Below are 230,542 nucleotides of genomic sequence, written 5' to 3' on the forward strand. Positions count from 1 at the left end.
TGTCTAAACTGCCCTAACTGTTTGGGTTTCTGCTTTGTTTTACTAAACAAGTGCTCTCTACAGTTCTTGTACACTATATGTATGCATATACTATATTTATGCATATATGATCAATTATGTACAATGAAGGTTATTCTTAATTCAATACAGACTTTTTAGTAAGCTACTTGCCGTCTGTCTCCTACCCTTCTGCGCCTCTGGAACGCCAATTAGCTGACATCTTATGGACCCTCTTTTATTTTAATTAAAATAAAAGGTTTTCCAAGACATTGTATATGCACCAGTTTCATCTTCACACCCAACACAAGTTACTCAAGAGCACTCAAGTTAACACAAGAGTCTGGAGCCAAAGTAATGTGGCGCCAAAGTACACTGGATACACAAATGCAACACGTCTGATTGGCAGACTCTCTTGCATCGACTGACTTTTGGTTATGATTCCAATCACAAACACAACTTTCATTGAGTTTAATTAGCTGAATCAATATCTCCATGTATGACTGTTTGTCTTGCTGTCAGGTAATCGGATTAGTCTGCACGCAGAGTGACCGGGCGTTTACTTATACACTCACATCCTTTCCTCAAATGAATCTTTTATTGATCACAGAAGAGCATGTCTGACTCTTGCATTATACATCCTGCAGTTTGTGCACTTTTAGAGTGATTTAACACTGTATTTATCGTGGAATCAAGTGCCATATTTCAATTAAATTCCTTTTAGTTCAGTAGAAAAACAATGGAATTATGGTTAGTATTTTCTGAATTCGGTAGTCTGCTAAAATGTTGATTGCATATCAAACAATAAGCTAAAATAAATCAATAACCTGCCACAATGTGAAATATCAAACATCAGTCTTCTTTCTGTAATAAAATTCTGGAGATCACACGTCTGGCTCTTATAAAGTCTTAATCAGCCAGTTCAATCCTCTTGAGTGGATCTCTTAAATTATTTTCATTCGGTCTTTATTTTTTCTTAGCTTCAAAGAGATTTCAAAAGGATTTCTATGAGAGGGGCACCATTTGCTCTCCTCGGTCGGAACAGGAGTGGGCTGTCAGCCCTCATACCTCTGTAAAGATTTTGATGGAGAAAGAAAAAAATTAGAAGACCAGCCATATTCATGTTAATAAAATTAATCTCACTTTCTGCACCAAAACATTTGAAGAAAGGAAACTCCATATGGCTGATTGGCTGATCATGCCACTGCATGCTTATTAGATCCAGCACTCAAAGGGCCCTATTTTAAAGATCTAAACGCGCAGGTGCACTCAGGGCATGTCCAAATTCACTTTTGTTATTTTAACGACGGAAAAATGGTTGGCGCACCCAGGCGCATGGTCTAAATGGGTTGTCCCTATTCTCTTAATGAGTAATGGGTGTTTTTTGGGCGCTGGACGGGAAAATGCGAACAGCGCTGGACTGAAACTAGCAAACACACTTGCGCTGTGCCTTGAATCGCATTGCACCGAGTGTATGATAGGGCCCAAAATATTGGTGAGCGAACAATTTCCACCATTATAGTGGATGCAATTATTTTTAAAGGGTGAAAAAATTAACGAATATTGGAAAGTATAAATTTTAGCACATATTTATAAATATTCGTGGAAACACTTTACAATAAGGTGCCGTTATTTAACATTAATTAACAATGAAAACACATTTGTTAAAATATTTATTGTTGTTTGTTAACATTAGCTAATAAAATACAACTGTTAATTGTTAGTTCAAGTTAGTTCTAAGATTAATAAATGCATTTTTCATTGTTAATTCATGTTCACAAATTACCTAATGGTAACAAATGTAACTTTATGGTAAAGTGTTACTATATCCTTCACTTCAGTGAGTGTAACAAATGAGTTGCAAAATGCAAATATTCAATTTAGTCTCTCAGTATGAGTTTATTAAGCTGCATGCATAATAATTAGAATTAATTAGCAAAATTACCGCAGGACATCAGCTACCCAAATGCAATCGTTTAAAAAACCTGGATGTAAATTCATCAGCAGAGTATGTATGGACCTTTTAATCATAAGATCTTTTGAAAGTAAATTGGGAAAAAAGTACTACATATTCCACTTAGGCTCATTTAATCCAACTGAAACCTGATTTGTCTAAAGAGACTGAGTTTTAAGAGAACTAAAAGAAATGTTCTGTATTGCCAATCTTTGCTCTTGCCAAGGCTTTGAACAAATCTTGGGAGGGTATTCTGAAGGATTGGTGAGCTACAAAAGAGTTAAACAATGAGCGGATCTATGAGGCATGCCAAGAAAACATCTCACCTGTGCTGGATCAATACAGCTGAACTGAGCAGCTATTGAAGAGAAGAAAGCTTTTAGCGGAGCATTATCTTTTGTCATAAAATATTACAATTTCCTTTCTGAATCAACATCCATCAAGCTGCCAAACTTTTGCAAAACATGAAACATAATGTACACAATGCCTAACCCTTACTAGTTTAAATTAATGTCAGTGTGTTTCTCCAGATTTCCACTCTGGATAATTGCTTGAAATGGTGTTTGAAACACAACTAAATCACTACAGACAAATTGAACATTGTTTTCTTTTGAAATGAATAACCAGAAGACAAAACGAAGCTGATAAGTGTGTGTGTGTGTGTGTGAGAGAGAGCTGTTGGCATGTTGTCAACTCAGCTAATTATTACTGTGCTTCTCCTCCTGTGCTCACAATTTTGACTGCCAAAACTTGCCTGTGCTAAAAACTGTACCTTAACAAACCAATGAAAGCTGAGAGGGCCAGAAGTGGGTTGATTTGAAATGCCTAGTGCACCTGCTGAGATCTGAGCATGGGGACTGAATGGATTTTCAGTTGGCCTTGCACTGCATGCATTATAAAAACAAAGAATTATGTTTTTTATTTTTTTGCATAAAATGAAATTTTCCTCAACTTTGTCACTGGACATCAGTCTTTGTCCTTCATGTTGCTAAGATCACCAATTCTGACTTCGAGGAACAGTTCATCCAAAACTGAAAATGTGCTGAAATTTTAATCTGGCCATCCAATATAGATGAGTTTGTTTCTTCGTCAGAACAGATTTGGAGGAATTTTGCATTTTATCACTTGCTCACCAATGGATCCTCTGCAGTTAATGGGTGCCGTCAGAATGTCTAAACAGCTGATAGAAACATCACAATAATCCACAAGTTTACAACAATTAATTAATTAATCATTAACCAATTAACCATTACCATTAATTACTGTCTTGTGAAGTAAAAAGCTGTGTGTTTGTATGAAACAAATCCACCATTGAGATGTTTGGTTCCTGCTATCCATGATATTGCTTTCTCAATTGAAAAAGTCGTCTTGTCTGAATTAGGAGAGAACTATGCACAGATCAAGCAACATTGCCAAGTGAAAACAATATGGAAGTGGATTTTGATGTGTGAGAACAACAGAAGATGGACTTCTCTTCACTAGAGGAAGCGTTATCATGGATTATGGACTATTTCCACAAGAAGCGACTGTTTAAAGTTAAAATAACTTGAGGGATTTGTAAAAACATGCAGCTTTTCACTTTACATGGCATTAATTGATGGACTTGATTACTTGTGGATTGTTGTGATGTTTTTATCAACTGTTTGGACTCTCATTCTGACGGCACCCATTCACTGCAGAGAATCCATTGGTGAGCAAGTAAAGTAATGCTAAAATTCTCCAAAGAAACGAACTCCTCTACGTAGCCTGAGGGTACATTTTTAGCAAATTTTTATTAGAGGGTGATTTATTCCTTTCAGGTCATTTTAACTCTGCCTATGCTGGAGTTTAAATGCAGCTTTACGTGACAAGTCACCAAACCTGCCAAGATCTACAGCTGTCTTTGGCTATTTTTTCTCTGACTTCTGTCTGTACAATTATCTCTCCTTGCCTGCAAATTATTCCTTTTGTTCTCAGTGTGCGCAAGTGTTGTTTTGCTGAATATAAAACATGAATCTGTAATGCTGTGCAGAGGATTAGAGCTGCTGCCATGTTTGGAGGAGTACTGCCTTATTTTCAGGTTGACTCCATCTCCACGCACAAACAGCTGCTTACTGTGGGATTAAGAGCTATTGTTCAATGACTCTCAACATGGGCACTGATGTCTCACAGTATTAATTATGCCAGACAGAGTTTCAGATGTTCAAGACTTTGCCTTCAAATATGTTCACTCACCGTGGGACCTCTGAATGCACAAGAAAATCTGTTTAATGTTATTTTTTGCTTTTTTTTTTGCCATTTCATACACTAAAAAAATTGGTGTAGAGAAAATAATTATTTAGAAATTACTAGTAGGTTTCACAGTTACAAAGAGCACATTTAAGTAAATGTGTGTGTGTGTGTGTGTTTGTATATATATAACAGTTTAGGTGGGCACAAAAATGGCAAAAATTAGAAAAAGCTAGTTTACTTTGACCCATTGTTCAGCATTATCTATGCACTATTTATTATATTAATTATAGATATTTTATTAATTCGTTTTGAATGTAGTTTTCATTTTAATTTTTGATTGACGTTTTGCCACATGTACTTTTGTTATTTTTATTTTTAAAGCTTATTAATTCAATTTTAGTTTAAATGATTTTAATAATTCAATTTAAACTTATTTTATTTCAAGTAGACTCCAAGGCAACTCTTCTTATTTTCATTTACTTTTAAGTTTTAAATCTAATATTTCTAAGATTATACATATATATATTTTTTTTTATTTCAATTAAAGAAAATTATTTTTAATAGTTTTAGTTAACAGTAACAGTACTGATTTGACCTGCATTTGTCTATCAACTTTTCACCTCTTTTTCACCTGTCTTACAAACTCAAGTTTGTGGTGTTGTGTCTGACAGCTCATTAAAAATGCCAGAAAGCAACAAAAGACCACAGGGCAGTTTCACAGACTGTGTGTCCATCATCGAAGTCAGAAGATGGTCATAAAAAAAAAGACACACTACTGTTCACCTCCCACACTGTCAGCTCTCTGTTCTCTTGTCTTTTTATCTGGCCTTTGTTTTGGATTCACCCCACTATTTCTGTCATGCTCTCTCATGTCTCTGCTTTCCCCATTGGGCTTAGAGTGCTCTGAGAGCTGGAGCTTCATAAAGCATGCAAAGAGATGTTGCGGAGGGAAAAAAAATCAAATACTGCTGAGTTCAGCTGAAGTACACCAATAACTCAAAAGGAATGTGACACTCTACACCCCAGAAATGAAAAGTCATTACACAGTATCAGGAGAGATGTTGTGTCAGGAGAGTTACTGTGTATTCAATCTGTCTAGACTCACAAAGTCATGTTCTGGTTGCTATTATTTACTCATGTTGTTCCCAACTTGCAGTAATTTTTCAGTGGAAAATCTTTTACAAAACACATTTATGTAGAGGCATATTTTTACTAAACAAATACTTGAATGTGATTGGTGATAAAGAATTCTCTCTCTCTCTACATATATATAGTGATATATATATAGTGAACAGATTGTGGATGTATGTATGTATGGATGATCGATAAAGGCTGTTGGATAGATAGATAGATAGATAGATAGATAGATAGATAGATAGATAGATAGATAGATAGATAGATAGATAGATAGATAGATAGATAGATAGATAGATAGATAGATAGATGGATGGATGGATGGATGGATGGATGGATGGATGGATAAAGATTCTCAATTCTCTATTTTAATGGTGCTACACGAAAGAAACAACATGGGTTATGATTGCTGTGAGGGTGAGTGTAAATGATTTTACAAAAAAAAATGTTCTTTGTAGTAAAATATGGAGAGAAAGAGAGAGAGAGAGAGAGAGAGAGAGAGAGAGAGAGAGAGCCGGCAAGGGGAAAAAGGCACTTACTTTGATATCCCTTCTCTCGTTTCACAAGTCTCCACTCCGTCAGTCATAATGAGCATTTATGAATAAATAAATATGAAAAAGAACCTTAACGAGGTAAACGACTGCCACACATACATAATACAGCACCTTTTTACCATCTTCAGTTTGAGAGAATATCCTTCCACATCAGGGCAGTAATGCAAGACATGCAGGAACCATTTCTGTAGCCAGCAATTACAAAAAGTTCATAAACCTGAGAGTTCATTTTAGGATGAAGATTGAAATCATGAAAAATAGAAAGAATCTAAAGACTGAACAGCTAGAAAATTTTGGGATTTAGGATGAGAAGATGGAATCATACAAATGTCCAGATGCTGAAGTATTCAAGAACGTATTCTGAGCTCCTGTGGCATACATTTAGTTGGAACTCCTTCTAGGTAATCAGTAACACAAAAGAGCTTCCTAAAAGCTGTATTACAGGTGATTATGGATAGATTCTTACAGTTAGAATATTGTAATTCCTTATAAAATTACCAGCTAACTGGTAAATAACTGCTTTATTTACTTACTAAAGTCAATTTTCACTCATATTTGGTAGCTAGTGGCTACAACAGGGATTTGTTCAAAAGCTTCTCATTGGAATCAGTGTACAAGCGACTCAATGCAGCTGAGGTTTTATGGCACCCATGCATGAAACCTACACAAACGTTATCACTTTGAAACAGAGGCAGACAGGTCTTTACATGCAGCACACATTCATACCAAAGATGAAAAACATTAGACTTCAAAAAGCCTCCAACCTCCCTCACACACAAACCATCCTAATAACCTCAGGCAGCTATCATCCATTCAGAACAATCAGTGTAAAAATAATCTGCACATATTACCAAACTAATATCAAATGATATTTGAATGTATTTATATAGAATGTTAGATTAAAAGTGTGTTAACTGTTTTAGTGTCCTACTGTAATGTCTAATTGGTATTTTGACTGGTTTCCTACATACTTAAAATGATTAATTTACTTGTGCGAGCAAAACTGCATTAGATAAGACTTGTTTTCTAAGAATATATCTTATATTTATTAAAAGAACACTAAGCATTTAACTATAAATATAACAATTTTGTATGGATTATGCCTAAAATAAGATTGAACAATTCATTAACTGGGGAAGAAAATGTAATGGTCTGACAGCCAGATGAACATTTAAGTATTCATGCAAAGAATTGCATTTACAGTCAAACAGATTGGATTTTAATGCAACTGTCTGTCAGGATGTCAGTTAACAATGGCAGGTGTGGTATTTGGGTGAGATGTGAATCGAACAAATGCCAGTGTTGTCTGAATCTAACGATATAATCGCAGTTTATCTCAGCAATGCAGTTCCTGACTCCAAGCTTAGTTACTTCAAGCAGTCAATTAAGAAAATGAAACCATCAAAGCCGTAAGCAATAATTTATTATCCTTTTTCCTCATGTAGCACACCTAGAACACATAGACCTGGCTAAAAGTTGTTTAACACATCAAAAAGAGACTTAAAACATGACAGCAAGACTACTCAAGGTGTCTCTTCACAACCTGTGGTAGAAAAATGAGCCTCTATGCAAGGCACAATGAGTGCTTGACTGAGATACAGATTGGGTCATTTGGCATTATAAAGATGGAATAAGATAACTTATTAGACTCAAATATATAAATAATGTTCATACAGAACAATACAAAATCGTACGTATTGTATACAATACCATTAAAATGGTAACGTCTTGCGGTATGGCAAACGATTCTCGTAAACCCATTAAACTGCAACGAAGACCCATGAAGATCTTGATAAGAACAGTTACAGATATATACATTTCAGATTTAAAAGATGTAATGGCAACAAAAGCCCGTATTCAAGTACTGTATTTTATATCGCATGGAAACTTGCCATTTATAAAATACAAATGCAAATTCATGGAAAGAAACACTACATTAAACCACAATGTAGTGCGCAAAATCCTATTAAAACTGTCTTTTATACATTCTAGTACGAAAACACGGCGAGGTCTGTAACGGTAGTGTCAACGTGTCAATATATCAAAAGAGTTTTTGAACATTCACATTTCTTGAAGTCTTGAGTTTAGCTGAAATGAGTTTTTTTTACCAAGTATTACTCAGTTTCACAAAACATGAAAAATATCTGCATCTTCACCTTTATACAATGGCCACTTGGAATGAGGCAAGTACATAAATCGGCACAGCCTTGGGTCATATTCTTCACTATACTGTGGTGACAGAAAGGAAGGCGTTGTGAACTTTGGTACCCTCAGGGGCTCGTGCTCCATGGCTCATGAGCTCTTGAATGGTCATCCAGTTGTCAAGGATCTTCTTGTTTCGCTTCTTCAGCATCTTCTTGTGACTGAGCTCCAGGATGCTGACCTCTCCACTTGCCGTCCCCATGGTCTCTCTGAGGCACTCAAGCCGGCTCCTCTGCATGAACTCTCTCCTGCGCCGCTGTTCTCTGGCCCGTGCTAGCTGCTGCTTACGTTCTTCTTTACTCCAGTATCGACCCATTTTCAACTCGCTGACTGCGTCGTCATCTGTAGTCATCCCACCGCTGCGTTCCTCTCGGATCCGTAAGGCTCGTTCGCGCAGGATGCGATCTCTTGCGGGCCTACGTGCCACATACCTGGTTCCGTCTGCTCGCACTTTGACCTTCCATTCAAGCCTGCCAGGTGGCGTGGGTCCAGCCCGTCCACGAAGGCTGAGGAGGCTAAGCTGGCTCTGGGAGTACTCAAGAGAGGAAGAGGAATGCTGTTGTAGGAGCTGTAGGTAACTCTGGTAGTGTCTTGTGCTGGTAGGCTGGGTTGTGGTGTTGCTGTGGTAGGGCGAATGGTAGTGATGAGCGGCTGCAACCCTATTCCGGTTTCTTTCTTTCTCACAGCGCTCATCATCAGCTGGAAGCGCTGGATCTGACTCCGAAGGGTTGCTGGGGCTTTGCTCCAAGCTGCTGGAGAAGGCCTGACTGGGTCCTTGTGAACCAGGACTGGTGATGGGGGTCTGTAAGGGTGGTGTGGAGCTGGTGTACGTATGGGCACGACTGCAAGTAGGGCTACTTTGGCTGGGTAATGACAAGATGGGACTACTGTAGGGAGTCTGCAATTGTTGGGTACTCTGAAGGTTCCTCTGGTTGGTCATATGGACCCGAGGCTGTAGAGAGTGATCTGGTGAACATTCGGTTCCCAGTGGAGTTGAACGGGAACTTTCAGCCGTATTGTAGGCACTAGAGCTGTCTTTATCTCTGAGCTTCTCACTTTGTAGTCTCTCAGGATACTCAGTAATATCCGCAAGCTTGCCACGACGCAGTCGATTTTCTTTATCCATTCGAGGAGAGTCGTGCTTGCTCCTGCGCAGCTGGTGGGCTTGCATGATGCTCTGGCACTCACGTTCAATGCTACGCAGCTCTTCGTTGAGCATGTGCAGCTCCCGTGCCACTCCGCTTCCACCCTGCTCCGTCAGGCTGCACTCGATAGTACTGCTTCGCCTGTAGACCAACCCGCATTCTCCACCATTACGGATCTGGCACTTGAGCTCCAAGAGTTGCTGAAAATGGTCACACTCCACCCCATTCTCGCTCAACCTCCCCTCCTGAGCCTTCTCCTGCCTGTTTAAGCCAACGGTGTCCATAGGAACCAAATGAGAGCCCGCTTCCCACCTATCCCGAAATTGTTTTTGAGTCCATGTTTGGGGATGAAAGAGCGATTCACATTCAGAGCTTTCCTCAAAGCTGCATTTTACACCACTGTCCTTCTCCAGAATGGTTGAGGAACATGTAGCTGTATCAGTACTTCCTGAGGCATCCTCATATCTTTTAGACTGCAAAACAAGAACAGACACAACCCCTTAATGCCTTTCTTAAGACTTGGTCCTGTGGAACTTTAAGCAAATATGGTCACACTCACCCGCTTTACACAACCTGCTGTTTGAAGAATTCCCTCCTCTTTCTGTTCTTCTAAAATCTCCATCTTCAGCTCCTCTAGGAAATCTTGATGGTCCTCATCGAGCCAGCTTCCATCCATCTAAGAGAGAAGATCCCAGCAGGGTTCACAACTTTTGGACTAACCAAAGGGTCAAGATTTGGCTTCTCATGACTTTAAGGTGCCAATAGTAGATGACATAACTGCAAAAAGGATCTTTTTACTTTGAGGACATTTCTAATTCATATGACTGTTGCAAAAAAAAAAAATTATATATATATATAGAATTTATATATATATATATATATATATATATATATATATATATATATATATATATACATTTTGTATATATATATATATATATATATATATATATATATATACATTTTGTATATATATATATATATATATATATATATATATATATATATATATATATATATATATATATATAATTTATTTATTTAATTTATAATTTTTTTTGCAACGGTCATATGAATTAGAAATATCTCATTATATCTCATGATATCTCATAATTTTCATGTGGCTCTAGAAAAGTGACTTGGCATTTATGGCTCAGGTGATTGGCTCACAAAAACATTTATATTAAAATGGCACACAAAGAGAACTATGGCACTAATGTGGGTTAAGACTGGCTACCGGTCTCACCTGTCCTTCAGGTCTGGTGACAAGCAACACTATGGATCTGGAATTTTCATTTGAGAGAAGAGCGACAGCCTCTTCCCTGTTCTGCACATCATGACCATTTATCTGGAGGAAACATGGACACAGAGAGACAATTACATACACACAAAAATAATGAGAGAGTACTGGAAGCACACTTCATCAGTGACAGAAGTGGAGCAAAATTGCATTTCCTCACCCATCCCAAAACTAGGCCCCCCTTCTGAGATAACAACCTCTAGTCAATTATGCATTTACTGGAGGAGAGACTTTGCATCGATTACTAAGACTGCCGACTGGGCTGCAGGAGCCACAGCATTTATAAAAAGCTGTTGTGGCGGTACACGCCCAGGCACACAATTAAGCAGCCTTTGACAGGTGCCGTTCATCTTTTCTTCTATAGAGTAATGGCACTGTCAAAAGAAGATAATAGGGGTGGAGAGAGTGAGACAGACGTGCACTGAACCACTGTATTCATCTCCTTCACTGTTACATCCAGATGCCTTGAGTCCTTTGAATTTCGCTCTCTCTTTATCTCCTTTTGCTCATAAATTCTCCAAACCTTTAACCCTACTGTCACTGCTGAATGTCACACCAACTCGTTCTACATTCTGCAAAAGCAGAACCATTTAAAAATGATATTTAAGTGCAATTTATCATGGTTTTCCAGTTGACTCAATAGCAGCTAACTACTTTTGTTCAAGATTTGGATAGATACACCACTATATACACATTCGGATTTCATTATATTATTACATTTTCAATACATTTTGTTTTATATATAAATTAAATGTATCCCACCTGTAAAATTCTGTCTCCCTCTCTGATGCGTCCATCCCTCGCAGCTATGCTGTTGAGCTCGACCTATCGACAGCACAATAAACATGCCATCAATATGTAAATATGTAAATTGAACACACCAACAACAATTCCCTGACTTATCACAAAAAGAATTCAGTATTGTAATGGATTCATTTGCATATCTGTTCTAATATGAGATAAATCTATTCGTTTCAGACTATTTACAAAAGAAGGCAACATAATTCCCCCATATAATATAAAATGGCTGGAAGTGAATACAGCACAGAATATATAAAGGATGTGGGAATGTTTTCCTTGCTCCAACCCCCCGCCCCCCTAAAAGTAACACATATTTATATATTCAGAACGTTAATTAAAAGAACCATATTCCTTGTAAAAATGTATATAAGAATATATACTGGTTAACTTTTCTTCCTCTGAAATGAAGATCTCACACATCAAAGACATGCTGATAGTGGAGGGAGAAAAAAACCTTGCAGTACATTATACGCATTTAAATGCAATTTTAATGACTAATATTTACGTAACATACATAACTTTTCTGTAGGTTGTTTATGATACATTTTCTGGAGATGATACAAAAAGGAGAAGCGATTCAGCTTGTTTGACATCAGGTGCTCCACATTTACATATCTCTGAGAGAGAAATGGTGTAAGAACAGGCAACATCTGTACAATAAAGTAGAATTCTCTCTGTTGAAATGCAGTCCCTGTTTTCAGCCTTTGTTTTCTTTTTGTATGTCAAGTAGGTGAAAGATAAAAAAGTGCCATTTTACACTCCACAGGAGACAGGATGGGAGCAATTCCTTGCTAATTAAAATCAGCAATTAAAACACTGACAAAGAACTGTCTGTATGCTGAATTATTTTCCAAACTTGACTTGCTCTCTTCATGCTTGGCTCAGTCCTGGTAGACTTTCATTTGCCATTTGAACTTAGGAAAAGAGGAACATTTTTTCATATTAAACACTTTTAATTTCAGTGAAGGTCTACAGTGATGTAGAATGATGAAAATGGATCAAACTGAGCTTTTATCTTTTGATTACTTTTCAGAAAATTTAAATTGCTGTTAAAAATGGTTTGCTCCGAATAATTTGATTGCCTGCGTCAGATTTGATGCTCAGTGCCACATCCTACAGGTGACTTCAAATACTGCTAATTAATTTAAAACAGATCGCCAAATTACCATTCTCTGTTCTAAACACATTATTCAGTTCATTTTCAGTAGATCTTTGTCTGTAAATTGAACTGCTGCATTAAAAACTAGTCTGAAACTATTACGAAATCTCACCTTTTTTATGGTTCAACACGTGGTTTGTTAAAGGAGATGATTAACCTTGAGAAACTTGGACAACATGAACTATTTTATTGTCCATCCATCACCAGTTTTACAGCAGTTTTACCAAATTTTAAAACCCTGATTTTTTTTTCAGCAATAAACTTCTAAAGAAATTGAATAAAAGAAATAAATAATATAAATAATATAAAACACTCAATGTCAAAATGATGGTCCCAATTTTAAAATTGCAAAACAATTACAACTACCCACCTGACCAACAAAAATGCCTATATCGTCCTCATCATCAGTCCGGTAACAGAGAGTAAGACCCAGCTTTTCCTGGCTGTTCATTCGACAGAGTTCAACCTCCTGTAACACATAAACATCTAAACTTATCAACCGGTTGCATTGTTTCAGAGTAGTCAAGTCATCTTTAATGTTTGGCTTTAAATAAGAATGAGAAGGATGACCAGCAATGGTTCCTTCGCCTACAATGAACATCAAACGTGTCCTATAATGATGCACACCCCTGAAATATGATATAATAAAGCAGGCAGAGGGGATTATATGTCAAGAATGGGAGTGACAGGACTGCACGAGAGACATTCATCTATCAAAGCAGATGCAGTTAGCCACAGCTCGACATCCCAGTAAGACCGGCCTCAGGCAGAACGGCTCATTTATCGGTCGACCGTCCTGACCGAGCACTTGCATCATACATCAGCTACCCCACCCTCCACATTAACAAGATTTAACCACCTCGACTATATGAGGTTTATCCATTTCTTACACCGCACTGTCAAGTATCCTTATTTGGTAAATCATTTCTAAAAATAAGATACCAACATGTCCACGGTGCCACATCCTAAAAATAGGCTAACTCTCATAATTCAGCTGAATCTGGGTTTCTGTCAGTCCGCAAAAATGGATGCAATTCATCACCAGCAGTTTTAATGTGGCTCCATATAGATCTGCTCAAGAAGCTTGGCAATAAGTCATATTTTCTGCAAGTCTATTGTACAGACCACATGCTCATCAAAAAGGATCAACCAAGCCATCAAGCAAAGTAATCCACACAATCTCCCTTAAACTAGTGCAGGCGGTGATGAAACTGGCGAATCACAGTGATAATTTCATAGATCGTAGTATTAATCCAGTATATGTGCCATGTTCAGAGAGCTAAAGTGGTTCTGTCAGACTTTCCTCTTGGTCTGATATGAAAGATGTCCTTGTGATGGACAGATTGAAGTTATCTCGCATGGAAGAGGCTCATCCGGGCATGAAGCAAAGCAGACTAATGCAGGATCCATGGAGGACAGTTATCTCTGCTTATACATTTTGCATATACTGTAGCTACTTATGCACTATGCAACTTTGCATAACAGATCCAAGAATGAAAATACGGTACTAATTTGCTAATAGAAAAACGATTTCTGCATTAAAAAAAAAATCTAATTCTTTTGATGAAACATCTGTTGACAAGCTATACTTCAATTATTGCAAATAAAAATAATGCTTCATTAACATATGCATTTGTTTTTCTAAAATGAGCTCAAGATCCAGTAGGAAAGAACATTAATGCCACTAAAATAAAACTAATCACATCTCAGCGGAGTCTAATCTGCCCCCTGTTTATTAGTCAAAGTCTTACTGGCATAGTTTAAAGGTTCTCCATCTGTAACATGCTACTTTGAATCATTCATAGCGAAGGAAAATGCCTTTTTGAAACTCTTAGTTTTGAATTTTTTACAATCAAATGAACCCAGTAAATCCTCTGACTATACAACTCTTTCTGTTGAAATCTCATTCAGATATTTTTATTGAAATAATACATAAATAACAACCGTATAATGGTATGTAAATAATAATAATAATACAACATAGATAAGGAAGCATTAATGTGTTTAATGTATTTCTACTTTTTTTTTCTTTGACAGTGATATATATTGTAATTATTTATTCAATCACTCCATTATGCCCCACACATTTTAGATGCATGTAAGGTGTAAACAGCTGGGCTGATCATTAGTTACTGGTTCACCCCAGGTGTATATACATTACTATTCAAATGGTTTCAGAAAGCATTTTACTTACCTCACACTCAAATTCAACTGCCCTGTCCACCTCTGCCTGTGTGCTGGCCACATATTCGGGACAATCAAAATATTCATGCTCCATGGTCTGAATGGAATGACAACTAGAGAAAGAGAGAACGAGAGAAGCCAACATTATACACTAGGTTAGTTTTATGCCTGATATGCCCGAACTATAGACCAAGCCTGAAGCCATGCGTTACACTCCACAGAAGATAACAGAATTTGTTTGTAGTCTGGGGCACGTGTAATTACAAACAGTAATCATTAATCTGTTAACACATCAAGCTGGGGTTCAATTGCAAATGCACTGTTCCAAGATCCTAAGCAATCTGAGGAAAGCACACACACACACACACACACACGCACACACACGCACACACACACACACACACACACACCAATGAGCTTAATCTTTGATTTTGCTTAGTTGTAGCCAGACAATCAGATTAGCATAAATAAATCCAAACAAAACGCATGCCTTATTGGACAGACCGAAGCACTCGGAAAGCTGTAAAAGGGTATAAAACACCAAGAGAAAGCTCTGTGCCAGCATGTTTGATATTTTAGTACTCCATTAGGTTTTAATTACCCTGTATACAACTCATTACAGGAAATGTGTAAGGGAAGCCACTGCAATAATTACATAGGCCCTGACGTGAATTTTATGATGGCAGTGGGGGATATTTCATGAGGAGGAAGGGGGTAAAGGCTTCTGCCTGGTGATGAAGCAATTCTTGACAATAACGTGTGTGTGTGTGTGTGTTTGTGTGTCTGTGTGTGTGTATATATATATATTTCAGAAACACACACACATAAAAAAATTTAATTATAATAAATAATACAATTATAATAATATATATTTATATATAAATGTATTTATATAATATACTTCCCATATATTTGCAATTACATTTATATTTGTGGAATTATAATTTATATTTTATTTAATTAAAATTCCCTAATTAAAAATGTATTTATAATATATATAAATAATATAAATAAATATTTATAATATTTATAAAATATTAACTACTATTACTACTACTACTAAATATATATATATTGTGATAAAAAAAATATATTGTATGATATAATGAAAAAAAAACACAGTACAATAAATAGTATGAGGATTAAGTCTAAATCTAATTAACAGTCTTGGCTTCACATTACCTGTCCGACAGCAGGAAGGGGCAGATGTCTGGCACTGGTGGGGTGGTGGGTCTCATCTTAGCCAGAGCCATGATGTGCTCAAATGTGATGTCTGTCTGAGTGCACACATCCACCACACACACTTCCTGTAGGCTGTTTGGGTTCTGGGACGAGGGCCCCAACACCTGCACCACAATGGGATCCTTGCGCATGGCCTCCACTGCTCCCTCATGTCCAGACTTGGAAAATTCACGCCCATTCACCTAATAAGAGGTGGAACTATAAATATCAATAGAATTCAAACCACACAGACACACACACAAACTTTTGGGTTGTGAAATAAGCGTAAAACATTACATGGTTTATTTATTTATTTACATTTTTTTATTATATATTATATTTTATTATAAATATATTATATATATATATATATTTTTTTTTTTTCTTTTCTTTGTGCAATCATAATGACATCTGACATGTTGCACCTGACACCTGTCAAAGCCTCCCCATCAGAATTCATTCACCCGCATCAGCAGGTTCACTGCCAGACCAATTAAATGAGCTTGTTATAAACCCAGAGTACTCAGCCCTTTAACCATTTATTTTAGACAGAATCATACCCGAGGGAACACACAAACCCCTTTACCTTTATGCTGTAAGGTTTGTGAAATAACTGACAGGTCAATACCCTACATGCCACTGCTGAAAATATTTTTGTGATTAGTGTAAGCTTATTTTACTGGTCCACACAGAAACCCAGGAAAAATCAATGAAAATAGAATGCAATGCAATAAAAGTCAAATGTAGACAAAAGTGTATTTATAATGCACATTCATTCATGCATATTGTGTCGTATATTGTAGATGTCATCATACAGGTGAATTTATTAGCTAATGCTAAAGAAAAAAAAATTCAAGACTGGAGCTACTTTACACATGATTTATTCTAGACTGAGAAATTTTCCTTCAGCTATGTGGTTCCTGTGAGGCAGAACTGAAAACCAGCTTAATTATGCAGGACTTTCTTTAAGATTCCGTACCCTCATTTCACATTTCTTGTGAAATTCAACAACAAAGCATGGCCGTTTCATTTATTTTCTACATGCCAAGTACAATTGCTGTTGAACGACCTCAACATTTGACACAACATGACAGGGACCTTTGCTCTCAGACATTCATCAAATCATACAGGCATCTTGCAACTTTCCTTACAAATAGACTGAAGAGCAAGGGATCATTGAGCTTGATGCATTTACCAGATGGGTAAATTAATCCATTGGTAACTAGGAAACAAGTCAAAATATGCACACAGAGATGGAAACTCTCTACCTGCTGAGTCTCGTCTTCAGAGCTGGCTGGGGTCATCTGTGCAGCAAACTCAACAGATGCAATCCTCAACACCAACAATAATAATTGTGTCTTGTTGAAGCACATATTTTTAGACACGAAATAAAGGAAACTAAAACCTTACACCCACAAAAAATATGGCAGTATGAGGGTTAAGACAAGATGGAACCAATGGGAATAAAGCTATTGCTTTACTCTGAGGATACACTAATAGGTGTCAAGCATATAGCTATACATTTCTAGAGAGACATACTGGATATATGTCAGCCATTGTATATTTATGTCCATATACTTATTTCCTTTATTTTTGCAATTAGATTACCTTTTACTAGCATGCATCTAATGATCACTCAGAGTAAATTTGTTATCTTAAAGTTAATTTTTAAAAACTTTAAATTTGTTAATTGTTTTAATTTTTAATTGCTGAATCACTGGACTGCAAAATAAGCACGCCATGGTTGGTTTTCAAGTTTGGCTACTTGTTTTATGCCCATAACATATGTTGCTTCCTAAGAAAGTGGTTTAAAATCATCTATAGTCAATGACTAGCCACTGGTGGAGAAACAGCCCATTGATTCCCATAGATTTATATCTTGTCTAAAAGATCAGCAGGTGAAGAAACTCTGGAGTTCACATTGGTTAACTTTGATCCAGAGCGATATGAAATGAAAGGTCATTAATGTCGATGAAACGTGGCCGCCAAAGCTACACCAACCCACCTCCACATTCCACCTCAATACATGACTCTGAAAAGGTCAGGTGCCATCTGGGTTTGATAACAAGGTCTGAAACTGGATTGTACCGCAGTCACCTCAGACCCATCATATTGATTTCAGACTCACTATACCAGCTCTGCCTCAAGAGGACCATGTAGTACATCTGAATGTTGAAGCAGAATCACAGCTAACATCAGTGGTGGAGAATACAATGTGTGTGTTTTTATGTGTGTGTGTGTGTGTGTGTGTGTGCGTGTTGTCGGAGCTGTCATATTTGTGTCAGTTCTTGTCAGGTGACATATCTACAGGCTTGTTTATTTTCTCCAAGCTGAATGATTTGGCACAGGTGAGATAAGCACAAAGAAGTGATAAGACTGCATGTGTGTTTGCTTAAACACATGTGGCATGAGAGATAAGAATTGGATGAGAACCTCTAGGCCGGTCGACTAAACAACGGAAAATGCAACAGCTACAGGAAGACGTACACACAAACAGCATTAAAGTCAATCCAAAAAGTACAGATAGTTGTTGAGAAAACTGACAAAAGAGCTAAACACTGGTGAAAGACACTTGACTATAGTCTTTTATATGGCACATTTGTAAGGGAGTCACACTTTGAGTTTCTCAACACTGTGAATCCAAAAGGAATGAGAGCATAACAGTGAAATCCCACCTGGGAAGTGTCAAGCAATCAGAAAGGATTCTTCAGGGTATTATGTGTGAGCAAAAACACAATATCTGACACACGATCCCATTCACAAAACCGAAATCATCTTATCTTCATATTGAGCACATGGTCGAAAGGCTCAGTCACCCATCGATTCATTGTAGGAGCTCAATGACAATGGCACATGGAAGTTTCATAAAAAAAAGAAAGACTTCCTAATCATTACAACTTTTAATTTCTGTTGAAAATCTGAATTTCGCATATTGCTTTAGAGCTCAGACTCTCTACGAAGCTGCAGGAGTCTTTAAAACACCCGTCGACAACCATCATCTCGCTGTGCAAGAGGAACCACACAGACTCTGTCACACAGTCTGTTATTATTTTAATTCATTTTCTTCATTAGATTTACTTGGAGACTGATAACTAACTCGCCGTGCCCTTAACTATTCAGATATTCAAAAAGAGGCTATTAACTATTTGCATATATGCTATTTTCCATGTAGTCTCTGCACTGATTAATCAACGTGACAAGAAATTAATGAGAGGCAATTAGTCCCCTAACAAAATGCATGACTGAGTGAGAGATGGACAGAAAAAAAAGTGCAAGGACTTTCTGTATAAGTGAAATTTGGTGCAAATTACAGTACTGTCAATGTGTGGCAGCTAAAATGTTTTGTCTGATTATAAGTATAAGCCAAGCATAACAGACTGCAAACAAACAATTAAATTGAGCAGTTTAGTAATGATAATAACTTGGGCTAATTATTTTAAATAATACGGCATTCCCACACTATCCACCACTATGAACTAGGTGTGAAAATTATCAGTTTGACAAACCTTTTTTGCAAGTAAAACTAGCAATATTTTTTTATCAATTAAATATTTAAAAAGGAATAATATATATATGTTATCATTAAAACATTATTTAATATTATTTAAATCACAAATACAGTATTTAGAAAAATGCTTAGGTAACTGTTTATCTATCCAATGGCATTCAGTGTTATTTTATTATTATTTATATACTATTTTTAAATATTATATATATGTTTTCATATTTTGCTTTTTGTTTTCATTTAAATCTTAGTTTAAGTTTTAATAATTTTGTTATGTGCTTTTAAAATTTTCTTTTAGATCCCTCAATTTTAATTTCAGTTATAAACTTAATTATTTTAGTTAGTTGTCAAAGCTAAATTTCTAATATTCATTTAAGCTTCAGCTTTATTTCAATTACCAAAATTTTTTTTTAAAACAGTATTTTTTTTTTTTTTTTGCAACTCCATTTGGTGTTGCTATTTAAACCAAATGCTATTACAAATTTCACCTTAAGTATTCTAAAGCTAATTATACTTTAGAAATAAGATGTAACACCTAAGGCATCAGCATCTGCAAATACATGCCTTCCCTCACCTTGCCCCCCAAACATATTACATATACAATATATTCTCACATAAGTAACTTTGATTACACAGTATAACCATAGAGATTCAACCATCTCTACTGCCATTGCTTATGTGTGTGCTTTTGCATTAAATTCAAATTCCTCTTTAGGGACAAAGAATTACTACTCAAAGAGGTTTTCGGTGGCAGTATGCCACTGACTTATTCTGTGGGAATCAGGCAGTGGGAGTTTGACTACACAACACAACGCTGACAGAGTTCACCCTGCAGGCGAATGTCTACCTTTCACAACATAATTAAATTCTCCATTAGCACCAACCTTGGTTTGATCCTCCGAGCAGTATAAATGCCTCTCATTCTTCTCTATTTTTTCAGCTACAAAAATAAATAATGCATTTGAAATAGCAGGCACATATATCATAGGGAGCTGTGTATGTCTAACTAATGAGTCCTTCAGCAGGACCCAGCCATGGATGACATGGGTTATGACAAACTGCGTCAACAAAACATTTATTTAGTCTCAGTGCCTCACTACAATAACCCAACGCAAGCACTCTCAATATGTACGATCATACGGCATGCTGTCATAGAGTACATCATGTGTACTGAATGTAGATGTAGGGAATTGTTTTTCCATTACAGGAGTGTGAATAAATGAAATATTCTCTGAATGAGAACAGATTTTTGACAGGGTTGTGTCTCTTTGTCTTCATTGCCTGCCCTATTTGGAGAACTTAAACCTGACATGCTAAAACACGTAGGGGCTTGTTGCTCTTCCTGGTCACTGTTGGATTTCATCAGAGTTACCGTAGCACTAGAAATTGCTACGGACATGACTTCAAATTGATTTTCCAAACACTTCCACCATATGGAATTGGTGGGAAAAACAGACAGCTCTGCCTCCAAATTGCTGCTTCCAGAATGTAATATCTAATATGACAGATAAAAATGTCTTTGTAATCTTTAAAACTAAAGTTGCAGCTCTCATAAACCTCTCACACAAGTGCTTGTCAATGCAGGCGTCTGCTGTTGCAATCTCTGCTATTTTGTTGTTGTTGTTCTGTCTTTATGGTTTTGTTTTCTAATTGTGAAACAACAGTCCGGACCAGTGCTGCCACCTTGTGGAACAACCGATTAGAGCAAAACAAATTCAGTGCATCCAAAAGATTCACAGCGACAAAAAGGTGTAATGCACACAGGGCCATAGCAGGGGTTCACAGGGCCCCAGTGCTGGTTGAACTACTTGACGCTGTTTGAAATTGTTTAATTTGTATGTTCGTTCTATTTATTTATTTGTGCTATTTACACAATGTTTACGTTTTTTTCAAGTTTGTAGGTGTCAAGGTACAGAAATGGAATAATTAAATGTAAAATAGCATTGCATAGTCTTCACTGTAAAAATGAAATTTCGTTTATATATCGTATTGTAAATATCGATTTGTCGGAACAAGAGCAAAAAGAGACAAATTCGGTGTTGGAGCATTTTTAGACGTGTCTCTGCGTGCGCCCTGAACACCAGAATACAGCGGGTGCTGAACTGGTCTCTTTCACAGCCTTTTCTGCTTGTTTAAACTGTGATTTGTATTTGTTCGTACAGGTGCAGGAGGAACTTCGAACTTCAGTCTGTGAGACGCAGCTCTCTGCGTGTGCACAGAACTCAGCGTGCGAGTAACCATCTACTCAGTTGAGCTTTTCCGTGTCTTTCAGTGTACTTTGGGCTTAAGTTAACATTCAAATGTAGTTCCTACTCTACAGTATGCGATTTTGAATGAACCGAATGTTTCTGTTAAGCTAGTCAGGGTGTAAAATTTTTTTAAATCAAGCAACTGCTAGCATACCACTCTTACTAGTACGCTACTATTACACACTTCAGCTTTGAATCTACAGACCTTCAAAACCATTGATCCTTATTGAAGCAAAAAACTAGACCAAGGCCTGAGTTTTGCTATTGGTTTTGCTGTGCAGTTGAGTTCACTTCAAGGTTCACCAATAAATGTCATGGCAAAAATGCTGTTGAACAAGCCGACAGTAATCATAACCATCACCACAATAGAAGAAGGCTATGCAATACAACAATAAAAGGAGGGAAGACCTAAGGTTCAGGGTTTTTTTTGTACATGCTGACTCTCACCTGACCAAATGCTAAAAACTACTGATTGTTCCTGAAGGGCAATGGACGTGGTGTCTCGGCCTTGGCCTCTAGTTATGGGTACTGCACTTTGCGAAAGAGAGAGAGAGAGAGCACGAGAGACAGATTTGAAGGTGATTTGTCGTTTCAGTGGGTTTGCTTAATTATTTCAGCTGATTTCTGGTAGGAGTGTCCCACCGTGCCTCACTAATGACTTTAATGAAGGACTCTGCTCTAGAGAGACGCAAGCTCTATTCCAAAGCCTAGTGAGTTGCCTTTTAAGGCAGCATATATGAACCGTTTCGGAATGCTCTACATAAAGGTAGCAACTCCATGTGCTACACAAATGAGTGAGGGTGAGTAATTAATGACAGAATTTTTGGGTGAACTAACCCTTTTTAACATTTAAAAGGTTAAAATTCAAAAGTGTGACATTCCTCTAGACACGGATTTAACTTCACAGTACAATGCATTCTTTTGGATTCAGTTTAAGAGGAAACTGTAAGAAAGGTAAGCGGAAGATGATGACTGAATGGTACAAAGAAGAACAGATGGATCTAGTGTTCTAGACACACAGTCTAATGTAGTGGCTTATCTTCCACTGTGAACTTCATTCATGTTTCTCTCTTTCAGACTGACTCTAATAGATGTAGTGCGTCCGGTGCCAGGGGCTTATTATCTGGTACTTCCTCCTACACACATTAGACGAAGATTAACCTTACATCTGCCATCATTACAGGCAGGAACACCACAAACAATAGCCTTATAAATATACAAAACAAATACAAACACACACTATGTACCGAGCAATATTTCTAAATTAAATCAAGGGCGGGGGAAAGTAACTGCTAACCCAATGTATCAGGGTTCAAGAGGAGGTCAGAGTCTGTACCAGTGACTTTCATGCATTCTGACAATGCATGAAGTTACTTTTTGAGTTCTGAACCTAAGCGAGGTCTAGTTGTTAGCATCGTCAAAATATACATAGACATGACAGAAAGACCCCCGTTGCTGTATTTTTCCACTATAAAAGCACAAAAAGTGGTGGTGCACACTAGTGTGCCAATCCAAACACATTTCTAGACAAAAACATAGGCATCAAAGACCACATTATTGGCTGTGAATCTTTTGTCCTGCATCCGATGTTTGCGGTCCAAAGCCTGATGAATGCATCTGGCATTTGAGCGTAGGCTGGCACGGGTCTGCCATGCTCTATGTGTAGATAATTCACCACTACAGGTGTGGCACATGGCGGCTGCCACCATAGGTCCAAAACTGACATCTGCTCCCCATCAAACCTAAGGCCCAATATTAAGATCAGTCAACAAACACGGCATTCATTATAGCCAAACCTGCACCTTCTGAGTAAAACCATGTACATTGTGTGAGAAGTTCAATATGTGAACGACGGATACAAATCAAATTATAACAACCCTTTAATGAGCTACCAGCCGTGAGATTTTTTTATCTCCCAAAACGTGTGTGTAATTCCTGCTCTTCCTGTTACATGCCAATTAGCATTATTCCTCATGTGTTGAGTCAGATTCCACTAGACGAATAGAAAAAATAGCACACGCCTACACACCTGAACACTCTTCAAGAGCACATCAGACGTGTGTGAATGGACATCCAAACACACGCTTGCTTAAAGATCTTCTCCGACTCACGCAACCCCATAATACACGCCACGCTGGGTTGTTTTGCTGTGCAATTTAACTCCATTCAGCCTGTCAGCAGTCAGTCAGCGCCTGCTTTTACAGTTGCTCAACGGATGACTTCAAGTATGAATTGGGCATAATTGGCTAATCAGAAATAGACATGGAAGAATTTGAATGAACAGATAAAAAGACAGAACAGTATTTTTCACACTATAGAGCAAGAATATGGGACACACTTGTGACTCCATTAATTCACTATTAATCATTGTTGATTAATATAATATAATAATATAATAAATATAGAGATGAAAATTAAATTTTTTTGAGGTATTACATTTATAATTAAATAAATACACAAACATAAACAAATTCAAACATTTTTTAACAATAATTAATTAAATAAATGCTATATAGTTGCATTCTCACCAGTAAGCATTTCTTAATGTAGAGTTAATAAAAATACATAGCATAGCATAACATAACATAACATAACATAACATAACATAACATATATGTTTTGAGATTCACTTTTTACTTCAGTCAATATTTCTAGAGCAGCTTTATTTGTTTATTACAATAATAAACAAGCAAACAAAAAGACTAATCATTTTTTTAAATAAAAACATTTATGGGCTTCACATTTAAATAATAATAATAATTATTATAATTTTTTTTTTTTTTGAAGTAGACATTTGAAACTAACCAACAAAACCCCTTGCTTGAGTAAACATATGCATACTTGAACTGCTGAATACTACTACTTAATATAATCCTTAATATATGCGACAATTTACCTATATGACAACTAGCCTGGTCACTTCCATGATATCTTCCTTATTAGGCCAACGTGAAAGCAAACAAAAGGACACAAAACTGCTAATTTCCTGGAAAGGATCTGCTCTAAGACTTGAACCCTACTGATGTTTCAGAAAGCAGATCTGATTACGGCATGGAGACTCCATGGTGTGCCCCACAGATGGGCCGCTTGATATTTAATACGCAAACGGACGGCACAGCAGACCTCAGAGAGTTGCTAATGACTTTTCAAGCATGCTAGAAAACCAACTCAAGTTTGATAGTGTCACAGTATCGAATAAACACACAGAACCCTTCCAAGGCACGCAAGTTTGGACTCAATGACTGAAAAGGCCTGAGCGACAAGCAATGACAAGGGGGATCAAGGACATATGAGATCTACAGACTTCAATAAGACATGCACAAAAGTACAGACCAGCTACCAGTTCAACACATTACAACCAAACACAGATATGAATGATTCAACCGTCACTAATTAATAAAAGCTCACTAATTCTGATGTACACTAACTTTGGATAAAAGTAGTAAAATTGATCATAATATCAAAATTAATCATTAAAATGAAACCACAACTGTTACACACAGTATAAAAATGTGTGTAGAAATTAAACAATGTTTAAATAAAATTGGAAGATTAAATGCAATGGTTATGGTTATTTCACTACTCATTTAGATATTAAACAGGCTTTAAAACAATAAATAGGAAACTGTAATAACATTTGATGGATTTTCATATTTAAGAGTCTGGAACGAGTACAACAAAACAAAAAGGTATTAGGTTTTAATGTAAAAAATGTCGAAATCTCAACTCTTCAGAAATGCACGTTTTTTTTTTTTTTTTTGTTAAAGGACCCTGACTACAAGTTCAACACATTTACAAGGAACGTTTGAGTGATGTCAGCTTATCATTGCTGTTGAATTAAGGATGTCACAGTGTGCTGGTGTCAGACTCCGAGGAAGTGACCCGGGCCGGTTTGTGTCTCACACTGACAGACCGTCACTCACACAGGGGGCCGAGGCCAGCCAAGAGGAACAGACAGGAGCAGTGACCTCCCTGTATGTGTGTGTGTGTGTGTGAGATGTGTGTGATGCATCCAATCTTGTCTGCTATTGCCAGATATAAGACAGCATGTATGCAAAGACACAAGGTCTCTCTCCATAATTCTGTTCCATATTACAGTCCATTCAAGTGTACTACTAACAGTTTGAAGTTATATTGAAATTAGACTCTGATCAGCACTACAATTTAATATCCCATAATTCCTCAGCCTTCTGCTCTCTGTTTTCTCTGAGAAAATGTCTCACCTTTGCAAGAACAAAAGAACAGACAGAAAGTGGGGTGGGGGAGGGGTATCGTATCACCCACATTTTGCGTGCCGTACAGACACAAGAAGCCACTGAGATCCATTCCAGTGCCTTAACCTTGCACACACACAGATGCTTTATTATTTGATATGCATAATAATCTTACCAAGTAACTGCTCTACTGGGCTGAACAGCAATGCTCGCAGATTGTTTTAATACTGCAGACACATAACCCATAAATTATCTGGATTTGTCTGAAGAGCTCTCGAACTGTAATTCTCTGCAATACACTGGCAGCTGCATAACGCACACGTTATTTCCTGCCTGGGTTCTTGGCCAGATGGGATATTAGGAATTGCCATCTAGACGTATGTACCTGCTAATTGTGTGTTAATTACAAATGGATCAATCCACAATCCTCCAATGCACTGCTATATAGACCCAATCAATGCAGAACAAATAAAGAAAAAAAGATATTTAAAGTCATTGCAAATTGCCATTTGAAACCTCTTTTATTAGCTTGATGTGCTATAGTTTGAAAAATGATATTCTGTGTGCAATTTGAAAAGCAATTTAGGTTTTATCCATAGGAAATCATTTGGATAATGTTATCTACCGTGTCTAAATAAACTAACAATTAAGCACCATAAACTAAAGCTACATGTAAATGTAACCATCACAGCTTTATACATGCACAGTGTGAAAATGTTTTGTATTTTGTGAATTTTGATTTCATGTTTCCTTCTTTTGCACAATATATGAGGCATTAACTGGGTTCAGCAATTTCAGTGATTTTATCCAAGAGCCATGACAAAAAACACCTCATGATTCAGATTTTTTTTAATGCAAGATCCATCACACTAGTTCTTCTCATTAAGTCAAGTGAACAGCGGTATGTAGATTTAATGCCCTGTGTTTCATTCGTGTAGCACCCATGCGTGACAGAGGCGTAATCAGTCCCTTTTGACTTGCCAATTGGGCAGACTCACAGACGATTGCATGATGAAGGAAAGACAAAACTCCATAACTTCTTATAATTACCAATCAGCTCTGAGGCCCAGCACTAATTACACACCAGTGTGTCTAGGGCAGACAAGCAGGTCATCTCCTTTGTGGTTCCAGACAAATAACTTTTTCTGTTCTGCTGAAATCAGATGATTTTCTTAAGAATGAAATTGAGAGGCCAGGACTAGTTTAAGAATATAAAACGACAAGTTTGTGAGTAAGGAACAAGAGTTCATTTATGTATATTCATAATTTTTGATTTGTTTGGAGTTCATAAATTTAAAAGGAGTTCACAAATTATTCTGCCTGTTCTGAAAGGGCAATTAAAAAAAAAAATAAAAATAGACGCAAATAATAAAATGCTGCTAACTGCAACTTGGCCTACTTAGAAAGAAATTGAAGTGTTTAAAAGGGGAGTTGTGAGTTAAAACCTATATGCAATAAATATTCTCCAGAGTGTCTGGTTAATGCAAAGTACATTTTTGCATTGCACGGATAGTGTGGCCGCATAGGTGGTGTATGGTATATGGAAAAAAATGAGATGGGCTCATAGCGAAGATTTTCAATCAGAGGGTCTGACTGGTCGAGTGGATTTGTTATAGGGATGTAAAGGTCAAGCCTGCACTTTTTAAAATGAAATAACACAAAAAAGAAAAGGTCACCTCATAATTTCACTGAAGTCATACAGGAAGCAGATCAGACAGAAGTGTAAAATCCCATGAAACTCAATCCACCTGAGTGGTAGAGACAGTGCCAGCAATGATAATGACCCTGTTGGCACTTTTTATTACAGTTGATGCTATCTTATAAAAATTGTTAAGAAAAAGATTGGCTGAGTGCAACCTTGCACAAATGTATTCAAATTGTGTCCGAAAAGCTGATATTTTAATGCTGATAAAAAAATAATGAAAAATAGACAGTATTGATATTCCTATTGTTATTATACAAGTGAATTTAGGCATCACAACATAGTAATGTACAGTATGAAAAATAAATACTTATTTTGTGCTATGCTCAAGATTTAATGGTTTTATTAAATTATTTATTAAATAATTCTGTTATTGAATAATTAGATGTTACATTGTGGCAAAGGTAATGTAAAACAAACGTAAAAATTGAGGAACTGCACAAATCAATAAACCAATATCAACTAACACTAAAAAAATAAACTAATGAATATTAAATTCATTAATAAGTGAGTGAGTGAATGAATGAATGGTCTCAAAATATGGTGTCCCTAACAAAAGTGTCTTATTTCTTGTAATTATTACATCATTAACAAAAAATAACTAATAAAAAAAAAATATCATTAACAAAAGAGTAATGAACTATCATAGATCTGTTCGTGCTTTTGAAATTTGATATTACCTTCTACATATTTACATGAAATCTAAAAACTTGTTTGCAGTAAATGTGAAACCATACACACAACAGCAGGTAACCCGATACATCTGGTAAGGAAGATCAGTAGCGGCATAAATGACATGAGACATAGGTTTAGATGAGGTCATCTGCTCTCATTCCAGATCAGGAGAAAAAGATAAACTCAGCATCTGTCATTTCACTAAAAGAGAAAATCATCAGGATCACTGAGAGAGTAGAGCCTATTTTAAGCAATAATTATGCAATCATTCCATGCATGCTACAGTCAAAAAGAATGATATGGGCTTTAAATGAGAATTCCATCATATACACACACACAAGCATGCTTTGCCTGGGCTGGAGTTGGCAGGGTGCTGATATGATCAGCCCAGGGTCTGTGCTATCTGACAGACTTATCATCCAACGCGCTCACAAGATCAATCAAAACTACATGTTTCTCTGTCTTTTCCTTCTTTCGTTCCACACCCAACACATTTCATCAGCAAGAAGCATCGTTCAGAAAAAGGCTCCGGGACAGGAAGATGGATGAGAGTGTTCTGAGAGAGAGACAGAGGACGTCGCCCAACAGTGACGATGCCAATAAGAGAGACCTTGGTTCAGGCAGGAGTGTGAAGAATCCTTACACACATACACACTTAAAACTCAATCTTACACACTCACAAAAGACAGCTCCTGTTGGCAGGTCTCTCTAAAGGTTGCCCTCCATCTGTGATACACTGACTGTCCAATTCACTCATCCAGATCCATATGGTTGTTAGTGATCTCGGGACAGACACTTTCTCTGACCCTCGATGGCCACCGTATGGGGCGCAGAGGTAAATGGATGCCAGCTTGAAACAAGGTGAATTACACAGCAAATGTAATTGACGTAAATGTAAAGGTAATTCCTGCTAAGTTCTTGTTTTGTTTTTTTATGTTACTGTACCTATGAAATTTGTGGAGCTACAGATACTAAAAATGAGCGGCTGTGTGATATTAAATGTGTGGGAGGTGATATCTCTCCTTTGCCTCCCATGCTGATCCACAGAATGGAAATTACACTGAGCATCTGTCCCCAAGGGATCCTGACCATGGCCGTAAACTGCACTGCTCCCATGAGCCTCAGTGTTTCATCTCAACTGAGTGAAATAGCCTCCATCACCTAACACAGATTGGCTGATCAGCAATTACCAGTGTTTTAGAGATTAATAGGGAAATAAGTACATTTAAATGGTTTGATGTTAACAGTTGCCTCACTCTGTGCACCTTACAGATTTAGCCTAGCAGTAGATCACATTTTAAAATATACTTCTGCCAAGGATTTACATATTTTTTCCACCCTGCACTATAAATGTTTACACAGTTTGTTCAAAAATTACCATTTTATACAGACATCCAATGGTTAATGTAAATTCACAATAACTGTGAATTAATAAGCATCCACCATTCCCCTTTTCATTGGTGTTTGCCATCTTGTTTTCCACGGCACTGCATAAAATAATGCTTGGTTTCTCAAAAGCTTTGATATTATTGAGTGTTTATATCCCCTCAAATCAAGTTATCTGTAATCAGACTTGAAATGACATCACATATTACATCACAATGGATAAACAGCAGCTAATCACAGAGATTTTGTCAGTTTGATCTGCCAGCCAAATTAAGGTGAAACGGTTCAGACCTTAAAATCCAAAACTTGATCTTGCTGATGGAGCATAAACACACAGACCTCCGAGACTGAGAGTAAGAGAGAGGGAAAGAGTGCGGGAGTACGGTTCTTTGTAACGTGGCTAACAAAGAAAGAAGAATACATTTCCATGGTGAGCCCATTGAGGGGTAAACACTCACACTTAACTCATACATCTCACAGACCACCAGGGCTAACAGGGCTGTGCTGCCAAGAATAGTGTCAAAATTGTCAGGGGGCGTGAAATTGCAGTGTAGGCGTGTGTTTGTGTTTATTCATGTCTGCTTCTTGTTGTGACTTCAAGAGTAACACGGTGCAACATTTCTTTGATTTCTTCTTGCGAACATGAAAGCTTGAAAATTTAAATTGTCGAATAAGTCACACGCTTCCTTGACACACTTTTGCGCCAGCTTGGGAATTCACTCCAGAGAGAGTAGATCCAGATTTCCCTCTCCTTTCAACCTTCCCTAGTACTTTCATCCTTTCTGGAGACATTTGCATTAGTTCTTTCTCTCCCCGTTCTGTCGTTCATCCATCGAGAGTTGAACTTCACTGATAAAACTTCAAAGGGAGCGACATGTGACATATAAGAAGTCATCTCATGTCAAGCAAAAAGCAAACCATAACCCGCCAGACACATACACACAATCTCTAGGGTGTCACAGCGGCAACACAAAAATGCTGCCAGCCACTCTTCACTCTATTGTTTCACAAAAGAGCAAGTGCTTGTACAAAACTCCTAATCACAGGCAATACAGCACTGTTATCAGCAAGAAGCTATCTGAACAAGTCACTCTTAACACAAGCCTGCTGTTTTGAACCAGTAGGGATCAATCTTCTACCACTTCTATCTGACAGGGATAATCTCCCAGACTGGCTTCCACACAGACTAAAGGCACAGTTTACCATCTAATTAGGGCACTAAAGCCATTTTGTACAACAGCTTAATGAGGCGGCGATCAGAGCAACATGAAAATATTATTTTGCACGCTTGGTGCTCAAGAGGGAGCAGGGACTCTGAACTCCCATGCAGCATAGGAACATGGGCATTCCTACAGCTCGGACAGAAGTGGAGACAGGAGTTCAGCCAGTCCGAGACTAGCATCAACCCTAAACGTTAATGGTTATTAAAAAGCTAAATTGATCTTTAAATATTGTATTGAACAACTCTGCTTCTAAGAATCTGTTACAGGGCTCCAGTGGGTGCCAACTATATAGGCAAGGGTTTGGAAACATGGTGGTACTAATCATGATCAATGATTCTTTAGTCATTTGTTCAGGTCTTTGCACATTATCCAGACTTGGTTCTTTCTTGCAACTCTACATAACAATAAGTTTCACCAGAGTGTGAAATCCTAAATTCTCATCATCCTACCTTAAAGCGTCTTGTACAACAGCTGTACCTAAATGAACAAGAACATTTGTGTTCTTCAAATCCTTCTTCCAATCCCTGACAAATGCTTCCAGGTAAGTCCCCAATGCAGTTTGGGAATTCAACACAACAAAGAGTTCCCCTAAAGAACTCTTCACACAAGACCGTGCAGATCCAAACACAGAACAACTACTAGTACCAAACTGGATGTCTTAGAAGACACTTTTAAAGCACAAGGTTTTGAGTTCAAATCCAGGTTTGTGGTCCTTTCCATTCCTGCAACTCTTTCTCCCTCCCATATCACTTCCTATCCACTTTCTGACATTCCAGTCCAAAAAAAGCCAAAAATGAATCTTAAAAAAAGGGTTTCCCTATCTACTACTTGGAGGAGTAGTGCCCTGTCCCTTGAAACAAATGCTTCTTGCATTATTCTTATTTGTAGGTTGCATTGGATAAACAAGTCTAAATAAATGAATCCGTTCATCTAACAGAGTTGCCTAGAAAAGATAGAGAACATATCTCTATAGAAGGTAGAAACTTCCATGGAAGTCCCATTTGATCTCACAATTTAACTTCAGAAGGATTTCAGGAGTAGGTTAAACAAGTCGACTCACCTGTGCGATCTCATACAGCAGCTTGTAGTGCTCCTCTCTTTTCTGCAGCGTGCACAGGTTACAGCCCATCTCACCGTCTCGGGTCCCCCAACAGATCTCTGGAAGTAGTGCACACAAACAGGCACACCGGGGATTTCCCTCAAATCTTGAGTAACGTCTCTCATCAGTAGGTACCTCTCTCCCAGTCTTTGTGTAAAAATCACACACTGACCAGCTTGCCTGCAGAATTCCTTGTGAATGACTGTCTGTGTGTGTGCATCATACCCCCTCGATCTCTCTGTGTCCCTCTCTCATCCACACTACCTAGCAGTCATCCACGCTGTACGAAACCCCTCTTCATAGAGACACACCCCCTTTTCTCACTCGCACGTCTCTCCCTCTCTCTATCCCTCTCTCGGTTCCTCCCTCTCTTTCTATCTAAAGCTCAGTGCACATGACTACACCTACCCTGGCTCATGAATAATAATGACTATCTGTTGGTTATTCATAAAAGATGATGCGTAGAAGGTGCTATGACTGTGTTAACTGGGTATTTATCTCAAGGCATTAAATAAGGTGCTAACGACCACCAGCTGAACAACTAAAAATACATCTCACATTTAGATAACACAAATGTATTTATTATTTGATTGATTTATGCTGTTCATTCCACAGTCTTTAGTGATTCTATATTTCATGAATAGAAATTGGCCTTGTGAAAGGAGAATAAATGGCCTGTTTTAAATCTCTTCAGTGAAGTATGAATAAATGTTGAAAGAGATTTCAACCATTTTGTGAACACTATCCATTCCAGACATGATGCAATAAACTAAGTATTTTATGTAATTCAGAGATTTTGTTCCTAACCAACCGCAAGTAGCTTAAATTAGCTCAAATTGGATCCGAAAAGCATGTATCCCAAAGAAAAGTTTGTCATAAGCATTAAAAAGGAAGCGAGATATATTGCAACAATATCAGTTATCATTAACCAATATTGCCAAATAATCTGGACTGGGGAAGAAATGTAATAATCAAATATAGAAAAGGTCATAATGGTTGACAACTATTCTAAATACTGTAGGGGGACGTACACAACTCATACTTTATGGTTGTTATGGCCTGCTGTATTTACCCACACATGTCAGTGGTTGATAAATTAGATTTCTGTTGGTGGCTTATTGAAAGACAATGGTCCAGTAAATATGCAAAAGAAACAGGAAGAGAGACCAACCACTATTGATTGTCCTCAAATTGGATTCCAGACTCACAGTGAGAATAAAAGAGAGAGACGTGTGGTGATAACAGTATACCGTAGAGGCAGTTGTCCACTGGCTACGAGACGGCTCTCTTGGGAAGCAATAATCCGATTTTTTGGAGCTTTAATTTCACTCAGCAGGTTTGGAAAGGATCTGAGCCAAATTTCCCCCAACAGGAACTTCCCTCTCCCAAACACAGCTCTCTACAGTCTTCCACAACATGTGCCTGGAGATAATGAATGCTGGAAGGCACATTCTAACTCCATTTCTCGCTTAAACAGCATATAATTAGAGACGGTTCTGCAAGACATGAAGAAACCAAGGTTTAAAAAAATAAAAAATAAAAATCAATAATAAAATATTTACATTATTAATTATTATTAAAAACTAATACTAATAATAGTAATAACAGCAACAATAAATATTTTTACAATTTATTTTAGAATTTATTTATATAAACAGTTCAAGCTTTGAACCAAACCAATCCATTAATCAATGCTTAAAAAAACATTAAGTATCAAAGGGACTCTTTTCCATTTAATCCCATTTAATGCCATTTCATGCTATTCTATTCTCTTCTATTCTACTTCAAATTTCGAATCCATATTCACTAAGGAGGGAAAGGTCATCTGCAGGGATCAGAAGGCGATGTAGCAGATAACATCAGCTGCTGACATCACGGGTCACTGAAGGTGACCCCTAAAAGTGAAAACATCAGGAATAAAAGTGGCTAGAGATGCTACAAAAGGTGACCTCAAGTATCAATTGGGCATCCTTGAGTCCTGAAACTGTTTAATAGCAATACCTTTCAATTGTTTAAAATTAGCATTGATACATCCACCCTCGATTTATCTGCGCTAAAAACAGCAGGGGAGCACAATCTTTCATTTACAGTTCAGGAACCATAAGAATTGCATCTCTGCTCTTTTGCTAGCAAGGGTGGGGGAATATGTGAAATGCCCTTCAGTGTCATTGACACAGTTTAGATGAGCCATCAGTTTCAAGATACAAAATCCAGACAACACCATCTGGGCCTCTGATTCCTGATGCATGATACAACTTGTTCTTAAGAGTCCCATATGTTAAAATGATAAATAAGTGAAGTTAATTAAGGTTTAAAGCTATTAATCATGTCACATATATCTCCTGGATGGTCTTTACCTATTGTTAGAGAAACTTATGAAGACAATAATTCATTGCGTAACTGATATATATTATTTAAGGGTTATTTGAGACCCTCACATGTTGACGTATGTGAACAACTTTAGATGACTGTTCACACCGTACACGTACACCAAAACACACACTAAAATGATGGGAAGGTGGTGTTAGAATGGAGATATCAGAATGACTGAGGGCTAATGTGCCTTGTATCTCAATGCCCAAAAAACATCAATTATTTAAACCTATGAATCATTAATCAGAGCAAAAACACCAGTATTGCTGTTGTTGGAGCCTAGGTTGAGGCGTAGAGACGTGAAAACACTCCTAATGGAGACACTTCAGAGACGGGCGATGTTCAAAATGCATGAAGACTTCAGACAGAGTTTTGGATGAATGAAAACAGAACTCAAGACAATCATGCAATATAAACTTATGAAATATTAATACAATGGGCTGCTGAAGTCTTAAACACATTGAACATTTTCATTTTTTCAGTGATTTCAGTTATAGCTTCCACTCGCTGAACAACACAAAGTCCTAAATTAATGTATGTGATTAGCTCCTCCATTGCTATAGCGAACTCTGAGGTCAAGTCAATTTTCTACCTCACAATAAACAATCAGACCATGAATAGGGTCAATGCCCTAAAAATTGTCATTAATTCAGTTTATACAAAAAGGCATAGATAAGTATTGTGGTGCATTGGGGTTTTGGACAGAGGGTTGAGAATTTAAAATTGCAAGGTCAACCGGAGTCTTGCAACCCAGCAACACTTGCACCAACTGACCTACACTGAAACGTCAAGCTAGCCAACTCTGACTTCAGATGTGTCCTATGGCCCCCCATAGGTGCAAACCAACCCCAGGCCCTGTTATATGTCATGATACAAGCCGGACAGACCGAATGAAACTCATCTGCATCACACAGCTGACCTCCACAGACCGTCCAATCCACACACACATTCAGACATAACCTACATAACAGACAGACCGCCCCAGTACTGGCCCTAGGGCACGATAACCCACCACCACAAACACACTCATGCTGTTGGAGCCCTATTCCACCTCTGATGTTTTAACTCAACCACTTCTCATAAAACACATTATGGGGCTTCCCTGGTGCCCCTCCGGCTTCCACTCTCAGGTGGTCGAATTGGAAACAACACTGGAGGGCCCCTTTACAGCCAAAAAGCATTTGCACCAAACGTGAGATGCCTTCCATTAAGAACAGAAATAAACTGCTCACCATGGCCGAGATAACTACGGTTTCATTTCAGTAGCATGGCTACGGTAAACTAATGCCCTTCTGTCTACTTCTATCTTTTTCTCTCTAGCCATCTCTTTAAACTAATCTTCTGTCTACCTCTCCTGATTAGTTGATCGTCCGGTTGGTGTCAGGTTGCTCGTGGCCAGCTGTCTGCTGTTGCTTCACGTTTGCCCTGCATTTACTGTCTTAAATGAGCCACTTCACACTTCCATAGAGAGACCCTGTGCCTGAATGACTCTCTCGAAAAACATGTTCAGGTCATAAAGTATTTCACCCTAAAAGAACAAATAAAATAATATAATAAATACAATATATTATAATAAACATAATACAATACATAATATAACATAATAACAAAATGTAACAATTATTTTATTATTATTAAAATTACTTTCAATTATAGTTTAGAAGAATTATTTACAATAAAACAATATTACATATTTAGTATTATATTATTTAATAGATATTTATTCGATTTTATATATTTTAATGTTAAATGATTAAATTATTATTGTTGTTATTATATAATTACTTTAATACCATTTATTATTATTGTCATTATTATTATTATTATTACAAATGAAAAAAAATTCATAACGAAAATTAGGCCCTTTTTTCACTTTTTTGTGCTTTTTTAAAGATTTTTTTGCACAGTGTAATTATTAAATGACATCTACATATATGTTCTCAGTTAAGTCTTATTACTGTAACTCATTTGAATATTTTATCTGTCAAGTTTTGTAAATTCACATTATTTCATAATTTGGGATTAAATTCTGCAAAAAACTGGGGCAGGATTTTTAATAATCCCTTTTGTATTTGTATGTTTGTACTTACCTATTGTTGTTATTAATAACAAGTTATTTATTTTTCTCTATGTTAGAAAATTTATATAAAATTACTAATAATACTAAAAAATTATATTAGGTATATGGTATGTCAATAGTAATTCTAAGTTATATAAATATAATATATATTGAACAGAAAATCACACAAGTCTATGGTATTTCTTCATATAGCAAACATATGTCTGCACCAGCTGTTCCTCCATAATGCTGGAGCTTAAGTTGATTACTGTTGTGCAAGATAGATCAAATGATGGACTGAAGCTACCTCTCAAGTAAACAAACATGACAGTGTTTCTGTTTATTTCCTTATCATCCTTTCTCTTTTTCTTGGGCCTGTGTGTTCAGCACAGCGTATCAGATCTTTATCAGAGGTGTGGTTAAAATCCAACACAGTCTGCATTTAAGCAACCTAATCGAAGTTTACCCAACAGAAAGAGCTGGAGGCTCGGGGTCAGATTGGTCACACTCCAGCAGGCCCCTCTCTGGGTTTAAAGGACAAATTCAGAGATTCACATGCACTTCTGTCTGGTTAGGTGCTTCCAGCTGGTTGTGATTTCCTCTTCTTCCTCGGTGGGCAGGCGGTGCTTCACGTCTGTTCCTGCGATAAGACGCCACTTCCATTGTCTCTTCCTTCTTCCCTGGACACTGTTTTATCCACAACTCAGCCGTATAAGCTCAAACACATAAGCTTCCCCAAAAAGCTCAACTTTATCACACTGAGGATTTACATACAAAAGAGGCCTTTATGTTGACTTCAAGCAGAAGGTGACAATATGCACAATCAACAGGGGCTTGAAGTGGCGTGTGGCATCTCTCCTGAGACAAAGTAAAACAGCAGGAGGTACATTAAGCTGGATGTGGTGGATTTAAGGGCTGCAGAAGCTGTATTGCTCACTAAATTCATATGAAAGTCTCTCTCTGGGATAGGCCAGATAGCAGGGGTCCAATCAATACCCTACATAACAGTCCTGATAGGGATGGGAAAAATGGGTTTAGATGCTGTGGATCTGGCTAAAGCAGATCTATATGTCCAATCCAAACACAGAGACACAGCTCCATGCTACCAGGCGGTCCATTGCTGCAGTAAATAGGCCAATAAAACTTTTACTAGCCTTGTTCCCCAGGGCGATGTAGCATCTAAAAGATACAATGACCTATCTGACACATTTGTGATCCAATTTTACCGCCATCATGGACCACAGTTATGGCTGAGCAGCATGTAACATGGTTGTGGTGAGCACTCCTCCATATAATATGGTCAATACAAAGCTGATTTTGAGCCTTCATGCAACCATTTGGTTGTAAACTTTTTACCTCATTTATCTAATAAAATATGTCCCATTGGTACTAAAGCTTCCTATTGAAGACATTATTCATAATTGATAATCTGCTGTGGAAAAAGCTCAATGATCAAAAATATTCTACTAGATAATCTACATGCAAAAAACAAAAACAAAAACAAAAAAAAAGTGCACAGTTGAATGAATCAGCACAAGCAAATGTTTCATATGCTGCAATGTTTTCAATTCAATTGCAAAACTGCATCCCAATAACTCAAAAAATTCCTAATCATAATTCTGAATTTAAACAGGTATTGTAAAAGTACATATAAAATATATTAAACAAACATAAAATTGTAGAACTTGTAGAGATTTATTACAGACTCATTTTATAATTATATATATATATATATATAGAGAGAGAGAGAGAGAGAGAGAGAGAGAGAGAGAAAGAGAGACTGACAGATGTATAAATACTAAAAACAAAATCTATGAAACTGAAAGCGAATTATATTGCTATGTCTCTGAATGATGTTTATATATTGCAAAAAAATTTCCATGATTAAAATTAACAAAAAATATATATATTAAGGAACTGGTCATATGGCTGTGACATTGAATGAAGCTTAACCTGAGGTCAGGAAGAGGTTTGAGCTCATGGCCCTCTTCAATATGCTAATAGTATAGTGTGGTACTGTACACTATCAGCTTACAGGCCCATATCCACAGCCTCGCTGAATGCGCGCACACACACACACACACACACACTTGACCTCAGGGAGAGAACAAAGTATCATTCAATAAAAACAGACAGTTCTGCAGAGAAAGACCCCATTGAAATGTTTTTACGCCGCAAACAATGGCAGCTAAAGGAAAGAGCCGAGCAGCAAAAGCGAATGTTTCCCTGGGGAATTATTTCTCATTTACAGATAACCACATAAATGCACCAGACTCAAAATCTCCAAAGAGTTACAAAAATAAATAAAAAATCACAGTAAAAATGCAGGATACGAAAAAAAAGTGCTCAATATTTTAAAGCTGTGGAAATATGCTAATGCTTTCTGGAAATCGCCTAACATAAAAAATTACAGCCTCCTTCTTCGGATATTAAAAATTACAACTCAATATATTTTAAGAATCTACCATTTCTTCTCATCACTTTACAACAGAGTTTCACTGCACCGGGTAAAGTGCGACTCGTCACATTATATTGGAAAAGCAACAAACGCACTATAAAACTAAACAACTTTATTACCAGTCTGAGAGCTTTCAACCCGAACGAATGTGAAGTTTTACTAAGAACCTTGTAAAATAAACAGCAGCAGCAATCTTTAAAGAACGCCTCATAAGCTGCCGGCTAACTAACCCCATCTCCAAGGCTGAACATCGATTTTCGAGTAGGGCCGAGCGAAGACGCATGCATGGAAATCCACTTGATGGAGTGCTGGCTGTTATGATTTTTCTTTCTCTCTCTCTCTTCAAAATTGTTCCCACCATCCTTGTTGTGGTTGTCATAGCAACCCTGCTGTATGACAGAGTTGGTGACAGAGAGGTGGAGAGGTGAGATTTATCTCAGAAATGGGCTGCGGAGCCACAACGGTGCTCCTCGCGTTCCTTTCACAAAGCATGAATGCATTTATTTAAAGCAGGCCTGACAGATGACATATGCCTATACAGTATGTGGCCACGTCTTCACACATCATGGACGGACAGAACGCTTGATGAACAGAGCAGCTTTTATCCTTCTGAAAGTGCATATAGAGGTTGACTGATCCAGGGATAGAATAATAAAGGCTGTAAGTGACAGTTGTTTTATCTCTGAGGTGCCGATTGCCCCTCGCTTTATTGTCATTGAGACAGATTTCATTGTCTACGTGCCATCAGCAACAGTCCACTTAATAAGAAGTGTGCTGTGCATCTGCACTTGTTATTGCGCGTCTAATACATCACAGACACAGAGGAATAGTTCAACTACAAAAGAAAATATTATCATATTGATCTAATAATGAATGAACCTAAATAACATTTAAAAAAAAAATTGTACTGTACTGTATGTGCGTGTGTGTGTGTGTGTGTGTGTATATATATATATATATATATATATATATATATATATATATATATATATATATCGTTATTATAAGTTGTTATGTTTATGTTTTACTTAAAATAAAAGCTCTACTTTACAAACAACACTTTAGAATTTAAAATTAATAAAAATACATTTCTTTTTCATAATAATATAACATTTAAGTTGTATTTATTATATTAGCCAAACAATCTGAATGACTACCATACGTTCGCAAAGATAATTTTATAACATAACATGAATAAAGAAAGTAATTAAATAAATACATAAACAATTTAATATGTTATATTATAATAAAATGTATTAACACATTGTTAGCAATTTGAATGAGAAACCTCCTTTCTCAAACATTATTTTATGAAGTAGGTAGGTAGATAACTAAATAAGTAAAAAGAAATAAAGAAATAACAGATACATAAGTATATTATATATATTTTTTATTTATCATTATTAATTATTATTAGCTTAATTTGACTGAGATCTGTACATCTGTATCTGTATCTGTAACAAATAAAGAAGTACATTTTATGTAACTAGAAAGTTATTTTAGAAAGGTATTTTATTTGACACACAAACTTCACAAACATCACAATTTTAGAATAGAATAAAATGGAATAGCTAACACTGATATAAATTCACGGGACTAAAGCAAATCCCACAAGCGGAAGCATGTAATTCTTGCTTCATCTGTCCACTGCGCCCCAGATTTCCTGTGCACTTCACTGAGACTTATAATTGGGTAACAAAAGAAACCTCTTGTTAAAAACCTCAGGGAAAGTTATCAAAAAGGGGTGGATATTGTAAGTCAGTCAGTGCTTTCAGAATCCCTTTAGAAGAACCAAAAACCATCGGAGGGGCTTTACAGGGTATTACACTTCAGAGAGAATCACAATATCTATATCATCAAGTGGTCTGACGAGCTCTTCATACTCATTTTATTCTTATGTAGCAATCCTTTTGACTATCAGAATGAAGTCTGGTTCACTTTGTAGTCAAGAATTGCCTAATTAGACAGGAAGGAGGACTGTGATGCTCTTTGCAGTACTTGCATGCAGACATGACCTCTAACATGACCTTGATTTTAATAACACATAAAAAGTGTAGGAATAGCTTGCTTAATAGCTTAAATAACACTTTAATTTCTTCCACTATTGGCTGCCTCTGAATTACTTATGACCCATGGAGTTCATGTTTAACCATGCACAAACCAACTATTCATTCACTGTATTCAAGGCTCGTAGTGTACAGACCATCAGAAGAGTTACAGATGGCAAGCAATCACCCAGGTGGACAATGAGGCATGCAACCTCACAAAAGCTGTCACTGTAAGAGCAGGTCAACTTCATGTTATCACATAGCTCATTGCAGACACATATCGCCGTGCTGTACATCAACACATTTGTTATCTATAGAACTGGGCTCACTCATGCACAGCGTTCTGCAAACCATCCAGCAACTGAGAGAGTAAATGCAGTGAACGGCTTTGTGGAATTTTGACATATACATATACTTCTTTAAATGCTGCCATTTAGTTTTCACCAACATATTTCCAGAAAGACTAATAAATGTCAGTACCAACGCAGTACCATAAGGTTCATTTTACCCAGTCCAGTGCCTTATGAAAGCATTATAACCCTTCCTGTTCTTTGTGTCTACTTAAAACCTGATTTATAACGGAGCTGGAGACCTCAGACCATAAGTCCCAGGGTCAGAAGCGGTCAGTGAGACACCCATCATCAAGGAAGTGACGACCTCACTGATCTGAGAATGACACGTGTAATGGGACAAAGAATTGTCGGATCAGGTGCATCGGCCTGAACTGTACGTGGGATTTTTTTCACCTGCAGCCCATCCTCTCAATTTGGTCCCAGGGCAGCTATTTGCTCACTGGCCTGTTACGCCCAATAGCAGCTGCAGTAATTGGCTATTTCAGGGCCGTGAAGGTTGAGCTAGCAAGGGGAGAAAGGCAAGCAAGCCAGCTGTCAGTAACAAACACAGCCCTCATTTATCAATTACCAGCACCAACACGTGAGTGACATAATCGTGGTCTGGATGTTTGTCAGTGGAAATGTCACCAAGAAAATCTTGAGCATATACTTGAAATTAATTTGATATATTATAGAAATACAGTCTATACACTGTAATTGAAATAAATTATATTCCTTCATTTCTGGCCTGGTTTTGCCTGTGCTTTTCATCTGCTTGAGCCGTTTGTCCCAGCTGTTGTGCATGATAAAACATCCTTGATTTCCAAAAGGCACTAGGCTTTTAAATTTCATTTTCAGCCTTGGTGATAATGCTTCTTTTTGTGTGCATCTCTCTCTCTCTCTGTGTATAGGACACTAACACATTTCATTCCCGGTCAGATGATGAAAATGCAAAATTTACCATCTCAAATAGTCCCCTAATTAAAATATTAGACTTAGAATTGGGATCTCCAGTGATGCCAAACAGATATATAGCTGCTTAATATGCAAGATGGATGATTACGGCAGATAAAAACAAATAAAAACAGACAGGGCAGGATCAGGGTGTAAGCATGTTTGAAATTGTTACTTTTTCAACTGGACACATTTGTTAAAAACATAGCGGCATCCATTACAGAAGCCTGGGTAAATTATGGAGGTCCGAATTGCGGTGGCAAAATACATTTCAATTACTGTCTCCATTATCTAAAATTGGATTTCTCTGAAACCCACAAACCCACCCAGACACATGTATCCAACCACCTAAGTGCACACAAAAACCACAAACGAAAAAAAAAAAAACCTAAATGACTGAAAGGTCACCCAGAAGCTCAAAATCATAACTTTGATGTGGTCAACAAAGTTGGTTGAAATCAAATGATTTGCATAAAGCATTAGCATCTTACAAATCTTTGAAGATCAGCAAGTGTCTTCGGACCATTGTTTGTGTTGTGTTTGATTGTGAAGACTGCTGGTTTTTCTGCAATTTAGGGTTATTTCCCAACAAGTTTTGTCCACTGATTATCTGATGGAAAAGAACTGGATCTTGGATAAATCAATTTGAAAAATACAGACTAGCACCAAAACTGCAAATGTACATACTAGTGAGTCCACAATTAATGTAACAGGTTTAATTTTTTTACAAAAAGCCCTTTAGAATAAAGGAAAAACTCATTAGAGGAATAATTCAGTATTGATTCTGTCATCATTCCAAACCTGTATGATGTATATAGACTGAAAATTCACCCTAAATCTACTTGGTATGTTGTGATTTGTGAACAAATCATTTTTCTGAATCACTTCTTTTCAAATAACTAAATCAGGCACTTTTATATCCTTATAAGGAAAAAAAACAATCTGTTCCGACAGTTCAAATGCTGTACATATAGATGGATCTATGGATGCATGGATAGACAGACACACAAGGGGTGGAAGAATAGATAGATAGATAGATAGATAGATAGATAGATAGATAGATAGATAGATAGATAGATAGATAGATAGATAGATAGATAGATAGATAGATAGATAGATAGATAGATAGATAGATAGATAGATAGATAGAATTCCAAACCACATATTGATGTATATATGATTTATACTGTTAAGACTAAAAATAAAATACAAATAAATTGAATACACACACACACGCAAAAACATCTGAACAAAGAGTCTAGAATCTTTCTTTTCAGAGAAAAACATCTTGCTGTGGATCCTCAAAGGTGGGCAGTCATGATTTCAGCTACACTAATGGCTCTTGAGTATTTTTGCTCTTGCGGTAATTGCAGGTGTGTGCTCATATTTACACAAGAAGGCTCAGTCATGAACCAGTGGACGTAATTGTCCTGGTAACCAAAAGTCCATCTCTTCTCTGGTTCAAAATGGATCTGGTGTCTTATTATCAGGAGGAATGGAAAAGACAGTTATTTAGACCAAACACAGATGCTTTTCCCTTTCACTATAATTATTTTGTATTGATAAGGGAACACACAGTAAACTCATGTGCACAGTGTGACCCTTACAAAAAAACATGTTTTTTATTACATATACATCAAGACAACAAAAAGCCATGGTTACTACACTGTTACTATAATAAAACGTCTCTAGCTTCCGCATGTAACCACAAACGCTACGGGGAACACGTTTAGCGTGAGCGACTCTGAATATCATGTGTAATCTGTTTTATGGAAGAGTGTGACGTCACGGGCGGGGTGACGTAAGCGTCCAGGAAGCTATAAAAGCACATGCCACCCAGCCGGCATCAGCTTCGAGTACCAGCAAGCCAGGGGTATGGCATCGAGATGCAGCATCTCGTTGACTTGAGGAACCATGGTTACATGCATAACCTAGAGACGTTCCTCTTCGGGAACTTGAGCTGGAAAATGCTATGGGGAACGATGTGGCCATGCTGCCAGACTAACAAATCCCTGCCTAGTGTGTATCCGAAGAGCACAGCTTAGGATGAGAGAACTGAAGTGCCTGGAGTGACCGGCATATCTAGGCCATAGAATCTTACAAAGGTTGAGGGCCTGGACCACCCCACAGCATTGCAGATGTCCAGCATATACACACCTGCTAGGAAGGCCTTGGAAACTCGCCATACCCCGAGTAGAGTGAGCCTTGGCTCCCGATAGCGGGGGAAGACCAGAGGACTCATAGGTGGCATTGATAGTCTCAACTATCCAACGACTAATAGTCTGCTTAGATGCAGGAAAGCACCTTTTGGGGGGACCGTAGCATACTAGTAATTTGTCCAATTGCAGGAATACAGGTTGTGGTTTGACAGAGGGAACCTTATGAACATATCCCGCTCGTGGGTATATGAACACTTTGGCCATGCCGGGCACAAAGTCAAGATAAGTAGGGGCCACTGAGAGGGCCTGAAGATCTCTGACTCTCCTCAGAGAGGTGATAGCCAACAGAAAGGTAGCTTTGAGGGTCAGATGTCTGTCTGATATATCTTGTATTGGCTCGAATGGACCTTTACAAAGGGCCTCTAACACCAAAACCAAGTCCCACGGGGGAATACGGGACCGTACTGGTGGTCTCAGCCTCAGCACACTGCAGAGGAAACATGTTACTGGGGGTGTCTTCCCAAAGACTGACCACCGAGAGGGACATGGTAGGTCGCAATGGCCGCCACGTAAACCTTCAGCGCGGGGTGGGTCAACCCTGCAGAGAGCCTGGCTTGTAGAAACTCCAGAACTGTACCAACTGGGCAGTTAGCTGGGTCAAGCTGACGGTCTATGCACCATGAGGTGAAGAGTTTCCACCTCAGGGCGTACAGTTTCCTCGTTGAGGGACCTCTGGATTGGAGGAGGTCTCAACAACCTCGGTTGAGAGAGCGGATGCTACTGGCTGTGCCCCCTTAGGGGCCACACCCATAGCTTCACCATCTCCGGGCAAGGGTGAATTATCGTGGCCTGCGTCTGTGAGAGTAGGTCTGTCATGATCGGTATCTCCCACGGAGAGCTGTCGAGGAGCGAGACCAGATCTGCATACCATACTCGGCCTGGCCAGAACGGGGCTACTAGCAACAGACGGACCCCGTGCTGGTGTATTCTCACCAGAACTCACGGGAGCAGAGAAATAGGATTAAATGCGTACAGACGAAGCCTCGGCCAGGTCTGTACCATAGTGTCCAGTCCAAGAGGAGCTGGATGAACTAGAGAGAACCAAAGGGAACATAGAGATGTCTCTTGAGTTGCAAAGAGGTCCACTTGAGCTTTGCCAAAAATTCTACATATCTGCTTCACCACCTCGGGTTGAAGCTTCCATTCCCCGGGCCTCGGCCCCTGCCTAGACAGTATGTCTGCTCCCATATTTAATTACTTAGGAATATACACTGTTCTGAGTGAGACGAGTTTGACCAAAGTTTCTTCCACATGTCTAAGGCACGTAGCATCGCCGCGTGACCTTGATCAGTCAAAGTGGATTTCCCCTCAGGGAAAAACCCTTGGTCTTGAGCCACCACTGTAGGGGTCTCATGTATAGCAGGCCAAGAGGTATCACATTGAACGTAGCTGCCATCAGACCCGACAATCTCTGAAATTGTTTGACAGTGAGTGACTGGCCTTCTTTGACTCTCTTGACTGACATGATCATCAACTCTATACAAGCAGGGGACAAATGTGGCCTGCATCGTGGTCGAATCCCACACTACGCCTAGATAGGTGGTTCTCTGGACTAGAGAAAGTACACTCTTCTTGGCGTTCAGTCTCAAACCCAGCTCCCCCATGTATACGAGAACGACATCTCGATGTCGAGCCGCCATCTGCTCTGACTGAGCTAAAATCAACCAATCATCGATATAATTCAGAATGTGGATGCCCTGCAAATGCAGAGGAACCAGAGCCGCAAGCCGCAAGGGTAAGACTGCAAGGCCGAAGGGAAGTACTCAGTATTGGTAAGCTTCGCCCCCGAAAGCGAACCTCAGAAACTTCCTGTGTTGTGGAAGGATGGAGATGTGGAAGTAACACACAATTTGAAATGCGATCTGGATTCACCTTTCAGATGTCTCGTCTTAGCTTTTGCTCTTTGCCTATTGCTTACTCTTTGAGGAGATAATAGTGACAAACAACAATAAATAAGACTGACAAGACAGAATAACATGCACACACAGAGTGCTTGCTGAAAGAAGTGAAGCTGATGCCGGCTGCGCAGCAAGTGCCTTTATATTTTCCTGGTCGCTTACGTCACCCGGCAGTGACGTCACACTCTTCCATAAGACAGTTTACACATGATATTCAGAGTCACTCACGCTAAACGCTTTCCCTGTTGCATTTTCCGATGCAGCTCAAGTTCCCGAAGAGGAACCAAAGTTCATTTTTGTTAGAGGATCCCAAGAGTCCAGCAACAATTGATCTTAGACAGAAAGCCATTGCTTTTCTATACAACACCTCCAAGATGGTATGTCTGACAGCTAGTCTTCATTAAAAAGCTCTCTGGATTGCCTCCTGAGAACACACAAGAAACTTTAATGGTGCATCTCCTAAATGAAACTGTACAGCTTTAACCACACAAACATTAACTATTAGAATTAAAGGCAGCCAGATCAGAAATCAATTCAACATGCTTGAAACAACACAGAGACTGAACCAAGTCCTACGGTAACATAACATGGGAAGAAAACTGCTGCCAATGTAATTGGATAATTAGCATAGTTAGCTTTAATAACAATAACTACACATTGTTAAATACCAGTTCATATATTTCTATTATTCAGTAAAAGTATGTTTTTGAGACATTTCCATGACATTTTATTACATCTATTCACGTCGGTAGATTTGAATCACGTGTGTGCACTTTGGATGGGTTAATCGCAGAGCATGAATTTTGAGGATGGGTCACCATACTTGGCTGCATGTCACATCACTTTCTTCTTTCTTTTAATATACCACTTCATTAAAAGAGTGATAAAACAATATCCTATCCTAAACTCTAACTTTGAACCTGGCTTTATTTAATCTACAGACTTCTGTATTGCATATTTAATTAGAAAAGTCCTTAATTTACAGCCATGAAACAAAATAAAATACACTGAAACTATGGAAGGTAATATGACCTTTTCATTCCTCCAGAGATATTTACTCTAATGGAGTGTTATGTTGCCTAAACCAGAGATATCTGATTTCATTAAACACACTGAGGCACTCAGCAATATCATTTTCATACAAAGCAAACACAGTTTCACTAAGAAAGTGAAGTGTTTACACTGATTAAAGGCTGATTAATGGGAGCAATTCTAACGAGACTGAGTTACTGAGGAAGAACTCGTGAGCCATCTTAAAAGGGCCATTTTAACCTTGTCATGGTTAGGGGTGTTTGGGATACCGAGAGTGGGATGAACCAGATGTTTTTTGTCATTTCCAGCTTCACCACTAAACCCCAACAGGGTGTTCCTGGGTCACTCCTGGGTCAAAGGTCATTGGATAATCTACACACAAAAAAAATCTGCATATAATCAAGGATATGTGACTGTTGTATGACAGGATAGATGGAATGGGACGTGTGCATCTGTTATCTGATAGAAATAGGTTTTAAAACAAGTCAAGAACATGCTATAAAACATGTATTTTCATGCAATAAAGCATTTTATTAACAGGCCTCCACTACATCTAAAGCTCAACCTTATGAATAAAACCAATTACATTATACACACACTCTATATATCCCCATATATCTCCAAAGACTCACAGATCGGCATTATATTAAAGTGCGAGCAGCGTAATGCATCATTGTCTGACATAATTAGCCTGACATGGACCTTGTGACCTCCACACAACATTCCCAAATACCAAGAGGTCACCAGGACCTGGTATGTCCTATAGATGCATGCTAATAAAAAGTGTTAAGACAAGGTAAAGCTGCACTATTTAAATCCAGTAGAAAAAAAAATACTTTTAATACTTAAATTAGTGTCTTTAAGGGTTGTGTAAAGCCAACTGTCCCTTCTCACCACTTCCTGCCAAAGTCATATCAGCAGACGTCATTCGCATAGCATAATGCATAATGAGCATAATAAACCAATATGCTAAAACATAAACCCAGAGCAGTGGGGCGGCTTGAAGAATGTGTTTAAAGCTTATCTGAGTGTGGCTCATAGATGGGACATAGTTCACATAGACCAACAGCATAATCCATCAAATCCTAAATACTTTGGGGAATCTGACACATGCAGGCATTTCAGACATCTATACTCTGAATAAACCTATGCTGTTAGTATTATTAATCTACTATTATAGCATTTATTAACATTATTAATGAGTTTTCATCTTTCATTTTAATCAACGTTTTTAGAAAATTTTATCATTTGTATTAGTTTAAAATGTAGTTGGTTATAAAATATATGCAATCCACTGTCTAAAATAATGCAGCAAGCTTTATATTGTCATCAAAATATTTATGGCAGAGATGTAACAAATATTATTTCTGAAGTTTAGAACGGTGATAATTGTCCAGCTAATGTGATATGTTTTACCATGATTTATATATCAAATAAACCTGGACATCTATATGGTGTAGCATTAGGACTTTTTAGAGCCACAACCGGTGTTAATGGAAAGTGCTCATATCACATTCATGTCCAGGGTCTCCTGCTCTCATTTTCTCTGAGTGATTAAGCTCAATTAACTCATCTTATTAAGGTTAATGATCTACTCCACCATTTTCCACTCCAAGTTCTTGGATGAAGGATAGACTAAAGATGACGTTTGTTATCTTCTACCAAAGAGGGAACAAATCTTTTTTCTCTCAAATGACTTATCTCAAATTAGAGAATGTGCTTTAATTACTGGATTTGGTTGTCTCAATTGCTATTTTATTGCATAAACGCTGGTGGAATATCTTATCTTTTTTAGCTGTGGCTGGTCGTTGTAGATTTATAGGAACAGAAATATTTGCATACTCAGTATTGTAGTCACACTACTTGTACTATTTTTACAGGATGTATCCAGGGCACAGTATATGCACAGAATGAAGGATGAGCTGCTACAATTGCCATAAGGTGCACCAACACTACAGAATTAGAATAGTGCATCCCAAAATGCAATGTGCTTGACCTTACATTTCCAGTGTGAGGAATAAACCCGAAACGATTATATCTGCTTGACCCACTGTTTAAACACAATGACAAATATTAAGCCATTTTTATACACAAGACTATATTGTGTGAAATGCACCAAGATAAGCTGCAAAAAATTGCAACTGTTAAAAAATGTATTAGTGTTTTATGTCCTCCGTATTATATACAGTTTCTTAAAATATACTAAGGCTGATAAATGAATGAAGAATTAACTAATAAATAATATTATAGCAGTAGTAGAGTACAGTAAAAACTATTAATAATAATTATTAGGATTTGATTTAGTAATAATAATAATAATATATTTTATATATATTTAGTAGAAATGCAGTAAACTAGTATTCCTTTCCAAACATAGGATTGCCCTTAGCAAAACCCACCTATCCCAGCATGCACTTATGCATTCATCTCTATTCCTCTGATGATTCCGGGCCCGGAAAAATCACCTATGCAACCATGAATACTTAAGATGAATATCTAATTCTTTTTGCAGCCTGTGGATAAAAATAAATGTTACAGCTTGCAAAACATGAGTTATTGGGGAGCCGTTTAGATTACTCTGCTTTCAAGGACATCGTTATTCTTCCCACAAGCAGAGCAGGTGTTCCTAAAATGCATCCTGCCTCAGATCCAGAGAGATTTAGGAGTTTTCTTCTTCTTTGTAGAGAAACAGGTGAGAATATCTGATTAATTATAGTCAAGTCCACCGGGGAAATTACATTTTAACACTCATTACCAGTGCATAATGGTGTAGAGGGCAAGTTCTTACTATGTGCTAACCTCTGAGCATATGGGGTTGCTCATAACGCACAGATAGTGAAGAACCTCTGTAATGACAGATATGAGCCGGAAAATGCTCACAGCGTTTTATAAGCTAACCCTGAACAACATTCATCCCCCTCTATCTTATCCCTGAGGTCCCATCAGTCTTTCCACAGGGGTCGATTTCTTGCTATTTTTGCGTTCGGTTTGAACCGAGAATATCCTTCATAAAGCCTCGCATTATCTCTGGAGACCCCTCTGGAGCTTTCAGTGAAAAATACACACTTTGTTGCCAGACAAAAGAGCAGACGAGAGAGTGTTTCAGAGAGCATTTCTCTCTCTGCTGGGGAGACGGCAGAATGGTGAGGAGATTGTTACCTCCAGCGCAGTCATGCTCACTAAAAAAGAAAGAGAGGGAAAGAGATAGGGGAGAAAGGAAGTGTGTGAGAGAATGAGATTTCCGGGGGCACAACATACCCCCTGAATGTAAAACACTAGCTCATTTCTGCTGATACTACAAAGTATCAGGGGATTGTTCCCCTACAAGGCTTGAAACTACAAGAGAAAGTCAACACAAAAGGCTGGATCTGAAGTACATGTATAGAAGCATCTATTCGTGTTTCAGCTGGGTTTTAGTAAACACAAAAGTTAGTGAGGATATTCATCTCATGGTAAATAGACACTGAGGTGCAAAGGTAACCATAGCAACCGAAGACTCACGCACTTTTGTAAGGATCATTATCGGATAGAGCATCGACAAAACATAAATAAACTGTCATTGCATTTCACTTCATTATTTCACCCAAAGGGAGTGTTGTTTACAAAAGTTGTGTCCCTAATGACACACAATGCACTAATACTATGCACTGTATGCTCTACCATCTAGTTTATGAATGGTTATTTTGTCATTCAGCATTTAATATGATAGGAATGAGAACAAAAATAGTAGTACAAATAAGTTTAAAAAACAGTAAACATAAGTTTACCTAACTATGATAACTTAAGGGTACATATTAGGTGAAAAATTCAATTTAAATTAAAAATTCAATGTTATATAGGCCTTTTCTCTCACATATTTTAATATATTTAAAATAGATGAAATATTTTCAACAATCTCTGTCGCAATGCATTCTGGGATCACCTAATCTGCGAAGGACGCATGCACCTAAATTTACATGGCATGATTGCGTTATATTCCTTCCTTTTCAAACAACCTCTGTGACAGAAGTGCCTGTGATGTTTAAAATGCTAATTTACCTTCGATCTGAAAAGTCTGGTTAATTAGGAACAAAGTCCTAATTGCAAAAACTGCAAATCGCAAGGCTCTAATCGTCTAATCTACCACATAACCTAATTTAAGCAACTCCAGACGGAGCAACCAACTGGTGTAAAAGCTCTAAACCATTAGTAACAGAATGGACAAACAATTCTGTTTTAATTGAATTTATGTGCTTCAGAGTCACATCACATTCTCCTAATTGAGCCCCAGTCAGTCTTTGTCTTCAGAGCGTGCTGTCTTCTTTTAAGATACACAGAGCAAAGTCGAAACTAAAGATAATTGTACATCTCTATGTGCAGAATCAGTTTATTTAGAGGGGGGAATGTCTTCCCATATGCTTAATTAGGCTCTAGTGTGTGTGGATGAAATGGAAACCGATAAGATTCAAATCAAAGTCTTGATCTCCTAGACAGTAAAAGTCAGATATGTTCATAAACTATATATACTGCCTTTAGGAGTCTTATCTTCAAGCAAGGAACACGACAGACACGACACACCCAGCATCTTTATATGGGGGTGATGGGATTTACAGGATCTCACCACAGTGCCGCTTATTAGAGCAGTCCACTATATGTGGGCATATTTTAATGTCTTCTGCAGCAGATGAGGTTCAGTAAAGGCTGCTTGGTCATTAAAAATGCATCCATCTCAATTAGGTGATGAGTTCGGTGAGTTCCCACACAATATCCATTACATCCACTCAAATCAAGACAACAGATACTCACACACAGGTGTTCTGCATGTGAGACAAGGTCTTCCCATATTAACTGATACATGTGTGAAAAGCAATTCTGAGCTAAACAAAGACTAAATAATTATAATGACGTTTAAAGTTGCCATGAAGCAAAGTAGTGACTGACCTTTTCCACTGTATTGTGACGTACAGCCAAATGAAATGGACAATCAAAAAAAAATTAGGGCGAGGACTTGGTTCTATCCATTGTATGTTGACTCAATGGAGGCAGATGGCTTAATGTTTTCTGCCAGTCGTAAGAAAGATATTAGGTTTATATGGTGTAAAATGATTGGAGAAGTGCTGTTTACGTCACCAGAGAGAAGTCTACCATTTCAGACGACAGATGTCAAGTTATGACATTCTAGTGAAAATTTGAGTAAAACATGCAAAAAAGTTGCATTTAGAAATTTAGACCATTTTCATGTACATATTAAGGTTCTTTCAAAGAACAAAATGTATTCATACAAGTTAAGCTCAATTGACAGCATCTGTTATAGAAAATAATGGTAAATTCATTTTTGTCCAGATATATTATAAAAAAAATGTAATTCATACCTTCAATGAAAACACATGATAATGTGCATATTTTTCATTTCTGAATTCAAGTTTATTTTGATATTTTTGAGTCAGGTCAAGTCACCTTTAATTATATAGCGCTTTTAACAAAACAGATCATGACAAAGCAACTGAACAGCATTATGTCAATAATTGTTCATAATTAAATTCAGTGATGTCATAATCTAGCTCAGTTCAGTTTAAATAGTATCTATGCAATCAAGTCAACGGTATCGCTGTAAATAAAGTGTCCCCAACTAAGCAAGCCAGAGGCAACAGTGGCAAAGAACCTCTAGTAAGTGCCATGAATCCAGCAGTTCAATTCCGGGCGGCAGCAAAAAGTCAGATTGTGCAGAAGAATCATCTGTTTCCTGTGGTCTTGTGCCGGTGGTCGTCTGAGATGAGGTCTTTACAGGGGATCTGTATCTGGGGCTCTAGTTGTCCTGGTCTCCACTGTCTTTCAGGGCTGTAGAGGTCCTGTCTAGGTGCTGATTCACTATCTGGTCTGGATACGTACTGGATCTGGGTGACTGCAGTGACCCTCTGTCTTGGATACAGACTGGATCTGGTGGCTACGGTGACCTCAGAATAAGAGAGAAACAGACTAATATTATCGTAGATGCCATTCTTCTAATGATGTAGCAAATACATCGGTAGTTATGGGAAGTGTCCCTGGCTCCGGTTTTCCAAATTAATGCAGCCTAAAAATCCTTTAACGGATTTGAAAATTAGAAATGTGTTAGTGTGTTATGTGTAAGCAAGGTTAAAGAGATGGGTCTTTAATTTAGATGTAAACTGACAGAGTGTGTCTGCCCGAACAATGTTAGGTAGGTTATTCCAGAGTTTGGGAGCTAAATAGGAAAAGGATCTGCTGTTGATGTTAATATTCTAGGAATTATCAAATTGCCAGAGTTTTGAGGGGCATAAAGTAAAATATGTCAGAGTGATACATTATATATAATGCTACTATCCAGACCCTACAAATTAATTAAATATGAACTTTTATTATATCATTCATATAACTGAATCATGAATAACCATTGTTTTGAGGACATTTACCTCAGAGGACATGCTGCTCGATGAGGATTCGTTGCGACTCTGAGTCTTGAGGAGACACATGCCGCGAAACTCTCCCACGGAGTGAAGAAGAGGTGGAGTTACAAGACTTCTCAGACAGTTGAAGTGTCCAATGAAGTTACGAGATTTGCTCTCAAGCTATTTTAAAGACTTTAGATTGGTTAACAACTTAAAAAATTAACAGACTCACGTGGGGGACTAACCAATAGCATTCTGTGAAATATAAAATTTACAAACAAAATTTGGACATAGGAGGTTTCTGCCCGACAATGACTAATATATATATATATATATATATATATATATATATATATATATATATATATATATATATATATATACACACACTCACCTAAAGGATTATTAGGAACACCATACTAATACTGTGTTTGACCCCCTTTCTGCCTTAATTCTATGTGGCATTGATTCAACAAGGTGCTGAAAGCATTCTTTAGAAATGTCGGCCCATATTGATATGACAGCATTTTGCAGTTGCTGGAGATTTGTGGGATGCACATCCAGGGCACGAAGCTCCCGTTCCACCACATCCCAAAGATGCTCTATTGGGTTGAGATCTGGTGACTGTGGGGGCCATTTTAGTACAGTGAACTCATTGTCATGTTCAAGAAACAAATTTGAAATGATTAAAGCTTTGTGACATGGTGCATTATCCTGCTGGGATGGGTACATGGTGGTCATAAAGGGAAGGACATGGTCAGAAACAATGCTCAGGTATGCTGTGGCATTTAAACGATGCCCAATTGGCACTAAGGGGCCTAAAGTGTGCCAAGAAAACATCCCCCACACCATTACACCATCGGCCTGCACAGTGGTAACAAAGCATGATGGATCCATGTTCTCATTCTGTTTACGCCAAAATAATGATGAAGATGAAGTGTGCAATTTTCACAATTATAAATGTCAACACTAGTGTGATGAAATCACTTACTATCCTTGTCTGTGACTGTGTGGGTTTAATATGACAGTCTAAACCAGTAAGTTGAAATATTTTGTATAAATAATTTAAAATCATCCAGAGCCCTTTTTATTTTATTTTTGGAGGGAAGAGTGTATGGTAACTGACATAATTGTTGCTTAACTTGTTATAAACCCCAGAACATCCCAGACCACAAACTACTACACGGGGGGTGTCAGGCATAACTGTAACACACACCTCTGCACTTGTGGTGCACCTGGATTCGTGACATCTCCACTGTCAGTCTGTCTCCCTCGAAGCTGCTCGCAGACTGTCAGTATTATTATCTGGCTTCCTGTCACTGTAGACAAGTGATGACACTTCCTGAGCGTTGAGTTTACAGTACACCCCCTCTGACCTGTCAGTCCCGGTAAAATACCTGATAAAGTAAAATACTGCTGTAGAGAAGACTGCGACCATTAGTTGACGGTAAATGTTCACACCAAAACACAGTTTTGATATTTGTGACAAAATTCTAGCTTAGTAACTCAAACAGGGTTTGAGAAAGAAGTTTTTTTATTTAATTACATCCAAAACTATATGCAAGTATAAATGAAGGGAAGCTATAAATTCACTAAAATATTTTTTTATATAGCCTTAATAAAAGAAGATAATAAATGCACTTTTGTGTATGGCTAAGCCACACTGCTCATGCAATACATATCTGAGCCTGTTTGAATCAAAATCTGACCACTGAATACAAAACAGACACCTTTAATGGTTCTGGTCTATTCCCTGTCTTCACAGTCTTACCAGTCTGTACCCCACCTCGAAGCAAATGCAACGGTTGCGTTTTTGAGAACATCTTTCTGTTCCCGGCACGACATGAGCAGGCCTGCTCTGTGCTACACCAGCCTCAGAGATGCATCTGTACTCTCACACACACACACACACACACACACACACACACACACAGAGAGATTCAGAGGTGTGAGTGTGAAAACCCAGAGTGTTGGTGAAAGGTTACTAGATAAGAGAACAGTGACTGTCTCAACAATGACATACTGCACTCTTTCATTGTGTCTCTCTGTTGCTCAATTTCATCCTTTGTACGGAAAAAGGTGTTGATATTAGGGCCAGTACATGCTAAAATATATGGCTTTTATTAGTCTTATATGAGTCAGAGTCTGCTAAGGGTAACGGTAATGGTACAACAGTTCTAAAAAGTGATTTTTATATACAAATAAATAAGTAAAAAGTAATAAATCCTAAATAATATTAACTATAATAATATTTTTTTTATATTACTTTTTGCAGATAAATTGGTCAAACTCCTTGGACATTTTTGGTTTCCATTTTTTGAGTCGAGAAGATTTTTCCCGGCTCACAAATACCTTTCTTTAGGCCAAAATGGGTTTCCACAGTGATGTGTTTGTGGAAAAAGGGTATAAAGAGCAACAGGAATTTCCGCTATGTGTGACCAAGCAAGTCAAAAATAAAATAAAATAAAATAAAAGCATTTTGGTGTGCATTAACACACTATTAACTCAATCACAACTTCAACCGGTTATCTGTACTTGGCTGTTGATGCTTTGGGCTGAATATTATCTATTCTGGGTAATCCTAAATTAAGCTGTGAGATGATGGTGTTGATTGCCAGCAGTCTTGCCAAGCTTCTTAAAGGGGTGAAAAATTGTGATAAAGTGGGAATATCCAGTGGAGGTAAAGGGTCTCGCAGCAGGCGGGTGGGGCTGGCAAACGCTGGCAAAGTGCTGACAAGCCAGAGGAAAGATCTGAAGAGCAATTGCAGACCGAGCACAATAAAAACCTCAATATCATCTCTAAAGGAGGTATGCTTATATTGTCGGCCGTAAAATGCAATCGCTCACCTATGCTGAGCTTATAGTCACGAGTTAAGTGCATTTACACAACACGTTTGGTTCTCCGGATGCTTCATTTTCAGATCGCCCGGTTCATGCATTAGGGGTGAGAAATGCTGTTAGACAATCCTAAATAAGATGTCACGAACAAAAAAAAGCAGCATGGGATATGTTGAATTCGAGGCACAGAGGACCACATAGCTCTTCTTGACTGTGCAAACAAGCCAATAAAATCGTCCACACGACCAGCAATTACGCACATATATGACACCCCCCCGCCAAACAAATGAAACTACAGGGGGTTTGACAGACACCGTAACACTTTGGTATGTATTATGAATGACAATCTGCATCAAACCGGCCCAGGAGGGTTGTTTATGTCATATATGTCCTTACCCGAGACCCCTTTGAACCCTGAGATTCAGCGGTCCACTTCTCGAAAATGCTTTCCCCTGCACCACAGGCCCAACCACACACATACAGTGATTTATGAGCATCTGTCAGAGCTAATACGGCCTGTTTTACATGCTCCCTACCAAGCAAAAACAAAGCCAGACTCATCCGCCAGCATTCCCATCTTCTTTTTCTGCCACAATGGTCCTCCTAAATAACAGACAATGCACTTTCCTCTGAAACATTGAATGTATGGAGCACAGCTGCATGACTAATCTGCATAAAATGCATTTGTAGGCAGATACAGGGCTGTCTGGAAGAGAAAAGGCAGACATATTGCATGCTTTACGTTGCAATTCTTCAGTCTTCCTGGTTAGTCATGTCTCTATAACTACTCTTTATTGGTCAGGCATCTGAAGTGTCATTTAAAAAAATGCAGATGAGGTGTTTAATGGTCAATTGCAGAGCTGGGATCCACAGAAGCAATTCTTCAGAATCCAAAAATGGAAGATAGAAAGAAATGTGTATTGTTTTGTCTATTACTGCTGTATAACTGTACAATGAACTATTACAAATTGTTTGTGTTTTTCTATTTTAAAGGAATAGTGCACCCCAAAATGAAAGTTTGCAAAATGAAGGCATTTTAACTTTGAACCATCACTTCTAGCCTAAACAAATTCCTTCCACTTCTGTCCCCTCACATCAAAATGTGTGCACATTTCTCTTCCGATTTAAAAAGATGACTTAATTTTAGATAGAGGACTTAGAGGTTTAAAGTTGAATTTGTTGATTACAAACACACAGCTTTTTATGTTATTGTGATTTTTAAGTTAGCTGTTTGAACTCTCATTCTGATGGCACCCATTCACTGCAGAGGATGCATTGGTGAGCAAGTTGTACTGTAATGCTAAATTTCTCCAAATCTTTTCAGATGAAGAAACAATCACTTTAATATCTTGGATGGTCTCATGGTGAGTACATTTCCAGCAATTTTTCATTTTTGGGTGAACTATTTCCTCTACTCCTATTATAAAAGCATCTGTTAAATGCATACATGTATATTCTGAGATGTGGAGAGAAAAAAATGGAGTTCATATTAAGATCAATGACTCTGGAATCATGGCAAACCAGTTAGAGAAATGTTAGAGATCTAATATGAAACTCACTTGTTATAGATCACGGGGGTCTTTTGATAAAAGGATAAAAAATATGAAAAAATCAATCAAAAGTATATCTGTTTATTCTCAATGCTGACTAACAACTAAGATACAGTATAAAGATATCTCATTTGTAATTTTTCTCTCTGAAAACAAACAATTCATAATAAACACCCACTAAACTACGCCAGCTATCTGGTATTGAATTAACACTATATTAGAACATTATATATGCCACTATATTCAAAACATGCCTCCACAAACACTGTAAAAAAACATCCATCCATCCATCCATCCAAACCCAACAAACAAAAAAACAGTATTCATCACACCTTACAGGAGTTGTGTAAATATCTGGTCTATATGTCACTACCAGTGCTGCTTCATTAAGAGCCCTAATGATAATGTTAATTAGGGGTTTCTCAGCCACAATCACCAGTCAAATATATGCATCAGACAATAAGGAACAAGGGAAGATACGTATTATGTACCATGAAGTGTTTACAGTCCACATACAGGCGACACAGACATTAATGCAACTCTGTCATGCAGATAGACACTATTCTATAATTAATTTGCAAAGAATATTACAGTCAATTTCAGGCAAAATATGACCCAATTTTAAGTGAATCTGAATAATTATTTCTATGTACTATAAAACGTATAAGCATACTATATAATTCCAAATATGATTTTATCTTAAAAGGTGTTAATGTAAGTGCATATAGAAAAAAGTGATTACCCACAGTACGTGAAATAGTAACTGAATAGGATTCACTGGTCTAGAAATTGTTCTTCAGTTAACGTTATGCTGACATCTACTGGATGGCAGCAATTTGGATGTTGTTTCAACAATTAGCAGATGTAAACCGTTTTCAAAAAGAATGTGATGGCAAAAAAATTAATAAATAAAAAAACTCACTAATTTATCTTCCAACGTTGAGATTTTATGGACTTGAAAGGTGTGATTGTTTGTCTAGTTTAACTTCATTTATCTGAAAAGAAGAGGCAAGTAACGCACGTGCACAACGCTCTGTTTATGGCGTCATCCAAAAGCCAGTTTAACCACTGGTGCCCTCTAGAGGACGTTAATTATTTTTTTTTTATTTTAAAAGATTATAAAATAATAATTCATAATTAAAGTCTGATAACTTTAAGAGATTAGTGTTTTTGTACCAAATAAATTACACGCATTCATTCCACAAAAGTGAATTCTTAAGACCTTCTTTGCTAACAAGTTACTATACGGACTACAACTACCACAAGGATGTGAGTTTATGTACCTGACGAGACAGACATCGGGTTGTAGTCCATTTACAGCAACTTGCAAATTCTTAGTTGGGGGTATATATATAAACTTAGCTTATCAATTTTAACAAATAACATTTGATGTGTTTAAAACTAGATTTTAATACAAGTTAAATTTTATGTTACAAAATAATCTGTAAAAGAGACAGTACCATTTTCCAAGTTGCTTATCTTTTTTTTTTTTTTGGTACATCAACATAATTCAAACATTCTTTGATTTTAGGTAGAAACTTTAATGGCAGGATTTCCAATATACTGGTAACTGGTAGTTTAAATCTTTCTGCTATGAAAAACTTACAGTAGTATTAGAAGACAAGAGAAGCACTTTGTTTAGTGATGTTTTCAATGTTTATTGATACACAAATGAAAATATAAATGTAAACTACTAGGAATATAAAATACATGTAAAAAAAATCAAACACGGTCACAAAAATAGATTTGTAAACACTGTCAAATGGAAATTAAATATGTGGACAAGCAAGTTTAGTATAAATAAACACTGAAGATGAAATATGTAAGCAATAATCTAGAGCAGCTGTTGCCGTAAAAAAAAAAGACATTTTTTTGTGATAAATAAATAACTAAATATGTCTTATTTCTGAATAAGTGACTGGGAAGTCATAAAAAAAATTCACCATACCCTTCCACAACATTTACTTTACAATACCGTTTCATTCATTGATTGTGGGTAGTTTGTAAGGCAAACCAAGAGGGTAAATTCAAAGAAATTCTTTGTATTCCCCAAAAAACTTCATCTGCACCACGAAAACCACCTCTTTAGGGAAATGCACTCAAACTACATTAAGAATGTTTCTTAAAAGTGAATTTCACCAAAGTGTTGCAGCTGTTTTTGCCTACAGGCCTGAATTCATCCAGCCCAGTGCCAGCAGCAAGACAGAGGCAACGCTGAGAGATTCAGCACCCAGAGCAGCTTTCCCTGAACATAATACAAAACAATGGTAAGAAAGATCAACATGAATAACGGTTACATTTGTAGAACTGCATCTATGACCACGTGAAATTATTTCAATTCTTGCATTTTATATATACCTTAAACTATGCAGAACTTCAGATATCATTTTGTCAGTACCATCAACATGATTAGGGTTGGAAAATGATGAATGAGGTGGATAAAAATGAAATCCTTACTGATAAGTAAAAGACAGTATTCACCTTGCACTCTGATTTGTGATATGGGTCCATCACCTCCCTCACAGCGAGCTCGGACCTCTATGATGTAATCGCCTGTCTCTGGCATGGGAAAGTTAATGTAGTGTTTGCCTGTGGTGTAAAGCTTCCCATAACGCTCTCCTTCCTTCCTGAACAAAATCTGAAAGAAAAATACAAAGGGTTATACATGCAATATTTCCAAGGCATCAATACACACTCAAAAAAGTAAATCAATAAATTAAATTAATAGAGGATGAATTAAAATAAAGAATTTTAAAATAAGTATAAATGGTATAAATGATAAATAAACATTAGGATTTTTTTAAATAAAATAAAATAAAATAGTAATTAAATAATTTCAAATAAAATAGCATAAATAATCAAATTAAATACAGTAAAAAAAAAAACATTAATGAAAATAAAGGCATTAAAAATGTTCCAGAAATAAAATAAAACACAATTTAAATAAGGATATAAAAAAAACATAAATAAAATAAGCATTAAGATTAACAAGAAATTAAACAGAATACCAAGTTAAATACTCACCTTGTATCCCTCCACATATGACTCATTCCAGTAGTTATAGATGTGATCCCAATATAGATAGAGCCATTTGCGACTAAAGCTGACATATTTGTAGACTCTCAAATGGGGACTTGGGGCTGGAAAGATAATACACATATATTAACAGCAGAGGTGGGTAGTAACGAGTTACATTTACTTCGTTACATTTACTTGAGTAATTTTTCGGGGTAACTAATACTTTTCGGAGTATATTTAAAGATGGGTACTTTATACTCTTACTTGAGTAAATTTTTTGGGAAAATCTGTACTTTTACTTCGTTACTGTGGCCGACGCCCCTCTCGTTACTTTATCTTAAAGCAATAAATGTTATAAATGCTTCAGTTTATTCCAAACACGCCGTCTACTTTTCTCTTGGCAATGAGCGATGCCCATTCGCGAATGATTCATTCTTTTGAGTCAATTCTGTTCAAAGGCTTGATCAAACCAATTGGCAAACGAGTGAATTGGTTCATGAATCAGTTTGAATGAGTCGTTCAGTTCCCTGCTTCACGAGCTGAGCGTCTGAAGCGGTTCACTCAGAGTTGTAATGTTTAAGAATATCAGCAGCGCTGAAAACGGGGCTATGGAACTGCACTGAATTGAAAGCAAATCTACAAAGGCTATTATTTGCTTGCGATGGAGATCCTTATTAGATGAACACCACGTGTGCTGTCTACTGTTTAACAGGTAGGCCTAATAACTTGGGCTACATTCGATTACAGTACACGATACCACTGTGACATTAGTTTGTTGTACGTGTGTGGCTTATAACAGAGGGGAGTCAAGTTGAATGCAGCTTCCAAAAGACAAACAAATAGCCGATTAAGATTTTATTAATTTTAATCAAATCACACCGGTGCGAGTACGTTCAACAAGTCATATCAGCTGCTAAATTCAGATCTGTGATAGCTTGCTGGCGCTGAGCCAGAGACAGAGTCATCGCTAAAATGCCGGTGCTTCCTTCACTCGCTCACTGAATGGAGTCCTCTTTCTGGCGAATTCTCTCGTCAGAAACAACAAAGTGCAGATGTGTGTACGAATCTATAATTAAGATATTGATTTCATAGTGTTAACAGTTTCAGTGATTTTAATGGGAATTTCTGAGAGTGATTGAAATCTAGACATTCAGTGAAAATGATCTTTAATCATGTAGATGTTATTTGCTCTCTTTCTGAACAATGAAAGATTAGTAGCAATATTTATATCACATTAACTTTCAATGTTAAATTCACATTAAATATAAAGTCAGTCATATTAAAAATATGTTATGGCATGACACCTATATTTGTTACTTAAGTAAACAGACAGGGTTTTATAATAAATTACATAAATTGGAGTAAAGGCTGATGAAATATATACATTTATACACACACACATACATTACATACATTTTATCTATTTATCTAAATAAAAATAGGCTCCGTATATATGACCCAAAGTAACTAGTAACTAACTACTTGAGTAGATTTTTTATCCGATACTCTTTTACTCTTACTCAAGTAACTATTCAAGACTAGCACTTTTACTTTTACTTGAGTAAATATTTCTAGAATTACTTTTACTTTTACTTGAGTAAAGTTTTTGGGTACTCTACCCACCTCTGATTAACAGTGCATTTAAGATACTTCAAGCCTCTCATTTCAAATGGGAGGTCTGTATATACCTATAATCTGGGCATGTTATCTAGAGAAGTGCAAATCTCATACGTGGTCTCCTGGTGAACATTTCACAGTGCTCGCTGGGTGGGCCGAGCCCAGCTCCGTTGAATGCTCGTACCTCTATGAGGTAGTGGGAGTCAGGCCTCATGTTCTCCAGGCGTGTTTGGTTAGTTGTTCTATGCACAAGGACTCGAGAGGCGGCAGCCTCATTATCATCGTACTTCCTCCAGTAACGAATCTGGACACCAAATGAAGGGACATGAGGATCAAAATTCATTATTATTCCTTCCTATTCCACTCAGGACTCACCTGGTATCCATCGACCCAGTTTGGCGGTGCCTGGTAGACCGGTAACCACCAGACCAAAGCTTCTGTAGCAGTGACCTGGCGGGCATAGACGTCTAATGGAGCTTCAGTCGGTGCTAGTAGAGATATTAAAGATTATTGTAAAAAAAAATGTTTTTTCTCAATTAAGAGCAAATAAAAATAAATCTATAATTAAATTTATTAATTAATGATGAATTAAAATACTCATTAGTTAAAGGTTCCATTAGATTAAATTAATTTCAATTAAATTAAAATTGTTATTGTAGGTGCTCACTTTGACCTGTATCTCAGTGTCTGGGGCCATGCTCTCTTTGTAGACGTAGCGTCTAGTCTCGGGATCCTCCACAGTCGCCCATTTCCATTCAAAATCCTCATGCTGCTTAAACGCTTAGACGTAGCCAAATTTTTTACCAAAGAACTGAGGCTTTACAGGCTGCAATGAAATTAAGTAAATGAAAGACATCAGAAATTTGACACTGACCTCTTCTCAACAAACATAGCATAAATACAGTAGCATATGAACAACACGTACAGTCCAGGTCACGATTGTATTGTATTTTTTTTTTACATTTTTTTTGCATAGTATATAGTAGGGAAGTATTTGATTTTGGATGCAGCATTTTTTAAGAAAATTATTGTTTTATTCAGAAAGGATGCATTAAATTAATCAAAAGTGACATGGAAAGATATTTATAATGTTACAAAAGATCAAATAAATACTGTTCTTTTGAACTTTCAAGCCATCAAAGAATCTTTAAAAAATGGATCACGGTTTCCACAAAAATGTAGAGCAAATTAACCGTTTTCAACATTAATAATACTAAGAAGAAATGTTTTTGAGCACCAAATCAGGATGTTGGAATAATTTCGGATGGATCATGGGAGATTAAAAACAACTGAGTAACGGCTGCTAAAAATTCTATTTTACCATCAAGAATAAATTTAGAATTAAAATATATTAATACAATTTTTAAATGGTAATAATATTTCACAATATTAGTGTTTTTAAGTTTATTTTATATCAAATAAATACACTCTAGGAGAGCATGTCAGAGATTTCTTTAAAAAAAAAAAATCTTACCAATCACAAATTATGATATGATATAATATAATAGAATATTTTTATAATTAATTATTATAAGCCATTTTTATAAAAATTCTAAACCACTCGTAGCTCCCTTCATCCTCGTACTGAACGTTAATCAGGTGCAGTAAAGCTCCATTCATGCTGACCTCATAGTTGGGCGGGAGATCAGCGTCTAACTTCCTCCAGCGGATGTGTGGGAGCGGACTGAAAGGTAAACATTGAGCTTATACTGTATGGTTGAAAACAACACCAAATCTAATACTATTAAGTAAATGACTATGAATCACTAACAAAATAGTACAGTTGTGTTTCTATGTTTAATGGACATGTACAATGATTATACCCTCATATTCTCTGAAATACTTCAGGGTAGCCTGTAAAGATTATGGTAAATGAATAGTGTATCCATTCAGTACCATTGTGTTTTGTTTATCAAAGGACCATGGCATCAGTACCATGGACAGCACCTGCATTTGTTGACTCACTTTCCAAGGGCAAAGCACTCCAGAGTGATGTTCTGATGCACCAAAGCATAAGTCTTGGGAAATTTCACACGGATTTCAGCAGGATACCGCTTCACCTCCTCTGAGCAAAGGGCAGAGAAGAAAAGGTAGGTCATTAATTGACCTTTAAAAACAACAGTGGTCTCAGAAAGGCAATTAATGCGCAAAAATCTTGCTATTATGGGTAATTTTACAGTGCTCACTCTCTATTTGTGGAATCAGAGAAATCGGCATGCTGAAAACACTCTTGCCGATGGTGGGGCTTGACACGAAAACAAGAATAATTCCCAACATCAGACGCCTCGACCTTAGCGATGTACAGATTGCCAGTGGTCTGTGACACGAAACGCCTCTGGTCTGGTATGATGAAGTTGGGGAAGTCGTTGTAGATCCAGCGGAACATCACCTCACCTGAGAGAAAAACCGACAATTGACAGAAATCTGATTTCGGTTGCTGGAAGGAAAGTGGAAATGTGCATTCCTTTTGATTAAAGCACTTTATTTTACTATGTACCTCTATGATTGTTGGTTATCATGCACTCTGAGAAAAAAAAGGTATAAAAGCTGTCACTGGGACAGTACCCTTTAAAAAAAAAAAAACACCTTTGCACCTTATGTAACCCTTATATGTACCTTAAAGGCACAGCACATAATTGTATCTAAATTACAACACATTCATACCTAAATAGCACATATTAGTACCTTTTTAAAAAGTGACAGCTTTTTGTATCTTTTTTTCTGAGAGTGTTGTATTTTTTAAAATAACTTAATAACACTTTACAATAAGTTTAATTATTTAACACTGGTTAATGCTGGTTAACATTGTACTGTATAACAATGGAAAACATGTTATTTACAACATCAGTATTTATTCATCTTTATTTACATTAGTTAATAAAATAAAACTCTTTATTGTTAGTACATGTTAGCTCAGGTTCATTGAATTATATTAACAGATACAACTTTTGATTTTCATAATGATTGTTATTTCATGCTAATTAATATAGTTAATTAATGTTAACAAATGGAACCTTATTTTAAATAAATTCAAAGAATTCTCTCAAATATTATTTGTTATTAAATATTGTGCTAATATCATTATTATTATACCTTGCTAGGTTATTATAAGTGGCACTGAAACTGATTTTTATGAAAAGGTTACTCTAGAAACTGAAAATTGTATTTAGATTTACTCACTTTGTTGAATATTATGTCACAAAGTTGTATTATTTAAATTTATTTAAATTAATTTATATTATTACATTTTAATGTACATTTTACTTTACTGTTAAATGTACAATTGTCTCCAAAACCTTAATCTTATGTAAATCTTTATTTCGCTTTTTTTTTTCAGTGCTGAGACCAGCATATCAAATAGAATCACAAAAGTTTTTTTTTCTTTCTGCTTTTTATCATGGTGCCACAAAAAGGTTGTATGAATATACTATGGCACTGCTAATCAGAGATTTTAAAACAAAACACTTAAGTATTAGTATCACTTTGTTAAACTGTGTTTTACTTGGGGATGTGATCATGTCTGGTTTGTGAGGTGATCATGTCTTACTTGGATAGCGAGAGGGAGGAGAACACAGCAGTACCGCTCCCTGTCCCTCCTTTACATGCACCGGCTCTCTCTCGTCTGTAGAGAACTGGTTTATGTCTACAGTCCGAAAAAGAAGGAGAGAAAAAAGAAACAACTGAGGACAGAATATGATAAAACAGATATCTGAAAACAATCTAGTCTTTACAAATATAAGACTGTATCTGTATCTGTCTTTTTATTGTGTGTTTTAGGAAAATACATCATACAGACATAATTTTTACAGGTTCACAATGAACATTAATTTGGTATTAACTAAAATAATTCACACAAACATACACACATAATCTAAATAAATAGTTCACCCACAAATGAAAATGACCACACATTTAAAATAAAACACACACACACACACACACATACAGATTCAGTTCCTCACCAGCCAATAAGAAGAAGTAAGAAAGAACACACAGAAGTATGGCTGGGGTCACCATCTTGATCTAACAGTTAAAAACCAAACCTGAGAAAGAGAAAAATAGAAAGAGTGTGGGGGGGGGGGGGGGGGGTTGAAATGTTTTTTTTGTTGTTGTTGTTTTGTTTTTTAGCTGCAGTGTTATAGCTGCTGAAAGCTGCATTGTCTCACTCTGATGTGCAGACTGTAGCAGATTGTGTCCGAATTGAAAACAGCAACAATTTATCACATCCTACCAATGTTAAAAGTGAATCAGCATTCTACACCTTCATGATCATGTTTACACCCACAAATGGGTGCAACCACCACTTCAAATGTAACGCATAAAGGAACAGTAAATCTTATCATAAACACATGCATGCATACTCACACAATGGCATATTTTAAAGATTATAAATACAATCTTTGCTAACACATTCAGCATCACATCTTTGCAGCCACTGCACTTTCATACAGGGTGAGCAAGGAGAGATGGTGAACATCTGCAGCCTAATCCATTCATCATACATCTCAAGAACATGTTTGGCCATCCATCTATCTAAACAAATGTATTTGCAGCAAGTTATGCATGTGGTACTTGAATGCATGGTATTTTCACCAATCTCTTATAATCTCATTGCATCCTCATTGCATCCTCTGATCTGCTTTATCTCTTGCCCTGCACATTCATATTTAGGTCACTGCATGCCTATTGTAAACTCATACTAAGGGATGGCAGTAAAAATCTACCATCTGATCTAAATGATCTTACACACTGAAACCCATGGATTTACATTTTCTTTGAACAGAGCAATAAAAATCATATCTGAATTTCACTGTCCTTTTTCCTTATTTGTTTGAAATAGGCTATTATAATTACAGCTTGGAGTGATCATAACAAATGAAGTGTATTTTCAAGCACTAAGAAGTCTTATAACTGCGTCATTGATGATAACTCGTTAGCGCAGCCCTCCGACAAAACACTGGCATTACAATCTCTATCCTCTCTCGCCAGGAAACCGAGGACTAACTTCTGTCCCGTTTCAACTTTAGGCAAGTAAATATCATATAATTAACTCGCATCTCAGCTTGTTTCATCATAACAATTAGCAAGTTTATTGATATGTTAAAAATTCCTTATATAGCCTTTGTAGTTTGTATGAATTTCCACTCATTAATTATATTTTTTAATAATACCTGTAATATATATTTTGTTTATTTATTTTATGTATTTCTTCTTATTATTATTTTAGATATATGTAAAGGAATGACATCAGCAATATCAGCACTCATCCACCCGGTTCTTCTGCATTGCGGTATTCCCAAACTGCGCGGAACACCTTCATCCGGACTTTAGCATGCAGAATAAACTCCTGAAGGTCATAGACAGATCACATTCTCACCAGAAACCCGCGAAGCTTTACATATTACCATATCAGCAGCAAACTTACCGGAAGAATGCGTTTAACCCAGGGGCGTAGCCATCTTTTCAGAAGTGAGGGGGACAAAAATTACACACACACACACACACACACACACACAGATATATATATATATATATATATATATATATATATATATATATATATATATATATATATATATATATATATATATATATAGGCTATATATAAAACATTACGATATAACATTTCTGTAATCTATATAGCCTACTAGTCAACAGTTTTTAACAGTAAGATTTGTAATGTTTTGAAAGAAGTCTCTTCTGCTCACGAAGCCTGCCTTTATTTCGTCCACAGTACAGCAGAAGCAGTAATATTGTGAAATATTTTTACTATTTAAAATAACTGTTTTCTATTTGAATATATTTTAAAACGTAATTTATTGCTGTGATCAAAGCTGTATTTTCAGCATCATTCCTCCAGTCTTCAGTGTCACATTAATCAGAAATCATTCTTAATTTAATGATTATCAATATTTAAAACAGAGGAGTACATTTTCTTCAGCATTTTTTGATGAATAGAAGGATCCACGGATCAGCATTTATGTAATTTATTTTTAATTTTTTTTTAAATAAATGATATAAATTAATATTTGTATTAGCGAGGATTAAATTGATCAAAGACATCATTTTACAAGATATTTCTATTTCAGATAAATGCTGCTCTTCTGAACTGTCTATTCATCAAAGAAACCTGAAAAAAACTTATACTCAGCTATTTTCAACATTATCATAATACAAGTTTTTTTTTTTTTTTTTTTTTCGTTTTTTTGCAGCAAATCAGAATATCAGAATTATTTCTGAATTTTTCTCTAATTTCTAGATTTTAATTGGCTTAGAAATCTGAAGATTTCAGTTTCAGTTTAGTTTCAGTTTTCTTACCAAACTGCTGGACAATAACAAATAATAATAATTTGTTTATATACTACAAACACTTGTTATCACATAATAAGGCAGAATAGTATATACTGCAATAAATGCTATGTCAATTAGCACTGCATTGTTCATATACTTTGTCACCTGCTAGAGATTTTTTTGGACTTGAAAAGAACAAAACCGAAAACATATGTTTTCATGCAGCAATAGCTGGACGCTGTTGTCTATATTAGGAGTTTCCCGAGAGCGCCTCCGGCTTCGAGTATGAATGAAACAAACACACAGTGTTTAGCGCTCTGTGATGTTCATCTCGCCTCGGTCCGAAAAAACATCAGGACATGCGCAGACTATTTTGTCTCTTTGAGTTTAAATCTATATTTATCCACACCATTTATTGAAAACCTCTATACGAACACATTTACCCAAAAAAGTGCGGGGGACGAATTCCCGGGAAGATAAAAGTGTGAGGGACACGTCAAACCAGTCCATTTTTAAAGCATTTATGAATTATGAATTCAAAATCTAAATGGGATTTAAGGTAACAGGAGGCTTATCAACACACATCTGTTCAAATCCAGTAGATTAAATTCTTATTTTTCATTTGAGACTCTCCAGATTCCAGTCCAAGTGAATCAGTCCAATCGGATAAAGAGGCAACATGACTGTGGGTAAAGGCTTAAGGCTGTTTTACTCTTCAGGGCAGCCGAACAGGTTATAATGCATACAACTGTACATGGATTATAACATTTGCGGGAGAGTAAGGTAAGATGAGCTACTGTTTGCTTAAATTGTTCTCTAGGGAAAGAGAATCCACAAATAAATTAAAACTAATAAACCTAATAATATATTGCAGGATTATCTGCTAAATCCCAGGGCCATAGAAATATGATATTTCCTCTAATAATAAATAAGTAAACAAATAAAGAGAAACGAACTTGCCCTAACATAGAGGAAACTGTCAAGTTGCCATTGTTCATAGAAAATATGAACGTTGTTTAGTTACACTATCCATATTTTGCTGCACATTATTAACAGTAATAATAAATCAATGAACAATAAACCAACAACGAGAAGGTTTAGTATTATTTAAATGATAAAAATTAAATAAATATATAGATAAATATATATGAAGTTAGCTTTGACTTTAAAAGTCACTTGAACATGCAAAAAAAAAAAAAAGAAAAAAAGAATGCTTTCTTTAATTTAAGAGAATTAATGTTCATTGATTAAATTAATTCTTATATAAGGAACAAAGTCAAAAACAGACAGATGGTAGTGAAATCCGGAAACCAACATTTATTTTAATTCTTTTATATACAAAATATTTTTTTTCTTGCGATTATATTATAGAGTAAACCATTTCACAGCCTTTCATGCTCTATTTTCATGTAGCTTTCACATTAACCCGAATATTATTTCACACTATGTTTCATTCGTCTTTGCCCCCTCTGACAAAAACTCATCAATATGTTCTGCACCCACACCAGTGCAATCCAGCTTCCTTCTTTGGGGATGCATCCATTTCCTTATTTTTCCTACAGAAAAAAAAAGTCATAAACCTCCTGGTCAAATAGAAAAGAAAACAACAGTGCCATTAAAAGAGTAAGAGCTGATGTGTGTGTGAATTCAGGTGGAACACTGTGTGGTTTTCTGCAGTGGTACCTTACGCATAATCATCTGTTGATTTGTTTTTCAGACTCATGGGGTTCAGGAAATGGGTTGGTGGCACTTTTTAAGCAGGCTTTTTTCTTTTAATCCAAAGTGACTTTCAGCACCCAAATTGTTGGGACAGTTCCCCTAGAGGGCCTTGGGATGTACTGTCATGCTCAAGAGCTCAGTTGTGATTGGATATCTCAGGAGCTTTTCCATTCACGGGACGCCCCGGCATCCCTTTAAGTGTCTAAAATAATTTTGGCTGGAAATTTACAAAGCAATTGTCAGATCTATACATTAAAAAGCAGACAATTCCAAACTAAAAAACTTGATGCAAGTTATTACAAGCTAAATCATGAAAATCTAGGGCCTTGCCAAAAAAAAAAAAAAAAAAAAAAGGCTTGCCTGCCCTATATATACAGTGGACAGACACACATTCATAGCCATCACAAACATTCATTCCATACACACAAATATTTTCATGCATGCCTGCATAAGCCGCACACACTCCAGCCATATTTGAAGACAGCACCACTTCTGATTTGGTGAAGCCCTGATTTCACTACACCCGACAGCTCATAATACTTCATTACATGCAGTAACATGATTTAAAAAACGGTTACATGTGAGAATGTGTATATGTCTGCCTACTGGTATCGCAAATGTTGAGATCTACGGCAAATACCACAGCTGGTTGTTCCCACCGCCGTTATGAGTTCCCATAAATGTGTCAGATCAGACCAATCAACAGCAGTACACTCTTTTCAGAGAAAAGGCAGTATTTTTTTAGCTGTCAATAAGGGGATTGAGAAGCCCCTCACCCCGATTTGAGGTGACTTTTGTGACGGCTGTGTAGGTGACATCATTTCCTTGAATCTTGCGATCTTCGCTCAGCCCTGGATTTGGGTATCACTTGCAGTACTGATATAAAAGAGGACTATCCTCAAAGCTATGAGAGGGAACCGTTTTTTGAGTATAGAATAATGTTTTCTACCAAGGCACTAAGGAACTGTGCTGAGTGGCCTTCATTGCATCCCATACTGAACTACCTCACTGAAAGCAGCGTGAATTCTGGCAACCAAAGTGGGGTCACGGGTGGCTACATGGCAGTCTGGGGGGCTTTCCTTCACAATGACAGTCCTGGATGAAGTGAACCCTTAACTCTTTGAATATATCAATGACTTTTCATCAGGGATAAAACATTGAAAAGGTTTTGTCGTAAATGAAACAAACACAGGGTGCAAAAATAAACACAAGAGAACTAAGAAAAGGATAAAACCACATCTGTGTGACTGTAAAGAGTGCTTGTGTGTCCAAAACATGCTACCTCCCATCCCTGACAACCTGCTTTTTTTAAATCTGTGATTTGTTTGTGTATATTCAAAACCTCTGACGCCTAAGAACAGCTTTTACACGTATTACATACTTCACAACAATGCCCACAAAGACATTGGTGCCTGAAATGTGTATAATACCGATTTGAACACTGACGACAGAATGCAACAGGCATTTGGTGTGAAGCAAAAGTGGGTATCATATAGTCAGACAAGCTTCACGGTCTCCACAACGCTGGCTAAAGGTGCGGTCACATTAGCGATTATCATTATTCGTGCGCAGTAAAGGTCCATTGCATATTCACAATAGTGTAGCAATGCATGAATCACTGCTCACACAGAAGTCGTTTTTTTAATAGTGGTCGACGCAATGAATCTGCGAAAACCTGAACCTGTTGCGAAATCTGTGTGGGGGAATCTTTCGCCCTAATGCAAAATTCTCAATCGCACTGATTCCTACTGAAACGACTGGATTTTGCCTGTGACAATTTTCCGAACAACAGTAAATGTGACCGCACCTTAATGCTGATTCGCCATGGGTGTGACGTCAATAACTGATTCCATGCCAGTCCAAGAGACAAGATGGTGTGATACAATGCCATCTGATGGTAAATTGGGCCTTGTTAATAAAATATAAGTCAATTTATATATTCCTATATGCTCGCTGTAAGATAATACACTCATGTGACTTTCATTCCGACCAATCGCGTTGAAGCTTGGACTGGCCCTCTTCTCGCAATTGTATAATTTCTCAGTCTTTCATTTGGGGTGTTTGTTTGATTTCTTTTGCTGTGTGATGTCAGGGGGTCACAGTGCAATAGAGACTGTTCTCCATATAATGGTGCGACAAGGAGGTGGGGTGTTGGATGGGTCAAAGGTCACGAGGCGTTTCCAGGTAGTTACACAAAGGAGTTCATGGCATTGACTGGAGAAGGAGCCTCTGAACTCTCGTTGCCTTCCGCCGTGTCTTTCTCCTTCTTCCCGCTGTACTGGCCGATGAACGAGCCGTCCTCGTTGAACTGGCCGTCTCCTCCCTCGCCATAATCCACCAGGCTGTCGTCACTGTCGTCCTTCTTGACCGTCCCGTTGGATGGGGTCCGGCTGCCTTTCAAGGGCTTGTGATCCTCTGTGTCACTGATGTAAAGAGTAGAGACAAGGGGGAGGGGAAGGATATTACAACAGCAGTATTTAAACCATTTAAACTAGATAGTGGAGATCGTCCATTTCCAACATGCTGTTTAGTGCAGGTATTTTCCGAACAGTCCTTATATGCGTCTTTCCAAAATCCAAAAGGCAGTAGATGTTCAGAACTGGTCATAACGTGCACTTGGAAATTTGGTAACATACATCACAACGCACAAACCATTTCTCTCAAAACTGGAAAATCATAAAATGATAGAGGATTTCTAAACAAATGGATTAACAGGCATCTGTTTGATTTTCTTCTGTAACTAGGAGATGAATAAATGGGAGATTTTATGCATGCAAGAGTTGCAAAGCCCCTCTTACCTTTCTGAAGTCCTAAACTCCCCCCAAAATTAAAACACACAGGAGGAGCAAATAAGACACACTGACATGTTTGACAATGAGGTTATCACTTTACAATAAAGACAAATGAATACACAGTGACATCATACACAACAAATAAAGGACTTTATGAACAGGACATGTGGAATGTTAATACAAGACAAAAAAACAAACAAGGCTGATGTCAACCATGGTTCTGATTTGGCACTTTCAGAAGCTGACATTGAATTTAATCATTTTAAATATTACAGGGTACAATATATATAATTAAATTTTCCATTTAATATTCCATTTCTCAAATAATTTAATTTATGTCTTGAATTAGCTATTGTTGAGTTGAGACTAATCATCCAGTTCCAATCATATCTGCAACATTGCATCAGCAACAATAATGACAATATGACCAAACATATAAACACAAATATAAAACAATAAATTAAAAAATATTAAATAAAAAAAACGATGACAATAAATATTAATAATGACACAAAACAAAATCATTTACAGAAATAACAACGTAAATTAGGAAGCCAATTGATTTGACACTCTAAATGTGGTAAATGAATGAAAATGTAAAAAATGAATGAAAAATGTGTAAAATATTTGTACAGTCATATAATACACAGCTTTGGTTAAGAATTGTTATAATGCATAAAAAGGTTTGCTCCTGCTTTCCTCAAGCTGTTTTGTGGTGAGGCCAAAGATGTTTACATTCATCTCAGAGGAATGAAAAAATTACGGTCTGAATCCCTGAGCAAGAGGAGAAGCAAGTTTGTCTTCAATGAATGGTGAAATGACAACAACATCACTTTTAATTACCACTGGTGCAATTTAAACGTTTATTTTCCATGATCTCTGACCAAAGTGATATAAATAGCTGTAGATTAAGTCCTACATGTCGTTTTCCTCACCTGTACTCCCCAAATGTCCCATCATCATCTTTCATGGGCTGGATTTCTGGGTCTTGATGGGCATCTTCTTTTTCTTTTACTATAAGATTGGAAAATCAAAAAGTTGTATGGCATTAAAGTTCAAAGGAGTACAAAGGAGTCCACGTGTGTGCAGAATCTTAAATATTTTTCTTATTTTATGTTCCAGATATCTTATGTGGTCTGTTTGCACTGTTTAAAAGATTTCGGTTTCAGCATTAGCACCACACAGATACTTAACCACTGGTTTCAAACATCTCACATCAACTTTGTACAGTCACTTACCTGGATATTTGCCTCCTTTGTTCCTCTTTATAAAGCAAACGATGAGGAGCACCAGGATCAGTAAAGCAATAGCACACATCAGCCCGATAAACCAGCCCTGTGTGGCTATGTCAACCTGCTTGCTAGTCATAGCTGCAAAAAAGGGGACAAAATGAACGAATCCTCAATTTTTTTCATTTTAAATGTATTATGCAGATATATATATATATATATATATATATAAACACCACCAAAAACACAAAATACTGGCATCAACAGTGAAGTAGAAATGAACATGAGTTGAACATCAAGGTAACAAAAAACTCAAGTTTGAAACATGGATTTAAAGAAGTGCATTTTAAAATTCTCTGATGATGTATGAAGACCGCTGTAGGATGTCAAAGAAGAAAGTATGAAAGAAATGGACAAATGTAATTCTGGCATGCATATAAATTTCCATAAACCCATCTGGACTCATGCGTAATTTGTTAAGATTCCAAACCAAAGCTACAGGTAATGTGTGGAACTAAGGCTGGGCGGGGCTTCACGGGTGAGTGACAGGTGAGGTTGATGCTGACGGTCTGCAGACATGCTCTCCTCACCTGGAACTGTAATCAACAGCTCCTCTGTACTGTGGACCGTTGCGTCTGAGTGGTCTTTGGCTACCACCCGAACCCTATAGGACATCCCCGGCTTTAGTCCTCTAATCTGATATGTCCGAGTGCCATTTACATACTCTGTTTTCCAGGGATCTTTACCTGGAGACAAGGGCCGACGGCAAGGCATAGATTATAAAAAATAAAAAATAAAAATAAAAATTGTGCAGGAAATATTTCAAAAGTTATTTTTATTAAATAATTATTCTAAAAGTCAAAATGTATTTCAATATATATATATATTTATTTTTATATTACACAAATTCTATATAATAAAAAATAAATTGGTCTATGAACTTAATGATATTAAACTTTATGATATTAAATAAACGCACAGCAGTAGTGAAACTGTAAGGAGGACAATCTTACTGTTATCAACAACATATTCCACATAAACATTCCTATCCGGCCCCGAGTATTCCCAGCTTATCACAGCATGGTTCTCCTCCACTGAGGAGTTTACACTCCCAAACATCCGACCCGCAGGTGGCGCTGATCAAACAAGGAAAAATACAAGTGATGTGAAAATTTTGAGATTATGAAGAAGTTCATCCTGTATATTTGGATGTCTAGTGGCCCCAGTATTTAATATATAGACACATACACCACAAGTGTATTTACTTTCAATAAAAGTTACTTTCAATAAAATATCTATCATAATTAGTTTGCAAATGCATCTTAATTTGATATATCTAACCCAATGAAATTAACAGATTGTATCTTTTTAGGGTCACTAGAAGATATATATTTTAAATTAGTTAAATCGCCATTGAAAAGATTGGGCTCAACAAGATTGAAAAAAAGCCACGTTCACCGAGGCTGCATTTATTTTTCAGATTTCTTTGATGAACAGAAAGTTCAAAAGAACAGGGCTTTTTGTCTTTACTTTTGTCTTTAAATGTCTTTACTGTCGCATTTGCTGCATTCTTGCTGAATAAAATCTCTTTAAAATAAATGACTGACCCCAAACTTTTGAACTGTGGTGTATAACTCTCATCACTCACTTTTTTAGTTTAAATCGTCTGAAACTCAAATAATGATTGTGATACCTTGTGACATTTTAAAAGGTATAGCATCTGCAGATTCCTGTTCAATACAGTATCACACAAGCATAACAATGAAGGAAAGAGAGAAAAGGTGCCGGGACAGGAGTATTTGTACCCTTGTGAAACGGGGGCTGCAAAAATTGAGTGACAGGGGGGGTTGGTGGTGGTGTAGGGGGGGCTGAGTCTGGAAGAATACAGAGAATAGTGAAACACACAACATGAAACACAAAACATTAGATAGAGAGAAAACAAGGCAGCGAAAGAGAGAAATGCAGATCAAAGTTAACAGCATGCAGGGACATGCAGTTCACCGATGCAATGAGAGCTAGTTACTCTGTGTTTCTGAGAGGACGCTGGGATCGAGGCAGAGAGATCTGGGTTTGTCTTGTCATACGTCCACACTGAAAAACTTTTAATCTCCTTGGCTACTCTAGTTAAAGGGTTAGTTCAACCCAAAAATTCAACTTCTGGCATTTACTCGCCCTAGTGTCACTCCAAACCCATATGACTTGGATTTGAAAATGATTTAAATTATGAATATTTTAACACGGGTCTTACACAATATTCACATTTGTTAACCTCCAAAACTGACAATAAAGGAAGGCCATATGACTCGTGTGATTCGATTGCAATGCTGTGTTGAACAAACCAAAAATTAAGTCGTTGTTCACTGATAATCTTCCTCTGCAGTGAGTTGTCAACTGCAATTGAGTAAATGACCCCATTCAGTTCAATTCATGCACAAATTATTTAGTACAATTTGTGTACTAGAATATCATTGAAAAGAACCAATTCAACTCACTGACTCAATGATTCAGTTGTAGCAATTCTTAAATTCACTGGAGTTCACTGAGTGTAAAGATAATGAGTGAACAATTCAAAAAGTTGCATGGCATTAAAGTTAGAGCTTTTGTACAATGAAGTTCACATGGTAGTTCAAAATCCGTCAATAGTCTCAAGTATCAAATCATACAGTAGGTTTACTGTGACCAAAAGAATAATTATTCCCTGATAATTGTGCCATGCAGTGAGTTGTTAACTCTGAGACTGAATCAATGAGATGATTCAGTTCAATTCATGGATCATCTGAATGAATCAACTCAGCTTAGTCCAATTTGCAAACTTAGACATCACTAAAAAGAACCAATTTAGAAGAGCAATTCATTCGCTGTTCCAGTTCTCGAGTTTACTACAGTATGTGAAAAAAAGTGAATAATGACTATAATTCTGATCTTTATATAAAAGTAGCATATGGCTTCAACAAATTTGAAATATAGTGCACAATCAATATAATATGAATCACTGTAATGGTACTTTTTTGTCATTTTTGGAGTCGACCTGTACACTGTACTGTTTGAGCTGCATTAAGATTAAAACCAACAACAGCATTTACTTTTAGGTGAACTATTCCTTTAAACAGCAGATCTTATAGCTAAGCCCTACTGAAAGCAGTGGGATGGAATTTGCATTTGTTGGTAACGTGACTCTCCATGACATACAGTATGGAGAAGGCTGAGTCAGATTCAAAGCTTTTTGGCCTGAGGAGGTTCATGCATATGTATCTATCTCTTTCCACTGCTACAGTGACTTTCTAGTCACATAGCTGATGCTCAACCAGCATGCATTCTCATCAGCCTGATACTGGTGTTACCTTTTCCCGCCTCTACTGCGGGATGACGAATTAATGCTTCATTGAAGAGAGAGAGAGAGAGAAAGAAAGAGAGACAAAGGTAGAGGGGATATAAATAGCAGCCACCGAACAACCAAAATAGATTGTTTCTAAATGTATTAAGTCACGAAGTTTGATCCTGTTGGAGGGTACAATACAATAGAAAAAAAAATAAAATAAAATAAAACTAATACAAATATTTAAGTTCTACGCTTCAAATAAGACAAAAAATACTGATTAAGAATATGACATGGTGAATAGCGCTTTAAAAAAAAGTGACTAATATTGCCTCACAAAATGAGATTTGTAAGTATGAATAAAAGTATAACAAATTTCTAATATAAATAAACAGACAAACTGCATGTTATGTTTGCGTTAAAACTATTAATCTAGTATGCAACCCTTAAAGCATTAAAAGTATTATGTTGTTAGTCAGCTAAATGTAAATGTAAAAAGTGAAATGTGAAGTTTTGTTCTGCTTGAAATTCTGCGAAGCCACCTGCGAAGCCACCTTTGAGAATAAAATACTGCACCTGGATCCTTGCATACAATCCTGAAAACCTTTCATGGTAAAATCAGTCAGAAAGCTGGTCCTCACCTTCGTCCATGATTGTGACACCCTCTTCTGTGACAGTGGGGCCGTAGCCCTTGACAGTCTTGGCGTTCAAATAGAACTTGTAGCGTGTGCTGTGCTTGAGGTTGTCCAGAGTGACGCTGGTCTCGTTTGCTGCTAGAAGCAGCTCTTTCAGCGGCCCAAGTTCATCTGTTGTGTTGACTACAAGAAGAAGACAGAGTTCACATAGAGAGGATGAAAAGTGTAAGCAATCACCATCATTTTATAAATCAGCAACAAAATTCCATAAAACATGCCTCAGTTTAGACTTACTAGGCTGGTATTTGAACAAGTATCCTGTCAGGTGACCGTTATATTCTACAGGTGGCGCCCACTTCACAACAAGTGAGTCCAGGTTCAGATTTTCAACTTTTAAATCTGCAGGAGGCCCAGGAACTAAAAAAAAAAAATGTATATAGTTTACTCTCCTTTAAAAAATATTTCATACTTTAATAAGTGAGCACATTATAACACTATACCTCCCTCTGGTGTTTCAAATATCTGATTGGGGCTGCTGGGTCCGTCTCCTTTCCCGTTGAAGGCTCTAATGTTGAGGTTGTACTGGCTGTAGGGATGAAGGCCAAGCAGAAGACTCTCCGTCTCATTTTCTTGAAAGATGAGCTCCTGTGGTTTCTTGGGCTCAGGGTCTTGCTTGTGTAGGCTTCTCAAATTCCAGTAACTCACCTACAAGATGGCCGACATCTTAGACCGTTTGAAGCTCAAATGTCAACATCTTTAGGTAGATCTCCAATAATTGGTGAATAATATTAGAGATGTGAATGTTTTTCAGTTTTAAGTAAGTACCTTATATCCATTCAGTCGTCCCTGTACTGTTGAAAGAGGAACAGCGTCCCAGCTCACTACAGCCATCGTCCCATTCTGAACAGAAACTTTTACGTTCTCCGGGGCCATAGTTGGTACTAAGATGACATACATAAATTATTATTATTTGTAATGTAACTAAATTCTTTATTTCTTGAAATCTGTCCAGCATCTTGGATGTACATTTTCAGTGACTGTGTGTCAGCACAAACTCATCTGCCAAAACTGCAGCATTAGCCATCGACATCGTTTTTGTTCATTTAAGTGCACGGCAATCTTCGCAGGAACACACTTTTTGAAGTCCTCTAGCTAGATTAATTCCTGCAAGTCTTCCAGGGAAGTAACCTTGCTAGAAAGACACCACTTTTCAAAAAGGACCCTCTTCTATCTCACAAAAGCTTGGTTGACTGTTTTTGAATGACCGCTTAATCTAGGCTTCAGGGACAAGTTCATACACTCGCAAAACTGCAGATTTAACAATTTCATAGTGAAGAGAGCTTTCTATAGGAAGCGCTGAGCAAACTTCCTGAGCTTTTCCTGTACGGCTACATTGGAGTACCAGCGATGCGTTCAAATGCAACACAGTAGAAGTCGACTTCTGTCTCTCTAAATGGAGACACAAGTCTAACATACTTACAGACGTCAAAACTCTAGTTAGAGGGTGTATAAGTAAAATCCTCTGTGGCTGCTCTGTGTGCTAGCAGTCGTTAAGGTGTGACAAGACCAATATGGGCCTAGTACGCAGTGGTGAAACTGGCTTTCTTAGAAAACCGCTCTGCTTCCATGTCCAATTTATGTAACTGGATATCTCAACCAGCCTGTTTCTCTAATATTCAAAGCCTATTCATTTCTGCCTAACATTCCTGTTTTTTAACCAAAAGATTCATTTCCTGAAACTTTAAGATAATCCTAGGATCATGAGGCACAAGAGTCAGAGTCAGAGCTGAGATTCTCATCTTTGGCTGCAGTTTCCAATGCCGCTTCAGACTGAACCCAGGCCTTTTTCTTACCACGATTAAAGGCTTCAATTGTAGGGCAAAGAGTAAACGCAGTAAAAACAAACCTTATTATTCCTACTGCCAAACAATTTGAGAGAAAAGAGTACTTATATAATAGAATAATAATATATAATACAATATAAATACACTGCAAGTAATGAAGAATAGTATAAATAAGTTTGAGTGCTTTCTGCAGCTTACTCACAGTCCTCTCCTGAATATCCCAGCACTACCTCTGGTGTGGGACCAGGGCCGTAGTCATTGACCGCTTGCACGGTGACTTCATAAGGCGTAAAAGTGGGCGTTCCTGTCACCACATACTGCGAGACATTGGCCAGAGAGAGTGAATTCCATTGCTGATCCACATCTTTCTGTCTCCAGCTCACGTTGTACTGTAGGCCTGGACCGTTCGACTCCAGCCCAGTCAGCTCCTGGTCACCAGACATTAAAACAAGGAGCTCAGCTGAATTAGTTTTTAAACTCTTATAAATAAAGGTTTGCTATTGGCATCTATGGTTCCTTGAAGAACATTTATCATCCATGGAACCTTTCCAAAGCACAAATGGTTTTTATAGTGAGAAAAAAATCTTCTTCACCCTAAAAAAACTGATCTGATTAAGAACTGATCACTGAAAAGTTCTCAAGGGAGCCCAAAAATGGTTATTCAATTGCATTGCTATAAATCCCCCCCACCCCCTTTTTGGAACCTTTTATTTTTAGGAGTGTACTCTGCTAAACAAAATCAAAGTGTTTTACCTTCCAAGTTATTGTCAGGCTGTCAGGTGATGTTCCAATGACTTCAACGTCTGATGGATTCACGTCAGGCTCTGTGAGAATCACAATCAGACTTTGATTCATAAAAATACAAGGACGTTCAAAGATTTTTAAGCATTCTGTTTTCTTGCTAAGGTAACTCACGTGCAGGGTTGGTTCTGTACTGTCTAGATGGAGCGCTGGGTTGACTCAGACCCACTTCATTGAGTGCCAGGACCCTGAAGGAGTAATACACATACGGGGAAAGCTCCAAGTTCACTGTGGTTCTGGTTCCTGAGACTTCGGTCATATTGACCCATACTCCAGGCTTGTGGAGCGAATCTTCATACTGGATCAGGAACACTGAGGTAACCAGGTAGAAATGGATCAGAAGAGCAGACATAAATGTTTCTGTTGACCTATTATGTGGATGGCCAATTAATCTACCACAAGGTAACAAACAATGAGTCTTTAATATGTTTTAACTCACGTTGAATAGGACTATTGTTTTCATAACCAGGGGTCCATGTAAGCCGAACACTGTGCTCTCGTTGGTCTGTCAGCTCCAGGTCTGTAGGTGGATCCGGTTGCTCTGGAAAAAACGGATATTATAAGGCACAAAACTTGATCCAGCTGAATTACAACAGACATTAATAACATGCAACACAAGGCAAAAAAAAAAAAAAAAGACCACCAAATAAAAAAAAAAAAATTGTCACAGACGTGTAACATTCTGTTAAAGGCATGATTTTAAAGTGTCTGAAAGGTACAGCCAAACCGATTTCATGAGAAAATGTTACATGAGATTAAATTAGTATGATTTGAATTGTACAAAAACACAAAATTTGCAGCAAAAAATAAGCATGAAGGTCAAGAAACCAACCTCAGTGTGGTGTAAGCAGATCGTATGAAAACGTAAACCTGAGACTGTACGAATTCACTAGTAAACTCATCATAATGTCAAATTGGCATGAGAGCCTGTTAGTAAAGATGAAACCACACAGGTCTTTACTTCCAAATGAGGTCAGGAAAATTTTAGCGAGCTGCCTCATTTGCGAAAATTAAAAACCTAAATGGCCTTTAACAGTTTATGTATTGATGGGAAACATCCACAAAGCACATCCATAAGCACATATTAGGAAGGTGATGAGGGATAAACAACAAAAAAGCAAAAAATACAAGTGCATCAAATGGTTTTGGGACCTGTTTGGGAACTTAAAGAAGTGCATTTTACCCATAATTATAGGTGGTGTTGGTGTGGCCTCTGACAAGGAAAGCAGGATTGAGGAAGTCAGAAGTTAATTATATAGAAAAAGTACAATTTCAACTCTAAAATATTACCCATATGATCTGTATTGACAAAAAAACTAGGATGCCATATTGTATATTGTACAGTTTCTGAAAAAACTGAAACAGGTGAGAGTGATGTATAAACTGAGCATACCGACTACTGTGAGCATGGCGCTGGCTGAATCTTGGTCAAGGGTGGTGTTTCTGATGCAGGTGTAGTTGCCTTCATCATCCTCTCTCACGTCACGTATAGTCAGACTATCAGAGCCCACCTCAAATCTACACAAACAAACACACACCTGCTAGTCAAAAACAAGTAGCTACAGGCCGCCTTTCAAAGCAAATAAACTTGAGACATTATTTTTACTTTTCTCAAACTTCAGAAGTCATATTTTAGATCAAAAGTGCTTTTTTTGTAAATAGCTTTTTTTTTTATTATTATTCCTGTTTTAATTTTCCCAAGATTTTTCTCTTGACGAATATATACTTTACAGTTCAAAGTGTGGGGACGGTATATTTTTTACAAGGCTGCATTTATTTGAAAATACTGTAAAACATTAATGCTGTTTAAAACAATAATATTTCATTTAAAATAACAATTTTCTATTCTAAACATTTTAAAATGCAATTTGTTCCTGTGATGGCAAAGCCATTATTCCAGTCTTCAGTGATCCTTCAGAAATCATTCTAATATGCTGAATTTATTATTATTAGTAGTATTATCAACATTGAAAACTAGTTGTAATGTTACATTTTTATATATAATATTTTTTTATGGAAACCCGGTACATTTGTTTTCAGGTTTCTTTGATAAAGCATTTAAAGAAACAGCGTTTATTTGAAAAATAAATATTTTGTAGCAACGTAAAAGTCTTTACTATCACTTTCGATCAATTGAATGCTCCCTTTTTGAATAAAATTATTAATTTTACACTAACAGTAGTGTATTTCTTTTCTAAAAGGGAAAATGCCTATAAATAAATAAAAAATACCAAAATGTTCCGTCTGCGGTTTTCTTGCCATATACAGCAGGTGCAAATGACTTAATTATTTCTAAAATAAGCTAAATAAAACATGAAATATTAATCTCCCTCACTCGTATCTTGCGCAGAGCCTCAGGTGCTAACCCGTTTCAGATGGTGCTTTTATTTGAACAACAATTGCAGCACTGATTGCAGGTCATACCGAGAGTCATCGGGAAGCTCCATATTGTCTTTGAGCCATATCATGGAGGGAATGAGAGTGGGGTCATGTTTGACCTTACACTCAAACTCAGCCACGCTGTTTCTCTGGACCACTTTATACTCAGGCTGTCTGAGGATCCGTGTAGGCTCTGCCGAATGAAAACAACATACATATCGCTCTTTTCTCTTATATTTCCCATCATACTATTACTACTATTGTTCATTCATTCATCATATCACAAATACACACCGATTTAGGCTTCACAAACTCAATTTAGCTTTCACTCACCTTTCACTTCCAGGTAAACATGATTTTCTTTGTTGCCAAGACTGTTTGAGGCAATGCAGGTGTATTTGCCACTGTGTACTGGTCGAGCCACATTGATCTCTAAGGTATTGTTCTTATGAATGATGTACAAGTCTCCATCCAGCACGCTCTGACCGTTTTTAAACCTGCAGATCACAGAAGCATAATCACCATGCAACTTAAAACTCACAGTAAATACTTTAGAGGCCAACTTAAAAAAAAATTATATTAATCTCACCATGTGATTTTTGGAAGTGGTGAGCCGAACGAAGCACAGTCTAACAAAGCTCTACTGTTAGTGATGACGGAGTACACATGATTTGGAGGGGTCAGCACCCTTGGAGGTTCAGCTGAAATGTAATAGATTTAATTTGCCATACAGAACAACTGAAAAATAGAATAGAATAGAAATGAATATATAGTAACATACCCAGGACACTGACGAAGGCATTGCCCAGCAGATAACCGTACTCATTGGAGGCGTTGCACTGGTAAACAGCGCTCGAGCCGGTCTGAACATCACTGAGGATGATATTGCCATTTTCGATTTTCCGACTGGGGTCCTTATGGGAGTCTGTCAAGGAATAACATCATAATCATACTCATAATTTAACTATGATCAAGATCTATGACAAGTTATTAGCTATGCTACAAGCTACTAACAAAAAAAAATTTGCAAACTACATTATTAATTTTTTATATATCAGATGATATCATTTATAATTTCATAAGAACAATATTTCCCACTGGCACAAAAACAATGAAATGAATTAGGGAAAGCATAAAACGTACACAGCAATAATACAACAACAACAAAACTAGAATGATAAATAAAAACATTTCGTTTCTACAAGTGAAAAGCAAATTTTAAAGAAATATTCTGAAATATATTATCTTCTGGAATCAGTTTATTTACAGCTACAATGCCAACAAACTGATTAACTGCAATACATCAGAACATCCTGTGTATCAATATAAAAATATTTGTTGAGAATAATAGCTAGATACTGGAGAAGCTGCATTATTTTGGTAAAGTTGTCTTTACATACTTTCAATGGGAATTCCATTGACAGACCATGTGACCGTTGGTTTGGGGTTGCCATCCGCCCGGCAGGTGAGCATCCCAGATTCTTTCGGCGCGAGGATGAGGTTCTGAGGGGCACTGATCCAAAAGGGAGCCGCTGTGGAAATGGAAAGAAAGAGTTCAAAAATCAAACTGACAAAATTTGAATTTAGAATGTTATCTTCCTGTGCAACAGCTTAGAATATTCCATCATGTGTTTTAAGATATCGGACAAACTAGCGGCTATTTTCTGAATAACAGGAAACACAAAGGGTCTTTCAGATCAACTCGAATCTGGTTCAGGATGGCGTCCCGGGGGTTAGTGAATGATGTGACTAAACAAGATTTTTGAAAAGGTGTCCTGTGACAGACCTCTGACCACTACAGTGATGATGTGATGGTTGCTCCCCAGGCGATTCCTGGCTAAACAGCGGTAATCTCCCCCATCCGCGTCCGTCACCTCTGTTATCTTCAGAGTTTTCTGGAAACTGTGAAATGAAAAACGGCCGCTTGGCAGTTCCCCGTTCACCTTGCTCCAGGAGATATCTGGCGTTGGACTGAAAGACACAATAAGTCAAACATATCTGAGCTGTTAATGCAAATCCTTTGATGCAGTCTGACTCCAATCAGAATAAAAATGGACATGGTTACAGTTTTTTGACCCAAGAGAGAGTCATTTTTCCCCTTTCTCCTACTTACAGGCCATCAGCGATGCATTCCAGCTGCAGCGTGTCTCCTTTCAGGACCATGCTGGTACTGTGCATTCCTGGTGGCTGCATGAAAGTGGGCGCTCTCTCCCCAGAAGGACTGTCTAGAACATAGATAGGAAACGATCAGACAGACAAATCTTGTGAGATGCCAGCTATTGCCCAGGACTTATGAGAAGGAAAAAGATCCTGTTTTGGTGGTTAAACCACACATAATCAAGAAGTGTGCAAACAGCATATTACTGGTCAAATTTGACACTATAAAAGGAAAACGGCAATGTTGGAAAATGTATTTATTTTGAAGCTTAGAAAAGTCTTGTGCCCTGATGTCTTTTATCAAGTGAACCTCATACTGAATGACAAGAATTATGTCCTTCCATTGCTTCTTTTAGATGGCCTTTAAAAGATAATGGAAGGATCCAAATGAAAAATATAATAGCAATGTTTTAGTGAGATATTTTACAGTACCTTATATAGTGTTGCATACAGAATGTACAATGCAACACTAATACATGCATTCAGTCTAAAACATGGAAAGTTTAGTGACCAGTAGATGTGTAGACACTGCTGACATGTTAATTAGACAATTAAAAACAAATAAAAAGGACTGATTACCATTCATATACAGTAATCTTGGAAATTTTGTTGCCATTCACAATGCCAGTGATAGTCAACTCCTTTAGTGTTGGCTTCAGTCCTTTTGATTAATCGGACAAAATCAGTTTTCATTACAAAGATGTGATGAAATGAATGTTAATACCAAGTGCAATACAGCGCAAGACCTTCATAAAGATCAAGCTGTTTGGAGTCAGGGTTGGGTTTCTACAGAAGTGGGTTATATTTCTGGTTATAGGTGATATATTAGGTACAGAGCTATTCCTGGTTAGGCAGAAACACAAGTGATGGGAGGGATGAAGGCTGGGTTCACTTGGAGAATTTCTGCTAGCACTCACCACCCCAAAAATCTGAGCCATTCAAAAAAGGTGCCAACACAGTGTCATTCATAGCTTCAACTGGAATACAACAGAAAATAATGAACATGCAATGCTTTGACATTTACGGGTCTGGACAGTGCAGGAAAAACTGAAAAGGCATTCGAAAATAAAAGGGAAAACACAATTATTTTTACAAATTGAAAAATTATTTTATTTTTATAAATACAAAAATACATCACATTTTGGTGAATTCTGCATTAAGGAATTTTTCTACCATTGTAAAAAAAAAATTTTATTTGAAATACCACTTTTTCTCTAGTCACTGCTTTGTAATGCCTTGTTTATTGGGTCAAATATAGATATATGCAATTATTGCATATTAAATTAATTCAATTAATTTATTGGAAGGATAGTGTAAAATTAATCAATTAAACTTTTATCATAGTTTGACAGCCCTAATAATAAAAGAAAAAAATGTGATTCTGTATATATTGTGCAAGCTTAATTCAACATAATAAGGCAGAGTGTTCTTCTATTTCAAAAAAGAGCTGATTTACACAGACGGTTGTAGGGAACGAAAATTGGTGACTCTATTTGTAGCAGCAGACTAAAAAACACTTACTGTCGAGGACATTGACAGTGATCGGCTGTTTCTGCTGGATAGTCTGAGTGTGTGGGAAGCGGGCGTAGCAGATGTAGTCGTTTCTGTTGTCATCCATGAGCACGTTGGAGAAATACAGGTCTCCGTTTAAAGCCTGGGACACACGGCTGTTTTGGGGAAGTCTCTGGAAATCTGACACAAAACAGCGCATGTGTTTGAAGAAGTTCTTTGTTAACACTATTTGCTAATAAAAGAAGGACCATAAAACAACAATGAGCTAAACCTGCAAAGCAAAGCAGCAATTTTACATACTTGGGTTGCCATGTAAAGTATATGAAAACATAACCAAATGAGACATTCAGTGGCTGCTTACACTAGAATGTGCAAGCAAGACTGACGTGTGTTGTGAGTGTTACTGCCACTGATCTATGTGAATTTGTGTGATATATCTTACTGTTATCCATCCAGAAGATGATTGGAGGAGGGAGGCCAGCTGGGGGTCTGCACTGCAGTACAAGAGACATACCCCTCTGCACTGTGATTGGTTCAACTTTCTCTTTTGACCACAAGGGGGACCCTATGAAACAGAATTGAGCAGCTGAAAAAAATACTGACAGGAGGCAGCTGCAAAAATATGAGCAAAACATTCCTGTGGCAATGTATTCTGTTTAGATGTGTCTGTCTTACTTGACTGACGGATGACAATGTTATTGGACAAGGCAGAGCCGTGCTCGTTGCGGGCGATGCACTGGTAAACACCCTCATATGCCTCTGCCTTCTCTCCACTAATGTCAATGACCAGAGTGCCTGAGTTGGGCTTCATGATAACTTTGGAATCCTTTTCCACATCGAAATGAGTGCCATTACGAGTCCATGAAAAGCTAGATAGAAAGGCGTGAAAATAGAAGATCAATTATGACAACGCAGAGTGACATTACAATTGATTTTTTTTTTTTTTCATTTATAACAACATTAATCGATCATCACTTGTCAATCAGGTTAATTCCTTAACTTTTTGAAAATATACCCACCCTTACAAGTCAGACCTTTTAGGTTTTTTTCCCACATGAAATATAAAAGGAGTTATTTGGTAGAATGTTCAAGCTGCTCTTTTCCAAAAAATGTGATTTACACTGACAAACTCCAAATAAAGCATCAAAAAAGTGGTCCATATGACCTGTGTGCTATATTTCTAGTCATCTGAAGCCTCACAGTAGCGTTATGTGAGAAAGAGTCCGAAATGAATGCCGTCATATCTTAAATAAATTGCATTTCAGTCTGTTCTTCACATAATGCTATTGTATGGCTTGCATTACTGTGTGCAAGTCACTTTATTCTAATTTTATGATGCTTTAATGACCCAAAAATGACAATTTACACATATGTACTGACTCTCAGGGCATCCAAGATGTAGATGATTCTGTTTCTTCAGATTTGGAGAAATTTTGTAATACTCAAAGCTTATAAAAACATCACAATAATCCATAAATAATCCATTGCAGTCATTTGATTAAAATCTTGTGAAGTGAAAAAGTAGTGTGTTTTTAAAAAATAAATACATCAAGGCTTTTTAATTTCAAACCTTTCCTACTGGCTAAAATACAACTCAATCCATAATAATACTTCCTCTGGTGAAAAATCCATCCCTAGTTGTCCTCTCACATCAAAACCCACCAACATATTAGTTAAGAACTGTTTTAGACTGTTTTCATTTGTAAACGGTGCTTAATTTGTGCATATTTCTCTCCTGATTCATATGAGACAACTTTTCACTAGAGTAAGCAATATTAAGGATTGAGAACACATATTTTAAGGTTTCACAGGATGTTAATTGATAGACTTTCATGTGGATTACTTTTGGAATATTGTGATGATTTTATTAGCTGTTTGAACTCTCATTCTGACGGCACCCATTCACTGCAGAGTATCCATTGGTGAGGAAGTGATGTAATGCTAAAATTCTCCAAATCTGTTTCAATGAAGAAACAAAATCGCCTACATTATGGAGAGACAGAGTGTAAGTACATGTTTGTTAGCAAATTTTCAGGAAGAGTTTGGTAGGTGTTAAGCGTCAAGCATCCGTCCACAGCAGCGGCATCTGCAGTAGTGGTAACCATTGGTGATTCAAAGTGACACCCACCTGGGATGAGGCTTTCCTTTCGCCTCGCAGTGGATAATGATGTTCTCCCGAGGGTCAATGATGTAATCCTTGGGGGACTGATGAGTTATTGTGGGAGGCTGAGGCACTGAAGCACAGAAACCAGTGTGAAGACAAGCATCTCTATTTCTCACACACATCCACACACACCTTGGCACAAACCAGCACAGATGCACCACTTTGCAGAAACTGATTCTGCAAGAAATTGTCTAAAAATATAAAAGTGCCCATCTTTAGTTTATCAGTGTAACCAAACCCATAGAGACAAACAACCAAAGAGCATGCAGCATGCACAAGTTTTTGTTTTCATGGCAGATCATAGTTATAATTTACATATAGCTATATAGTTAGGGGATTTAATGTTTGATAAAGGATTAAACATCTTAATATTCATATCAAACTCATAAACACTTCAAACAGAAGAAAGCAAAAGACACAAGTTTAAGGACCTAATTCACAACAAAATTTCACAGCAAAAGTGCCCAGACTTACATCCCTCCAGAACTTTAGCTTTTTTTTTGTCCAAATGAATCAGGAAATACATGAGCAGAGAGTAAAAGAGTTCAAATTAGTGTAAGAAAAGAAGAGAGAAGAGAAGATCAAACAAAATCACGTTCCCTCAGTGAAACTTCCGGAGGTGTGTTGGGCATTCATTACCCATCATGCAACTCTCATGCCAGTTCATTCTCCTAATGCGGTTTTGATGATACTGATTGTTTGTCAATGATTCATTAGCTTTACCACCCTGAAAAAGGTGCTTCATGCATTATAGATTGTAAATATAAGCTTTTAAAATAATGAATGTTCTGGACTGTACAATAAGATAGAATTTTGGTACCACTTTATCCTAAAAAGGGGATTCATTCTCTGTGTTTAAACATGAATAAACCTGCCTTCCAGTGTTCTTAAGAGCTTTTCATTTCTTTTAAAATAGAGAAATGGAAGGAGAAAGAGAAAGGGTGACCAATGCTCTCTAAAAGTCCATATATATTCTGCTTGCACAGTAGTAATGCTGACTTACTGTAACACACTGTCAGTATGGTAAAAGTGAAACACTTCTCTAGAGAACAGAAGCTGAGAAACTACCTGAGTGCTTTTTAAGTGTGTTTGGATGAATCTTATCTGAGAATCTTGACTTAAAATGTCTAAGGAGATCAAAGACAGAATTGCAACTCATTTTAAAATAGGCAAGGTAGAAAAGCTATATTATTCTGTCGAATTATTCGAAATTAGTGGTAATTATTAAAATGTATTACATCAGATTTAATTTCATTTCACTGCACAATACTCACGATCTAGAGGCACTTCTAATGCATTGGTCATGTGACCCAGCAGCAGCAGCATCACAGCTCCTCCACAAAGCGTGCAACTCCTCTTCCTGTCCATGGCAGGGTGTGTTACATGAAAATCCTTCCCCTTCTGGTCAAAGCAACTGGGCCTTGTGATTTGCACTCAGTGTGACCATTCAAATAAACAGGGGCATCCAAGATTAGCCAGCAAGACTGAAAGAGAACAGATAGAAAAACAATGATCTTTTATGCTACTAACAAACAGAGGGCAAGATCTTTATTAGAGAATCTGTGCTGTAGATGGGCAGTTCACATGAGCTCAGATCGTCCTGACTTACACAGAGGCATGTGAGGGCGCTCAGCTGGAAGAGACAGGAACGCTGTGATGGCAGCACCCTCAAAACTGACATATGGATCTCAATACACATGGCTGAAGCACAAAATTACACAGCCTGCTGTCTGGTTCTTCAGAGGTGGGTTAAGAACCCCCAGAGAGCCTTTTGTTTTAATGTTCAGCCACATGCATGCACTGAATTCAAATGTATGAAGCACATCTTTTTTCCAGAGGAGTTAAAACATTATGTGGTTTAGAAAAAATGTGGGAAAGTTATGGCCTAATGGTTAGAGAGTGTGACCCCTAACCATGAGGTTGTGGGTTCGAGACTCATTCTGGCAATACAATGACTGAGGTGCCCTTGAGCAAGGCACTGAAACTCCAACTGCTACCTGGGCACCGCAGGTGTGTGTGTGTGTGTGTTCACTGCTGTGTGTGTGCACTTTAGATGGGTTAAATGCAGAGCACGAATTATGAGTATGGGTCACCATACTTGGCTGTATGTTACATCACTTAAATACAATACTCATAAAAAAAAATAGGGTTGGATGATGATGTAACATCACAATATTGTTTTACTTTTGCACTACTTCAACTGATTGTGACTCTTCTTATAAGCTATAGCATGTGTTTCCCGACCTTGGCATGTGACATAAATGTGACTAAACAGGAATCACAATCACTTTAAAACACATTGTGATCATGATGGATGAGTGGCTGCAATGTTTTTACAATATAAACCCAAGTAATGTAATAATAATCTGGCCGAACAAAGTTTTCAGTGAGGAAGGAGGAGTATAATGTCTCAAAGTAGTGAGCAGGCATCAGTTGTTCCTGTCGGTAGGTAGAGAGAGAGAGTGATTCTGCTGTGTAGCAGGCTGTGTCAGGGAAATGGGCTCTGCTTTGCATAATTCATGAGCTCAGAAACCTTGACGGCATCATAGAGCAAGAGAGAGAGTGAGTGGGGAGGGGTGGGGATAGCATGAGTCTGTAGAGGCAAAGATTTATCTCAAGGTGAAGGATTCAGACATTCAAGATCCAGACTGGTTCTTCTGGATATCAAATATACCAACAGTATCTAGTTTCCTAGATGCACTTCAGGCAGCGATAAATCTACAGTAGAAGGAAGCTGCTTGAGACACAGATTTGAAGCAGATTGTGGTTTAAAAAATTCAAGCTCGCATTAGACCAAAAAATACTGTCAGGTGTAATGGGTCATGACCCGGGACAAAACAAAAACAACACACACACACACACACACACATATTTAAAAATGGAACCAATGTCCCCTGACTACAGTCAAAAGTAATGACAGAAGTGAATAAAGAAATCCAAGGGCCTATTAACACATTTTCTGGCTGAAGAAAAGGCAAGACTCCCTCAGTACCCAAAGACAAGTAGATTTACCACATTTCAGTATTCCAGACAATGTGCACAGCATGTCTGATGGCTGCTATGGTGACAGTATGTGCTCAAGCGCCCTTTGGAAAGACCTGAACCGGTCGTTTGCAGTAGAGAGAGTGACAGTGACACTGTCTTAAATGGAAACTGTCAATCACATTTCCTGTTGCCATGCAATCAGCTTGAACTTTAGCTATTCTCGAACATAAGAATATGTGAAAAAATGTAGTAGACATTGGCATCTTGGCCTTTTAAAATGAGAGTATGAGATGTAACAAAGAAAAAGCCTAGATTCATGTCTGTGTTGTCATACGGTAAAGATCTGCAGTCATGTCTGAATTATGAATTTGAATGGCACAAACATAGATTTCTAATAATTACGTTCAACACATTTTCTCCTGCAATAATGCATGATTTATGACTGAATTAATTAACCAACAGATGTTTTCCCCGAATTCATGCTATTAACATTCTTATAATAATGAATAATTCAATTACATCTCTTAATTTTTAAATACATTTTCATTTCATTATAGATTTGTTATTTTTATATATTTGGCTTTAAGACACTTTTGTTGATTAGGAAAGAATGTGAGGACAGGAAGGTGGGGGAAGAGATTTGAAAATGTAGGTTTGCTCAAAAATATAATATATATTTATATATATATATATATATATATATATATATATATATATATATATATATATATATATATATATATATATATATATATATATATATATAATTTTTTTTCTACGTATAACTATTTTTAATAAAAAATTATTTATATGAATAATTATAAATGAAAATATTTATTTATTTGTATATAAATCATAAAAGTTTATCTGCTTTAAATGCTGGCTTGTAGCCCTGGACCTTTGGCATAATTAGACTTTACAATATCTCAGAGGGATGCTTTGGGTAACTCACAGAACAGAAGAACACTGTGATTTGGTTACTGCTGAGTCATTCATATCTTGAGAGAATCAACAGAGATGGAGGAAAGATGCTGGTCAGCATGCTGTAGGTAATCCAACACAGACCACTATTCACTCTCTGATTGGCTGGATGAAGGACAAAAGGCACATGACTCTGCCTAAAAGATAGATCTCAATCAAGAATGAATCAGGCCCCTTTTCTGGACCAACTTGGCTAATGGCCTCTTTATTGGATGAAGGCCAACCTTGATGGGCAAAAAAGATAAACACACTATAAGGAATATGTGTCAAATGCTCTAATACACCAGAGTCAACCCTTTTATTAAAAATGTTCCATATATTTCTAAATATATATGCAACTATTTTATATTTAGAGACTTCATTCACATAGGTTGAATTATTATCCTTAAGTCGTTATGCAGATTCACTTTCAGCAAGAGAAATGTTGCCACGGGCTTATCCAAAACCCGTCTATTTTAGTATTCATCTCAGCATAATCCCTGCATAAACTGAGAATGACATAATTTACATATGAATGGCCTTCTACTGTAATAAGTGAACAGAGACCATACCGTACAGCCAAAGAACTTCATTCATGTGGGTTTGTTTTGACCACCTCCTCTTGCCTTTTGTGGGCTTGGCTCACTTGTTGTTTGTGTTGACAAGTGCGTATTCTCTTTCACGAGGAGAGAGATCAGAAGCCAAACTATTTGAGTTTATTTCTAGATAAACTACCTTTTGATCAAACTTTGTGTCCATTACCATACAAAAGCCAAGAATGTTCACCTTTTTTTTCTGCTGAAACTTCTAGCTCCATGTCAGAATATTATGATTACATGTATCCCATTAATCAACTTTCACCAATTACATGTGTACTATGCCACAGAAGTGTGAGAACCATCAACAGAATATCCATCTCGGGTCGGGGAGGGCCTTTCTGAGTGTTTGTTCTGAATAGGGCCCGATATTACCATGATAATGAGGAACAAAATAATATTGCAGATTGTATACACTAATCCACAAAATACTGTAAAACTGAAAGTCAGAACCAGTCTGCAGATTTGAGTTGACAGATTTCATATAAAATCATATAGTGTACAATGGTCACAGGCTTTGATTTTTTAGCTTCGGACAATTATATTTTGAGATGATTTTAGAGTGCAATGTTTTAATTTGTTATACATAAGGCAAATATTTCTGCATGAGTTTGTTGTATTCGAATCGACTTTAAAGTCAGGTAGTGTGGGATCCTCAGTCATTTAGTGTATGATGCCCAGTTTTTCCTCTGTAACTATTTACAAAAATCAACAAGGGTATAAAGTGTTTTAAAAAGCCGTGTAGTGTATTCCATCCTTAAGGCAGTGGTTGTAAAACAAAACAAAACAAAACACAAAACAAAACAAAACATAAAACACAAAACATAAAACACAAAACACAAAACACAAAACACAAAACACAAAACACAAAACACAAAACACAAAACACAAAACACAAAACAAAACAAAACAAAACAAAAGAAAACAAAACAAAAGAAAACAAAACAAAACAAAACTATTTGTAGACTCTCTCTTCTGTAGTTCACAGCAATCCAAAGAATGTGCTCTCAGGAAGAGTACATGGGAAACGTATTTCCTCTGACAGTACAAGTTCTTCTCAACAGCTCCTTCACTCTGAAGAAGACCTGAGTCAAGAGAGCGAATCGGGCTGCTAATTTAACGATCACGCCGTGTCCACGGCAACACACTTAATACACACACACATGTCTATTATAGGAAACACAACGCAGCCAAACCCATCCATCTTTTTAATGTAAATTCAAGGAGAGGACACTACTGAGAGAAGCCCTCTCAACAGCTCTCCGCTGTCATTGAAGACTGAAAGGAACGAACCGCTCTTTACTTTAGCAGAGGATGCCTTCAGGCCAAATGAGAGGGGACTTGATTAAATGTCTCTTTTCACACCAAAGTCTGGAGCCCTTGAAGAGGAAATTAGATAAAACTGTGGAAAAACAGATGATACAGCAGCTTTATGCTAAACGCGTTTGCAGTTTTTAAAGGGTTAACGTTTGTTTACAAGCTTTTATCCGTTCTCTAGTCAATAAGCTGTTTTGTTTTGCATTTTGATTCATAAAGTACCTCTGGGCCAATCAAATCCCTGTTTACTCAAATGGTTTATGAAAAACATTGCTTTGTCTCATTTGCAAGAGCATAAATGAAGTTGAATCAATGAGTCAAGGAAATTGTTTCAATTCAATCTGTCTGAACGAACTGAGCTGGCTTCACAGCGTGTATTTCATTATAGATGTTAACACTTTGTATGACACAGCAAACACAAATTTGTCTTCTGAAAGTCGCTGGATACACAGACTAAGCACACAAATATTTAACTGTATTTGTCAAACTGCTCCGTCTGCAGTTTGTCTGCCATTACCCTGTTGTTTTGCTCAAAAACCAACAACTGACGTTTTCGGAAGCAAGATAATGCTAAATCACAACACTGCATTGTTTCAGAAGGTCACTGCCGGGAGTTAGCCTAGCGTTACTATCTAAATAAATGAGCTAACTTCATTTAACAAGCTGCTGGTGTGAGGTTATCTACAGCTAAAGGGTCACTCGTTCTTGCAGTGTCAGCAGAATGAGAGAGCGTTCTTTCTCTCCTGAGCTTTGGGAAGTTGCTGATTGTCAGCACGCTCCTGTCTGGCAACTCATGAACTGTATTGTTGCTTTATGCTGTTTATAGTTCAGTAAAGCTGAAAATACAATGTGACCCCAGTCACTCTGAGCAGAACTATTCACTTTCGAGATAAATAACCCACTCTAAAATCGCAATTTGGAAACTTGGGAAAATTTTTAAAGATCTCAGATTTAGAACCGGTTTTCATAATGTAAACTCATACTTGTGATACTTGTAAGAGTTAAAAAAAAAATTAATATATTTATTGACTGGTCACACATTACCACATTATATATTTATAAATGCAGTAACAAAACATCTCTCAGTCTATCAGACCTTTAGATACTTCAATGAAAATTATGTTTTATATATTTAAGGGCTCATGGGAAATAGTCTAGAGTAATCAGAGGGCCTGTTTTTAAGTTTCTCATTCAGATAAATACCAATCATTTGCACTGTTATCGAGTTCAGAAGAATAGGAACACACAAAGGCGGAAATTACTGTTTAAAATGTACAAAAGAAATACTGAATACAGAGACTGAGCTCTCAGAAACCACTACAAAGCATTAATTATTTAAAAAGTAGCCGGGAATGTCCAGAAATGACTCAATGGTTTCTCAAGTCTGCAAGTCATAATGACTTCATTTCTGCAGCTTTGTGTGACTGTAACAGGGGGACGTTATGTTTTATTCAACACTGGTTGGTTGTAAAGGGCTCTCAACTGTCCCTCAATCTCTTGATCAGACTATATAATCTGCCTCAGTGATGTCCTCTTGTGCAAAATCTATACTCTCTTCCCATCAGCAATGAGAGACAGAGGGGGCGGGCAGTGTGTTTCATAAAAGATCTTCTCTAAGAGAGGCAACAACGCTGTAAACCATGCTTATTTGTATTCTGCAGAAACACAGTGAGGGTGAGATGTATCTCAATGACAAGACATGATGATTCTAGAAAAACGGCAGAGGTCACAGCAAGTGAGAGAAGTATTTATAGTGTTCCAGCATGGTTTGAATGTTGATTATTGCTGCTATGGCTGATCTTATTTAGAAGGTTTTTTTTTTTTTTTACACTTTAACAGTGTTGCCAAAATAGTATCAATTATATTTTTGTTCATAAAATATGTAAATAAATAAAATAAATTGAAAAAAATAAAATAAATACATATCTCTGTGCATAACTATGTTATTCAATGACTTTGTTTTTTTTTTTTACAAATATTTACTGTTGTATTTTAGAATACAGAAGGAAAGAATTAATAACCGGATCTTTTCTATTATATTTTAAGTATTTTTTAAACTAATTAAAACATTTAAATAATAATTATAATAATAATTTTGTTGTTGTTGTTCATAACATACCATACTTTATTTTTAATAATATATTTATTATAAAAATATTCTTTTTACAAATATGTTAGCAAAGTAATACCCATTTTGTTTTTGTTTAGAATATATTATAATTTATTTTTAAACGTTACATTAAGTAAATAAATACAATTTTAATTGATTTATAAATAAATAAATTTACTATTCTATTTTTATGCATTGTTATGTGAAATCTCTTTTCACAATGTATTTTAGAGAATACGAGAGGAAAGGAATATAAGAAGTTCCAAAATATTACCAGTTCAGTTTTTGTTTATAATATACTGCATGCATTATTTAAATGAATGAATGAATGACATTTCTATACGTTTCTACACCATGTTCTATAAAATCTCTTTCCACAGTTTATTTTAGTGCATACAGGAGGAAAGGATGGGTTGGCACACTGCTCTCTCTGTTCCATCTGTTGGGTGCTCAGATAAACCGTGGTCATCTGTCCACAAGCTGTATGTGGGTGAACAAGAGCTTTTACAGTATGTGCTGATATCACTGCCATTACCTGGTTCAAATGTGTTATGATGTAACACTTGACATGCCATCTAATCCTTTTTTGGAGAAAGAATAGAATTTCCAGGAAATACATTTAGCTGTAGTCATAAAGCCAGACTTCAAATCTGCATCACAGACAAAGATTAAAGAGATAGTTCACAAAAAAAAAAAAAAAAAAACTGCTTTTATGGTGCTTGATGTAGTCATTCACTGGAAATCTTGTGGTCACCACACACTTTAATGGAAAAAAAAAGGCATCCACATTCTGCTTTTATGTTCTAAAAGGCTTATAAAGAAGAATCATCATGGAAATATGTCACAAAATGTGTCTCAGTCCACACAAACCACAAAAATGTTGACAGCATTATATGTCACAAAAACAACTTCCCAGCGGCATCATCATCAGGGCACGAGATCACTGTCTATTTCTATCTGCTCTAAACACAGCTGAGCTCTGAAGCACCCCGTGTGTATATCTGCTCTAACAGGGCCAGACTCTCTCAGGAAAGTCTAAGCACAGCAGGGATCATCATTAGGGAAGAATCACATTCAGTCCATTCGTTTCAAGTTAAATCTTTAAAACACATAGTATCAGCATCTGGAGCACGCAAAACATGTATTCAACACATTACATGCAACTCCGCTGCTTTTGAACCACTATCACTTGCATTTCTAGAACAAGAAATCAAGTAATAGTCTTGGCGGGAATATGAAGGATTCTAGTTAATCTCAATAAAAGTGACTAATTAAAACGTGGCTTGAATAGTTAGCATTTTACACTCGGGTAAAGATGTCTTCAACTTTGATTTCTACAGGTTAATACTTTTTCAATAGAAAAACAGAGGTATTTTTTTCCCTGAATTAAATCAGATTAGATTATATAAGGCTTTATTGATCCATTGGATTTTTTGTAGGAAGTGTCTCACTTGTTGCCTAACACTGCTGTCAGCTGGTGTGTGCCCTCAGAGGCCAAATCGAACACTTTTGGATGACAGAACAGCATATGTTTCTTCAACTGCAGATTCAGCACATTCACTAAACAGCACTTTCAAATAGTTTTCCCCCCACAATGTGTACATTTGATTGCGTTTTAGTGTACTTTACACTTTCAGCTACTACACAGCATCTGAATTTTTTCTTTCGTTATATCTGTTTTGGTTTCAAAGCCCTAAAATTAGTTAAAGGATAGTTTACACAAAAAATGTTTTTCCAAACCAAATCCGTAAGTGGAAGTGGAACGCGGAATGAGAGATTTTGAAGAACCCCGTCACCAATTTTCATGCAACAAATTAGGACTAAAGCATTTAATCTTTAAAATGCTTATAATTTAGCTTTTAATTCAATTTTACGAAATCAATTTTAATGTAGAATAAATTAAAAAGATCAAAAACCAAACTGCACTAGTAACTCAAACCATTTCTCAGTTTTCAACATGATGATCTGTCGGCACACATCAGTGTGTGCAAGCAGCCAAAATATTATCATTTCTTTTGATTTCAGTGACAGCCTTTTAGCTCATCTTGGTGAAGTGGAGAGGGATATGCAAGTCATAAATCATAAAAGCACATAACTCATTCTTTTTCATCTGTTTTTCTTTTTTATGCCTGTACTCTGTTCCTCTCTCTGTCTGAAACGAGACTGCCACTGATTCACAATGCATGCATCAAAAATTAAGTTAAAATACAACAAAAAGCATAGTGAGCCACATCTTACCTGTTTAGACTGTATGAAAGAATGGCTCCTTCAGTTCCAACCAGACCACAGCAGCTCAGAATAGTGTGGGCGCTGTAAAAAAAACCAATGGCATTGTTAAAAGAGGGATTCTTACATGACAAAAGCGTGTGACTGAAGTTTGTGCTCGTCTGAGAAACACTGATAGACATTTCAACTAAAGGACAAAAGGCTTGCCAGTTCACTGATGCACCAAAAAGTGAGTGATATCCAATAAACAAAAGACAAAAAAAAAAAAAAACATGCAAAATGTGTTATTCTAAAGCCCGCTGGGATTTCTAAACATTATTGCCTCTGTGCACACAGGCATGCCGTAGATCAGCAGATAGAGTGACAGAGGCGGTCTCGGCACCTCTACATCACACGTGCTGGTTCATGGTCGCGCATATATTAGCGTTTTCCCTCGAGACGCACGCATTCATTTCACATTAACAGAAACATGGCCGCTGACAAAGCCCCCCCCATCTTTTGATGAGAGACGGGCCACAAAGACGCTGTGATGGAGAGCCGCGTCGCTTTACTGTATTGTTTTCTCGAACTTGAAGCAAACTGAGGAAACCTCCAGCCTCTAGTAAAGCTGTCACACACAGCTGCTGTCTCACAGAGACCAGAAAGAGGGAGACTGAGAGAGAGAAAGAGAGAGAAACAGGCAATAAAACAACAACAAAAAAATTCACACCGACTACCTCCCACCTCTTAGAGCTGACCTGAGGTGTTGTCATGGAGACGGGCCGCATACCGGCACGATGGGGTGAGAGAGAGAAAGAGAGAGAGAGAGAGAGAGAGATGAAGGGGGTTCTGAGAGAATGGAATATGTGATGTTGAGAGACAGATCTTACATTATGTCAGCATCTACATTGTCAAATGCCAAAAATGCAGATCTGTCCATCCAATTCTTTTCTCATCCATTTATCTTTTTCTTTTTTCAACATTCATCCATTTATCCATCCATCCAGCCAGCCAGCCAGCCAGCCATTTCTATTTTCATCCATCTATTTCTGTTTTTTATCCATCTATCAATCCATCCATTCATTTATCCTTTTTTTCCTTGTTCCTCCATATATTTATCCATTTCTTTTTCATCCATTTATCTATCTGTTCATCAATTTATCAATTTATCACTCATCCTTTTATCCAACATCTGTCTGTTTCTTTTTCAACTAACCATCCATTCATCTGTTTATCCATCCATCCACTTCTATTTGCATCCATCCGTTTATTTATTTCATCCATTTATCCATCCCTCCATTCCTTTTCATCCATTTATCTATCTATTCATCCAGTCTATCCATTTCTTTTTCATCCATCCATTTATCCATCTATCCATTTATTTTTAATTTACCAATCCATCTATTTATCCTTCAATTCATTTCTTTTTCATCCATTCATCTATATTTATTTATTTTTTCATCCATTCATATTCATCCATTTATCTAACCATTCATCAGTTTCTTTTTTTATCCATTCATCCAACATCCATTTATCCACCCACCAATCCATTCATTTATCTATTAATTCATCCATCCATCCATTTATCTATTGATTAATCAATCTATTTCTTTTTTCATACATTCCACCATCCATTTATGCAATTCTTTTTCATCATCCATCCATCAATCATCTATAAATTCATTTTTCATACATTTATCCATCCATTGATTTCTTTTTCATTCATCCATTTCTTTTTTCACCCATATATTCATTTATCCATCTTTTCATCTATCCATCCGTTTGTCCACACAGGTGTAGATTTTTGTATACTAATCACTAACAAATTCTGTATCACCTACATCAATCAACATACATGATTACATCTATCTATCAACACATATATAATTGTATAGACTACTTAACGATATTAAACATACCACAGATATGTTTAAGATAAAACATAAAAGGTTTGTCCCATCACAAAAATACATGCTGCCATAAAACCTTTGGCTTTAGTTGTGCACCTACAGACATCCCATCAACACACACTCTGATTTCAGAATAAACAAATCAGCACACACAAAGACAAATCTGACTGGTTTTAACAGGAAAGGTGACACCAGGAGTGCACTTCACAATGGACAAAAAGCTGTTTGTTCTAAGTAACTATAGTCACATAACCTAAGTCACTCAAGTGAAAGGAAATCACCCTGGAGGTGTTACTTTGACCCATAGGGTGTGAGAAACCCTAATAAATACAAAAAAAAAACAACAACTCAAGATCAAATCACTGAGAACCAACCACCAAAGCAAATAAAGATTGGGTATAAAAAAAAACAACAACCTTATTTTTCACAGCTAGAACACCATTACCTTAATACTGCAGTGAGTCAACAGCAGTCCTTTCCTGGTCACGGTGTGTATCAATTGAGTATCTCGCAAACCATCCTCTGTGGCTCATGTAGTATGTGTGTGGCCGGTGAACACTCTGACAGGCATCTGCCTCACACACACACACACACACACACACACACACATGGCTGCTCGACTCTCCCTGCATGGCATCCACCCCCATGTGCCTGCCTCCTAACTCGGTGAGATTAACACACCCCTTTGTCACCATATAAAGGGGGTTAACGCATGTCCTGGAGCAAATCAAAAGCATCCGTAGGGACTGGGGGACTGAAAGGGGGAAAAATTGGTTCTGGATAAACAATAAAAGCCTTTATTGTTCTCTATACAGTCTTCAATAAAATTCATATTATAAAAGCAGAGCTCTATGGCAACCAAAACATTTATCCTAATGTAGCTAGATGTGATTTTACAGCCCTCTGAGCTCATAAAACAGCCTTCAATGTTGACATAATGACTCATATAATGTCATATGATGGTCATTATAAAGGTTCAGAGCATCTGTTTACACAAAGTCAACATGTATTCTCATTTGCAATGCACACTGCTTCTGTAAAGTGGCTTATTTTTAAGCACACGCATATTCAAAGAGAAAAACTGAAGGACAGGACTTAATTCTACCCATCAGGATGACAATGATTAAATTGCTATTAGACTGTTAACTAAAATGACATCAGTGGAAAATGAAAATAATTCCAGAGGAAGTTTTGATTCAGTAACATTTTGATTGAGTATTTAGAAGACTAAATCTTGCATAATATATATTGTTGTGTTATCACATGCACTAAGAAAGTAAATGGAGTAATTTTTTATTCATTTTTATATTAAATTATAATTTCATATAATTTACCTTCCTGCAGTGCTCAAATACATCCTACTCTCTGGTTAGTAAATAAAGACAACATTTCTCTGAGAAAAATTAATCAGTGCCATTAGTAATCTCTTATCATCAATAAGCCATGGTGAAAAGTATTTTATAAAATTGTGACCTTGGTAATATAATAAAAAAAATTATCAACCAGAAGAAAAAAAAAAAATTCTGCGGCCAAGTGTGTAGTTCTAATTAAACTAACTGTAGGCTGACAGTGGTTGCCATGCAACGTAGCAACTTGGTTTATTATTGTAGATATCAACTGATATGCAGTCGCAAGTGTGTGTGTTAAACTAGATATTGAAATGTTATATGTGACATATACCAGTGTGTACCTTCCTGTATTGTATATTTTTTACACCATGAACAGATATATTTCAGTATCTTAAAAGTAATACCCATATCCAATAACGAAGGGCTCATTTTTCCGTACCGTGGCTTTTCGAGTATCATATGAGTGAGGACATGTAGATACAGTCTAGAGTATATTTGACCAGAAAGAAAAGCACTGATTACTTTCCCCAGCTCTCAGCGTTAATATACTCTGTCTGAGTGTTAACATCCGTCAGACTGGGGTCCCTCACACACACACACACACACACACTCACACACAAATGGCAGAATATACAGAGCACTGGAGAGCTGCACAAAGGGGCATGGAGAGGCCTTTTCACACAGCAGATTTAGCACACACCAGCTGGGCTTTCAGCACAGAGACGAGTCGCCACTGAACTCTCTGTCATTTCCACTTCAGCTCTGAGGACACAGTTATCAATACTAGCGGACAATACATGGACATAATTCCCACCAGACCTCCAACAGCACTAGAAAAGAAACAAAAGACCTGATTTCCTTTTTACCTTTTTAAGTTCATAATCCACTTGATCTTGAGCAGGATCACATGTCTTTTATATATTATATATTATAGTAATACGTTTTATATTTATGTATTGAGTTACATTGGCATTATGAGGAAGACAGAGGAGAAAAGAGAAAGCAAAAGGAAGTGAACTAGAACTGTTGGCATGATGCCCCCTGGGGAGGCCACACATTGCAATAAGAAATGGTTATTTGATTTTTATGTTAATGATGTGGTTTGAGCAAAGGCCACATGCTAAGAGAGAGATGGGATGGTGGTAGGGTTCCACACGAGCATACAGTTCTTAAAAATCTACTGCAATCATCTACAGACAACAAAAGAAGTGGTGTAGCATTGTGTTTTAAAGGAATAATTATTTTCAGTCCCACTAGCATCACTAAACTGATCTGAAATAACAAGACATGCCATAAATAAATATGTTTAAAAAATATAATGATGTAAAAAATGCAATAAAAGCTAAAAGCAATCATTAGAAATGTATATTAAAGCAAAAAAAAAATTATATACGTGTGAATATATACGTGTGTCTATTTATCTTCCTTAACAATTTAATTTAGCTTTATATATATTTATATATCATAATGGCTATTAAAAAAAATAGCCGATTTTTATTTTGAGGCCAGATTTTTTCTGTTTTAAACACTTATTCAGGCGCACCGTGTATGAAAGCTCTCACAGCTCATTATACCCGCTGATGACTTATGTGCCTTGCATTTTATTGATCTGCCTGTTTATATAAAAGGCCACAGTTCTCCAAACAGTCAATACAACAGCATTCAGCCCTCTCTGATAAGGTCAGCATATTGGCCATATTTTCCACGCAAAGCGCTCATTAACACACTGATTCTTATTTGTTCTGTAATCAAGATTACCCTTGGGTTTATAATACACGCAGTAAACAGCGATGGCAAAAATCAGCTCTTATCTCAGAATGGCCATAACTCAGTCTCTCTTTCAACTCAGTCTTTTCTGATCATACAGCATCATCACCAGGGAGACTCACTCACTATGGCAACAAGGCCCTGCGATGGTGGGTCCACCCCGGCGACCCCGACCCACCAGACATTAAACCGGCACTCCGGAGAGAAACTAATCTTGTGTAACATACAATGAGCAAGCATGGAAAGAACAAACCAAAACAAAGAAGCAGACACAGAGGGAGAGTCAGTCAAGAGAAACCTAATGAGAAAAGTATTCTTCAAAAGAAAACACGACAAGCTGGTGGTTATAAAACAGAGAGTGGGGAACCACAGGGCCGTATTTCACTCTGAAGGGAGCTATGCATCTGATGGATGAGAGAGGAGAGGGTCAGGAAAGGCTTATGTGATGGCTATTATTAGGTCCACTACAGAGAGATTTCTCCTTAAGCCAGTAACTCAGCTGATGAGAAATCTTCCCAGATCAACTCCCTGAGGCTCGTGAATCACACCGGACACACTCGCCCTGCGGACAGCCGACTGAACAGTAGCAAAGTCAAGAAAAGATGTCAGCTGAGAGAGAAATTTGAACACATCTCTGTTCACTGAGCATCCAATGTGACATTCTTGTTTTTATTGTTTTTATTACTTGAATTTTTTTTATTAAAATCAATTAAAATAATATAAAATAAAATAACAAAATGCTTAACCACTGTCCCTTTCTGAATACATAATAAAAAATAAAATAATCTAAAATAATTTGATATAATATAATATAATATAATATAATATAATATAATTATATCCTAGCAAAAAAATAAAATAAAATAAAAGTTGTGACCCTTTTTATACAAGACCTGATCATGTTGTTTATCGGCTGATAATGCATAAGCACCTTACAATGAAAAAAGAGGATTTCCATACATCTAAATGCTGCAAAAACAATTTCATTAAACATCCAACAAGCAACATCCCAGAGATGTATAGCAGAAAATCTAACATTTTCAAAACTTGCCAACATTTTCCAAATGAAAACACGCGCACAGTTGTGCTTTCAGAAATTCAACCATATTCCCATGTGATTTCAAAATGACACGACACAAAATGGATCTTACTCGTCCCTATCCATCATGAGATGCTCCATCAAAACTTACTCTAGTGTGTAAGCACCCTAATTCTGAAAACATTACTGTATTAATGTTTCACCTCAGTGTCCCGCAGTGACATTCCCGAGAAGAGATTTCTCTATGAAGACTTTCAACAGACAATAAATAACAGGAATACCTTAACTCCATATGGTAAGAGTGTGGAGGTCCTGAATAATATCGTTATCCAAGAAACAGAACCCCATTAATGCAGTGCTACACTGCTACACGCCAGATAGTTGATTAAAAGAACAATAATCCAGAGAAAATGAGTTAAAACAGCATTCTATCATCTTAGAAGGTCACAGCATAGGCACTATTGAAATAAACAGCTCCATATCCTGGGGTTTGCCTACAAAAAATCATTTGAAATAGTCAACTTATCTGGCCTCTACCGGACAAAATGACAAAAGCAATTGTTCACAATAGCATATGAGAGCCCCATTTGGCCTTATTTGTAAGCAGTCAGGCTTGAGCGGTCAGCAATGTCATTTCCATGTGCATGTCCAGAGCGCCCATGCAAAATGAGTCTGAGTCTTGATTTCTACTATACAAAGTGGCATTACTAAACCACGAGTGACCTGCATTCAAATTTACATTTGTCATGTGGATAGTATCATAATTAAAGAGCAGTGCAATGCATTGTGCAGCAGCCCTGACATGCCTTCACATCAGTTTCATGGACACAGATGCATGAACCAGATAAACAGATGCAACTGTCCCCCAAACCGTTATGAATACTGAATTGTTGTTATGAATATTGAAATAATAAAACTTGCCATGCATCCTGAAAACAGCAAATTAATGTAAGAAACTTAATTAAAAAATTAAAAAAAAAAAAAAAAATTTAATTAAAAAAAATTTAAACAATTAATGTTTTAAAGGCATTATAAAAATAAAATGATGATATGATCCTTTAAAAAAATATATATACTGTTTTAATCTATCACAACTGTAACTTTACATCTCACAATAACTGTAGCTTTATATCTCATTTGAACTTTTAGGTCGAAACAGACTTTCATGAAAAATAAACAAATTGATGTTACGAAAATCTAAAAGTGAACGCAAATGGTATTGACAGAAATAGTTGAACACTTTTTGCATTCACTTTCAGGGACAGAAATTTCATCAAACCACGGCTTCACCACAGTCCAACCAAAGACAGGAACTTGTCTTAAGAAAGCGAGAAAGCTAAATAAACAGTCGAGAGTTGACCTTTGCTCTGATGGTCCAGAGCCCTTAAAGGTCAAATGCATAACAGATTACAGGCTTGATATGTCAAATACAAAGTGAAGTACTATTCAAACTGAGACCAAAACCAAAGGAACTTCAGGGCTTTAAAAAATAGCTGCTTGTTCTAGAGCATACTGTACCTGACTAATGAATTAAAAAGAATATGTAGCAGACTAAATTAGTAGTGTAAATTGTATTAGCTAAATTATTCAGTGTTTATGCCACTGGCATTGAATTGCCGTATTATAATCCAGAGTCACCTACATGGCCAGAGGTCTCATTCTACCTCTTTTTTAAATAATTTTATCTCCATTTAACATAATTTCATAATCTGAGCTCAGTGGAAAATATAGGCTACCCCCAACGATGAATCAGCCCCCTGGTGAACCATAAAACTGGCTCTATATATGAACAGACAAACTACTTGAACATTAACATGAAACAGCTTTCACAATCTATTGTGACTCATTTGAGTCCAAGTGAAACTAAATATTTAATAAGAAAAAAATATATAGGACGGACTGGATTTAAATCTTGTGAATGTAATCGATCATGGAAAGTGTAAAATTCAGACCAGAATTGAGTCAAAACTGAATGCAGATTTTAAATATCTGTCATGATTTCCGGTTACAACTGTTACTGTAGCTTGACGTTAAAATAATACCCAATATTAAATGACTGTATTAAATGCTGAAACATTTTTCAAAGACTTCATTAACAATGCTAAATGAAAATCAGCCATGCAAATTAGCTAAAGAGCTATTTACAGTAGCTATTGGCTGACTTTAACAAATTTTTAGAACATGGTAAGGACTCCTTTTCATGGGGTGTTATAATGTCCTGCACTTTGCTATATTGATTTGTGATGCACTGAGGTCAAATCTAATCCTGAGGTCAATCTGTCTATACTGCCTATGACGCAATCAAGCACTGTTAATAAATCAAACCCTAAAACCCAACCTCAGCATGTATAAAAATCTCTTGTATAAAAGCACAATGCATCAAGTTACCAAATAAAGATACAAAACAGCATTTTGAAGAGATGTATATAGTACATCTGCATGCTTCAAAAGATGCTCACAAACATTAGTTTAACCCTATTACCTATATTGTCATGACATAAACAAACCAAAGAATTTTGTAAGAGTCTAGATTCAAGTGAAAAAGTTAGCCATACTGTACGTAGGAGGGCCCACATGCCTGAATGTTTTCAATATTTATACCACATAAATCATATGTCAGGAGTGACACTGTTATTCAATATAACTGTACTGCATTGATCTCCCACAAAGCAGTGAGTTTGGTCAATTCAAGCCTCTCTTTCTCTCAGCAAGTCTCCAGTCTTTCACTTTTCACTCTCTTCAATCGTTCATTCTGTTCATCACAGTCAGACTGAACTCCCGCCAGACCCTATCAATCTGAATTCAGTAGAAATAACAGGGAGCTCATAAAACACAACGTCATTATTTATAGACTATAAAGTGCATTTAACTTAGGGATATCAAATAAAAAGCTGTTGCCTTTAGTTTATGGAATGTCTGAATTCACAGTCCCATCAATGAGGCTTAATTAGCCATTTATCGTGAGACTAATGTCATTAAAATTATTTAAATATTTAATGTCATTCATTATTTAAATATTTAAACATTATATAAAATTATTACATATAAAAACAGGCATTTTTATTTACTGCATTATTTTATTTTATTTTATTTTATTTTTATTTTTATTATTCAAGGTCTAAGCAAGCATGACTGATGCATACCCCTGGACGGAAATCTTACCAAAGTTTAACAGTAGTCATAGTTTACGTTATATGTTTCATCTTTAAAAGAATAGATAAAGACACACATGACTCTAGTAGCATATTTTTAGAAAAAAAGCACTAAAATAACGTTGGGCTTTCCCTAAACTGATATCATTTTAAGAACTAAAGAGGAAGAAAGAGGGGAAATAAAAGATCAGTTTAAGGTGTCTGTATCAGTTTCAGAGGTTGTGAATGTGAATGAGGACAGACAGATGAAAATCAGACTAAAAGAGATTTAAGAAAGAAAAATAATATTTTTTATGCCATAAAGATCTGCATTATTACAGACAAATCTGCATAATGGCTCACGTGAGCAGAAAATAATTAAGAATCTAATCTGATTCAAAATCCTAAAAAGCAAGAGTGTTTCTGACAATATCTGACACACAATGCCAGTAATTTAAACTGCTTGTATTTTCTTAGTCATTGTTGATGGTTTGGTTTTCTGCAATGGGGCAAAACTAGTAGATAAAAAAGAACAGTTTTAAAAAGGCTTGTTCTAACACAATTAACATCCATTTTCTAAACATTTCCAGAACTCCTAATATCAGTGCATTTACACAACTGACGGAAAATAATCTACAGTACACTTCCTTTTGATATAACTCATGTTAATGACTTTTCACAGTTTACAAGGGATTCTGATATGAAGCTCAAAATGTCATTAGAGTCTACAGAAGTCTGTCTGGATTGAGTCTCAGACACAGAGGGGAGTTAGAGGTCTTTTAAAGCAGGAAGTTGGATTATTTTAGACCTCCACTGTGATTCACAGACATGCTACAGATAGAAACCAGACGCCAAGGCTTTTTGGAAAACATTTAAAGGCAAAAAACATGCTTGTGACTCACATTAGATCAACATTGAACCCTCATCAAAGCAAACAGGAGTAGGACAAGAGAGGACGCAGGGTTCACAAAAGAGGCCAGGAGGACAAGAACAGAAACTTGTCTCGCAGGAGCGAAATTTCACAGGGCTTGTGGGTGCCATGACTTCCTAGTTATTTACACTGAGTCATAAAGTCGACACACATCTCCCTAAAGCAGCACGCAGGCCACAGATTACAGCTCTCAAATACCCATAAATCAGCACGGTTGAAGCACAATGATTCTACACCAATTTAAATATTTCACTATTCTCCATGGTTAGGTTGGTCAGATGATATGCGTTTTGCAACTAAATGCCACTCTTGAGATAACAAACACAAAGAAGCAGTGTCTGTAAAGGTTTGTACAATGTACTACAATTTCAAAATATTTCACATTAAGTCACATTTATGTTAATAGTTACAATATATATATATACACACTACCAGTCAAAAGTATGTAATGATTAAGATTTTACAATGATTTTGAAAGAAGTCTCTTATGCACATCAAGGCTGCATTCATTTTAATAAACAATACAGTAACATTTCTTATAATGGTGTTGTATTTTAAAAAAATTATAATATGTAATTGATTCCTGTGATGGAAAAGTTGAATTTTCAGCAGCCATTAATTCGGTTTTCAGCGTCACATGATCTTTTAGAAATCGTTATAATATGCTGAAATGATCTTTATCAAACAGAATAAATCCATTAACAATACTGAAGTTTATAATATGACAGCAAGGGGGATGGAAAAAACTTATATAAATAAATATAAATATATAAATACTTAATTACTTAATATTGCTGATAACAGCTTTGTTTTAGTAAAACCAACAACTCTGAAGGAGCAAAGTCAGTTACAGCCCATCAGATTCCAATAATTATGCCTTCTAGAGAACATAGAAAAAAATATATATTATTCATGTTTTGATATGCTGCCAAATCCAGTAATTTTAATAGACTGTAAAATAGATGGATGGATGGATGGATGGATGGATGGACGGACAGATAGATAGATAGATAGATAGACAGACAGATAGATAGATAGATCTATGTCCATCTTCAGTCATGTTTGACCTTAATCTCCACTAATCATTTATCGGCCATGACAAGAGTCAGCTTATTCTTTTTGAAGCATATTAAGACAGAGACAGAGACGTTTGCCCATACTGAATAAATCTGTAATCCCAATGATATAATGTCAGACTGATCTAAAATGAAATACAGGCAAAGGTTCACTACCTACACCAATGTAACACCTGTAACATTTCCCCAGACAATTCCTCTCACAGAAAATACTGTTCAATAATCTACCAGACCAACAGTAAGTTAGTGTTACACTGAGTTCATGCCCTTTAAATCAAGCTCTTAAATCTCAAAAACTATGATGCATTAAAATCAGGTCACAAGGCACATGTGGCATGTTTGCAAAGCAATTACCAGCATGCAAATGTCTAGCCTGCCTTGGCGATGACAGCTGGTGCAAATGTAAATATCCAGCATTTGAACTTACTGAGTCACAAACAAACACTCCAAAACCACAGCATAAGCTATTTACTTCATTCCCAGTGATCCTCTCTGTGCAGTATTGTCCAGTCACTTCATACCAGATGGTGGAAAGTGCATGGCTAGATAGAAGGCAAAGAAAGGTCCATGATAAAGCACAGCTGGCTTGGTGGCACGTACTGTACCAGGTGCCTGTTGTGCTTCATCAGCGTTGCTATAAATTCCCATCCAAAAAACCTCAAAAAAGCTTTTCATGGAGCATAATTTTGATATAAACAGGTTAAAAAGCAGTAACCAAACAAAAACTGCATAAATTATGGAACGTAATAACTAAATCGAACAGAAATTTAATTTCTTATTACAAACAAAACTGAACAAAATCTGTAAAAGTCCAACAAATTCAGATTTTCCAATCTACTTCCAAATTAGATGCATTGGATGGAGCGGTGACAAAGGTATTAATTGAAGAGTATATTTTTGCAATTCAAAAATGAATTGTTCCAAAACAATTTCAGAGCCAGTAAAGAATTATCAAATACAATTTTTTAAAATAAAACAGTAAAATAAATGAATTACATAAAACAAAAATAATAACAATACAAAAAACAATAATAATATAAAATATAATAATAAAATCTCAAATAAAATCTAAAACAAAATACAAATATTTACACCCTTAAATATAAAGAACCTGCTCCACAAATGGCTTTCTGTTCCTGTCTTTCAACTGTATTATACTAGCATTCACTCTCTCATTTCTGTTGTAACATCCCTGTGCAAATGCTTATTAAAAATTGCTATGAAAATCTAAATGGGAAACTTTTCTCACCACAAAGTGGCTCTGCAGCACACAAAGTAGCAGCTGTTATGCACATGTGCATTATGATATCCCATTGCCTTGGACAAGAAAGCAAATGTCCCATATTTTCTCCTTCATTAATCATCATTCAGTTGTGTCGATGTTAGACCGCCTGCAGGTCATCTATGAAGCCATCAGAGTATTTAAAATCCATTAAAAATTACAGTGAATTAGTGTAGAGCACACACCATCCATACTATAAATTGTCCTAACCTGCAGTGTGTGAATGTCCAAATGAAATAGCACTATAGTGTTGACCTGCAGTAAATGGTCACAAAATATAATGAAGTGCAATATATTTTTTGCCCAATTAGACTATGCCCTGAAGAGTTATTTAAAAATAACTCTAAATAGCATTACCGATTCTAATTAAATAACGTCTGACATACAACAGCCACAGACCACATCATGACCACTGATCTATATATATGACTGGATTGCTCCATGTGTTATAAACTGCCATTCAGCAGTGAAAACACCAGAAGTGTTTGAGAACCCATCTTACTACTCCCTACCAGCTGAGAGCTTAATTGAATGACAGCAAAAAAACATACCTAAAATCACTTATCTGCAATGTTTATGGATAAGGGCATGCCAACATAAGTGACTGATCCAACACAAAATATATTTCTTCATGTACGTAATTATGCAGGAAAAATTATACTAATATAGTTTAGGCTGCCAACTCATCGACTCATGAGCAGTGTAGCCAATCACAGACAGATCTGTTGATTCTTGAACTCCTCTGATTGGCCATTCCGTTCAAATAAATGCTGGATCTTGTTCCACACGCTCGCAAATCCTTTCACTGAAACAGGATGTATATAAGAGGTTCATTGATTATGAAGGAACTTTGTGAGATTGCGATGAACTGAGGTGACACCTTTTTAGTGATTATAAAGGAGGTGCTAGTTGTGCACTTTCTAAGATAAAAATATAATATGTTCAGAATTGTAAAAAATATGTTTTTGGTGCTAAAGGCCATATACTGTACTACGGAGCCCCGCACATGACATGCAAGAAAAAATAAAGTAATTGTGCGCACAATTTTCTAATTCGTTCCCTCAATTTACTATTGTGTTAATAGATTATAGTTAATAGACTAATAGATTATTAGAAAATATTACATTTTTCATATAAAACAGCCTATTGCTTTATTGTGGTTGAAATCATTTACAAAAGTAATGACTGGTAAATCTTGCAATTCTCTCACTGTACTTTGCTATTCTTGTTGAGGTAAAAAGCTAGTTTTGTAGCACTGCAACAGCTATTTTACATAATTTTATGATAGCAGAAAATAAAACAGCTTAAATAATATTTGACAACACAGAGGCGGACAACTGTTCTTCCATAATATAGAAATAAAAGTGCAAAATAAAAAATATGTACATTTTTAGGTCCCATTTGCAACCTTTTAATGGAAAATGCTATTAAACATATAAAACACTATTTTCATGAAACAAAGACAGAAAAGAAAGATGCAGTAATGAAAGAGCCTTGTTCCCGTTGTCTTTTGTAGGGTATCCTGTATCATCTGTGGTTGTTTTTTGTCTTCATACCATGACAGCAGGTCCATTCTCAAATGAATAAATATGCAAATCAAATATTTACATTTGAGAAATGCACCATAATGAATAAATATTGAGGGATGATGTCTTTATATGACGAGAGCACCTGCTGGTGACCGATCACGATTTCAATTAAACACAGACTTTCATGATGGCGCGTTTATCGAGATGACACACAATGAAAGCTTCGTTTTAAACGGCGTTCAGATATTTCATTGAAACGCATCCTTTGTGATCCCTGTCATATCGCCGTGAAAATCCGCATCATCACCGGTTGCCATGGGAGAAGCACGACTGGATGCTCCTCATCGACTCAAATACTGCACCTACTGCGCCTTCGCCTTCCCAAACGCGTCTCGCCATGAACACGGAGAGAATAACGCAGCTTCCAATATAAAAAAACTGTAAAACTCACCGATTCCAGTGAAGAATCCTCGACCCATCCGGTTTCACGGGATTGGTGTACGTTTGGTGTGTTGTGTAGTCGGCGCGCACCGCAGCTTCTCTTTCTCCTCGAGCGCTCGCGCTGCTCCTGCTGCTGTCAAACGCGCAGCGCCGTCACGCGCACGCTCAGTGCAGGCGCAGCTGCAGCGCGCGAGGACCTCCAGGCAGACAGGACAGAGCACACACAAACAGCACTACTGGACACTAGTTATTATACTCTTGGCGTAAAGAAGTTGTATTTGTTCAATTCTGTTTGTTTTTCAAAGAAAGGCGTATTCATATAAATGATGGAGGCTCCTCAAACTTAAAGGGATAGTTTACCCCAAAATGAAACATTTCCAAACCTGTATGAGTTTCTTTCTTCTGTTCAACACTACAGATGTTTTGAAGTTGCTGGTACCCCTTGACTTCTATAGTATTTTTTTAATACATCAATTTATAATTAGTTTTTTAGTTGTGCTTATAATAAAAAAATAATAATTAAATATTAAAAGCAACATCATTTCCATATTATTTATTGATATAATTTAATATTATATATATATATATATATATATATATATATATATATATATATATATATATATATATATATATATATAATAAAATATATATATAACTAAACACTATAACTACACTATAACTAAAATATAAAATAATATATTCTGTGTGCATAGATATTACACACAGAAAGAGGCATAAACACATACACACACACACACACACACACATACATTAGAATGGCAAATGAGCTCATCAGAATGACTGAAGGATTTTGCAAGTGTTTTCTTTGTAGACTGCAGAAATACTTCTCAAATTGGGGTTTTGACATCACAGGTTAAAGAAAAACTTTCAAATACATAAAAAAAAGACATTTCAAACAGTCCTTGGTGTATCTTTTAATCAATTAAATGTTAATCTGGTAAGAAGCAAAAAATATATATATATATATTTAAAACTTGATTACCCACCATAACTTGATTCATTTGATAAAAAAAAAATGTTAGCCTGAATGCACTGTAAGTCACTTTGGATTAAAGTCTGCTAAATGCATACATTTATTTATTTAATTTCAATTTAAAATCATTAATTATAAGCATATCATTAAAAGCCATGGAAGAAAACCAATCCAACTCAAATCAACAATGTCCACTCTATACAATTTTCTACATTACTTTGTCAAAGCCATATTTAGGCATGTGTTTGTGCAGATGGGTAGCGTTGCTTTTGTTGCCTCTATACAGGACATCTGATTCATGGTGTTGGTTTGGCAATCCAAGTGAAAATGAGCATGTTAGTCGTCACACTGTACAGCATAATGTCTGATACCCAGCCACGTCTTCTCAAAATGTTAGATGTATTTACTGTGCACAAAACCCTAATTGTTCTCAAAAGTCCTGAATGTCATGGGAAATCTGTTCTATAAGGGAAATATGAGGAGCACAAGGAACAAGAGGGAGAAAAAAAATCTAATAGAATAGCATGTAGTGTAAGGTAAGGTAAAATAAAAGACATGGAAACTAAAATCTAACCAGTTTCAAAACTTTCAAGAGTATTTTTGAAGAATAAAGTCTGCACTGATCAAGTGTTGCTCTCTCTCTCTGAGCTAATGCAGAATGGCTTTGTTTATACTTCCCACTTCCTAAATTGGTTTGTTGACCGCTTTGAAGACATACATCATCCAGAAAAAATCCATACAGTATATGTGCCAGAGCAGAGCCAACCGCTAGACTGTTTTCTTAAAGAAAGCATGTTCGTTTTACAGCAAGGGACATTTTCAGGGCAGTGGGTATAAATAATAATTGAACCAGTAAAAAAAAAAAATATATATATATATTTACTGATAATAAAGCTCACGTACACAAATTATATCCTACCATATATATATATATATATATATATATATATATATATATATATATATATATATATATAAAGCAATTTTATAACTATAAACGACTAGTTCTAGGTAGATTACTTACAAATTGTAGTCCATTATTGATTGCAAATTACATGTTGAAAACGATAGTTAGTAACTGAACCTAAATTACTGTTTTAATGTAATGAATTCTGACTAATTTTTAGATTACTTTTTATTAACTAATGTTTTTTCCCCCCTCAAACTCAGAAGTAAGGATCGCAACATTATTTACATGACATTTACACATTATTTGCAATTGTATATTGTGAATAAAGTCAAAGCTAAATGGTATGACACACAGTAGGATTTTTGGAAAGGAAGCTTTAAAAGAAAAAGAAAAAATCAATAGATTATTAATCATTTCAATGAGAGCGACTCTTTGTGCTGAAACCGAAAATATCATAAACTTTCAGTAGAGAAGTGAAGCAAGAGATTGAAGTCCAACATTTTTAAACCTGGATCTTGTGAAGGTGGAGAAATGGTTGCTAGGGAACAGGTCTAAATTACATAGGGTACTGACATATCGCTTGATATATGAATTTACAGAGTAAATGACTGTGTGGCAATTCAGCTACTCAATATTAAAAATATAAATTTTTCTGAAAAAAATAATACTGAAATCGCCTTAGTGACATATTAGTTACATTTGATGCTGAATGTGTCAGAAGGCTCTAGTCTGTTCTTCCTGCCCAAGGGGATTCTGGGAGGTGGATGATGCAGAAGTCGAGTCAGATATGGTCCTATCTGCTCCTGCTTGAAAGGAATACTCCACCGTCTCACATGTATAAATTGCATTCCCCCAGTAACATTGATCTACTATCTGACTAATTTTCTGCATACTCGACAGGCTGCTAAAAACTACTCCAAGATTCATTTCAAATAGAATAATGTGCAGAAATCCATAACTTTCAGCATAATGAAACTGATAAATAATAGGCTAAATTGTGGATTCCCAATGATAATCTAAAAGAGATTCTAAAAAAACATATATTTTGTGACATCTTCAGAGAGAAGAACTATAAACCATGAAACAAACTGAAGTTAAAGTCATTTATTTCTCTTCATAATCATCAGGGAATACAGTTTCAAGGTGATAGGAAAATTGAATTTCTGAATCGAGCTGTTAAAACTGAAATCTACAACACTGTTATACATTAATGTTTATTTTTTTACACATACATGGATTCAAAATACTTTACAATATTATACACTCGGTCTGAAAAGAACCAATAAATTATGTCAAATATTTTCCAGCTAAGTGCATGCAGAAGCAAATAAAAATGTGTACTGGAAAGCAGCGGAGGCATTCAAACATAATACACAAAATCAATGATCATTTCATTAGTATTTCCACGATAATCAATGCAAGCCATCTTCAGCCATAACGCAACTGCATTGAGTGCTTTCGAAACATTGCGTGCAAAATCTTTAAAACATTAGTGCTGCTGGATACCACTGTGGTCTGACATAAAATTACAAGGCTGATCATTTGAATTAAAAAAAAATGAGGTTGAAAATGATTTAGCAACTCATGCTAACTACAGTACTGTCAGTTCAGTCGACTAATACTAAGGGTTTTTCAATGAGAGACATTACACAACAGCAAATGTATCCTATTGTAAATTAACGGATCAAATTACATTAGTATATCCCAACAAATGAAAAGCAGCAAATGCATTGTGATAGCTAGTTAGTATTGCCGCTAACTTTTCGTGCTTTCAAGGATCTTCGTTTCAAACGACACAAGGTAAACAATAACTTTTGTTACAATAAAAATAAAGCCTTAAAATCAGACCTAATGAATCTTTTCAATCGTATGTGCTCGTCAGAATGAGGCAACAGACTTGATTTGCTATTGGCATATGGCAACATGCATTGTGTAGTTACACTGTAGCACTCAGTTTACCTTGTTATGTGTTAAAAGGTCAGAGGTTGTGCTAGTTTGGTTTAGATTGTAAGTTTAGAGTTTCGAGCGAAAAGGAAGGCCATCGTACATGTCAGCTTTAAGCTGGGCCCATTCGGCGAGTTTCTGAACGATTCCCTTTTCTTGAGTGAGAACACTAGCCACTTTCTTTAGCTTATTCTCGTTTCGCTCCAGGTACTGCTGACCCTCAGCCTGCAGGACGTCCAGCCTATCCTGTCTGCTCTCGTCCAGTGGGATTTCCTCACTCATGTAAGGGTTAAAACGAAAATAAGTGTTCGGGGGGAGGAGGGCATCCAGCATCGTGTGGACCTCTATAGTATAAGAAGAGATTCATTAATAAGGGTTTATGTAGTGAGTAATAAACAACAGAATATTAACAATGTTTCAATGTTTATAACTTTACTTGTTTCATAATGTCATCACAGTTTTCATTATTTTTTTTATGATACACTGTTCCTGTAGCTCAATTCGTAGAGCATTGCGTTAACCAATGAACACATGATAGGTAAAAATTGATAGCCTGAATTCACTCTTTGTCGCTTTGGATAAAAGCGTCTGCTAAATGCATAAATTCAAATTTAATTCTATATATATATATATATATATATATATATATTTTTTTTTTTTTTTTTTTTTTTTTTTTTTTTTTTCATTAGGGGTCATTACAGTCAGAGATAAACAGCAGATGATCGTAATATTTTTTAGAAATTAAAATAAGTTATACTTTTTTTATAATTTAATAATTTTATATATATTTTATATACATTTTGTATATTTCTAATTCTAAATTATTATTATTTATTTTTTTAATTTGTAAATTATTCACATTTTTTTTGTGTGTGCGCAAAAACAGATGATTATTCTTATGGAATAGCCTCAGCTGCTCTTGTCTAGCTAGAATGGATATCCAGAGCTGCAGGTGCTAGTGGACAGATCTGATCAAGTTCTCACCTTCAGTGTCTGTGGCGCTGCTGATGACATTGGTGAGTTTGGTCTTCAAGCTGGTATAAGTGCTCGAGTTGGTCTTGCCTATGGTTTCGTATCGGCCTGTGCCCAGAGACACCACACACTGCACAGGCGTGTTGGGCCACAAACACTTGCTCTCGTGGATGGCCAGAGCGGTAGGGTTATTGATCAAGAGACCACCGTCCTGGATAAAATCAAAAATCAATCCAATGTTAACAAGACCACAGCCAGGTAACCAAACAAGAGGGAGAGCGATTCACAAGGTGCATGTGTGCTCTCACAACTACAACTGGAAAAACTAAAATATACTATTTAAAAGAAATTTTGAGTTTCTGCCAAAAGAACTCCTTCTATTATTATTATTACTGTCCACAAGCAAGGCTTCTTTTGGAAATATGGGTTATTCTTTGAAATATTAGATAAAAGAGGTGACTCTGCATTTCTAGCTGATGTGATGATGGGAGTCATCATAATGGAGATGTGGGTAGAGGCATGTGAAATCCATTTACTTGGCATCATCCTTCTCCATTTCTATGCCTCCCTTAAGGAGTACATCAGAGTAAACAAGATGAAATCGTCCATTAGACAGCATCCCTCATTCCTCTAATGTGCCCTACATTTAGTGACACGGATACTGATGTGTCTCAGTGAACTACATGTTGCTTTCCCAGTCCAAAGATAACCAAGGATAGCTCATTACAGCAATCAAAAGCTAATTAAAAGGATATTTCACCCAGAAAAACAAACAAACTTGAAAAACACTTTTGTTACTAGAAATTAAATAAACATTACCTGAAATAATAAAACGTTTTTAAAAATATAATAAATGTTTTCAGCTAGTTGCCATTTATTTCAGCTAGTTAAACCTGTGTACTAAAAATAACGAACTAAAACGGAAATATAGATTAAATAAAAAACACACAGACAAGTGATAAAAATGACAAAAACACTACTTTGTAAGTTTGTAAGAGCAGCATGAACAACTCCTTTTGCATTCCACAGGATAAAGAAAATCTGATTTCCTTAATGGGGATGAGAAAATGAACATAAATCTTTCATTTTTGGGTGAACTATTCTTTTAATGATTGAATCAATGAATCAATCAAATGGAGAAGAGTGGTGCGAGTGGTGTGTGTGCGTGTGTGTGTGCACGCGCGCATCAATTAAAGCATTGCTTTAATAAAGAACAGTGATTAAACTGAACGGTTTTAATGCACTGGCCTTGTCTCACACACACACACACACAGTAATGTTCAGTACGGTCACACTGTATATCTGTAACAAACATTTGAGAAAAAAAAAAAAAATTATGAAAATTGCATGAAAATTAAATAGGCCCATTGGAAAAATAAAAAATGGCACGTCATGCCGAAAAGGTTGCCGACCCCTTCAGTAGAGGATTGACTTCTTGTTTGATGGTCGAGACTCCTTGAGGAGAGTATGCATAACAGACTACAGCCCTGGCATGTGGAGAAGAAACTGAAGAGCTATTCAGAGCAAAGAGAGAGAGAGAGAGAACGAGTAAAAGATGAATAGAGAGAGGTTCTGCCATTGGTGGCATTCGGAGTCTGAAGTGCTCTGTTGGCAACAGGTTTTAGAGCCAAGAGCCTCTAATAAATTTGCATTTTAATGAGGACACATTCATCCCACACATTAAAAAAACACATCAAAACATCACACAGCAGCTTTGAACGCAGAACTATTGGAAGATTAACCTATTGAATGTGCATTAAGTAGGTTTGCTCTGCCCTTAGGCTAAAAAAAAATATAATAATAACTGAATCAGCTACACAGACTATTAGATGAAAAACGAATACCATCTGAAAACGGTTCATTCTCATCTTGTTCGCCAATAAATTAGGCCTTCCCTAAGGACAATGTCACTCCAAATTTCCTATCCAGAATTCTCCAAAGAGCATTTGACCGCAAAGTGAGGATTATATTATATGAAAGCATCATGTGGATCAGTTATACATAAGAGCATCTATGAAAAAGAGAGGGAAGAATTTTTTTAATGAAAGGAAAAAGAAACCATTTTTTTTCAGTGCATTCCTGGTTGCACTTTATGATTTGAAGTAAAAGAAAAAAAAAATTAATATGTGAACAGCATTTTTTTAATATATTATTTTTTTTTTTATTATAAGATGCCAAATAACTTGATCAACTTTTCAAGAATTTAATTATTTTAATAAGTTAAGTTTTCTTCTTCATCATGATATTAAGACTTTTTTAAATTTAAGCCAATTCAAAATAATAATAATAATAATAATAATAATAATAATAATAACAATAATTATCAGATATTAATGTATTTTGAAATTAATGTATATTATTTCAGATTTGAATGTATTTTGAATAAATTAATAGATTTGAAAAATATACATTTATAAATGAAAAAAAAAAATTTCTTGTGACATTTTTTAATTATGCCGCCCCCAAAAAATGAATTATAATTCATGAATGGGCTGTATTTTTAATGTATTATTAATAAATTCATATAGAAAATCCTTATTTATGAATTAATAGAAAACAAATCAAACCATTTCCACCCTTGTGATCTATCGGGACTTTTTTATTTTTTATTTTATGCCCCCCAAAAATATAAAAATGTATTTTAATTCTGAATTTAACTGTATTTTTGTATTTTAAATAAATGAATAGATTAAAAAATCAGTATAAATTAACAGAAAAGACACATAATTTTCTTGACATATACAGTTTATTTTTAGTTTATGCCCCACAAAAATATATAAATTAATTTTTATTCATTTATATTTAATGTAATATAATGTTATAATACATTGTATTTAATGTATTATAAATAAAATAATATAGAATATTATGAAAATAGATTATTATTAGATTATTATTAAATATATCATAAAACATAATAATATTTTTTATTATATATATATATATATATATATATATATATATATATATATATATATATATATATATATATATATATAAAATAAATATAATTATTTTTTTATAATAAATAATACAGAAAAAACACACAAATGGGTAAAACTTTGGCAGAAACTGCATGCAATCCTTCTCACTGTTAATACCTACATTTCTAAATAATAACAGGCCCATCTTCTGACTGACCACAGATCTCATTGGAATAAATCTGGGCATTCATTTAGCTCGGTCACCAACAGCTTTATTGGCCTTTTTGGGACAAAAGGGACATTGTGAAAAGCTGTATGCGAACTTGGTGGGTGTCAATAGGCAGACGGACAGAATGACGCCTTCCTGATGGATTAACAGACACCGCTGAGGGCTACGATTCAACATTAACGTCTGCCACTTGGCTGATGAAATCTCAGGCTGTGAGGGTGCGTTCAGTGTGGCAGCGGTGGGACAGTGCCAGTTTGAGCTGGATGAAGACAGGCAGTGAGGCAAAAAGACCTGACAGCTACTCCAGGGTAATTCAGACACATATTCAAACCATGAACTTTTCAGAACAATACACTTTCCCTAACAAATCTGGTTTGTGTATACCTTCTGTATTACACATCTCGATGCATATTGCAAATACGCAGCCACACTTCAAGACTATTATGATTCAGAGGGAAGTGGATCAGAGAAGTGAGAGGGGTCTAAATAATCTCTCTGACAGGAATCTCTTCAAATAGCAATATGAGAGCCACAAGAACAACACTAATGACTCTGACTGTACAGCACAGGAAACAGCCTGTAGTGCATGTACTGTATGTGCAGAGTTTGCTTTTCCTCTCTCTTCTTCTGACAAGAACCTAAAAGGGTTTGTAATGATTTTCAATACTGCAAGAGATCTAAGCAAGGATGCATCACAAACTGTCCGAACGCTTGGACCTTAACATGTTAAAAAAGTCATATGATAAAGATTAGCCTTAAAAACATGTGGATAAGTTAAGAGCAAAAAGAAATGTAATGCAGATAATGCAGAGCAGACTTTGCGTGCTTTACCTGGTGGAGGTCATTTCCTAGTACAAACTCCTGGAAGTATCCTGGAGCGGCGGAGGATGCTCGAATGGCTTGCCACATTTTATGCTGGCAGCCGCCCAAGTAGTGTGAGCGAACCCCAGGCAAGAAGTTATAATTCCTGAAGACATATGCTTTCAGCGGCAGGCCTCTGTTCACAATGGTGCTCACCGCTGACACCTAGAGGAAGCACTGAGAGATTTATCTAAACAGCGAAAAGATGAGAATTGCATTTTTTACCAAATATATCTTAAACCCACCTTGGGGCATTTAGAGTCCTTGGAAGTCTCGATCATTAGTCCAGGCCCCATTCTTTCTCTGTTGAGAATAATATATATATATATTCAATGCAGTTTTATATGTGTCTGTTTACCTTTATTATTTTATTATATCATATTAATATAATTATATAATTTATTACCCTTTTCTTCTTCTTATTATTTCTATTTTAAGGTCCAAACTATTGCTGTACTTTACAATGATAACAAAATAAAATAATAATAATAAAATCTTTTTTTTTTTTTTTGGCTTGTTTACTTTACTTTTAAAATAGCTAAAAAATAAAATAAAATAAAAGAAAGAAATAAATAAAAGAAAATAAAAGAAAATAGGCTCGTCCACTTCATTGTCTTACTTGAGGATCTCTTCCCAGATCTGGCTGTCATAGTACGCATGACTCCATCCCATTTTCACTGTGCCCACAATTAGGTTCTGTTTAAAGACATCAGATCCCAACTTCCGATAGAGTTCCTCACACTCATCCAGAGGGATCTGGAACACTCCCAGCATAAAGGCCAGGATGGACCCTAAGGGGAAATAACCCCACAGATTTAAAGGAAGTTTGTTCATTACTATACTTACTTACCGGTAATAGACATTTTCCAAGCAGTTATCATAATATACCTGTACTAACTCCACATATGTAGTCAAACAGCTGGTAGATGGGCTTCCCTGTCAAACTCTCCAGCCTGTGCAAAGCCTGCAATGCAACCAAACCCCTACAAAACAATTACATCAAATTACAGGACTGCACACATTACATTTCACTGCAAATATAAGCATGTTCATTCATCTTATAACATACAACTAAAGGATCAATTCACTGAAACAATTAAGGAGTTTTCAAGAGTATAACGGGCATTAACTTTTTACATCTTAGGCTTAATAAATGTGGGAAAATTTCCACAAATCTGTACAGTACAGTCACAGTTTATTTTATGTTGTTTTTTTTTACTACATTTAATTAATTTTTTGTTGCTCACAAATTCAAAATGAAACATTCCATATGGACTTTAATTGAGAATTAAACGTAATATATCAATAGGTCTATAAATTAGTTGATAATCTAACCTGATACTTTTTACATTATTTAATACAAAATTTAATGTTGTTTATTTTAACTTTAAAATGAAGAAAGATTAAGTATATCCCATCCCACTGCTGGTAGATATAATGGTATATAATAGTGGAATATCATTTTATTCTTGTTAAAACTGTGACATGATAAATCCTTCAAATTAGCCTAGGATGATGGACAGCATCTAAAGGGATTGCAAAATTGTGTCAGTTCTATTTTTTGATGACCTACTCTGAGAGAAATTTGGGCTGACCTACTTTTATCTCAAATGTACTTCCACAATCTGTTAACTTTCAGTTAATAATCTTTCCCTAGTAGTCATCTGTCTGTCACCTGGTCCCCCCTCCGTCGATGGAGAGGACACGTATTCCTCTGCCTTTGACTGGGTCATTGTAGCCCACCAGAGCCAGAGCCTGTCTCACTGCAGCCTGCAGATTGACGTCTCTGGCCTGCCTCAAACGCAGCAGACACGGGATGACCTTCTCCTACAGCCAGCGAGAGAAAAGATGAAATGAAACACAGGAAGTCATTAATGGAGATTACGATGTACAAAAATAAAATTGGCTGGACACACACTTACAGTGACTGCCACCCCTCTGGTCTCTGGAAATTCCAGCAGGTGGAAGCTCAGTTCCTCCACCCTGCTGATGGTGATCTTCACATCAGTGACTCGCTGAAGACTCTTGACCAGTGCTCTGGTTCGGTTATCCACACTAACACGTGCTATAATCTATATACAACACACAGAACAATTCCATTTCATTCTTAAACATCATAATCAATGTGCTTCTAATAAAACACACCATTAAAGATATTCTATTGTATTTACAGGGATATTATTCTACCTTCTCCCTCTGAGACAACAGCCTCTGTGCTTTCTCTTCTGCCTCTTTTTGCTCCTTGCTTTCTGCACTCTTTGCATCCTGGGACGCAGCCCGTTCAGATCCAGAGGGCTTTTCCTTCTCTGCTGTGCCACTCTTTGAATCCGCTCTGAACTTTGGGACGAGAGGAGTGATGTAGTTTCCTACAAAAGCCTGGACGCTGGGCCTGGGGTAGGACAGGTAATGACTGATGCCTTTCCTTGGCGATATGGGGATGTTTGAAACCGCCTCATCCTGAGCTGGAGCAGAAGGGGCTTCCGGACTTGGGACGGAGCTATTCTTGTCAATAACAGGGGGCGTTTTTGGTGTGGATCTACAGGACACAGGCACCGCCATTAGGATATCATCCTTGCTACTTTTTGGAAGAGCACTAGACTGGATCTGAGATATCGAGGATGTTGTGTCTTCTCTAACCCGTTGTGATCTTTTGTCATCTTGCATGTCACTTCCAAAGTAGGCATTGACATGTTCAGCCAGGTGATCGTATGTTTCATCCATGTTGGTTGTGAAGGCTGCAGGCTGAAAACGTTGCAGCGTTTGCTTTGCAACTGCACTGGTCGTGCTTCCTGTGCTGCTAGACAGACTGCTGATAGATTTTGGGGCTTCTTTATGAAGTTCCATGTCTTTTTTCACCTCTTTCTCTCTGGGCGGCTCAGGTGTCGCCATGGTCATGACAGCTCCGGCCTCTGCCTCGGGACATTCCACTTTAACATCTATAGTTTTGCCCTGGGTGGCACTGGGTTTGAGGCGCGTGATTTTGGCGAGGAGGTCAGAGTTCACCGTTCCGCTCACAGCTTTGGTAACGGTGTCCAGTGTGCTCCTGATGCGCGACATGCGGTGAGGTTACTGGAGGGAATTCTGGGATACTCTTTGAGGAAACACACGTGCGTGGATTGGGCATCAGAGTTGCTGAGCCCTGCAGAGTTCAGTCAAAGCTTTAGCCATAAGTACTCCATGATAATACATGAGGTAGGAGGACTTTCTCATTTTAAAGGAACCTGTAATGAGAAAAATTGTTATATAATATTCAATATTAAGAAATCGTCAGTATCCAGATAATCCTAGCAACTGCATAGCACTGTGCTAAAAATAGTCAGAACCCTTGAGCAACTGCAAAAGAACACCATGGAATCACAATATTTAATATTCAGAGTGATTAAAATAAGGTATTTTCTGCGAGGAAAAAACAAACAAAAAAACAATGGGCCTTATTCATGAAGTATGAGCACAATGAGTGTTTAATTTTCATGATATTTTTCCAACATAAAAAAATCTCATTATTATAATAAATGTAAAAGTAAAAGTAAATATAAAAAATGGCCCCCTTTACAGTTAATAAATAAAAAGAAAATATAATATTTTATTATTTATTAATATTATTATTAATAAAAATCAAATATTATTAAACAATAATAAATTATTAATATTATTATTACTATGATTCTGACTCACCATCTCTGCAGTACAGTGACATGACTTCAGAAAGAAATGCACCTTTTTCGATTTTAATTGTTTCGTTTTAGAGCAGACATTTTGAGCTTTCAATAGATATATTTTTCATTTCTGAGGCATTTAGCTTAAGTAGAAAAAATTTCTAATAGCACACATTTGTCTAGGTTAAAAGTTTAAACTAACATATGTTTAACATGATGTATATCTAGAGATTTTATTGTAGGCACGTGAAGTGTTGATTTGAGAAAGGTTAAACTGATCAAACGTGGTAAATTCCCGTTTCTTTGTCAGTCTCTTGGTCGTCCCTTTAAAAAACAAAAACTTGTGTACAAACAAAAAATGCTAGATTTTTCTAAATTACCTTAATAAAGAAACAAAAGGAAATAAAACCACTATGCAATTAAAAACAACTATTTAAACCATTTTAATGGATGTACAGTAGGCTACATAAGTGGGAAAAAATGCAAAAATATTAATGGTCCTGAAAATAGGCTTAATTTTTTTTTGTATGCAAAATATATTTTATTTCTCTTGCCTTATATTCAAAGTCGTCAGAACAAACGAGAAAGTTAGTGAACGGACTGTTATTTTGAGTCAGATCATGTTAATTAATCATTTGATTCAGTTCACAAAACCGGTCTGAATGATTCATTCATGAATCAGTTAAATTGTCTCTGGTTAAACTCACCAACTCCCAGTATCTAACTTAACAACTCAAAGAAGGCGGACATTTTATATGAATAACAACTTTCTTTTCTTTTTTTTCTTTTTTGCGGATACATATGACTAGAAATCGATAAATATACTTTAGTGCTCCTTCAAAGTTTTACGTCTCCATTCATTAAACTAACGTTAAACATTAAAAAGTGACTTCTTCTTTTGTGTTCTACAGAAAAAAAAAATGCCATAAAAATGAACGCGGTGAGGAAAAAATAGAATGGAATTTTACAATCATTTGTAAAGCATCGCGTTTATTGCAAGAGCTAATGCACCCGTCACCTGTCAGTCATCACCATGGAAACCGATGTCAACATTTCAGAAACGCTGACAGTGAACTTACTGCACAAAGTGAGCATAAAATCAAAACTACAGCCAGCGTGTATTTCATCATAGAAACCTTCAAAATCCGACCAAACACACTGCCAGCGTTCACTTCCTCGCCGAAACCAACAGATCCAAACTTATTCCAGGACTGACAATGTTTAGGGAAAAGTGGCTGATGGATGTCATCGAGAGAAATACTTTGCTTATCGACACTGTTGACTTTTAACACTTCAAAATATGTCAGTTTAACTCTGTAGAGCTGTCTACAAACGATCTCTTTCAATGGATATAAAGTAAAATGATTCGACTGACGCTTAATAAGGAAACACTGTAGTATCAATGTCTCATATTTACCATATAAATAGCTGTTTTGGCACTGCAGATCGAATTATCTAAACGTTGATGACTCTTACCTAAATATTAAGTTATCTAGATATAACTTGAATATGTTAATAGAGATAACGATTTATTGTTCATTTGTTTATTATTTTTAAGAGGCAGCTCATTGGACTGGTGTTGTTTTGATCAGCTAAGACTGCATTAAATAATAGTCTAATTCTGATCTTTTAAACCGGAGTTTGAAATGTTAAGCATAAAAATTAAATGACATACCCGCCGATTCCTTATTATTCGCTGTTATTTCGTTTAGAGATATTATGAAAACAGAGAAGTATGGATCCAAAATTGACAATTTGACAGGAAACGTAGACAAACAGAACAGATGACGCGATGTGAACACAGCCAATCAGAGCGCCGGGAATCTCCTCTTCTCTTCAGCTGACTGGAGACAAACAAACAAATGGGAAAGAGCGCACTGCCAACTACTGGGAGTAAGTGAGACAACACCTCACGAAACGTAAATAAAGGTAATGTTTCCATAAAATATAATATTTAGAAATGTCTTATATACATGAAGGTCAGTGGAAAAGAGAAGTGTTGTGTTATATTATGAGGAAAGGAACATGAACTCACTGCATCTCGTATTTCCTCTTCTGGATTTTTCTCTGAAAAACAGATATTTCTGCATTCATTCACATAGTTTTGGACACTAAATAATGCATTTTCATCATTTCATTTTTTTTAAGAAAACTGTAAAATACCATCCAGTTCTTCCTAATCCTCCCATCTCTATGGTGTTGATGTTCCAGAATCCAGGAACAAATTCTTGTTTCTGTCTCCTAATTGAACTGATATGTTCCTGTTGCTTTCTGAAAGAGGTGATGATCAGATAAAAAATAGGTTAACTTAATATCAATAAAATAACAATATATTAATATAAATTAAAATGTTGGTGTTTAGCCATTTGCTGACTGTCACAGTCTATGAAGTTGAGGGGATGTTTCATGGATGTTCAACATGTGACATCAGTTACAGTGACTAACCAAGTGCAAGTCATCATGCATCATTCTCAGAGTAAAAGTGGGAGGATACAAAAAAGAAATCATCTCCTCTCGCTGCAGCTGAGCCAGCTTGTGTCTTTCTCCCTCTTCATCATCATCACTGTCATACAAGTAAAAAAGCACTGAAAGATAATCAGAGACCTTCAAAACCAAAGCACATACTGTATAACACAAGCACAATTGTTAAAGTCCACAAAACCTGAAAATATTTAGCATTTATTATCCATAAACAAACAATAGTTGACACCTCCGCCCCTGAAACCAGGCTCTGTATGCTCGAGCAGTTGCATTCGGAGGCCTCTTCCTGTTCACAGCCCTCTCTGTTCTCTCTCTGCATTTATGCAAATCAGTTACAGCTTTTATATAATTTTGTGGTGTGAAAGAACGACATATACACATTTAATAAGAAAAAAGAGAGCTGTATGGTTTGGGCCTCCTTAGTGAAGGGTTGATTAGTTTGTTATTAATTACTGTTTTTAGGCAGCATGTGGCATTTTTCAGAGCAGGCTCAATCCTGGGGTTCTTCAAAAGATTGAAAGCGGCTTTTAATATTCTCAACTTCATAATACGAGGATGCTGTGACACTTCACCCATAAAACATCTACATTTTAAAGACATTCCCGTCTTTAAAGTTTGATTTCCAGATGTCATAGGTCTTGCACATAATTCTGTCTGCAGTGAGTTTATTCCTGTACCTGCAGTTTTAGCTTGAGCCTTTGGAGTCTCCTGGAACTATAGCAGGTCAGGGATTCTATAAGCGAGCACAGATCTGTCTCACAGTTACCGTCATCCATGTATTCACTCTCCTGTAATAATCTAAAAACACATATACACAAATTAGTTTCAGTTCCTATTACTCTTGCACATAAAGATTGTAAGGTACTTTGTAACAGCCCAACCTCTTCAGATCCTTCCCGGGACTGATACGCTACTCCAGGCTGGAGGTAGGATCTGTGGACAGTGGGAGTAATGGGAATGGAGTCCGATCAACCAGCGTTATCCCCAGCTCCTCCAGCAGTCTCCTTCTGTAGGTCAGGCATGGAATGGTATCCATGAGAGGACAGAAGGAGAAATCATTAAGGATGATTTAAAGTCTACATGCAACTGTTTGAAAACTTGGATATGGAATTTGTGAATTGGAATTGATCAAAAACTCCCTGGTCACCTTTAATCTGACCAACGGGTTTGGCGGGGACTTTAATCCTGCTCTTGTTTCAGCATATTGCACGTTCTGGTTCCAAACCTGACTTTCTTTTTTCTGTGAAACACAAAATAAGATATATAATTTTATATATATATATATATATATATAAATATAAATATAAATATATATATATATATAAATATAATTATTATTTATATATAATTATTATTATTTTTCTTTTAATATTGCTACTGTTTTCCAAATTTTTGGGTAGTACCTGAATACCTGATCATATGTAATCTGGATTATGTCATCAGATTACAAAAGATAAATATTTGTAATTAGATTGTATTACCTTTAAAATACTCATAATCAGACTAGTTAGTTTTTTATTGATTACATGATTACTTAATATACTCAAAATTCCCACAGCATATGCATTTCATGATGTTGCTAACAAAGAATAAAATACATTTCTTTATTTCCCACTCACAGAAAATTTTGAAATATTTTAAAAAGGATATTTTAAGTTATTATATTATTTCACAATATTACAGTTTTTACTGTATTTTTTAATTGAAAAGTAAATGAAATAAAAATAGCTGTGGGGAGAATTAGAGATTTATTTCATTTTACAGACCCCAAATTATATATATAATATATGATGTATATTTATAATATACTGTATATATATCATTTTAAACAGTCTTTAAATAAACTGTAAAAGAAAACTAGTCTTTTAACAAACATTAAGTCATAAAACTGAATGCAAAATAATAATACTAATAATAATAACAAAGCTGTTCAGTCTTGATTACAATACAAAATAATATTGTAATTTTCTATGCTAGTCTAACACATGGTGTACATCTACAAATACCAAAAGTCATAAGAACCCACCTAGTGAATAAATAAACGTACTGCAGTTTAAAGTCTAAATAACTCTATGAATACTAAATTTAACCTAAGAACAATCTCACAGTCGCCTCCTGTATTTAATTCAAATAGGCTATTTAATGAATGTTCAGAAATTAATTTTCTTCACAAATGTGATACAGACCATCAAGCTTCACAATCAAAACAGTATAATCCAACCAATAAAAACAGGCGTTCAGTCCTTATTTAGTATAATAAACTGCACTGACCTTTTTTAACTGGGTTAGGGTTAGGGTTAGTGTTCAGTGGTAACCCAGACCGCGTAGATGGGTCACAGTGCATGTATGAAAAATTAAACACAAACCACTTCCGTTTACATTGGCCCCTGTCATCCGGAAGGGTGGTACCTGTTCAACTTCTGCAAATACGTCTTCTGTCGTCTCGTGCCTTGTGAAAAAACAACATGGATATGAGAGAGTCCTCCTGGAGAGCCGTGCTCAGTCGGTCCTCGGCCGTTTGATCTGCTGGAGCTGAAAGGACGTACAGACGCAGATCTAAACCTCACCTGATCTGTATGCGCCCGTCAGGTAGACGCTGAAACGACCCCGAGTCACCGTTTGGACACTTTCAATTGCAGGTGAGTGATTTGAAGTTCGCTAAACCCTTTGCAGAGGTTTCGAGGCATGAGATTCGGAGGGCTAGGTCGTATTTACTTGGCTTCGGAAACTCTGGGAGCGTGTTATTTACGGACAGGTGCGTTTTGGTTACTTCTGTAGTAATCCATTTTGGCTTCTTGAGTAATAGGCAATGTTTATGTTTATATTTTATGTGTAGCTATTTGCATGTTACTAAATCAAAATAAAATCAAAAATCTTGTATGTTGAAACCTTAAACCTTAGTAAAAAAAACGGCATGTATTTGATCTCATTACTAAATTCTAAAAACAACGATATAAGTAAATTAAATAAAACCAAAATTATATATAAATATTTTTTAGTATGAAATGTATTATTTAAATATCTGAAGAGAAATCGGGTCAGGATTCTTAAAAGGAACTGCCGACATTATATAATATAATTATCTCATTTGTTTTTACCTTAATTTCACAGAAATATTGAGCAAATTAAAAAAAAAGTTAGATCCCAATAATGCATCAAATCAATAAAAATAGATTAAATAGATAAATAAAATAAATGATAAAAGCTTCTCAAAACATAATTTGTATGGCCCTATGTAAAGTTTCTAATGGGGGAAACAAAAATAAAAAATAGCTTTTCTGGGGACCTTCACACATGCACAATGCCATCCCTTCGTCATTTACGATATCATATGCAGATGTTTGGAAAGTGATGAACTGAGTCTGTTACATAAAGATAACCGAGGGTTAAAGAAACTACATAAGATAACACCAAACATAATTGTTATAAAGGTACCCCCCACCTACTTCTACACCGTAAACCAAATCAAAAACACTTAAGCATTTGGTTTATATTGTTCCTCTTGTTGATTCATAATGAAATTAGCACTTCCTTCATGGGAAGGCAATATCAAGACAGCATTTAAAACCAGGGGTCTCCAAACTCAGTCCTGGAGGGCCAGTGTCCTGCAGAATTTAGCTCCAGCCCTAATGAAACACACCTGAGCTAGCTAATCAAGGTCTTACTAGGTATTCTTGAAACTTCCAGGCAGGGGTTTTGATGCAAGTTGGAGCTAAAACCTCCAGGACAGAGTTTGGGGACCCCTGTTTAAAACAAAGTTTCTTGACTAATGTTTAATCAGAAGAAGTGACCTTGAAACTTTCACAGCCTCTTTTTCGTTTCTGCATAAGTCACAGCCGTCATGAAGACAACTTAAAATGTCTTTTTAGTGCAGGTGGCTCTAATGGTGGCGTTCACGCTCGGCCTTCATTGTGCTCAGTCATGTTGTCGTTTATTTACAGAGGTAACATGACCTCAGTGCTACTGAGCTTTTCAAACTGAATACCCACATGCTTTCTATTTTCCCACGAGCACCGGCTTTGATTGCAGCGATTTTAAAGACTTGGCAGAGGCCTGAAAGCTCACATCTTGTCACATTTGTCATTGTGCTGCTTTTGAGTTTTGGATTTATTTAGTCTTTTACCCTAAAATTGTGTGGAGTGATACTTTTCAAAAAGAAAAATTTTCAGCTTAACACGTCTCTTTGGCAGATTCAGCTTATAATTATGTGCCTCTCTGATAGTTGCCAACCTCCAGACTAAACTGTCTGTCAGCAATGTAACTATTTCTCTTTTTTTTTTTTTTTTTGCCCCATTATGATATTAGCTGACCAAAAGAAGAGTGTTCACCATTACTACTTCCTCTGACCAGCACCATGAGTGGTCATCCACGGAGGATCCGTCTGAAGCCGTGGCTGCTGGCACAGGTGAATTGTGATTTACTATGCACTTTGTAATTTCAAAGAACATTTCTGAAGAAAAGCCTAAAAACAATGGAATTTTAAAGATAGAATTTACCCGCGATTGAACGTTTACTCACCCTTATGATATAAGCTGTATAAATGATCAAAAAGCAACATAAAAGTAGTTTTATGACCTTGAGTCTGCCAAATGCATTGATTCTCACATCAGTAAGACGAGCCAAACCATGACACAGCATTTTTTTTTTAAATATGTGCATATGCAAATGATATTGAGTGCTACATCAGATGGAAAGTGATGACTTGAATTTCAGTCTTTACCTCAGATGACCATCAGAATACTTGGAATAAGGTTGGATAGAATATTTTTATGATATCTTTAAGTTACTTCAAAGTTGTACATTTACCATTGCTATGAAATCCAGTGATTTCGATAGGAAACCCACCCGATTGGAAATGTTGCATGAGGGCTATAATCCATGCAGCACTTCTGGATATCAGCATTTAAAATGGAAGCAAAACTAGTAGAGGAATATCAGTTGAAATCTTGACATCCTAAGTTTGTTCTACATTAGTAAAGTAAACATTTCTCACCCTGTTAGATTAACAGTGGGAAATACCCAGGACTGCAATGGCTCAATCAAGAGCGCAGACTGTTCCGGATCCCTTGGAGACATGCCACCCGCCATATGCCTACCCTGGAGGAGGAGAACACTATATTTAAGGTGAGTAATATGGTCTTTGAATCACCCATGCTGTTTTTTTTTGTAACCTTTTTTTTTTCTTCTGTAGATATTGAAGTGGTATCTCGTCTATTTTTTACTCCGTGCTTATTCTGTTCTAAAGTTAGCACTAGGGGGAATTTGTGGGGGTTACTGAAATACCTTGTAGTTTCACTCTTCAGTATTTATTTTTTCAAATAAAAGAAAATGATTGGAAAGTCAGTGTTTTTTGCCGAAAACTGAGGCATTACATGTCTGTATTTACAAGTTCTAGTGATGTTTAAAGATCATCTTTAGTATTTTTGCAAGCAACTTTGGAGAACTAAAAACGGAGTTTCAATTCCACTTGACTGAACTGTGGTAAAATTTTAAGAGGAAGTCAAGAAAAGTATAGAACGAGGTGAAAGACTGCGAATTCAAAATGAGTTCTGTGACTGTTAGAACTCATTTGAGGCATTTTTAAGCAAGTGCACATTAACAGACTTCACACTTAGCAAATTTATGCTTTCAAATTTAGTTTTTAATTTTCAGAAAAACACATAAAAAATATAGACAACTTATCCTGCACTACATAGATGTTTTTCCAAACAAATACTAGAATAGGAATGCCTCGCCCCCTGATGATACTTGAAATCGACTGTGACATAACTAAAGCTCATTGTCTGTTTAAAAGAGAAAGGAACAAGTCATGTGTCTAGATATTTTCTAGTCCGTTTTACTCCTTTTGCTCTGCAGGCTTGGGCTCTCGAAACAGGCAAGTATCAGGAAGGAGTAGATGAGCCAGATCCAGCAAAATGGAAAGCCAATCTCCGCTGTGCCCTAAACAAAAGCCGAGAGTTCGGACTCCACTACGATGGCACTAAGGACACCCCGGTCCAGCCTTATAAGATCTATGAGGTGTGCGACCAATCAGTCAATGGAGGTAAGGGCTGGGAACACATGCTTCGGACCAGTTACATGGGATACTTTCTGAAACAACGCTGTTTGCTCTCAAGCTCTAAATGGGTTAGCTGCTCAGATCATTCAATATTTCCCACCACATCTTCTTGCTTAAGTAGGAAATATCAACACAGAAAAGAAACCATAGAAGTCAAGCCATAAAGTCTTTAAGGGATAAAAGATGGAAAAGCCAATAAATGATCCCTTCTTTTGTTGATTTTAGATGCCGGAGACGATGAGGAAGAGGAGGTAAGTTCTGGAGAACATAAACAGACCGTAGATAAATGGCTTGATTAACTGCAAGTTGAAATAAATAAATTGTAAAATCAGCATGATTTCCACCAGTGTCTTCATGTAGTATTTTTTTTTTTTTTTCAGTTGCAGCACTTTGTCAAACTCTCCATTGGTAAGATTTCTTCAAAGTGGATGCTGTATGGAAAAAATCTATATTTAATATATATAATTGTTTTTTTTTGTTTTGTTTTTTTGCATGTTGCTTAACAGACCCTTCCAGCTACCCAGCATACCCTTCTAGAGTAGATGATCCGTTTAACTCTACTATTGCTGATGGCTATAATCCCACCCACCATAACCCTCCGATGAACCTCTTAAGAGATGTTGTCCATAATAACCCCAGTGGAGGTGGTCCTATGTCCTCTCACCTCTCCCAGCCCAACACTGGACCTTCGGCTGGTGCAATCAAAGTTGAGCAGGCATCATATCCCTGTGGGGGACTTTCGAACGGTCTGGGAATGGGGACTGGAGTCATACCGCCGCCTCTTCTTCAAGATGTAGTCACTCATTCTGTAGGCCCTCAAGCCATGGTGGACAGCCCAATGCAAGAGGTGCCAGTTCAAGCAGAGAACCAGGTTCATCCCTGCATCTCAGAGTTGCTGAGCAGTCCGCACATGTTACCCTGTAAGCCTCTAATGCCTTGTTTTTTACTGAGTAATGTTGCAGTTTATGATGAAGACATACCTAAATTGCAGTACAACCTTTTCCCGCCGGTTCAATTTGAGTAATGCTGATGTTAATTGACTTTGCAAGAGGTGTGTATAGAGCTACTAAAACTAGTGCACACCTTAATTGTATTGTGAAATTATGAAAATTTCAGTTGTTAGACTGGCAATCTGTTATTAAAGAAAAAGTTAATCCAAAACTGAACGGTCCTTCATTATTCACTCTCAGGTATTTTCCATAGAAGAGAACATTGGTCTTATATTCGTAAATGCACCATAAAATGATCACAAGAGTTTTCAAAATGAAAACCATAGACTTTTGACATATTTGACATCTGCCATGATTTGTTAAATCTAGCCCAACATGGATTGATAGAAAAGATACAAAAAGATGAGTGAAATTTGAGATCTGTCAAGAACATTTTCAGTGATCAATCTAAATTTAGATTTGTTTCTATATAGCTACAGAAGTCTGGTACAGACCACTTTTATAATGCCTTGAGTAATTTTCTATCACTTCGTCACCATTTGCTTTGATTATATGGAAAATAGCAGCATCAACATTCTACTGAACATGTCTTTTTGTGTTCCACAAAAGAAAGCCAAGAAACAATTGTGAGTAAATGACGATAAAATGTTCCTTTCTGTTTTCTCTTCCCTAGTAACTGATCTAGATGTCAAGTTCCAGTACAGGGGTCGGACAACTGGTTCTTTAACTGTCAGCAACCCTCAGGGTTGTAGACTTTACTACGGTAATCTGGCACCCACACCAGAGCAAGTAGAGCTATTTGGTCCGGTAACGCTGCAGCAGGTGCTGTTCCCAGGAACCGCTGAGATCCAGAATGAGAAGCAGAGGTTCTATACTGATCATCTGCTGGATGTGATGGACCGAGGGCTGATTTTGGAGATCAGAGGACAAGATATCTACGCAATCAGGCTGTGCCAGTGTAAAGTGTTCTGGTCCGGGCCAGGTGTGCTCGAGCAGGGTCCACCCAATCCAATGGAAAGAGAAATGAAGATCAGGGTCTTCAGTCTGAACAACTTTCTCCATGGTAAGAGGAATCAGTCTTTCATTTCAATAATCACAATATCCTCATTTATTGGGACTGCTTTACAGCACTGACAAACAATTGAGCACATATGATAATGGGTCTGGATTCAACCACTGGGTTTTCTTTGAACCTCAAGTTTCAGAGTTTGGAAGAATTATTTATTTTATATGCACTGTTAATAAAGAACAGCTTTAAACTTGAGAGAAATGTCACTGATATATGAGGTGACAAAATGTTTCAAATTCATTCTGTCTGTCTGAGTGCGATGGCGTCAACACACTTTGCTCTTCATGTATAGCACTAGTACTAAAAGCTTCCCATCTTTGCTGGGAAGTGAAAAAGAGAAAAGAAAAAGTTACACAACACATTTTCACAATTTTCAATTGTATGTTTTTAGGAGACACCAAATGGGATCATTGTGATTTGATATGTAATTGATTTAGTTTACAATTATTATTTTTTTTTTCAGGTCTCATTTTGTATCAGAAAGGAGAGGCGCCCACTCCACCACCCTTTGAGATCTACTTCTGCTTCGGTGAGGACTGGCCAGACAGGAAGCCCAAGGAGAAAAAGCTCATCGTAGTCCAGGTTTGGAGATTAAATCCATGTTTATTGGTTTCATTTAGAGTGCAAAGACTCTTTAGGTGTTTATTTGTGCAAGGTGTACAAGGCTGTGCTATATTGCTAGATGGACTTATTAGCAAGTGACTCACAGCATTATATTAACAATATAGCACAGCAACAGCTAGGTAAACAGGTGTTTCATATCACGTTACTAAACTGTGTACTTTAGCAAATCCGCTTAAAGAACCAGAGCTGTTTTATAATTTAGCATTCTTCAAAACTAGGAAACCATGCTATATTACATTGTTGGCAACAATGCACAGTTATAACTAGGCAAACAGGTGTTTCATGTCAATGTTACTATGCACAATATTTTAGCCAATCAGAATCAAGAAACAGAGCTGTTTCATAATTGAATGAAAAACCATGCTATATTGCATTTTTGGCAACAATAAACAGCGGTTGTTTCATGTCAAAGATTTTACTATATTGTGTATTTTAACCAACCAGCATCCGAAACCAGATATTACCATATTTTAAATCTAGCAAACCATGTGGTGTTAGCAATGATAGGCAGCATTGTATTCGCAGCATATCACAGCTATAACTAGGAGAGCAAACGCCTTAAGTCAAAACTGTTATTACATAATGCATTTTAAGACCACTGCTATTTTTTTTTATAATTTAGCATTCTTTTGACTTAGCAAACCATGTTACATTGTTAAATTGTGTCAGCAAGAACATGCAACATTGTGTTCACAATATAGCACTAATAAAACTAAATGAACAGATGTTGTATTTGAGCCGATTAGCATCCAGAGCTAGAGTTGTTTTAGAATTTAGCTTATCAAAACTAGCATTGATTGCTTTAGCTTAATAATAAACAGCATCTGCTCATACTAAAACCTGCTGTTTTTCCTTTATCTAGGTTGTTCCAGTTGTTGCAAGAATCCTTACAGAGATGTTTTCAGGCGAGCTTTCGTGGTCCACAGACAGCATTCGGTTGCAGATCTCCAACCCTGACCTGAAAGACCAAACGGTGGAGCAGTTCAAAGAGCTCCACAGACTGTTGCAAAGTCAAAATGCGCACCACACCTGGGCTCAAAACATCCAATAACTGAAAGAGGAGCTCATTTTTCAACACCATCTTGTTCATTGCCTGCTCAGAATTGGAAGGTCCTTGGAGTACTGGAATAAATAAATGCCCTCAATGATGCCATACTGAAAACATTTATATTGGAGACCAAACTTGACATTTCGTTTCCCACATTTTTTGTCTTCATGTAAACTTGTCTTTTAAAATGTTATTTCAATAAATACCATTGCAGTATTTTAAATGGTTGCTGACATGACCAGGTTACCACAGTATGATTCATCTCCTTAACATTTAAGCAACCTTACTACAACTCTGACTCTGTAAAAACCTGAAATAAGCTTTCACTGTTAGATTTAAGACTTACATTATATGCAAGTTCTCATCCGATGGGGTCCCTGCCAGCAACACAAATCTGTTGAACTTAAACAGATATGACTACATAACGTCCATTCTGCAATCTGATGCGGGAGGGGTGACCTGAGGGTTTACATGTCCAACTGAGAGAAACCCATGATTGTAGGGCCTGTGGAAAACTACAAGACAATAGAGGAGGGTTCGATTTACTATGACTCAGAAAACGAGATGGACCCATATAACTCTACTAAAATGAAATCTGGTCAAACAGGTTCTGAGAGCTGCAAGAGAACGTAAATCACTTATCAAACACAATAGTGCATCTGAAAAGACACGAGACAAAAATGAGTTTGTTCCTCACAATGTTGGTTTTATTTGTTCACACAATCGGCCGAAGACGATCTCTGCATCTCAAAATGTGCCAATAGGGTGAGAAAAAAAAAAAAAAAGCCTCTGCCAGTCCACTGAATAATTTACAGCATAACCTGTATGGATAAAATCCCACCCAACTTTAAAAATAATCAAGGGTGAAGCCAAGTCTCCCAAGATTCTCCCTTTCCAAATGTCCCACAGGCGCAGGCTGCTGCTGTGACAATCTTTAATTTGGTAGTCGTTTTTATGGCACTGGCAGCGAAGCCATATCTTGATCTCTAAACACACGTCCATGAAAATAAATCTCCATTTGTTTTTAAAAACTTACAAGTCTCTCTTTTAATGATGCATTATGATTTGCAACCAGGCACATCCTTATTTTTCGTTGGTTTTTGATCGACCCCCAGAATCCGACCGATGCAGAAGTTCATCTATGTTTTGAAATGTGTGTGTGTGTGTGTGTTTGTTTCAGCGTCCATTCGATGGCCCCCCTCCCACAAGACAACGGTGTCCCTTCCGAAATACCCCCCCCCTTCTCTCAGTGCGGCTGACATCAGTGTGCTCAGAGGTAAAAGGGAGGGATGGGGCTGCAGTCTTGACACCCACAAGGCAAACTGCTTTTCCTGAAACCCTGCCACTCCAAAGCTCCAATTCGATTGGTCGGCTTTCCCATGGTGCCAAGTCGCACAAATCCTTCATGCAAGAGTTCCCTTTAGTTTCTCAACAGTGGTCATCATGGTCATCTCCCTTTGCCACTTCCTCCAAATGTTAGCAAAACAAAAAATCTGACCTGCAGAGGACGAGAGAGAACATTTTAAAATGCTGAATTTATTCAGAAATATTTATATCATTCCAACATGTTTGACCAATGAATTTTCTTTCTTTCTGAAAGTTCTTCAGTCATTTGTGATTTAAAAAAAAAAGGACGTTTTTTTGACGATGTGTAAGATCTTGTAAACAACTTAATCTGCTTATGACTTGATAAAATAAAGTTTTCGCAAAGCCTGTTTGCACAACAGTAAATAGTGTTGGGGGGAAAAAAGATAAAAATAAAATGTAAACGGTTTTCTTGTATTTTTCTTCTTATCAGCAGAAATTATAAATTTTATATTAATTTTAAAAGAAAAAGATACATTTAATTTTATAAACTTATTTCAAGCTTTATTAAAATATCATAAAATATTTACATGATAATTATTACATGTATATAATTCCAATTAAAATAAATAACACCAAAAAAGAAAGTTACATTTAAATTATAACAAATAAATAAAAAGCAAAAAATACAATACATTTTGAATTTTGTTCATTACATTAAGTTAACATTGAAAAATAAAATCTAACATTTTAATATATCTTATTGATAAATTAGTGCTGGGCAACGATTAATTGGGGGGGGGGGGGGGTGCGATTAATCGTACGATTGTCTGTGATTAATCGAAATTAATCACATTATGCACAAAACTAATAATGCATTCAAAAGTAGTGTATTGTGCACTTTTTCATTTAAAGGTACTGCTATATGAACAAAAGTTTAATAACATTTGTAACCCTGGACAACAAAACCAGTCTTAAGTTGCTCTGGTATATTTGTAGCAATAGCCAAAAATACACTGTAGGTGTCAAAATGATCAATTTTTCTTTTATGCCAAAAATCATTAGTATATTAAGTAAAGATAGTGTTCCATGAAGATATTTTGTACAATTCCTACTTTGTATATATATATACATATATATCAAAATTGAATTTTTGATTAGTAATATGCATTGCTAAGAATCCATTTAGACAACTTTCTTTAAAGGCGATTTTTTTTCAGTATTACATTTTTTTTGCACCCTCAGATTCCACGTAGGGGTGGTTAATCTGTCTGATTTCCCGATTCGATTCGATTACGATTATTGAAGTCCCGATTCGATTACAGTCGATTTTCGATTATTAACGATTCTCGATTAACGATTATTGATTTTCCATTTCACAACAGTAAGTAGTAAACAAACTGTGTAAATCATTACTAATAAATGGTAGAAACAAACCGAATGCATGTAGCGGTTGGGATTTTCAGTTTACTACATGCAGCAGGCACTCTGATTCCATGTATGGGGCACATATATATTATTCATATGACACACAAACACAAGTAGACAAGACCTTTTTAGTTCAAAATCTATGCCCCGTGTCACATCGCCTCTGCTTCTGCTGTGAGCAGCGCGGCCAGATCTGCCTCGCGCACGCGCCGAGTGTGCACAGCTCGGACTACTGTCTGGGTCATTGCGACTCCCCACCTTGCCTCCTAACTGTCCTATGAATACTTCGACCTCGTCTAACATACCCAGTGGCATTAGACAAAGTCTCCACTACAATACTGTCACCGCGATTGCGGAGAGGTGCGGTCAGAAGACAAATATACATGTCTAGCGCGGTAACAATCTCCCGCTTGGTCCCCGCAACACTAACACGCCTGCTAATTTCGCAATGAACACTCCGACCCCTGCAAACATTGTTCACACCTCTGACATTGGGCAAAGGATTCACCGTTTGTGCTTGGTGTACTTTCACTTTCAATATCACCGTCATCTTCTGGATACAGATATTCCCCTTCAGAATCAGTGTCCGCGAATAGAAGTCCGAACACTTCATTGCGGGTTTATTGAAGCTTTATTGATGCCATTAGATAATAATAAAAATAATAATGATAATAATAATAATCTAATGCCAATACTCGCTGACGTTGACAACATTGGTCAGATAAAATGGCTCACTCTCACACTAGCTCCGCTTTTTTTTCGCACTGATTCAATGCGCTCTCGAAGATTTTGTTAAGGAGCATTACGTTTTTTTGAGTCAGAGATTAAGTATTACATGTCTGCTATCTGGTGCAGGGGAGGTCGCGTGAAATTTGACACCCTATTTGACAAAATCGGCCGGTTTTATTCAGTGCCGCATCTTGTCGAGTAAACTCGACCATGGCGCCAAGAGGGTTAGAGCTCCTGCCATGAAAACCAAAATAAATCCACACGCTTGCTTTGAGCCCAGATGGAGCTGGGTGGTTCGGTTGGTTGCTCGCTCCTGGTTTTTCCATTTTACACACCTGTTCTGGCAGCTTGCTAACTGGAACTGGGCGCGTTCGTGACGTTCAACTCCCGGTATAATTTTTTTTACAAAATAAAATAACGCAAAAAAAAAAAAAAATCGATTAATCAATAATCGATTTTTTTCACCACCCCTAGCATTCCAGATTTTCAAATAGTTGTATTTCGGCCAAATATTGTCCATTCCCTAATAAACCATACATCAATGGAAAACTTATATATTCAGTTTTCAGAAAAAATTCCAAGGTTTCATTCAAGAAGACATTCAAGTTTTGTGGTCCAGGCTCACATTTGGTTTACAAACACTTTAAACAAATAAGGAGCTTTTTTTTTTACAGCAGTATTCCTTTTACATAGTAGCAGTTAAAATATTTATTGTAAATGTTAACTTAGAACATTAATGTAATCAAATCAAATATAAAACAAGCTGTTATTTGTCACTGCCAGGACATGAACGTTTTTATAGAAAATATAGAAAAGAGCCTCGATCATAAAATTATAACGGGCATCTTCAGAGTAGAGATCTGCACGATTGCAGGACCCATCGCAGCAGTGTGGGACAACACTTGATGTGCGGGTAGAGAAAACTACCTATTTCCAACTTATAAAGTCATGATTACAAGTTTGTTGCATTCTTTTCTGTTAAAAATAACAGTGGTTTGTGAATGTTGATGCTTAACCTAAATAATTTGATCGGGAGCATCCCATCCTGTGAGCCATGATTTGTCTGTATGTGTGTTCATAGCCATTGAGCAACGGAATTTCATAATAATAAAAAAACAAAAACTGTTAACATGCGATAAAATAATTATCGGTGTTATTGCATTTGAGTTAATGCGTTAACTTGCCCAGCCCTAATATAAATATATAGTAATACAATATAATATTTTTACATCTTAATATAAAGTTAATTTTAAAATGATTTAAGAACAAAGTATAAAACAAATATAAAAGTTTTAAAATGTATTTAAAACAAATTTTAAAAGGAATTACATTTTAAATCAACTGATCTGATCATTTAAATAATTACATTGTTAAACATCATTTATTGAGGAGAAAGTTTCCATGTTATGCACAATAACATGACAAATTGAGAGTTCAATATGCTTGTATCACCTGGTCTTGCAGCATCAGCGTGTAAAAGACAGCTATCGGTACAGCCTGGTGAACTCTCTTATCGCCCAACAAACCTGTTTACATTCCTCTGCACTGGGGTGACAGATTAAAAGATAGATGGAGAAAAAGTAAGAATAAATTAGCATCACTTTTCATCAAACTAATAAACAATAAGCTGGTCTGTTATTACTAATCACAGGTCCATTTCCAAACACGTCGAGAGCATGGGCAAGCAACACAACAGCGCTGCATCCATCAGTCTGGCATGGTTTGGACTTTCCATGCAACGCTGTGACTCATTTGTCAGAATACGCATTTGACATCTGTGCATGACACCATGCTGGGAGGCTCCTTATTCCTCAGGCCAAGACTTGCCAAAGTATGAGATACTTCACCTTCTTGGACGACTGGTTATGGGAACTTGTTAATGCATGCTGTACTGAGCTAACCAGAAGGAGAACCGAACTTGCACCAACTTGCAATACCCCAAAAGACAATTGTTGCGAGTAATCTACACTGATAAGCACTATATTACTTTTACAAAAGCTTGTTTAATTAAGGAACAGGCAGATTTCTTCAGGAGTGTAATATAATTATAATGAAGTTATCTTAATGCAGTTGATGGTCACGGCCTTCTTTGAAGGATCAGGTGACAGCCGGCACAAACTCACCTTGTGACCTGCTTATGGAAGTCGGTGAGCTGCTTGTGTGTGACGGTTACAGCGCCTCCTGCTGTTTCTTTTGGAAGACCCTTCAGCGCGGTTTCCAGCCAGCGGCAAAATGTCTAGAGACACAGAGACAGCCACAACATGTGACAATTTTGACAACACAGCCTCATTTTTGAAAGAATTGACAATTGTTCAAAATGAAATATCTACATTAAACTTATACTTAGCCTCGAACTCAAACACTGGCGAGTGAAATCTAACAATTTATTAGCCAATGGCTAACGAGAAGACATTATTTGGTCACCTAGCATGGAAACTTAGTCTCCCATGCTCCCATGCATTTGACAAGGTTGTTAGTATAAATGATTAAAAGTGTTTACATTTCAACCGAACACAGACAGCGCGATTAATATTCATTAAGCCAAAAGCTGTATAAATATGAGCTCTGGGAAATAACTAATAACTAGCCAATGGTAATTCTATTGCCAAGGTGTTTGGAGATATTTGAAATGTGTAAAGGTTCATCTGTATTTGAGAGACATTCAAAAAGTGTTGCGTGTTCAAAAAGAGTAAAAGCATACCGGCCGATCAAAGACCATTATCTCCCAGAGTACCTCTGCTACATCGGGCAGGGTGTAAGGTGGCAGACAGAAACAGCAGGTGTTGATCAGCTGAGTCACTAGCTGCTGCCCGTGTTGCTCCATCACCTGACCAATCAGACCCTTACGTGCCTCAAAGTCATCCTCGTGCTAAAAGAGAAGAAAATCAGTTATATGCACTGAAAATGTATATACAAGGTCTTTCGATTGGTTTAGCTTGATCGACGGTGCTGCTTACGTCATTAGTGACCCCGGTGTGGATAAGGTCTCTGATAAACTTCATGACACTGCAGTTGGCATCTCGATGGTCCAGAGTGGTAGAAGCGATGGCACACTGGATGATGTGGACGACAATACTGCTGTTCAGCAGCGTGACCGGACTCCGCTGGACAAACCTGAAATAATGAGAGGAAATGGCTTTTTTCTTGCATTTATTGTTGTGCGGCAAGTCGCTTATTTTGAACTTGTTTTATCATATCAAGTTGCTTGTTTTTCTAACATAGAACTGATACCTTGTGGCGAGTCTAAAAAGATCGTCCACTGTGTCGGGGTGATTGCGCAGTCCATTAGGCTGCTCTAACAGCTGGAAGGTCGGCATACAGAGAGCCTGCAAGAGGGGAAAATGCAGCTACTGATCAATAACACTTAGTTCATCATCATCAATTTTCAACTCAGCGCAGCACAAGATTCAAATTAAATAACTTTGTAAGCTGGTCAATGCCAAATTAGTTTTAAAATATGTTCTTAATGTTGGCTTCATAATGTTTTCAAAAACGGTCACACCTTGTTCAAGCTTAATATAAAAATATTATATATATATATATTTTGTTTTTGTTTTTTAAGTCTAAAGTCTATCTCCATGAGATTGCGGGATAGACTGGTGTGTTTCAGGCGTACCTGAAGCATATCCAACAGGCCTTGTCTGCATCCTTCCTCCATGCCGTACTCATCCACTAGAATGCTGCCCAGGTACAGGAAACAGGAGTGAGGGTACACCTGGTACACACTCACCATCTGAAACACAAATCCATTCATGAGATCTGCACTGTCTGTTCCATTTCAGAAACACACACTCAGATCGGTGGATGTGCTTTAAGGCAAAAAGACCAACCTGAGTAACAAGTGGCTGTAAAAGGCAAGCAGAGCCTTTGCCTACACAACGCACTGCAAATCTTAGGCAGCGGCAGCAGCGCTCCACTATCCGGTTATCATTCTGGTGGGCGTTTAACGTCTCAGACATCACCGGCCAGATCTACAACAAAGAACAGTGATGATTAGAAAGAAACACACTTACAGACAGAGTACCGTGTCATTCAACACACAGCTAAACATACCTCTTGAATGACTTTCTGGCAGGGGTGTGTCTGTCCATTCTCTACTATGGGGTTTGTGTGTCTAATAGAGAAAGATTTCAACCCTTTAAGAACTTTTTTTTTTTTAAAACAGCATGAACTGAAACAGCACACATTCAACTTCTTTAATGTGACATTTTTGTGAAATGAAGATTTAATGAGAGGAATTAAATTTTATCCAACTGGATTCAACGGAATTGTGAAATATATAATATTAATAATACATTTTAAAGAGTTTTGTTTTTTTACAATAACATGCAGAGATAAATTGTGAATTTACGAGCAAGACAATTTGGTGTAGAATTCAGATGAAATATTATTATCTTTTATCTATTCTTGGTTATTAGTTTCATAAAAATATTTAAAAACTTTTTTAAATATAAATATAAAACCAATAATCTGCAAGGACAAATGTTACACTTGATTTTAACATTTTTTTTTTTTTTACCACTATGCCAACACTATGCCAGGCTTTAACTTCTATTTTCACATCAAAATTCTGATTAAAATAATATTAACAAATTCAATAATAACAATAATAATAATAATAATAATAATAATAATAATAAGTAAAAAAAATATTTAAACAAAATAAATACATGATCAAACCAATAAATAATAAAAACTAAGAACAAAAATCAATAAAAATAAATACATAATTCAAATCAAACTAATATTTAATAAACATTTCATGTATAATTAATACTTTAAATTACTAAAACCTTAAGAAATTACTTTAAAATCCTTTTCAAGTTGAAAATATATATATATATATATATATATATATATATATATATATATATATATATATATATATATATATATATATATATATATATATATACACACACACACACACACATATACATACACACACATTTATTTATTTATTTTTTTTACAGAAATATATTCACAATATTGCAAAGGTGTTGATGTTGAGTCTCACCTGAAGATAACAGCCAGTCTGTCCAGCCACACAGTGGGGTCTGATGACTTCCCACTACTGGAGTCCGCAGTCAGCAGCTGGTCACAAAGACAACACGGAAACAGACATTACTTTATTGCGTTAACCACCAACATTCAGAAATACAGACCACACAGTAAGAAGTAACTAACCTTCCTCAGTGCCATGACCTGAACCGCACACAGATCGTTCAGACACTCTGTGATCTTCTCCAGCGGGAGGCGGGCCAACACCAACGCCGTACCTGAGATAAACCAATCACACCACTTAAACAAAACCAGCCAAACAACAAAGGCATGACTAAGATCAACAGCTATATATTTAAAAAAGCTTATTAAAGAAAAAAAAAAAAACACCTTTCAGTAAGCCAACCGCAGCATCCGTTGACAGGGCAAAGGAGTCGAGCAAGCGGGCGATGTTCAGCAGGCCCTGGAAGTGCTGTGCCATGTGATCTCGACACACCGAACAGATGTTATGAATGGCTTTAGCTGCCACAGAGGCTAACGGCTTCTCCCGCAAGCCCTTCATCAGGAAATTCAAAACAGGATCTACCAACCCAATACAGACATCATGAATACACACAGAGAAACAATACATCTTGTGAGTGAAGATCATGTATCACGTAATGAACCAGACTGTGACAGTCACCTAACATGCAAGGGTTCCGGTCGATCACTTCACTCATCTCGCCAACCAGCTCGATGCTGGTGTAGCGAACAGCAAGGTGGACCGTCTCGGGAAGCAACACTACCTGCTCCAGCACCTCCGTTAGTGTGGGATTATTCTCACTAGGAGCCAGCAGAGGGAGAGGGAGACAATTTACAGTTACAAACAAAACGCTATATGTGCAACAGAATCACCAGTGCTTTTGACAAATAACAAGGCCTTGGTAAAGCCCAAAGTGTACTTTAGCCGTCCGCGTTCACACTGTCTGAGTGCAACAGTGCACGGTTTATGTTGAGACAGAACGAGTCAAGGAAATGGAACGCAGAAAATTAAGTATACCTGAGCCTTAAAAATAGAGATTTCATGACTTATCTATTTTGTTGTGTAAAAAAGAAGAGTAAATCAATCTGAAACACTGCCCTATATAATTACAGTATTAGCTGAATTTTTCATATTTAACCAAAACGGACTGAACAACATCCAAATGAATCAGAGCTAAGTAAGATAAGTATCAAATCGAGAGCTTGCGAATCAGAATTTAAATAAATCTGTAATCCACTATCAATAACTAGAGCTATACGAAGTGTCAGAAATATATATTTTTAAAGGCATATCAGCATCATACACTAATTCCAATTCCAATTAATTACTACATAGTTTACAAAATGATAACTGCATCATTAAACATTACAAAAAAAAAAAAGGTTAAGTAGTAACCTCAAAATACAGGACAATCAGATAATGAATGTATAATCTGCAACAGCATGACTCAAAAAGTTTGCACTACCCCAGCCACAGGTGTGACTTTGATTGGTGAAAGCAAGAGTCTTTAATATGATGTGGTTTAGTCATAACTGAAAGTGATACTTACGGATCTATACTCTTAGCAATGGACGCCATGATGAACAAAACAGCCTCAGTTACTTCCCATGGGGGGTTTCCCTCCTTCAGAGTCGAATACAGCTGATGAGAGGACACAAAGTATTTATAATAAGATCAGTAAGGTTGAATATTCCCTTTCGTTTCTCAATAAATCATTCTAAATATTAAAATAATTTTGGGGGCTTTTCTTCAAATCACTTTCAGTTCATGTTTCCGTTAGTATAAATTCTACCTGTGAGAAACACTCCATGGAGCCGACTAGGAAAATGACATCCTTCACAAGATCAGACACTCTCATCCTGAACTCGCCGAAATCATCTGTGTCCTCCGGGACTCCTTCCTGTACAGGAAACACAAAATAAGAGATGAAGAGAAATCATGTAGATGTTGTTGTACAAAAGCAATAAGTACTGGAAAGAAGTGGCTTGTATTGGATATGGGAAGGGAAGGACGCTCACATGATCCGGGTCAAGCTGGCAGTGGCGGGCGAGACTGTGCAGTAGTCTCTGTATGTACGGCTTGAACACTCTGTGGACCGCCGGATCGTTTATTTTATAAAGATTTTCTCCCAGACGGTACCAGAAGTTGAACGAGATTTCAACCACCTGAAAGAGAGCAAAGGTTCCCGACAGACAGTTAAGAGGATGCTTGAAAGTCTCATAGTCACTTTCACTTATCATTATGTGTGAATGTGTCAGCTTTCACTCTCACCTCATACTGCGGATGTCCGGCACAAATAAGCAGTAACTCAAGGATGCGGAGATCTCCCATGCCCTGGCCAGGTGTCCTTACGGTCATCTCCAAAAACGTCTCACACAATTCGGTAAAGATCCGGCAATAATTTAGCACCCTGTGGTGGAAAAGCAAGAAAAAAACTGGTTGCAGTTTACAACAGTTTCAACAGAGATCACTCGCTCTGTCTCAAAACCTAAAGAGCTTCCGGATAGAGTATGAATATAAGCGGCCTTTTAAATTACCTTCTTTTGGCCAAATAATAAAGATTAGTGAGGTTTGCTTCAATAGGAATGTAAAAATCCATCACGGTGGAAACAGCAAATGAAAGGAGATCATTTGTGAAAAGGGTCTCTCATTTTGAGTACTGCACAATTTGACGTTTTATCTTTGCGGCATGCTAACATCAAACTCACAGAAATCACCCAAGAGTCCAGTCTCCTGTTCGCTTAATGCTATTTGTTTTAGCTACCCATGTATACATTTCCAAATGCCACTTTCCAATGGTCCCATGAGACTTAAGATGCTGTATTATGGCATCTGACTGGGTATCAGAACAGAGCTATTTTGTTTGAGACTTGCATGACCTGCGTACATAGATCACAAATGATGCCATACGTACTTATCGAGGTCCTCTCGGGCTACGGCCATGTGGTAGGCTGTTTCTAGAGAGAGGACTCCCTGGAAGAGCTGCATGGCCAGAGGCATGTGTACAGCCACATTCTCGATCGCGTACAGTGCTGAGCACACGCAGTCTGATGCCGCCTCATGCAGGTTTGTGGACGTCTCGTCCCTCTGCTGTAATGAAGAGAGGGGGGAAAAAGATTTTTAAAGTAAGAGAAATGGGAGTTAAGTGAACGCCTGACTGCATTGTCTGAACTTACCAGCACTTGGAAGAGAATCATCAGCAGTTGATTGTTAGCCATGAAGTTGTTGTCCAGCACTCCTAAATTAAACCAGCTCCCCAAACACCGGAACACCTTGATAAGCATCTTCTCATCATGTCCGGACTTCTCCGCACATGTCACCTGATCATGGAAATACAACAACATTCAAGCTCACAATCATAAACTATTATTTAAATGTTTATGCAGGGCCCACACCACTGAAATGATTTGCATGGATGGATTGATAGCACAGAACAAAGAATAAGTAAAAGCAACAGACAATGGCCCCATAGAGGAAGAGATGTGTTTTCATGCCTTGCAAACTTAATTTTGTGAATTCTGCTTATTTAAAATAAAGTAAACATATCTGCTTAATAAATAATTTGTTACATTTATATAGCACTTTTCTGGGTACTCAAAGCGCTTTACATGAAATGGGAGAATCTCCTCATCCACCACCAGTGTGCAGCATCCACCTGGATGATGCAACAGAAGCACACACACCAGCTTACTGGGGGAGAGGAGACAGAGTGATAAAGTCAATCAGTGTATGGGGATGGTTAGGACGCCATGATGGTCAGAGGCCAATGGGGTAATTTGGCCCGGATGACGGGGTTACACCCGTACTCTTTTTCAAAAGACATCCTGGGGTTTTAAATGACCACAGAGAGTCAGGAGCTCGAGTTTAACGTCTCATCCGAAAGAAGGTGCTTTTTTTTCCAGTATAGTGTCCCCATCACTACACTGGGGCATTAAGACCCAGACAGACCACAGGGTGAGCACCCAATGCTGGCCTCACTAAAACCTCTTCCAGCAGCAACCTAGTTTTCCCAGGAGGTCTACCATCCAGGTACTTAGCAGGCTCAAACCTGCTTAGCTTCAGTGGTTGCGCATTTGAACAGTCAATAGCAAATACTTAAACTAATAAGAAAACATACTAACAGTAGCATACTTTTCAGCTTGTAACACTCCTAAGAGAAAGGGAAACTTGAAATCGAATCATAAGACCCCTTTAACAATACCGGCATGGAAATGCTTTAAGTGTCTGGAGTATATGTGTGAAAACCATTACATTTTGGACTGACAGGCTAGGCATCTTATCTGAAGACAGGAATTGTTGTGCAAATATAACGGTGCTATACCAGAAGAGTGACCACTGTGGTAGAGTAGTAGGCCAGGTCCTCAATGATCTCAGACCGTCGATTGGCTCCGATCCTTAGAGAGCGGCTATGCACCTCCTCCGGCAGAACGGTGAGTATCTCAATCAGGAACGGCATGGAGGACACGTCATTACTGTATCTGGAAGAAGCATAACAGAGCGTTGGGTAGACTATGACATTTCAAGGTGACACCAACTATTATAATTATTTTAGAATTATTTCACAGGTAATTCATAAAGTCACGAAAAATCTTGCATCACACCACTTTTGCAAATTTTGCAACCCAGCAATCCTGACTTACTTTCATTATCTGTAATATCCATTTTGGAGTGAGTTATTTCAATATTATTTGTAAACAGGGTCAAAGATAAGGAACATCTCAATTACATGCAAATGAAAAAGTGTGGAGTGGATTCTTACTTTTCTATCAGGGTTTGAACACAGCCTTTCCACGAGGCCATCTGAAGAGCCAGATCTGCGATTGCCAATGCAAGCTGGGAAAGAGAATGACATTAAAACACCAGTGACACTTTCTTAAGCGTTCTCAATATGTAGCACTGCAGTGTGGTCAGTCCGTTAACACCTCACACTAAATGTCCAAAACACGATCATGAATGCCAGATGTTTGAGATCATCACCACTGATTTTCATTCTGATTCAGGACACAAATCACGTCACGTTTAGCAGATGCAACCCGAGTTCAAACGGACGATGGGACGTTACCTGTGTGATGATGATGGGAGACAGGTCTTTGAGGTTCTGGATGTGAGACAGGAGTGAATCTCTCAGTGCAGTGTGGGTCTCTGGGGGAAGCTCATAGAACGATGTCTGGATCTTCATCTTCATTGTCTGGGCTGCGAAGTAACACGATTCCACGTCCTGCTTCAGCTGCAGGAGCTGATCCGAGATCTCCCATGCGTACATCTGCACAGGAGAACAACTTCAATGAGGAAGTGCCAATAAGCGGTCAGATTACCTCTTAGAAAACATGACAATACAGAAAGCATAACAGTAAAATAACGCTTCCAATTCTTGCTTGGTCTGCAAAAGCGTAATGGAAAGCACTGATGACGTATCATGTCTGCGTGGAGGTAGGACAACCTATCGAAGTCCTCGGACCGAGGGATATGATTGGACGAAAATGTTATGGGGTCCTACGCCTTCCACAGACTAAAAAAAATGCATATCAATACATGTAGACACACTTAATTTAATAATTGCCATCAGGATGTGAAGAGACCTTCAACCAGAATTACAAAATATGCATTTGAACCAAATCACCAACCCTGCCTTTAAATCAATTGTATTCGCTATTTTCACATGGATAACCAGCATTATATCCGTCACCCAACTCTCTAGATAACACTAACAGCCACTGACTGAACATCAAGCTGGACCAGTCGTATTTTTAATAAATAAGGAAAAGCAAAACAGTAAACACTTTTACATCAGATGCATCACACAGATACATATTTCTAATGCAAATAAATACCAGCATCAGGAACCAGGAACATGTGTGTAGCTTTCACTACACAAAATGTCAGGATAGATCAGCTTAAGTGTCTTAAGGTGAAGCCATGTAAATAATACTATTGATGTCATAATATTGCAGAGCATTTTAGGGAAAAATGCAATTCGTTCTGAATTTACTGCATTCAGCAGTCTTTTGTCAAATTATAAGCTCATTTCAGATTTAAACAGAACAGAAATTAATTTAACTCAATACTCACAAACTGTAATATATATATATATATATATATATATATAGTTTAAATTATGCATTTAGCAGACGCTTTAATCCAAAGCGACTTACAGTGCATTCAGGCTATACATTTTTATATCTATCTGACAGTACTGGTAGATCAGTGTGTGGTTTGGAGCAGGGCAGTTGACTTAAAGGGATAGTTCCTCCCAAAATATAAAAGCTCTGTCATCATTCACTCATCCTCAAGTTGCTGGTGGTACCCACTGACTAACACAGTATTTTTCCATACCATGGAAGTCAATGGCTACCAGTTTGGTCACCTTGAAAATATCTTATTTTGTGTTCAGAAGAAAGAAATTCATAGTTTTTAAATGAGATGAGGGTGAGTAAAAGACAGAACTATCCCTTTAAGTGTCAAATGTGAAACCATGCAATTCTCACTATCAACATCACAATGTTGTGCTACTCTGTTCTGCAAAATGCAACAAATGTGTTGTTCTCAACGCTAACAATATTAACACCTTCCTTATCACTAATCTTACACTTTGCTGAAATGGAACTAAGTGAAGAACCAGTAACTCAAAGGGCAAAACAGCAGGGGCAATTTACACTGAAATTACATTTGCAGTGTTTGTGTTATAATGCCAACATTTAAAAATGTCTAATGGGGTTTTTAAAAAGCTGTATATCCAAATCAGCCAAGTCTGAATTCAACCTACCCTGCTGGTAAACCCAGCTTAGACAAGATGGGTTTTGAAACATAGTAGCTGGTTTCTAGCAAGTCTAGAATGCTAAAACATCTTAAACTATCAAATAATAGCAACTAGTTGTTTTTCCGGTTTATTCGGTGGACAAGCTGGTTTTTGGAACTTGGTCAACCAGCTAATGCCCAACAAGGAACTAGCTAACATGTTCAAAACATAGTCACCAGCTTACTAACAAGTTGGTCTAGATGATAAACCATATTTTCTGCTAAACTTGCTGCTTAAATCTACCAAAAACTCGCACTAAATCCATCTAACCACAGCGGAATGGATTCAGCAATGGATACAAATAAACCCCGACAACAGTCCAAACACATGTGACCAGCTCTACTTCCCAACACAACTGCTGTTTGTGCTTCAGAAAGCTTCACTGCGACCTTAAGGGACACTAGTTGCAATGCAGCGTACATCGTAAATGTGTATTATTGGGCGAAGGTGCTATGGCGCAGTAGGCCCGCTCGTGAACGCACCGATCTCTGCAGCTCTCCCAGCCAGACCGAGGCGCGCTCCTTGCCGGCAGGGTCCGGGTCGTGATACAGCGCCTGCACGGCCTGGTAAACCAGCGGCAGGGTGGGTTTCCCGCCTTCCATAGCGTTCTTCTGTTTCTAGAGGGTGTAGATATGGGGTAAATACCACGGCTTGCGCTTCTCTGGAGGTTGTAGACGCGCAGGTGAACTGTTTACTGGGCCCTCGCGTTCTCCGATCTGGCCGCCATCTCAAGCAGACAGAGAGCGCTGCTGTCAAACAAGTCCGTATGGAAACCGCGACACAGGAACTAAAATTAGTCCGGACTCGAGCGATTTTATTACAACAACGCGCTATTCGTGCAGTTTTTGGAACTATATCCTCTTCTGAAGAGGAATAGGTTGGAATTAACGTGTTTTAACGTTTGTGATTTGCGTATACGACGAGGAATACTCATTGCGTGGATAATTTCATTAGGGACACACCCACTGCTACACATTATTTAAGGGTAACCCATCAAAAGGTGACGGATTCGGAATCGCTTCGATTCTTTTAGGACTTTTAAGGAATAAATACTTTAAAGGCACTTATTTAATTCACTGGAATCAGCAAAGAACAGAAGAGATAAAAACTAGATAATTAAACTGAGACAATGTTTTCAAAAGGAATGTTTAAACTTTTTTAGAGTCGGAATAAATGCCGTAATAATAATAGATAAACTAGTCCCAAAATATATGTATTACCTAAAAACATTAAACCAAAAAAGTGAGATTTAATTTATTCAATAAAATGACACTGATTATCCCACAAGAAAACACATAAACTACATTTGATTTAAACAGTCAAGTGTCTGAGTTAATAAGTCAGGCATAGCATACCACAGTAGACGTTCTGATTCATTTCAAGTCAGAAATGATAAAATATATTTTACTTAGAATTAGAATTCAACTGAGTCCGTTTTTATACAATCTATTTATGGTCAGTATCTATGGTTTTGATTCAAGAAAAAAAAAAAGATTCAGAAGAGTCATTCGTTAGGGAATCGGATTACACTGGTCGTCAATGTTGATTCACCAAAAGAACTCAACAATAAAAGTAATTCATTCGTGTTTTTCAGTATTGCTGTGCTGTTGTTATTATCTGTATTATATAACTAGTAATTTACACTTTATTGATTACATTTGTTGTTCGACAAACAATGATTTAATAGCATATTTTATTACGTTATTAACCCTACATTTATTAATAGGCTGCTTTTACATTTATTTACCTCATGACCTACGTTTCTGCTGTACAAGTTGCATATAAGAATCAGTCAATGAACAAATCATAGATGTTAAACACAATCCTGTAGTGATGGGCAAAATGATGAGACTTTCCCAGTCCCACGACTGTTCTGGGAAAAGATTTAAAGCTTTCAGAGCGTCGGAAACAGCGCCATGTGGTGGTTAGTAAAAAACAATAATAAAACAGCCAAAAGTCTGTAATTGAAGCTGCGTAGGACGAAGCAGCCATCACATATTCCATTAAAATAAAATAAAAAATTAAACTTGTGGTTGCAGCTGTTGAATTTCTCTCTCTGATAAATTAATTTACCCGTTTAACTGTGGCATTAAATGCCAGTACGAATATCAGTATGATATAACAGATTATATGAATTGCATATGGGACATATTTTATTTTCCTTAAATAATTTTTATTCTTCATATTACTTGTATGACTGTGTATTTAAAAAAAAATAAGTAATTGCATAAGTCTGAATGAAAACTTAGGCTACTCGTAAGATCTGGAGGTTTGAACATTCCGACACCCACATGATTGGACAGAAACTGAGGTTTCGTTTGTCATTGTTCACGTGATATCTAAATTAACAACACAAGCCTCCGATCGAAACTTCCTCTGGCACGTCAATTTATTCTCGATACGAGTTCTAATGCTTAACTAATCTGAATAGCGTGCTACAAAATAGTACAAAATGCAGTTTTTAGAATGACTCTGATCTTAAATATAATTAATAAATAAGTAGGCTATAATTCATTTTTAAATATAATATTTTACAAACATTTATCATTACTGAATTTACTAGTTTCTGCATATAGAAATTTAATTAATATATCTATGTGAAATGGCAAGTAAGAGTAGGCATAAAAACATCACTTTAGCTGATGATGCCTGGAAGAAAAAGTGTTTCTGATATAGCTTTTTGTCTTCTAATGTGTAATATGTCTTAAATATAATGTAATATGAAAAAAAATATATAATGAGAACATATTTTGTTTTGCAGACAATTTTCACACTATTGAGTGTATTTTCCCAGTCTTCCTCTTTCATCTCTTTCTCTTTTTTTTTCTCACATACACATGCTTCTGTCACACACTGGCATAACATTCTTAAATCTAAAGATCATACAAGAAGCAAAATTCCATATAGATGGCTTTAATACACACACACACACACACACACACACACACATATATATATATATATATATATATATATATATATATATATATATATATATATATATTCTTTTTTTTTACATAAAATAATTGGAAAAATCCAATATAAACTCGCCGGTTAATAAATCTGTGTAGATTATATTAACATATTCCATATAGTGTATCTATATATATATATAAACAGAAAACATATTTCTCCTAGTGAGTTCAAATTAAAGACCTACAAAAATCTATTAAACAGAACTGCAAAATGTAGCTTTTGAATGTTTCTGTCTATGCGAATAAAGAGCACAAAATAAACAAGCTGAACTGAACTGAAAGCTAAAAGAGCCATTAGCAGTGAATAAATGCGGGTGATGTTAAAATGAACCATTATCATTAACCAAATGTTTGTAACCTATAAAACAATAGGCTACTTACCATGCCAAAACCAAAGAAAAGAATCGAGGGAAATGTTTTCAGAGGAGAAATGAAGGAACTAAAATGAGGTGTATAAAAAGAGGCTGGATGTACTGGATGTACAGTTTAACACTCCGTATCTCTCTCCAGATTATCACAATTGACCCATAATCTAAGTCTTAGCTAACAAGATAAACTGCCAGTTCGGATGTAATCCCTCAGTGACTTCAATATGGTTTGTTTAAATCTTTACGTAAATCTTGTTACCAGATCACAGCTCATCCTTGTGCTTGGGGACCTTAAGAGTTTGGTTTGCCTTTCACCTGCTTCTACTGCTGCCAAGAATTAACAACCTTGTTTGGGCCCCAAAAAACTAGGCCAATAGTTTAAGTTTAGTTTACTGTAAGTTAAATGCTACCCACTGATATCATCTTTCTAGACGTTAAAAATGCTGCATCCCTGTTATTTATGCTCAAACACAATCTAAAAAATATGATATTCTGCATTTGTTGTTGTAGTTGCCTAATCATGTGCTTAGAAATTCTAGGTGGGTGTTGAGCATAATTTGCATGGAGAGGACGGATTATCCCAACAACATGTCCGGAAGATCATCCCCATCTGCCCCCAACTTTTCAGACCACGCAAAACTCTGAGGATTTTATAAAAGGAAAATCAGGCTGCTCATTGACTCCACCATGGACACTGTGCAAGAACAAGGACACTAACGGCACAACCATGGATATGTGGGCCTTTCAATTGAGAACCTCTCCAAAGTCAGCCCCTTCGTCTGGCCCCGAAGTGGGCTTTCTACCTGCAGGCAGCTTTCATGGGCTTTGTATTTCCGTGGGTGTGACTCTGAACCCCATTGTCCTTTTTGTTAAAATAAAGTACAAGAAACTCTGACAAGCTTTCAATTGCATTCTGGTGAATATATCCCTAGCAGGCTTGATTTTTGACAGTTTCTCTATAAGCCAAGTATTCCACTCCGCTCTTAGAGGTTTTTATTTACTCGGTTATTCATTGTGTGCAGTGGAATCGGCTATGGGATCAACTGTGGATAAGATGGAGAGTCAACGAACTTTGAATGGCATAGACGTGAAACTCTCAAAAATTATATTTTTAATGGCATCTGTGGTTCCATGAGGAATGTTTGACATCCATAGAACATTTCCAAGCCACAAAGCATTCTTTATAGTGTAAAAAGGTTCTTAACACTTTTGTTCTTCACACTAAGAAAAACTTCAAGAACTGTGCACTGAAATGAACAAAGCTTTGCTGTGAAAATTATTGCACAAACTGTTGTCAACGCTGGCAATTTGGTTTATATTTCCTAATAATATTATACTTTATAGCCAATAAATTTCAATTTTACTTTATTTCTCCAATTGGGTATATATTTATAAAATGCTTCTTTTTAGCAATCATGTTCACATCTAGATGGTAAATTTTTTGAAAATTAAGCATAATAGAGAAATTTATATTCACTCTAGAAATGGCCATGATTTTTCCATGAGCTCTTGTGATTTCAATATGATTTTTTTTTTTAAATAGGATCATTGCTTTCAAATATTTAAATATATAATTCGTAATTAAATTCAGTATTATTTTAAACTTTAATTCATATATAATATGCGTGTGTGTAATATATATACTATAGTCTGTTAGTAATAGGCTATATGTAATATATAGGACTTTAACGTTCCCAGAAATCACTCTTTTAAAATCTTTAGGACTTTTAGGACTGAAAGGAGAAAATCCTTCTTTTAAGAATATGTGTGAATGCTTTATCAGAATAGATACATATTTTACGAGCTTGAATGGTTTCAACATTTACCCATAGGTTGCAGACCAGCAGGCCGAGTCAGCCTCCACCCAAAAGGCAGAGAAGCAAGTGTCCAGAATGGTTATTGTGATGGTTGGCTCTTATATAGTTTGCTATAGCCCTATTCTAGGTTATTGCTTATTCTGATGATGCAAACAAGTATTACCATCTGGTGGCCATCCCTGCTTTGTTCCCAAAGAGCTCCTGAATGTACAACCCCATAATCTACACCTTCTTGAACAAACAGGAGAGCTGGAAAACACATATGCACTGAATAACAATACTATACACGCAGACAGACACTAATATTGTGTTCCAGTTCAATGCCTGCATCATGAAAACTGAATTTGGCATGAAGACTGATGAGGGCTCAGAGGTTTCCAGGTTACCTGGACCAGTTTATTTTGTAATCTTCCCCAGTTGTTCAAATTCTGCACCTTTACTTCTTGTCAAGGTTCCGAGGGAGTCCCTTTGTCCCAAAGATACGGTCCGCTGGATGGCCAAACTGGAGGGCGATATCCTACCATCCTTTCTTTGCAAGAACTGGTAAACCTTCCAACACTATGATTAATTTTTTTTGTAATGAAAAACACTAGAGTAAAAATACAATTAAACAAATAAAATCAATAAAAATGAGACGTCCTCTCATGTGAATGGAAATTCCTGATTTGGTTTATAAAATGCTCTTTGACTACATTTTCAGTAGTAGCACAATAATAAACTAAGTAACCTAAAAGCCCATACCAATCAAAATGGCTTGTTTCGACAAAACAGCACAGCATAACTAAGCGGTTTACTCTCCTCTTCTCTAAAGAATTTACTAAAGACCAGTTTTCTGTTTTCAGTTTTCAGGTGATAAATTCTAAACTTTTAACTAAAATTAAAACTAAAAACGTAAAAAAATATATATATTTTTGTTACTTGAAATAAAAAATATTTTTTTTAGCTTATTGCCAAGGCATTAAGTACTAAAATATCTAAAGCTGAAACAAAACATATATACACATATTTAACTAATAAAAACCAATGAAAACGAATGAAAAATTCTGAAAACATTTAACAAGATTACTAGAACTTTAATTCAAATTAAAAGTGGAAAATATACAAATTTAAATGAAATCAAAATATTAATAAAAATTATAATAGTATATCAATGACACTAAACATTGATAAAGGCTGATCCAGGATGATAGATTTAAACATTATACATATTACATTTAAATTATATTTACTCTATTAACTTACAACAGGTAAGTAGAATAGTTACAGTACATAAGCAAAAATATACTTTTTATCTGGGATAAAACCAAACCAAACAAATTGTTATTGTAAAATACTGACATGAAAATAATTTCAATTTCAGTCATAATTTTATTGACAATTTGTTGTTTTCAAGATACAATCTGTAGGTGCTGAAATGGCACCACTTGAAGAAGGTCACCTGAAGCCCCTGGGTGCCAAAACATTTTATAAAGAAAAACTAAAATGCATTCAAAAGACTAATGGACCACAAAGTACATTCATATGTTTGCAACATCAAACTTCACATAATTGATAGTGTGTTTCAAATAATGAAGCTGTAAGCCACAAACAATTCAGCAACATGTACGATTGGACCCTTCAAACCAAAACCCTAACCTAAAGATCCATATCAAATAGAACATTCAGTGAAAGGCACAATGAGAGTGTGTCTATTAAAGTTCAAAATCAAGGAGTCTTTAAGAAAACAAACATCCTATTATCAATAAAAAAAAAATTCAAGGATGCGTGACTGAACAAGACATGTTTTTTTTTGTTCTAAATAAATATTGAAAGAAAAAAAGGATATTGCCTTGAGAGGTTCATGACCTATGGCTCTAAAATCAAAGCTTGCGCCAAGACATGTTTATATGTATAAAACTATATACATATTCACATTTACATGTGTGAATATATACATGCATTTTATACCTACTTGTATAATCCCTCAGAAGAAGCCAATCTGAGAGCTTTCTGTATCTACAGTATCCCAATGAGCAGGACTGTGAACAGCTGATCATAGATCAGAAGCAACAGGTATACAACTGCCTTGAATATAGCTCTGAATAAACCTCGTCACAAAACAAATATACACAATTAGTGAAATGATAGTAATGCTGTACATGGACCACGCTTCCAAATCGGATCAGACAAACACTGCTAACACACTTTACAGTAAAAAAAAAATTAAGTCATGAATATATTTTCGTGTGCAAAAAGGGAAAACAATCTATCAAGTGAACTAAATCTCAGGAATTAGTGTTGTATTGTGATGAAGCAATATCAAATAAATTATATTCTTTTACCAAAACAGGTTAAAAAGTAATTATCTATTATACTAGAAAAAAAGAATTAAAACTCATCGTGTCGAACTAAAGCCTCGCCAAAGTCAGTCGCTTGACTTCCCACAAACAAATCGTACTTGTTGAGTATTTCCTCTTTGGTGAGTTTGCCATCCTGAAAGACAGTGTGACAGACTCAGTTGAAATGATTTCAGTTACAACTTACGAAAAGCTGGCGAAATACGTTTTTAAGGTCGGCTCACCTTGTTCGTGTCGGACTCGTACACCAGATGCTTGGCTTCGGCTTCTGCGTGATCGTAGTCGGCCGGCAGGATCCAGTCCATGGTCTCCTCTTTGTCCATCTTCCCATCCTTGTTCTTGTCTCTAAACTCTGAAAACTGCTCTCGCTCTGTTGCCACCCATTCTGGCTCGTCCATTTCATCCTCGTGGTTGTACATGTCGCCTGATGTTCAAGAAAATTCTATTGATTTTAAGCTATACTGACAAAAGGACATTTTTATGCAACACGCATCGAATTTTTAAAAGATCACTCACTCACCAATATACTCCTCCAGGTCAATAAAGCCATCACCATTCTTATCAATGTCCTCCATAGTTTCCTAATGATAAAGAAAAAGATTAGTGACTGTTTACAGTAAAGACAGACAAAGGCTAGTAACTATAAACAATCCAGTTAATGTCCTTCATATATGTTCCTGATCTTATGAAGCAAAAAGCATCAATGCACATTATGAAGGAAACAAAAGTTTGTCATCTTACTTTATCGTTAATTTTCATTTGACATCACCATTCTCAATGGATTAAATCATGCCTCATCCAACATTTGATTTTAACACCATTATGCGCTGCCATTCAAATGTTATGGGTCAGTAAGATTTTTTTTTTTTTTTTTGCATAGAATTAAAGCTTTTTTTCTGAAAAGCTGCATTTATTTGATTAAAAGAGAAAGTAAAGACATTTCTATTGTTATAAAAGATAAGCGTTTTAAATAAATGCAGTGTGTTCTGATCTTCCCGTTTATTAAAGAGGTCTGAATTTTTTTTTTTTTAGCATTGATATTGATGATAAGAAATGTTACTTGAGCACCAAATCAGCACATCTGAATGATTTCTGAAGAATCATGTGACACAGAAGCCAGGAGTAATAGATTTTGGAAATTCAGCTTTACCAGGAATAAATTCATTTTAAATTTTAATAGTATTACAGAATATTGCTGTTTTGAAAGTATTTTTGATCAAATAAATGCTGACTAGGTGAGCATAAAAGACTTTAGACATGAGTTTACAAAAGTTAAACGGGATACAAAGAGGCTTCACATTAACTTGCATGCCAGTAATAACATTAACCGACATGCCAGTAATAACACACCCACCAACACAACAATGTCCTTCATATGCTCATACTCCTCAGGATGGAGGAAAGCAGTGAACTCCTCTTTGTCAGCGATGTGGTCTCCATTTCCATCAGCCATTTTGAAGCGCCGTTCATCTCTAGCCATCATCTGCTTGTAGTTGTAGCCATCATCAGACTCAGGATCATCTATAAAAACACAGAGAGAACAAATGATTATTAAAATACTTATTGGTATTCTGCTTGGACATGCTAGTGACATTGCACAATTCACCTTTACATTTTTTAAAGGGGTACACACAAAAATGATAATTCCATCATTATCTGCTTCACATTCATTCTTCTATGGAACATATTTTGAAGAAAAAGTGTTTTTGTTCATAAAATCAAAGTCACTGGCCCCATTGACTTACATTATATAGACAAAAATAAGAATACATATTCATAAATTCATACAGATGTGGGAAGACATGGGTGTGCGCAAATTTTGACAGAAATTTATATTTTGGTTGATCAATTCTTTAAGCTTGCTTATGAAAACAGATCGCAATTTTACCAAGGTAGGTGCCATAAGTGACATTCTTGTACTCGTCCCAGGAGATCATGCCATCATTATTCATGTCAAAATCCTTCCACTGTCTTTCTACGTTGTCGTAGATATACTTCTTCTGAGCCTTTTTGATCCATGCTTTCAGCTCTGCCTCTGTGATGAAGCCATCCTCGTCTGCATCGATCTTATCCACAATTTTACTGAAAGGCAGCACACACACACAAAAAAAAAAGAGCAAAAACAAAGATATAAATTAAATATATAAGTGTGTCTTCTCTTAACCATTTATTTTATATTGAAACTACTAATTCTCAATGAAAATCAATGATTTGCGGTCATCTTGTTGCTGCGAGTCACTATTAAATTCCCCATTACACTCAGCACAATCTTTACCCGAGCCTGTTCTTGCTCTCCTCTGGGGTCAGGTCATCAAACGTCTTGGCTTCCCCCTCTCCGAGGAAAGCATCATGGTCATAGTCGAAGTTTGTGCCATCGTCATGCTCCTTGCTGCTCAGTGGTGCTTCATGTTGGACACGGTCCTTCTTCTCTGTGGGTTTGCTGGTGGCGTAGACCACGCACAGAGCAAAGCACATCAACAGAGGCCTAATCTCCATCTTCACCACATAAACTCTGGTGAAAGAGAGCGCCAATATTAACATATATACATCCCGAATCCCTTTTAAACTCAAATAAATACTGATCAGAGGTATTTATAATGCAGCGATGTTTGACAATCCAATGTGCAAACAAAATTTTATATGTTAACAGGGTCTGTTTGAATCAGTGTATGTAAACACTGTATGTTTGACTAAGAAGTGTGACGTACACTACGTTCAAAAGGTAGTCTCTCATGTTCACCAACTCACCAAGGCTGCATCTATCGGATCAAAAACTCCAAAATAGCAGCCATTACTTCAGTATTCAGTGTCATGTGACCCTTCAGAAATGACTCTAATATGCTGATTTGCTGCTCAAGAAATATTTCATATTATCGTCACCATTGTTGGAAACAGCTGTGCTACTCAATATTGTTTGTGGAAAGCAGAATCCACTACTGATGCTGAATCCGAAAAAAGAACAAGAAAAAAAAATGTTATTTGAAATTGAGACCTTCTGCAACATTATAAATGTCTTTACTGTCACTTTTGGGGGGGCAAATGATTAACACCAAACGTGTTTGAACGGCAGTGTAATTGTGTGTAACAGGGGAAAAAGTACAATCCAGATTGGCAAAATATGAGGCAGAATCTCTGACAGGAATCACCGTCGACATGAACAAAAATGTGTTTCCAGAAAATGGGAAAAAATTTAAAAGGGAAATTTAAAAAAAGGTGAAAATTAAAAGGGCAAGTCCCACCAACAAAATTAGCGCGCGCACACACACAAACTTTTAAACTCAATTATAGATTAGTCACACCAGAAATAAAATCACGAGAATTTTATAAACAGCTTCATTAGGAAATACCTGGCAATATGAGGGCAATGGCAAGATGATGTTCTTGCCTTTCAAAGTAAACAACTCTTTACTAGTGGTTTACCAAAGATTTAAGAGAGATATGATCATGATAATCTTGAGCAGCACAAACCAAGCAAAAAAAAAAAAAAAAAAAAAAAAAAGATTACCTGTAGCACATTTAAAATATAATGGTCACCTTTCACTTTTAGTGCAATAAAAGTGAACGGTGACTAGGGCTGTCAGTCTTCTAACCTTTTTTTGGTTTTCCACAGATGAAAGAAATCATAGACATTTATATCAACATTGGGGAAGGCAAATGATAACAAAATTTTTGTATTTTTAAGATGTACGATTGTATTATTTTAAGAAACAACGTTAACTTAACCCTTTTTTTCGGGTTCAATACTAACTGTCCCTTAAAGTGCGTCGGCATTACAACGAACACGGCCGTCAATGCAGTGGTCACATCACATTACTAAAGACAGCGTATAAAAACATGTAAGTTATAAAACACAAACATACCTAGATTTAATAAAAGGCCGAGAGTCCCAGATATAACACCGCGTCTTTGGTTTACTAGTCTGCACACGCCTGTGCCACACCGTTTTTCGGACTGGGGTAACGCAGCAATCCAATCACAGCCCAAACATTGGAGTCCATCCACTGCCATTGGGCCACTTCAGCACAACGAACCCCGGATGTAATTATAACCGTTGTTTAAAAACGCGCGACTCACCGCACTCTCTTTTGATTGGCTACAGTGAATCGGAAAACCAATCAGCGCCGAGGTTTCAACATCGGTTGATTCATCGCTCAAAATCACTGCGCATCTATTAGATTTAACGTTACGTCTTGCCACGTCCCCAAATTTGAGAGACCGGCAAATTCTTGCGGAAAGGTGCCGCTATCCTGGTACTGAACATTATTTGAAAAAGTGATTGAATTTTAATGGTTTGATTACCTAAATTCAAGTAATGCAAGGTTTAGACTTTTGATGACATTCACGCTACTTGTAATTTAAAGTTACTAGCTAGTCAGACTATACATTTAAGTAGTATTGATGGCGAAATTATATGTATTTGTGTTTATTATGGGGTATTTAATTACTACCATCTGCTGTTTAACGTTAAACAACAATAATCAGTATCAGCTACAAGCAAACAACAACAACAACAAAAACATATGTAACTTAATTATAAACTATTCTAATAAATTACTAGACTAAGCTAAATGCAGCATTAATGACACTTTTATTGCAGAAAACATGACTGGTACTACAAACTACCATTTAAATTTATTCCCAGATGACATAGACATTTGGTTTACAGTTTAAAAATCTGCATTCATAAATGTAAAAATCAGCATAGGAAAACAAGCTTTTGTGGAATCTGAAACAAAATACCCAAATATAATGTTTGTCAGATGAGCTGAATGATACATCCGACAAAGGCAACAATATCACTTAGAATCTGAGAGAAATGGCATGACCTACATTTGTTTCTTTGGAATTTAAACAAAAAGAGCACGTTATGTAAGGAATATAGCAATGTCAGCTCATTTTGTATACATTTTAAGTTTTTTTTTTCATGTTTCCTCCAGTTTAATTTATTTAAATTGTTCTGGAAAGAAATCAAATCTGACCAATGAGAGTAGGCTATCCTAATAAATTTTACTACTACTACTACTACTACTACTACACACACACACACAGTGCAAATCGTCATAACAAATCGGCTTACAACAGTGCGCATGCGCGTAACCTGGGACGCTGCAGCCTCACCAAGGTAACGGCAAAGCCTGTAACCGAATCTAATCTTTCTCCACCAAGCGTGAGACAAAAACACTTCTTTTGTTCACGGACCTGTCTGTGCACTAGTAACCACTGGCTCAGAATGCCTGTACGTTTTAAGGTAAGTTAATTAATTTATCATCATCCACTGGAAACTGTTTATAACGTGACACAGATAGACCAGATTGAAGGTGCACGCGCTCGTGTGACGTCATTTGTTTTAACGAAAGCGAGCGCGCGCTGCAGGCTGCAGAAATGCTTTCAGTTTTGAGATTTATTTCGGTTGTTTACATTTAGGCAACTAAACATACATTAACACGAATCCATGTAATGTATTTTTTAAGCTTTGCTGACAACAAATTGAAACTATATGATTTTATTAAGAAGCGTCTTAAACGGTAAACCCTTTAAAAGTCCAAGTAAATTACTTCCTGTTATCTTGAAGAAGTTTGTGCGCGGATAAAAAGGCATCAAGATTATCAAATTGTCACTAAGAGCTAGTTATTAAACAGGGCTTTTCTAATAAATCCCAGAAATATCATTTCCCAGACCTCTCATTTGAATATGCAGATCGTCTAAAATACCAAATGCAAAGTGTGCTTTACTTATGCTATAAAGTGTCCTTGTTTTCTGTGTGTTTTAATTCTAATAGGGTATCAGCGAGTATCGAAATAAATACAAGGGTCGAACAACACGATCCAGAAGTGATTCTCCACATCGCAGGATGAGACTGGCAGGACTGCGCTCTGACCAGTCAAGTATGTACAGGATAGATAGATAGATAGATAGTAAGATAGTATCAAATGACTGATAGATATTGGCAGATGATAGTATAGTCAGAGAGATAGCTAGATGTGTTGCTAGATGTGTCCTGCTAAAATTAAAAAGATTATCATGCAATAACTATAAATAAAATTTAATTGACTGATCTTCTTGCTTTAAAGGAATTACTCAGGAACCACAATTCATATCCAAAAGGAAAGTGCCATTTTATCCACCTCAGATATCCAGTTCTTTCCAATGGGAAGGGCACCATCCATCTCTACAGCGTCAGGAGAAGAGGCCTGTCAATCCTCCAGCTGTTACACCTGTGCTCAGACTCCGAGCCTCTAGTGCAGAAAGATTAGTGACCCCTCTTGCCCCAAGAGACCCCGTGCCACCAGAGGGCACCGCTGCACCATCCCAACAACTACAGGCAGCTCAGACATCCACCCCTGCAGCAGACCAGCAACAACAGAATGGAGTGAGTCTGGTTATTAGTGAGTGTGTAAAAAAACTTTAAATAACAATAATGCAAAATGGTAACAGATTTAAGGAGGCCCATTATAGTTCTGTTCATATGTAGTCCTTTCAATAAACAGAACATCTGACTAGAGTATGTGGACGAGCATGTTTTTCCCCTACTGTGGTTTTTCCTCACTGTTTCTTTGATATATTATCACGAAATATAAGGTTTCTATACCACAATTAATTTTACGTGATGAAAAAATCTTTCTTATAAACATTTTAAAATTTGTCCAAATCATTTATTACGCCATAATTAGTGTATAACAATTAATATTGTATTATTAGTTATTAATACCATCATTACTGCAGTTACAGTTATGCAGAGTTTGTGTTTTCTATTAGATTAACCATGTGCTACGGAAAAGAGCGGGACTTAGAGTGGAGCGACAGAGGAATGGCCGTTTGAGCTCTGAGTACCAGAGACAGTTCATGTGGAAGACGCCTGTGGCCGATTCGCCCCTTCTAGCTGCACATGAGGTACTTTGTTGCATTTTTATGAGCATTATCATAATTCAAAATCATTTTTAACATGACCCATTGGTTTGCATCCAGTCCTTTATTATATTTCCTGGTCAGATTATCTGTCATATTGGGCACAGCACTTTTTGTCACTTGATGTATTCCTTATTTTTATAGAAATTAGTTCTAAAATATTGTTTAATTGAATGCCAATAAAAAAATCCTTATCCACTAGATGGTAGTATAGAGTTTTTCATGTCAGCAAATGCATGATTACTTATAATATATATATATATATATATATATATATATATATATATATATATATATATTAAATTGAATTGCTTATTTAATTTTTTCTTTATTATTAAACTAATGATAATTACAGAAAGCAACAACACTATTTTTCTCAATGGTATCTTGTTATCAGAATGCCTTCGTCAGGTTTATTTTTTGTGTTTTGGATTATTTCACACCATTTTTAGATGTTTTACAGTAACAACAGAGCCATCCCCCCCTTCAAATCAAACCCAGTAATTATGGAGAGTGAGTACAAGAGAAGTTTCAAAGGATCACCTCCTTCCAGACCACCACGCTTGAGGCGAGATGTTGAACAATACGAAGTCCCACAGCTTGATGCAGAGAACACAACCCCAGAGAAGGTACACTGAAATATCTAAATTCAGCTTTGTCATATACGTCAATGGACACAGACTTTCCAAATACCACTGCATAACTATGGAGCTGGATAAACCAGTTTCACTAACCTTTTAGTTCCTCGTAATTTTTTTTTATACATTCTTTATGCATAGTCGTCATTGCATAGTAAGGAGGTACACATTTTTGAAATTGTTTGCACCTTTGACGTGGTTTGTCATGTGCTTTTGTCTAAATGCCCATCATGCCAGAGTAAGGGGAAGAAGAAGAAGAAGAAGAAGAAGGAGCGACAACAGAGCAGGAAGTCAAGCCCCAAAGAGGAAGTCACCCATCAACAGCAACAGGAAGTGAGGTCACCCTGTGACCTGAGAGACCCTTCACCCAAAGTTATGAGGTGACTGTAGTTATTTTTTGTACAGGACTAGAAGGAAGGCCTGTTTCACACATTTTGCTTAGCAGCACATAAGCACCACATATTTATTCTGACAGGTTACATTTTAAAATCTTCAATATGTCAAATAGATATTTTTTTCACAAAATCCACAAAAGTATTGAGGGATTACAAATGTATAAAATGTTAGCTGAAAAACTCCAAAGTATTACTGCTTAGGTGAGACTTGGATTACTGCAGCGATGCACAGAGAGTCTTCAATAAAAAGGAACTGTCTTGTATGAAAGATATCCCAACGTCCCATGGTCTCCGCTTCTGAGTTTCCAACAGTATTTACCATGTCCCTTCTTTTTTCCCTGACAGGAAGGTGAAAACTGAGTACGAATCCAACTTTCGTTCTCCCCTCCAGTATTGTTACAGAGATGGAGCATGGGTGAAGATCAAAACGGCAAAGGACGAGGTGAGTTTCTGGAAAATTAATTAATTAATTAACAAAAATCTATGGGAAAAGTCCACAGAAAATAGCATTTTATTCTCATTGGCATAACAAAATGGTAAATGCAAAAAAAAAAACAAAAAAAAGAATAAAATAATGATTTTAAAGAATATCCATTAATCCAGTAAAAAAATATAAATAATATAAATGGATGAATTTAACTGTTTTGATCTTCCCATGCAATATCCTTTGATTCTGATATGGCATACAAATATATTTAAAAAAAAAAGTAATTGAATGAATATCAAATACTGAATCAAAGTAATATTTCATCCGGAAATGTAAATGAACAAATTACATACACTACATCCGTCAATTAAATAACATTCAATTAATATGCAAAAGGGGTGACTTAAAAGACAGCAAATAATAAAAGACCATAGATAATGAACGCTTAAATCAAGAACAATTGTGACACCACATTACATTGTGCGTTAAAGTGGAAGAGGTGTTAGGAAACTGAAAGGCAGCTTCTCTAATTACTGGTCTGTATTGTTAATCTTGCAGGGGTGTGAAGGTTTTCACGAGTGGTATCATGAGGTAACCATTCCTCCTGTTGCATCCATCCTCTCACTGCTGCTGCTGTCTTAAAACAGACCTTCAGTTGCTTTTGTGTGTGTCTGTCCTGTGTTGCGTCACAAAATGTACTCTATGACATCATTCAAAGTTAGACTGCATGGTACCATCTCATGTGGACCTATTCTTGAAGACGTGTCTGTGTGTGTTCAATCTGTGTGCATGTGGTGGATCAGTCGGTAAGATGTTATCTGTCAGCATACATGGAACTGAAGTTGACATGAAGATGTCTGTGGTTTTGTTGGTATTTTTTTTTTTTGCTTTCGGCTGTCTGGTAATCCTGTATTGACTTTTGGCTCACTCACTGATTATATACAAGCATAGATAAATGTTTAAGTAGAGCGTAGAATTAAAAGTAAAAAAAAAAAAACACACATAATTTTACATTTACCCACTTAGCAGAGGTTATTTTTTCATCAGTGACAAATATACTATCTTATTTGAGGAGCCAATAATTAAGAAAAATACACAGCTAGAATACAAATGAAATAAAAGATTGATAGGATTAATATTTGTAGTATTACATAACTGATTAATTAGCTCTTATTTAAGATCTTAGTTAGCGCTCATCATTTTTTCCACAATTTGTATGTGTCACAATGTAGCCTACATTTGGTTCCTTTGCTGCTTAGTAAATAATTTGACCTGATTTCTTTGATTTTACATGGTCAGCATCTGTCATGACAATACATTTAGTGCTCAGCTCTTTATTTTAATGTGTAAGTGCTTAATATTTGTTGGTTAGACTGAAAACCTTATGGTCTAGAGCCTTCAAAGCAGTTTTTGTTACATGCTGACCCTGTAAGAACAAAGTAAGTTTTGTAAGACATAAGTACTTCATTTTAGGTTATGGTGTCAAGTGTGCTTTGCTGCATCTCCAGCAAAACCCTGTATGGGACAGGAGTGTTTTACTGAGTCAGCTCTTTAGGAGCGGAGCATGGCTGCCTTCACATTTACCCTAATTCTACACAGGTTTCAAGGCGGATGTGACAATATTGCATAATGTGAATTTATGCTGATTCAATAACAAATTTATATTAACCATGTATAAGAACAATATCAGGGCTCAACAATAAATTCTACCACCACAAAAAATGTACATAAAATTATTTTTAACAAAATAATTGTGTATTTTATGTTTCTTTACAAAGGAAGTGAAAATGTTTATTTTTTTTAATTATTAATATTATATATTTTTTTATCTAACTAAAATATGATTTTTAACCCATTCCGTCAACCGGTCCATAATTTCACTTGGTCAGTGTTTTTTCCATGCTTCCAATTAATTATCAATCTTCCTGCCACATATTATTAACATATTATCTTCAATCGAGTCCTATTTTTTCCATGCTCTGATTTATTATTTACATCTCTACTGTTTTTCCTCAGGTTCAGGAGCTACGTGAGAAGGCTGAGGCCTACAGGAAAAGGGCCAGGGGAACTCATTTTTCTCGGCAGCACCTAAATCAGATCCTGTCAGAACACAACTGGATGTGGGAGCCATCCAGTGGCACCTCATTGTCATCCTCCATTGAATCTGAGGCCTGCAGAAACACTAGTAGCAGCCCTATCATCGAGGCTCTGGACCTGGCCAGGTGAGCAGAGCTTGAACATCAAAATTCGTCCAATTCAGTTCAAAGTTTACAGCAAATCCTGAACTTGGCTCTTTAGGGTTGGAAGTGTCAGGAGAAGCTCTAGCCCTGGGCCTTCTGCTTCTGTGGCAGCCAACAGAAGCTCTCCTGGAGAGATTGGTCTTCATGAAGACCCCACCCTCCCTGTGCAGAGGAAGTTGGCCTGGGATGAAGAAGAAGGACTTGGAGAGAGGGATGAGTCTGAGGTTTCACAGGAGGGAGAAAAAAATGAGGGGAATCCAAAGGATGAACATGGGGACATGAGGGAGAGAAATGAATTGTATGTGCTTTTTGTTCCTCTGAAATGTGACCTCAGCTGTTTTTGAGAAAAGAGAACCTGCCAACAGTAGAACCAACATGATGCTCTCAGTGTTGGGCAAAAGTCAGAATTGAAGAACTGGTTTCTGTTCTATTCGTTGGAATTTGAATTGGCTGCGAGTTGAATTGACATTTGAATAGGAAGCTTGTTAATTACAATTCAAAGAAACGAACATAGTCACACAAATATAAACCATTTAAATTTGTTAATTTGATTTATTATATTGATTTTTCCCTCATATATAAAAAAAACATGCATAAGGATAATTCGTACAAAAATAAAATGTATTATTAAGACATATTTAGATATTTTACATTTATTTCTATATTTATTTGAAATTCAAGAATATTATTGTAATTTGAATGATTGAAAGTCCAGCATGCTTGGAATCAGTACTACCGTGTCCAGGCACAATATAACAAAGATGACTCTTATGTGCAAAAATGTTTCTGCCCATACTATGACAGTTTTCCATTCACTCACTTCACATATCTTTTCTAGGTTGCAAGTGTTGGAAACTGAGTCATCATCAGAGGTGGACTGGTCTGGAGGTTCCATTGACAGAGGCAGATTGCCAACTCCCAAACTCAGGACCATGCAGACTGTACAAAGAACACATCACGATCGGACCACTCCAGCCACTGGTATCAAACCTATTAGACGTCACTTTCAAAATATTTTTTTTTTTTGAGTTTAAATTGGATTTACAGACAGGTTTTCTGGGTGGATGGTACATCCGTTTGTCACCTTGAACCTATACTTCTGGCATCTCACACAACAGTTTCACTATGAATGAAGGGTTTGCAGTCAGAACAACTGACTTCAAGCCTCTTGTTTATTAGAAAAAGCTTGCTATCGAATCATTAATTGTATATAATTTATAATATTTATTATATGATATGTATTATATTTTATTTTAATATTATTTATAATTTCCAATAGGAGGAGCTTTGCTGGTCTCTCCTCCGAAGATCAAGCATTCCTCCAGGAGAGTAAGGAGGAGTGAGCCACCTTTAGGAAAACCTTACTCTCCTTACAAACATATCATAGACGGCTCTCCACAGAGGCCACACAGTAAGGTACATGATTCCTAGGTCAAGTGTGCAGTATTATGTCATACAATATGTCTTCAGATTTCAAATTCTATTGTATTACAAAGGCTGAGAGTGGAAGCTTGCCATATTCCTCGCCAGCCGCTGGCCTGACCACTGTAGATCCAGTTCCCATGCGTGAAGAGGCCTGCTCTGAGGAGGAGGCGGCAGACTACTCCGCCAGTCCAAAACAACCCAAGCCATTGCAAAAACAACAGACCAGCCACCATCACAAAGCTGCTGGCCCTCCACCTGCCAACAGAATCCAGGGCACAATGAGAAACGCCGAATTTCAGCATAATGGTATGGTTCCTTATAGAATCCACTGATGTAGATCTAGTTGCAGCCATGGGAATTTTATTAGGAAAGCCCAACCAGTCACAGCTTTTTTGAATTTACTCTGAGTCTTAGTAAGCTGTAAAGGCAATTATGCACTTTAGAAGGAGATATTTTATTTTGCGCTACAAAAATATCGCTTTATTTGATTGTGCGATCAACGATCCATACAAGGGAAGAACAACCGCCACATTATAAGCACGCAATTGAAAAGTGACTGAGTCATTTACCAGCAGAAGGAGTAGAGGGAGGTTAGGTTACCGCCAGCAATAGGGGGAGAATAATCTAGGTCAGTCTCCTGTCTTCTTTTTTTTGTGTTTTTTTTTTTTTCCACTAACGTCAGTGCATTATTTTGGTATCACTATATTGATTCAGGTCCTTATTCTACTTGATCAGGTTTTCTTTTGTTGCGTCCAGAAGTCATTTATTTCAAAAGAATAATTAACTAAATATTAACTGGTCATCAAGTGATATTAAAGACATTTATAATTTTACATAAGATTCTATTTATTTACAAAAGATTCTATTTCAAATAAATGCTGCTCTTTTGAATTTCAAAGAATCCTGAAAACGAAATGTTTACACAAAAATATAAAAACATATTTATATTAAGCCGCATATTTTTCAACTGAGATAATAATAATAAATGTATCTTGAGCACCTAATAAGTATATTAGAATGATCTCAGAAATTATCTCTTGTGACTGGATTAATGGCTGTTGAAAATTCAGCTTGACCATCACAGAATTAAATTACACCGAAAAAAAAAAAAAAATATATATATATATATATATATATATATATATATATATATATATTACATTGAATTTTTGATCAAGTTAATGCAGCAAAGGAGAACATAAGATATATTTCCCTGCCAGTATTGATTATTTGAATATTATTTAGTAATACATATACTGAACTAGGCAAACGGTCTACACTATAAACATTGTAAAAAGTAAAAATACAGTTTCAATTACATAATCTGATCCTTAACAATTGCTGACTTATTTAACCAGTTAATTTAAATATTATGTGTAAGGCTGTCAAATAGATTAAACTTGATTATTCACATCCAAAATTAAAGTTTGTGTTTACATAATATATGTGTGTGTACTGTGTATACATGCATATATAAATACACACACATGCATGTATACATTTAAGAAATAAATGTCATATATATTTATATATATAAGTCAAATGAATAAGAATATATATATACACAAACACTCACACATAAATATTTCTGAAATATACGCATATATATGTATGTATTTATTTATATATAAATATACACAGTACACACACTTGCATGTAAACACCAACTATTAATTGCAATTAAATTATTTGACATCACTAATTACGCGACAAAACATGTACACTATGTAAAGTGAAGATTACGTGATTAAGTTTCACAGCCTATGGTGCTACGTTCATCTATGTATTTCACTCATACACATTATGCTTTTTGCTTCAACTGTAGGTAACCTGGGAATTTTTCGGCCAGAGCTCTTTGTGTTTCCTGAAGCTGAATCTTCAGATGGTAAAATCGCCTACTTAATATTAGCAGATATCAGCAGCCATAAGCAGTTAGTTACAGTTACTTCATGCTTTTATGTCTGTTTAGCAGTTTTAGTAGGAACAGGAATTAGATCAATGTGTCCTTTGATGTGGTGCTCATATCAAGAACAGCTAATGCTTTCCATTTCACTGGTTTCACTGATTGTTTGTACTGTTTGTGCATACAATACATGCTGCTCTTTATTTCTCATTTATGGAACAGCAGTATCTTAAAATATTTTGTCAAAAAAAAAATATATTTTTATATATGTGTGTGTATTTTAGAACAATTTTTTAAAAATATCTCTTTCAAATTAAATCCAGATGATAAGATGTCTCAGATCTCATCTAGATCAGCAGCCTCATGCTCCATGGCCTCTGAAATCTTGGGTCGCGCTCAAAGAAGGAAGGAGGAATTCTGGGGAAAAAGCTAATGTGTCAACGCTCATTAATCAGTTGTGCATAGACTGAAAAATGAAGATTAACTTCTCAAGATGTAAACATGTAAATTTCCTTCTACCATTTTTTACCATCAAGCTTTTACTGATTTGTCTTTGTGTGTGTGTGTGTGTGTGTGTGTGTGTGTGTGTGTGTGTGTGTGTATGTGTGTGTAAGTGTGTAAGTGTGTGTGGTTATTTATTTTTTTTTTTTATAGTTTGGTGTTTAAAGAGATTTGTAATTTATTTACTTAATATGACTATTGATTAATATCACTATTGTGCGTTCATGAATGATTTTGCTAAACATTAACTCACTCTGCAAAAAGTAATAAAATAAAAATTTTGTACAACAATGGATACAAAGATGTGTACTTTCTCTCTTGGATACAAAATTATATCTGATAAAAACTAGTATTTAATAGCTCTTGGCTGAGAAATTGAACACAATAAATCCACAATAGTGTTACATTCAAGCTCATCTACTACATCAGCGATAGCATAAAGTAAGAAAATGGTGCATTCATGCAATGTCAGAACATAAAAAAAAGTAAAAAAAAAAGAAAATCCTCAAATCAGCTAACAATTTTACTGCTAGCCATAACTTATATTTACATATTTCATACATGACGTAGGCTACCAAATGTGGTATAACAGTAATTCCTGCACCGCATTTTTCACACACATTAAAACACAGAGCGTGACCTGTTCACGAATAAATGACTCTTGAAATGAATCTTTCCGAAACCTTTTAAAGGGGTCATATGATGCTGCTATAAAGAACATTATTTGGTGTAATGAAATGTGTTTATGTGGTTTAAGGTTAAAAAAACACATTATTTTCCACATACTGTACATTATTGTTTCTCCTCTATGCCCCGCCTTCTGAAACGCGTCGATGTGCTCAGATTGGCCAGCTATCCAGTGCTTTGTGATTGGCCGAATACCTCAAGCGTGTGACGAAAATGTTAATTTATGTTAAGCCCCTTAACATATTGTGATGCCCCGTCCAGCCAGAGCGATAAATCATCATAAAACATGATTTCTAGTTGTATAATTTTTTGGAAGTCCAAACAAAGTAGTTTTAACTTTCTCAACGAAACAGCGTCACACACCACAGCCTTGTGTGAGTGAGATGACATTCAGCCAGGTATTGTGACCCACACTCAGAATTTGTGCTCTGCATTTAACCCATCCAAAGTGCACACACACAGAGCAGTGAACACACTCTCAGGGGGGCAGCCATTTATGCTGAGGCACCCGGGGGAGCAGCTGGGGGTTCAATGCCTTGCTCAAGGACACCTAAGTCATGGTATTGCCAGCCCAAGACTTGAACCCACAACCTTAGGGTTAGGAGTCAAACTCTCTAACCACTAGGCCATGGCTTCCCCTTCAGTGAGCAGAGGCTGGCTTGAGTGAACAGTGGCGGGTGGCTTCTACGATCGGAGCATCTGTTGGGCTTGTTGTAACCACAAGTGATGACCCTGGGCTGGACTAGGCTTCGTCCATGGTGAAAGCTGATCTGGTAATTCACAGTGCAAAGTTGATGTTTTTCCTCAGCGACCAGCATATATTGTTGTATATTATATTGCATCATAAACCATAACAAAAAAATTATATAAATGTATATATATATATATATATATATATATATATATATATATATATATATATATATATATATAAGTATTCAAAGTATCACAGAACCTTAATAGAATATTAATAGAGCTTTAAAAACAACAGATTTTTGAGGTTTGTATTTGACGTCAGCAAATTATACAACTTAATTAGACGGACCTTTTATGGCTATCTAGTTTGACGTAATGAATTATATCAAAAGCGTTAGACGGACGGTCCTTCCTTATTGTGCTTGTCAAAGGCGTCGACTTCTTCAAACATATCCTCCTGACACAGAATTTCTAACAACATATGGTTTATGATGCAATATTCTTCCCGTCGGCTGCAGCTTTCAAACTTGTATGAACATGCTGATTATGAAAAATTTCCCAGGTCTCCTAGCAGCGTAAAATGGAAAGAACCACATAATAAAGGCGTTATTTTTGTCGCGCACTAATTACTAATATTCGCCAGTACGGGAAGTTCACAGGAAGTAGCTACTCAGTCCACTTCACCAGTCCTTTGTCCTTATTGCAGTAATTATTGGCAGCTTTATTTCTGTCAGACAGAATGCGGTGCGAATTTCCGATGCAATCACAACAGTCAGCGAATATGAATGAAGCATGCACGTTTAGAGATCCGCTTGACCTGATAAACTCAGGTGCAGAGGTTGGGGGATTACGCCAAAGGTGAAGAGATGATAGTGACGTAGTGGTAACGAGGACAGCAGGAGAATATAAAAGCTCCAGTCACAACATGCACTCCAAATCTCGTCTGCGAGGAACAACAGCCTACATAAGAGGAAACATCACTCAATCCAAAGGTCTGCCTGCAAGATGAAGTTCCTAACTCTTCTAGCTTTGATGTGCTGCTGCTTCCTTCTGCGCGGCCAGGCGATGCACCTCATGCGCCCGCGCCCCACACCTCTAGACAGCTCCTCCACCTGGAACGACCTCTATATGATGACCAGACTGGTATGTTTCAATGCTTCAGCTACAGTGTTTACTCTATATTATTATTCTATATTTATTATATATATATATATATATATATATATATATATATATATATATATATATATATATATAAAAAAAATACAGGGTTTAACATGTATGTGTATTAACCCCCACAGGCACAGATGGAAGACACAGACCACGAAACACGACTGCTTCCAGTGATCTCTGAGGTTATGCTAAAAGTATGTGATTTAAATCATAACCAAAAATACAAACCTGTCACTATGGTGGTACAAAAGCTACAATGTACATCTTTGCAACTTGTTTACCACTAAATGGTACATATTGGTAACTTTACCTAACGTTAAATGTCCATATGGTACCAAGTTAGTGCCTAAATATATATATATATATATATATATATATATATATATATATATATATATATATATATTTATATATATATATATATATATATATATATATATATATATATATATATATATATAGTGATTATATTCATATTTGTTCCATCCTTTCTGAGTCACTTTTGGAGTACCCTTACGAAAGGAAAATATATTTACCAATATATTTCTTAAAATATTTTGTGATATATTGTAATATATTATTTTCCCTTTTTATTTTCTAATATTTTATGTATTTGAATACATTTAATAATATATTGATGATACATATATTATATAATATATTGCAAAATATACAAATGATTGCCGCTTTCAATATATTGCAATATATTGGAAAAAATAAATATATATAAGAATATATGCCTAATATATTGAATGATATTTTCCAATATACTGCAATATATTTTTGTTTCATAAGGGTATAGAGTACCAATTCAATACTCATTGCTACTTAACATACAAATGATTTTGCTACTATAGTCATAATTTATCCTCTAGAAGATTTTGACACTAAATAAATAGAACTGAAAGGAACCACATAGTCTATAATTCAATACAAATTTGCAGTAAGTTAACAATAACAACGGAACAGATATTTGTAGAAATGAAATATGCATTAGTGCCTAATCAAATAAATAGTCACATTTGATTTCAAATAGATTTCTTATTGAAACAAATTTGCCGCTGAAACAATTCTCACTTCAAAATTGCTAATACATTTCACAATTAATGACAAAGAAACGTCAACAAATGGAATTAAACGTAACTTTTTGAAGTAGAAAGAATGACATTGTATTTTTGACAGTGTAGGAAGTACTTCATATATGGCATTAAACTTATGTTATAAATTATGATCATCTCTATTCCAGCAGGAGGATTCTTGTTGCATCAACACCATGATCCTGAATTACTATCTAAAGCACATCCTGCACGCAAATGACCATGTTGATAAAAAATACCCCCACATTCATTTTGTGAGGTCTGACCTGCAGAGGATCGCACATATTTTGATGCCACACTGTGTAAGTGTTCGAAAACTGTTTGATCATTTTAACCAGCTGACCAGCCGTTATGTGTTTTGTACTTAAACATTCTGTTTTTACAGGGAAGCAGCAACTACGCAAACGATGTGCATGTTAAGGAATTCGAGAAGAACTATAAAACTGCCAGTGCACATGAATATGAGGTAAGTCGATATTTTCATTCAGTGTTAAATCAGTATTACATGTGTTCTTCTGCATGCCTCGAGAATGTAAAGGACACGCTAATCCCTAACCAGTCTCAAAGTCATCTGCGCTTCTCTCAGAATATGCTCCCAAATGTCCCATGGTCTCGTATGAGGCGTAGTGGAGGCCGCACTTTTACTGTTGTGGCTCCTGCACTCTGGAATGTGCTACCATTATCTATAAAATCCTTGTCAAGCATGGACATATATAAAAATGACTTGAATACCTACTTATTTAATAAAGCTTTCGGCGTTTGATTAAGTCGGAGAATTGTGAGGGATTGGCTGCATGATTTTCTTGATGTTATGTCTGGTTGTTATTTTATGTTTGCATGAATTTTTCGAATTATTTATTATTTATGGACCACACTTTGGTCCATTTGAATGGTTTTGAAAGTGCTTAATAAAAAAAAAATGTAGTTGAGCTGAGAATGCCTTTTAATACCCATTGTTTTTTTCCTCCAGAAAACTCATAACAAAGCCGTCGGGGAGACGATTATTCTCTTCCACTACCTCTTTGAATCCTGCAATGCAAGAATGTGACTCTGAAACTCTCCTCTGCAGTATTGCCATCTATTTTGTTTAAATATTTAAAGGATTATTTATTATGGACTTATTTATTTTGGATATTTATTTTACGAATGGCATGGAAACTGTGCTTTCATGCTGTGTATTGTAAGGTCACACTTGTGGCTGCTGTTGTGACTGACTTGGGCTAAACATCCCAAGACAGATCACTACAAAGTAAATGCATTGTAAAAGCATTTTTTATAAACCAGTAAAAAAAAAAAAAATTGTTAGCCTGAATGCACTGTAAGTTGCTTTGGATAAAAGCGTCTACTAAATGGATAAATGGAATGTAATTTAGTTTAATTTATATATAGATCTGTTTTATATATAATGTATTTTGCAATATATTAATTTATTGTTCCCCATACAAGAGACATTTTTGTTTGTTTGTTTGTTTTAAAATAAAGCAATTTTATTTCTCTTAAGCTTGTTTCAGCTTATTACACAACAACCATGTACACCATTTGTTTTGACATCATAAAGGACAACCTAATCCCATACAGTGATAGTTTAACTCATGATTTCATCATGCTTCCTTATAGACCAGTTTGGAGTAGACCTAACAGTTACGTCACTTGCAGCTGCGCTCGCATTGTGATGGCAGAAAAACACGTAACAAGTGGAGGGAAATATATATTGTTATCAGAAAATATATATTGTGCCTTTGGATGTCAGAATAGGAATGCAAATCATGTTTTTATAGAATGCTGTCATCAAAGACACCATTTAAAGTTTAACGCAGACATTTAAACCGACAGACTATGGATGAAACCTATGATTACCCTACTTTTGAAGCATAAATTTAATTTAAACAATAGACATAATATTCACATATGCAGTTCATAGATGACATATTGAGTTAGCCCTATAGTTAAAGCATGAACTAACCTACCATTTAACATTTTACATAATACATATCTGTTTTATCTCACAATTCTGACTTTTCTGAAGTTTATATTTTCTAGTTTGGACTTTATAACTCGATTTAACTCAACAATTACGAGTTTGTCCATTCTGAGAGAACAAAAGACAGAAGTTTGGCATATATTCTGAGGGGAAAAAAAAGTTTTTGAGATATAATCTTGGAATTGCGAAGGGGAAAAAGTCAGAATTTTAAAATATAAACAGAAAATTCATTTTTTTAAAATGTTTTTTTTTTTTTAATGTTTTTTTTTTCTTTCTGCCAAAAGATAGGCTTCGCCCACAAAACACAGAAATTGGTCTAGATGCGTTAAAGGGTGTTTTGAAACCCCTCCAGTGAAAAAGACTGGATGACAATATGAACAAGATCAGCTATTTGATTTTGAAAATAAACTATAAATAAAATATTATTTTAGATTCTATTGACTGTTAACACCTTTAAATTTTTCAAATGAATGAAATGTAAATGTAGCAATAATGTGACTAAAAATTCTGGTGACTTCATTTTCTTTAAACAGTGATTTGTTTTTGAAAGTCAGTTGCCCTTTTTGACAGCTGTATGTTGCTGTAACCCGTTTCATCAAACGCTAACTTTCAATGAAGATTCAAGTTGGACTTTCCTGTAAAAACTACATTATGAGATTGTTTTTTTGTTAGATCACAAATCATGCACATTGGCCATTGGTGCTTGGACCTTGATGATTGCTGCTTGTGGCTATATTTTGTTTTTAATTGTAGTATAGATGCTGTATAGATACACTTTAATCTATACTGATAATTGACGAACAGCTAGAATTGATAAAACTTTTTAAAGATGCTGTTTGAGATGCATCAGCACTAATATGACACCAAAGTACCACAAGAGCGACTAGAGAACCAGCGACTCTTTATTTGAATTGCTCTCGCGGTACTTTGATGTCTTACATCCATCGGTCTACACAGCACTGATGCATCTAGAACAAGCCTAATTAAATTCGCTGTGTGGAACTCTCCAGTTTTGTTACTGGGGTATCCAACGCAAGAACTGTAAAGGCTCCACCCTCTCCTGGAAGGGGCGGGAAGCAGCAGCTCATTTGCATTTAAAGAGACACACACAAAAACAGCGTGTTTTTGTTCCCACCCAAAAAGGGTAATTTTGGTCTAGGTATAATAAACGATCTGTGGGGTGTTTTGAGCACAAATTTCACAGACACATTCTAGGGATACCTTCGACTGTACTGACATTTTGTAAAAATGTGGATAATATGCAGCGTTTCCACCGAAATTATCCGGAACATTTGTACCCTTGTATGCCGCGTTTCCATTTGTACCCATTTGTACTTTTTCCCCAGGAACTATTTTCCCCCCAGACCTGCTGCTCTCTGCGTTTCCACCGCGGTGTAAAGTACCGGGAAGATTAGGCAAATAGACTGGTGACGTAGATCTGCACGCATTTCTCAATACAAAGTGTTCAATACAAAGATTTTGCACGTGCATCCTCGGTAGTTCAGACTTCGCGCATTTGACTCGGGAGTGCGATGTCCGCGACGACGCAAGTCCGGTAATTCTGCAAACAGCAGCGTACTTCAGTCAGTATGCCTTGACTACTGCAATTTTCCTCATTGTACATTAACAATAAAATTAAATATGATATCAAGAGACATCAGAGCCAGCGGCACATATCAGAAGGTCTATCCCAGGAGAGGCTGCTCTCTGTGGATACATGAAGACTGAGCTCCCGCTGATCACGTGGAGCTCACCGTCTCCGAGATCGGCGAAACACATTTTTAAATAGGCGCTGTCTTTATAAATAAACCACAGATTTCAGTTTTAAACAACTACATTCTCGCCTTAAATACTTTTAAATTTACATTTCATGACACGATAACAGTAATATTTTGAAAATGTTGATCCGAATAAATGGTGGTTGAACTCAACCAATGCTGCGTGAACTTAACCAATCAGGATGTTTAGCGCCCGAAAGTTCCAGAACTTTGAAAGTTACTACCTCGCCAGCAGGGACTTCCTGAGGGGCATTTTTTTTACCGGGAACTTTATTTAGATCCTGGTTCCTGCGGTGGAAACACACAGAGTACCAGGCCAAAGTCCCTAGTTCCTGGGTAAAGTTCCTGCGGTGGAAACGGGGCTATAGGTTCTCTTTAAATAAACAGTTAATGGTCCCCATACCATATTATTTTTATTTTTCTCCATACTATCCAAGTCAATGTGGTGCATGAATTGTTCGGTTACCTGTTTGGAACAGAATTGTGATGGACAACTAGTTGTCAATCACATCATACAGTGTGAGAGAGCTGCACCGCTCTGCATTTACTGTATGCATATTGTGGGTTTTCATGTGTGATTTCGGTAACTTACAAAAACGTTGATATGAGTTGTGTGTCACAAACAGAATTTGGCCTGATCCTCATTTATTAACAGATAAATGTCTTATATTTAATCAATAAACAATAAGACAGTTTATAGAGCTGTTACTAATCAAATGAAATAAGAAACAACAAAATTAATCTTTGCACATGGTACATAAGTTGCATCTGAATTGGTACAATTACAACTTCATAAATAGTGTTGAGATATTGCTTTAAAAATGCATTTTTAATATAAAAACTGCTGGAAAAATTAAATGATTTTTAAATGTGAAACTAAAACCACCAGTAGGCTAGATGACGGCAAATCACTTAATGAGTCACAGAATCATTCATTCAACCGATCTACTTTTGTGGTAGGTTATTGCTTAGTTATAATATATAGTGTGTTATGATTAGGGGTGTAATGGTACACAAACATGACGGTTCGGTGCGTACCTTGGTTTTGAGTGATGTCACAGTTTGGTATAGTTTCGGTCCGAGGTGGGGGGTAGAATAAAGTAAACATTGTCAGAATACCAATCAGCATACCAAGACATTTTGGACAATGCTATGCTCCCAATTTTATGGGAACAATTTGGGGAAGACTCTTTTCTATTCTAGCAAGGTCCATAAAGACATGGTTGGATGAGTTTGAAATGGAGGCGCTTGACTGGTCCGCACAGAGCCCTGACCTCAACCCCATCGAACACCTTTGTGATGCACTGGAACAGAGATTGTGAGGGCTTGTTGTCTAACATCAGTGTCTGACCTTACAAACGCTCTACTGGATGAATAAGCAACAATTTCCAGAGAAACACTACAAAGTCTTTTGGAAAGCCGTCCAAGAAGAGTGAAAGCTGTTATAGCTCCTGAAGGGGACTGACTTCATATTAATGTCTATGCAATTAGAATGCAATTTCATTAAAGTTCATAATGGTGACGGGTCCCAATACTTTTTGCAATGTAACATTTTTAAGGTGAACACATTTGAACATTACAAGAGGAACATGTTTGATTAAAGATGGCTGATAAAATACCATATATGGACATTTGTGCATTTAAATTAAAAAAAGTAAGAACTGTGATAAACATTCAGACCAGTTACATACATAAAAAGATAATAATAATAATAATAATAAATTAATAGCAAAATTGATGTAGAAGTAGCAATTTATTATAGCTCATTTATTTTTTAACGTAGTATTAAATAATACATGCATATATTTTTGATAGTCAATTGACTGAACAATACCCACTTTGCATATTCACAATGTGTATATTGTAACTGCCAAAAATCCATTCCCACGGCTTTGTACTACCCTCTTTTCTGCAGGACTGAGGTGTTGTGAAATTCCCAGGAAGTGCTCCACTGTTGGACACTCCATCACACACAGTAATGCCTCCTTAGAGAGAACATTTCAAAACCTTAACGTGACAACGGTGAAGGGTAAATGCCCGAAAAATGGTGGAATGCACAGGATACTGAAAGGCTTGGGAATTTTCAGGTTCATGTTTTCTTGCGTGCATTGTGTTACATGTTTAACATACACACACAGAGACAGGCAAAAGCGAAAGTTTCCAAAAATAACATATATATACAGTACAATGTAAGTTTGAATGGTTCAACCAGCCGGGGTATTTTTAACTTTCTCTTCTGATGCTATCAGATCTTGTGGTTGAAGATCACTTGTGGCCAGTATTGCCACAAGTGATATTGGGAAGCTTATTTCCCTTTCTTTCATAGTGAATCAGCATGACTCAGTTCAGAGTCAAGTTCAGTTTAGTCTAGCAGCAGACTTGATCAAATGATCAAACTAGTGGTCCTTTAATAAACGCAAATTTTTTACATTGAACTTCCTCTCGCACCCTCTGACTCAAAATGTTCATTGTAACAGTTCATCTTTGATAGGCATTTTAATACCGGCGCAGCTCTTGAGAACGTTTTCTGGGTCAGGTTAAGTTCTTTGCTGAGTTTTGTAGGTGCTGACCTGGTTTGAGAAGGTGGTTAAGCCCTTTGGAAGAGTTTTTTGTCATGGTAAAATATGTTTCGGTAAATGTCAACGATCATGTAAGTTATTAGTAACCTCGGCTCTAAATTTGCAGAAAAGATGTTTTACATATATTAAACTTTTAGTTTGGCGTTTGGGATGAATGCATGTCTAACATCATTTTAAATCATTTTAGTTTTTAAAACAATAAATGATGGGATATTCTGAGGCTTTCAAATAGTGTAAGTTTGTCCAACTTACAATTTTAAACCTGTTATTAACTAAACAACAGATGAACTAAATAACATTATGCAGTATATTTAGTTAAAATTATATATATATATATATATATACAAATAAACTAAGCATATCTTATTATTTTTATAACACTGACATCATCATTTTAATGCTTTGTATGGTTAAATAATGTTCACCGTTTTTCCAATAGCTAAACAGTTATTTAGACACAGTTCACTAGTCACTTCAAAGGAAATGCTGTAGGTATGAATGCATCGCAACACATTTTATGGTCTCGCAACCTAGATTTCATCGTCCAGTAATCAATATGCACAAGTCTTTTGTCTCAAGAATACAAAAAACCACATAGGCCAACAGGTGACTGAACCCACAAGGAAAGATGAGGGCCAAGCCAGCATGCAATTCTCAGCATTTGAGGTTAAAAGGAAACTCATCAGTGTGGGAATTTTTTTTTGACAAAGGATGGAGCTATAAAAGCTATGATTGTCAGTGGTTGTTTTAAGCACACTGAGCTACTGTACAGACTGTACGCTGCATTTCAGTCCTCTCCGAAACCGAACCAGGATGCGGATTGTAACCTTGCTCGCCCTCTGCACTGTCCTGTACTGCTCTCAAGGCCACAAGCATGAGGAGTGCTTGAACCAGAATATCACTCCACCTATGATCAAAGACATGATGGAGACTTCAGAACTCATCCAGAAATTTCTACCTGTAAGTATCTCAATTTATACATGGACCCCAATTACAATATGTACATTTAATAAGGTGACATGCATAACAACTGTTCTTTTGTTGTTGCAGAAGGACAATGCACCCTTCCACCGAATATTAGGAAAACTTAAAAAGTGCTCCAAGGTAAGATAACAATTATGCATTATTTACACCTTTATACCTAAACTTGAACAGTAACTCAAAATTTAATATATAAAATATAAAATGTAATTTTAATTAATAATTAATTTTAATTAATAATTTAATTAATTAATTAATTGCAGTTTAAAAAAAAAAGTTGGGACAACTGTTCTGATATCTTAATTAACATAAAAGACCTCAAGGCGCCATGCAATTGTAATATTATTATACATGAACTTAAACAGTAACTTAAATTTTAAGCTTTTTGTATTTTTTAAGTATTTATATATATATATATATATATATATATATATATATATATATATATATATATAAATAATTGTTTTAAATATAATTATTTAAAATTATATATTATAAGATAATATAAGATACCGCAAACAGCCATAAACATTTAATATTATTTATTCAAATTTTTTTTTTTTTTTTTTTTACAAAACTTCTTCACCACTAATAAAGTGGACAACATGCATATTTACATTGCATTTATATTTAGACATTTAGCAGACTTATCCAAAGCAATTAAAAAACAAGTGAGGACAATAAAAGCATTTAAAACTAACAAAAGAGCTCTAAAAGTAAAATTTTTATATATTTATGAAATTTATAAAGAAACATGAAATTATCAAACCAACAGTAATCAGTGACTTAATAGGTAAACAACTCATTTATAGTATTACAAATTGGACAACTTGCCCAAACCTCCCTTTTGACTCTTTGTGCCCTTGTGACAACTAGCCCCGGTGGTTTCCACCCATTCATCTGTCATTTCACATAACAAAAATCGGTTTTGGCAAAATAAAATAAACTGATCTGCTACCTCCTTACAGAAACTGAATGTCGCTGACTTCAAACGCATCCTGGAAATCTATGATGAGCATGTTTTCCAGAAGCTGTGGAAGAACAGCTCTCAACAACTGTCAAAAACGTTTATGGGTTCTGTTTTAAGGCTAAAGCGCATGATGGAGAACTGTGTAAGTCATTAACATCCATCACTTTGTACAGTCAATATACTTGTTAAGTTTTTGAAACTATAAGTTAATGGTGGGAGCTAGCAGATGATTTACATTTCCATACACAGACAAACATTTTCATGCATTTTTATTTTTTAAACCGATATATTTTTTTTTGACACAGGTAACTGAAGCCAATCAAACTCTGTCACTCTGCGGAGAAGAGAATCTTAACACAATCGAGGACACAATTAAGATGGTAAGAGATATTCATTTACATGATCTGTTTGCAGCCTCAGCTTTATACAAAGTTAACTGCGTTTATGTTTGTTTTGCCGATATTCAGTGGCCAACTGCAGTACCGATAACTTTAGTAGGGTGGCTGGATTACACAGTCTGGTAAAAGTGGTAAAATGTGTGTGTGTGTGTGTGTGTGTGTGTGTGTATTTGAGGTGCCATAATCTTTTAATATTATTTCTTCAAATATTATATATATTTGCACACACACATATAAATGTATACTTGTATATATATATATATATATATATATATATATATATATATATATATATATATATATATATATATATATATATATATATATATATATATATATATACACACACACATATACATACATATACATAAATAAATATATATATACATACAGATAATGTGGACTTTTTATGACACAACACTATTTCAGGTTATAAAATGTAATGTAAAGTGAAATGTAGAGCAGAAAATATTTTCCTTTATCTTTATCAGAATATTAATAAATGACTTAGAAGCTTATCATCTCTTTTTATGCCCATGAGATGTCAACAGCAGTATATTTTATGAGTAACCCTCTTTGTTTTTCATACACAGCTCCAACCAAAGGGTCTCTTAAAAGCACAGAGTGAGTTTCGCCAGGTTCTGGTGTGGATCAGTATTGCCATGGATAAAAGTAGAACACATGAGATCCACTAGCTCTTCCACACAGGCACAGAAGAATCAGGATTCACCCATCCACAGTCAGCCACACACATCCTGCAGTTGAGGAACCAGGTTCAAATAAACACCGATATCATAAAACGGTGACTTGAGTCATACATAAAAATACTATGACTTCCTCTATCAATAATCAACAGACAGCTTTCAGAGAAATTAGTTTGACTTCCAGACTACACCAGCCATCAAGTCACATCCTGTGAGAACTCATGAACAATAAGTCAAATTCTAGTTTCATTTAACAAATCTCAGGGAAACCAAGGCAATTTATCACATAGCAAATAAACCCATGCATCTGTTAGATAAGCCTAACCTAATTAATAATGTTTTGCATCATTTTGGTACCTTGCTATTATGAACAAAAATATTTATGCTTATTAAAATAAAATGCATTATAGTTTAAAGGATACAAAGTAATATATAATAACTGAAGACTTATTTATTATTGTTATTTTTCAAATCCATAATTTATTTTTTTATTAGATTGTATTTTTTTGTGTTTATATTTGTAATTAATTTAAACAGTTTGAATTGTTGGATTGGAAATGAGAATTTAAATATATAAGTTATGATCAGGCATTACCTGTAGGCCTAGTTCTCTCTGTGAGCAATTATTCTGTCAGTGTCATAAATTAGCCAAGGTTGAATTTAATATTTGAATGTAAATTTGATACCTTTGATGTAATATTTGATGTCTGTGAACCTTGAAAGTTAATAAAGTTTAAATCAGGCGGAGAGGTTGCTTTTGTGTTTGTCTCTTTTCAAAGCCTTTCAATGGCGCTCCAAGGTCTGGCTACCATCTGATGATAACAAAAACATTTTCGTGTTGCCACTGCTACCTCTTCAGGCGAAAACAAGCATTTATTTAGAACAAAATATACATTTGACTAAACTTTTGTGGTTTTCGAAACATTAAAAGTTTCAGTTAGGCTAAATAATTCATATGATTCAAAACTTTCAATAAAAGCCTATAACTTTCTGAAAAATATGAACGATATCACTGGATCTGATACAAGTACAACAGCACTACAGGTACAACTTTCGTTTCACTGGCTCCCTCTAGTGGCTCATTTTTAGGTATTGCACCCACAAGTGAAATATTTTCCAACTTCGGGAAGCACAGTCTGTTCACGCGAAACATTCAATATACACATTTTTAGCTCGATAATAATCACATTTTATCAAAGTTTAAAATATATTCCTATAAAAAAAAAAAAAAAAAAAAAAAAAAAAAAAATAATATATATATATATATATATATATATATATATATATATATATATATATATATAACACTAATAATATCGTTTTTTGAAAATATTAAAGACATTTTTAGACATTATGCATTTTTAGACATAAACCTTTTTTATTGTTATAATAATAATAATTATTATTATTAATTATTAATTACTTTTAATATATATATTTTTTTAAATTAATGTATTCAATCCTTTGGCAAACTCTACCATCACTGTCACTGTAAACAGCTGCAGTTCCTGGAAGTCGTAGCACCATGAAACTCGACCACAAACGTCTCTCTCACATCGCCACCAAACAACCCAAGCTATGCTCAGTTCTGGTGCAACGAAAGGGCGCAGGCATGCATGTGCAAGCATACCCAAACACAAACACTTAGATACACTAATAAACACACAACTTTCTTTCTCACTATTGTTTCTCTTAGCCACACAAGCACCAGTAAGCAACTGCTGCAACTGCTGGTTACATCAAAACTGCAAGCTTGGAGTTTCAAAAAGTCATGAAATGTAGATTTTACTCAAAGCAACCAGTCAAGTCCTTCTAGCTAAACACATTTGCCTGTTAGAAGCAATAATTAAAACATGTTCACCCAAAAATGACAACAGTCCTCATTAACTCATGCTGTTGTGAAACAACAAAAAAGAGATGCTTAGAAGAACGACAAAGCTGCATATGGTTTTAAAATGTCAGGATGGTGAATAAATGATGATGTACATTATTTTATTTTTGGGTGAACTATCACTTTAAGTTTGAATCAAATATAATAATAAATAATTACACAAGTGAGGCTGTAGGCTTTGTAGTGTCTTAAAGGAGATCATTCATTGAATTCTGCCATCATTTACTCACACCCCACTTGTTCTAAACCTGAAACCTGTATGAGTTTCTTTCAGTTTTTGAAAACACACACACACACACACACACACACACACATAATATATTTTAATGGTAGCCACTAACTCCCATAGAATGGAAAAAATACAATGGAAGTCAATGGCTACCGTCAACTGTAACTGTAACGGTTACCAACATTCTTCAAATTATCATCTTCTGCATTCCAACAGAAAAAAAAAGACTACATTTGAGAACAACTGAAAGGTGAGTAAATGACAGAGGTTTCATTTCTGGGTGAAATATCCCTTTAATAAAGTGAATTAGGGGCAAAATAAATATTATGCAAATTTAAAGTCATTATCAGATCATTATAAAACACTACTACGTTTGCATATATGGAATGGAAATATTCTGCTTCCCCAGTAATCTCATTTCACCATAAATGCTTACATGAATAATTGTAAAGTTGGGTAAATTGCCACCTCAAATCCTCCTCACAAAAAAAAAAAAGCAAAGAAGGTGTGAGTGAGAAATCGGGTGAATTTTGACTCCAGTGCTCAGAAGCAGCAGCGCTGAGCAAGTGCCTGACCACAGCAAGCTCATTGGAAACTCACAGTTAAGCCGCTACGCAGATAGAGAGGCCGCAGAGGAAGCAGTTAGGTCACTGACTCAGTGACTCAATCAGCAATACAGCTGAATCACTCTCTTTTCCAACATGGAGTGGAGACTGGAAGGCCCTCGACCAAACTCTTTTCGCTCATGGTTTTTTGTATTCTTCAAAGTTTTTGTACAAATATATATACGAACAGGATCGTATCCTGTTAGAGGATAGTATAGAGTTAAATTAGTTGGTTAAACCTCACAGTGACACAGTTTCAATCTATCTAGACATGCGGCTGGGAAAGGTTGGGGTCGGATGTGTATTGTGTGTCACAGTCACAGATATGGCCCCTTGTAAGTCATTGTGTAAACTAATTGTAGTCCAGTTGGCTGGTGGTTTTTCGTGAACACTGGGTGGTGCACTTTACAATACTGTTCTGTCACCAATGAGTGATTAATAAATTAATACAAAACCACATAGTTGTATGTTGTGGTTCACATTTTGAATCAAAAATGAGTTTCTTATAGTAGTTACTAGAATTCATTAACGAAAGATATGTATTCTAGGGTTACCACACTTTTTTAAAACCATGATCACTAAAACCACTAGCCAATTAGACCACAAATAGTTTCACCATTTAGCTCCCACTATACCTTTTAGTAGTAGTTATTCGAATTTTAATATTGTGTTATTAACATTCATGAAAGAGTGTTTAGATTTTCACTGAACTAACTTTATTTTTCTGAGCTATTACTATACTTATAACCAGCTGGTCTCAAAGTGATTTTTAGTGGATGGATAAGTCAGAAGTTCAGTAAGTAGAGTATGTGATGAAGATATGTTATCCAAATTTAAGACAAAATGTTTGGGCCATTCAATCATAAGCAATCAGATAAAACTAAAAAAGGAAAATAGAAATATAACAAAAATACTTGATTATTTAAGAAATATATTCACTCAAACATGCCATTAAGCTGGAGCAATCTTACATGTACAGTAAGCCTATATTTGAGCCTAATGTAAATTAGATTTGTTTTTTTTTCAAGGAATGACTGTTACTTAAAAATGCAAGTATGTGAGAGTTAGTTGCAACAGCTGTTTACGTAATTAGAAACTTTTACCCAGTGATGCCACCTGGTGATTCCAGATAGCATTTGCATTCTTTCAAATCTTCTCATCTCACTGATAATTATATTCACTGATGCACAACTATAACCTATACTGTTTTAAATGCAGTGACAGGCTGGATTAAGATGATTTCTGAGGTTCAGGTTCAGAGAAGTGATGTTGCTTCACCACAGTTTGTTTGAGGGGAATTCAACTGAAAAATTATGTGGCCACAGACTGTAAAATGTAACTTAAGCAAATCTTAAGTAAACCACGGATCAACCACCAATGCTAAAGAAATGCATATGGGATCAAAAATACAAAATATGCATAATGCTTGATTTGATCTTTTAGCAGTTTTGTAATAAGAAAGTCTTAGTCAGTAACAGGTGCACGTTAAAATCTAAACAAATACACGTGCAGGCATGCATTTAGGAATGCATGTACATAAAGAGTCACAAAAAATGCAGATGCATGTTTTACATACTCATCTACATTTACAAAAGAAGCAAATACCATGCATTAAACTACAGGAATATACCTTCACTTGTCTTGCGTATTTTAAACGTGACATGGAAGAGATGGATGTAAAATCATAAAAAGAGTTCTGATATTACCACAAGTATCCAATGAATGCTCATTTCTGCAACATCAGCAAGTAAATCACATATGTCTTAAAAATTCATAATCATAAGATAAATATTCACCATTATGAGATACTAAGTCATAACTGAGAAAAACCAAAATTATGACAAAAATAAGAAACTGAAATTGAGACACTAAGTCATAATTATGACCTAAAACCTGAAATGGCAACATAAAAAGACATTTCGATTATGACTCATACTTTTTCATACTTTCAATTATGTCAGTTTCAACATTTTTACTTCATAATATCCTGAAAATCCTTTCATCTCATATTAGATTTAGTATTTCATAAATAGATTTTTTTTTTCTCAGCATTTTTACTTTAACATGAAAAATCTAAGTAATGTCATTATTATGATTTACAAAAGGAAGGTATTTTTATTTTTTTATTTTTTTTACTGTAGCAACAAGCTTCACTAAACAAATGCTCTGCTTGCATTACACAACAAGCAGCAATAAGAATAGCCATCAGTTATTGCAGTATATGTGATGGTGATCCAGTTTTCAATTTGCTGAGTCATAGTTTATCTGAATAGCAACCCAGTTTCTTGAAGGCTTTTTCTGTGGCTTGCAACCATGGAAATATTCAATAAACCACAATCATATGAATCCTCATGAAAGCTGCCCATTGGGTATGGGGTTGGGTAAAAGCAGGATATCTCCGGAATAAAGGAAGCGTTTTTTAGAAAATGGTGTCACAGAAACCCCAAAACCAGATGGGCATCCCCTGTCACCCTCATGTCATTGCCCTTAAGTTGTGCATATAAACCCACAGCCCCATCCTCGTCAAAATCACTCACCTGCTGACGAGCGTCACATTCGGGCACCGTTTTTACAGCTGTGTGTTTAGCCAAAAATGTATTCTTTGCTTAACATGATGCACTTGCTATGTGCATTTCTCTTAATAGTGTCTCCTCAAGGAATCAACGGAGCCAGACTTCCACGGTCCCAAAATGACAAAGAGCAAATGCTGAAGAAAGTAGAAGAAAAAATCCAACCTTTGCAAATGCATTATGTAAGTGATGTTTACTGGCAACTTCTTCGGCGACTTTAAACATGTTTGTGCAAGCATTGAGTTTGGTATTGCCGTATGGTGATGCTAGTAAGAAGCAATGCAATTACTTTATGAAAAACACTCTTTTATGTCTGCTTTTTAGCATACCACTGGAATGGAATGGTTTGGAAAGTCTGCTTTTGTTTCTCATCTGCACCAGCTGAATGTAAGTATTTAAACCATTGTTACTGTCGCTAATGCTAAAATATGAAAAAAAGAGATGCTAATGATACCTCTTTCTTTTAGTCCAAGGCTTCCTGCACTTGTGAGTCTCTGCTGCTTGATACAATGCTGAACCTCTCTGAAACGATTTTCCAAGACATGAGGGGGAAAGCTGAGAATGAAGACACAAAATCCAGCCTAAAATATATAATGACTGAGGTGAAAATGCTGAGACACAAGTATAGTGAAGAACAGAAAGTATGGAAGGAGCTTCAGGAGATTCACTCAATCGAGGTATAAATAAAGAGTATAAAAGATGTCCAGAAATGTTATGCTGATTGCCAGTATTTTAATTTCTAGTTTATCTGTAACCACTGTTGGGGTGTAATGCATTTCATGTTACGCGAGTTACGTTATCAGGTTTCTTTTTTTCAAGGAAGTAGTAAAGTAATGCATTATTTTTTAAATTGCAATGAAATATCTGAATTACTTGTTCAGATCAATAATGCAAGTTACATTGTTTTTATATTTATTCACTGATACCTCTCCTGTCCCAGTGTTGAGAGACACTGGGAGTGAGGTGTAGAGGCACTTCCTTCAGCTGGAGGCTTAGTAAATTTCACTTTTGGTATGTAAGGGCCTTTACAGTTGCCAAAAATGTAACGTTGGGCTTTTTGTTATTAAAAAGCAAGCAAGGAAGCCCAGCCCAGGTGACAAAAAGTGCAACATTGTAATGCATTAATTTTTTAAGTAATTTTCCCCAACACTGTCTGTAACTAAAGTTAAATGTTGGTTATGATATATGATTTGTATGTTTGTCCCCAACCAGGTGAAAAATGACACAATCCAGAAAGGAATCCTAAATTCCTTTCTCATTTTGTATGATCTGGCCTACTGAGGAAGACCAACAGAAACAATCTCCAGGACAAGAATCATCTTAATTTCTGTGGCTGTTTAGTCAAATATTTAAATTATTATTATTTATTATCACATGGCCTAACGAAACAAATAAAATTACAAGTTTTGCATTAATTTATGTCTTGTGTGATCATTTATAAAATGCACCTACAAAAAGATGTTCATAAATGTTTTGAAGTTTTATAAATAAATAAAGATGGCATGCATGTAAAAGCTGGCTCCCTAAGAAGAAAGTCTTGCATGAACTAGTATAAAAATCACAAAATTCTCAAAATCGATTTAATTCAAGAAAGCGAAAGCTATTACAGATGGGAAACTTTGATATCAGCTCTCCTTTTGGAGTCGTTGTCAAATGCAAGATATACATAAAATAATAATCTAAGATACTTTTATAGTTCATATTTATTTGCGCTCTGCAATGAAGATGAGGCAGGGATATATTTGGAAGAGTGAGGGAATGGGAAACTTCACTTTATAACTTAAGTGACATTCAAACCTATATATCTCTCATGTGGTATCCAAGACTTCAATGTGTCATGCAAACCGCTGAAGAAAGTACAAACCAGATTCCAAAAAAGTTGGGACACTGTATTAAATTACAGTGTAAAAGTAAAATTTACAAAAGTAAATTGTGAAAAAAAGGAATGCAATAAGTTACAAATCTCATAAACATATATTTTAGGCACAATAGAATACAGATAACATATCAAATATTGAAAGTGAGACATTTTGAAATGTCATGCCAAATATTGGCTCATTTTGGATTTCATGAGAGCGACACATTCCAAAAAAGTTGGAACAGGTAGCAATAAAAGGCCGGACAAGTTAAATGTACAAATAAGGAACAGCTGGAGGACCAAATGAAAACAATTAAACGCCTTATAAATGAAAACAATAGAAGCAATCAGATCAACAAGAGAATAACAACAGTATACAAGTGCCATGACAAGTCTCAGTCAGTACAGAACACGTAGGCAGGTTTTTTTTTTTTTTTACAAGAATATGAAAGACAAGAAAAGGAAAGTGCTAGTATTAGTTGGTTAAGTGCTGGCGAAAAATATGAGTCTTTAGATGTTTTTTTGAAAATGAGTAAAGACTCTATACGAACAGAGATTGGGAGGTCATTCCACCAGCTGGGCACAGTCCAGGAAAAGGTCTGTGAGAGTGATTTTGAACCTCTTTGGGATGGCACCACAAGGCGTCATTCACTTGCAAAGTGCAAACTTCCGGAGGGCTCATGAAATTTAACCAGTGAGTTTAGGTATATTGGTGCCGTGCCAGTGGTCGTCTTGTAGGGAAGCATCCGTGATGCGAGTGGATGAGGAGAGGAGTAACGTGAGCTTTTTTTTTTGCTCATTGAAGACAACCCTTGCTGCTGCTTTCTGGATAAGTTGCAGAGGCTTGATGGTACATGCAGGAAGGCCCACCAGGAGAGCATTACAATAGTCCAGTCTGGAGAGAACAAGAGCTAGGACAAGAAGTTGGGTGGCTTGCTCTGACAGGAAGCAAACAACATTATCTTCCTAATGTTGTATAAGGCAAATCTGCAGGACTAGGTCGTTGTAGCACTATGGTCTGTGAAGCTTAACTGATGATCCATCACAACTCCTAGGTTTCTGGCTGTCCTCGAAGGAGTTATGGTTGACGAACCCAGCTGTATAGAGAAGTTGTGATGAAACGATTGTGATGAACCGATGGGTTAGCTGGAATCACCAGCAGTTCTATTTCTATTGACCTAAAAATTTGTAACTTATTAGGTCAATTGGCAACATGATTGGGTATAAAAAGAGCCTCTCAGAGAGTGGCAGTGTCTCTCAGAAGTCAAGATGGGCAGAGGATCATCAATTCCCCAATGCTGCGGTGAAAAATTGTGGATTAATATCAGAAAGGAGTTTTTCAGATAAAAATTGCAAAGAGTTATCATCATCTACAGTGCATAAAATCATCCAAAGATTCAGAGAATCTGGAACAATCTCTGTGCGTAAGGGTCAAGGCTGGAAAACCATACTGGATGCCCATGATCTTCGGGCCCTAAGATGGAACTGCATCATATACAGGAATGCTAATGTAATGGAAATCACAACATGGGCTCAGGAATACTTACAGAAAACATTGTCAGTGAACACAATCCACCTTGCCATTCGCTGTTGCTGGCTAAAACTCTATAGGTCAAAAAAGAAGCCATATCTAAACACGATCCAGAAGCGTATGCATTTGCCCCGGGGCAATAAGGCTAATTTAAAATGGACTGTGGCAAAGTGGAAAACTGTTCTGTGCTCAGACAAATCAAAATTTGAAGTTCTTTTTGGAAAACCATGTCATCCGGACTAAAGAGGACAAGGCCAACCCAAGCTGTTATCAGCGCTCAGTTCAGAAGCCTGCATCTCTGATGGTGTGGGGTTGCATGAGTGCGAGTGGCATGGGCAGCTTACACATCTGGAAAGGCAGCATCAATGCTGAAAGGTATATCCAAGTTTTAGAACAACATATGCTCCCATCCAGACGTTGTCTCTTCCAGACCTAATACTGCATCAATTACAACATCATGGCTGCGTAGAATAAGGGATCCGGGTACTGAAATAGCCAGCCTGCAATCCAGATATTTCACCCATAGAACACATTTGGCACATCATAAAGAAGAAGATGCAACAAAGAAGACCTAAGACAGTGGAGCAACTATAAGTTTGTATTAGACAAAAATGGCACAACATTCCTATTCCTAAACTTGAGCAACTTGTCTCCTCAGTCATTTGCAGACTGTGATAAAAAGAAGAGGAGATGCCACACAGTGATAGACATGCCCTTGTCGCAACTTTTTAGAGACGTGTTGATACCATGAAATTTAAAATCAACTTATTTTCCCCTTACAATGATACATTTTCTCAGTTTAAACATTTGATATGTCATCTATGTTGTATTCTGAATAAAATATTAATATTACTGCATTCTGTTTTTATTCACAATTTATCGAATCGGGTTTGTATTTGATAATAACCTTAATAACTCTAATAACCTGCACTGCATTCAAGGTACACATTTGATCAGTTCACACTTTCCCTGGGAATCCAACCCACAACCTTGAAACCGTTTCCGCCAACTTACTACTTAGAAGAAACAGTTCCTGAAACTTGCACTGTACTTCACTGTCCATCCCTTTAGCATACTATGCACAACTTCATTTACATCTTCAACATGTTTTTAAGATTTCTGAGGTTTAGATTCAGAGAACTGATGTTTGTTGCTACACCACAGTATGTTTGAAAGGAAATTCAACTGAAAAGCTATGTGGCCACAATCAGAAAGTTGTAGATTAAGCAAATTTCCATCAGCACAAATTTACCAGCAATTCAAATTAATGCATGTTGAATGAAAAGTGCCAAAATTATGCAGTATGTTTACATTATGCAGTATGCACGACTGACTTTTTCAGTATGTGGTGCATTTGCAGCACCAAATATACAAAGGTATGTATGCATACATATGCACTTTCACACATGTAAACAAACACTTGTGGTCAAATGCATATGCATCAAATTCAGACATATGCAATTACAGATATGCATGCAAAAAAATGCACATTGATTAATGGCAGTTAGATTTAGTTGGCATATATAAAAGCAGTTGATGCGACTGATAAGTAGTTTCATTTTCACACAAAAAATAATATCTGATGAAGACCCAACTTTCAGTTTGGTAATGACTAATTGCATACGCATGTTAACAAGCCCTCAACCCAGTTTCATGGTTGTCCAAAAATAGATTGCAATCTTGACTATCCACAAAGGCCACTGTGTCTGGCCATACGAATCCTTGTGAATAATAATTTGTTCCTGGGCTATAGGGGTAAGTGCAACGTCACTTACTTAAGAGCATCACATCTCTGATTTATAGGAAACTTTCATAGAAAATTAGCCCACGGAAACCCCAAAAACCCAAGCGCATCCACTGTGCGCTTATATAAACCCCCAGCCCCTTTCCGATCATCAACACTTACCTGCTGACTAGCTTCAGGTCACAACGTCGTGTGTCAAGTCGCATAGTTCACAGCACTGAAACACAAACACAAAGAATGGATTCTTGGTTCAACATGTTGCTGCTGTGTGGACTTCTGTTAATAGCATCTCTTCAGACAACCAACGCATTCAGATTTCGACGGTCCGAAAGCGAAGAGAGCCACAAGCTGGAAACATATATCCGTAATCTTCGATTGCACTATGTAAGTGATGTCTACTGTCACGAACCTCTGCAGCGGGTTTGAAAGCAACTCAGTCTGTGTAAGCAAGATGACTATAGATGCAACTCATAACTGGATGCTGTAGTTTGGTCTTGCAGCTAATATTAGCAGGAAGACCAGGTGATTCAGAAACCACATCTATTGCAGACTAAACATGATGACAGTTTGATCTTAGATTAGGGGTTAAGATTCACAAGAAATGCATAATATATTCATAACGGTCGCTATTTTTCCTCTTTCTTTAGAACACAGAAGGCCCAGAATGGATCGGAAAACACGTTTTTGTGTCTCATCTGGACCAGCTGAGTGTAAGTTTTAACTATGCTAAAAAGCTCAAATGTGAAAATGCAATTTAACATTTTTTATGTTGTGCTAATGATACTTGTTTCTCCTAGTCCAAGGCTTCTTGCACTTGCCAAGCACTGCTGCTCGAAAGTATGCTGAAAATCTATGAAGACATCTTCAAAGACATGAAGAACAAATCTAAAGAGACAGAAGTGAAAGACAATTTAACATATGTTATATCTAAGGTACACGAGCTGAAACACAGGTACAGTCAAGAGCAGAAAGTATGGAGAGAGCTTCAGGACATTCACTCAATCAAGGTAAACATGAGGACAAGAGAACAAAACTGTACATATTACTGAATTACTTACCACAATAGCCAAAAGCCATCAAAGTTTTGATACATGATATGATATCTGATACATATGTTTTTTCTTTCAAAGGTGAAAAATGGAACAATCCAAGGAGCATTAAATGATTTTCTCATGGTGTTTAAAAAGGCCAAAACAGTAAAACCTGTCAAGCTGCAATCAGAAGATCCAAAAGCCCTGTCTCCCATGCAGTAAACTAGTGCTTTGCTATGTACGAGCTTATTTATTTATAAATTAATTGGAAATATTTATTTATTTTTTATTTTATAATGTACTGTACTACACCATAACACAAAGGAACTTAACTTAAAATCTAACTTATTCTCATCACAAGTATGTTTGCATCAATTACAGTGTACTGAAACGGTGAATGTTTTTAACTGTGGATTTGCTTGAAATATTTTGTGAGCTTAATGGCATATTTTGTGAATAAAACAACTTTTGCATTCATTTACGCCTTTGTTTGTTTAATAACAAACGCAACAAATTAAACATTGTCATATTGCACACACACACACACACGAGACAAACACCCTGCATGACGTTTGACACTAAAATCAGAGCCAGTCTGCAAAAATTGGTTAGTCAGAATTCAGACAAATCTGCATAGTGTGTGATGTGGTTTTTTAGGTTCAGATCCATGTTTGATATTTTGAACCAGTTTTAGATCACATATTTTCATTTGTCATGTGTCAACTACACAATGCACATATTTTTGTATGTTGGTGTGTTTGGAATTACTTGAAAGTCTGGTATTGTGTGATCCAAGACTTTAAGTGCATGGTGCTCAATTTTTCTTTGTAACCTTTCAAAACATCCTTTTTGGTTCTGATTATTGTGCTGGAATCATGCGTTTTTAAACCATACGAGTTTAAACTTCTAATATATGTTTTTCTGAGTGCACACATCCGAAGCACACTGACACAGCATGCTAGTAAAGTTACCATTCACACACAAGTTTACATTAAATACACATACAAAAACAGTAGGTTATGTCTGTGAAGGTAAACTGCTGGGAAATAAATCATGTTTATTTTAGATCTTTGTGGCAGCAGCAATATACAGTGAATAGATAACTGTTAATAAATCCACTGCTCTGCTTGTCTCTTTTGAGGATGGGACTCTAAATAATGTTCTGTGCTGATCTGTGCAGCCAAAGACAGAACAGTTAGCATGTTTTGCTCAAACTTTTGCCATGGCATTAAAACTGGTACACCGTTGTCTCTTGCTAAATCAAAATGATGGTGCCGTGGGTATAAACTTACAGATTAAGGCCGGTAATATTATAATGAGATCCCTTTGCCACATCACCAAGGGAGCAAATTCAGACACGCTTGTTTTCTCAAACATTTGCAGAAAAAGGCTTATCGAAAACAAAGTTACTGGTTTAACGTTTTTCTCGTTTCCTTGGTTGGTAGATGCACCAGGGACCAGATTATAGCACTTAAAACCTGGAAAAGTCAGATTTTCATGAGATGTCACCTTTAAATATTTGAAACAATATTTTCTGGTGTGCCCAATAACAAAGATAACATGTCAGCAGCGTCATACATCAACAGTCACAGAAGCTCACAACAAACAGAATAAAGTCGTAATTTATTTTTGGACCAAAATCTTTCTGACTGACCCTCTGATGTCACATGGACTATACTTTGATGATGTTTTTATTACCTTTCTGGACATGGACAGTATACCGTACACAGCTTCAATGGAGGGACTGAGAGCTCTCTGACTAAATCTAAAATATCTTAAACTGTGTTCCGAAGATAAATGGAGGCCTTACTGGTTTGGAACGTCATGAGGGTGAGTCATTAATGAGATAATTTTCTGTAAAGTTGCTTTACAATGATTTGTATAGTAAAAAGTGATATACAAATAAACTTCAATTGAATTTGAAAGTGTCTGCATGATTGTGACCCAGTATGAGCTCAGTTTCAGTATCCAGTGTCGGACCAGTGCCTGTTAAGTGTACCATTTAGGTTGGTGTGATTGTGACCCAATGCCGATGTTGTTGGCACAGTTTCAGTACCCAGACTTGGGACAGACCTGCCTAAGTGTACCATTTTAGTAGACATGATTGTGGCCAAATGCCGGTGGTTTCAGCTCAATTTCAGTGCCCAGACTCAGGCCAGTAATGGCTAAGTGTTTCATTTCTCAACATTGAGACTGTGGCCCAATGCGGACCGGGGTGTTTAGACGGGGACTTAGTTTTAGTACCCAGACTCAGGCCAGTACTGGCTAAGCGTTTCAATTCTTGATTGTGATCAAGACATGATTGTGGCCCAATGCTGGCAGTTTTGGTAGCTGGACTCAGGGGAGTGTATTTGGGATAATTTTGGGGCATCATTCATCCCGTGTCCATGCTGAGTCTGGCAATCACAGCCGGGCCAAGTTATTTTTTTAGGCCTGCCAGATCTGGGCCATTATCAGGCTAAACCATTTTGGCTACCTGGTAAGCTGTAAAACTTAGAAGAAAACTTTCATTTTTTGTATGAACTGGAAAAATGCCCAAGCATCCACATAGTCTACAGTAGAACATGGCACTATGGTCATGGGGTCAAATCCAAGGGAATGCATGAACTCATAAAGTACTGCAATGTGTGTTGCTTCATATAACATCCCCCTCAAGTCTGCAGAATAATAATGGCAAGGACATGTTCTGTATTGTTTTATGGTGTCACCTTTTACCTATTTATTTATTATTCTCAGGTAGGTAAGGAAAGTCGACTCTGGACAAAACTGCATTTCAAAAATACTTACAACTTGCTCAGCAGACTTCCCTGTGGTCAGTTCTTGCTTACGGCTCTTAAATCACTACTCTAGTAGACAATAACTTGTTAATCATAAAATACAAGTTTTATTAAAGTTAACAAAAGTTATATCAAAGTACAATAGTAAAGTTACAAAATCAAGGTATAATCAGCTGGTTTCAGGCGTCGAGGGATACTGCGCTTGTTCAGTATCCGTCTGTCGAGTCGCTCTCTCAGTCTTTTATACGGAGACGGTCCACCGTGGCTGCCAAGCTTTCTCCTGCTGTCGTCACCTGGAGTGCTGCCAACTCCTCCGTTAAGGCTTTCATTTCCTTGCGTTGCATTGCTTTCCAGTACCTTCGAGCCCTTTTTCTCCCCTTTTTCCTCTTTATCGTCTGTAAAATACACCTTAACTACTATATTGTCCATTTATAATCAAAACTACTTCTAATACATAAGTGTTTCTACTCTAATACATTCCTTACATTCATTTCATGCATATACGCAGTTGTCGTAATGTTAGTGAAGTTACACAATACATTTTCCATATCATTAATCACTGGGTTACATATTTGGAATTAAGCATAAGCATTATTACTACCTGGGTTACAGTATATCAGTCTATAGCACATTAAGCATTAATCAAGACAGTATAATTGCAAAATCATCACATCCATTAACAGTATATTTCCCAATATTGAATAACTGGTTACATTCTCATATGACTATGGATGTTTAGTATGGGAACCCTCGATTTCACTTCAGCCTCTTGCTGCATTTTAAGTCCTTGTCATATGGAACATTTTGGATGAAAGGTTTGGATGATAAGCCTTTTACTTATCATGGAATAAACCATCCAACTTCCAATTTGATTAATTATCTCTGGTTTGTACTCAGAATATCAGTACATGTTTAACATGAGGTGCAAAATATGGGGTTTTCAGCTGATGAATAATGTAAACGAAACAGTGCAAAAATGACAAGTAAGCGGTTCATAGAAGGAAGATCCTTTTGGTTTCTACGTAGTCTGTATGATGTACATTGAGGAGTCTGGGGTAACACATCATACAACCACAGCCGTGGAAAATCAACCACGCCGACGATACTCAATTAGAAAATGCGACATACCTCCAACACTGAGGTCTGGAGTGTCTGAGTGGCAGCCGATAGGAACTGAAAACATACTTTTCCGACTTTTTATTTTTAGATTCTTTCATTGATATTTCCCATTTTACCATTACGTAATTGGTTGGAGGACCTTATTCATGACAAAAAATAAAATAAAATAAAATAAAAACCTAGCTAAATGAAGTGGCCTTCAGGTGGCCTTTCTCTGTTCTAACATACAGTAGATGTAGTATCATCTCAAGTGACCTAACAGAAAAAATGAATTCTCCCTTCTTGAAGGTGTACCTGTCTCACACCACTCATCACTTTTGAGTCTGTCTTCCTCTCATTCTCTTTGTCATTCTCTCTCTTTCTCTGTGCGCAGGGCAAAACTGATGAAGTGATAAAACCTCAAACGCCGGTTGCATCTTCTGACGAGCAACAGCACAACTCAATTTTTCTGCAGTCATTCAAAAAGTCCTTCTTTATAAAAAATTAACTGACCCCGCTATTGTTGAGTTAATAACTTAGTACTCAGAAGCTAGATTGTTAACTGTATTTACTGAATGGACTAGGGCTGTGCGATATGAAAAAAAAAAAAAAACTTTCGCAATTTCTTTGATCAATTTTGCGATTGTGACACACACCGATATGCTTTTACAGTCATAAATGCATTCAGGATTCATTTGAAAGAAAACCAATTAGAGCTTTAACAAAATGTTGTAACGTATCAAGAACAGTAGAACAGACATAAGTCAAAATTATCACTATAGTAAAGATGTAACGAAATGTATAGACTTAAGGCAAAAAAACTAAACAAAAAATCCTGTGCACAGGGACTTTTTTTTCTTTTTTGCCATGCATTGTTCATAGAGCTCATTAATTGTAGCAGTGCCTCAGGTGTTTGCAGTATTTGTATGCGGTCAGCAGCGAGAGCGCATACAGTAAATATAACGCGAAAGCACATTAAAATAATGCACGAGTGCGAATCTCTCTGTTTCGCACACAGATTTCCTTTGCTCTGTCACAAAACCAGACGTACTTGCTCAGATACACGCTGCTCTGCGCGGAGAGAGTGTGCACACTTAAAACGTGTCTCCTCTCACTTAAACTGTGTCTTGTGCACTCACAACTCATGTGTTTGATATTAATTATTTTCGCATGTTTTTATTTCTAGCCTTTTACCGCATGCAGTGTGAATGCGCATCACAGACAGTGTGTGAACCTGGAGTCAGGCGTATGCCCAGTCTGTTCTGTTCTCGCGCTAGGCGCAATGCATTCTGATTGGATCGGATAGCATACTACGGGAGGTCAGGGCCGCGGAAAATCGTGCTATAAAGCGATTTAGAAATCGCACACGCTCAAATCGTGATTTTATAATGATTTCTTTTAATCGCACAGCCCTAGAATGGACTGGAAATGAACAGAAAATAATTGGCGGCTTACCTGCAATACCACCGCGGACCACAGGTTGAAAACCACTGATCTACATCATCTTTTTTTTGCTCCATGTGGGATTCTGAAGAACTACTAGTGAATGTGTTTCAGCCTACTTTTGTTAGTTTTTCCACCAACTGCATCTAAGAGAAAAGCTAAAAAAAAAATGCCAAGGTTAATTACTCTTGTACTAAATGCCACAAGCTTTAATCAATGAAACAAAAAAAAAAAAACTTCTGATCTCCTTGCTATCAGACTGCATAAAAGTGTTGTGTGGACTGTGTATTGCACATCATTGCATGTAGAAGCTGAAAAATAAATTAACATAGTAAGTGGGTATAAGATCAAAATCTACTAAATATGGTGCAAGGCTATTTCCTTTTTGGCTCGGACGTTTATCTCCAGGTGTCAGGCACGAGCATGGGAGCTAAAATGGCCCCAAGTTTTGCATCCCTATACTGCGGATTCCTTCAAAAGGAAATCATCCTGAATCAACAATGCAACCCACACCTATCCTCTATTTCCAACGGGAGGAGGTACATAGATGATATTTTTTTCATTTGGACTGGTTCTGAGACTCAGTTAAAACAGTTCCATGAGTTTATCAATGCTAACAGCTGCCATTTGAAATTTACAATGGAATATGACAAGCACAGGATGAACTTTTTAGATATCCTTGTTTACAGAGACTTGAATAGACTGGGATCCAACCTGTACCGAAAAAGCACTGACAGAAATTCTATTCTTCATCGCTTCAGTCGCATTCGCCGGATCTGTAGTTCTGATAGTGATTTTAAAGCCCAGGCAGCTGATTTAGAAAAACGTTTCCAACAGAGACAATACAAACATGATTGGATTACCAAAGCACGTAATCGCTTTAAAAATATATCGCACACTGATTGTCTCCGCAAAATCAGATCCAGAACTTCTGAGTCTAGAGTTAACTGCATTGTCCAATACTCGCCTCTTGGCAGAGATTTCGAATCCATCATTAAAAAACATTGGCACATTATTGACTCTGATCCAGCACTTAAATGCTTCACTACATCACCCCGCATTGTGTACAAGAGAGCACCTAATCTCAAAAACATGTTCGTGAGAGTGCATCTTCCACCATTGACTCCACCACATTTTTTGCAGTCTATTCCCTTTGGGAATTACAGATGTGGTAATTGCCCTCAATGCAACTTCACAAATAAAACTACCACCTTCAATCACCCATGCACTGGAAAACTCTATGACATCAAAGGTGTGATCACCTGTAACACAAAGAATGTCAAGCCATGCGGCTTGGCCTATGTTGGTAAAACGACCAGGCCTCTGAAAACAGGAATTTCAGAACACCGATCAAATATTCGCAACCATGACATCAAAAGTCCAGTAGCGGTGCATTTTTCACAGACCTCTCATAGCGTTTCCTCTCTCAGATATTGCGGCATTGAACTTGTGAAACAGCCCTCCCGCGGAGGAGATGTTAATTGTCTGCTACTCAAAAGAGAAGCATTCTGGATCTATACCCTGGACACTTTAACCCCAAAAGGGTTGAATGAAGACTTTGACCTGAGGCCATTTCTGTAAATAACTATTGTAATTTTGTTAATATTGTAAATGTTGTGTTATTGTTCTGCTGACTTGGCATATGTAACACACTTTTGTGGTACCAATTATGTATTTACATTCTTGCTCATCTATCGTGACTGCCTACAGTGGTAGAGACATTTTTTTTTTTTTTTTTCTAGGCTATGCTTCAAGCACTGCAAGCCTTCTCTTAGCCACTTAATATATCTTATATATGTTTTGTATTACAAATGTCGGTTTATATATATATATATTTATTTATCTGTTTTCCTGATGTAATTGCAATTTAACTTGATTGGTCATGTTATTTAATCATGGATGTATGTGATCATGTGATCATACATGGCTGTATATATGGAGGTGTGTCTCCCCACTTGTTTTCATGTCTGATGAAGGGCTTGGACCCGAAACATTACACGTGGTGAGCAATCATTAAAATTTCTAAGGAGCATTTTCTGGTGTGCAGACTCATTGTTTACCATTATCAGGCTAAACCATTTTGGCTACCTGGTAAGCTGTAAAACTTAGAAGAAAACTTTCATTTTTTGTATGAACTGGAAAAATGGCCAAGCATCCACATAGTCTACAGTAGAACATGGCACTATGGTCATGGGGTCAAATCCAAGGGAATGCATGAACTTATAAAGTACTGCAATGTGTGTTGCTTCATATAACATCCCGCTCAAGTCTGCCGAATAATAATGGCAAGGACATGTTCTGTATATTTCCCAATATTGAATAACTGGTTACATTCTCATATGAGTATGGATGTTTAGTATGGGAACCCTGGATTTCACTTCAGCCTCTTGCTGCATTTTAAGTCCTTGTCATTTGGAAAATTTTGGATGAAAGGTTTGGATGATAAGCCTTTTACTTATCATGGAATAAACCATCCAACTTCCAGTTTGATTAATTATCTCTGGTTAGTACTCAGAATATCAGTACATGTTTAACATGAGGTGCAAAATATGGGGTTTTCAGCTGATGAATAATGTAAATGAAAAATGACAAAAATGACAAGTAAGTGGTTCATAGAAGGAAGATCCTTTTTGGTTTCTACGTAGTCTGTATGATGTACATTGAGGAGTCTGGGGTAACACATCATACAACCACAGCCGTGGAAAATCAACCACGCCGACGATACTCTACTGGAAAATGCGACATACCTCCAACACTGAGGTCTGGAGTGTCTGAGTGGCAGCCGATAGGAACTGAAAACATACTTTTCCGACTTTTTATTTTTAGATTATTTCATTGATATTTCCCATTTTACCATTACGTAATTGGTTGGAGGACCTTAATCATGACAAAAAATAAAATAAAATAAAAACCTAGCTAAATGAAGTGGCCTGCAGGTGGCCTTTCTCTGTTCTAACTTACAGTAGATGTAGTATCACCTCAAGTGACCTAACAGAAAAATTTAATTCTCTATTCTTGAAAGTGTACCTGTCTCACACCACTCATCACTTTTGAGTCTGTCTTCCTCTCATTCTCTTTGTCATTCTCTCTCTTTCTCTGTGCGCAGGGCAAAACTGATGAAGTGTTAAAACCTCAAACGCCGGTTGCATCTTCTGACGAGCAACAGCACAACTCAATTTTTCTGCAGTCATTCAAAAAGTCCTTCTTTAAATACATCCTCTTTTTTTTTTTTTTTTTTTTTCTTAGCTCCACGTGGGATTCTGAAGAATTACTGAATGTGTTTCAGCCTACTTTTGTTAGTTTTTCCACCAACTCCATCTAAGAGAAAAGCTACAAAAATGTCAAGGTTAATTACTCTTGTACTAAATGCCACAAGCTTTAATCAATGAAACAAAACAACAAACTTCTGATCTCCTTGCTATCAGACTGCATAAAAGTGTTGTGTGGACTGTGTATTGCACATCATTGCATGTAGAAGCTGAAAAATAAATTAGCATAGTAAGTGGGTATAAGATCAAAATCTACTAAATTTGGTGCAAGGTTATTATTTGAAACCCTAGGATAAGAGGATAAGAAGAAAAACGCTACTTCCTTCTCAAATGGGAGACATTCATGCATGAGCATCATTGTAGTGGGCCCATGAGTCCTGAACCCCTTACTTGATCACCAAAAAGATTCCAAACCACAAAACCACCAACAGCCCCGCCTAGTGGCATCCCCGGGATTCCAGGCGAGAAGATGCGTGGTGGGCTCCATAGCAGTATCATGGTGCATTGTTTTAAAGGAAACTTCGGCTGTAAGCCACATAGATCACACCTTCATTACTGCTCGCTTGCTCGCTCTCACACATAACTATAAATACCCCCATTCACTCAAACACATGCATTCAGAAGATTGCTAGGACACGAGAACAGTCGGGTGTCGCAAGACGTCTTAAAAAGTGAACTTCAGCTTTTAAAAGACAGGAATACATTTCAGTAAAGAACCTTCAACTTTAAAGGATGATTGCGCAAAACATGACAATCTTTTTCTGGGGAGTATGTTTGCTGACTTCAGGATGGGCAACATACAGCGAGGCCAGCGTCCCTGAGAACCTGGACAAGAGCATTGATGAGCTTAAAGCATACTATGTAAGTAGACCAGTTCAGATTTCAAAGATTTGTCACATCACAGAGAGGGAGTGAAAAAAAAGAGTCCAAAAAGTTAACTGATAGGCATTGGTGATGTGTACTGTTTCAGGATAAGGCCTGTAAGATACCTAAAGACACAAACCATTCCAGATCTTTTTTTTTTTAAGCTGGCTTTACAAATTAGTCAACTTTTACTGGAGTTGGATGTTTGAGAGGTAGCATAATACAAAACAGGAAGTATAGTCTACCATCCATGCAGTCTGAAACTGGCCTTTCTTCTATAATTGAACGTGTCTGATCTGTAGGCTGAGTTTCAGATGTATCGCGCTGATGATAATAATAAAAAACACATTCATCAGATTAAGTGAGAAAAGAGTCCATAATGACGTGTAAATTCTAAAATAGTAGCTGATGTAAACAATGACCCTTTCATTTCTTCCAGATAAAAGATGATCATGAGATACACAATGCACATCCTGTCTTCCTACGGGTCCTGAAAGACTTAAAGGTGAATCTCGAGGTAATTAACCTTCTTAAAAATAACCTCCTTTGCACGATGGCTTGGCATTTGCAATATTTTTTGGTCTAAAATACCAGTCTAGTCATTCTAAACCAAAAGTCATATTGTTTTGATACACCCTATATGGCATATCCTGTGCTGAATCCCCTTTTTCTTTTTCCTTTTTTGCAGGAACCTGAGCAGAATCTTTTGATGAGCATCATAATGGACACATACAGTAGGATATTCACTCGCATGGAGAATGATAGTCTGGATGAAGCTACAAAGGAAAGAATTGCACACGTTCAAGAGCATTTGAAAAAACTGAGAGAAAACTACTTCCCAGGCAAAAGTGCAGAGCTCAAGACATATGCAGAAACCCTATGGGCGATCAAGGTGAGACAACAGTTTCATGCTCTCTATCTCTCTCTCTATCCAAGAAAAAACAAGAAAATGGGCATACAATTAACAGATATTAAAAATGGCAGGAATATTTGCATCATCTTGCCCTTGAACTTTAATCAGTCACATTTGATACAGTTCTTTAGAAAGCACACCATATGCTAGATATGAAAACAAATAAATGCACAATATAGATAGAACATTCTCTTTTTACTGTGAAGATAAATGAGCTGTGCCCTTGTATAGACATATCACTGATGAAATGTTTTACAATTGCAGGAAGATGACCCAGTCATCCAGCGCAAAGCTTTGTTTGAGCTGAAGCGTGTCTACAGAGAAGCAACACTGTTGAAAAACCTGAAGAACAAAGAGCGCAGGAGACGACAAGCCAAAAACACCAAAAATCTAAAGTCTTAATAGATCTTGATCAACATTTAAGAAATGTGGGAAATCAGTGTTATTTATTCTATTTATGAAGTTTATGTTGTACACGTATTTAATTGTTTTTAACTGACATTATTTATTTGTCCTTATTTATTTGAAAAAGCACTGTGAACCACTTGCTAGTAACATGGCAAATTTTGTAAGGTCTATGACTGAATAAAATAATTTTTAAGAATGGTTGAGCTAATTTAAGTTATTATGATATGACAGTCTATTGTTATACTTTTATGCAATGACATTTTTCTATTCAGAGAATATGATACAGAAATGCTTCACATTTCCCCCAGCTTTTAAAACTCTTTGTCATGGTTTCATTAGCATACATTTGGCTTAGTCCACACACTGAAAGCATCATCACATTTCAAGATACAAATCATGTTTGAACAAAAAAACAAATAGAGAGCCCTGAGAAAATGTCGATTACAGTTGCCAAAAAACAAGATGGATACTTATGTCACCCTTAAAAGTGTATCAGTGTCAATGTATTAGATAACAAACATCAAACCAAGTGGCATTTCTTAAGTACACACACACACACACACACACACACACACACACACACACACACAGAAACACACACATGGTATGCTATCTATTTTAAATGTGTCTGAAAACTTCTCAGGACCTCTATAAATATACCAAACTAGGTGGTTATGTTAATAGAGCAAATTCTATCACTTTGCTATTTAATTTCTTCTTAAAAGACTGGCAAATGACCCAGCTGTGAAATTTAAAGCTGCTTATACAATCATATACAGTCCTTATGGGAAGCCCAGACAAAAGGAAAAATGTAATTGAACAGGTTTGGCGTTATCTGGCCATGTAAGGAAGCCTGTCACAACACAATGTAATAATAACAAATGAGCTCATATAAGGTTTCAATTTGACTTCCTTAAAAAAAGTGAAGTTGGAAATGTATACTTCTCGTCTGACTGCCAGGAAAAAAGTGGCCCTATCATGTCCAAGAGGGTGGAGAATATTTCTACTAACACGGTTCAAGCTAACAATTAGCATGCAAAAACTAATTCATGCTGGTTTATACTATAGTTTGTTCTGATATGGTGCTGATCTAACTGCAATTCATTGGCAATCAAGTGAAGCTGGTCGACCAGCATGGACTTTTTTTGTAAAAGCTGGCTGATCAGTCTTCTTATGCCCATTGAGGACACCAGCATCACATACAGGGAGCCAGAATGATGATGCAAGTGCTATTTCTCAGCAAAGTCATTTTAACTGCTGATGATGCATTAACCACAAACCAGAAAATAGAGAAAGAGTACATGATAACATGCTCATACTCACCCTTAAACAGCCCACGCACTTTCCTGCCGGCAACAGGATTTGCAATGATTCTTGGAGCTATAACAAAACTTACGGATCTAAAAATGATATATATTTTTTCCCCTTTTGCTTTAAGAGTCATGAAACTACCCATTTCAACACATGCCAGCTCTCACCACAGTTTCGAAAAAGCTGCAGAGCTGTCTGCGGTCCAGCCAGCTTTACTTTGCTTTAATGGGGTTAACAGTAGCAAAGGTTCTCACAGATTCGCAAAGCAACATATACTACTATACGACTACATATAATGTCATTTCCATTACTTGAATCTAGTGGTTCAATAAATACTGGCACATTTGCATGTGTATTCTTAAAGAAGCATGAAGCGGTACAAAGCAGTCTGAAGAGTGTTGCAGCACTAATGACAGACTTTTAATTTAAAGACAAAGCCATGGCTTGTTTTCTAAACCAATGTTTAATAAAAAATAAACAATTAATTTAATGCTGTACAGAAAACATATTGAACGGTGACTTAAAACGCAGAGGTACATACAAAGATTTGTGAATAGAATATGCTGTTTTTGTGATGTTGATTAAAAATCGAAGTCTTCTGACCTGTTAATACGCTCATATACACCTAGAACAGATCATTGTAATGCAATAGCAGAGCCATAATTTTGTGGGCATCGGACCAACATGGGAAAGAAAAGATGTACAAGGAAGTCATCATGTCTACACAGAGCAATTCTGTTTTGAATGTACACTGGAAAGCAAACATTCCAAAGCCATTTTTGTTGTTTCAGGAAGTAGAGTCAGAAGTAGAGCCTAACTTTCATTTACTGCTACCGGTGTCCCAAAGAATAATTGATTTTTATGTGCTTTTGACCTGATGCGTCCACTGTAGACTGGGTGTAAACATAAACCTAGAAACCTACCTTTATGGCATGCTGCATAGAAATTAAATGTTGCACAGAAATTATAGAAAGTCTGTCGCTGTATAGCACTGTGAAGATGCTATATAACACCTTTTAGCACCATGCAAGCAAACATGTGCAACACTTGCTTCTGAATATCAGTTTAATGGCTGCAGGGTAATGTGATAGAAATTATATACACATTTACCCCAAAGCAATACCAATGAGTTATCCTGCAGTTTTGTCCAATCAAATGCTAGAATGAGAACGTCCCGCCCTATAATACCGTTTGCATCTAGCAAGTAGCAAATCATGGTCGATGGGATGTTACTAAAGTTAGGGTGCCTTGTATTATAATATATGTATATGGCCCAACATATAGGTGAGATTTCTTTCATTTTTAAGCAGCTCAAACTGCTTCCTGTTTACACTGACATTCATTTCAAAGAAGCAGTGTAAAGGGCTGATGAAGTGTGGATAAGAAAAAAGCATTATGACTCTGGAAATCCCCCCTTACCCCTCCCCAACCCTATTCCCCATTTGTCTCTTTTCATTTAATGCTGAGCACACGACAGCAGAAGCTGGAAATTCCTTGGGTCTGGGGATTGCACAGGTGCACATCTTAAAGTGTGTTGCTGTTTGGAAATGTACGTGGAAGGGTCAACAGACACATAATCAAAGGTTTAGATGGAATTTGCTGATTAAAATGAGGACATTTGACTTAAAGAGGAGAATAATAGTTCAGTTTGTCCACTAACATGTGCATCATTGTAGAATTGTTGGCATTTTTCTGAAACATCCTTATCATTTCCACTCAATAGAATATGCGGTGGAAATGTCGCTGGTGATGTTTTTATTTTTTAACATTTGTTTTATAAAATCCCCTCGTCTTTGTCTTGCTAAGACACTTGAATTGAACTTATTTACAATAAAAATATTCACACGTGATTTGTGCCTTGATTTTTCATTGCATTTTTATAAATCATATCTCATACTTAATCTAAAGCATTTTAATAACACTATATGATAGTACACTAACTTTTGATACAAAACTGGCAAAACTAGTTGTGAAATGGCATTACTGAGGGAAGTCTTAAATTGTTATGACATCCAATAAACATTGAAATGGTTCGTGATTATTATTATGATCACTATAAGTTCTGTAAAACATATGATGAATTTCATATGTTGAAAGCAGGTTTGGAGCAAGGGTAAAGCATTATATTGAAAATCGAAACATAAAAGGCATTATACTATATAAAAGCAAATTAAGGCATAATAAAGAAAAGATTTTCTGCCAGATTTAACTGAATAAGGAGAATAAAGAGTGTACATCTCTTTAAATAAAATCCACTCCTGGTTAATAAAAGGCCTTAAAGTTATAACGTGACAAAGTAATATAGATTTGACGCTACTGACCTAAAAAAAAAAAAAAAAAAAAAGAATGAGATGAGATGAGATCAGATGAGATAAGATAAGATTGCAAAGTGGCCTAGATTTCAAATCCCCTCAGTTTCCATTATTGACCCTTATCGGGTTAAAACAAGTTTCCATTTGACCAATCCGTCTTGCTTTAGAGTCATTATTATGCAAATACAACATTTCATGCCTTCTTACTGTCTTTAGTAATTCATTATGCCTTATGTTGTCCTTAATTAACTTTCCTTGACCAAGACTGTGGTTTGCGTAGATATTTAGAATCTGGGACATCCTCGAGTCGCATAAATGTCATGACCTCATTATAGAGTTGAAATGCAATTTTGTGGTGACTTTTTTTTAAAATTTAAGCTCCTTTAAGTAGCATGAAGCAGCCAGAAAACTTTGCCTTCTGCAGTGTCAATCTGAGCCAAGACACAATCCCCACTGGATACACTAGCCAACGTGGATTTTATTACGCTTCAGGAGTCTGACATCATCACCTGTCTTGATCTCAACTGGAAAGTCAGAATCAAAGAGAAGGGACTTCTGCTGACGTCACCAGGAAACTAGAATAAATACAAAGGTGAGGAGCAGAGCGAAGGCAAACGGAAGAACGGAATTAGGCAGGTGCATCAGCTGGACCTGGATTCACGTACATTCATTTAGTCACTTTGCAGCTGAATATGGCCAGTGCTTTGCTGTATTATTTTCTGATCCTGATTTTCGGCATTCCCATGCACGAATGCACGGCGGTACTCCGAGATGGCAAGTGTGTCATCGAGGATCCCTGTTTTGACCTGAGCATGATGGCTAAGTCAGCCAAGCATGTCAGCAAAGATGTGGTGAGTATTCTGATCCTACTATTAGCTTAGTGCTAGAACCAAAAAGGCCCATTATTCACATGCAAATAACTGCATGCATTTATTATAAAACTAATCCGTACAAAATGAGGGTGATATGCCTGTGGGAATCTAATGTGCTACAACAAAGGGCTGCAACTAGAACTAAAAGTCAGGTGTTCATGTGCAGAATCAGTTTACTAGTAAGGTTTTTGGAAAATGCCTTGGAGACTTTGAATATTTCAATTGGTGACCATTTGAATGATCCTCTCAGACACCTGAGGATGGTGAGAAGATACTCCTGAGGCACAACTCCTTTGACAAAATTCGGAAAAAGGTAAGATGCTTTGTCTGAATTCATATTATGAGCTATCGCATTATCACATATCATATGTTATTCGTTGGCAAATTAAATTTTATTGGGGGTCCTGTTATGAGGCAGGGCTCAATGAGGTCCCATATGATAAAACCAGCTAATTGGGCATGGGGCCAACCCATAAAAGAAGCCCAACCCATAAAAATATTGACTTGGCCCCTATGAATTTTAGCAACAATCTTAATACACCTATGAAAAACTGATTTCTGTGTCGTGTTTTACATATTTCAGACTTTTACATATTTCACTCTCAGAAAATGATTTTACTACTCAAGCCATGTGCATGTACGCATGTCTTAACAGTACAGAAATATGATCAAGATGCACCTCTGGAAAGTTTTTGTTGACACACTATCATGCCATCTACATTTCTGGTGGCATCGGGTTTCGCGAGTGTACTCTGAACTGAACTGTATCATTTTCATCCATCAGAAAAATCTTCACAGCTGTGTCCTGCAGAAAATCATTGACCTATTTCAAGATGTTCTCGATAAGACGAATGGGACCTATGTACAAGAAAATGGAGAAATAAACCACCACATTGAGCTTGTACACATTATGGAACAGCTCAGAAACTGTGTTTATAAGGTCAGCGCATTCCATTTTCAAAACAAATATCATAAACTTGTCATGTTACATGTCTAGGTTTAACTAGACAAGCACTAACCAAAACCAGATCATCCTGGTCTTTTTAGCAGTGTGCTACCTGGTTTGTTAACAATATAGCAACATTTTTACTTAAATATTTAGTTTTTAAACTAAAGGCCATTACTTAAGCGTAGGTTGTTTCCTCAGACTGACTAATTTCTTTACTACCAATTCTTTGTTTCAGAAAAAAGATAGATGTAAAAAGCTATATAGGATGTCTGACATAACCACAACTTCCTCTCCAGTGGTAAATATTCTTGTACTTATTTGCAGTATACATTAAATATGAATAAATAATATAAACTATTACTCAGAAGCAACTAAACCTAAAATGTTTTGAACTATCTTCAAAAATACATGTACTTTTATCTAGATTTCGGAGAAAAAAATGAACCCAAATCAGCTTGCGGATTTACAGCTCCAAAAACTGAAGTCTGCCAGTGAGAGGGTAAGAATGGATTTCGAACTATCGAAAAACGGATAAATCCAGTTTCTGTATGTTTCTTATTAACTCTTCATCTTCATTGGTCTTACAGGTCAGCGATGTGCATATCCAGGAGAAGGTCATGGACGAGCTGAAAACCCTCCATCTCTACATGCAGGGAAAAGGCTTCCGGAAAAATACGAACGACTAAAGAGAAGCATGATGTTTTATGAATTCTGGCCAGCAATGTGTTATGTCACATCTCTGTCTGATCACTTTAAGATGTGTCAGTTTAAGCAGGGACAGAATACCAAGCTATCTCTTATAAATGAGACCAAACTTATTTTCCAGTTTCTAATAAGGTATTTTAGACATTAATTATTTAGTGCAAATGTCTTTTTTGCTTTTTATGTAATGAGTATTTAAACAGTATATGCATATTGCTTACCTACTTTCGGTGAAAGATTATGTGTACTGCAGTAAACGCAGGTGAGAAAATAGACAAGATATAGATAATTTTGTCAGTGAAAACACAAAATACATGTTTTTCTTAGATTTTTTTCTTTTTTATTGCATAAATTTGTCTGCTCAGTAAAACATTTTATATCTGGCTCTGTATGTTTGCTTAAGTGTCCAGAAAAGATTCAGTTTGAGTGCTATCCACAGCATTGTGAGATATTATTGGTAATTTCTTTGGGAAATTCTCAAGTGATTGGAAAACATTGGTTCTGCTAATAAACCTAAATATATTTAAACATTTAATATAATTTTGTATTCATCATTTTTGTGTTTGTGGGTGTGCCTTTTTCTACCCCTCTGTATATGTTTATTTATATCCATCCATATTATATATTTAACTACACAACTCTACATTAACAGCTACATTAACTACTTAACTCTGCTGTAAGGCCCCAAGAACTGCCGTTCGCCTCGGTAAATGAGTGAGATGCAGGCATGCATAAAACTCATGTATGTTAAAAGCAAACAATGCATGTGATACACAACAGGCTACTGCTTAGAGATGATGAGATCATCCATATTTACCATATGTGACCCTGGACCACAAAACCAGTCTTAAGTCGCTGGGGTATTTTTTTTAATCAGTAATATGCATTGCTAAGGACTTAATTTTGTACAACTTTGAAAAACTATTTTCTCAGTATTTAGATTTTTTTTCACCCTCAGATTCCAGATTTTCAAATAGTTGTATCTCGGCCAAATATTGTCCTATCCTAACAAACCACAAAAATAGAACGCTTATTTATTTAGCATTCTGATGATGTATAAAATTTAATTTTGAAAAATTACTTTTGTAATTTAGTTTGTTCCTTTTTTGAGGCACATCGTAATGATGTGCATGTTCATGTTAATTAAGTTCCTTTAATTATTTGCTTCACCATGTTGCATTTTTAATTTAATTATTTGTAAAGACATTTAAAAATGATTGAATTGAAAAGTGAAACTTCAAATACACACCATGACCAAGCAGGATATCATAGCTGAGCATCAAAACAACAGTGAAAGCTTCAGATCTTCATCATATCTCATTTGAATCATGCAAAAAAAAAAAAAAAAACTGCCAGAGATACACAAGAAATAGCAGAGCCCACGGCGGAAACTGTGGCGGGTTGATGAAATTCGTGCATGTAAAGAAAAGAAAGAAGATAATGAATGAATGAACTATGAAACTTTGATCATCTTCTAGTACTCAAAAGATGATTAAACACATGTCATCCGCTTTCTGCTTCATGCATGAGTGCAACAGCTCTGCCTCGTCGCATGAAGTGATGTCACTGAGAAACCCCCAGTCTACCATCACTTCTGGTAAGTGGCTGCGACAGCTTACGATAAGCAGAGCAAAGTTGACCACAGACCCAGCCTTCTACTGAAGGGTGGTGTCAAACACATACAGTGACACAGAGAGAAAGAACTGAGGTAGAGGCCTGGAGGAAGATGCACACTGACAGCCTGAAGAATTTAATGAGAATCAATACAGGTACTTTTTGCAGGGAAAAGTCTCTTGTTGGCTTTTGTAAATTGACATATTAAAAGAAATGAAATAAAACATGATTGTGTTGCTGGATCTCCCTTCACCTGTTGCAGTTCCTGTGATTTCATGCTAATTACCTCTCCCACATGGCTTGATCATTAACCCTTTGAATACAAGAGCTCTCTACTGTCAGCAAGTTATCTGTCATTAGACGTTCAAATTGAAAATAAAAGTATATCTGTTTATATGTGTGTATGTGAGTGGGTGTTTGTCAGCACTTTCGTTTTCACTTGGGTCTTGCTTTGCATCCAAAATGCACAGTGTGAACATCTCTACACCAAACGTTAATGACATCAGCTTTTAGAGGCTTCTTCCTTGAACAAGTGAGAAGTAAAACGTATGTGGAATCAGCAATGCTGTGAAGGAAAAAGAACTACAAATCATTTGGCAAAATCAAAAAAAGTCCCGGTTAAATAGCCAATTACTTCGCACTTTCAAAGAAGTCGGTATGCTTTAATATCTAATTACTTTTGCTAAAGCAAGTTCTAGTGAAAAATATTGGGTATGTCACATAAACTATAACCTCAGAGGTCTTGACCTTCTAGACGATGTCTAACAATTAAAAGTGTACAACAATACCACAATTATCTATATAGAGAATCTAAAATGTACATTAAAAGGAAATGACAACAGTATATACAGTAATGATCTGTGAAAGATAAGAGAGAATGGGTTAGGTCGGAAAAAAGTCACGATTGGAGTAACTAGACCATGAACCTTTGAAGTTCATGCTCGTTCTCCTCACCGCATTACCCTCCGAAATCTGAGTTCACCCACCTGTCATTGAAATATATCGCAGCTCAAAGTTTCGGGGAGAATGTTCGGGGACTGACGCATAGTGTAGGCTGAGGATATCTAAAGGTTCCACTTTCATACAATACATGGGCTTCCTGAAAATAAGGCCCTCATGCTATGTGTGCATTGAAGATGGAGCATGCCTATGTTTCTAGAGTCCTCTATCCCACACATTTATATAGCACATAAGAAACACATCAATCTGTATAGCACATGAAAAAGGGTCCTATGCTCCCAAAGTCTTATGTTCACCAGATTTATATGGCACATACAATAGGTTCAACTTAACAACAAAGATAGAGACCGCTTTATTAATTCACTTGATGTTCAAGGCAGACTTTGTGGAGGACTGTAATGAAATCATTTGAAAAGTTAGAGACGTAGATTGTTATCCAAGAACATAACAGTGTTGGGTCCGAGTCCACCTTTTCGAATCTTGAGTCTGAGTTTGAGTGGCAGAAGTTTATTAATGTCTTTTTATCTTCATTGCATGTTGTTACTTATTTTTTCATATTTTATATTACACATGACGTAAATTCGTCTGTACTTCTGGATTTCTGCGTCCAAGTCCAAGTACCCCAACTCTACATAATTGAATCTTTGAGTGATTAGAACATAATCATGTGTTCTTACGTGCCATATAAATCTGGAATACATAGGACTCTGGGAAAATAGGAATGGACACCCTTGGGGAAACATGCTAAGAAGAAAATCTGTTCCCATTATCTTATATCAAATAACAAGACAAGCTTCTACATGTGACCAGCGACTGTGTTCTTAAAGGTCATGTGCAAAACCGCCATGAATAAAACACAAATCACAACACAACTTTACTTGACTGACACTATTCACCGATACAGACCTGTTATTACCCCTAGTGGACCCAAGGTGAGGGTGTACCTTTCACAATTCCCTTCTCCCAATAGACGTACACCTTTCATATAAATTTTTATACTCAAACACCCTTCATTCAATAATACTGGACTGCCGTCGACTTGCACAAATTTACAAGAGTTATATCGGAAACAAATAACAAAGTGGTTTGGAGATAACGATCAGAAACCAAAATAGACGTAAAGGAGCCGAAACATCCTCTCTGAGACAAATTCACAAGACAGTAGAGATATGTGTCAGGCTTAATAGCTGGAGCACTGAACCGCAAACTATCTTGTAATCCAGGCAATGTAAATTCATTGAGATGTCGGTGTCACTAAGCAATTTCTAAAGTGTTCTGGATGGTTGCTAGGCTGTTTAAAATGTGTTGTCGTGGGAAGCAACATCCAACTATGAAACATCTCACATCAGTTAGCGGTATTACAAATGATTATAGGCCATGCTTCAATCCTACATTTAGCTAATATGTTAACAGCCTACTCTCTGGATACATTGTGCTCCCTTGAAGATGTCTGTACATTAGTTAGCATAAATTCAACCTATAGTTTAGCCCCTGCAGCAGTTAATTTGCATATAGAAAAGGGCAGAAGCAATTTAGTTTCCATGAACTGTCATTTCAGAACGTGTCACATTTCCTGTGCATGTTTAACTGCTCTGCACACTGCGTGGTTGTAAACATGTAGGAGTGACGACCAACAAAAAGAAACACTGACAAAATGCATATTTAGGCAGTCTAATGTTCGACGGATTGCTTATAAAGTTAGTGAGTGGCGGGAGCACAGTAAAATAGAGAATGAGTGCCATTTGTCCATTCAACGAGTGAAATAACACACTGGTGGTGAAGGACTGTCCCTAATCTGAGTGGGATAATCCAAAAATCATTTCTGTTCCATAGGTGAGTAGGTCTAATTAAGAAAAGGTGATTGGAAAATACGGATGAGTCAGGCTCCACCCACCCTCTCACACATGCATGCGCTCTCTCACATGTTGCCTCATGAATCATGAATATGAATGGCCTACAAATATATAATTGAACTGCGCTATTCACAATATACAAAGCTATATAAACTATACATTTTAAACAACATGCAATATAAGAAACTAGGATAAGGGATTCTTTCAGATAAATTACAGAATTATTGATTTAAAGAAAATAAAAGCCTTTCTAACGTTAAAAGAAATAACTCAAATGACAAGGGGTTTAAAACTGTGCCAGTCACAATTTCCAAATTCAAAACTTGCATTTCAATGCAGAGAAATATCTGTAGGAGCAACAATGCCATCACCCTTGAACACCACCTACAGCAAACATCAGGGGTGGAAAAAATTATTCAGAATTATTGCGTATGAATGTGGGTATTCTTTGAAGGCACACGCTTTTTTTTTTGGTCTAGTCCACCGTGAGGTTTATAAAAAGATTCACAATGTGTACAGATGTGCCTTATAGCAAGACTTTGGTGTCACTAGGCCATGGTTTAGTTGAAAAAAGGATACTGAGCTGGGGAGGGGCTGAGGGTATTTCCAAAAACACTTTTCACCTCAGTAATGACTGGACCACTGACAAGAAATAGCATTCACGTTATTAATAGCCTGTGCTACATGAATGTAATGAAAATGTAGCCTTTGAAATGTAGTTTGAACCTTTCACTTAACTTCTAAGTTGTGGGGCAAAATAATTATAACGTATTGGGGTTGGGGGGGGGGGGGGGGGCGTAATTATTGGCAAATAAATTTATGTAATTGCAAAATAGGCCTACTCCTGCACAAAGACACGGTGATATAGCTCCATCTCGTGGAGAACCTCGTGGCAAACAACCATAACCAACGGGGCATAAGTAATATATATTATTATTATTATTTATGAGAAATTAAAATAACAAATCTCAAATATAAATACAACGGAACTCAGTTGTATCGGTTGTCAATCCACTTTATTTCAGTACAAAAAAAGCTGAAAGCCATGACACATTTTATGAATTTAGTCATATAATTAGAAAGTCGTAATATCGTAACATTTTTCAAATTTCAGTTTAGCGGGATACTGGAGTGGTAACGTTAGCTTTGCAGCAGAGACTCAACGGTGAATACTTAATATTGCAATAATACTACACATATTGGTAATCTTGGAGTAATTTTAAATTTTACAACTGACAGTTTTTAAATGTGCTTCGGGCCAGTATACACAGAAGACGTCTTTTATCTCTCATTATTTCATATCGAAAATTCGCGCCCTTTATGAAGAGGCCTATTGGAAAACTGTATTCTTTATTTTGCATTAAGTCTGTCAGACTACTGGTTTATATAACTGATTTTGACACATTTTCTTTTATTACAGGTCCTTGGTGCCAGGAATAAGGCAGCAAGATTTTATGAACGTTTCTGACAGAATGAAGTAGGAAGAGTTTCCTCAAATTGTCTCTGATGTTTACTTTATGGAACTACACAAGGTAAGAGATTGGGAAAGTGCTGTGGGGACTTTTAGTGACATCTAGTGGTTAAATGGAAAATAAAATGTGGAAAAAAATCACATTGTACCCTAATTGTAGAGATATAGTATATCTATTAAATACATATTTTAAAAGACATATATCATCATAAATATGTATTAATAAATAAGTTCATAATATGCATAATTAATATTTTGCTGGCATATGAAACCCTCCTTAATGGAAGCTTGTTTTGAAAAAAAAAAAGAGATCTGTGAGTTCTTTGGACTTTTAAAAAAAATGAGAAGGAGCGCAAAGTGAGGGAGCGCCACAGACATCAAAATAAAGCAAATGTAAAAACACATTGACCAGCAGTGAATTGTTGGTGGCTTAAAATCCCTGAACATCACAGAGTGTCAAACGCCAGGATATACTGATGTAAGTTTCTTTCATTTTAAACCTACATACCCAATCAGCCAAGAACGACAGCAAACCCGGACAGGTAGAACACCGCAAAATATTTATTTCTTGTGTTTTTCTTTGTGTGAATTTCTGTGTTCTGCTTAGGAAGTCTCATGAACCATCAAACGCAGGAAATATAACTGATAAATGCCAAGATCTGGCATGCAATTCTAGATGGCGCAGGCTGATGGGTCCTTAACTCAAACTGATGATATTCACATCATTAAACTACTTTGCACAGGCTGATGTCGCATACATCCAGTGAACTTGCTGCTTTACATTTAAATGGCTGGTTAGTGTTCACAAGAGCAGTTTGCAGGGTGCTTTCAGAGTCCTCTGAGACCCTCCATCTTCCTCAGTTCAACATGTACTGATATGCTACAGGTTACTATAAATGCACTTGTCTTGTGCAGTAGCAAAAAGTCTTAAATACTCACAGCACCGTATCGGCATGTGTATTGGCAATGGCAAGTTCCTGTAGGCTACTTGCTTTGTAGCAATAATCTACAAAAACAGCAATAACAGCAACTTTGACATATCCAGAACCGTACTAAAATCTTCTGAGATTTGTCATGATAGAACTACTGTATATACACCACATTACTATTGCTATGTTTATCAGTGAGTTTTTTTTTTTAATGTCCTAAATGTTTCTGTTGACACAAATGTAAACAATACCCCAGCAACAAGTGAGGCCTGTGGTCTGTTACAGTTATCAATCTGTCATCTGCCTACAGGACAGGAGGACTTTCTTTGTAGAGCTTTACAGTCTCACCTTGGCTGAAGATCTTGTCCTAGCTTGTAGAAACTGTCTGGTTCTTAAACAGTGTTCACAAAAGAAGGTGCTTCAGTGTGGACACAACCATCTGGAACAGGTTAACTTGGCTCTATCTTCGTAGTTAATAGTGTTAATAATGCTGAAATATTCATCAATTTAACATATACTTACTTAAAATGATCTGCTAAGATCATAATCTCAGTAGAGCAGCATAGTGTGCTTTTCTGCAGTTAAACTATGCATTTCATCTGGTACTGTCACTATAGTTATTGTTCTGTGCAAGATTGGACTCTGACTATCAAGTAACGTATTCCAGTTCCTCTTGCTGACTGCAATGTGAATGCTAAGAAACAGGCAGAAACCGGCAATTTAACTCATCAGTGAAAACTTATCTCAATTTAGGGAGCCCTTAAAGGGGACATAACACTCACACAGTTTCTGCCAATGTCAAGTTAATCTTCAGTACCTTGAGTAGTATTGCGTCCTTCATATCTCAGAAGATTCTTTAGTTTTATCAGATTAACAAAAGGCAGATACAGCTTTACACTTCTCTCTAAAAACAGTCAATCTCCTGGAGGTGTCCTGTGGGCGGGGCTAAAAAGTAACTAGCATTCACCAATGAATACTTCAATTTTAATTATTGCCTTAATTTTAGTAAAATGAAAATGATAAGACCCATGATTAATTTTTATTGTGCATGCATAGTTCTCTGCCTAGTCATAGTCTAGTCAATCAGCTGTAGGCAACACATAGAAAAGAAAACACATAGAAGATTTATTCAGACAGGGCTTCTGTTCCTCTTCATGCTGATCACTAGATGTCAGCAACGGAGACTTCAAACAGTGCCTCACAGCATGGGAGAGGAAGTAAATACAGTATGTATGAATGTGTATGTGGGTGTGTACGTTAGGGTTAAGGCTAAGAGGGAACATGGCTCATGCAGGTGCTTTCTAAAACAGATTAATATTTGAGAGGGAGATGGGTGGCATTATATTTATCTACAGTAAAATACAGGTCACTGGCGATATACTTTTCTGTTACCTTCAATTTCAAATCTCCATATGCACTAACATCTATTCATTTTGCAGACCACTTTTTCTATATGACTTAAAATGCTTTCAAGTTGAAACCCATGACTTTAGTATTGTTAGTTCTTTGCTCTTGCAATTAATCTGCAGGCAAACATATTTAATGAATGGTCATTCTTTTAAAACAAAACCAAAGACCAAGAATATCAGAGCCCTTTATAGCCAGTAAGATCAAGGTCAGTCTGTACACATCTTAATTTCACAAGTTTAAAGTAAAAAAATGGTCTGAAGAATTAACCTGTTTAAATCTATACTCCCATTAACAAAGACAGACTGAAAGACTTTAGAAATTATAGGCCTATATATACAAACATATATATATTTTTCATATATATATTTTTTACCTCGGACTTAATACATCAGTACCAATTATATTGCTTCCCAGATTTTGAGAATGATCTGCTAATGTTCTCTGATGGTTAAAAGTATGACCTTTGCAACTAAAACAAATGGATATTATGTTTCTTAGTTTAAGGAGTTTTCAACTAGTGTGCCACTAGATTTTGACGTTTACATGGACTAAACGGTCAAATGACATCTAACATGTGCCTAGGAAAGAGGGCATGCAGGATATGAGGCGCCACAGCTCTGTCTGCCATGTAGATGAATACAGAACATGAGCCTTAATGAGATTTGGCAGAGGCAAAGTCAGTTTATTGATTGACAGTTCCACTCCAAGGCTCTGGCATCTGCCAACCCATGCAATCATTGGATCTGGAGTCAAGAAAGAAAAGGGGTAGGACCATGGGCTAAGCTGGGGTATACCCTCCATGAGATACCCTCCATTTGCCTGAAGCCAAAAGCTGAGCCTCTGCAACCGCAACCATGTGAGGACCACTGTCGACCTTGCCTTCAAAACGACATGCTGAAATACCATCCCATGGAAAGACGCTCTTTACCCAGACGTGTGGTTCACAGGCTGTCAGTGACAGGGACTGTGGTTTCCCAAGCTTAGCTTTAACCACAGGCTGAATAGGATCCATTACTAAATCAGCTCAGATCAGTTTGTTGTTGGGCATTGCTAGAGCTCCATCCTGAATGGGATAGTGGGAGGATAAAATGTTCTGTGATGAAACCAGATGATGCTCGGTGTCATAGGCTATGCCATGTATGCTGATTCGGTCAGTTCTCAAAAGCACTCTTGTTTTGAAACTGCACCTTGACTTTTACTCTATTCCGAGAGGGATCATCTGTTTCAAATGCATTCCTCTGGGTATCTTTTCCATCCTGAGAATGATACAAGATAGTCAAGTATGAAATTCTAAACTAGTCTTTGGCCACATATATGACAGCTTTGTACAACTCATGCAAATCACTCCGTCGAGCTCATTTGGACCTCTACCCTTCAGTCACCACTGGGGCTAGTGATCTATCAGACTTTTGCACCACTTAGCGAATCCTTTAATTGCATTTCTAACTTAACCTTAATATCTGACATTAAATGGTCAGACATATTGTATTCCAAAGCGTTAGTTATATCATAATACATATTTTCGGAATACCGAAGAGGAAAAACTTATTCTAAGCATAACATGAATAAGAAAGACATGTCATTAAAATATTATGCATATTTTGTAAGATATACTTATGATCGGATGCTTTTTGAAGGGTTATATTGCCAAAAGTTGAATGTCACCTAGAAATGTGTATGAAGCCAGTAAGTGCAGCAGGAAAACTAAGAAATAAAAGTTGGTTAAAGGTGGACAAAGCTGTTACTATATTCCTGCTAGATTGCAGGTTAAATGGTCATTGGTTCCAGTGTCCTCAGTTTACCGTTGGAAGAGATAGAAACGACATTGATATTCATAAAAACATGACTAAATGTCTTTTTTTATGGAAAAATAATAAGCTACACCCCCTCAGAGGGGCCTTCTTGAAACCAGAGAGAAGTAACCGTTGTGTAAAGACAAAGCTTGTTCACTCAAGACTACCTGATAGTTTAACTGAAATACAGTGTATTACTGTATATAGATAAAGATACCAAACTACTTCTGACTGGGCTGTTATAAAAAATATACAACTATACAATTCATGTAGCCATCTTTAGTTGGAACCATATGACAATCCTTTATTTAATAAACTATTAAATGTAAAAAATAATCACAATAATTTTAAATGTTCTTTTAGCCGATGTTTCAATTTTACAAATAAATCAAATCCACTGAGTCACAGATTGCTCAGCTGGAAAAAGATAATAGGGTTGCTTTAGTACAAATATCACACCCTTTGCATTTAATGAATCATTGAAATATAAAAGTACAACCCACAAGGGAATGAGAAGGCCACAATGAGTGTTTGCATGATCAGGTGAATAAAGTAAATGGGTGCAACACCGTCTCATATATACTGGTCTGCAACTGGGATTTATTTTGTTATGTTCAAGTGAGCTGACTGTCCAAACAAGTGCCGATAGATGATTGTAAACCTATAGGGACACACCAAGACCCCAAAAGAGCTTGTGTAATGGAGAGCGAGTAGAAGCTGCATCTGTTCCAGTCGTGCACCAGAGGCCAGCCTTTGATGGAAACATGGCCATTCCCGAGAAGGAACTGGGAACCGGCTTTATATTTAGAGGACCAGTGTCATGGAATCTTCCTACTGACAGATGTGTGAAAAATGTTAAAAGGGGGCTAAAAGTTTCACAAGGCTACTAACAATAGCAAGCGGCCAGTTTGAAGTTCATGGTCCATGTGTGCAGCAATGGTAGTCACTAGCAATGTAAAGTCCGAAAAATAAAACAAATCGGGGTCCTGGAATACCGTATTTCTATATTAATTGCAAATTCATAAAAGTCATCCTGTTTATTACTCCAGAGTCATAAACATGAACTGGTGCCAACATTCTTTAGTGTATTTGGATAGGATCAAATAATGAGCATAGCACATGAAAGGCTTAAGACACAAATCACAGCAGAACTCAGCATTTTCCATTCAGAAATTATCAGTCAAAGAATAAAGTTATAAAAATAAAGAGATATCCATTACACATGCTCATGAGGCCAGAGGGCAAACATTTGCCAGTAGGGGACAATATTTTATGCAGCCAATTGGGCCACATAAATTTAAGAGCTCTCACTTAATCAACCTACCAAATCTAGGTCACAGGTGCTCTCACATCAGACCAAGGCCCATTTTGTGTGGTGGTCCAGACTGACCACCCGCATTGTGATGTAGACTTATCAGCATATGACAGGAGTTAGCATGAAACCTCAGAAATATCAACAATCAGCTGAGGATAAAGCCTATTTAAAATGTTTTTACATGAGCATGAGTGAATTTAATTTGTGGGCAAATGTGAAAGTCAGTGAACGAACAGTGTCCTCATTAGACAACAAATCACTCTGTATTTCAAATGATTCCCCTATGAAAGAGTGAACAGAGTGTGTGAATCAAGGAATGTAGCCAGGCCCCATTGTGCAGTCAGAAATAGCCCTGCTCTAAAGATGTGCTTATTGATTCCTGCAAGCACAAGGGATCCAACCCTTTTGAAAAAAAATAAATAAAAAATCACTCATCCCTGACTGGTAACAGTCACTAGGGAACAGTGACACCTGTGCGACTTTGCAAAGATGGGATTTGCTTTGTTGGGATTCTGCGTTATGCTCAAATCCCTCAGACAGATCAGTAGTATCATATTACTGTTCCACTGAATGGGTGAATGTCCTGCCCCTGGTCAGTTGGGTGACCCTGTTGAACCCCTTTCACAGACATAGACATGAGGCAGCCACGGACCAAATTAAGATGTACAGAGTGTACAGACTGACCTTGATCTCACTACCTAATGAAGGGCTCTGATATTCTTAGTCTTTGGTTTTCTTTAAAGCATTGTCATTTTGTTAGAGACTGACCTTTTGTCAATGCAATATTTACAGAGTAGCTCCTTCTTATTTCTCTTTAGTTCAAAAGATCTATTGTCATCTTAATACTGTAATTTCCATGTGACTTTTTCCCTTAGCCTTTACATACTTGTATGAATTTCTTAGTAATTCTTTCTAATGTCTTCCATGTCTGAAATGTGTGAAAACAGAGCATTTTGGAATAAAAAGAAAAACATTCAATCCAACATATGCACGCTTTTTATGTTAAAGCTTAAATGTATAAATGAAGCTTTTTATTAACTAAAAGATAAGATGTTCAAGTAAAATGCACAGGAAAACTGCCATGAATAACCAGCTGTAGGGGTCCATCCTGTCACATGCAACATGACAGACTCAAAGTGATAAGACTCAAAGCATGACTGTAGGTTCAAATGCTGGCTCAACTGGTTTACAAGAGGGTAAACTTTAAGTTGTTTATATGTCATGGAGAGTACTTGCAAGCAAAGAATGTTCAATGGAAAAAAGCAGAGGAAAACAAGTATGGTGAGAGAGGGGACACAAATGTGCCCGAGTGGGAGAAGTATCTGTTTTATTTATTTATTTATTTTAAATAATTGTGCCACCTATATGTCTTGGTCAAGAGAACACAAGAAATTAAATATGAATTGATTAAGTATAATACAAAAACGTAGACTAAAATGGTTATGGCAGCTACTATAATACTGTAAAAGAACCTTGACACATACCTATTGGAAAAAGAGCATAAATATGAAATTCAAGCCATTCAAAAAAAAAAAAAAACTGTAAAATGCTCAAACCTATTAGAATTATTGCAATAAAGTTAAAGAGCTATTTTGTCTCTCCAAAAATGAACGATTTGCATGCAGAAATGATCACACTCTCTTTGGACATTCTGCTAGATCAGCAATGGCTAATGGG

At 36.5% G+C, this 230,542-nt stretch overlaps 11 protein-coding genes and 1 pseudogene across 33 annotated transcripts; 6 read left to right on the forward strand and 6 right to left on the reverse strand.

Moving 5' to 3' along the window:
- Window positions 1–7,262: 7,262 nt before the first annotated feature.
- On the reverse strand, window positions 7,263–32,158 carry LOC127975669 (PDZ domain-containing RING finger protein 4-like). The gene is made up of 8 exons (XM_052579715.1): window positions 31,877–32,158; window positions 15,824–16,065; window positions 14,652–14,754; window positions 12,828–12,926; window positions 11,260–11,322; window positions 10,444–10,545; window positions 9,757–9,873; window positions 7,263–9,670 (listed from the first exon to the last, which is right to left on the reverse strand). The coding sequence occupies exons 1-8, from the start codon at window positions 31,943–31,945 to the stop codon at window positions 8,075–8,077; spliced, it is 2,391 nt and encodes a 796-aa protein (XP_052435675.1). The 5' UTR covers window positions 31,946–32,158; the 3' UTR covers window positions 7,263–8,074.
- Window positions 32,159–59,764: 27,606 nt separating this feature from the next.
- Window positions 59,765–68,183, reverse strand: LOC127971080 (contactin-1a-like; annotated as a pseudogene).
- Window positions 68,184–70,281: 2,098 nt separating this feature from the next.
- On the reverse strand, window positions 70,282–114,340 carry LOC127975685 (neuronal cell adhesion molecule). 14 transcript variants are annotated; one of them, XM_052579749.1, is made up of 33 exons: window positions 114,175–114,340; window positions 99,743–99,814; window positions 90,811–91,020; window positions 90,011–90,028; window positions 89,501–89,606; window positions 88,048–88,241; window positions 87,815–87,937; window positions 87,382–87,552; window positions 86,778–86,837; window positions 85,817–85,928; window positions 85,490–85,674; window positions 85,104–85,235; window positions 84,485–84,628; window positions 84,293–84,404; window positions 84,037–84,200; window positions 83,749–83,896; window positions 82,718–82,842; window positions 82,508–82,537; window positions 81,764–81,865; window positions 81,439–81,636; window positions 81,277–81,347; window positions 80,726–80,951; window positions 79,505–79,620; window positions 79,180–79,384; window positions 78,974–79,096; window positions 78,686–78,862; window positions 78,070–78,105; window positions 76,534–76,602; window positions 75,742–75,864; window positions 75,319–75,474; window positions 74,738–74,869; window positions 74,435–74,513; window positions 70,282–73,130 (listed from the first exon to the last, which is right to left on the reverse strand). In XM_052579749.1, exons 3-33 carry the CDS (start codon window positions 90,902–90,904, stop codon window positions 72,896–72,898), a joined length of 3,966 nt encoding a protein of 1,321 aa, XP_052435709.1. In that variant the 5' UTR covers window positions 90,905–91,020; window positions 99,743–99,814; window positions 114,175–114,340; the 3' UTR covers window positions 70,282–72,895. The 14 variants fall into 14 exon arrangements, with proteins under 14 accessions (XP_052435709.1, XP_052435676.1, XP_052435677.1 ...); XM_052579716.1 differs by lacking the exon at window positions 86,778–86,837; XM_052579717.1 differs by lacking the exons at window positions 86,778–86,837; window positions 114,175–114,340 and adding an exon at window positions 102,065–102,368.
- Window positions 114,341–117,160: 2,820 nt separating this feature from the next.
- LOC127975800 (calcium-independent phospholipase A2-gamma) lies at window positions 117,161–131,524 on the reverse strand. Of its 3 annotated transcripts, XM_052579803.1 has the most exons (16): window positions 131,410–131,524; window positions 130,286–130,378; window positions 130,020–130,145; window positions 129,103–129,936; window positions 128,821–128,928; window positions 128,693–128,724; window positions 128,333–128,501; window positions 125,189–126,222; window positions 124,924–125,073; window positions 124,677–124,828; window positions 123,890–123,984; window positions 123,621–123,792; window positions 123,247–123,304; window positions 122,972–123,166; window positions 119,000–119,198; window positions 117,161–118,359 (listed from the first exon to the last, which is right to left on the reverse strand). In XM_052579803.1, exons 8-16 carry the CDS (start codon window positions 126,056–126,058, stop codon window positions 118,085–118,087), a joined length of 2,166 nt encoding a protein of 721 aa, XP_052435763.1. In that variant the 5' UTR covers window positions 126,059–126,222; window positions 128,333–128,501; window positions 128,693–128,724; window positions 128,821–128,928; window positions 129,103–129,936; window positions 130,020–130,145; window positions 130,286–130,378; window positions 131,410–131,524; the 3' UTR covers window positions 117,161–118,084. The 3 variants fall into 3 exon arrangements, with proteins under 3 accessions (XP_052435763.1, XP_052435745.1, XP_052435754.1); XM_052579785.1 differs by having other exon boundaries at window positions 128,821–129,936; XM_052579794.1 differs by lacking the exon at window positions 128,333–128,501 and having other exon boundaries at window positions 128,821–129,936.
- Window positions 131,525–131,628: 104 nt separating this feature from the next.
- On the forward strand, window positions 131,629–139,103 carry LOC127975816 (interferon regulatory factor 5). 2 transcript variants are annotated; one of them, XM_052579814.1, is made up of 10 exons: window positions 131,629–131,777; window positions 133,444–133,543; window positions 134,140–134,262; window positions 134,995–135,181; window positions 135,422–135,447; window positions 135,577–135,604; window positions 135,703–136,116; window positions 136,820–137,209; window positions 137,679–137,797; window positions 138,702–139,103. In XM_052579814.1, exons 2-10 carry the CDS (start codon window positions 133,493–133,495, stop codon window positions 138,888–138,890), a joined length of 1,527 nt encoding a protein of 508 aa, XP_052435774.1. In that variant the 5' UTR covers window positions 131,629–131,777; window positions 133,444–133,492; the 3' UTR covers window positions 138,891–139,103. The 2 variants fall into 2 exon arrangements, with proteins under 2 accessions (XP_052435774.1, XP_052435782.1); XM_052579822.1 differs by lacking the exon at window positions 131,629–131,777 and adding an exon at window positions 132,836–133,081.
- Window positions 139,104–139,572: 469 nt separating this feature from the next.
- LOC127975795 (transportin-3) lies at window positions 139,573–155,033 on the reverse strand. Its single transcript, XM_052579776.1, has 23 exons — window positions 154,651–155,033; window positions 152,435–152,635; window positions 152,132–152,205; window positions 151,694–151,850; window positions 150,549–150,692; window positions 150,287–150,462; window positions 149,644–149,782; window positions 149,391–149,537; window positions 149,165–149,272; window positions 148,922–149,013; window positions 148,033–148,172; window positions 147,741–147,932; window positions 147,537–147,628; window positions 147,367–147,443; window positions 146,403–146,463; window positions 146,180–146,320; window positions 145,966–146,082; window positions 145,581–145,675; window positions 145,307–145,463; window positions 145,051–145,218; window positions 144,473–144,585; window positions 143,802–143,894; window positions 139,573–140,385 (listed from the first exon to the last, which is right to left on the reverse strand). Exons 1-22 carry the CDS (start codon window positions 154,768–154,770, stop codon window positions 143,834–143,836), a joined length of 2,772 nt encoding a protein of 923 aa, XP_052435736.1. The 5' UTR covers window positions 154,771–155,033; the 3' UTR covers window positions 139,573–140,385; window positions 143,802–143,833.
- A 5,643-nt stretch (window positions 155,034–160,676) lies between these two features.
- LOC127975829 (calumenin-A) lies at window positions 160,677–165,691 on the reverse strand. Its single transcript, XM_052579830.1, has 7 exons — window positions 165,525–165,691; window positions 163,940–164,176; window positions 163,553–163,746; window positions 163,019–163,185; window positions 162,185–162,245; window positions 161,889–162,088; window positions 160,677–161,800 (listed from the first exon to the last, which is right to left on the reverse strand). Exons 2-7 carry the CDS (start codon window positions 164,158–164,160, stop codon window positions 161,696–161,698), a joined length of 948 nt encoding a protein of 315 aa, XP_052435790.1. The 5' UTR covers window positions 164,161–164,176; window positions 165,525–165,691; the 3' UTR covers window positions 160,677–161,695.
- Window positions 165,692–165,878: 187 nt separating this feature from the next.
- LOC127975839 (nuclear protein MDM1) lies at window positions 165,879–176,400 on the forward strand. Of its 6 annotated transcripts, none has more exons than XM_052579861.1 (15): window positions 165,879–165,914; window positions 167,444–167,549; window positions 167,736–168,034; window positions 168,421–168,555; window positions 169,023–169,199; window positions 169,446–169,588; window positions 169,949–170,045; window positions 170,589–170,621; window positions 172,047–172,252; window positions 172,329–172,568; window positions 173,109–173,251; window positions 173,550–173,686; window positions 173,767–174,001; window positions 175,521–175,580; window positions 175,922–176,400. In XM_052579861.1, the coding sequence occupies exons 2-15, from the start codon at window positions 167,516–167,518 to the stop codon at window positions 176,029–176,031; spliced, it is 2,049 nt and encodes a 682-aa protein (XP_052435821.1). In that variant the 5' UTR covers window positions 165,879–165,914; window positions 167,444–167,515; the 3' UTR covers window positions 176,032–176,400. The 6 variants fall into 6 exon arrangements, with proteins under 6 accessions (XP_052435821.1, XP_052435831.1, XP_052435838.1 ...); XM_052579844.1 differs by lacking the exon at window positions 165,879–165,914 and adding an exon at window positions 166,743–166,912; XM_052579855.1 differs by lacking the exon at window positions 165,879–165,914 and adding an exon at window positions 167,021–167,189.
- Window positions 176,401–194,413: 18,013 nt separating this feature from the next.
- Window positions 194,414–195,907, forward strand: LOC127970332 (interferon gamma-related-like). The gene is made up of 4 exons (XM_052572848.1): window positions 194,414–194,620; window positions 194,763–194,825; window positions 194,906–195,115; window positions 195,651–195,907. Exons 1-4 carry the CDS (start codon window positions 194,462–194,464, stop codon window positions 195,717–195,719), a joined length of 501 nt encoding a protein of 166 aa, XP_052428808.1. The 5' UTR covers window positions 194,414–194,461; the 3' UTR covers window positions 195,720–195,907.
- Window positions 195,908–199,739: 3,832 nt separating this feature from the next.
- LOC127970341 (interferon gamma-related-like) lies at window positions 199,740–201,077 on the forward strand. Its single transcript, XM_052572861.1, has 4 exons — window positions 199,740–199,955; window positions 200,219–200,281; window positions 200,369–200,578; window positions 200,702–201,077. The coding sequence occupies exons 1-4, from the start codon at window positions 199,809–199,811 to the stop codon at window positions 200,822–200,824; spliced, it is 543 nt and encodes a 180-aa protein (XP_052428821.1). The 5' UTR covers window positions 199,740–199,808; the 3' UTR covers window positions 200,825–201,077.
- Window positions 201,078–209,774: 8,697 nt separating this feature from the next.
- Window positions 209,775–211,580, forward strand: LOC127970345 (interferon gamma 1). Of its 2 annotated transcripts, none has more exons than XM_052572882.1 (4): window positions 209,775–210,050; window positions 210,493–210,558; window positions 210,742–210,945; window positions 211,231–211,580. In XM_052572882.1, exons 1-4 carry the CDS (start codon window positions 209,922–209,924, stop codon window positions 211,366–211,368), a joined length of 537 nt encoding a protein of 178 aa, XP_052428842.1. In that variant the 5' UTR covers window positions 209,775–209,921; the 3' UTR covers window positions 211,369–211,580. The 2 variants fall into 2 exon arrangements, with proteins under 2 accessions (XP_052428842.1, XP_052428835.1); XM_052572875.1 differs by having other exon boundaries at window positions 209,783–210,050; window positions 210,493–210,570; window positions 211,231–211,577.
- Window positions 211,581–215,384: 3,804 nt separating this feature from the next.
- Window positions 215,385–217,637, forward strand: LOC127970354 (uncharacterized). The gene is made up of 6 exons (XM_052572896.1): window positions 215,385–215,848; window positions 216,120–216,182; window positions 216,654–216,809; window positions 217,054–217,116; window positions 217,243–217,317; window positions 217,406–217,637. Exons 1-6 carry the CDS (start codon window positions 215,690–215,692, stop codon window positions 217,502–217,504), a joined length of 615 nt encoding a protein of 204 aa, XP_052428856.1. The 5' UTR covers window positions 215,385–215,689; the 3' UTR covers window positions 217,505–217,637.
- Window positions 217,638–230,542: the final 12,905 nt, after the last annotated feature.

Source organism: Carassius gibelio, chromosome A4 (genome assembly GCF_023724105.1).
Source record: "Carassius gibelio isolate Cgi1373 ecotype wild population from Czech Republic chromosome A4, carGib1.2-hapl.c, whole genome shotgun sequence".
In the NCBI taxonomy this organism is placed as follows: Eukaryota; Metazoa; Chordata; class Actinopteri; order Cypriniformes; family Cyprinidae; genus Carassius; species Carassius gibelio.

Excerpts from the sequence above, each read along its gene's own strand:
- LOC127975816 (XM_052579814.1), top strand. The coding sequence starts at position 133,493 with ATGAGTGGTCATCCACGGAGGATCCGTCTGAAGCCGTGGCTGCTGGCA. Across the intron at positions 133,544-134,139 it reads AGCCGTGGCTGCTGGCACAG|ATTAACAGTGGGAAATACCC; the intron begins GTGAATTGTGAT and ends TCACCCTGTTAG. Across the intron at positions 137,798-138,701 it reads AAAAGCTCATCGTAGTCCAG|GTTGTTCCAGTTGTTGCAAG; the intron begins GTTTGGAGATTA and ends TCCTTTATCTAG.
- LOC127975839 (XM_052579844.1), top strand. Across the intron at positions 169,589-169,948 it reads CCTTCACCCAAAGTTATGAG|GAAGGTGAAAACTGAGTACG; the intron begins GTGACTGTAGTT and ends TTTCCCTGACAG. Across the intron at positions 172,569-173,108 it reads ATGAGGGAGAGAAATGAATT|GTTGCAAGTGTTGGAAACTG; the intron begins GTATGTGCTTTT and ends TATCTTTTCTAG.
- LOC127975669 (XM_052579715.1), bottom strand. The coding sequence starts at position 31,945 with ATGGGCTGTAACCTGTGCACGCTGCAGAAAAGAGAGGAGCACTACAAG. Across the intron at positions 11,323-12,827 it reads TAGGCATTTTTGTTGGTCAG|GTCGAGCTCAACAGCATAGC; the intron begins GTGGGTAGTTGT and ends TGCTGTCGATAG. Across the intron at positions 9,671-9,756 it reads CAGCAGGTTGTGTAAAGCGG|TCTAAAAGATATGAGGATGC; the intron begins GTGAGTGTGACC and ends CTTGTTTTGCAG.
- LOC127975685 (XM_052579749.1), bottom strand. The coding sequence starts at position 90,904 with ATGGACAGGAAGAGGAGTTGCACGCTTTGTGGAGGAGCTGTGATGCTG. Across the intron at positions 84,405-84,484 it reads TGCCTTCGTCAGTGTCCTGG|CTGAACCTCCAAGGGTGCTG; the intron begins GTATGTTACTAT and ends ATTACATTTCAG. Across the intron at positions 74,514-74,737 it reads CAAAGGAGGCAAATATCCAG|TAAAAGAAAAAGAAGATGCC; the intron begins GTAAGTGACTGT and ends CCAATCTTATAG.
- LOC127975795 (XM_052579776.1), bottom strand. The coding sequence starts at position 154,770 with ATGGAAGGCGGGAAACCCACCCTGCCGCTGGTTTACCAGGCCGTGCAG. Across the intron at positions 149,014-149,164 it reads CCATGGAGTGTTTCTCACAG|CTGTATTCGACTCTGAAGGA; the intron begins GTAGAATTTATA and ends TCCTCTCATCAG. Across the intron at positions 146,321-146,402 it reads GCCAGAAAGTCATTCAAGAG|ATCTGGCCGGTGATGTCTGA; the intron begins GTATGTTTAGCT and ends TCTTTGTTGTAG.
- LOC127970341 (XM_052572861.1), top strand. The coding sequence starts at position 199,809 with ATGGATTCTTGGTTCAACATGTTGCTGCTGTGTGGACTTCTGTTAATA. Across the intron at positions 199,956-200,218 it reads GTAATCTTCGATTGCACTAT|AACACAGAAGGCCCAGAATG; the intron begins GTAAGTGATGTC and ends CTCTTTCTTTAG. Across the intron at positions 200,282-200,368 it reads CTCATCTGGACCAGCTGAGT|TCCAAGGCTTCTTGCACTTG; the intron begins GTAAGTTTTAAC and ends TGTTTCTCCTAG.
- LOC127970354 (XM_052572896.1), top strand. The coding sequence starts at position 215,690 with ATGGCCAGTGCTTTGCTGTATTATTTTCTGATCCTGATTTTCGGCATT. Across the intron at positions 215,849-216,119 it reads AGCATGTCAGCAAAGATGTG|ACACCTGAGGATGGTGAGAA; the intron begins GTGAGTATTCTG and ends TGATCCTCTCAG. Across the intron at positions 216,183-216,653 it reads TTGACAAAATTCGGAAAAAG|AAAAATCTTCACAGCTGTGT; the intron begins GTAAGATGCTTT and ends TTCATCCATCAG.
- LOC127970345 (XM_052572875.1), top strand. The coding sequence starts at position 209,922 with ATGATTGCGCAAAACATGACAATCTTTTTCTGGGGAGTATGTTTGCTG. Across the intron at positions 210,051-210,492 it reads ATGAGCTTAAAGCATACTAT|ATAAAAGATGATCATGAGAT; the intron begins GTAAGTAGACCA and ends CATTTCTTCCAG. Across the intron at positions 210,571-210,741 it reads ACTTAAAGGTGAATCTCGAG|GAACCTGAGCAGAATCTTTT; the intron begins GTAATTAACCTT and ends CCTTTTTTGCAG.
- LOC127975800 (XM_052579803.1), bottom strand. The coding sequence starts at position 126,058 with ATGTCGCGCATCAGGAGCACACTGGACACCGTTACCAAAGCTGTGAGC. Across the intron at positions 123,985-124,676 it reads ATCGACGGAGGGGGGACCAG|GGGTTTGGTTGCATTGCAGG; the intron begins GTGACAGACAGA and ends ATTGTTTTGTAG. Across the intron at positions 123,793-123,889 it reads CATATGTGGAGTTAGTACAG|GGTCCATCCTGGCCTTTATG; the intron begins GTATATTATGAT and ends ATTTCCCCTTAG.
- LOC127975829 (XM_052579830.1), bottom strand. The coding sequence starts at position 164,160 with ATGGAGATTAGGCCTCTGTTGATGTGCTTTGCTCTGTGCGTGGTCTAC. Across the intron at positions 163,747-163,939 it reads GAGAGCAAGAACAGGCTCGG|TAAAATTGTGGATAAGATCG; the intron begins GTAAAGATTGTG and ends GCTGCCTTTCAG. Across the intron at positions 162,089-162,184 it reads TGACCTGGAGGAGTATATTG|GCGACATGTACAACCACGAG; the intron begins GTGAGTGAGTGA and ends CTTGAACATCAG.
- LOC127970332 (XM_052572848.1), top strand. The coding sequence starts at position 194,462 with ATGTATTCTTTGCTTAACATGATGCACTTGCTATGTGCATTTCTCTTA. Across the intron at positions 194,621-194,762 it reads AACCTTTGCAAATGCATTAT|CATACCACTGGAATGGAATG; the intron begins GTAAGTGATGTT and ends TCTGCTTTTTAG. Across the intron at positions 195,116-195,650 it reads AGGAGATTCACTCAATCGAG|GTGAAAAATGACACAATCCA; the intron begins GTATAAATAAAG and ends GTCCCCAACCAG.